This window comes from Columba livia, chromosome 17 (genome assembly GCF_036013475.1).
Source record: "Columba livia isolate bColLiv1 breed racing homer chromosome 17, bColLiv1.pat.W.v2, whole genome shotgun sequence".
NCBI lineage: Eukaryota > Metazoa > Chordata > Aves > Columbiformes > Columbidae > Columba > Columba livia.
The window spans coordinates 6,060,816-6,338,863 of NC_088618.1; the positions used below are offsets into that span (position 1 = coordinate 6,060,816).

General features: G+C 52.1%; 10 protein-coding genes and 2 long non-coding RNA genes across 31 annotated transcripts; 7 read left to right on the plus strand and 5 right to left on the minus strand.

Moving 5' to 3' along the window:
* Positions 1-7,541: 7,541 nt before the first annotated feature.
* Positions 7,542-68,574, plus strand: GRK3 (G protein-coupled receptor kinase 3). Of its 3 annotated transcripts, XM_065033639.1 has the most exons (21): positions 7,542-7,756; positions 22,823-22,899; positions 37,987-38,060; positions 42,276-42,377; positions 43,190-43,264; positions 44,268-44,329; positions 45,170-45,221; positions 45,791-45,882; positions 48,516-48,615; positions 50,067-50,145; positions 51,330-51,460; positions 52,107-52,201; positions 53,019-53,126; positions 55,021-55,087; positions 55,236-55,336; positions 56,477-56,543; positions 57,007-57,102; positions 59,656-59,818; positions 60,386-60,522; positions 61,445-61,558; positions 62,124-68,574. In XM_065033639.1, the coding sequence occupies exons 1-21, from the start codon at positions 7,644-7,646 to the stop codon at positions 62,283-62,285; spliced, it is 2,067 nt and encodes a 688-aa protein (XP_064889711.1). In that variant the 5' UTR covers positions 7,542-7,643; the 3' UTR covers positions 62,286-68,574. The 3 variants fall into 3 exon arrangements, with proteins under 3 accessions (XP_064889711.1, XP_064889713.1, XP_064889712.1); XM_065033641.1 differs by lacking the exons at positions 61,445-61,558; positions 62,124-68,574 and adding an exon at positions 60,784-61,431; XM_065033640.1 differs by lacking the exon at positions 22,823-22,899 and having other exon boundaries at positions 7,648-7,756.
* Positions 68,575-69,841: 1,267 nt separating this feature from the next.
* Positions 69,842-134,074, plus strand: MYO18B (myosin XVIIIB). Of its 5 annotated transcripts, none has more exons than XM_065033636.1 (46): positions 69,853-70,031; positions 71,145-71,204; positions 72,001-72,158; positions 72,832-73,566; positions 73,806-73,872; positions 74,018-74,127; positions 74,296-74,472; positions 75,061-75,259; positions 76,048-76,190; positions 76,956-77,056; positions 77,336-77,399; positions 77,745-77,889; positions 84,920-85,090; positions 85,865-85,955; positions 87,838-88,030; positions 89,189-89,269; positions 89,672-89,819; positions 89,940-90,099; positions 91,237-91,414; positions 92,129-92,315; positions 92,753-92,862; positions 94,785-94,850; positions 96,009-96,137; positions 96,276-96,419; positions 97,664-97,753; positions 98,780-98,899; positions 99,024-99,132; positions 99,698-99,822; positions 100,854-101,008; positions 101,800-101,923; positions 102,432-102,632; positions 102,720-102,830; positions 104,709-104,813; positions 107,679-107,825; positions 111,356-111,469; positions 111,825-111,941; positions 112,645-112,728; positions 113,763-113,900; positions 114,629-114,814; positions 121,275-121,408; positions 122,522-122,683; positions 127,811-129,078; positions 129,774-130,715; positions 131,502-131,773; positions 132,250-132,439; positions 133,514-134,074. In XM_065033636.1, exons 1-42 carry the CDS (start codon positions 69,887-69,889, stop codon positions 129,075-129,077), a joined length of 7,251 nt encoding a protein of 2,416 aa, XP_064889708.1. In that variant the 5' UTR covers positions 69,853-69,886; the 3' UTR covers position 129,078; positions 129,774-130,715; positions 131,502-131,773; positions 132,250-132,439; positions 133,514-134,074. The 5 variants fall into 5 exon arrangements, with proteins under 5 accessions (XP_064889710.1, XP_064889708.1, XP_064889709.1 ...); XM_065033637.1 differs by having other exon boundaries at positions 69,855-70,031; positions 72,001-72,140; positions 129,733-130,715; XM_065033634.1 differs by having other exon boundaries at positions 69,857-70,031; positions 129,733-130,715.
* Positions 134,075-157,368: 23,294 nt separating this feature from the next.
* SEZ6L (seizure related 6 homolog like) lies at positions 157,369-196,352 on the plus strand. Of its 2 annotated transcripts, none has more exons than XM_065033642.1 (17): positions 157,369-157,595; positions 180,875-181,645; positions 181,885-182,018; positions 185,351-185,543; positions 186,069-186,254; positions 186,684-186,849; positions 187,659-187,825; positions 188,810-189,004; positions 189,093-189,231; positions 191,240-191,436; positions 192,597-192,791; positions 192,932-193,123; positions 193,350-193,544; positions 194,030-194,062; positions 194,209-194,320; positions 194,565-194,667; positions 194,924-196,352. In XM_065033642.1, exons 1-17 carry the CDS (start codon positions 157,529-157,531, stop codon positions 194,951-194,953), a joined length of 3,075 nt encoding a protein of 1,024 aa, XP_064889714.1. In that variant the 5' UTR covers positions 157,369-157,528; the 3' UTR covers positions 194,954-196,352. The 2 variants fall into 2 exon arrangements, with proteins under 2 accessions (XP_064889714.1, XP_064889715.1); XM_065033643.1 differs by having other exon boundaries at positions 157,374-157,595; positions 194,206-194,320.
* Positions 162,067-167,348, minus strand: LOC110357499 (uncharacterized). Its single transcript, XR_002411204.2, has 3 exons — positions 167,171-167,348; positions 165,712-165,986; positions 162,067-162,944 (listed from the first exon to the last, which is right to left on the minus strand). It is a non-coding gene; the product is annotated as an uncharacterized LOC110357499 (long non-coding RNA).
* A 4,204-nt stretch (positions 196,353-200,556) lies between the features above and the next one.
* ASPHD2 (aspartate beta-hydroxylase domain containing 2) lies at positions 200,557-209,969 on the plus strand. The gene is made up of 4 exons (XM_065033657.1): positions 200,557-200,764; positions 203,616-204,701; positions 207,208-207,321; positions 208,399-209,969. The coding sequence occupies exons 2-4, from the start codon at positions 203,816-203,818 to the stop codon at positions 208,506-208,508; spliced, it is 1,110 nt and encodes a 369-aa protein (XP_064889729.1). The 5' UTR covers positions 200,557-200,764; positions 203,616-203,815; the 3' UTR covers positions 208,509-209,969.
* A 943-nt stretch (positions 209,970-210,912) lies between these two features.
* On the minus strand, positions 210,913-224,613 carry HPS4 (HPS4 biogenesis of lysosomal organelles complex 3 subunit 2). Of its 2 annotated transcripts, XM_065033644.1 has the most exons (14): positions 224,426-224,613; positions 223,619-223,709; positions 222,962-223,105; positions 221,877-221,984; positions 221,582-221,698; positions 221,358-221,452; positions 219,999-220,071; positions 219,301-219,334; positions 218,575-218,671; positions 217,337-218,126; positions 214,223-214,355; positions 213,290-213,398; positions 212,365-212,464; positions 210,913-212,002 (listed from the first exon to the last, which is right to left on the minus strand). In XM_065033644.1, exons 1-14 carry the CDS (start codon positions 224,452-224,454, stop codon positions 211,898-211,900), a joined length of 2,025 nt encoding a protein of 674 aa, XP_064889716.1. In that variant the 5' UTR covers positions 224,455-224,613; the 3' UTR covers positions 210,913-211,897. The 2 variants fall into 2 exon arrangements, with proteins under 2 accessions (XP_064889716.1, XP_064889717.1); XM_065033645.1 differs by lacking the exon at positions 212,365-212,464.
* SRRD (SRR1 domain containing) lies at positions 224,587-226,417 on the plus strand. Its single transcript, XM_065033658.1, has 7 exons — positions 224,587-224,721; positions 224,801-224,841; positions 224,916-225,052; positions 225,139-225,237; positions 225,342-225,496; positions 225,705-225,750; positions 226,024-226,417. The coding sequence occupies exons 1-7, from the start codon at positions 224,606-224,608 to the stop codon at positions 226,246-226,248; spliced, it is 819 nt and encodes a 272-aa protein (XP_064889730.1). The 5' UTR covers positions 224,587-224,605; the 3' UTR covers positions 226,249-226,417.
* Positions 225,839-235,249, minus strand: TFIP11 (tuftelin interacting protein 11). Its single transcript, XM_013366778.3, has 12 exons — positions 234,979-235,249; positions 234,011-234,164; positions 233,205-233,361; positions 232,540-232,667; positions 231,887-232,039; positions 230,551-231,060; positions 229,740-229,846; positions 229,365-229,533; positions 228,922-229,165; positions 228,146-228,288; positions 227,715-227,880; positions 225,839-227,629 (listed from the first exon to the last, which is right to left on the minus strand). The coding sequence occupies exons 1-12, from the start codon at positions 235,173-235,175 to the stop codon at positions 227,274-227,276; spliced, it is 2,484 nt and encodes an 827-aa protein (XP_013222232.1). The 5' UTR covers positions 235,176-235,249; the 3' UTR covers positions 225,839-227,273.
* Positions 235,250-235,397: 148 nt separating this feature from the next.
* TPST2 (tyrosylprotein sulfotransferase 2) lies at positions 235,398-249,623 on the minus strand. Of its 11 annotated transcripts, none has more exons than XM_005498191.3 (7): positions 249,378-249,623; positions 241,985-242,053; positions 238,903-239,810; positions 237,910-238,108; positions 236,641-236,691; positions 236,387-236,435; positions 235,398-235,792 (listed from the first exon to the last, which is right to left on the minus strand). In XM_005498191.3, exons 3-6 carry the CDS (start codon positions 239,736-239,738, stop codon positions 236,406-236,408), a joined length of 1,116 nt encoding a protein of 371 aa, XP_005498248.2. In that variant the 5' UTR covers positions 239,739-239,810; positions 241,985-242,053; positions 249,378-249,623; the 3' UTR covers positions 235,398-235,792; positions 236,387-236,405. The 11 variants fall into 11 exon arrangements, with proteins under 11 accessions (XP_005498248.2, XP_064889722.1, XP_064889719.1 ...); XM_065033650.1 differs by lacking the exon at positions 236,387-236,435 and adding an exon at positions 240,123-240,286; XM_065033647.1 differs by lacking the exon at positions 236,387-236,435 and adding an exon at positions 240,470-240,903.
* A 752-nt stretch (positions 249,624-250,375) lies between these two features.
* On the minus strand, positions 250,376-261,646 carry CRYBB1 (crystallin beta B1). Of its 2 annotated transcripts, none has more exons than XM_065033659.1 (6): positions 261,174-261,646; positions 254,067-254,226; positions 253,052-253,170; positions 251,205-251,337; positions 250,955-251,097; positions 250,376-250,695 (listed from the first exon to the last, which is right to left on the minus strand). In XM_065033659.1, the coding sequence occupies exons 1-6, from the start codon at positions 261,182-261,184 to the stop codon at positions 250,515-250,517; spliced, it is 747 nt and encodes a 248-aa protein (XP_064889731.1). In that variant the 5' UTR covers positions 261,185-261,646; the 3' UTR covers positions 250,376-250,514. The 2 variants fall into 2 exon arrangements, with proteins under 2 accessions (XP_064889731.1, XP_021140659.1); XM_021284984.2 differs by lacking the exon at positions 261,174-261,646 and adding an exon at positions 254,853-259,552.
* Positions 257,672-259,770, plus strand: CRYBA4 (crystallin beta A4). Its single transcript, XM_005498189.3, has 6 exons — positions 257,672-257,701; positions 258,431-258,476; positions 258,581-258,699; positions 258,920-259,061; positions 259,195-259,337; positions 259,498-259,770. The coding sequence occupies exons 2-6, from the start codon at positions 258,438-258,440 to the stop codon at positions 259,643-259,645; spliced, it is 591 nt and encodes a 196-aa protein (XP_005498246.3). The 5' UTR covers positions 257,672-257,701; positions 258,431-258,437; the 3' UTR covers positions 259,646-259,770.
* On the plus strand, positions 260,975-267,474 carry LOC110357472 (uncharacterized). Its single transcript, XR_002411158.2, has 3 exons — positions 260,975-261,157; positions 261,739-263,182; positions 263,454-267,474. It is a non-coding gene; the product is annotated as an uncharacterized LOC110357472 (long non-coding RNA).
* Positions 267,475-278,048: the final 10,574 nt, after the last annotated feature.

Below are 278,048 nucleotides of genomic sequence, written 5' to 3' on the forward strand. Positions count from 1 at the left end.
GAAATGAAAATAATTCACTGGTTTGTCTTCACAAGGGCACTGAGAGGATAGATTAATTGTCTGGCATATGGTGACTGCAGATAGGATGGGTTATGATCCTGCAAATGCATCTGCTCCGTTGCCATGCACAGTGCAGCAGGAGCACAGCTTTGCTCCCAGGTGCTTGTGGGCTCCTTTCCCCTGTGGATCTTTGCTGTAGCATCGCTCCTGACCAGACGGCCATGGGGCAGAACCAGTGTCGGCTCTGGGGCCTCAGGCCTGGCACATGAAGAGCAGCCCAGGCTCAGCACTACTGTGTGGGGTGATGCCACATCCTTCTGGAGGCACCCGCTGCCGCACGTACCTTTAGCGTCTGGATTAAATCCGGCACCTGGAGCCTGGAAATCTGCTTAGGGGAAAGCTGACATAATTCCCTGTGTTCCCAGGGCGAGTGCTGCAGAGCGGGGGCAGATGCCTCCCCACGCTCCTGCTTATCCGAGGCAGCTGCACCCCAAGCGTTACCCACAGCTGGTACAGCAGGACCCCACTTTGTACTACCCTGCAGCCAACAAGAGGAAAACCGTCTCGTGGGATGACGTCCCATGTCTGCGGATGGGCAGCAGGTGTCCCCAAGATGGCCTGGTGCCCGCAGCAGGGACATCCCCTGTGGCTTTGCCTCACTGGGGTGCAGGACTGGAGCCACACCACGCGGTCTGGCTCCCTGCTGGCCCCTTCCCTGGGACAGATGCTGTCCTGAGCATCCTCCTGCCCTGTCACCAGCACCAGTCCCTCACCTGCAGTGAGCTGTGTCCCCCCATTTGCCGGTCTATCAGCTTGCCAGGGTGCTCCTTCCTCTCGCCCTGTGCTAGTCCTGCGGCTGTTTGCTGCAAGATCAGGGGGTTTTGGGGAGAGGTAGCACACCTGCCTGTGCCAGCGTCTCCTCTGGTACCTGGGCGTTACCGACATCCAAGTAAGTTATCACTGTCATCTCCTACCAAAGTGGAGAAAGCAGTAATTAAGACTGCTGAGCACACTTTTCTTCCCAAATTACCTCATTTATTCAGAGAATCAGATGCTGCAGTCTTTCATGGCTTCTTGCAAGGCTGGGATCTTGTGGGATGTAAAGCTATTAATAGGAACCAATCTTTCCCCTTCTTCTCCTCTAGGCTAAAGGGAGAAGAATTCAAACAAGGGCCCCTTTGATGTGATGGAAGTACAAACACACTCCATGCCATTTCACTCCCAAGCTGGCCGTGCATTTCTGCTGCTTCACCCTGTGTTTCTGTGGGGTTTGCCTGCACGAGGGCTTGACCCGCAGCACCTGGGGTGCCTGGGCACCCGGTGGCTGAGGCAGAGGAGCAGCTCACAGCATCGCTGCTCTGCATGGGACACAGAAAGCACCAGGTTGGTTTTGTTTTGCAGAGTTGTTTTCTCTCACTGAAATAGAGAGCGATGCAGCCAAGTAGAAAAATTAACAGCATGATGGCTGACTGAGGCAGAACAGCATGATTTCCCTTCTGGTTTCCTGAGCAGCCTCGCAGGGAGGACTTTTCCCACGTCGGTTTTAAACATGATGCCTGGGTAGGGGGAAAGGAGGGCTGGGACACGGGAGGTGAGGACCAGGACCCTGGGATGGCCTGACTGTCCCCCCTTTCTTGCTTCCTCCATCTGCAGCCGTTGGAGATGAGCCTCCTTTCACATCGCTGTCAATGTGTGGATGCGATGGCTGGTGCTGCAGGCAGACGGCATCGCTTCCCACCAGCCAGGAGCCTCTTGCCTCCAGCACGATATCTGTGGACGAGCAGCGAGGGCAAGCAGCAGAGCGGCCAAGCCAGCAGCACCGGGGCTGAGTGTGCCGGGGGTGACTCGGCCATAGGGGACAGTGACTTCGGCTTCCACCACCGTGCACCTTCCAGCAGGCACTGCTGTCCTCTGCTGTGACATAGGGCACCTGGGGCCAGCTTGGAGAGCAGACATGTAATATTGGATTCGGGTGCCTGATCAGCCAGGATAGCAAATGCCACTTGGTGTGCAAACAGACTTTGAGCACAAAAAAACAGGGAAGAGAAATAACTAGAAAGTGTTTCCCACACAACTAGAATTGTTTCCAAGGAGCATATCTTAAGGTTCTCTAGCAGGCTGGCTTGGCTGGCTCGTCGCAGCAGCCTCGCTGGCACTCTGGGCAGTTTGAGAGAAGCGTCACTGGAGCCCTGCACCCCCAGCTGCCAACCTGCTCCCACCACAAAGGGGATATCACATCATCCCGGGGCTGGTACCATCCAGAGCGATCCCTGTGCCCTCCCGCCACCTGCCAGAGTCACCGTGTCCTTCTGACGCACCCCTGTGACCAGCAGCAAAACCACTCTCGCGAGGAGGGCTTTAATTTTCAGTGCTGCATGATCTACCTTCTGTAAGATGCTGTGACATAATCTGAATTAACTTCTGCCATTTCAATATCTGCACAGTCGTCGTTTTTTCTCCTTCTGTCCCTCAAAATTCGTAGCTAAATTAGTCAATTATTGATTTTGTTTTCTTCCTTTATCAAGTTACATTCAAGCCAGACCGTGGAACAGGGAATGCTCAGTGGTTGCCTTTTGACAGCTGTTTGTCTAATCAGTCTGTATGGGGAGAACACTTCTTAAATGCCAGCTGATATTAGCTCTGCTGTATAGTGCTGAAGGGAGACTCCTTCCAGAGCTTTAAGACATTTGCTGTTGCAGCCCTTATTGGGTTTGTTTGCTTTAAACTCTAACAGCATACTGCAGTGCTTTTAAATCAGGGAGTTCCTGAAGACAGGTCAGTTCTGAGCTGGGCAAAGGACGGCACGAGTGGAGGAACCTGGGGGTCCCCTGCAAGCCCAGGCCGGGTCTGAGGGGTCACTGTCCCACCTCTCCTGCCTCTGATCCAGTACCTCCAACCCCATGGACAGGGTGGAATGAGCCTCTCCAGAAAGGGCTGAGCGAGATGCTGTGTCCATAGTGTGACTGAGCTGTGAGGAGAATCAAGGGTAGAGATTTAGGTGTAAAAGTAGCTCAAGCTTCTCCTTGGTGCCCTCCTGCTCCATGGCAATCCCTGCAGGGCAGCCCCCCTTGCAGAGGAACACGGGGCAGGTGTGAGTGGTACCAGGTGATGCTATTTAAGGAGCAGAACCAGGGCTAGGGAAGGTCCCTGGGTCAGCCTGTCTCCTGCAGCTGTAACAGGGGTATTGCTGTTCCTGTGCCCCAGATGGTCACCCCGAGCTGGTTTTGGCACGGTGGCGCTGGCTCTGCAGCCCCAGCTCATTCAGCAGCTCAGCACAGGGGATGGTGTTTCTGCGCTTCTTATGCTCACACAGGTCAGAGGTGAATGTTTGGTGGTGAATAATATTTTTGATAATGTGTTTTCTAATTAAAACTTTGCCTCATCGTCATGTCAGCTAGTTACAAAAAGCAACGTGATGATGATAAAGTGCCTTGAGTGTGTTACCTATCAGAAGCGATTGAAGCAGGTTAGTCAGGAGTATTCAGGAGAAAGCTGGAGGAATTTGTAGAGAAACAGAAGAAACATCATGCTTCTCCAAGAGCTGCAGCGCTCATTCCCCTCCTGAGATTCTGGGTGCCTAGTGCAACGGCACTCCAAAGGCAGAGGCTGTTTTCTGTGAAATTGGTCCTTCTGGAATAGTCAGTGAATAAAGGCAGCTGCAGTAATGGCCATTAATTACTCTATTTGTTTCCCATATTGCCTCTCACTGCTTATTAGTGTAGCATTAAGGGGATGGGAAGCAACTTGGGTCTCAGTACAGATGCTGCAGAGGAATGTCCATGTGCTGGATGTGCTCTGTGCGGAGGGAGAGGGGCCAAAACCACCACAGCCCCGTGGGCAAAGGGGACAGCGTGACCCTGTTACCTTGGGACACTGGGCTTAAAAGGTCCCTCTGTGCTGTGTGCTGCACAACCACTATGAATAGCTTGTATTTATTTATCTCTTACTGTCCTCTGAGCGCTTTACCGTTGCTTACTAACGAATCCTCACACAACCTCATTAAGCAGGAGCTGCTGCTCCTGTGCTTTACCTCCAGGTAACCCCATCACTGGAAGCCGACTTAAAACCCTGGCAAGAAGAGGTTGGTGGTGGGGGGAATGGATTTCTGCCCTCTCCCCTTAGCCAAGGAAGCAGCAAAATGTAACATCCCTGCTTGGCTGTTAAATGAACAAGCCACAGAGAGTAGGATCCCATCAGGAACCATCACCAATAAATATATTATCCTTTCTCAGTGCTGCTGAGGAGCAAGGAACACAGTGGATTTCTAGGCATCGGCTTGGCTCTCTCTGTAGACAGCAGCAACCCACGGAGGGAACCCAGTTAAACACTACTTAATGTTCTTAATCTCAAAACTACATGTATTCCTGGTAATATATTAGAAATATTTTTTAAAATAGCATTTCATAATCTTGCATGTGAACATTCCCCTCGAGGCACATTGTTAGCATTAGCTGAGCATGGCAGCAGAGATCTGATTTGTTTTCAGATTTGCTGTGGGTTGGAGGGCAGTAGGACCAATGTGCCCCCACCATTATCTCAATGGGATGGTGTTATCATAGGGCGCACTAATAAATCTGCTTTAGACTCATGGCTCTGTAATATCATGTGTTGTTCTGTAAAGCAGAGTAGTGCAAAATTAAACATTTAAATCTTATACAGATGGTAGGAGAAACTCCCTCCTTGGAGGGAAGGAGCCCGGGGAGGAGGCAGGGATTCTTGGTTCTGCACTGGATACACACAAACCCTGTGCTCAAGCCCAGACAGGCCTTGAGATACTTTTAAATTGATTGAACAGTATCAGTCAGCATTCACAGAAATGTCAGGAGGTACTTAAATGCACTCAGAGTGTGTGTGAGTGTATCATATTCTGACCTCTGCTAACCCTGGCATTGATTAATTCAGGGTTTCCTCTACCCAGGGGAACACACACACAGAGCTCTGTTTATAAACACCCACAAACACTACACACAAACACCGAACCTGACACACAATGCATCAGACAACACACCCAAAAAAAGCAAACCTGGCATACAATACACACAAACATTAACCCCGGGATACAGACAAATGCCAGGAAAAGCTGCAGACTTGCTCCTGGGGGACTGAACTGACAGCGCTACCTGAGCTGCTCTCTTCACTTCAGGAAAAAAATCAGGTTTGCTTCCACTTCACCATGAAAAATACCCATTCAAGTGACCTTCCAAACCTCTGAACATAAAACTGCAATATGTGTGAATTTTACATGCTGCTAAAGGTAACAATTAACAAACAGAGCTCCCCTGCCTGTGCTGGCACAGCTCCGGATGGAGGGAAGAAGGGATGTTTGATCAGGGCCAGTAGCACCGTGTCACTGGCGAGAGCACAGGGACGGCTCTGGGGCCACGTCACTGTCTCAGACCCCATTGTGAATACACTTTGTGAAGAGCTGGTGGAGAGAACGTCTTTTCTTAGAACCCACCACTGGCCTGGTTCCAGCGGCTGCTGCCATGCCAGCTGGCGCCGATGGAAACACAAAGGCAGAAAGAACAAGTTTCTTAACTGGGTGCCTGTATTAGCCATCTCTAAACGTGACTTCCTAGAAATTGTCACCAAGAATGCCTCTGAAGCGTACACTACAACACTATCCAGATAATAATGGCAAAAACGCAGCACAGGAATAAAAAGGAGAGAATTGTGAATCCTAAACGGCATTTTTGTGGCCTTTATTGCTATCATCATCACTGTAAAGTAATTTAAATATTTCAGAAAACAGGAGGGCCTCCTCGGCGAGGCAGCAGCGATGGCTTTCTGTTTGCTTTCTCCTCCCCTCCACGCAGCTGCATCATGCTGGGGGTGTTTAGCAACACTATCAGGTCAGCGCTGACAACCTCGCTGCTGCTCACCTGCTTCTTTTGCACGTTCACATTGTAGGAAATGAAAACCAGTTCTCTCCGTGGAAATATCTGTGAGTGGCGAGGGACAGAGGGAGCTCAGTTCAGTTAAAACTTTAGATAGGGCTGGTGGGAAACATTACACTGAGCTTCCAAGAGGGACATGCCCTAGGTCCTCTGCTCCCTTCCACTGCTTGCTCCAACACCCCAAGCCTCAGCACCGCTCTGCGGCCACTGGGAATGGCTGCTAGAGGAGAAACCTACCCCAACGGATCTGCTCTGGTGAAAAGTGTTGGTTTAAATTAACATTTTCAACAAAAAAGCAGGTTCTCAGGTGGTTCATAATGAGCCACATGGTGAAATCCTCCCAGCTGTATACGCTACCAAGCTTTAATCAGATCATTAACTTTCACGAAGATGTAGGAAGGAGGAGTGGCGGCACTTGAAAAGAGCTCAAAACAAGCTGAGTTTCAAACTTCAGACTTGTCATTGACTTAGCCTTTCATTGAGCCAATTATTTATGACATATTTGACGAAATTCAGAAAAGAAAGAAGTCGAAATCTGCATATCTGCTTGGCTGCAGTAGAGCTACTACTACATTTCTAACCGGGAACATGAGTGGGGAGCTCTGCTCAGTGCCCGAGGGCACCCAGGAGCACCCAGCCAGCCGACTGGCACAGCCAGCCTTGGGTTCAGCATGCAGCCTCGTTTGCACCATTATTTTCCAGCAAAAGAATTTCAGTGAGTACTGATGGGGTTTCATACAGGTGCATATATTTGTGTCCACTTTTTTTTACTGACATCATGTTTCAATAAACTACGAGGAAATGAATTTTGAAGATTTGTGTCCGACTCTGAGCCACACGCCAGCACGGCAGGTGCTGTGCCAGGCCGGCTTGGGCTTCTGCCATCCCGATGCCAGCGGGGCTGATGCGGGGGTGTCCCGGGGAGCACCGCAGCCCCGAACCAGGTCTGGGATAAATAAACGAGGACCCCGCGCTTGCCTTCTTGGTGGCTGAAGCCATATAAATTCCCAGTGTCAGGGGCTTCGCTCTCAAGCCCCGGGCAGCGGCAGGCGGCCCGGAGCCCCTCACCCGCGGCAGGGGCGATGCGGGCACCGCCGGAGCCCCTCGGGGCCGGGCAGACCCCGGCGGCTGCCTCTTCCCGGGAATCCCCGCGGGCGTCCCCGGCGACTCCCCCGGCCCCGCCGGAATCCAGGTCCGGATTTTTGCAGGCGCCGCCGCACCGCAGCCCCTCACGCCGCCGCCGCCGGCGGGCAGCCCCTGCGGCCGCGCCGCCCGCCCATGGCCGCTGAGCCCCGCGGCCGCGCTGCGACCTGCCCGCCCGGCGCCGCGGGGGCCGCGTAGGCTGCGAGCCGTGGGGGCCGCGCCGGGTGCCCGGCCGCCGCCATGGGCCCGGCGGGGGCGGGCGAGCGCTGAGGGGCGGTGCGGGCGGGGGGGCGCTGCGGCCCGGCCCGGCGGGGGCGGGCACGGCCGCGGGGGGGGGGGTTTCCCGCCCGCCCGCCGCGGCGGCCGCGGGCTGAGGGCGCGCAGGGCCGGCGGCGAGCCCCGGGCGTGGAGGGCGGGGAGGCGGCCGCTGCCCCCCCCGTGCACACACACACGCGCACACGCGCAGCCGGGAGGCGCTCGGCGGCACCGGGCGGACGGGGAACCGCCGCCGCCCGCGTCGCCTGCCCGCCGCCAAGCCCCCGCCTCGGGGGCGGCTGCCCCCGGCGGAGCCTCCATCTGCAGCCCGGCGGCGGGAGCGGGAACATGGCGGACCTGGAGGCGGTGCTGGCCGATGTCAGCTACCTGATGGCGATGGAGAAGAGCAAGAGCACCCCGGCGGCCAGGGCCAGCAAGAAGATCACCCTGCCCGAGCCCAGGTACCGTCCGCCCCGGCGCCGGGAGCCCCGGCCCGGCGGCCTCCCGCTCGCTGCCCCCCCCGCGCCGGCACGGCGGTGCCGAACATAACGGTCTGGCGGTGGCGGGGCCTCCCGCCGTGCCCGGCACCCGCGGCCTCCGGCGGGGCGGGGAGCAGCGCCCGGAGCCCTCCATGGGGGTCGGGTCGGGTGCGTTTATTGCAAACAACTTCTGCAGGCGGGTCTCGGTGGGTAACGGTGCGGAGAAGCCTGCTTCTCCCGGGAGAAAAACCCAAACCCCACGGTTCGGGTGTTCATGTGGTGCTGTACGCGGTGCTTCATTCAGTGGGTGAGAAATTCTTTAAGTGGAGAGCTAAACAAAATGGCAAAACCGAACTGAATCATTCTGTTTTATTCTGCGGAGCTATTTTGTTGGTGATGCTTCATGAGGTTTGACACCGGAGCAGGGAGATGCGGGCAGGGAGGACAGACTCCCAGAGAGGGTTTTTGGCTCTTAGCAGGCAGCTCACGGAGCAGAGGTGGTGTAGAGCAAGGAACCCGTGGGGATCTTGGTGGCCGTGGGCCCCCACGGGTGTCACCGGGTGAGCAGACAAGTGCCTTGACATGGCTGAGGTCGTTTTCTTGCGGTTTGGTGGTAAAAGCAGATTTTCTCCTGAACGACAGTCCCTGCTTATGCCTGTGTTATAAAATTACCTGAGCATCGCCTGCTTATTGCCGAAATTACAAGTAAGCTTTCCCTTTTGTTCGTGGCTCTGCAGATGTGTCTTTAAAATGAAGATTTAGCCACCAAACAAAATATTGCAACAGGAAAAATACAATCCAGACCAGAATTTGCTGCAAAATGTGTAGGCAGTTTGCAGGCATACTGGTGGCCTAGCTGAGCTGTCTGCCGGGAACGAGACGTCGCTGGAGCCTTCTTCTTACTTGTTCTCTCGTTTTTCTGCCTCTCTGCTTGAATTCTGGGTAGCGCGGTGAGGCTGCGGAGCAGGCGAGGGCTTGGGGGTGTCCAGCGCATGTTCATCCCCATTGCAGAGGCGGTGAAACCTCAGATGAAGAAGTTTGACAGTTGGTTTTGATGTCCAGTTGAAGATGGCTGGCTGGACTGACGAAGGTGCCTGTTTTTCTCCTGGTATTGAGCCTGTGCTGTTCACCTGGCGTGCAGCGTGCTTTACTGGGACTGCTGGTGGCTTTGCATTTACCAGTGCTTTCATTCTGTTTGTTACTGTCCTTGTGCAGTTGTGCTCCTGGTTTGTGACGGCGACATCACCCCTCTGGGGATGCCCGGGGAGAGCTGCGTCCTTTCAGCGCCACGAGAAATACCAGCACTGGTGCTGGTGGGGAGGCTGGAAAGCTGCCGCCTGGGCCGACATCCTCGGCACGAGGCCTGACGGGCCGGCCGTGTGCTGCTCTCCTCCAGCACTTGCGTTTTTGTCGATGTTTGGTAGTTTCCCTCAGCTGGGAGAGATGGTTCACCCGTGCTCGGCAGGGTGGGATACAGCAGCCAGGTGCAGGAGCAGGAAGAAAGGTGACGGATTAGTCTCGCTCCTAGACCTGCCCATGGAAGAACCTGTTTGCAGATCCATGAAATACTAGAGGAAAAAGATTGTTTGCCATCCCCCCCAGACTGTCTTGCTGTGAAGAGGGTGAGAATCCTGAAGCGAGGCAGAGGTTTGCAGCTGTGAATGGGGGATGTGAGACAGCTCAGCAGATGAATGAGAGGAAGCGTGGACATAAATGAGAACAGAGACTTACCTAAGGCCGGGACCACAAACGGCTCTAGATTGCTTGAAATGACTGAACTTCTCAGCTTCTAACTGAAACCAGGGATTTCTTCATACAGTAGGAAATTGTGACCGTTATGCTGGTGTCAGATGTCTTCATGCTGGTTTCTGGTTGGGTTTTTTTGATCCCTCTCATTAAAACAGACATGGTGTGTTGGGTATGCTTAAATATTCTGTATCGCTGGCAAAGTGATTCATTTAAAATTATATAAATCAGCTGGTTAAATGCAGGTTGATATAGTAACAGTAAAAAATGCAACACACAAAGTCCTCTCTTAGAGGGATTTGAAATTTAAAAAAAAATCCTTTTTTTTGGTTTTAATTTCTTGTGTGTGTGTGTGAGAGAGAGAGAGCAGCTCCTTGGAGAAGCGTGAGCGCAGCTCTAATGCCTCGCTGGGCACTTGGCTGTCACTGGGACAGACAGCGGGAAGGTCACTGGAATATCACATCCACGCTGGAAAATAAGCGTCTCTGCCTTGTTGCAGCGTTCTCCTCCCAGGAATGTGTTCGGTGTCGGTTTATCTCCGCGGGCAACCACTGCCCAGGACGGCATCCTGCGCTGCTGACGTTATCTCCCCAAGAAATATTTACCAAGATTTTACCCCCCACCCTGTGCTTTTTGCAATTTGTCATTTTGCTGGAGCCCGGTACACCTGTCGGCATCGTTTTATCTTTCTCAGATAAGACTTGACGCTAAATAAAGTATAGGAGTTACTGTAATGCAAATTTGAGGGGGCTTCCTGTTTACAAGGAAATAGCTGTAGTGCAGGCAGAAGAAATTCCAAGGCTGCAGGCCAAGGCTTAGCAGCAAATAAACTACGAGGGTGAAGAGTTTATTGGCCATGGGGCTGATTGTTGCTGAGTTTACATGAAGCATCCTCAGACTGTTTTTGTACCAAACCCATTAAATATCGCAGCTTGGGAAGAAAGAGGATAGAAAACCCTAATGAGACAAGAGTGCCTAAGGAAGAGGCTGAGTGTATTTTTGTTTTTTTTTTTTTAAAAAACACCAAAACAAAACAACCCTTTTTCCATCCTCTGTCATCTGCTTTTCCTTCCCTTCTGCGTTTCCTCCTTTCGTTCCGAAGAGCCTTGCCAAGAGTGGGGAAAGCTGTGTTCTTTTCTAGTTTTACGTTGTTTCTTAAAAGCCTGTTTTGTGGGTAGATTCACTTTGGGGGACAGAATGCAGAATGACCTGCAGAAATAGGACCTAAAATGGAAAATAAGGCATATGTATTGAAATATGAGCAAATATGAAACCTTTATCTTTTTCTGCAGAATTACTGTCAAATATTTTAAGTTTGGGGGGGAAAGGAATAGTTGAATTGCACTCTTAATTTTTTAGGCTATTCAGCAGACTTCTGAAGTTTTTAACTTTTCCATGTAAGTTTTAGATTTCCCTTGTTTTGGTCAAAGGAAGTGGAAGAGCGCTGTACAACAGCTCTTTTTATCTGCCAGCAGCTTCCTCTGGTTTGAATCAAGGATTTGCATAACGTGAAGTTGAGGAAATACGGTCCAGGCAGTGAGAGGAGTGGGATGGCTGAGGGTGCAGGGACGTTAACATTAAAGCTTCCTCACTGTAAACATCGCCTAAGCTCAGGGAGCTTTGGTGTACGGATACCAAGGGCATGGTAACAAAACACAGCGTGCCTCTGCCCAGGCTTCTCCTGCTTCTCTTGCTGCACTTGCTGGTGTTTCTCATCTCATCTTTCCTTTTCTAACCTGCTTATTTCAGTAATTACCTCCCTTTTGACTTAATTCTTATTTTTCTCGCAGCTTTTTTCTTTGGTCTTCTACCTTCCTCAGAATCCTAACCCTATGGGGAGAAAAAAGGTGTATTGCAGGCACTTTTATCGTAAAAATAACACTTAACATTTTTCCTCAGTTATTATCCCATCTTCACTTTACTTTTAGAGGTGAAGGCTTGCACTGGTACCCCAGCCACCACTCGCCAGGGCACTGTAGTCTGTGGTGTGCTCTTTGCTTCCTTACCTACTATTCAGAGTGTTAATAACTTTTGTAAAACCCTAACTGAGGTTCACTGAATGCACAGAGGTTACTTTTTCTTTTCCAGTTCCATCCTGAGCTGTTTGTGATTTGCTTTCTTTCTGTTGCAAGAATGAATATTGGCGAAAGCCAAGCGATGTCTCTGCTAGGAGTTCAGCATCATTACCCGCTCCTCTTTGCTTTTTCAGTTTTGTTCTCTTGGCATTACTATTCTCTTTCTCTGAATTTCCGTTATTTCTTTGATGTGTCCTTCAGTGTGTTCTTGCAGCTCTTGAAGCTTCTATAACATCTCTAAGTCACAGGCCACAGCTCCCCTGTGTCTCTGCTGTCAGCCTCGGTTACTTTGATGCTATTTTCTCTGGCTTTGTTTAACGCCTTCTTGTTGTGTTTATCCATTCAGAGTGCTGTCTCTTTAGAAATTCCTGACAATTGTTTGTGTAATTTTCGTATTTGTTGTTATTACGCTCACCTCATCCCTTTGTATCTTTCCAGGTGTTTCTTTGTCTCTGTTGCTTCAAGCATAACCTTCAGTTTTGGGTTTCTGCAGGTGGCACTTAACTCACGGAACGTCTCTTGCTCAGTGTTGCAGTCATCCCTCATTACAACACGTTTTGTTGGGAAGCTGATGAAGTTTGGCTGAGATCGATCTGCCAACGCTTGCTGTGTTGATGCAGCGTTTGTTGCGGTCCCTGGTGGTGGTTCCTGCCTGGCTCTCTCCAGCCTTTTGCTTTTGCTTGTCCCGAATGACAAACGTGGGACCTTGGAGGCCTTTTCGTGGTGTTGGTCTGTGGCACAGCAGAGCAGGGTCTACCAAGGTCTTGTCAGTGATGGTAACACCAAAACACCAGGTTGTTCAGGAATGCAGTGGCTCCAGGAAGCCTTGTGCTGCGTCACGCTTCTTCCTCCCTGAGTGCAAATGGGAGAAACCTTCCAAAGTACTCGTTTGTGTTTGGTTTTGTTTTTCTTTTCCAGAAAAAAAAAAAAAGATGTAGGCCCAGAATTTTCAAAGGCTTGTGCATTTACTGGGGTTTGCACAGAAATGGTGCCAGTGAAGGCAGAATTAAATGGGAGGTGACATGGAGGATTAAGGATCTACTGGTTAGTTGGGGCGAATTTGTGTCACAGTACCTTAGCTGTGTAAGGTGGTGGTACTTTATTGAAGCTTGTTCCATCTGCTAGTAGCAATAATGACTGTAAATTATTTTGGGAGAACTTCTTAAGCCTGGCTGTCTAAAATTGCAAAACGATTGAGGTTTTTGTTTGACATTTACAATTTTTTTTGTGTCAGGCAAGATTGTTTCGTGGTATTTTTATACCATTTCCAGTGCTTACTAAAAATTGGATTGAAAAATTTGAAGTAAGAAATTCAAACCAGCATGCAGGACACTCAAGCTGTTTGAAATGGTTTCACTGACATGTAATTTGTGAAACTACAGGGGGAAAAAGGGTTCTAGATGAAATGGTTTTATAACTGATTTATTATTTTGCAGCTATGCTGTATCCCACTGTTTGAGTTGAAGGTTTAAGCACAGAATCAAGGAAGCAAAGCTTGGTGAGAGCTGCGGAGGGCTGAATACGTGGTGTACACCAGGTATTCTACGGACCGGGATTGGTGCTGTAGGTGCACCCGAAGTGGTGACGGAGCAAACACCATGGATTTGCACTTCCCAAGGTCAGCGTGTCCCCGTTAAACGGAGCATCTCATAGTTCACTGGGCGCTGTCTCCAAGCAGGTTGTAAACTGCTTGAACAGACACATTTCGTGTTACTGCGCTTCCTAAAGCATTGCTGCCCAGCCGGTGCAAACTCTTATTTCTGAGATGGTGAGTGTCTTCTCATTGCAGTTAGTCCTGCTCAGGGTGAGCAGAGATGACAGAGTAGTTAAAAACTTGTTTTTGTTTAGAAATTCACCCCCCCCTCCTCTGCTGTCAGTAGAAGCGTTGGTTGAGAGGTAGTAAAAAGGTGGCTTTCTCAAAATAGTTTAGTGTATGTACAGAAAGCTAGGGCTGCTGACAGCGCGTACCCGTCTCCAGTTAGCCATGTGCTGCAGGACTTTGTTAGCGGGAAAATGGGTGCTCCAGGGATGGAGATGGGCTGTCACAGGGCAGGAGGGCTCCTGCTTGCTGTGGGTGCTTCTCCCCACACCGGCTGGGTGTTCTCTCCCTTGAGAATTCATGTTGTTATTTGTTGTAACTGTGATGTCCAGTACCTTCAGTTAAAGACAGGCTCATACAGAAGCGCATGGGAAGATGAGAGTCCTGCTGCAAAGCTCCTGCAGCCTGAATAGATGAGAAATGAGGGTCTGGAAGAAGGGACTGGATCACAGGAGAAGCCAATGAGGAAATAAATGTTGTGCGTTTCTTCACATGTAGGATGTTTGGCAGCTGCAGGGGTTGAAGTCGGATTTTCTGAGGTTCAGGTGAGGTCCTGGACCGTCCCAGCCTCTGAGCACACAGCACCTGGAGCGTCTCTGGGCACAGGAACAGGATCGGGCCTTAAGGGAGAGGTTCCAATTAGCTCTCCCATGGGGATGCTATAATGCTGAAGCTTACATTTTGAAACATAGACCTTCCCTTGGGCGTCATTACCTTAATTAAGAAAGAAGGTAAATGAGGATGATCTGGGAAGAGCTCAGTGTGCAGGCTTCTGTGACTGTGCTAACAACAGAGGGAGGTTTCTAGGGGTGTTTTTGGGGAAAGCGCCCATAATGTGACGCTGTGTTATAGGTGTAATGGATCCTGGTGCTGGGACTGGCCTGGGGCATCGGCTGGGGAGCTCAGCGGCACAGGGAGCTCCCCGGCCTTTCTGCAGGCAGATTTCTCTTTCCAGTAAGGTTAATAAACCTCATAGCTATTACTCTTTTTATAGGTATGACAGCTTTTCAGTGCCTGGACCTTCCCATGTGAAGCTTTTTCAGTGAAACGCTGGAGCTATAAAATCAAGAAATGAAACGTATGCAGCTCTCAGTTTGTGTTCTGGTGAAATCATGTGGAATGGCCTGGTTTAATCTTCTTACCAATAATAGATTTTTTTATTATTATTATTTATTTTTTTTTTTTGGTAATTAATAAAATTAGAAAAAAGCCTATCAGGAGCCGTCAGGTTCAGGTGCATAAACTGAATAGCATAATTTAATTGAACTAAATTGACATAAATCAGCAGTTTCTAGCTTTAGAAAATACAGCTGTTTTTCACAGAAATACCTTCAACCTCTGCTTACTAGTTTCCCTCAATCATTCCAATACTGAACAAACACCTATATAAATATACGTTGCATAAATAAAAGTTCCTGAGAATGTTTGGAGAAACCTCTTCCACATAGAAACCCCCGGTCCCCTTCCAGTGTGCTGGGAATTTGTCCTGTCAGCATGTGCCGCGTCCCGTTGGAGAAGGAGCTGGGGAAGGGGCCGGATCTGGCAGGGCTGTGCGGATCAAAGCCGTTGTTAAACACCGACAGCGATGCCGTCCGGGTGCTGCAGCGTGTTTTTGATCCCAGACAAGCACCAGCTGCGTTTCCACCCCCCGCACGTCACCGCAGCCCCGGGGACGCAGCCGGGACAGACATCGCAGGGGCTCCATATGGAGCTGGGAACGGATGGATGCTCATCACCCGCAATAAATAACTACCTCTGCTTAAGGTGCAGAGGAGAGAAGAGCTCCCAGTAGCTTCTGCGTCCTGTCCAAAACTTAAAAAGCACTCAGCAACCCAGGAAAATATACAGTGCTTCAAACCTTAGAGGACGACACCCCTGTTCAAGAGCTGGGCGCAGATCAGAGGCCCCACAGGACGGCTCTGCCAACGCTGCTATTCCCGTTGCTACATTTCCGTCTGAATTTCAGGAGGAAAGGCAAGCTCTGTGAAGTACAAATCTTTGTTAAGCTGAACTTAAATGAAAAGAAGACAAAATGTGGGTAGGAGGTTCTTGGGACTGTGTCTGGTGAGACCAGCCTGGCTGTGCTGTGTTGTACCACTTGGAAAGAGGTTTTTTTGGGCGGCTGTGATTTGCTGGGGACATTCCAGCCCTTGAGGGTGCAAGGAAAGCCCAAGGGGGTGTCACCAAGGGGGTGTGACTGTCCTTTCCCAGCCTCCTCATCACTTGCTGTTTTTCCGAAGCCCCCAGCCTGGCTTCCCCATGTCTTCCCCATCGCATTCTGTTCATTGTCCCATTTAAACGGTTCTGTGTCTCTGTGCATCAGTCCTCTGATTTATTTGTTAATTATATTTTCTTACCTTGGATTTTTCCAGTCTTTTTTCCAAATTGTTCTAATGATTATGGTTACTTCGTTCGTACCTCCCTTACTTCTGGGACTTTAAAGGAACTGCCAGGTTAAAATGCACAACGAGAAGAGTTTGGAGAAGATGTGATTCTTCAGCCAAATATTTCTTAACAGTTTTCACTTTTGATCAGTCTTGCATTACTAAACCTTTTAAATGCACTTTTATAAAGGAAAAAAAGTGTGGGCTGTGATGGCTGTGTGCCATTCTGTGATTGCTTTGAGCTGGACTTGTTGACCCTGTCGTGCTTTCAGTTCAAAGGCCTTTGGGGCAGGAACTTTGGTCCAATTTTAGCAACTTTTTGATGGATTTGGATAGCGCAAATAAACATGGAAGTCTCTGTAAAATTGCATCCTGAGACTATAAATGAATAAATAAATCACAGTTGAATGTAGTGTGTTTCAGTCATTGTTGGCTGTTCTAATGTTTATACTCGCATGCTACTTTTAAAGAGGGTTCTAAACCTTTTATAGATAAGGAAAGAGTAAAATAAATGATGGGCACGTCTTTAGTAATTTTGTATTTTTTTTAAGACAATCATATTGACAAATTACTTAATTGCAGCAGGAGGAAGGAGATGTGATTTTTGCTCCAGTTTCTCTTTCTTGTAATTTCTCAGTAGCTGCATTCTGGTGGAAGGGCAAGTCCTTGACGTTACAGTTCAGTGTAATTATTCCTGAAAAATTCATGTACTTAGAAGCTTTTATATTAGTTTCAGATTTCCGCAATGATAATGCAAATGATCCTTGAGGACCGTGAGGATAGTGCGTATTTGAAACTGTAGCTACATGGCTCTTGCTTCTGACTCCCTTGTTGTGAACTTTGTCCATTAATATAATTTGCATAAGTGAAGCTGCTTCATCATCTGGATGAGATACTGGGGGGGGCGGGAAAGCGCTGCTGAGCTCTAATCCCTTCCATGGCAAACAGGGGGATTGGGCGGAACATGCCGTTAATCATCCTTGACAAATATAAGAGCATTAGTTCGCCGCAGAGAAACAACTTGGCAGTGGGTTTAGCATAAACTTTGGAGTGCAGAGGCAGAAATTGGGTAGGAATGGGTGAAGTTGGGGTAGAAAATGGCAGAGCCCAGTTGTTGTCCCATGGGATGGTGCTGTGAGGTGGGGCTGCAAACAAGGAGGTTTCCTCATTGCTGCTTCGTTTGTCAGCTGATAAGACAATGAATGGAAAGAGCATGTGCACTAATTAATGTAGTACCAATGATCACTTCTGTTTCTCTGTTAAATAATGAAGCCAGCTGGATACTGCTTTGCTGTCAGGGGTATTCTAGCAATATTGTAGGATGCTCAAAAGTAAAAGAGTAAAAGGAACATGGGTTTTTTTTCCGTGTTATTTCATTGTCCAAAAATGTGTTTTTCACTGTCTCCTAATTATTTGTTTCATCTTCAAATATGGAATTTTACAAATAATAGACAAATACATCAGATGAGATGGTCTAATGGTCTTTTCTATCTTTATATGTTGGGAATTTACTTTGCCCCATTAATTGCTCAAACAAAAGCTGCAATGTGTAAAACAACCTTTTACAGCATCCGAGAACAAATTTGTTTGGAGAAGTGTTAACTTCTGCTGAACTTTGAACTGGGTACAAGCCTGAGAGGAAGCAAAACAAAATAGATTGAATGTTCTGTGGCATGTTCACTATTTTTTTACCTCTGTTCATATAGGAGGGAAGCAAGTTCTTTTGTATTGATGGCATCAAGTGTCTGCCCTGCGCTCTCACCCCAGAGTGGAGCATTCGGCTGACGCGGCGCTGGGATCCAGGGGCTCTTTGCAGTTTACGATCTGGTCCAAGGGGGGTTTTCTGTTGGTTGGAGAGGTGCTTCATGCCAGCGATGGGCATATTGCAAGGAAATAATAGCACCGTTAGTAATTGCTTGCACAGATTTACTCTTTGTGTTGAGATGTTTCATTCCTTCTCTCTGTCCTGTTATGCGACTTGTTTGCTTTCTTGCTCTGCAAAACCTCAGTAAAAATACTTTTAAGGAGAAACTGTATTATTAATGACACGGTGGTGGTGGCGTGCTTCAGAATTTGAGAAATTCTTCTCGTTTGAAATTGTCTCTAAGCAGGCTCGGTTCTGTTCTGGCTGTGGGAGGCTCACATCTTTGGCTTTGCAAGAGTTCCTTGCCTGCGGCTGTGCAGAGCGACAAGTCAAAGAGGAAAATAGAGATGAAAGCTGTTGGGGTGAGGGAACGTGATAAATATGGTGTGGAAAGCCAGGTGAGAACAGGAGAGATTTGAAAAAGGGAAATCAGAGTACTAGCACAAAGGAAGAGGAGAAAGCAGCCAGAATAAATAGAAGGTGATTGTCCGGCCTGGAGATGGATGCTCCAAGCGTGGGAAGCGGGCACATGGTGAGCACAGTCCAAAAGGGGCACAGTCAGGGGCAGGGCGATTCTGTTACCCAATATCTAGCATTTTCTTGACATTATTGTTAGCATTGGAGTAGTTTTTGGAGGTGCCAGGAGCCATTGGGAGTTAGTGTGCTGGGCATGGGGCACACACATGGCAGAGGGATGGGACCTACCCTGATGGCAAAGGGGAGCAAATAAACACAGCTTTGTTTCACAGAGGGAGGATCTGAGGCCGGTCACGTTTATGACTTGTCCAGGATGACACAAGAAATGTTGGTAGAGTTAAATACTGAACTCGGCTCTCCTCAGGCCGGGCTCTGCAAAGCTGCCATTTCATTCTTGTTTTGTTTTTCTGTTGTCTTTCAGTTTCAGCTTATAGGTGAATGTATTAGTGAGTGTAACTGTGTATTCTTAATGCAGATATGGTTCTTTAATGATTGCAATAAGGCCAGTCAGTTTCTTTTTCAAGTTGTGGTGTGCGTATGTACAATAGATAATATCCTTTAAATCAGAACTCTGCTGGATTTATACGAAAAAATAATGTGCTTTTATGATAAATAATTAAATGCTCCTTTAAGATACAGTAGTAAGAAGGCCAGTAGTAAGTAGCATCTTGATCTGGTTCCAACATTAAGAGTATGTGTACGTATACAAACCATCGCATCTCTCTTTACCCTTTCCATTTCCTAGGTGCAAGAGATGCTTTCAAAAGAACTCCTGCATAGTGTAGTATTAATATAACAAACCTGCAGGGACAAAATCCATGCATCTTAGAAATTAATAGCCAAACTTTCAGGAAATGTTGAAATAATGCTGTTTATTATCCTCTGTAACTTCTAGCTTCTGCCTCCTGCTTAAACCAACAAAGAGGTATCCAGAGTCCAAATTGCATTTATCACAAAATATTGAGCCTGACTTTTGATTTCCCCTAAACATACTTGTCCTGTTATTTCAGTTGACTTGTGTTAAGTGGACAGAAAACTGAGCATTTCTGAAATTTTTGTTGTTTGCTATTTTCTTGCTCTCAGAAACAAAAAAAAATACAGACAAAAGGTTTTTCTACAGTACAGTCGGATACGCTTTTGTTTCTGAAGTCTCCCTGGATTTAATTTTTAGCCAGCTTTTGTTTCTGCTTATTTTGAGTGTTGCTATTAAGGTAGATCATGCTGTGAACCGAGATGAACTTATGCAAAGAGTCCACTTCTCGCATTAGCGCGTTTTTTGCGCTGAAAGCGTATTTGGATATGGAAAGCTTTTCAGAAATGGCTACTTTTCTGTGAAATGCAGCTTTTAATCCCAGATTGTTTACATGTAGGGCAGCTAATGATTCAATATACAAAAGCAGAGGGGGAACCTTCCCGTTTGTGGAATGTGCTAGGCTCCATTTTAAAGCTGCCCATCCTTCTGAAGGATATATGGACTCTGCTTCGCTTCTTTTGAACTCAGGAGAATTTCCACCTTTAAGTTCTGTGTGAGAATTAGAAGGTTGTTATTCTGGGTAGTCATAATCCATGTAATTTATTCTTATTTATTCATATGGATAATGAGAAATGATTTGAAAGGAGTGAAAATCTTTGTTCAGAAGCTGGAATGCAGCGTGGACTCCTGTAGCCTGTGATCATCTTACAGATTTGTTCAGATCCTGTAGCTGCAAAAACGTTTTGTTCCTTTGACATGTTATCCATCAGACCAGAAGCACTAGATGTCAAGGGAGAGGAGGAGAAGCGCTGGAGAGATTTGCCTGTTACACAATCAGAGTGTTTTCCTGGACATTTCAGTCATACGTTAAATTTTTCATTGTCTTCTCCCATTGTCTAGACTCAGATCTGTTTATGTAATTTCTTGCAGTGCACTTGTTAGAGCAGAGGAAAGCTTTCTTGATGTCATTATTATTAAAAAGGCTTATGCTGTTACTAATGGTCTAGCAGTCGGTGGGAACGAGATGTGGCCGGGAGTGCTCCAAGGGCTGATGGGCTCGGGTAGACCAGGCGGCCGAGGAGGGGGAAGTCCATGGTCTTGGTGCAGACCACGTCCATTTGTACATGGTCCTCCTGCAAGCCTGGAGAAACACAGGGGAGGTCTGACTGGGGGAAGAGGAATGCAGAGGGAAGGAGCCCACAGGTAGGCAGAGCTGCAGGGATCTCCAAAACCCTCCGGGGGTGATGGTCCCCCTGGTCCCACCAGCCCGACCCTTAACCCCACACTGCCAGGGAACCTGCAGGTGTTTTGCCATCCACATGCTGACATTTTGTGGATTTAAGAGAAGAGTTAAGTTTTACCATCACCATTTTTAAACATGTAAAGCCAGGATGTATATTTTTTTAAAGTCTACCCATGGAACAGGCAACCAAATTTTGTAATTCTGTCAATGATATGATAAATTTTATTTTACGACCTTGCTTCTCCCAAGTACAGAACACGATCTCTATTTACTGCTTCCTCCTCATTTGACATTGGTATTTAATTTATGTTGTTAAAATACACAGAAAGTAGACCTAGTTTTTGATGCACAAATAAAAGACTAGCAAGTTCCTCACTGAATAATTCATAGTCTGAAAGTTGATAAATGATATTTAGCCCTCCCAATTCTTGTTTAACTTGATGTGGTAATTAGCTTCCAGAGTTCTTGCTTTGGATCACAGTGTTCATAGGTGTGTGTTCCATGTGGGACATTAAGATATTAAAAGCTATTAATAGAATAATTTCCTAGATTGGGGTTTGGGGCCTTTGAGTTAATTTCTTGGCTTTTATTATAGATGTTTTGTTATAATCCCTCAGACTTTGTGCCTCAGGTTCTCGTTTGGGCAGGAGTGCAAATACTTTACTCCTTCAAAGCTGGTGGAAGAGACGTTTGCTCATATTTGTGCGGTTTTTCAGCAGCTCTGGTGATGGGCACCTGGGGCATTCTGCAGTTTTTGGGGTTCTACTGAGAACAGGGGTGCAGGACTCAGAACTGCACAAGTATCTGTTCATGGAGAGGCTTTAGAAAAAAAAGAGATGAGAAATAACCACAGAAATCTATTTTTTCTTCTCCAGAAAATGTTAAAACTTGTCCATGAGGACTGACCTGTTCAGTCTTTCCTGACATTAAGTAGTTCAGAGTCCACATGTTACAAGGGTTAGGTGCTCAGTCTTCTGCAGAAACGTGAGTGATATTTAACAATCTTGTGTAGGTTTGAGTACGTTTTACAGGGTATTTGTGTTTATTTTTATTTAAAACAAATAATACATATGTAAATATCAATTTTAAAACTGGAAACATACGAAGTCTGGTGGAGCTTTGACGTAATACTATGACAATATGGTTTTACCAAGGCACAGTACTGCTGGGCTGCATTGATTTTAAAATTTATGTGCTTGTATTGTTGCCCATATGAAATTTTTATAGGCATTATATTAAAATGAATATTGAGGTTACTTGACAAATAAAGGAAATCTTTGTTAATGTTGTTTAAATGAGTGATTGTGACATTACAAATTAGGCAAAGTAGATGTTAAGTGCTCTGCAGCCAAGCCAGAGGCCTAATGGAGCTTCTGTTGGCTCATTGTTGGAATGATAGATGGCAATTGCGGTGTTAACAGCCTGATGTAGCTTTGATTGACTTGCACACTTATTTTCTGTGGTGCAAGCTCAACCCTGGTGTGAGAACGCAGACGTGAAGGATGGCGAGGGTGTCCCTGGGAAGTGCGGTGACCCTGCGCCAGCCCAGGCCTCTGAGGGGCAGGGCTCCTGGGCCTCTGCCTGCAGCCTCCTTGCTATGTTTTTGAGGGAAAAACACCCAGCGTTTGGTGTTCCAGCTCCCGGTGGCAGCCCTGTACCGTTCCATTCAACCTGTAATATCTAACTGGGATCAAACCCCCCTGGGAAAACCCAGGGAAAGGCTGGGAGCCTTTAAACGGTGCTGCTCTTGCTTCTCTAGTGGCATACTATGAAGGGAAATACGTGCAGTCACCAATGTATTTTATTTTTCTTCCCCCAATTTATGCTCCATTGCATTATTTTCAAACCTTATAATAACGGATAAGTACATATTATTGAAGAGGAATTCTAGCAGCATCACACTATGGTGTAGGCTATTGATATGTTAAACTTGAAGTGTAAAAGTTACATCTCTCCTACACTGAATGGGCACTAATATTACTAATACTCTATACTGGATAATGTTGATATTTACAGTGGGGAAAAGTGATAGTTATTGTATACCTCAAACTCAAAGAACCTTTAAAAAAAACAACACCTTAAAAACCCCCACGATATTGAGACTGCAAGGCTAATTTCAGGCTATGTAAGGTGGTGTCTGGAAAGGTATTTGTAGGTGACAACTGAATTTTCATGAAAGAATTTGCAGTGTGAATTCTGTGAATTCAGCAGTCTCTGTGTGTCTGTGACGTGGCTCCGGGCCCGGTGGCCTTGGTGGCCATGGTCCTCTGAACTCTGCTGGTCCTCAGATATGGCAGCAGACTGCCCGTGGTGCTGGGCGGTGATGCAGTGGAATCTCATCTCACAGGAGTCTTTACATTAAAGTTTCACTTTAGTGACCCTTTCTCCAAAGTATGTTAAAGGTCTGGTTGAAAAGAAATAGTTTCAAGTAACTGTTGTTGTTTTTGTTGTGTTTTTTTCCCTCCAGTATCCGCAGTGTTATGCAGAAATACCTCGAGGAAAGGGGTGAATTAACCTTCGACAAAATCTTTCATCAGAAAATTGGTAAGTCATATTTCAATGTTACTTGTGTAAAGATTTTCAAGATTGTCTTGCCTGCCAGTTCTCTGTAACAACTGCTGAAAAATCAGTGTTGTGGGTGATCTGAAGAATGCTGGAATAAGGACAGGACTTGATTAAACAAAGGTCTTCAGTAAAATAAGATGCCATGAAAGGGAAGATGACAAAGCAAGACAATCCATCAATTTCATGTTCTGGAAAACTACTGGAAAAATAATTAAATTATTTGGAAACATCGAGGAGAAAATTGTATTACTTGGTATGGCCTTGTCAACAATATGATGTGTCACATCAGTTAAAGTTTTTTTTTTCTCTGCAAGGGTAATAAGCCTTTTTGATAAAGGGAAGGAACAGTAGTAGAAAAGATGCTGTATGTGTTGTCTTGATGGTCTGACATCATGTTCTTGTGGGCAGCACAGGGAGGTATGGCCGGGGTGAAACTGCTGTGTGCAGGGGGTAAGACCCTTGGGAACATTGGCTTGCAGCACAGATATTGGAGCTTCTAGGTGAGCGAGGGCAGGTGTGTGCAAAACAATGTCAGGGATCAGCCACTCTGCAGCGTTTTAGTTCCCAGTGGCAACGCTGGGATGAAGAACCTCTGTATGCTGCTTGTGAGCCGAGAGAGGCTGTGACCACCGCAGGGACAAGGACAGAGTGACAAAAGATCTCCATAGACCAGAGGAGGGGAAAAAAATGCAGTTAAAACAAGCAGCGTTCTCTGCAGCTGTGCTGGAGTAATGGCACAAACGCAGGGTGGAGAACCACTCATCAGGTGGATGTTTAATTGCCTTGGCTGTCGGTGAGCCGTGGGCTGTACTGTCTCAGCTGGATCACACGACGAAATATAAGAATCAGGATTGTAAGTAGTAAGGCATGTCAGGTAAACCTCTTTTGGCAGAATATTGTGTCCATCCTGGCACGGGATGACAACATGTACATGGATCTGCTGGAAAGGGTCCAGGAAAGAGTGGTGGGAAGGAGCAGAGCTCACTGAGCTGTCTGCTAAATGTGACCTGCGAGGAAGTATTGAAATAGGGGGTGATGTTGCTGAGAAAGAGAGAAGTGCGGTTGAACAGTGCTCAGAACCAGAAAAGTGGTTGCAGAAATGATGCGATTAGTTAATTTTCCAGGGGCTTAACATGTGAATTAAAAAAAAACAACACCTCGATATGAATGAAACTGTTTTAGTAGTAGGATGGGTAGTAAAGCAGGGGAAAGGATTTCACCAGGGGCTTGTGAAATCTTTATCCAGTAGATTTGAGGAGTGGATTGAGGTACATGTGCTTCATACACAGCTTTGTACAAAGAGGGTTGTGGAAATCCCAGTCCAAAGTGTCTGTTCATAGAAGTCTTTCGGTGCTTTCCCTTGTGTTAGCGACTTGTAGCCTGTATCTTTGTGCATAAAAACTGTGACTTTTCTGGCCAAAACCATCGTATTCTAAATGCATGTTTGCTTGTGCTGACATATTTAAGTATGTGCTTCAGTTTAGATGTCTGTGCTGAGTCATTAATATTGTGCTATAGCGTGGCAGTTGCAAAACAAGCGGAATTTTGAGCAACCAAACACAGAACACAGGCTGACCTTAACTGTTTGATTCTCTTTGAGAGCAAGGAAATGAAGAAGTTCTTGGGTTTTTTTTCTTCTCCTTTTAAAAAAAAAAAGAAGTCAAGCAGAACAGCTTATATGTAATGGATATTTCTATTTATGTAATTAAGTACTTTTAATTAATAATTGCTTCCGAAGAACTGTTGCAGTTATTTTCATAAGTTATAGCGACTACAGTCAAGTAACTGTAGCCTTGGAAGGATTTTATCTTTCTTTTTCCCCATGTTGGTAGCCATGGAACCTGGAATTTTAGAGGCCAGAGTTTGATGAGCAGCTGAGTTTCTCCCCCAGTCTCGAGATGCATCTCTCTCGAGATGTGTCGATCACAGACGTGCAGAGTCTTTCCTCTCCGCTGGGTACAGTCACAGGAGCGCTTGCCCTCCGGTACGTGGAAATGCAGAGCTCTGCTGTGACCCCTTTGCTGGAGTTTCGTTTTCTTCTGAAGCTGCTTTCTTCTGAAAAAGGCTTTAGAATGGAAGAAAAAAAAAAGGTTAGAGATAAACATGAGTGTTTTTAACAGAAGACTTTGCATTGCATTGGAAAATATTAAATTTCCTTACTGTGGTTGTTCATTTAAATTTTACTGAGTTTTCTAGCTTGTTCTTTGTTGTTAAATTAGTTCTGTTTCCAGACATTACCATAATTGCTTGTGGTATAGTACCTTCAATTTTAGGCAAGCATTGTGCAAAAAGCTATGAAAATGTGGTGAGATAATTAAAAGTCTAATCACCTTTTAACTCTTGTCATCTCTCTGTATGGCAGGGACATGGAGAGGCCGCAGCTGAGGCTGGACCTGCTCAGGGGAGTTTAGATCTGCCTGAGTCCAAAGGGTCTCTGATCAGGAGCTGCAATTCTCCTGGTTTATCTCCTTGCTGCTCCTCTTCTGTGCTGTTATTTTCAGTTTAATCTATCCTGTATGCAGTCCTTTCTCCCTGTGTACTAATCATAAAACTCCCATCAAGCTACAGTTTTTCCTTTGGCGAGCAATTTAGATGAGGACTGTTAAGCTTTTTTTCTTTCCAGACCACAATTCTTTCTTACAGCTCCAGGTCATTTTTTTTTCAGCATCCTTCTTTCAGATCTAAAAACCAGGGCTTTGCTCAATGGTGTGATGTAAGGCTTTCTGATGTCCTATATGGAGTCATTCTCTTAGGATGTTTTCCTGTAAGTCTGTCTACTTATGGTGCTGATCTTATCAGCTGCAAGTCTTTATCCTTAGTGAGCCCTTAAATCCTTCTAGGCTCCGTGCTTTCCAGGTCCCCCTGTAAAAGACTGGCCCTAATTCCCTGCCCCATTTGTGCAGGGGATTGAACGGGCAACTTGGGTTTGGAAACCAAAATCTTTGCTGTGCCCTTTCAGATCAGAGTAAGAGCAGGAACCTTGAGCAGCGAGGCAGCAGCCCTCTGGGGATGGAGATGGCCAGGAGGCTTCGCAAGATTTGCACAAACAAATGTCCGTCCTCTATTTACATCTTTCTCTTTATGAAGGCTTCTTCCCCTGTTGAAAATGGCAGGACTGTTTGCAGGAGCGATGCTCCAGAATGATCTTAACTCTCTAAGAAATTGCCTAATGAGTCAGAGGACGTGAAGATAATCGAGCTGCCCAGAAAAACGCTCTGGCAGCGCTTTGGCAGCCGGCTGTTCCCGCAGAAGCTGCTTCCTCCACAGCAGAAGCTTCATGGGGAAGTACAGCCTGTCTCAGGGCCGAGTGCGTAACCACCTTTAGCTAGTTTTCTTTTTACCACATCCTGTTTGCTTCAACACCAGATTATGTGTTTGCTTTAGAAAAAAAAAAAGACATTTTTCTGGTCTCAGATATGTATTATTTACATGTGGAATCCACTCTGGTTCCCGGCAGCGTTAGGATTGCTCACAGAGCTCTTGTCCCGCTCCCTCGCACTGGGGTGGGCACGCTGGGGAAAACACTGATTTGTGAGCAGTTTTGGAAGGAGATGTAACGTGCTGAGCGGATCGGGGTCCGCTGCAGCGAGCGTCACTGCCGAGCGTTAAAGGGAGCAAATTAGGTCATAGCGTTACTTTAGAACAGGCTTATCGTGGGCATTAAAGTTAAATACTTTGGAGCAAACTCGTTGCCAGTTATAGTTCAGTGACTTATGTCTGACACTGGACTTTCTGCCAAATTGCATCTACCTGGTAGACAGTGAATAAAGTTGGTTTGGAAGTTCTGGAATGTGGCTGTAAAGCATCCCACAGCTTCAGTGCCTGGCTTAGGTCCAGCCTTGGGTTCTCTGGTGACTGCTTGGAAGCTGGTGGGACATGGCAGTTTGTCTGCATCCTTCTCAGTTTCTCATCTGTTACACTGAGCCGTTGGGTCTGGGTCTTTGGGAAGGATGAGAACAAAACATATTTTAGCTGTTTCAGCAGCTGGTCATGCTGAAATACAAGCTTTTTACCTTGCCTAGTGAGTAACCTGCATTTTTTTCCCCTCTGAAGTTGGGTCTAATTTCTGTTTAATTTTCTTGAAAAATAACACTTGTAAGAAGAGCCAATTATAAAACCTTGTAGTTGACGTAACAAGTTACAAACTTTATTTTTTTCCTATTTACCATCCACTTATGTATAGTGAGGAATGATCTTTCTGGGGTGATTCATTAACTGTCTTTTATATCCTCTTAAATCAGCAGGCTCCCAGTTGGAGGTCTTCCCAGCCGGGGTGAGCGTTTTGCCATCTGTATCAGTGCTTCTTCCTACACACGCATGTCTTGTGAGGGGCTCTCGCATCTTCTCTGCTCCTTCTTGCTGCTAAGTATAGCTGGCGTATATTCCGGTAGCTTTTGAGCTGAGTTTCCAGAGCAGATGAGCGTTTGGTCTGGTTTATAGTTCCTTCTGCACAGACAACCTGTGACCAATGGGAGGGACGTTTCTGCCGCTCCTGACCGCCCTGGCTGCTGTTTCCTCCAGCTTTGTCAGTAACAACTTTCTGTTGAAAAACCAATTAAAAAAAACAACTCCCAAACCCCTAACAAACTAGGGTGAGAACAGCTAAAGGGGTTGGTTTGGTTTGTTTTGTTTTAGGGCAATGAATCATGCTTTCTGTTGCTTGTTTCTCTAGTTACGGACACATCATACTTCATTATTTCAGTATTTTGATGCTAATCGTTAGATGGATCTTGACTTAAAGTCTGTTGAGAAAACATTCTTGCTCTTCCTCTTTCTGTTGCCGGTGTGGTAGCACAGCGCACTGCGCTCCCCGAGATACCTAAAAATAACAGACTGGGAAAAGTACCTCCCTAGGGCATTATTTAAGCTATTGTTTAATTTAAGCATAAGATCTGTGTGCTGTTGGCATTCTGAACTAATTAAATAGTCTTCTGAGGAAATAACAATGAAAGCAATAAAACTTGGTTGGGAGTAAAGAAAAGCACTTGTGTTTTTGGCAAGTAAATGAGCAAGGGATGACAAAACAAGGCGCAGATCTTGCTTGCAGTCGCTTGCGATGGGTTGGGAGGGACAGGCGAGCGGGGGGAGTGGTGCCAGCAGCATGTCCCTGTCCCCGTGGGGGTGGATCGAGGTCCTCCGTCCTTCCAGAGGAGCAGGAAGGGCTGTGCAAAGACCTGCGCAAAAGCGTCTTTAAAAACTGAGAGTATTTTTAGAGGCCAAGCCAGCCAGGGGCATCCTTTAGCTACTGATCTAAGAGCTGAATGATTGAAAGCCTTGGAGTTCTGCTTTGAGAGTGTTCATGAGACTTGTAGCGCTGTGATAATTTTACTCTGTTCTGGTATATTGATGTGAAATAATGAGCAGCCATACGGTAGCTACTTGTTTGGTGGGTTTTCTATAAGAGCAAGAAGCAAGTTGGTTGTTCAAGTGGGTTGATTCTGAGGTTCCTTTTCTGACCTGGGGAAGAGAGTCACCAGGCAGAAGTAGTCACCATCAAAATCAGGAAGTAACTATACGAACAAAAAATTATATTTAAAATACTGTTCGAAGATTGATCATCTTTCTTGTGTTACTTGGTATTTTCAGTTAAGTTTAGCCTAAACCCTGGATTATGGGTAGTGTGCAGGAGGCCTTCATGAGTCTGGTGAACCCACGCTCTCCTTGCACGGTTCGTCTGGTTGGTTAAAAACAGCACAAAACCCAAACCACAAGTAGGTGTCGGAAACCGTGTGATTGTAAACCGAAACAGAAAGGATTAATGGAAGACATTTCACAGCGGAGCTGTTCCTTTACAGCAATTCTCTGCTTGGGTCAGGCTGGGGTGTGGACAGCGAGAGAAAATCTGCACTCTGAGCCTTCCTACAACACTTGTTCTGTTTTGCTGTATGCAGTTCTTTTCCACTGAATTAGTGTTAGCTTTAAGATCTAGGTTTTATGTCATAATTTAAATGTTACTGGAAGCTACATTTCTTTCAGCATAGTTTGTAGTAAAATAAAGGTGATACTTGCATGAGTTACATTGAACCAGTTCAGAGGGATGTCGGTGAAGCTTCCTGCTGTGATTTTATGTACGTTTTACCTGCAAGCAGTTTTAAGGTGTCCGTCTCATATGTCGGGGACAAATAATGTCCAAAAGTCACTGTAAAAAATGCATGTATTCTTTCTAGTTTTTCCTCTGATCATAAATAATTGAGCATTTCTTTGTTGGGATGCAGCCTGAAATGCTCCCAAGTCTTTCTTTGTGGAGGAGTTGAAGACACTCAGTTGTGTGATTTCCCAGTGGACTTGCACATTAAGTCTGAACTTTAAAATGGCAAATATATATATACTGTCATCTGGAACTTCACATAATGAATGATATATACGTGCTGATACATATTAGCATTTATATACAGTATATTTTTAGAAGATTTAAGTCATGTGGAAAAATAGTCTTTATCCCAGCAGAGCAGTGTAATTACACAGCTCTTAGGTCAGATTATCAGGAATTCCATGCAGACTGGAGATTTTGAACGCCAGAAGTAGTGCTGTAGGAGAGAAAATGAGCAAGATGGAGAAAGAGTATAACACATATAGAGAGATAACAAATGATAATTTATTTGAATGAAATTTTACTTGAGTGTTTCCATGGTTTAAGTTTTCAGCAAAAACCCATTCCAGGCAGTGAGCCGGAGCTGGCGGTACCCAGCCTGCACTCACTTTGCGTCCATGCCGTCGGTTGGTTTGGTTTTGTGTAGGAAGCACCTACGCAAACTCATTCCTCTCGATCACACGGCCCCTCGGGGATCTGTTCAGCCGAGGTTTCGGCAGCAATCTCCTGCACTGGCGAGTCTCCAGCCTTTTCTTCCAGCTCCGTGTGCAGCAGCGTGGCTAAAGCATTATAAAACCATCCTTAATATGGTGCAAAGTGACTTCCATACCAAAGATAGTGTTTTCTATCTGCTTGTACACATTCGAGCTTTCTGAGCCCATTTCTGTCAGAATATCATACTTGTGTACAAGCAGTGATGGGCTATAACCTTGATTTCCCCCTCGTCCTCCCCCGGCAATTTCTCAGTCAGTCCAAAACAGTTGCACTCCCATGGAGTTTTTATCAACACGTCTTGAAACAATTCACGGACCAATTAAGCCTCTGAACACCACTATGAAATGTAAATATTAGTTTTCCATGTCTGTAACGTGGCATAATAACAACTTTAATGAGATTTACTTGCATAGCTCTGTACTGCTAATAAAGCAGATACTCTGGTCCTGCCAGTGCTGCTTATTCATCTCAGTGGGATAACTCATTAGGAACAGGAGAAAAGCTCAGAAACCAGGAGATGAGTAAGTGGAATCTAAATTCCTGAAGCTTAAGTCTTCTAACTTTCAGCAAAGCTTTCAAGAGATAGAACAGTTAGAAAGTTGCAGAGAAGAAAAGCTGGAGAGCTCTTGCTGTCAGTTATCTCAAGAATTCATTTGTAGACCACAGAACAAACATGGATATTCAATATAAGCCTTTCAGATGATTTTACTGTTCTCTACCGATATCTGTCCTATGCACAGTACAACTTCCAAGCCCCTTGGGAAACTGGTGCCGGTTTGCAGGGCTCATGCAGCGGGACGTCCCTCAGTGCAGTGTCGGGAGGCGAGTGACGTCCCGACCGAGCTCACAGCCCTCAGACCCCGCGGGGACACAGCGGTTCCCGTGTAGGGCAGGTGTTTCACCCTTTCCTGAGTGATTTCCCCTGACAGCATCATGCCCAGCCAGCGCCTCCCTATTGTTGTGCTCTCAAACGCGCTGTGCGTGTCTGCACTGGTTGGGTGGGTAGCTTCGGAAAGATGCAAAACAGTTTCTTGATGTTTCTAGATACTTCTGTCAATAATTTATTCTATTTTATTAGAGGGGGAAAGCCTGAAGAGAAGTAGAACCATTTGTTTCTGAACCCCCGGCTCTCTGCAGCTTTCTTGGAGCGAACCAGGCTTTAAAATTCATGTGCGAGAATCATCTGTGCACTGTCACTGTTATTTCAGTGCTTTTGCTTCTCTTTACCTAAGTGCTGTGCTGCTGTTTTTCTGTTTTGATTCTAACCACAGTACAATGTCTTCTGAGATGCTGTTGCGGAACAGTTTGATTCTTTACAGCAGCTGAGATCCTGAGCAGTAATTGCTGAGGTGAAGAGACTTGGCAACACCCTTCTGTGTGAAATCATTCCCTGTCTTCATCCAGTGATCCTGTCGCCCCCCACTCCCCCAAGAGAAAACACACACCAATCTAGGCCCTTTCCAAGAAGCAGAAATACACGTCCCAGTGTACTTTGTGTGTTAAATTATTTGTAACAGTGAACAGTTCATAGCTGAGAGCATGTCAAAAGAAATAGTGTGCTTTTCAATAATAAGGGGATATTGGCTTGCATTATGTAAGTAATTTTAAAAAGTCGTATAATGGAAAAACGCTGACCGAGAAAATAACAGCTGCCACATCCGTCACAGTGGCTGAATATTCTTGTGATGTGGGGAAAGAACTGATACAATAAATAACGACCAACATTCATGACATTTTTAAGCTGCTAATACTTGTTAGCTTGCTAATAGCCTGCTAGTAGCTACTAATACAACTTGCACAAGCAGTGGGAGTTTCTTCTATTTACAAGCGAAAAAAAGAACAAAACCTCATCCTGTGTATTTCTTGATGAGCTTTAGTGAAGGAATTCAATTACATTCTTTGCAATAACTGATTGAATTGAAATGCTTCAATTCTGTAGTTAGCTGTCCTTTTAGAAATTAGGATTTTTTTACATATCTTTGGTAATATTAGTCCTCAGTCTTTCAGAGATTCTTATGTACAACCCTCTTTTCTCTGTCACCTTTGATATGTTGAATGCCTTTGATACTCCACTTTCAATGTGTGTATAGATCTCTTTCAGTCGACTGGAATTCAGCATGTTAAGGGAGAGCAGAGCATGAAAGAGATGTACTAAATGTGGTTCAGGTATAAGTTTTCCCCATCCTTTTCTTCAAAAATGATGTATTGCATGCTCAGTATTCAGAGGTATTATTTCATGAGACTCTTAGGCTGATACGTGGTGAGGGTTTTTTTGAGGCAAGGATCTGGTGGCAATTGCAGTGGGTGAAGCACAGACATCACTTTTTTTTTTTAATGATTTACATCTCAGTGTTAAAAATAGAACACGTTCTTCTTTTCCTTAGAAATCCTTTTATCGTTTGAATTGTGCCTCCACTTGACACTGTGACAGCTGCCGGTCCTGCTCTTTGAAGGCGCTGAGCTCCCGGCAGAGCTGGAAGGGGTTTGTCATGCGACCCTTTGCTTTTGGAAATGTAGCTTCTGTGACCCAAGCTGCTCTCCCAGCTTTGGAGCACAATAATAACTGAATGCTCTCCATGGGTCAGTCTGTGAGCCACTTCACATCCTTTATGTGTGATCCTAGGTGGATGGCTGACACAGAATGGAGGAGTATTTCCCCGTTGGGTTTGTCCAGGGCTGCCGCTCCTCATGTGGCATCCAGGGCACGCACAGGTATTGGGGACCAAGTTTTAACAAGTGTTCTTGATTTCACTGGTGAAAAGCTAATGGAAAATACACCTGGGAATAAGGAGTTCTTTTGAAGGCACTTTGAAACCTTTTAGCCAAAGTTTATGTTCATATAATGATTTACAGATGTCATTAAACAAGCTGCCTGGCAACTTGCAGGCTAATTTTGAGCTCAGTTTGATTCTGTTCTAGGGAAATTGTTCTGCGCTCCTCACTGTTGTATGCAAGTCCCGTCCTGTGAAATACGATTTGCTCTTTTACGCTGCTTTTTATGCACAGGTATATGTTAATTTGTTATGATGTATTTATTTTTTTTTTTTTAGGAAAAACAGGCTAAGGACAAATAACTACTGATTGGAAGGGAAAGCAGTGAAATCTGTGGTGCCTTCTGGGCTGCGAGGATTTTTGTGGCTTTGTACCTTGCCAGAGCTGTGGTTCCTACGCACATGGGTTTGCCCCAGTAGTAGCAAGTCTCTATGTTCCTGAGTAAGGAAATCAGTGGTTCTCTCAATTCTGGAGCTTTTAGATGCTCTTTATTATCCCGTGCTATGGCGACTGAGTGTGTGTGCCGTACAGAACACGATTTTGAACTTGCCTGGGTATTCTGTAACACCTGCAGGCTGGTTTGAATGGCAGTTTTTATATGGTTTAATAACAGACCTCTATCCTGAACTTTCTGTGTCTAAGACCCAGCTCTGTTATTGGTACCGATGGTGAGTTTGTTATGTAACTTGAGACAAAATAAAATGGGACAAAACATGAGATGGCATATTGGGAGGAATGGTCATTTTCTAGCAGAGAAGCCAAGAAGGAGCTGGTGCTGATGCTGGTGCAGACATCGCTACTGATTTGTTTGTCATTATTCCATATTTATACACAGCACATTTAGTTAGGATTTGGAAACAGCTTGGTATTTTTGTTTTCCGATTTGCTATTTTGCCTACTAGAAAGAGTCTACATCAGCATTTTGGACCACGTTCAGGGCTGCTGTAAATAAATGCAGCTTCCTTTCAGTCAGTGGCATTGTGAACACTGACATCAGTCCTAAATGTGTCTATTTTTAGCTCTGTTGTCCTACCTAGTCACTTCTGTTTGTTTTAATAAGATTTTTATTTACTCCTGTGGAAAGGATATTTGAATCCGATACTAATAAAATTCCAGTTAGATAAGTAGTTTTCTGTGAGGTTTGTTTTATTATGGAGTTCCTCTTTATTCTTCTAATTTATTATTCCTTGCTCTCAGTTAATTGCCATCGTTGTGAGGATCGAGATTCGGTGTTAGGAATGTAGAGGTGACCTTTAGACGGCAGGAGGAGGCCGAGGGCTGGCTGGCGCATCCTGCTTTAATAACACTGATAGGGTTAGGGCAGGAAAATTACAAGTAACTGTCAAATGAGAAGTCAGCTTTAATCCCTGCAAGTGGAAAGGGCAGCATTTCTTTATTAAAATTGTAAGAGAAGGTTCTACTTTGCATCTCATGTCTGGTCTGTCCAGCCCTCCAGGGATGGTGACTCCAGCACTGCCCTGGGCAGCCTGTTCCAATGCCCCACAGCCCTTTGGGGAAGAAATTGTTCCCCAGATCCAACCTCAACCTCCTCTGGCGCAACTTGAGGCTGTTTCCTCTTGTCTTGGCGCTCGTCCCTTGGGAGCAGAGACCTGGGTTTGCATCAGACCAGGGCACCTGCAAAATTTCTGAAATCATGTTAGAAAAACAGAATTATTTGACATAAATATTGAAGGAAATATTATATCGTTTTTTAAGGGATGGGTTACCTTAATCCCCTCCTTGACCCCTCCAAGCTTGTGAGGGGGACCTGGTCTGGTTGGGGACAAGCCCTGGGAATGTTCCCATCACTCGTTCGGTGCTCCCGCATCTCCCCGTCCTCACTTGGTGACGAGCGTCCCGTTCAGACCGAGCTGCAAACCTCAGGGGTCGGCTTAATCCATCGCCAAAAGACATTTTGTCTTGGTAGCTGGAGTTAGTGCAATTAATGGCATTTGGCAAACTTGGCTGTACGGGATTGTTTGTTAAAAAGATAATGTGAAAAAACTCTTGTCCGTGACCTGGGTGAGCAGAGGTTTGGATCTGGGTGCTGTCTGGCGCTCACATGCGTGTTCTGTTGAGACCATCCATTGCTTTGGTGTCACCAGAAAAAAGCTTTTTAGTTCTCCCCCGCCCTTATCAACTAGTGATCTGGTTGTTGCAGAAATTATATAGTCTGGAAGAAATCTTTAAAGCAAAAGCTGTCAGCATCTTTATTTCATAAATAATTGCTGGTTCCTTTTATCTGTTACTTAACGCTATCATTTTTTTAATTCCTGCTTTCTGTTCTTGGGTCTTATTTTCCTGTGTGTAGTTAACTGTGAGTATTGTGCTTTTTGTCAGCTCTCCTTGAACTTCTTACAACTCCCGTCACTTATTCAATGCTGTGTCTGTCAATTAGTTTTGCTATTATCCGAGAGCTGCGGTTCCTGGCTAATAATTTTTCACTCAATCTAAGAACATCAGGAGGAGAAGAGGTTTCCTTTGTGCTGCAGTGGAAGTGCAGAATCTGGTGATATAACGGGAGGTTGAACCAGAAACACTTCCAGTATGGAGAACATGGAGCTGGAATTGGATTTGTTTGAATTCAGGACAAGATTTCAAGTGTCTCCTACCCACATTTGCAGTTGTGCTGTAAAAGAGGTGATGGTTTAAGGCAAATCATTCAAAATAAGGTGAAAATTGGAGAACAGGACTTCTTAAATGAAGAATTTACACACAAAATCTAAACCCTTGCTTGGAAAGCTTATTGTACAAAATCCTGCTTATGGTTTGGAGCATATCTTTGAAAAAATAATACAAGAAACTTTTCTGTTAAGGGAAGTTAGTCTGTGTGAAATCCTGGGTTTTGGCGGACTACACAAGCTGCGTGTGTGTATACAGTGTATTTTAATATACGCACGTAAATGCTGCCAGGCCATAGGTTCTTCAAAAGGAAACTAGAAATATCTACTTTTGTTTCAACTTAACTGGCATCAAACAGCGTTTATTAATGGGAAATGTATCTTTTCTGAAAAGACAATGATGAATAGTCGAGGAAAGCTGGTGCTTTAATTTATGTGCTAAACACTCCCCAAGTGCTGGAGTAATGTAATATTCTTCTGGGATGCTACTGACCTCTTCAAGTGTTTTTGGTTTTTTTTTTCCCCTCTTGCAATGTATAACCTGACCAGCGGCACTTTCTCGGTATTAATTCATATGACTGTAACTTAATATGTCCATATTAATAGTCTGTAGAAGTTTCTGACTTCTTGGTTTGGACGTCTCTAGTGTTTTGCCCAGCAGTGCAGCTTAAAGAAGAGCTGGGGTGCGATGAGGGCTGTGCTCTTGGGAACCTGTTCTTCCTCTGCCATAATTGCATTAAAAAGTTTGGAAAACATTAAACATTAAACACACCTAAAATGTTTGGCACGGCATCGTTGCAAATTAGCATTGGTATATTTGTACGCTCCTCCCACAGTTGTCTTTGTGTGGTTGTGTTGTTGTTGTTTGTGGGTTTTGTTGGGAACCCGCCAGTCGCTGGGACCATGCCAGGGATTTTTCTTTCAGTGCGTTCATCGCTGGTTGTGCCGCTCTTCAGTCTCTTAATTACATGGCTGTAATTTTCTTTGGTGCGTTGTGCAAATAAAAGTTCAGTCAATTCGGCATTATTTTGCTTGGTGCTGCTGTTCTGTTCATGAGTTGGGTTCCGTTCCGTGAGTGATGGGTCTTGTTCCCAAACCTGGGTTTGTGCCGCATTTGGAGATGCTGCTTGTGGGCGTGTGGACATGAGCGACTTTTTTGGCTGGTTTTGGCACAAGCCCTTAACAAAAAGAAAAGGGGAGGGGAGAAGCGTTCTAATTGCAAATTGCTTTTAAGAAATAGAAAACTTGGGGTTGGTTTGTTTGTTTGTTTTCCAAAAAGCACACTTGTTTATAAAATATTTCAAGAATGATTCTCTTTGAGAATGATGAGGAGGTTTGGAGAATCTCATAAGAGAATCTCTTAATTAGATTTCTGTCCTTATTTAGAGAACAAAACCCAGTTTCAATAATTTTCTAAATGTTGTCCTATGTAGCTAAATGAGTCAAGTGAAGTATAGGAGTTGTCTGGTCATAATCTCTTTTCTCTATCTGATTGTGACCGAATAAATCCAGGGACCTCAGGAAAGCAAGCTCTTCCAATAGGAAATTTCGGTTGGGATCCAGATACAGCTAGAGGGGCTACCAAGAAGCTGATATATGTTTTCATTATACAGAAATTAAAGCTTATATTTGCCTGATTAGTGTTGCTTTGTCTGCTGCAACTGGCGAGTTTGCTCTGAGTAGTTGGTTGGGTTGTTTTGTTGTTTAAGTCTTTGATAAAATTAGCTGACAGTGAGTTCAAAGGTCATGATGTTCATAGCTGACAGTTAAATGCTCTCCTGTACAACTACAATGAAATGATTATGTAGCACATGAAGTGAGTTTTGCATTTGTTTTAAAAATCATATGCTCTGGAAAGCATGGGGTGCTGTAGGCAGTTGTATTATTTCTTAGTTGAGCCTTCTGTGATATGCAACTTTTGTCGGTGATATAATTTTGCTGTAAGTGCAAATTACAATGGCATCTTAATTAAAAAATAATAAAGTCTCTTATGTATATGTATATTTTAAGTTGAAAAGGGGCATTTTCTCCACTGCGGTTGGGAGCGGGATGGAGCGGTTCCCAGTCGGCTGCTCCGCCTCCTCGCGCTGCCTTTGGGATTCTCGTTTACATTTCTGTGGTCTCACCTCCAGAAGCTGGGTGAGATTTCAGTGCGCACGCAGTCATTCTAAATAAGGAAAGGTATTGCCTGCTGCAGCGGACTGAAAGCAGGTTCAGATAACTCAGACAATTATTAGCTGGGACAACAGATGCCCAGGTAAAGCAAACGGGCAGCAGGCACCAGCTGGGTGAACGCGGAGACAATGCTTCATGAGGTGGAGCATTAAAACTGTTATAATGGAAAATACTCATCAGCAGGCTGCGGAGGTCATGCTTTAAATTACTCGCAAAGAAACTATAAAGGCCCTGATGTAATTTATTGTGCTATAAAAACTATTAGAGGTAACATTAACCAGTAATTCCAAAATCAGAATGCAGAAGAGGTTGCTTTTCATCAATAAAAAGTAGGTAAATCTGTTTCAGGAAACCAAAATGTGAATACTATCTGGGTTTTACTCTGGAAAAAAAAGAAACACAATCTGATCTGTGAAGAGGAATGGGATATTTTGGTGCATTATATAAACATCTCATAAAATTCTCAGCAGGAGAAACTGAAATTTGTTTAATATAGCAATGGGAGGTGAGTGAGGTTTATGGTCCTTTTCTGTTCCCAATGCTGTGGAGATGCCTGATAGTCAGGGAGACTTAACCGGTGTATCCAATGCATGATAGTACCCAGGTGGGTTTGTATCCTTTTTTACTAGTTATCGCAGTAATGAGACTTTTTTTCTGATTGATTGATTGATTGATTGATTTTACCTTTCCCAGGATTTTTGCTTTTTAAAGACTATTGCATGAATGAGATTGATGAAGCCGTCCCTCAGCTGAAGTTTTACGAAGAGGTGAGTGGCCGTTGGTTGAGTTTTGGGTCTGTGCTGAGGAAGGCAGGCTGGGGTGAGTGGGCTAACTGGGGTAACTGAGGTGACTGGGGTAGATGGTCCCTCCCTGGTCCTGGCACGGGCGCTGCTGCAGGGGCCAGAGGGATGCACAAGGCGGGGTGTTGTTCTCAGTCGCTTCAGCTTCAGAGTGGAATGGTTGATTCATAGGAGACACTATTTTATATAAGAAGAATTGCATGTCAAAGAGGCAAAACTATCATTTTAAAGAAGTTCAAGAGACTTTAAAACCAGCAATGTAACTGTTGGTAATTTGGTACAGGACTCTGACTCTTACAGTGTATGCTGTGAGAGTAGCGTAGATGATTTTTTTCCCCCTCTTACTAGTCAAATGTTTAAAATTTAGAAAATGGAGCATTTGCAGGGAAAATCTACTTAGCTCTACTTCTAACAGTGCTTTTGTTTGTATATACTGAAACCTTGTATTTTTATTAAATGTAAACGACAAAGCATTTTAAAGGCTACTGCCCTAGTTTTTGTCCTTCAGGAGTTAAGTATGTTTAGTTTTGAGGCATAATACATCGAAAACAAAACAGTGGAAGAGAGTTACCTGAGCAGCCACTTAAGCAAATCTTAATTCACTACATTAATGTGTCAAGAGATAACTTGGAAAATACTGAGAGAATGATGGAAAGGGGAAGAACAGTAATAGGAGTTAAAGTATCTTTAGGTTTATGAATGCTTTCTGCCATAAGGTACACTCTTTGACTATGGTTTGTTTGAAATATTTATAAGAAATGAGTTGAAATTAGGTCCGTCTCAATCTCTGCTTGTGAAATATTTCTGATACCTTAAGTCCTTGAGAAATGGGATAAGCTTTTTGCTCTTTACTTATGAGAATGGTGGTTAATCTTAGTGCTGCTACAAAATGGAGATGAAGTTAAGGTAAGGAACGTTTGCCAGCTCTCGATGGAATCACAACAGCGGATTCCTTCTTTCTGAAAGCCCCGCAAGGCACACCAGTGCTTTCGTTATTGTAGCTGATGTGAGACATGAATTCAGATCTATTGCATATAGTGAAGATTTTCCTTAAAGGCAGAAAGCCTGAAATAAGCAATTTTATGTTATGCTGTTGGGAAGAGCAGAAGTTGGAGCGTGATTCCAGGTGCAGGTTGTATCTTTGTCCCTGTGGCTGGTGCTGTGGGGGTCACTGGTGACACCTGATGTCATCCACTGGAGCGAGCCTGTGGGGTCTCCGTGTCCCTCCCTCACAGAAGGGAACAGAAATGCCCTCAAATGCTGCAGTAGAGCGATACCGGAGATGGCTCTAGATCAATAAGGTCAGTTGTGCTCCATTGTCATGAGATGATTAACGAAGAAGCTGATGGACGCGGTACCCGAGGCGGGCGTGCACCCAGGAGCAGCAATATTCCGGCAGCCAGCCCTCCCCTGCTCGAGTCTTATCGCTCCATTCATTCCTTGTCATGTTTGTGACTCTAAATATAAACCTGCAGTTAATCCTACCATAGGTGCTGGTTTCAGTTAAACACATGCACACGTCATTTTCAAAGGCAGCCTGCATTGCTCAGGATTAATTAGAAATGCAGCCTGAGATAACCTTTTGTCTGCATCACTCTGAAACTGATGGTTTAATTTTTTTCTTGCTAGTGGGCTAACAGCACAAAATAGGCCAAGCCCGTTATCAGTTTGGAGATAAATCCTTAGCAATATACAGTTCCCTCACTCAATTAGATACGATCTTTTTCTGTCGTTTGCATCTTTTTTATATACCGAAGATATCACTGTCATAAGCGATCAAAAAGGCATGTTGCAACAGATTGTTTAGCAGGATATTTTTAGGTGCCTCTCGATCTCTGAAACAATTCAAATTGTATTTTTAGGTTATTAATGAAGTGTCGCTTAAAAAGAATTAAAATGCTTTGTCATGTACTTTTCAAAAAATCCCATTAAAGATGTTTAAAGAGAGGTTCATTATGTTTTCTTCTGTGACATACCAGGTTCAGAAGCTTTTCTTTAAATATACATATATATATATGTATGTATGTATTTGATTTACTTACTGCATTTATCAGATGTAGAAAATTTGAGTACATCACTACATTAGAAATCACTGGATATAGAAGAGCTCCATACTCCAGGGGTTTCACATTGCTGCAGCTTAAGTCACGATCAAGCATTTAACTGGATGAGTGATTCATCCAGATTGGTTTGGGGGAAAAAAAAAATCATAAAATCTTTTAGATGCTTGAAAACTAATGCATTCTCATTTTAATTTCTGAACGGATACTTTGTCAGACAATTTTCTTGAGGTGAGCTGAGTTTGCCAGGGAAACACTGAAATTCACACTGACTCGGTTTGTTATCCCGGGTCCGAGCAGCACTGCGGGCAGAGACGAGTCATGTTTGGGGATGGTGACACTCCTGCCTCTGCCTGTCGCCGTGTTTTTTTGGCATGGTGCAGGGATGTTCTGTTTAACACACGTGTAAAATCAGGTTGTGAACACGTCAGGTGCATCTGTGTCCCATTGTGTCACCCGGGGGTGTTCTGCTGCGGGGGGACTTTGTCACCCTCTGTCCTTTGCTCCAAAGCTCTGCAAAAGAAAGGGGCTTAGGTTAAAGATCCCCCTGTAAGGGCAGGTGGGGGAGAGGCTGAGCTGGTGGCTATGGGGGCTGTTGCAGGAGCCCCCCAGATGGTTTAATAACATAAATATGGAAGGGCAAGAGGTTGCATTCAAGTAAGACAGCGTGATATACATCAGACTTTCTCCTGTACATCTAATTATTTTGCGGTATCACATTAATTAAAAAAGGTTTCTTTGGCAAAGATGTTTTGAATCATTTTAATTATAAATTGGTACCAAGGGGGAAGTATTCACAGATGGCAAATAGTGACAGAACTGTTACCTTATCATAGTCAGCAAACAAGAGGACGACAGCTAGAAAAACACCGAGTTTAATTACGGTGTCCCACCTTCAAAGATAAATCGGTCTGGGTCACGAGGAGCCACGCTCAAGAGCTGTTGAGTACAGCTCATCCTGTCAAAGGAGCAACATCTGAATGAAGGCGGGGGAAATACATTGTGCCGTAGAGGCAAAACACATCTTTAGAAGTCTTTACTGTTCACAGTCCTCGCAGCGTGCTGGCTGTTGGCCCGGGGACTGCTCTGTGAACGTGGCTGCAGGAGCAGCGGAGCCGTCCCTGTCGCTGTCCCGTCCTGCCGGGGAGGGATGAGCCAGCACATCCCTGGGCAGGGTTCGTTGTGGGCACAGACAGCGCTGACCTGGCCTGCGCCTCCTCCAGTGACACGGAACGAGTCCCAGCTGCGGCTGATGCTGCTCTGCTTGTCTGGAGCTGGCGCAGGGATGCAGAGCAAGTGATGCTGAAAAGGTCCAGCAGTGAGAGCTGAGACTTTTCCCTAGAGATCCTTTGTGGTTTTTTTACATTCTGTCAGTCCTGAACTCTTTCCCAAAATACACTCCAAAGGACACTTAGACTTGGTGAGGGTGTTTTTTTTTGATGGAACCGATTTTCTGTTTTATTCTGTAAATTACCCCTGCGGGATTGCTGTGTCTTCATCTGGACCTCCTATAGCACACCTGAACAAACTTGATATATTCCATTAAACTGTGTTTTGAGCTACCTTTAGGATTCAAATTCAACATGTAGCTGAGCTGTGTGAACATTTTGAAATGTGCTTTTAATTTTTTCTTGGACATCTGTGCGTCCCTGCTGTAGTGGCCCTGGAGCAGGACGCTGAGGCCGTGGCTGTGCTGCCTGTCTGATGTTACAACCCTTCTGCAGGCCCGGGAGCTTGGAAAGGGACACGTTTTGGTGTGCAGGGGATAGGCCAGAGCACGGAGGGAAATAACCTGGGAAAAGGGTCCATGCTCGTGAGGGTCGGAGGAGCGAGGGCAGTGCAGAAGGGAAGGAAACCTGCAGAATCGCTGCCTTAGCTCAGTCCTTCCCAAATCGTAGAAAACAGTTTAAAGCAAACGGGTCTTCCTGCATAGAAGTTCTAAGATAGGAGGGAAATCTAAGGTCAGCTGTAACTTTGGTATTGCAGATGTTTTTTCTTTAAGTCTTAAATAAGGAAAGAATAAAGTGAAATAGAACTTCAACCAAAGGCGCGTTTTTACCGAATGAGTAAGAAATCGTTAGAAATGCGCTCACCTAATGAATCCTTCTCTCTTTTATTGCAGATAAAAGAGTACGAGAAACTGGATTCTGAGGAGGAGCGTCTGAGCCGCAGTCGGCATATTTATGACACATACATAATGAAGGAGCTGCTGTCCTGTTCACACGTGTGTATCCCCCACATCCCACACCTTAAAAATAACTGCTGCTGCATTCAGAAAGTACAGTTAAGACTATTGCTGAAGCAGCTTTTGCTGCAAATACTTGTAGTGCTGTGGATTTCAGTTCGCAGTCCACAGGACGGGGTTGGACTGAATTCAGCGTGCTTCTTGCTGTTTTTGCAGTGATGAGGTGTAAAGATTAGCGGTGCGTGCCAATTTTTATTAAACGTGGTACGCAAAGGAAATATTTGGAGGTTTATCTGGTTTATATTGCTTTAAACTAAATCTCTATTTTAAAAAGAAGAGAAAATGAGTGCAGTTTGTGTGTCTATATTCATGTACGTGTATATGTACATTAACCAACCCTCCCCACAACCCAGCAACAGCCTTGCCCTGCAAACTCACAGAATCGTGAGCTGTCAGTAGCTCTGTGGGACGCTCTGGGAGTTTTATCCTGGTGGGATGGGGCTTTGGATGACGGGTTTAAGGAGTATTTTGTTAAGTAAAGTCATGGTAAAAAGTCCTTGTCAACATCTGTCTCTGGAGCCATCCCTGTATATGGGATTTTTCATGAGGAGCATCATCTAGCCCTTTATCTTCACCTCTCTGCTCCTCATCTTCCCCTCTCCTGCCTCCCTGCTTTACAATAATTGTTTTACTGCATGTTTTGCAATAATATACTTAGGAGAAGCTCTATTCCATTTGTGCTGAAATATGTGTATTTTCTGTATGGTTAAAAGAGCAACAGCACTGTAGAGTTTCAGTGAACCCTCTGACATTTCCAGCTGTTTGAAATCTTTCTTTTTCTTCTTCAAAAGCCTTTCTCGAAACAAGCTGTAGATCACGTACAATCACATTTAGCCAAGAAACAAGTGCCAGCCAGCCTTTTTCAGGTGAGCTCAGACAGTCTGAATGTTCAGCTTTCTTCACCTGTTTGACAGTAAGTGACTTTGTGCTTATTATTTAAGGAAACAGAATAAAACGGTATTGGTAACATATTCTTTGCTGTAATAGTGGCATTAGAATGCTTTTCTAAGTCAAATAAAAATGACAAATTGCTATTCTTATCTGAAGTATTTTAAAGCACATTTATGAAAGCTTTTTTAAACCTTCACAAATTCTAAATTGGTAAAAGAAAGTGTGGGATTTGCATATCCTGCATTGGAATAGAAAAATAAATGGTATCCTGGCTGATTTGTGAAATTATGCATCTTTTGTGGTGTTATTTACTTGCGAAAATAAAGAAGCGAGAGGTAAAACATTTCTGTTGTTACAGCCCTAATACACATTGACACAAGACAAGAAGTTCAGAAATACGCAGGGTGCATTAGTCTGGTTTTGCAGATAATGAACCTCATCAGTAATGAGCGTGTTTATAAGCTTAAATGTCTTTGATGATAATCTTACCTATTTTTATATATCGGAAAAATGTGAAGATTGCCCCTGCTTGATTTTTCTTGCTGCTGAGTGAACTGTTTTTAACGCTGCAATTAGGCGAAGTGACAAATTGATAATGACATTGCTCGAGTTACCTCTCGGTGTTAATTGGACTGGGGTTTGAGGTGGCTGCATGCGTGCTGTATTTAAGTATATTTGAAAAACAAACTGTGCTGTGTCTGTTTTGTCAGATGTGTTGCCCACAGATGGGTCCTATACACAGGTTTCATACAGTTCTTGCCCAGCAAACATTTAAGGTTTTCTAACTCATGAAAATATTTTGTGTTTGACTTCAGGGCACCTGCTCAGATTCCAAAAGCTCAGTGTAGCTTGAATGCTTCACTGAGCCTTCCACAAGGAAAGCACAGTTACTTAGTGTGAGTTATATGTAATGGACAGAATTGCATCATCAGTTTATTGTATGCTGCAATATTAACTGTGTTCCTTAACCCTTTTTAGCCATATATAGAAGAAATTTGTGATAGTCTTCGAGGAAAAATATTTCAAAAATTTATGGAAAGGTATGAACACGACATATTATCTGAACTTTCTACCTAACGCAGCAGGAAGCTGGGTCCCTTGGTTGAGGTCTGGACACCTTGCAATTAGCAGAAAAGGTGTGATGAGGGCACAGCCCTTGGTCTGTGCAGTGTGGCTCATCCAGCAACAGCCAAATATTCTGTATGCATATTATGATGTTCTGTATGCATATTATGATGTTCTGTATGCATATTATAATATTCCGTATGCATATTATAATGTTCTGTAGGCTGGTTGGGGGGATGCAGCCAGACTGAAGGAATAGTAAAAATGCCTCTGTAGAACTATTATTTCTTACTCTGAAAAGAAATACTTAATTATTTATGTAGAAACGAGAAAGGCTTTTGTTGGCGACAGCTTGCGGTATTATTGTTGTTTTTCCTATTTTAAGATAAACTGAGTTTAAAATGTTCCTTGGGGTATACAGAGGTTCATTAGCAGAAATCGAGCCACCTCTGTTTTCTTATAATTATCTTTCTGTAATTTAAATGTTTGTTAGTTCCAAACTTAGTTGTTTTTAAAAATTTAAAACCGTCTGCGAGAGTGATGTGAGGCCATACTGAGCACTTACAATTACAGGGTAAGGTTATCTGATATCCTTCTCTTAGAAGGATGTAAAATATTAAGTGTGCGCTGGCTAGTAATTGTTTTACTCAGTGGGGGTGAGATTACAATTGTTTGAAAGGAAGACTGTCATTTACTAAATAGCACAACACGCCCTAGTGCAAACTTTATTTTAAATAATGTTATCAGAATCTTGTCATTTCCTATAACACTTTGCACAATAGTCTCAGACAACTTTTAAACATTTTTTCCCACAGTGACAAGTTTACTAGATTTTGTCAATGGAAAAACGTAGAACTAAATATTCATGTAAGTACTTACAAGTATATTTATCTTGTCAAAGGATGAAAATGTTCAATTTGAATACTGCTTCCGAAAAGGCGTATGGTGAATGTTACTGATCTGCTCCTCTAGTTAGATGTACTATCCTCATGATTCCTTTCTGGGTGTCCCTTCTGCCTCTCTTGATTAATTGCTTTTTGGGTTTTATAATGGCTGAAGGGACCTGAGCCGGAATTGCCCCATCCCCATCTGTCCCCTTTGTCCCCCCTGGTTTTGGGGTTCTCCGCACACCCCTTCCCTCTGTCCTGCTCCAGTATGAGGTTTTCTGTCAAACAGCCTCCTCCTCCTCCTGCCTGATCAATGAGCCCGTCGGCCCTTGTCACCAACAGCCTCATGCATCTGGTTGGACTGTCGTGCTACGAGTCCTCTGGAATATAAACAGTCCGGGGCTCCTTTTCCCAAAACAATAAATGCTGTATGAATTACAGTACTTAAGTATCTTAACGCATTAATAGATTATTCAGATGTTTTTACAGTAAGATTTTTTGATACTGAAAAATGATGTCTAGTTTCGCTTTGTTTTTTTGCGTTTACAGCTGACCATGAATGATTTTAGTGTACATAGAATAATAGGAAGAGGGGGATTTGGTGAAGTGTATGGTTGCAGAAAAGCAGACACTGGAAAAATGTGAGTATACACACACTTTATTTTAGAGGTAATAGTAAACTCTGAACGAGTAAGGAAATCCTTCCAATCATTTCTTACAAAATCACTGGAAAGCAGCATTGCGTTACTGTATAGTTCTTTGTAATTACATTTCATTCCCAGAGGTTCTGATTTCTGGATCATCTTTAAGCTCAGTGATATTTGATCCTGCCATGCAGCGGAGCTTCAGTCTGGCCGAGCTTTTAAGCACATCCTTCGTTTAAATGCTCTCGTCAGAATTAACGGAGACTGCACATGTTTGAGATTAAGCGTGTGCTGAAGTGGTGTCCCGGGTGCGAGCCGGGCGGTGCAGAGCGAAGCGGCAGCTGCGGGGCCGGGTGAGGTGGTTCCTCATCTGCCAAGGTTGCTCTTCCCACGACAAAGTGCATCAGGCGCTGGTGCTGCCGTGGGGCCGGGACCTTGGCCTCCTCCCCCTGAACGTGGCATTCCAGATTTCTGTCATTGCATACATTTCTGCCCTGACGAGCACGTTTCACTGGCGAAAGGAGTGATCTTTGCTTACGTCTGGAAGGATGTAGTTGCAGTGTTGAACTTGGGTGTGACAGAGCTCTTGGTGGGAATTCCGAGATCAACCCTCTGTGTTTGTTTTTTTTTTCTTTTTCTGGTCTTACCGTTCACACACTTCTGATCATCAGATTTCGATTTCTAGGCATAATTGTCCCATTATGTCCTGTTTTGAACATCCGGGCATCAATTTAACAAATTGTTCTCGATATCTATCCATTTAGCTATTTATTTACACTCCACCAACCTGCTTTCATCTTGCTCTTTTCCTAACGATTTTAGTCCAGGGACTATCCTTAAACACGTATTTTTCTAAGTAAGCATGAAGTGCCGAGGCTCTGCGGTCACAGCTGCCTTCACAGGAATTGTGTGTGCTTGGCATGCTTAATAATCATAAACTTTAGAGCTACTAACAATTGGAAGATACCTTAGCATTGCTATCATGCTCAGTATTTTTTCAGTGAACGTGAGTATTTATGTTAATATTATTGCTAAGAATACTGTCTTTATTCTTGATTTGGTATTTTTTTGAACATGTGTAATTCGTTAATCTGTTCCTGTACAGAAATGAACATTTTATTTAGCTTGAGCCACACTAAACAGGTTTCCACCCCGGAGAGGCAGTTCTCAGATTCCCAGTCATGGTCATGTCTGAGTTTTGCTCTGGCAGGAGGTGGATAAACCTTGGGACTAGCAAGGGACTCAAAGGACACCTTAATCAGTTATCAATAGAGTAAAGGAAAGTGCAGTGTGGTAAAGCCAACCTTTATCAAGTTGGAAGCAAAACTTTAGGTGAGGTTCAGTTTCTGGGTAGAGGTTTGGTTTAGTTCTTTCTTAATCCAGACCTGTTTACCCGTCCCTAATCCAGATCCCGTCCGCTCTAGATGGCTGCCTCTGCCGCACTTTGCCTGCCAGGAGCTTGGGAAGCCACCCGAAGGTAACGCCAGCGGTGTCTCACTAACCCCGCACCCGAGGCTCCTGTCACCTCCCCTCCCTCCAGGACACCGGCGTAGGGGCCCAAATGCAGACAGCAGGCCAAAGCGGGAGGGGTAGTGGTGCTTTTGGAGCACCCAGCTCACTGTAAAAATGAGATACTTGATTTCCACCAGCCCTAAACGGCCCAAGTCACTCACTTTGCAAAGCAGAAATAAAGGGTAGCGTGTGAAACCTTATTTATAGTCATCGTTTACAAACTCCTCGGCGAGAGCACGTGCTGTGAATACATTCCGTGGTTTGGAACTTGAACATTTCGGCATGTTCACGCTCCCTGTCCCCCACTCCTGACACTGCATGGCGAGGGCGCAGGGGCACGAGCCCCGGTTCCCCGCGGAGCCGGCGCGGCGCAGGCGGCTGATGAGCCTTGGTGCGGTGCCGCAATGCGGCCCGAGCGTATTTTAAACCAAATAACCTAAAAATCCATGGCTGCCCATGCCTAGGAAGCGATGGAGGAACACAGGTGTCCTTTGCAGCTGGTCTCTGATGGTAGGCTCACCTCACGTCTTGGAAAAATACCCAGACTGTATTATATCCTGCTCTTGTTTGATGGTTGTTAGGGTAACATTCTTTTTTGAACAAAATGTTATTGCTTTGTGTAATGCAGATGGTAAAAAATGAAAAAGCTTTCATGTGCATATCTGACCTTTTTTGAGTAGAAAGAAAACTTAAAAATATATAAAACTCAGCATGTGTTCAAGATATGACTTTCCTGGTAGAACTGAAACTTGTTAGAATTAAATGGAACTGTAATAGGGTCTCTGTTATTTAACTCACACTGCAAATCCTTGCTTGTCGATATTGGAGAGTGGATGTATGATATGTAATTCCTATATCACTCTGGTTGTTCGGACGCAGAATTATTTGTTAAAGCACATTTTTCTATTAGGAGTTTTCCGTTGAAAATGTGTTCATTCTGTGTGATTTTGGAGGTTTTCTTGTTTGGTGTGTAATGATGTTTTTAGTACCAGGTTTGAGTCTTCAAAGAGCTTCCTTACAGGATACTGTAAATGTGCATGGTATAACTGCTAGTGAATAATACTGAGTTTAGGAGGAAATTTTTTCTGGTGCTTTTTCTGAACAGTTACTATTTTCAGGTATGCAATGAAATGTTTAGATAAGAAGAGAATCAAGATGAAGCAAGGAGAAACATTAGCCTTAAATGAAAGAATTATGCTGTCTCTTGTCAGCACAGGAGTGAGTATCATTGATTTGTTATTATTTTTTTTCTTTTTGAATACAATATAAAAGCTGTTACATATAATACATATTCCATCAAATCAGTTCTATGACATGCAAAAGTTAAACCTCCCTGGAGCTTTCCCCCTGATACCAGCAATGTGTCTGGAATAGGAATGGAAAAGCAATTTTCAGTTTGAGTGCTTACAGAAATCAGCATTTCAGCTAAAGAGGCTTGAGGAGGTTTCCCTTTCTTAGGTAATTCATTCTCTCTCTTCCTGCCCCCACTTTGGTTTTTTTAAATATTCCTTTTACAAGTATTTCTATTTGAGTCTTTTTAATAATCTCACTTGTGATGCATTCAGCATCGTTTTGTCTTTAGGTGCGTGTGCAGTGTCCTCACCGTCCTCTGGTGCGCATGGAGCCCAGGCTGACGGGCCTTCAAGATGGGCTTGTCTTAAACCCACAGATAGTCCGAGACTTGGCGCTGCGCTGCTTGTCGGCAGCTGCAGAACTGCCTGTGCTGTGGTGGCCCTTGTCTTCTGCAAATTTGGCTTTAAAAGATGGAGATGTGGTTTTCAGGGCTTACCCAGAAATACAGAATTATGATTGCTAAATAGTGCCCTTTAATTGTCAAGTGAAAACATTGTGAATCAGACACTCCTTGGTGCTTTCCAGCCTTGCGATAGGCGTGTGGGGTGCTCCTTGTGCAGAAGGGAAAGCTGGTGGCAGTTTTGACCCCAGAAGATTTGGTTTTGTATTTTTCTTGCTACCCAGCAGCACATTTTCCTCTGCTGTTAGAAATATCCCTGTAAGGCAAATCCTAAACCAGAACCTAGGGAAGCTACACAGCAAGGTATAGGCATTTCCTTGAACACAGAGTCTCATTCACGTTTGGCTTGAACATAAGGATAGATAAAGAGATGGAAATTTCTTTGTTCTTTTATATGTGAAATTAAAAATTTAGATTCTCAGTTTGAAAGAGAGTTAGAAAAGAGAGATTTTGTACAAAATGCCACCCATCCACATTCGATACACCTGCTGTTGAAAGAGATGCTGGAGCATTTTGAATATGCAGAGTTAAATAGCTTTGAAAGCATAGAATAAGGCAATTGATTTCATTCCTGAAGATAAGCTGTGAGGTTTGAATGGCACGTGCCTTCCCCAGCGACAGGATTTATGTGCCGCCCGGAACAACGTGGAACTGGGAAGTTCATCATAGTACAATTAGTCATTTAAATGGGAATCCAGATGTCTCTGCAAAACACATCATAACAGCTGTGCAGATTGCACATACGTTTGTGTAATCATTTTTGTTAATCCACCTCAAATCTTGGCATTCACAACTACTACTTGAATAGGGAGCTCGGGGAACTGCTGGGGTTGGCCACTTTTGAATTAACCAGTTGATTCAGAACATTAAGTAGTGTTTTGCTAATAAGATGGACTCTTTGCTCCTTTCCTTCTAGGACTGTCCTTTCATAGTGTGTATGACCTATGCCTTCCACACCCCCGACAAACTCTGCTTCATTCTGGACCTGATGAATGGTAAGTGAGGCTCATGCAGATGATGCTGTTATAATATTACAGAAATATTGGCAGGAGGACTTGCTGAGATCATAAGGAGAATGAGGGGAAAATAATGTGAGGTGTGAAGCACCAGCCTGTGAGCAGGAGGGGTAAATTGATCTACAGAAGGGAATGGCTAGAACAGACTGGAAAATCTCTGATACCTCATAAGATTAACATATTTAAATAAATATATCAAAGGGCCGACGAGGCTGTAGGTGTAAGGAAATGATGGTCACGCAGAGAAGTGTATCAGGAGATCAGGGACACAGCGTTCAGAATAAAAATAAAAGGGCTACTGTAAAGAGCTCTGCAAAGCAAATAGGTGGGGGAAGCGTTCCTCAAAGGGAAGAAATTGTATCTGGAAGCCTCAGTGCAACTCCGGTGAGAACACAGAGAGAACTTGGCAGAGGTAAGAGAGGGAAGATGCTGATGTGCTGACGGTGCTCAGCACTGGTGGGACTTAGACTTGAGCTCTGGCTGGTCCTGCGGGACCGAGAGGTGTTGGGCACATCTGCACCTACTGGCTGCACAGCTGGAAATGCAACTGAGAAATAAAGCCCATATCCTCTAAGTCACAGCCTGGCTTTGGTGTTTTGCAAGTGAGGATTCTCATTAAAGTCTAAACTGTCGGTCAAATTCAAGTAACAGGCCAATTATTTTAGATCTGTAGCTTGATCAGAAATGATTTTCTAGGAATATTCACGATTTGATGTGCTGGTGGTGTGGATTAGCTCACAGAGTGACACTGTAATGTGCCTGTTCTTTGATTAGGAAAGTGTGAAAACATTCCCCAGCGTGAATATTTGAATATGTTGGCCCAGGTGACCTTTCGAGGTCCTTCCCAACCCAGGCTGTCCTATATGCGAATTTATTCAGATATTCAGAAACCTGTGTATGTGGCCGCATTTTCCTTGCTGTGGAAATCCTCAGTTGCTGGATTAGTCACTGAGTGCAAATGTATATGAAGTAAATGCATTTTTATCTTGGAGTTTGAGTGATCAAGTTTCTGTATTAACTTTCTCAGGTATATGATCACTGTGTGTACTTGCAGAGTGTGTGTCTGGGTTCCTGTGTGCTCCACAGGTTGGAATGTCTGCTGTCCGCCCATGAGGCAAGATTTTACTGTGCTTTTAATTGCATCTCTGCCCTTTTGATTTTAGGAGGCGATTTGCACTATCACCTCTCCCAGCACGGAGTGTTTTCTGAAAAAGAAATGAGGTTTTATGCTACTGAAATCATCCTGGGTTTAGAACACATGCACAATCGCTTTGTTGTATACAGAGACCTGAAGGTAATGGTTAACGCAGCGACTGTGTTCACACAGCTGGGCGTTCGAGAGCAGTGAACAACCCAGATACCGAGGAGTTAAACAAAGTATCTGACCTGAAACCTTTTCTTGGGAAGAATACAGATTATTTGTTTATCTTTGGCTGGTTTTACTAATAATTTTTCGATACAGATCTAATCTGTGTTATTATCTAATTTAACGGGCCTGGGAGATGCTTCCTTGGGGTCAGAATAAATCCTGTGGAGTGTCATTGATCTCACCATCTTAATGATGCTGTTAATTTAGAAAGTAGTGTATTTCTGAGAGCCCTGGGAGAGGGGTGTGGGGGGGGATACAGTTGCTCTGAAAGCAATGGGAGCTCGAGGCCAAAACAGATTTAATCTTTCATGTGTTTTCTGGTTTTGCTCTTCTGTTATTTGTCAGTATTTCTTTATCTCCCCTGGAGTTGATACTACATTACAATGTAGATTTTATCTAGAAAGTGTCAGTTATATTGACATAAAAAACAAAACCAAACAAACCCCAGCCTCAACTACCTATTACCAGGCAGTACTGATATTTGAGAATGAGTTGCTGTGTTCTGAGAATGTGTAGTTCTGTCAACTGAAGAATGCCAATCCGTAACCTTTCTGTGTCCGTGCATTTCTAGCCTGCAAATATCTTGTTGGATGAACATGGGCATGTGAGGATATCAGACCTCGGGCTGGCCTGTGATTTCTCCAAGAAGAAGCCACACGCTAGTGTGTAAGTGTTGTGTATGGGGCTTTGCTGCACATAGAATTGTTGCTAAATAACACCTTTATGTGTCTTTATAATTTAACTTTTCCTAAAGGACAAAAATAGCACTTTTGTGGCACGAGCTGCCTTTGTAACACAGCCACATTGGGTGCTCTAAGAAGACTTTTCAGTTTCCTCGTCCTGTTTTCCTGCACAGTCGCAGCAGCTGATGTGTAGGCATGGCTGGGAGATGACACATGATTTCGAGATGATTCACGGTTCAGAGAAGATAAGAACCTGAGTTAAAGTACCAGATTGTTTTAATTGTCCTCAATGGATAATTAAATGTTCTGAAGCTGACTAAAAACCAGGATTTATTGTGTCTTTCTCTTTCTGGATCTCTGCAGAACTAGAGGCGGGTTTTGTTCCCTTTTGCCTCTTGGCATCGTCGTAACTGGGATCTGAAGTTCTTTGGTTGTGCGTGAATTCACATCTTATCTGGCATGTTTTATTCTTGGGTCCTCATTTGCCCTGATTTGGTCTCAGAATTTATGCAAAAAACAAAGCTTCATCCTGCTATATCTTAAAAGATTTGCAGTTCGGTAGCTTCTTGAAAAAGTTCATGCTAAATCTCGCTGTAGCCATGTTTGCCTGATCGTTTCTCTTGTTGTTTGTTTTAAGGTACCTGCTCAGTAGATAAACAAAATATGTACATGTATGTGTGGTCAAAGCAAAAGCAAAATCAAATGTTTAAAATTGATTATTTTAATTATTTATTATCTTATTGAGAAAGCACCGATTTGATTTGGTTGCACTGAAGGTTTTGTCTCTTTCCGCTCCCCAGCGGCACCCACGGGTACATGGCCCCCGAGGTGCTCCAGAAGGGCACGGCGTACGACAGCAGCGCAGACTGGTTCTCCTTGGGCTGCATGCTCTTCAAACTGCTGCGGGGGTGAGTGGGGGCTCCTGGCCTCTCTGCGTGTGTTCTCAGCCTGGGCCTCGTCATTCTTTGTCCCTTGAAATACTAATATGTAACCTATTACATATTACCTAAAATTATATCTTACTGCCATCTCTTCAACTGAGACCAAGTCTGCACGCGAGACTGAAATGGGCTTTTTTTTGCCTCTAAAATAAACAAAACACGAGTTCTGCTTCCTTTAGCAGCTGCAGGTGTGGTGCAGTGAGGAAGGTGGACGCTCTGTCCACTCTTTTGACTTCTACTGATAGGCGATTTACTCATCTCCTGGCAATTGCTAGTGTTTTAAATGATATGGTGTTATTCATTGCTTAAATACACTAGCAGCCCTGGTAAACGATGGGCTTCATTTTATGTCTGAGACCTGCTGTTATGGTGAAACTCTGCTGCACTGTTCCCTTCTTACATGATACTTTGTCTTCTCTTTCGTAGTGTTTGGGTAAGTTGGAATATGTGGAAGTTTCCATTTCCTGACTCTGGCCTGTTACTGTGTTGGAATACAAGAGTATTTGATAATTACAGCTTTGTCAACTGGTACCTCATCTGTAAACTTACGTGGCTATGCAGAATTTATTAAGACTACAGGATTTATCTGAACAGTCAACAACACTGACAAGTGTTTGTTGAAAATAACATCGTTGGAGTAAATGGCAAAACAGAAAAAAAATCTTTTAAGCTTTTTAGAGTGCTTCTCTGTAAAACTGATCATTAGTTAAATCATCCTGTGTCCTTGCATGTAATTAATTATGAGCTCTTACCTCTATCCCAGACACTGTACAAAGGAAGGTAAGCAGGTGGCTCCTGAATTTAAGTATAAAGCTGTATCAATCTAACATTAATACTTATATAATTAAAATAGACTAAATGTAAGTGTGCAAATAAAGTGTGGCATAAAATCTGCCCAGAACTCCCCAGTGAGTCCTTTTTTTTCCCCTGATCTGCTCAGATCCCCATTGTCAGAGTACACGAGACTGGACATTGGCCATTCACTCTTGCCTGTTGGGCTTAAAAACAGAAAAATGGGAGTCCTGCTCTGTCATCAGATCCATTCAGCAGAAATGCTTTTGAGGGTAACAGGGAAAAAACTCTGGAGCAGCAGGTCTCCGGTTGAAACAAGCTGGTACACGCTGCCGTGTGGCAAGACAAAATGCTTTGTAATAGCTAATTAATATCTTGATAGGTAAATAACATGGTAGTTTTGAAAAATATCATTCCCTTGAGGTTTTGAAGAAAACAGAGAAATGGGGAATATATCCTAAATCTAATTTTTAAAATCTCAAATGTTTCTACTTTCTTTCATGCTGTTTGTATAAGTACCACATGCTAAATCTGTAATATTCCGAGGTCTGCTATAGCTAAGGGAAAAACTCAAAACAGAATTACAAAGTAGGAAAGTGATAAAGATGGTAATTTACCAGATACCATCAAATATCTTCCCAAGTAGTTGTGATATCTGTGATTATCTTCTATTTCATCTACTTACTTTAAGATCTTGCTTCGTTCTGTGGGTCGTACTCAGTTTCCGTATATAGATCCATGTTTTTAAATATCTGTGCTGCGATGCAATAATTGTTCCAGGTTTTCCTATTAGATGAAGCTGTTCCGGTTTTTGGGAGACATAAGGCATTTGAAACACCTGATATTTTTGAGGTAGCTGGCAACCACAGTGCGCTAGTGCGTAGAGGCTCATTTTGCATTCTAAGTGCTAAATATTTTACTGCTTGTTTTATTGTTCTGCAGGGCAGGATTGATGAGGTGGAAGAATGGGACTAAAAGGATGCTACACCCTTTCCTGGGGTTGCCACAGCTGAAATAAGCTGCTATGTTATGGCTTTACATTTATTAGTGCATTTTCTTATTTCTACAGTCACAGTCCTTTCAGACAGCACAAAACCAAAGATAAGCACGAGATCGACCGGATGACGCTCACCGTGGTAAGGATCCTGGTGGTAGCTGCACTTACATTCCTCTTGTTTATTAAACTCTCGTTTCCTCTGAAAACTGGAACTATGTAGCCTGCTTTGTGAGAAACCTGTATTTACACTTCTGTAATTAAATGTCTCGTATTTCTTTTTCTCACAGAATGTGGAGCTACCAGATTCGTTTTCTCCTGAACTGAAGTCGCTTTTGGAAGGGCTCCTGCAGCGGGATGTTAGCAAGAGGCTGGGATGCCAAGGAAGGAGGTACGTGTTGTCTTCAACTTGGACCACTGCCTTTCAAAATTTGCACTTCTCTGTCATTGAATGAATGAATTCCAAGTAAATATCTGCTTCCTGTTGGGGTGATTTTAGTTTTGGAAAGAGAACATGAAAAAATGCTGTTGCATGGAGTTGCATTTCATCTTCCTTTGGTTTGGGCAAATTTTTGCACAATTTCTGTCATTAAAGATTTCCCTGAGTTCTCTGCAGTCACATTTACGTTGGGTGCTGGTCATGTGTTTTATCCCTCTGTGTTTTTTGTGTCTTTGCCTGATCTGATTTGGCATGAAGTCGTGTTACTTGACTCAGCCATACTGATAGCTAAAATTTACTGCTTTTTGTTGTATCTGTAATGATATCAGCATATTACACACAAAAACCCCAATCCCAAAACCACCAAGCATGGAAAGCTGTGAATACTTGCTTCATTTGGGGTTGTCTATTTGCAAATGTATCTGTTTCATTTAATGATTTTGAGGAAAAGGGCAGTATTTTGTTTATTGACTACAAAACACTACTTGCTCCTGCTAGCCCTACCTTGCTTGTAGCTGTTAACTGAAATTATTCTTATCACCTATTTATAAAGCCAGCATGTGCCTCGTGTGAGACTGAGAGGAGTAAATAAGTGTTGAGGAACCCTTGGCTGTGTGTGACAACGCGTAATTGATGGTCACACCTGGGGCTGGTGCTCAGAGGGGATTTCTTGTGGAGCCTTTGTCTGTGGTAATGACCTGAGGTTGCTTTTCAGCCTCAGGCCTGTCTGGAGTAGCTGCTTATTTTGCCATAAAAGATGTATGATGTGAAGTGGTGTGGGGTACGTTTGTTGTTTAGGAGCAGTGTATGGGATCTGACAACAGAGGAGTGATGTTTGTTGTTTGAAATGATGGAATATCACAGCACAGGAATGAGTGCTTGCCAGACCTGCAGCTCTATTTCCAGTGTTTCCACGTGAAAGTCTTCTCTTCTGTTGTTTACTTAGGAAGAGGGGTTGGTTTTTTTCTTGAAGAACAGCTTTTTGCCAATGTTTTCGACTGGTACAGATGTGACCTTTGAAGGCTTGATATTTCTCAAATACATTTGAGAAGCCCCTTCATTTTGTTGACTTCAGTTGCTTTTATTTTGCAGTGCACAAGAAGTAAAAGAACATCCTTTCTTCAAAGGCATTGACTGGCAGCAAGTCTATTTACAAAAGGTAAAGGATTAAGATAGTAACCTTAGCTTACATGGTAAAGCAGAAAAAAGATAATAAGCCTAAAGAGCTAGTGGACAGAAAACTTCAGAGTTCCAGTCCCCAGCACACATACTCATTTGCAGCATACGTGGAGGATTGTTGATGGAAACTGCTGGATATTCATTACTGCAGGTCTTTCTGATGGGTTGTACTTAATTAGTGCTTTTTCAGGACCACATGACTGTGTGGTTCCTTCTACTTATCTGTCTATAAAGTGTAGAGGTTTTTCCCCAGTTTTTTGGAGGACCGTTTCTAAAAGGAGCGGAGAACTTCCTAGCAATGAAGTTGATTTTCAAGGCGCTTTTGCACAGTCCTGTGTCATCTGTGAAAAAAAAAAAAAAACCAAGAGGCTGTACAGATCTACAGAATGGATTTAAATAATGTCCATTAATTTGCCTTTAATTACGCTGCTTTTAATTTCTAGTATCCTCCACCATTGATTCCTCCCCGGGGAGAAGTAAATGCAGCAGATGCTTTTGATATTGGGTCATTTGATGAAGAGGACACTAAAGGCATTAAGGTACAGAGCTTCAAATGATTGCTGGAGGAAAGCTCGGTGATGCTGGGCTCGGCTTTCCCGGGGGGCCGTTCTGTGCTCAGGGACTATTGAACACGCACGGAGTTGCTCCCGAGTTTGTAAACTTAATCCGTGCTGTTCTGAAGAAGCTGCTCGCGCTGGTCGCTGGTTTGTTGTCACTTGCCAAGTCATTACGTTTTATTTTTTAGATTGGCTGAAATCTACATTCCTATCAAAAGCTTTATATGATAAAGCAAATATTTCGAATGGTCAGACAACTTTTAAGAAATCTCCAGATTTTCAAGAATGCTTAATGGTTTGTAGTTTTAAAAATTGTAATTTGTTTCTGGTAGCTTGGATAAATGGAACTAAGCCTTATTTTAATAGTGTCACCTCATGGTCAGAGAGTGCAGTGGAAAACTCTTACAAACTGTATATTAATGGGAGCAACTTTCTGAGTTAGAAGAGTGATTTAAAAAACCTTAAAGGTTCTCATAGTATCCCAAATCTAATGAAAGGAAGAAATGAGAAGCGAAAGCTGCTGGCCTGTTTCTACCATGTCTGGAGGGGTGTGACATCCCCTCTCTGAAGCCTCCCCGGTACTGGAGACACCAGGTGAATCGGTGCTTGTCTTGGGTCACTCCCCTTCATTATTTTTGTCATATGTTTCTTCAATAGATGAAACGTTATTCTTGTTATTACAGAAGTGAGTCAGGAGGGAAACTAATTGCTTTAAACTTTATAAGCAAAAAAACATGTTGAGTGCTCACTGCGCCTAAAAAGGAGCTGTCTGTCAGTGTCACCTGCTGTAATTACAGAAGTTGGCACAGAAAGTATTTTACGTGTCTAAAGAGGAATGCAGAGAATCCTAGATGTTCTTTATCCCAATAAGCTCCACATCTTCAGCATCGGCTTTAGTCTAACAGGATTCCGGTTCCCTGCAATTCTGGAATGCCATAATTCGAAGGGACACTTTGCAAGGAGAAACCAGGTGGTCTTTTTATTTATTGAGGGAGTCAGATATTCTCAGCAAAGCCTATAAATGGTATAGCCAGATCACTTGCGTGTAATCTTTGTTCAGACTGCCTATAATGTAAATTTATTCTTAGTCATGAGTCAGTGAGGGAGATCATGTACAGCGTCTTTGCGCTTTCGCGGGGATGTCACAGTCTGTTAGAAGGGACTGAATAATTCCTGCCTGCGAGTCAGCTGCAGTCGGAGCTTCCACGGAGGTGCCAGGAGCCGTCTGTGCCCGTGAGGACAGCAGGTTCGAGTGCCTTGCTCTCCTCCACTGCCCCTGCGGATTATATTTGTGCTGCAGAGCGTCTCGTGACACCGAGAAGAGCACCGAGAAGGAATGCAACTGGATGACTGTGGCTTTCCCCCGACTCGGGTGATGCGAGAAGTCCCTGTGAGCTGCTTGTGCAGAATTGCAGAGAAGTCTTCTGCCTTCAGAGCCGGTGTGTATTTTCCTGCTGTGGTACAGCTGTGGATCTCTGAAGAGCAGGAGAATATCAGTTCTGGAGTGTCTGGCCTGGCTGCAGGAGCAGCTTTGGGCAGAGCTTTCCTATCTTACAACTGCAGCTGCGGCTGGAATCGCTGGGCTTGCTCTGAGCAGCGACGTGCGTGCCCGTCGGTCCGTGTTGCGGAACAGAACAGGAATTTCTGGAATTGTGCCCGAGTCTCTGCTGCGGGAAGCCTGGGAAGAGAAATTTCCTGAACAGTTGGGGTCTGATTCCCCCGGCGCTGTTGCAGTGAGGGGCGAACCAGCCCTGCCCAAGGATGACGCTGGGCTGGCTCTCCGAAATAAAAGTCTTGTTTATCTACTGGAGTGGCTGGAGAGAGCTTTAACTCATCCTCAAATGAAAACCATTAATAATTTTATAGGGAAAACATTGATGGCTTTTTGTGCCGCATCAAAATGCTAAAGCCAGGACAATGCTGTATCGAACAGCAGACAGTGCTTCCCCAGAGATCCAGGAATTTTACTTTCCTTCAGTGCAATTCAAGTGCTGTAGTTAAGGATTAGGGGAGAAGAGAGTCTGTACAACAGGAAGATGGAGGTCTGCAGCATGCACTGCTGAATATTGAAGGTTAATTATTAAGAATGTAAAATCAAGCTGTGGAAGCATGGAAGGCATCATAGTGTAGAAGTATCTTTTCATTTATTCATGGAATTTTTGTGCTGAGGAAGTTTTTGACATGCTTAGATGTTAACACTGATTAAGCAAAGTTAAGAATACCACTGCTTAGATTTAAATAGTTATTTAAATGTAAAGTCTAGAGAACATTATGGGACAATGCTGAGTAAGGCTTTTAGAGTTATCAAACCAAACACATTTGAGCAGGTGGCTTGTTTTGTGTATATAAATGAATATCTTTGCTTAAATTAGTATCTGTTTTTTCTCTTGTTCATACCTGTTTGTTCTGGTAAGGTTAGAGTTCAATATATCTTTTAAAATAATACTGTTATATGGATAACTATTACTTATTTGGGATAAGAATAGTAAAAGTTTTTAAAATGTCGGGGTTTTTGTGTTGTTTTTCTCTTGCAAGTTGCTTGATAGTGACCAGGAATTGTACAAGAACTTCCCTCTGGTAATATCGGAGCGTTGGCAGCAAGAAGTAGCAGAAACTGTTTATGATGCAGTAAATGCAGACACAGATAAAATTGAGGCCAGAAAAAGGGCTAAAAATAAGCAGCTTGGCCACGAGGAAGGTAATCTGTCAAATACGCTTCTCTCTGTCTTTTGCTGCTAGCTGGTAATTCATGTGTTTGATGTTCCACATAACAGGCTCTCATATTACTGTCATTCACCTGTAATTGTTAGAATTCATTTAGTCGCTATCGTTTTCTTAAGACATTTCTTAATGTTTTGTAATGCTGTATGGTGACATAATGTTTTGGAAAATCTTTTGTACCCTCTTTTAAAGATCGTACTGTACAGCCTTTCATCGCTTTGTTTACGGTGCGTGCTCAGGAAAGAGTACGTGGGATTTGATTCGGTGACAAAGGAGCTGGGGGAGAAAACAGGAGGTGCTGCACAGCAACATCACTTGTCTGCGCGGGGATGTTGCAAATGCTGAACTTCGCATAGCAATATACAGTTCTTTTTGTAGTTAATAAGATAACTTTTTCAAGAACCCAATTCTGTTCTTGGTTGCTGCACTGCAGCCGCACCAGCTCCTGTAGTTAAGGCAGAATCGGCTCTGTGTGTGTAGCGCCTTTGCAGGAGGATGTTGGGCTGTCCCTTGTTTCGCATGCTGATGTTTCCTCTCGTTGCAGATTATGCACTTGGGAAGGACTGTATCATGCACGGCTACATGCTGAAGTTGGGGAACCCCTTCTTGACTCAGTGGCAGCGTCGCTACTTTTACCTCTTCCCAAACCGACTGGAGTGGCGAGGAGAGGGAGAGTCACGGGTGAGTCCAGTTACTCCGGGGACCAGCAGCTCCCAAGGGCACAAAACGCCAATCTGGGAGCTCACGCTCAGCCGTCCCTCCCTTGCGAGTGGTTTTGTCCAATAAATGACCAGGGGATTCAAGAAACTTGAGTATCGCCTTAATTGATGGGTAGCTCGCTTGCACTGAGGAAACATAGAGTTGACTTGAGAAACCTGTTTACTTTGTTTTGTTACGTTTTTAAAAGGAATATGGTAGTTCATGGTGTTGTTTTTCATTTAGGACTTCTGGACTATTTATACAAAAAAACATAAACTGGTAAGGTCATAAATGCTATAGCATTTTATTTCAAAGAAAATGCTATAGTAACTTTAGTTTAGTCCCACTGTGGTCATGTGCTAGGCAGATCGTTTGTATATTAAGTAAGATTTTGGAATTTCGAAACATTGTTCTCCTCTTACAATCTATAGGGAAAGCTTTTCTGCAAGCTGTTTTGTATGATTGGTTTTTTGTAAGTACATAGTACTTAAATATTCCCTTTGAGCTCTTTCAAATTGTAAGTGCCTTGTTTAATAACAGCAGTTATACTTGGAAAATACATAAAATTATGTGCAACTCTCTTGAGAGAAAATAGTGAATATTTTGTTTGTAGCCACACCTATTTGGAGATTCTTATTTCATGCTGTCATTACTGGCTTTCTTAGCTTTTATTTTGTTGTCTCTGTTGAAGCGACCAAGCCCCTTGCTAAATCTCTCTCTTACCTTATAATCTATCTTTAGTTCATGACCTGGTCTTCATAAATAAAGAAATGTTTGTGTAGTGACTGTTAATGTTCATAACTAGATTTATGTGGGTAGTCCAAAGAAATTAGATGTTGGCTTTATTTGATGGGCAGCTGTTTTTTTGAATCGTCTCTTTGCTTTATTTTTGCAAACGCTACAGCAAAACCTACTGACAATGGAACAAATAGTATCTGTTGAAGAAACACAAATTAAAGATAAGAAATGCATCTTACTGAGAATTAAAGGAGGAAAACAGTTCGTCCTACAGTGCGAGGTGAGCCGCTTGCTTTTCATTAACTGTTAATCAGACTGTTTTGCATATGAAAGAATGATTGAGAAGTTTTTCAAGCCCTCCCATTATGTATTAACTAAGTGCACTTTACGATGCAAAGCTGAGCCTGAGCAAAACTAGTTTTTGTCACACTCGAATTTTGAAAGCAGGAAACCTGCAGCTCCACCAGTCTCTGTTGGGGATTTCTAATGGTATTTGGGCGAAAATGAACTAAATTTAATAAATAGCTAAAAACTTCAAAACTTCTCAACCTATGTGGGCTTTGAAGGCCTCGTTGGCTCGTGTCTCCCTGCAGGTAGGTGACGGGGCTGCTGCGTTTGCGAGGGATGAACTACATGAGTCCTCAAACATCTGGACAGGCTGTGGTTGCTGCCGTCTTGCCTGGCTTTGGCGGGTGGTGGAGAAGCACAGGGCTCCACGTTTTGAGTATCCAACTTGCTCATTCCTTCGGAAAATTAAAATAAGTTACTTAAAGTGGTGTCTTAAGAGAGAAGACACAAGTGGCAGTTTACTATGAAGTGCCAAACTACTTCTGTATCTCTTTCAGAGCGACCCAGAATTTGTTCAGTGGAAAAAAGAGCTGACAGAAGCTTTTACCGAGGCACAGAGGTTGCTGCGCCGGGCTCCAAAGTTTCTCAATAAATCTCGCTCCACAGTTGTAGAGCTTTCAAAACCACCGCTCAGCCACAGGAACAGCAATGGGCTGTAGGAGAAACCGAGAACAAAGCTCGCTTGGGGAAAGCTCCTTTGTGAACACGTTGAGCTTCACAGAATCCTTATGAATTACTTTGTGCAGTCCCGGATGCGGGATGTGCTTAGGAGAGGACGAATTAGATGTTTACAGCGTGGGGCGATGTCAGAACTCTGTGTCCGGAGGTTGTGAAGATGACGCGTGGCAAGTGAACCTGTGCTCCTCACAGCGACCAGGCGGAGAGGCCGGGTCTTGCTCCCCGGCGGTGTCGGAACCGCGGCCCATTCCTCTAGAACTCCTGACGGAAGGAAGATGCTGTTTTCTCTGCAATACCCGTGTTTGGTGCGCACCGAGCCTGCTGGCTGGATTCGCTGGCGTGTGCGATCCCGATGGTGCCCGTGGCTGTGGAAGGAGCTGCAGACTTGCCGCGTTTGATACTGGATAACCTCTGATCTGCCGTGTTGCCATGTTCTTTCCAACCGTCGCTGCTGACTCTCTAATGACCTTTCTCCATACTGCTGATGATCAACAGTGGGACTCTCATGCACTTCAAAGTACTGAATTCTAACTGTCCTGTGGTTTAAATGTTATTGCTACTTCGTGGAAACATTGAACTCGAATTATTCACTTGGTTTGTTGTACTCACTAATAGTAGCTACCACCGTTTTGCTTCTTCTACGTATATGCAGTACTATAACTGACACAATAGAGTAATAATTGGTGAAGAGGAATTTATGGTAGCTTCATCTAGTGCTCTGTTGTATAAATTGACTATTTTAGCACAGTTTTTAAAGAGCAGATTCCTTTTGACAAGTTTACAGTGAACATAAAGACAGTTCTTTTCCATTTCAGGTCAACTGGACTTTTTAAAAATTAAAAAGAAATTATTCAAATCCACTGCATTCTAGTGCATGTACTGGGTTAAAATGTCTGGGTACCTCGGTACGGATTCTGGATCACTCTTCAGTGATGGGACTTGTGGATCCTTCTCTGTTGTACATAAAAACATGGAGCAAGTGTGTTCTCATAGCGTAGATACCCCAGACTGTCACCGTAGCTCAGCTCAGGAGGTTCGTGCACACATCCCATGGCTTGGCTTGCAAAAGGAGTTTTAATTTTCTTTTCTAGAGAGTTCAAGCTGTCCGCATTGAAAACAGTCTGAGAATGCTGAGGAAGGAACTGACAAAACGAGCTGATCAAATGCCAGATCTGTATTAATCCTACTTGAGACATCAGCTGAAGCAAAGATACAATCTCTTAACCGTTCGGCAGCTTTAGCCATGTGGAGTCAGCCTTTCCCTGGTTACCGGGATGTTTTGTAAGAGAGGTCAGGGCTGAATTTAAACTGTTTTCTGATTCAGTAAACACCTTGGAGAACATTTTCTGCTCAGTTACGGTGGTACAGCTCTCATGGTCCCTGAAGACGATGGGAGTTGCATCTGTGTGAATGGGAACAGAAGTTCCTCACGGCTGGTCTGGTTTGTGTTGCTGCCGGATCACCAGAGTCCTGGACCTCTTTCCTCGTAGAAAAGTAAAAATTGGCAAAACCAGGAGGATTATTCTAAAAGTATTTATCTTGAACACACTTGTAACAAAATGGGATGTATTTGCTCCGAGAAGTGGGAGTGGTGTAGCATGTGCTGTTACATGTGTGTGAACTCTGCCGCAGCAGAAAAGGAAAATGCACTTTGGAAAGTGCCCTGTGTGAGTCAGGCCATGTCTTTTAATGATTAGTTTTTCTCTAATATTTTATGTTGAGTTACTCTGTGAAAAGAGGACCGACTTCCCTGTCTTTCTTCCTGGTGAGTGATGTTTGGCATCTCAGCATCCCGTGTAAGGAGCAGTGGTGTTCACCGCGCTTTGGAACAGAAAGTGGCTCGTCTTGCTGGTGCTGTGCCCCAGCTGTTGTGAAGCTTTTCCTAGATTACCGCACAATTCTTCTTGATTTGGAAAAAAACTCGGCTTGTGACACAAAACACTCTTAGTCCTCCCATGCTTTCTGGATTCGTTATCGGTTCCCTTCTCTCTCGGTTGTTTTCCACGGTTGCTTTTGATGGTAGATCCGTGTTCGCAGTTTTGCCGTTTCGGATGCAGCGAGACGTGGATTCCGGGCGCTGGTGTTTGTGAGGAGGGGAGGGACAGGTCTGCAGTTGGAAATTGTTCCTCAGAACCACAGGTTTTATATGAAAGGAAGGCTGTGTATTGACTTAGGGAAATATGTGTATTTTGCCATGCGAGGAGCTGGGATAGCCCTAGAAGATGCTCGTTAGTGTGGTTATTAGTGCCTGGTCTGTACCAGACAGGGAGCAGAATAGTAAAAGGAATTTAATATTTGTTTTTCTTTAGTACTATGGTTTATAGACAGTTACTATTTGTGACACATTCGACTGTGTGTCTATTGTATGCAGGGAAGTTGGGGTCCCGGTAAGACACAGATTGGGTGTGGAAGGGACTGGAGCTTCTGGTGTGGAGGGGGAGCTGGAATTCCGCCCGTCAGAGCAAAATGCTGCTCCAGACCAGTTGTTCCTGCGTTATATACCCCAGATTCTCTGATGTACTTTCTTTTTTCTTGGACAAAGATTCTCAATGATTTTATTTTACATGAGGGTCTTCAGCTGTATGTGTAGAACATCTTGTTGAATGCAGAGAACTTAAAGCTTGGTGGTGTCCTTTACACATTCTGACCACGCTTGTAGGACTGGTGTTTTGTTGTGTTTTGTTTTCATTTGTGTTTTTGTTTGTGGGGTCTTTTTATGTTCAGGGAAGTAAAGATAAATCCGAGCTTTTGGGCATCGACAGAGCTGAGTGAATGATTAAGCACAGATTTTTTTTAAAACTAAATATCTGAAAGGCCTTTAAAAAAAATCAGCTGTACTGATGATTTAAGCACGCACGGGAATTGTCTCTTGTGTTTCAAAATAGAGAATTACATGCCAGATAGAGCCGCGTGAAGCGCTCCCTGACACAGCCACGTGCCTTCGGTGCCGCGGGGATTGTTTGTGGTAATTCCGTGTGTCTGGCAGTGCAGCGAGGCTGGTCCCGCACAGCGGGTGTGCGACGTGCTGTGGGGAGCTGGGCTGGGACTTGAGGGAAGCTCCAGCCCTCTCCTGGGTATTTTCCCTTTTCCCTTGTTTCCCCTTTTCCTCCACGCCGAGGTAGGGCGGCATTTTCGATATGTGGAAGTCACTGTAAATTAATGTCTCTCTCAAGGCATACAGCAAATCTCTAGCCAAATCCAGACCTCGATGAGTTGCAGTTTGAGTGCAGGAGAAGCAAAGCACCAGTTGTTCCTGCTGTGAGCAGAGTGTGACCGAGGAACCGGAGCTGGGCAGGAGCTTGGCCGGTGCTGTCAGGCGCCCCCGTGTCAGCTGAGATGTCCCATGGTTGCAGGTATCAATTAGGCAATTTGTATTGCGCAAATTATTTTGCAATTTCATGAAACTATTAAAAGAATATTTGCTATTTTTTTTAAAATCCTTCACTTAAGCGTAGCCTCTCCAGTTTTCAAAGCATAAAAGCTTCTTCAGGTTAGTTGCATTTGAGTTTTTCTTCTCCCACTTTCAATCCGGCGGGGAAAAGAAAGGAAATAGCATAATCAGGTTGGTTTTGGTTTTAATATAAATGCGGGTGTTTTCAGTCCAGTGCAGAGACAATAGGAAACGTTGTGTATTTGGTGCTAAAACGGTTGTCACCCCGGACCAGTGGCTAGATGCTGTTGACGCCCAGAACTGATGCGGTTTGGATTTGTGGTTCTTTTTGTACCACGAGTAGAATCCAGCCCCGTGCGTGTGATGGTTCGTGCACTGATGTTTTGTAGGTTTACAGCAAACCAGCTCACGGACCCTGAATCCCGGAGCTCTGTGTGTTGCTCTATTCCTGGCAGCTGATCAGCTTTAAATCCAGATTCTTCTCTAATACCGTGTACGGACCCACGTACCGCAGGCGTTCGCAGTCGCACACTGGTTTCGCTTGTCCCGACACAGCAGATGGCAACGATACAGTTACTTTGACTCTGAAATGCTCACACTCTAAATGTATATGGAGGAAGGACTATTTTGATGTGTACAGTAGAAAGTAAATAATTCTGGTTATGTTGATTAATATAAGGAATGAGTCAATTCTACAAATTATAGGAAAAAAAATGAAAAGCATATTTTGAAAAAGCATAGTATTAATTTTAATATTGTAAAAAAGAAAAAAAGAGGAAAATATCTAAAATATACAGAGGACATATGTTTATCCAAATGTCTGAGGAGTTTCAAGATAATCTACTTTTGTTTTCTGTTGATTTCTATGCCATGGTGTACATATTGTGTGGATTGAACATTGGCTGTTTTAATACTATTGTTAAATTGTATTTTTATTTTGTGTTAAACTAATCATCACAGACTCAGCTTTATTTTGTTTATGTAAAGGTTGCTATGCTATGTAGGTATAAAACCAAGAATTCTATTTTAACAAAAAAAGCATTTTATATTATTTATTAAATACATGTTTCTCCAACTTCTGACATTCCACAGAGTTTCTGCTCCGTATATGTATAGAAATGACAGTTCCTTTCAAGCAGGATCAGTCAGCTTTATTCTGTTTTTCATAGTAAAGTTGAAATAGCTCCTGTCAGTCTGTCACCAGCACCATCAGGACCGTCTCGAAGTGCAGTGGCTCGTGAATGTAGAAACATCTGAAAAACTCTTGCAAATAAACCTCTTGGTTTGATATTTCTAAATTTCCCCTTTATTCCTCAGCATTCCAGAGAGCGAGCTGGTATTTACCCGAGTCCAGGCTGGGTTAGGGAGAATTAACCACCTTAAATTGCGGCAAGCTGTTAGCTTGGTGTTTGCAAAAGCTTGGAGAGCAGCTCGTGTGTTTGCAAAGCTCTTTAATTGCAGGTTAATGAGGGCAGGGCCGGAGGTGCCGCGGTCAGAGGGCAGAGACGGGCCAGCGGATATTGGGGATTGCAAAAGTGTCTGTCCTGGGAAAGAGTTTTGCTGTCTCGGGCTCCTTACGTGGTTGTTGAGAACAGGCAGGAGGCCGTGAGGACCCCCTGGGCTGTGGACGCGTTCGGAGCGCTGCTGCACACCCACAGATAGCCGACCCCGGCACCTCCTTCCCCAGCAAGGCACAAAAATAGCACCAAATTCAGCAGATAACTCACTTGCTAAAAATAATTCCAGTTGCAGTCGTGGCCTCTGCAGTTTGAGGAATGCTCAAGGTATGAAAGCTCGTGCTTTTCATGGCCGCGGTGGTGGAGCCTGGAGTTCGTGCTCCTCAGGGTTTGACCAAGTGACATCTCAAGGGTGATATGTGGCTTTTGGCAGCTGGAGCTGCCTCCTCTCATGGGGCGGCGGTGGCAGCTTTTCCTCGTAGCAGTTCTTGCCTTGTTTTCCATTTTCCCCTTCTCTTGTCGGCCTGACAGTGTTTTATTTCTGCGGCTGAGGAAGGAGCCGTGGGTTGCGCACCCAGAGCAAGAGGCCACAGTGGCTGTGACCCGGTGCCGGTGGGACTGTGGTATCTCAGCATCACCCCCCAGAAACATGCTGCGATCGGGACAGTGCTGAGTCCAGTGCTGCAAACCTAATGTGCCCAAGCTGGGCTTCCTTAGGAAACCTGGAGACAGGCGCAGAAAACTGGTTCTTTGGTCCAGGGTCAGGGTTTGTCAGGCTTTGTGGAACTCTCTGTGCTGCCAGGCTGGAAAAGGAGCCAGAGCTCCTGCTGTGGACTGGCCTGGGGGTGCGGCTGGGAAGAGGCATCTTTTCATTAAGGGAGAGATTGCAATTAAAATGAGACTGAAAAACAGAATAAAGCGAGAGCATCCTAGGAGAAAGGCATTTTTACAAACACTGTTTCAGTGACTACATTTGGTCCTTAAAAAAAAATAAGGAGCAGAATCACATGAATAGCTACTAGTGATTTAAAGAAATATATTGAAAGAGAACCTGTTTTCAATGTGTAATTTAATGGTAAGAAAAGCCAGTATCTGTAAATAACTTTAGATATTGTATCTATGAGAATCATTCTTTGGTTTTATGTACTTGGCTCTTTTCATATTTATTGTGCGGAGGAGGGTGTGCCCGGTGCCGCTGCCGCGCGTCCCGGGAGTTCTCACAGACTGTCCTCAGAGTTTACAGTCCTCGGCGATTCGTGACCGATGTGCCACACTTAGTTAATTCCGACTTTATTTTTGTTTTGTTTTGTTTTTTTTATTTTAAAGGATTATTTTGGCACAGCTAAGCTGCTTCTGTGTGTTGGTCAGTACATCTGCTCTCATATGACGAGAACCCCAATAAAATCCGTCCTTTGCGTGTGTGCTGCCGCCTGGTGTGTCTTGGTCTCGCCGACCCCGTCCCGCGCGGTTCTGCGGGTGGAGCCCCCGTGCCCTGGTGCCCCCAGGTGAGTCCCTTTGCTCGCCAGAGAAGCGGCTGTTCATGGTGTTGGTTTGTGCTTTCTCCACGGGTGGCTGCTGGGGGCGCGGTGGCCGTGTCTTGCCGAGGGGACGGTGGCCACTGTGGTGTGTGGGCTCCTGGGTGATCCTCACGAAAAATGTCCCCGGCAGGGACTATGAAGTGTGATGGGTGACAAACAGTGGCTTTCCAAAAGCACGAGAGGGACCCCGATGCCCGGAGCCGAGTGGGCCCCAGAGCGAGTCCCGCTCGCAGCCGTGCTCCCCGAGCTGTGGGTGCCATTGGGGACCAAGGGAAGGATCACCCGAAGCCATGCGTCCTCATGCTGTTCCCGGCTGGGAGTGTAATTGTTTGGGAAAACTTTATATTTCAACAGTGTTAGCTTTATGGTTGGACTCAATCTTAAAGGTCTTTTCCAACCTAAATGATTCCATGACTTCTATGGAAATGGGGTTTGGTGACACACCCCTTGGTCTCCTGCCAGAAAACAACCCTATTTCCTTTCTCATTAACATCTTTTCCCGGTACTGGTGCCCTGGGCACATCCCTGGAGCTCGCTGGGCGATGCAGAGCAGCATAGGGTGGGTTTCACCTTTGCAGTGGGGCTCGGTGTGACCCTGTGCCCACAGCTTGGCTGGGTGCTGCTGCTGCCGGTCCCCAGAGTGTCACTCTGTCCCTGGGGGGTGTCACCTGATCGTCCCTCCATGTGCTCTGTCCCCAGCAGACCTCTGTGGGGAGGTGACACTGGGGACAGTGGTGCCAGGACCCTCCAGGGCAGTCATGGCCCCCGCTCGCTCCCCAGCTGCCCCAGCGGGCTGCTGCCCACGCTGGCGTTAGCGCTGCCGTGACTTCTTCTTTCCACCAAGCACAGGCTATTTTGAGCTCTGCGCTCAGCGAGGGCTGGGGCTGGCGGGGGGTGCCGGGGTGCACCAGGAGCCCTGTGCAGGAGCTCTGACCCACAGCCCCAGGTGGTTGGGAACAGCCTGAGGTCCCCTCTTGCAACAGCCCTGGGCTGGTTTATGTCACCCCGCAGCGGTTCCATTTCTGCAGGTGCAAATGTGTGCACCGAGGGCACAGACATGCACGCCGGGGGGTGTGGGTGACACATGCATGTGCCGGGCAGTGCAGAGCAGACAAGGAGCAGGAGGGACCAGCAGTGCCACCACCTCTCCCAGCCAAGGCCCCGGTGTTACCGCCGCGGGTATTTTTAGCAGTGACATGTGTCACCTCAGCTGCCGTCGCGGCGGGGGGTGGCAGGGGGAGGCTCTCGCTGCTGCCACACGCCGCCTTCGCTCTCCGGCTCACGGGGTCCCGCACCGTCGGCAGAGCCCGGTGCCGCTGTGGGCCCGCAGCCTCCACCCAGGTACCGGTACTTGGGGTGTCTTAGAGTGGGGGGCTTGGGGTACAGAGGGAGCTTTGTGGTTGTGCTGGCAGCCAGGCTGGGGGCCCTCGGCAGGGAGGGCTATTTTTAGGTGGGAATGGATGGTGGTAGCGGCAGCCCGGGCTCTGAGGGAGGCTTCCAGCCCCCCGCCTGTGGCAGGAGAGGTGCCTGGGAGAGTGGCGGTGGGGACAGGGACAGTGCGCCCTGCCATGTGCTGGAGGGTGGCCAGGGACTTCTCAATGGCCTTGGCTCTTGCACCCACTGGGGTTGCGGTGGGTCCTGGGTGGCTCCTGTGTGGGCACCAGGGCCACCGCCCGCTCCCCGTTGGGGGGGGGGCACGGTAGTGGTGGTGGTGGCCCCTGGCCCTTGTTCCTGCTATGCTGTCTGTTTGGTCGAGGTGCGTTGTTCTCCGTGCCTCGGTTTCCCCATGTGCAGAGCAGGGACTGAGGATCCAGCTCTGGCTGGCGGGTGCGGGGTCACCTGCTGCGGGCACCCCTGAGTTTGGGGCTGGCTCTGCCTGTGGCCACAGAGCCCTGGCTGGGGGGACAGCGTGGAGGCAGCGCTGGTCTCCAGTGGGACCGAGGGCACGTGGCGCCCGGGGCTGCCGCCCCAGAAGGCAAGTGACATTCCTCAGCCGGCTCCTGGCTGCTCCTGCCCTTTACTGTACAAGGAGATGCGGCTGCCGGCTTGCACGGCAGGGCCAGGCGAGCCCCAGCCCGCTCCGTGCGTGAATGATCTCGACAGGTGAAGCCGGGGTCAGCTCAAAATGGGGCATGAGGAGGCTCCTGCAGCCACCCTGTGCCACCCAGCCCGGGGCAGGTCCCAGTGCCACTGACACCCTGTGCCCCTCACTGTGCTCGGTGCTGGAAGTGGCTGCATGTGGCCATGCGCTCCCCAGTGCTGCCAAACACCATGTCCACTCTGTGCCCAAGCTGCCACGCTCCAGCCGGTGCTGTGAGCTCAGCCCAGGGCAATGCCCGGCAAGGTGATGGTGCTGCCAGCCCCAGCATGGCCCTGGTGCTGGCAGGAGCCCCTGGCTATAACTCTCTCTCTCTGTCTCATGTCCCTGGTGTGGCCCCGTGGCACTCTGTACAGCATCGTCCCTCCTCACTGCCAGCATGGCCATCTCCTCACGCCTGGCGCTCTGGGAGCAGAAGGAAAGTCTCGGTTTGTGGTGGCACCAGCGGTGTTCTGGGGCTGGATGCTCGCTAGCTGCCCAGGGACTCAGTGCCGGGTGGGGGGACGCACTACAGCCAGCCTGCCACACGCCTTGGGGTGCCCTCCCCTCGCCTCCCTGCGCACGTTGCTCTTGCTGTGTCCAACCTTACCAGCTCCGGGCACCTTTGTAGCCTGAGTGTTCTGGTTTGAACAATTTTGCTGCTGTTCAGGGCACGCGGTTCCTTGCAGAGCTGAGACTCGTGGGTGTCTGCAGGGCTCGGTACTGGCACTGCTGCGCGATGGCACGGCTGGGACAGCCCTTTGCTGTGGGAGCTGCGGGACGTGGGACTGCGTTTCGGCTTGGGGCCCAGCATGCAGCGGGTCTGCATGTGGCTGCGGTGACACCAGGAACCACTTGCTGCAGCCAGGATGGTTCTTCCCGTGGCCGTGCTGGAGCTGCCGGGCACTGGGCAGAGCTGGCAGCGCCTGTGGCTTCCCCGCAGTGCCCGGGCCTCGGTGGCGTGTGGAAACCTCAGCGCTTCTCTGCGGGGCTCTTCTTCTTGGTGCTTCTCCTCCTGCTCCTCACAGCATTCCCGAGCCAGCCTGGTGCTCGCCAGCAGCCTACAGCCTCACCGGCAACCTGCACGACGTGGCTGTGCCCGGCAGAGCAGAGCCCCGGTGCCCAGTTCCATGTTCCTGTGCACTTGTGCTGCTGCCATGCTCCTGGCACTGGCTTTACCAGGGCTCCTGTCCCCATGCCATGACCCGTAACCCAGCCTCTGCTCCACCAAACAGATCCGGGACGAGGACCGGGGGCCGCCCCCATCCGCACCCCCCCTGCTGCTGTCGGTCATCCCAGGGGGGTTCATCAAGCAGCTCGTGCGGGAGACTGAGAAGGAGGCGAAGGCGGCAAAACTGAAGAAGGAAACCAAGGCAAGTGCGAAAGAGGAGGTGAGTGGGGATGAACCCCATGCAGCGCAGGGTGTCCTGCTTGGCACTGTCTGGGTGTCCCTGTCTGTCCCCAGCCCAAAGCGTTTCCCAGCCAAGGCAGCAGCCGGGGTTGCTGCAGTGCTGCCAGCCCCCATCTCGGAGGCTGGGGCTGCAGGACACCGCAACATTGGCCCTGGAAGCCTGAGCTTTATTTTGCATGAGCTGGGCTGGACAGCAAGGCTCAGGCTCACAGCACACCTTGAGCTGCAGCAACCAGCCTCGAGCAATTAATAGAGTAGCCCTCATTAATGCACTTTGCCATTCCTGAACTGCTTAAGTGGAAGGTGAGTAATTAGGCAGAGCAGCAGGCTCTGGGGTTCAGCTCCCTGAGTGCAGGAAGGGGAGCATGTGGGGCATCCCTGTGACCCAGCACATGGGTGGAGGGGTGGGAGGTGGCTGAGCAGGAGGAAGAGGAGGAGCTGGAAGGCACTGGCACCCACCGTGACCATGCGGCTGGGTCCAGGCAGCCATGTGCAGCCATCACCATGCCTGGAGCGAGCAGGTCAGGGCTGGAGCTGCATGTCTGCCGGGTTGTGCTGGGCATGGGCATCCTGCACAGGCTGAGGCTCCTAGAGATGGGGTTAGGTCCTTGTCCCTGTCCCTGTCAGACCCAGCTCCTCTCCTTTGTTGGCAGCCCGTGGGGCAGGACGGCGAGTGTCCAGCTGGGGACACCCCGGTCACTGGAGGAGAGGTGGCCAGCAAGGAACAGCTGCTGCAGAACGGGCTGCACGTGGAAGGGCAAGGGGGTGACAGGGTCTCGGCCCCCCCACGCAAGGAGCTGCCACCTGGGAGGGTGGCACCGGGGGCCACCCCCAGCAAAACCCTGTTCCCAACACCTGGCCCAGCAGTGGCTGTCCCCAAACCAGCAGAGACCCCTCGCCCAGAGGCTCCCAAGGCAGCGAAGCCGTCGTGCCCAGAGAAGAGCCCCAGGGACCCCCGCCCTGGGGGCAGCCCCCCAGCTCCAGCCCTTGTACCCAACAAGGGCCCCCAGCGCTGCAGCAAAGTCCCAGCGAAGGAGAGGGACGCAACCAAGGGGACAGGCCCTGAGGGCACCAAGGAGAAGGAGGCACCCCCCAGCCACGAGCAGCCCCCAGCCAAGGCAAGAACCAAGAGGGAGCCGGGGCCAGTTAGGAGAGAGCCGGAGAAGATGAGGAAAGATGTCGGAGGTGGCAAGAAGGAGCCAAGTGAAATCAAAAAGCCTGGAAAAAATGTGAACAAGGCAGAGAGACCCAAGGAGGAGCCAGGAGGGATCCAAGAAAAGTCAGAAGATGTGGCAAAGGAGGTGGGGAAGGTGAAGGAAGAGCTGAGAGAGGGTAAAGAGGCACCGGGAGAGAGCAAAGAGACAGGCGAGAGCACGGATAAGGACCAGGTAACGTGTGCGCAGATATGCCGGGCTGTTACCCCGTGTTTTGGGGCACCGATGCTACTTTCTGGTTTCATGCAGCTCTTTTTGTTCATGTGGGCACAGCTGGGGGATGGGGGAAGGTGCTGGGCGGGCAGAGGAAGGCAGGGTTCTGGCTGGAGGTGTTGCTGTCCGTGGGGCAGGTGCGGTTTGAGCAGCTCAGTTTTCTGCTGGTTCCTCACTGTTCCCCTCTCTCCTCTCTGCAGGCTCCAAGGGACGTTTGGTATGAAGCGGAGAAGGTCTGGCTCATCCAGCAGGACGGATTCACGCTCGGTAACTTGCCTCACCTCCCAGCACTGACGATACAAGCTGTGTGCAGCCTGGCTGGGGGTCAGGAGTGGGGTTAGCATTGGGTGCTGCTCCGGCACGGTGCCACGGCCATGCCATGCAGCAGGGACTCATTGTCCTCTCCTTGCAGCCACGCAGCTGAAGCCAGATGTGGGGACACCTGAGCTGCCGGTGGGGAGGCTGCGGGTGCGCCGGGAGGATGGCAGTGTCACCGAGGTGGACGAGGACAGTGTGCAGCGGGTGAGCCCCCTCCGTGGTTTGGCTGGCGCGGGGATGGAAGCCCTGCCCGCGGTGCTGGGCATGATGGGACCTGGGCAGCCCATTGCTGGGTCCAGGATGCTGGTGGGGTCCAGCACAGTCTGTGCAGCGATGGTAGAGCCTGGGGGGGCTCTGGCTCTTTCCCTGCAGACCAACCCCCCCAGCCTGGATTACGCCGAGGATCTGGCCACCCTCCTCAGCCTCAACGAGTGCAGCGCCATGCACACGCTGCAGCAGCGGTACCGTGCCCGCCTGCCATGCACCCACGCTGGGCCCAGCCTGGTGGCCATCAGGCCCAGCTTTGCGGCCACCAGCAGCGCGGGGAAGGTGAGCGCGGGGGCTGTGGAGTGGCTGGGACCTCCCTTGGGAAGCGGTCACCAGCCCCTGCAGGGACAGTGGCGGAGGGCGCTGGGCGCTGTGGGGCCGGCAGATGGCACCGTGCGACTGTCACAGCGTGGCCGATGTGCTGGGGACACTCGGGGCCAGTGATGCTCAGGGCTGGGGATGCTCTGGGAACACTTGGGACCAGGGATGCTCGGGGCCGGGGATGCTTTCAGGTGGGCACTGCTCCCAGCACTCAACTTTTCATGGTTTCAGGAGAAAATTGCTGTGTTGCTGTGGCTGCAAGCCCTGAGTGGAGCGGGGGTGCTGGGGCTGGGGAGGGAACAGGACTGGGCTGGTGCTTGGCAGAGCTCTTGCTCACAGCCAGGCCAAAGTGGGTCCTGCTGGGGGTTCTCTGCGTCGGTCCCCAACCCTTTCCCCAGTGCTGGGCTGGCATTTCTCCTTCCCCTGGGGATCTCAGGGGGTTCTGCACCATAGAGAGAAACCATCACCCTGAGCATGATGCGTCTTCAGGATTCTCTCTACAAGGAGCCTGTTTTGGGGTGTGCTGTCCCACTCTCTCCCTGCCTGCAGGTGTTCAAGGGGAAGCGGGACAGCATGCCCCCGCACATCTGCTCGCTGGCACAGAGAGCATACAGGAACCTGCTGCTGCAGCGGCAGGACCAGGCCATCGTGCCCCTGGGACGCAGCGGGGCTGGGAAGACCACGTGCTGCCAGAGCGCCCTGGAGTACCTGGTGGGCACGGCAGGCAGCCTGGATGGCACTGTCTCAGGTATGGGGCTGGGTGGCCACCGCAAGCCCCGATCCCAGGCAGGGGTGCAGCGAGCACTGGGGCTGCAGGGTGCTTGGCACTGGGCAGTCAGTGCACAGCGTCCGTGCAGGCTGGAGAGTGCACACAAATGCAAAGGTGATGCAGTTTCCATCCAGTGTCTTCATTTGGCCCATTCCTGGGATGATTCATGCCCCATTGGGGTGGCTTGGTATGGCTGTGCAAGTGTAGCACGGGGCTGCAGCGGGGGAGGCGGGTGAGCTGCAGGGCTGCAAGTGCCACTGCCTCTCACCCGTCCCAGACCCAACAGCTTTGCTATTTTGATAAACACCCGAGTAAGCACCAGAAGGGAATTACTTGCATGCTTGGGGCAGCACTTTTCCCATGTGATCAAGTTACCAGTGACGTGAGAGGAAGCGCTGTGAAGCAATCGGTAGCTTTAGAGGGCAGGTTTGGATTTTGGAGGTCTGGGCGAGTCTGGGTACACCATGCACTTGGCAAAGGGCTGATGAATGGCCTGGAGCAGGGTGGCACATGTATCCTGGCCAGCACACACGTGCTCTTGCATTGCAGGGTGCTAAACTCATGCCCAGCCAGTGCTGTGAGTCCCTGTCCAGTGGGACAGACCCTGGGAGGAGCGGGTGGAGGTGCAGCTGGGAGGAGAAGCTCTTCCTGTGCCTGTTTGCAGCCCTGAGGTTGGGTGGGTGCAGCAGTGACGAGGTCTGGCTTGCTCCTAGTGACACTGGAGTGTTGCAAGGGGCCTCAGGGTGCTGCTGGTGCTGGTTTTGCAGTGGAGAAGATCCAGGCAATGTTCACAGTCCTGGGAGCCTTTGGGTCAGTGACCACCGGCCACAGCAGCAGCTCCACGCGCTTCTCCATGGTCCTGTCCCTGGATTTCAGTGCCACCGGCCGGATCACCGCTGCTCACCTCCAGGTACCTGGCAGGATGGGAGGGCTGTGGCTGAACCCGGGGGTCAGCAGCCCCTGGGCACGAGAGGAGCGATGCTCTGCTTCTGGACCAAAGGTGCCCCAAACTGCAGCTGAGCAGGAGCTCTGTCAGCTGCGTGGCAGGGTCCCCATCACCTCCTCCCCTGGCAGGGACTGCAGAACAGCTCTGGAATGAAAAGTTCATGAGGAAATGTATAATTCAGCATTTCGTTAGCAGCACCTCACACATCAGCTGTGAGCAGAGGCATCTGGGGACTTTTATTGCCATCAGGGCTATTAGGCAAAGGCACTTTACTCAGAGCTGCCTATTCCCCTGAGCCTCGTCTGATGGAGAAGGGGGCTTGAGCCACGTCCTGGGAGACACCAGAGCTCTCCATGGCTGTCCCATTGCTGTCCTCCACACCCTGGGCATGGCGTGGCCATCCTTGTCCAGGAGTGGGAACGTGTCCCTGGGAGCATTCGCTCTCTGGACCATTGGTACCATCCTGGGATGCTTGTGGGGGGATGGGACAACTCTGGGGGTCCTGGCTCAGCAGGGTCTTGTTCCTGGTGTCACCGCTGGCACCAAACAACTTCAACAAGGCTGGAGGCAGATCCAGGCTTGTCTCAAAACCACATATTGGCTTATATAGAGATGGTGGCACCTCTGTGAGGGCCATCACATTGCCCAGACCTGGACACCCTGCACACCGGCCACCTGCCTGCACATGGGGGCAGGGCGCTGCGCTCACACTCGCTCTGCTCCCCCCAGACCCTGCTCCTGGAGAGGTTTCGCGTCGCCCAGCAGCCCCCCGGAGAGAGCAACTTCAACGTCTTCTCCCTGATGCTGGCGGGGCTGGATGCAGCACACAGGTGGGTGCACGGCTCCCGTGGCACTGGGTGGCTCAGCTGATGGGTACCCCTGTTGCCAAGAGGGTCCCCTGTGATCTATAACCAAGGTTGCTCCAGCAGCTTGGTTTTTGAGACCTCTCTGACCACGGGAGCTATTCCCAATGAGGTCACTCAGATGTCACTGTAAAGGCAAAGGGGCTCCCTGGGTGTCAGAGATGCTGCCCAAAGGGAGGGCAGGGGAGGTTGGGGAGTGTGGGATGAGGAGGGAGCTTGAGTCTCATTTTCTGTCACTGCTTGCAGAACGATGCTGCACTTGCATCAGGTGTCAGAGAGCAATTCCTTTGGGATCAAGCCATTTGCAAAGGTATGGAGAAATGCCAGAGTGAGAAGATATCAAGTGACAATCTTGAGCTGCTGCTTAATGTCACTGTAGGCACTCCCAAAGCGGGGATTATGGTTAGCTGCATGACGAGAAGATGTACCCAGCCTTGCTCCTAACACCAGGCTCTTGAGGAACCTGCCAGGGGCTTCACCCCTGTGCTATCCAACCTGTCCCTAAGGTCCCCTTATTGTCTTTTCCTTTCTGACCATGCGGTTTTCACATGCCTTTTGCACTCCCCACATGTGTACCCATCTGTCCCCCGTCCCCAGTGCCTGTGATGCTCTGGCAGAGGTGGTGACGTTTCCCCTCTGGCTCTTTCCCCTGCAGCCCGAGGAGAAGCAGAAAGCCTCGGCGGCGTTTGCCCAGCTCCAGGCTGCCATGGGCACACTGGGCATCACAGCGGAGGAGCAGGCGGCGGTCTGGCGTGTCTTAGCCGGCATCTACCACCTGGGAGCCGCTGGCGCCTGCAAAGGTACAGGAGGTCCTGCCTCTCCTTGTAGCTTGTCTCAGCGCTGGGGCTAGGGGAGGGCAAGAGAGCTCGTCCCAGCAGTGACCGGTGCTGGGCTCACATGATGTGCTGCTCATGATGTGATGCTGGAGCCTGGGTGGCACTGAGCACTTTGTTGCCCATGGAGGAGCTGGGTGATGCTCTGTGTTGGTGTCTGGTCCCCCAGGGGCTTCCGGGTCTGTCCCCTGGCCATGTGCAGACCGGACAGGGGCTGCATGGTGTCACCTTGTGCCAGCTCTTTGGGAAGGACCAGGGGAGGTAACTCGTGTTGGCACGTTGTCCCTGATGACACTGCAAAGGGACAACTTCAGGTAGCAATAATTTTATCATCTCTTGAGTACCTAATACAGTAACTGAATTATAATAGGATGAGTCTGGATGAAGATTGTATTTATAAAGACTTTGTTAATACAAGCATATAGAAATTGCCTTATCCCTTATAAATTATTTTAAGATGTGCTCTAACCCATTTTAGAGACAGCCACATTGATTTACACACTTCAATTTATGAGAGCTGCATAAAGGCTGCTATAAACTAAGCCATAGACATTTATAAATGTCTCTGCAACATGTCATAACACATCTTATGGTAATTTATGCCATTAATCATTTATTAATTATTTTAAAAGGATGAATGCTGTTGGCACTTACAGCAAGTTCTCTTTCTCCTCCTGTCTCTTGTTCTCTTTCCCCACCTCCATCTCCCCTGATGCCCTTCCAACTTTTAAAAAAATGAACTTGCTGTCTCAGATTGAACTGTAGGATAAGGCTCTTGGCAAAGAAATGGAATTCCTCCTGCCTCAGAAGTTTTCAGGAGGGTGGATGCTGGAGGTGTTATCCCATTTTAAGAGTGACCAGCTCCCAGGCAGCTGGAGGGGCCGTTTCTGTGTTGGCCACAGAGAGTTTGCTGGGTGGGCTGAGCTGCTTTGCTCAAACTTACTGAATATTCCGTCCCAAGCATCCTGCAAGTCCCTCTAGGAGTGAATCGAGTGCTATATTCAACAACCTTGTCGCAATTATTCAGTTTGAACAGGGATGTTAACGGGCCCAGGCAGGGCTGTGGCTTCGGAGCAGACTCGGGTGCAGGATTAACAACCAGAGCATGTCTCAGCATCACTCGCTGGTATTGATTCCCCCATCAGGCTTCAACAAAAGGAGAGAAATGAAAGGAAATACCGATAAAAAATGGATCAAAGCGGGATGGAGCAAAAGTCTCAGTGGGGGCGATGACTCTTTTAATGTGGTTAAACCTGCCTCCTGATAGCCAGCTCTTCCCTGCCCCTTTCATGCACTTTGAAGTTGTATATTCAAAACCGTCTCCTTGAAATCTCACCAAAGGGAGCCTCGGCACTGTTTTCTCGCTGGCGTTCAGGAGCAGCCGCCGCCGTCCCCACCGCCGCGGCCCCAGCACGTGCCGTGCTCTGGCTGCAGTCCCTGCGCAGCTCACACGCGGCTTTTTCTCCTCCTGCCGATGGCTATCACCTTGTCACAAATTCAGTTTGCCCAGGAGGGAAATGGGGGGAATAGCACCACCTCTCTCTGGCTGAGAGTTGAAAATACATGTGTGGCTAGAAAAACAGTGAGAAGAAAAGGTTGAATTTCAAAAGCCTGCTCTGTCCTGGTGCCAGCATCTCCCGTTGCCTTTAGAGCGGCTCTTTTTGTGAGAAAGGAGCCCAACAGCCAGAGGCCAGCGGGGCACCCAAGGTACCCATTCAGCTAAGTGCTTCCAGTTCCCTCTATGGGCTGCAGAATATTACATATTTTCATTTATTCATTCCCTCTTTAACCGGGAAGGAGGTTTTGGGCACAGCTGGGGGCCGGCATTCAGCTCGCTCTCAAGCTGTCCATTTTGCTGACTGTGATAAAAATAAAGCCTCGCAGCTCCTTGCTTGCTGCGGGTGTCCCACCGCGCGCCTTTAATAGAGGCGACCGTGTTTCCAGCGGCTGTGAGTCGCTGAAATCCCCGTGGTGCTGCGGGTGGGTGTGTGCCGTGGCCAGGAGCCCAGCGTGGGTCCCCCCAGACCGCAAATTCCCCCCTGGGCACTGGGCAGAGGCTGCAAAACCAGCAGCCTGAACCCCTTGGATGGAGAAAAACCATAAGGGCAGAAGTGCAGGGGGCACTGGAGCTGCTGCTCAGGCCAGGGAGGCTCTGAGCCCCCCCACATTGAGGTTGCAGTACCAGGGCAGCATCCTGCATCCAGCTGCCCTCCCACATCCCCTCATGCATGGGGTTCATCTCCCACAGCAGCATCCCTGATGGCAGAGGAATGGGGCACATTTTGGGGTTCGGTGTGGAAGAGCCCCAGCACATAGCAGGGAGTGAGTGCCCATGGTGCTCCAGCTGGGTCCCGCTCAGCCCCAGCACTGCAGCATCGTGCCCATGGGAGGCAGGAGGGTGAACAGCCCTGTTTGGGAAACTGAGGCACTGAGCGGTTTGTGAGCTGGGCTGGGGTTGTGCTGGGGGGAGCAGGAGAGAGCAGGGTTCCCCATGCAGGTGCACGGTGCCATGGCTCTGCAGGGTCCGCAGGCAGGGGCAGCGGGGTGAAACCTTCTCAAACACCCTTTTGACTCCATGGAATGGAAAGTTTCCCAAAAGGCTGGAGCCATTTAGCCAAGGACAGCAGTGGGGCCGTCCATCAAACCGTCAGAGGGAGAGCACCTGGCAGGGTCCAGTGGGCATTAATTATGCAGCTTCCTGAGTGTGGATGTCAATCAGGAGCAGACTTGGGTGACTTATTACTTTTCCACCAGAGCTGAGAAAAAAGCCTTAAACCTGCATTATTGCTACTGTTCTACAGCCTCGGAGATGTATTGACCTTTCCTCAAGTGATGTGGACACTTCCACACTTCCTTTGTACTTCTTTGATGATGACACTTCCTTTGTAGTTCTACCCAGCCTCGATGCCCAGATTTACCCTATTTTTTTTACTGCTGCCTGTTGCTAAAAGGAGCAGGGAACAGGGTATCTGTAATTAGCGCTGCGCCAGAGTTTCCCTTCTGTGACATACACACCTGTCCAGGGGGTGGTCACTATTGCACAGGACAAATTGCTGGGGCGGCTGCAGTGCAGTGGGCAATGGGGCTGCAGTACCATGTGGGCTGCGAGTGGGACAGGAGCATGGGGTGGTGGGGGGGTGAGCAGTAAATTGCATAAAGCACTGTCGCAAACCCATGTGCTGATCATTCCTCTCGCTCTTGAAAAGCTTTTGGGTACCGGAGTGAAAGCCTTTGCAGTTTGCTCGCTGCAGCTGCTCCTTTCCCTGGGATTCCAGGAAGCACAGAGGACGTGGGTTTGCAAGGAAAACTCTGGCATTGCTGCTCGTGTTCGTGGTGCCGTGTTCCCTGGCGCTGGCTGTGATGTCTATGCTGGCGCCAAAGGTGAAGAGGAGGGAGCAGGACCAGTGCAGGAGCGTCTGCTCCGGTTTTAGCTTTGTTTTCCCTTTGCAGAGCATGTCCTGGGGCTGTGCCCAGCGATGTCCTCGGGTGCGCTTAATCACCAGCTTTGCTGTCGCTCTGTGCTGCGGGTGAGCAAAAGCACGTCGCTCCTGCCGGGAAGCGCTCCTCTGCTTTCCTGCATCCTTCATCTAAATGAATCTTGGAAAGGATTGCATTAGGGCTGGCCTCTCAGTCTTGCCAATTTTTCTCTCTCTCTGTTAAAGCCTTCTGCTCTTCAGCACCAGGTTTTCTTGCTGTAGAGGGAAGCACAGCTGATTTTGCCAGGTTCATTTTCTGCAGGATGGTGGCTTTCTGTGCTCCTTGAGTTGCAGCCTTCAGGAGCAATAGTTCTGCCCTAGTGAAGCTTGATGGCTTCATGGAAAAGAACCTAAACCAAGGTGGCATGGGCTCCAGGGACTTGGTTTTGGTTCAGCAGGAGCAGAAAACACTGGGAACAGCCAGAGTCCAGGCTGGAGCCCGGCTGCTGCTGTTGGGGGCCGGGAGGGGCTGGCTTGGGGGTTCCTGCTGATGTTTATGTTTTTATGACCCCACATAGCCCCCCAGGCTGTCTCCCTGCATGCCAAGTTACGGCACTATCTGTTCAGCGCTCTGACATCTTTATTACAAACAGTTGGGAAAATGCAGCCAGAATGGCAGATTTCTTTAATCATGCTATTACACAGCTCTTCCCATTGTTATATATAGGCTTTAATATGTCATACATCAGGCAGTGGGTCAACAGAGAATAGACTGGAGAATTTAGTGCAGGACAAATAAATTACCCATTCAAGGCAGAAGGAGCCTCCTCTCTCTCCCTGTTCCCTCCCAGGGTAATAAAGATGAACAAATGTTTTTTTTTTATTTGTCCCATTAGCAGTGCAAGCGTTTTAATGACAAACTAAGTGGAAGAAAGAAGGCAGGCTGGCAAGGTGTGCCCTGCACAGCCGGGGAACTCGAGAAGGCAGGTGAATGGGGCTGCAGCTTGCACGGGGAGGGGGCTCATGGCAATGCCCCGTCCCGGTAGCTCGCAGGTACCAGCACAGGCTGGACAGGGGCTGGGATGGGAATGGGGTCGGGGTCCAGTTCCCCCAGTCATCCCTACTGCTCCCCACACTTCCCAAATTGAAATAAAAGATAGAAACTGAGCCGCTGCCTGGGCAGCACATGTGGGCACGCGAGGAGATGAAGCTGCTGCTGACCCTGTATTTTCCTATCCCTTCTCTTAAATATTAAATGGGCCAAAGTAATTATCTTTTATGAGTTAAAGCCAGTGTGTTTTACAGCGGTCACATTGCACCCAGGAGGTTGCACGCCGCTGCCATGGTTTATATTTTATGAAGTGTGAAATGGAGCCCGGATGCTCCCGGGGGGGCTGCGGGGAGGGCAGATTGCAGCTGGGCAAAGCTGCGGGCACAGCAGCGTTTGCAGAAGCAGCCATGCCCCCAGACTTGCTGACTCAGCACACAGCAGCTGCTCACTGTGAGGGTGCAATTTGTGGAGCACTGATGGGATAAGGAGTGTGTTGGGGCACCGGCACGTTGGGCAGTGTCACACCAGCCTCCCACACCCCATGCCAGTCAGACAGTGGTGGTTTGGTTTTGTGAAGGTGTGAAATGTGGACCTGCAGCCCTCTGCTTGGAGCAGTGGGATGTCTACCACACCGGAGCAGCCCGGGGGCTTGGATGGTTTTCCCGCTTGCAATTGCTCTGTTGGGGAGAGTTTGTGCTGGGGCAGGTTGGGCTGAGTGGAGCCTTGCTTGTCCTGGGGATGCTGGAGTGGTTGGTGAGGGATGCTGGAGCGCTCAGCGTGGAATGCTGGAATGGTCAGTGTGGGATGCTGGAGGGACTGATTTGGGATGCCGGAGCGTCTGATTTGGGATGCTGGCTGTGGGAGCCCAACGTGGGGGGAAGGTCTGTGCAGCCCTGGCTCTGCAACCCCCCCCTCTCCCCAGTGTGCCACAGCATGCAGAGATCTTCTGTCTGATGGGGATCAGCCTCTGTCCAACCAGATCAGACAAAAACAAGTGAAAACAAAAATAAATCAAAGCAGGATTTTTGAGGCAATTCCTCTGTTTGCTCCACCACAGCCCTTGAGGTTGGACTCCTTCAGTCAGAATAAAAAATAATGGGAGAAGATCAAAGGGGAGGGGAAAGGGGGCATGGCTCTCATAGGTGTGCTGTGAAGCTGCTCCTCTGGCTTTTGCCTCCGCAGCACCTTCCCTTCCCGGATCTGTAAAAGGATTTATTCTGCAGATTGCTTCCCTATTGATTTTAACCATTAAGCTAGAATTGCTATTTCTGGATGTAAGTAACATGTGCCAGCCCTGTTTGCTGACAGCGCTGGGAGGAACGTGGGTCTTGAGCTGACCGGACAGCAAACGCTGCTGGAGCTGGGAATGATGAGCTGGGATTTGGAGGGGTTGGTTCATAATCCCATCAGTTTCCATAAACACATTTGCTGGTGTTGGGTGTTTCCATAAACACATTTGCTCCCACTGGAGCTGTTGGGATGCACAATGTTACTGATGCTGCACTGGCAGCAGCAGCCTGAGTGGGTGGCGTGGTCCTTGTTCCTGAGATGCTCTGAATTGCCTCAATGCAACTCCTTGGAGCATCTCTGCCCATCTCACTGGGCAGGTGGGATGCTTTGAGCAGCTGTAGAGCACTAAAGCAGGGAAAATAGGTTCAAAAGCATTGGTTTGAGATCCTTAAAGTTTTGAACTATCTTCTAACTAAATAAAAAAATAAGGTCCTCTTATGTTAAATGATTGCCTAAGGGACAAATCTGTCAACTTCTCTCAAGCCAGACAGCCTTTAATATGATAAGCATCATGCAAAGCTGAGAAAATCCTAGCAGCTGCCGTTAACAGGAGTGTGTGCAGGGCGGGCAACCCCACGTCCCGCACACCGCGGGAGCCAGGTGGCCGCCAAGAGCGGGGCTGGTGTGAGAGGGAGGCCCAGGAGATGTCCCCGAGGAGTAGGGATGGCAGGTGCAGGTGGAGGGACTTGGAGGAGAAGAAAGCTTTTCCATTCAGTTGGTGATACTGCGCAGACGGTCAGTGAGGTGATGCTCAGACTCTCCTTGTGGGTTGGTTTAGAGTTGGTTTGCATCCTCTCAGCCAAGTACCCCAGTGCTGCTGGGGACCAGTGGTCCCCTCCCTGCCCCCCGCAAGACTCCTGCCTGCTTTGCCAGACTGGCTCTTTGCCCAAAGGGCATTTCCCAGCCCTGAGCCTCAGGGTTGTTGCTCAGAGTGGGTCTGGGAGGGCAGAGCCTGGTCTGAATGTGCCCGTAGGGATGTGAGGGAAGGGCTGGTCCAGCAGTCCTGGGGGGATGGAGAGAAACTGGGGTGCACTGGTGCAGTGTCCCCTCCCGCCTCTCCACCACACCCCACAAGTAGCAGACCGATTTGATTTGATTCCGTTTTATTCTGTTTTATTTTAGTTTTGGGGGTTGCATGTGGGAGTGGGCAGGGCGGTTTGCCTGCAGGGCTGAGCCTGCCCCCGGCTCTGCTCGGGCTGGCTCCTCCTGAGCCCTTTGTCCCCCGTGTCCCCCTCTCCAGTTGGCAGGAAGCAGTTCATGAAGTTCGAGTGTGCCAGCACGGCGGCCGAGGTGCTCGGCTGTGACCTGGAGGAGCTCAGCACCGCCATCTTCAAGCACCACCTGAAGCAGATCCTGGCGCAGGTCACGGTGCGGGGCCGGGGGCTGCCCCCCCCGGAGGAGAGCCCGGCAGGTACCAGGGGCTGCGTCTGCTTTTATTATGGATTATGGGGAAGTGTCGAGCTCTGTGCTGTTCTGGAGGGCATGCTGCCAGGAGAGGCAGTGAGCCTTTTGCTCTTCAAGCAGTGGGGTCCCTTTAAGTATGTTCATATTAGTTAATTATCAACTGCTTTGTCACTACGGCTGGCCCTGCCTGTCACTCCTTGTCACACATGAAGGTCAGGTGAATTCCGAACGTGACCTGGGCAGATAAGTGATGTGAGAGTTCTCAGTAGAAAAGGGTGGAAAACCCCCAGACCAGGAGGGCAGCAGTGTGGGCATCCTTCCCCCTTGCCTGCGAGTGGAACTGTGCCAGCATTGTGCTGCAGAGACCCAGGCTATAAACCATAATGTATGGACCTAACTAATGGAAGCAGATCCAGCATGCATGCAGTGGGGGGGTGTGAGATGTCACCTGACTTTAAGGACAGCATTTCTACACCCAGCTCGTCCTCGGTGGCAGAACTACAGCCCTGAAAGTTATTCTGATAAAAGCAAGAACTTGTAGAACTGGCCTTTGACATGGCAATAGTGTTATTTCTTAGATACACGGTAGGGAAGAGGCTCTAGAGGAGCGGAAGGCAGCAGGTGGCTCTGCGCTGCCTGTTCACCAGGAGCAATACCGTGAGCCGTGCAGGTTCTCCTGCTCACAAGTGGGGGAACCCCCTGCTCCCAGCTCTGCTCATCTGGGCTGAGCCAGGCTGGAAATAAATCCCACAGCTCTGTTTGCTCTTCTCTGCTGTGCCAGGGCCAAAGCTGACAGGCGTGGAGTGCGTGGAGGGGATGGCTGCAGGTCTCTATGAAGAGCTGTTTGCTGCTGTTGTCTCGCTGATCAACAGGTATGGAGCTGCTGGGGTGTCTGGGGTGATGGCTCCTTCCTGGGGGGGCTGCTGGAGAGCAGCCTCTGCCGGGCTCTCTGTGGAGAGGCACAGAGCAGGCAGCTGCTGCTGCTGCACAAAGAATGATATGAAAATCTCGGTCTGGGAGAGCATGCTGGCACTTAGGACCTTCTATGGGGTGTTGGCCTGGGGACAAAGGAGGGGATTGAGGTGCCATGAGTGAGAGGGTTTGGCACAAGAGCAGCTGCTGAGGAGCCCTGGGAGGCTGCGGGTGCGTCCTGGTGCTGGTACAGGTGAGCAGGCAGCACCTTCCCCAGCCCCACAGCTTGTCCTCCCTCTGCTTATTTCATCTGGAGAGCCAGGATGGGAGGGACATGAGGGACATCCCCTGTGGCCTGGTGTACCTGTGTCTTCAGGTGATGTAAATCTGAAATTACCTACTCTGATAAATGGAGTAATTTAACACAGGCTAAGGACCAGGTCCCCAAACCGTTCCATTTTCTCCATTCTGATGTGCAATTCAGTTTCTTGGAGTCAGCATCCACATAAAAGCTGGTGTCCAAAAATACTGTGTTGTTGCTGCAGGTTTATTTTAACCTGCAGTTATTTAACCTGCAGGATATTCTTATTGTAATTCCTAGCAACCACGCTCCAAAGGGGAATTGCTGATAGTACTCGGAGGGCTGACAGAAGAATAAAATGTTGATTTTCTTGAATAACAGCATTAACTTGGGATGTGTCCTGACTCTCCTCTTCCCTTTACGGGCAGCTTCATTTTGCCTGGCTTTATTTTCCACACCTGCCCACCAAAGCAAATAAGCCAATGAAACAATGATCCAGATGAAGAGTCATGTTTCAGTGCAGCCATGAAAATGCCATTTTCCTCAGTGGGCTGAGGGTGAATGTGAATCTTTTCAAATCTGGCTGCAGGAGGGTGCTGCTATGAAAATCTACCAGCAGTTCATAAATATACTTTTGTTTCTTTAATCAACCCTGTGCTTTCATGGAAGTGCCGCATCCTTGGTGCCCTGTGCGACAAAGGAGAAATGCATCTCCTTTCATCCCTACAAAGCAAGGGGATGCTGGGGAAGGGTCAGCACCACAGCCAGCAAAGCAGCACAACGCGATGGCTGTTTCTGAAATACACGTTAAAAACAATCCCAAAGGCTTCTCAGAGTGAGACTCCCCCGCTGTCCTTATCTGAAATACTGGAAATGGCTGCGAGCAACATTTTAGGAAGTAAACAACATCTCTGCTTCTCCCAAGAAGCCCCTTGATGTCTGCTCCTCAGATCACAGGTGTTCGGGGCTACGGTTCCCATTAGAGGTTTCCACAGAAGCTGAACAGCAGCAGCTTCTCCTGCAGAAATGCAGCAGACGGCACAGCACAGCCCGGCAGCTGCAGCTTTGGAGACTCACCTTGTCATTCATGTTGGCTTCACGTGCCAATTTAGTCAATTTTCAAATCAACTGGTTCATCAAACTTAACACTTTTGGGTGAAGATGTAGTACTGGAGATAACTAGCATGCCAGGATGGGGCCAAGCACAGGATGGGTGGCATCTTGTCCCACTGCACTGTGATGTGTTTCTTAGGCCAGGCCAGGAGCAGCTTGGCTGGGATGAGATGCTCAGCTTGAGTAGAGCAAAGCAGAGGTGGGTGAAGCAAAAGGGACAAGCAGAGGGATGTGCCAGGGTGGGTGGGTGCTCCCTGACTGCAGACACTGGGATGGGGAGGACGGGCAACGCTGGGCTGGTCCCTGCTGCGGGGACAGTTCCCAGCCGGGGACATGCATGTTGCGGGGAGGAGGCAGTGTCACCTCCGAGGGCAGAGCTGAGGCACATCACGGGTACAACTCTGCGATGTGTGGGACTTTTTTCCCAGGTCTTTCTCCTCCCAGCACCTCTCCATGGCCTCCATCGCCGTGGTGGACACTCCGGGCTTCCACAACCCGCGGCACCACCGGGCCGAGCGAGCAGCCACCTTTGAAGAGCTCTGCCACAACTACGTGCACGAGCGTCTGCAGGCTCTCTTCTACGAGAAGACCTTCATTTTAGAAATGGAGAGGTACCGAGAGGTGAGGAGCTTCCCAGAACCCAGTGATGGGTTTGCCTGTGACCCAGCAGGTCCCTGTGCTCTGCCCATGGTGTGACCGAACACACTCAGTAGCTTGGACTGAGAGGGTGTTGCAGAAATGAGGGTTCTGTATGGAGCAATAGCCTTGAGCCAGGACTCTTGTCCCCCCACTGCCCCAGTCGTGGATCCTCTTAGGTATTTTGGATGTCCTGGAGATGCCAGGATGTCTGGGCACCTCTTTGGACATGCTTGTTCAGCTCAGGAGGCTTCATGCCCTTCTGTTGCTGCAGCTGAATTTTTCCTCAAGTGATGAATAATAGAGAATGGAAAGGAAAATGATAAATTATTGCAGAAATAAGCTGCTGAAAAAATCTACAAGCAGAGATGAACTTATTAGGCCTGCAGAAGTTACTTTAATACCTCTAGCCTTGGGAAAACCATCGAATTCCCATGGCTTAATATTCACGCATCACTTGCGCCAAGTAAGTACATATGTGCTCTTCACTGGGGATGAAAATGCAGTTACTAGCCGAGCTTGAAACGGCAGCAGGCTTGGCAGACTGGCCGTGCTTTGGCTTAGTCCTGGCTAAGGACAGCTGCCCTGGGGCACTGAATTTATCTGTGAGCCTGAGCCCCCGTGACCTGTTTCCTCCCAGAGCTGGGTCACACGTGGGGGTGACAATGACACGTGTCCTGGGTAGGAAGAAACTCAGGCTCCACTGCTGCTTTCTGCTCCACGTGCATGCTCGGGATGCAAACCTGCATCCCTGTTAACGTGGACAGACATCACAGCTCTGGCTCTTGCTGAGCATCCCTGATGCACACGTAAGCAGGAGCCGTGCTGGGAAACAATGCCAGCAAGGTGCAAATTTAATAATTCATTGTTTTCTTGGTGCTTTCTTGATAAGTCTTCGGTTATTATCATATCTGTGATTTATGCAGCTTGTCTGACATCCCCAAAGTACTGCAGGAGCTGTTGGGCACAGTGGTCCCCGCAGACGTGGCCCTGACTCTGCGACGCGACAGAGGCATCTCTGGTTGCTGCTCCACCAGCACTGGATGTTTGCACCATCCTCCTCCCCATGATGCAAACAGATTTCCTCATGGCTTTCAGATGCCAGACCATGACTGAAGTGAGCTTTTAAATAATGTTTTCCAGGAAAATGTTGAGGTGTCTTTTGATCTTCCAGAGCGCTCACCATTGGCCACGCTGTCCATCATCGACCTGAGCTGCTCCCAGGTAACCTGTCCCCATGGCAGCTCCTTGCTCTGGCCGTGCTTGGAGCATCGTTGTGCTCAGCCGGCTGAGGATTTCAGGGCAGAGTGGGACCTCGCCCTGTGTTTTGCACAGAGCAGCCCAAGGCGTTGCGGGGGGGGGGCACAGTATCAACTAGGACCTTTTTAGGGTTTTTAAAATACAAGCACCCTTCCCAGTCAAACCCTGTGTCCTGAGAACTCCTCCCAGCCTGGCTGCAGAGCTGGGGTGACCGGTCCCCAGGGCACACCGTGTGACTGTGGCGGTGCCACGGGTGATGTCCAGAGCTGGCTCAGGCCAGGAGGGATTCCTGACGCTACTCTAGGCAGGGGACATGGTTGAGCAGAGGTGGTGATGTCCATGACCAAAGCCCGTCTTCCCCCACAGCCACCAGTGCTGCCCAGCAGCCCGGATGCCGATCGCAAGGGGCTGTTCTGGATCCTGGACGAGGAGGTGCTGGTCCCAGGCTCTGGGGACAGTGCTGCCTTTGACCGCCTCTGCTCCTACTTCTCCACGAAGGGACCTGATCAGGAGGGTAAGACCGGCTCAGCTCAGCTGCCCACCCTTTGGCAGCACCATTCAGCTTTGGAACTTTAGGAAATTATGCAGCAAATTAAATCTCTCCCTGGGCTTTGCTTCTGGGGTACTGTCACAGGGGACAGCTACATGCGGAGGTGTGAGCAGGCGCTGCACTTTGAGATCTGCCACCAGCTGGGCACGGACCCTGTGCGCTACGACCTCACAGGCTGGCTCAGCAAAGCCAAGCTCAACCTCTCAGCAGAAAACGCCGTCCAAGTGCTGCAGCAGTCCAAGGTGTAAGTACAAGGGGCGTGTGCTATGGCCTTGGTGCTCCCTGTGCCCCTGAGAGTGGTTTGGGATCCCACCGTGAGCCGTGTTGCTCCAGCTGGAGATCGCAAACCTGCCGCAGCTCCCAGAGGTGGTTGGTGGTGGGGAAGGGACAGGGTTGTAAGGCATCCCAATGGGGAAGAGAGGACCCACAGCCTGGCTGAGGCCAGCCAGGGTAGGCAGTGGTCTTGTCACTGTCTGCCAGGGGACTCTGCTTGTCCCCCTACCCAGTGCACAGCCCAGGGAATGGGGCTGATCTGGCCTTGGGTGGGCAAGGAGGGGATGGGATCTGGAGCAGATCCTGTCCGCAGGGCAGCCTGAGACCAACCAGCCAACACCAGCATTGCATTGGCAAAGTCCAGCTCTGCCTGGGGAAAAAAAAACTGTAAGAAAGTTGGAAAAACCCCCAGGTTTCAGCCCAGCTTTGTGGGAATCCAGAGAGTTTAGTGAAGTGGGGGGAGTGGATGTCAAGTGATTTGACTTCCAGCCATGGAGCCCCCGGGCTGACTGACAACCAGATGTACACATTGTGATCGCAGCAGCTCTGGAGCGAACGGGTAATCGGTGCTGCCGTGAGCAGTGTTCTGTCAGAGCTGGTGGGTTCCACCGTCAGCAGTTCCCAGCCATGGACATCTGAGGAAGTCCCTTCCTGCAGGTGTGGGCAACGGGAGACAAAGAGAGGACCCTGATATGTCCTCAGCTCCACCATGCTATGGGTCGGGCATCTGATGTGTGTCGGGGCTGTGACACATCACTGGCTGAGGACATCTCCCAGTGCAGCAACCACTTGGGTTTTCCCCACCTCATCGAGGAACCTTGTAAACTAAATTGGAATTGAAATGTAATCAAGCTGCTGCAGATGTCTCAGCACACAGGATGATTTTAACCTCTGCTTAAACACTCCCAGCTCGTTTTATGTCGGGTTTCAGTTTCCATAGTGGTGACCAGTTTGGTGCTTGAATCAGAGAGGGATGGAAGCGTGGGGGGTGTCCTGGCACCCTGCTCTGCTCCATGGCTGGGTGCCCTGCAGCAGCACCGACGCCAAATTCAGGTGCTGGGCTGCAGAGGTTCCTCGCCACAGCCCCATCCCATTGCTGTCCCTGCAGAACCGCCTTGCAGGAGCTGGTGCGGCCACGGGTGCCGCTGGGCTGCCGCGCCGTGGGGGGGCTGGAGGGACGCTCCCAGGCCGCCTTGCACCGCAACGCCTGTCTCAGGAAAACCTTCGCCAGCAGCTTTGCCGCCGTGAGGAAGAGGTCGGTGTGTGCACAGCTCAAGCTGCAGGCGGTGAGTGTGGGCGCCGAGGCATCAGGACCCTCTTGGGTGCAGGTCAGGGTGTTTGCAGCACTGCGTATCCTGACCCCGCACTCAGACCCTGCCTTAGACACACTGCCCCTTAGCAAGGGGACCCATATTCCCCACGGGCACCTTGGCCTGGGATGCTGCTCTGGCCATGGGTGACCACAAGCCTCCCCAGGGCTGCTGTCGCTTGGGGAAAGCATCCCAGGCAAACAAACCGTAAAGCAGATTACACACACACCTTGCTCAGCTGCCCTTAATCCTTTTAAGCACTGGGATGAGTGGACCAGCCCTCCATACTGGGAGTGTGCCAAACTCCTGCTGAGCTTAGCCATAATTAGGTGCTGAAACTCTCCCGAGGAGACGAGGCTCAGTCTCCATAGACTCCCAGTCAGCCCGTGCTGTGGTCCTGGCTGTCCCCAGCAAACCTCTACCCAGCAACCCTCTGCCTTGGTAACATTTTGTAGCCCATCAACCAAAAACATGGGGCATCAGGAAGAAGGGTACTGCTGAGAATCTGTGACTGGCCCCTCAGGCTCATCTCTGATGAAAGCTGTTCCTAACACACATTTGAGCTCTGAGGGCTCTGGGGGTGACTGCTGTACCTGCTCAGACACCCTGCAGCAGGGACACGGGGAGCGTTTCCCACCACCACTGCCCCCTTGTCCCCTCAGTCCCCGCTGACCTCTGCTTGCCTGGCAGGATGCGCTCACCAACCTGCTTCGACGGTCCCGGTTGCACTTTGTCCACTGCCTCGTCCCAGGACCAGGGACAGAGGGGCCAGTGTCCCCCTCATCGCCTGATGCAGCCCCACGGCTGGACGTGCCGACGCTGCGAGTCCAGCTGGAGGGGACACAGCTCCTGGATGCCCTGCGCCTGCACCGCATCGGTACGCCCGACCTCCGCTGCTACCGTGTGCCGTGCTGGCACTGCCTGCTGCTGGCTTGGCCCTTCCACGCTTTCCTCATCATCTCGCTCTTGCCAGCCCCACTTCAGAAAGCCCCTGGGTGTTTATTGCTGGTTTTGCAGGGGCTCCTGGCCCCGCTCCTGCCCATAGCAGGCAGTGCTGCTGGGCACACAGCTCTGATGAGGTTCCCCCCTGCTTCCCTTGGAGCATCGTGCATCAGGCTGGACCTGCACTGACCAGGGGTCACAGTCTATGGCAGGGGAGAGGGACCTGTGTGGGAGAACCAGATGAATCTCCTGCATGACATGAACTGTGGGGCAGCTTCCCTGATCCCCACTGCCAGTTCCCTCCCTGATATTTTGGTACAAGCCATGTGCCCCTGGGCTGGCGCAGCCCCAGCTATGTCTGTGTGTCCCCAGGGTATGCAGATCGCCTACTCCTCACTCAGTTCCGAAGGCGCTTCCAGGTCCTTGCTCCAGACGTCATGAAGAAGCACACATCTGCCTACGAGGTGCCGGACGAGAGCAAGGTGCGTCCACATTCAGCAAGGCTCAGGGCAGCACACCAGCGTCTGCAGCGCTGCTGAGAAGCGGTGATGAGGTTTGGGGTCTGTGAGATCAGCCTGTATGTTGGGCTCTGGGCAGTGGCAACTCCCTGGATCAGGAGGGATCTGGCAGCGGGTGCAGCGCTGGGTTGCAGGGCTGGCTTTTCATCCTGCTCCTATTCACCTGTCCCACACACACCCGAGTGTGGAGGGATGCGGGTCCCCAGCAGCCTGCACGGCAGCTCCTGGCACACAGCTGTGCGCAGTTCATCCTGGAGCTCCTCTCCCTGAGGACAGTTTTTACAAAGGCAGTAAACATGCCTGGTGTGGGCTGCATTTGCCAACCATATTGCACCGTGGAGAGAACTTGGAGAAATCAGCCTGGAAATTAAGTCTGTTATTGCTTCTTTTTAATACTCAAGAGGAAAAGGCATGGGAAATCCTGCTTGCTGAGGGCTCTGCCTCAGTCCTTGGTGCTCTGACTGCATGCCTGGAAGGTCTTGTTTTGCTGGACATGGCACAAACTGCGGGACTGGAGGCTTGTGCGCAGGGTGGAATCCATGCATTGCCCTGGCCTGCTCTGGCAGCACCCCTTTTCTTGCCCTGGGTCCCCCAAAAAACAGCTGGCTGAGGACAAGCCAGGCAGCATTCCCAGGGACCCAGTGGAGCATCACCATAAATCATCACTTCAGGCACCTGTCAAGCACCACCCAGAGTGGCTCCTTGCATTGTCTCACAAAGCCTGAAAGTCAAAATAGCTCAGGAACGAAGGCAGAGATTTGCCAGTTTTATTTGTTTCATAATAAATTTGTAGCAAAAACTGGGGAGAAGTGCCCCTGCCTCTGGAACAGGCTGTTAGGGAGCCGAGGAACACTGAGAGTCGGGAAGAGCCGAGAGGAGATGAATTAAACATGGGCACGTGTTCTGTTGTGCAAACTGCCAGGCAGTGTCTGCAAATTCAGTTAAGACCTTGGGATTTAATAAGACAAGTTTGACAGTCAGCAAAGGTCAATATTGTTATTAAATGTGGCGAGGAGGCAGAGGGTCTCTCGTCAGCCGCGTGTAAGCAGGGGATTTGTAAAATCCCATCCTCCCCGGAGCTTGTTGCCATGTGGGTTTGCTGGCTGGAGTCTGATTCCCGCTCAGCGGCATTGCCTCAGCCGCTGGGAATACATGTCTGCAGTGCGGGCAATGGGGCAGCAAGGACAGACCCTGTGGCCGCACGCCTCACCGTTGTGCGTGGGGTGGGATTGTCCCCCGTGAGGATCCGTGTCCCCACGTACTCCCCTGCTCCATCCTCGTCACCCGCTGTGTGCCCGGCTGCTGGCGAGGGCCAGGGCAGTGTTTCTGCTGCAGTGAGGTGCTCCCAGTGCCTGCCGAAATATTTCTCATGTGGGTTTTGTCCTTTGTGGAGGAAACGTGTGAGATGGCTGGAGGCTGTTGTATGGAGTGAAGTATTAGCGAAGGATTTTTGTCATGATTTCTGTAGCTCTGGGGTTTCCAAACCATCCATTTGTCCAGATAGTGTTTGCTGCCCTGGGGAAGTGTGCGGGATATCTGGCTGTTGTGTTTGTGTGTTGGTCCAAAGCTCAGAGTAATTGAGTTCAGACTTCCTGTACAGCTCAGAACTAATCTCCTGCTTGGCTCCCTGTGGGAGCTCAGCCCTGTGCTGGCAGGCTCAGAGGGGGAATCAGCACTTTTCCCTCTTCCTTTGCCTGCATGGGCTGAGCTGTTGGCAAGCCAGGCAGGAGGGCAGTGCCGAGAGCTTGCGGTGCAGCTGGACCCTGGCTGGACAGTGCTGGGATGGGCTCTTGCCTTCCCGTAAGGCCTGGGGGTCTCTGTGCCCCATTTCAGTAGCCTCGTGCCGGGGTGTAATGTTCTCAGAGTGACATGCTCCTTCTCCACAGGCGATCGAGGAGCTCTTCCAGGCGCTGGATCTGGAGAAGAAGAGCATTGCCATCGGACGCAGCCAGGTACGGCGGCTCTGGTCTCTGCTCCCTGGTGCTCCCGGTGCACACGGCACAGCCAGCCCTTCACCGGGCACTGCCCGAAACTTCCCAAACCACAGGGAAAACCGCTGCTCCCCACAACACCCAGCAGGCTGGGGAAATGGATCTCCCCAAATATCAAAGCAGAAGGCTCCTAATTCACACCTAAAAATGTTACCCTATGTAAACTGTGTACCTGGTTATAAAAATCTGTTCCCTCCTGGCTTTTAAACTCCTAATGACCTTTGATGTCTGATGAGAGTAAAAGGAGTTTGGGCAGCGTGTGGTTTTGGTGGGCTGGGGTAAATGCTCTGCTGAACTGGGCAGCTGCAGGAGTTCTTGCAGCAACAACATTTGAACTTAAATGCAATAATCTCAAAGAAAAATTAATTTTGCATGCGCGCTTTCCTTCAGCTCTTGGAGTCTATAAAGAAAGAATTCATGAAATGGTTCTGTGGAGCAAAATAACTTTCTTTTATCCTGCACAGTGCAGTTTGCAATTATCTCTTCTATGAAACCCTTGTACTTAATCAATAGCACGATAGCAGCTCCAGTCACATCTTGTTATAGAGTTAGTTTTGCCATCGCTTTGAGCATTGATTTTGTACTAGCTTCTAAAACTCGCTGGCTTGTGAAGTTAATACAGACATTAATGAGACAATCAAATAGGTGGTGGAGCAATCATAGCATTATCTCAAGAAAGTGAGTTTCCCTGGAATTGTTCTTTGATTCAATTTGGCATCTTTAAAATGCAGCTCTTTAAGTACGCCACTGGCTTCACAAGTGTAATTCAGTTTTTATTAAAGCTGTATTATGCAAATGGTGCACAATATTTGGGAGTGGTTAGTCCCATATCCTGAGAGGTTCGCCAGGTGATGACTGAGAGGTGTCTTACACTCTGAGATATCAATACTGGGCTAAATTCGATGGCATCAGCAAATCTCTATCATTTATGAGGTGTTCCTGACAAGTTTAGTTAAAGAAAAAGATGTGGTAAATAAGATGTGGTAAATTTTATTTTTCCTACTGTAAATTGACACTGTTGCTGTTACTTGTGCGTGTGTGTGTACAGTTAGAAATGCTGTAGGGCTCTTGGTGCCAGACCCTGTCTGGGGGGGTGTAACCTCTGTTCCTTGCTGTCAGGTTTTCTTGAAGCCGGGGGTCATCTCCAGGCTGGAGAAGCAACGCGACAAGCTGATAGCCCAGAAGATGATCCTGCTCCAGGCTGCTTGCAAGGGCTTCCTCAGCCGCCAGAAGTTCAAGAGGTTGAAGGTATTGACCCTGCGGGTCATGGGTACCCTTTACCCACCGAAGTGTCAGCTCAGTGCTACTGTGATACGGCCCAGAGCATCCAAATCACAGCTCTGTGAGCAGAGCAGGCCACTCCATGGCCACCATGTCTCCCCACAGATCCAGCGCCTCGCCGTCCGCTGCATCCAGAAGAACCTGGTGGTGTTCCAGGCCATCAGAAACTGGCCATGGTGGCAGCTGCTGAGCCGTGTGCGGCCCCTGCTCAGCGTCAGCCTTGCGGAGGAGCAGCTCCGTGCTAAAGAAGTATATGGGATGGGATGGGATGGGATGGGATGGGATGGGATGGGATGGGATGGGATGGGATGAATGGGATGAGATGGAATGGGGTGGGGTGGGATGGGACAGGACAGAACGCTTGAGGGACTCTTCCTGGTGGGTTGGCCAGAATAGCAGTCACTTCTGCCAGGGCAGAGATATTCTTCTGACCGTTCAGAATTCATCATCTTTTCTTAGCACTGCGTTTTTTTTGCCCCAAGTAATGTATTTTGCAGGGCTGTGGAGGGAGAAATAACTCTCTTTCTTCCTTAGAGGGACAGTAGCAAATGCAGTGTGTCCCCATAGCCGAAGCCCTGTCCCAGGGCTGCAGCTGTCCCCGTGTGTCCCCTGCTCCCTTTGTGAGCTCTGGGGCTGGGTCCACTGAGCCGAGCCCCTTGGGGACAGGTTCCCCACATCAGTCTGTGGGATGGCAAGATGGTGGGCAGCCAGATGCATCCTTGATACAGGGGATTCTATGCTGTCACCATACCTGTCCTGGCTTCCTTCGGAGCCGCTGCTGGTGATGGGAAACATTAATGGGCTTTTGCTGACCCAGGAAAGGCGCCTTTCAGCCCTCCACATCTCTGAGACCTGCACTAAATTCTTAGTCTGTCTTCTTTGGTGTCCTGCTCCTCCTCTTGCCTTAGTGAGGCTTTAACAAGATGCTTTCAGGCTGGTTCAGGTGAAATAAAAGCTGCCCAAGCCTCTGTTTCTCTCTCCAAACCCGCCTGGGATTTGTCAGGCCCCATCGCCCGTTAACCTCTGTTTTTATCACAACTCTGCACGTTCTGTTTCTGCTCCGATTGGACATCAAAGCAGGACACGGCGGCGCCGAGCGGCTCTGTCTGCCCCTGCAGTCAGGCTGCCTGAAAAAGAATCACAGAAAACAAGGTGCCTTTGCACCGCTCTGTGATAGCCTGCCAGGGCCCCAGCAATGCTCCCCGAGCAAATGCAGATGCTGGGCTGTTCATCTCAGGCTTTTGAGGTTTGCATCTTTCTCGTAAAATGTGCTCTGTGTGCACACCAAAGCTGACAGCCCCTCTGACGGAATTCATGTCAGGAGATGTAGTCCCAGCAATTTGCAGCGAGCAGCCTTCAGAGTTGCCTGGTAAATTTTATTAATAAGGCAGTTATGTCTCTCCCATTTATTTTTAACAGAAAACAAGATTTTCATAAGTAAATTGAGGGTGCTGGAGCTCTGCATGTGCTTTTTTTTTTTCAATCTTCCCTAGGAGGAGCTGGCGGCGTTGAGAAGGAAGCTGGAAAAATCTGAGCAGGCATGCAGTGAGCTCAGGCAGACGGCAGAGAAGCTGGAAAGCAAGGTAGAACCCAAAAAAAGCCTCTGCCACAGCCCTGCTTGGTTGAGTTGGAAATTAAGCCATACTGGGATAAATATGAGCACCAATTGCATTGTGGCAGGAGGAGCTGTGACCAGCAAAGGGTTGGGCAGGAGGCAGCTGCTGAACTGCTGGCAGAGTCACCACAGCCAGGGGTCTCTGAACAGGACCCATAGGGGCTGCAGTGCCCGATGGCAGCACCCGGAGAGCAGCCCAGACACTGTGGGGATGGGCCATACCCAGAGTGTCCCCGGGAAAGCCTCAGGTCCCCTCCAGCAAGGACAGATGTCACCTCGTGCTGCCACCAGCACAGCGCAGCGTAAGGGGCTGAGAAGTGGCAGTGTGAACGTCTTCCCTTTTGCTGATGAAAGGGTGTAATTAAAACACGAAATCACGCACAGACATATTGTGTTCTCATCACGCTCTCAGGGCTGCAGGCTTACTGACCTCTGTGGGCACCAGAAATGACTCAGTTTAATGGGAAGAATGCTAATGCCATGGGGGCTGCGCACAAGTGTCCTGCTATCTTTGTTGTATTTCCAAGTATTTTCTCCTGACTGCTGTGCTTCAAACGTGGGGTTAACAGATTAAATGTTTCATGGAGACAAGGTTCTTAAGGACACGCCTTAGGGGTGGACTTGGCAGTGTTGGGTTGATGGTTGGACTCTGTGATCTTAAAGGTCTTTTCCAACCAAAATGACTCTATGATTCTAAATGAAAATTAATGCTAATCAACTAGAATGGTGCAGAAATCTGATGAGCACTGCAGGCAGCGCAGTGCAGGCAACAGGTTGCTGGTGTTTGCACAGGCAGCCACATGAGGGTTCATCCACGGGCTCCAGCAGCAGCTACTCTTTGCCTGGGCTCCCAGTGGTGACACTGGTTGGTGATGATGTGCACTTACCACATCCCCTAAGCACAGGCAGCTGCCAAATGAGAGCAGTCATGATGCTGGAGTTGATGGGGCTGGTGTGCAGGGTGATGTCTAGCCTGTCTCCATGTCCCCCACAGATCATCGACCTGACGACGGAGCTGTCAGACGAGCGGTACAAGGGTGACGTCGCCTGCCAGGTGCTGGACGGGGAGCGGGCAGAGAGGCTGCGGGGTGCCCGCGAGCTGCAGGAGCTGCAGGTAGGAGGGTCCTGAGCTGTCGGGCTGTGCCGGTGGCGATGCCACACTCTCGGCACAGCCTGGCTGGACTCCAGTGCCCTGGAGCCAGGTAGATCCGCTCCCTTCCTTCCCCGGCTTTCCTCAGAGCAAAAATGACCAAGTGCAGAAGAAACTGGAGTTGGTGGAAAAACAGCTGGAAGAGGCCCAGCAGCTAGTTCAGCTGCGTGAGATGAAGATCAGTGGCTCTGGAGGAGGTAGGGGGTTCTGTTTGGTGATCCAACCTGACCTGCGGGGCCAGCACGGCTGCCCCAGCACAGCAGCAAAGCCTCTTGCAATGGGCAGAGGTTTGCCTCCCGCCAAGGCAGTGCTGCTCCCCTAGCTTCTGGCCACCCCAGCATGTTTTTGCTACCCTGTCATTCTGCATTGTTTGTCTGTCCAGAGCTGGCAGTCACAGCCCGGTGGCATACAGCTCTTGCACAGGGCTGGGGATGCAACAGGGATGCTGCCTAAGGGTGCTGCTGGTACCACCTGGCACTCCTATAGCTCAAAGGGCATTTGAAGCATGTTTTGGAGTGACGGGGAGGCTGATAAAACAAAAATGGGATGGGATGGGATGGGATGGGATGGGATGGGATGGGATGGGATGGGATGGGATGGGATGGGATGGGCATGCTTGCTGTGCTCAGGGTGGTACATGTGCTATGTGAGCTGGGGCAGCCCCAGGTACGGGAGCCGCAGTTCTGCATTCACCCATCGGACCCTGGCACGGCTGCTTGGACTGGCCGGGCTGAGCACCCATTCCGGGTCTCTCCATGGCAGAGGATGAGTGGCAAGTGCGGTTTGACTGCGCGCAGACCGAGATCTCATTCCTGCGGAAGCGGCTGGCGCAGCTGGAGCAGCGGCTGGAGGCCGAGCTGGGTGCCAGGACCGGGCTTGAGCAAAAGGCAAGTGCTGCTAGCCCTGGGCGCTGGAGGGGACAGAGGCTCCCCAGGGCAACGCCAAGGAGCAGGGCTGAAGCCACGTGTCCTCTCCTTGCTTCTGGGCAGGCAAAGCTTTGCAGGGCTGAGCTGTGGAAATGTGGCTGCTTACTGGTGATGCTCTCAAAATCAGCTGTTTTCTGCTGGTATAAGAATAAATACCCCAAAGCTTCCTTCCAGCTTAAAAAGTTACTTTTGCACGAGGACGTGGCAAAATTCAGCCTTGGTCAAGCACAAGCATGAGCACAGGGTGGGAAGCTGCGGGTGGAGAGCGGCTCAGTGGTGGGTCTTGGTGTCAGTCTGGCTTTTGGATACGGGACTGGGTTGTGTTCATACCATCTGCCATGTAAAGAGCTGCTAAAGTAAAGAGCTGCCAGTTCCCCAGCTCTGCCACGAGGAGGGAAAAAGCCAGCGTGCTTCCCTGAGCAGTCTCTGGGAGTCAGGTCACTTCTCATAAACATAAAACAAGAACATGAATATTATTCATGGTACATTAAAAAGTAATAAGAAAAGCAGCCCAGTCTCAGGAGCTTGGGTAAAGCAAAACAGCCCATTTGCTATCAGATAGTTAGTCTGGAATTACAGGCTTCATTAATGCAAGATTTTGCTTATTTAAAGGCATTGCTTAACAACTCTGTTCTCTGGCTGGTGAGAACTCTGGTGTCTCTCTGCCCCAAACACGATGCAAATCCTTGCGGGATCCAGCTCGCTCAGTCCAGGCACTGCTTTTGGCAGGATCAAATGTCTGCCCCTGGGGCATCTTTGCTGACTCAGGAAGAGGACTGGGATGCTGCGGGGGCACAGGAGAGTGCCTGGGGCCTGAGGGGTCAGAGCACATACATTTGTCCTTGTTTGGTGGAAGATCTCTGAGTAACCTATCTCTGGGTGTCAGTGAGGCTGAACCCTGGGTGGGAGCAGCTACGGTGTCCCTGTGCTGTGGGGGTCCTTGTGGCACGGGGTGCCTGTGCTATGGGGTCTCACCACCATCCTGCCTGCAGCTCAGCGAGGCGCAGGCAGCCTGCGAGGCGGCCAGGAAGGCGTCCCAGCAGCTGCGGCGGCGGTGCCGGCGGCTGGTCTGCGAGCTGGAGGATGCGCGGGTGCTCGCTGAGAGCCAGCAGAGCCGCAGCCACGAGCTGGAGAAGAGGCAGAAGAAGTAAGGCTGGTGGAAGCAAGCCGGGAGGGCTGGGGCTGCCAGAGTGGGAGGGCAGGGGATGGGGATGCTCAGGATGGCCTGGGGTGAGGAGTTCCTGGATGGGCTGCTCTGTTCATCTGCTGGAGGTTGCACTAAGCCAGGAGGTTATTTTTACATCCCGTTGCTGTGTGACTGGAGCATGCTTCCATAAATGAAATCACTCCCAATGCAATTATAGAATCACAGAATAGTTTGGCTTGAAGGGACCTTCAAAGCTCATGTAGTCGAACCCCTGCCATGAGCAGGGTCATCTTCACCCAGATCAGGTTGCTCAGAGCCCCGTCCAGCCTGGCCTGGGATGTCTCCAGGGATGGGGCATCCACCACCTTTCTGGGCATCAGTGGCATAGCAGAGTCCCGGTGGCCCTGGATCGGGAGCTGCCCATGTTGGCGGGGGCGGGGCAGAGGGCTGTTGCCTGCACACAGGCACCGTTTGGGGTGTTTGGGGTCTGTAGCAGGTGACTGCTGCAGCAGTTTTTTGCACCCTGCTCTTGGCAACTACCTGTGTGCACATGGCTGCTGCTCCACACTGCCCACGGCTGGCACTTGTGTGGAGTAGTTAAGGATTCAGAAAATGACGGCAGCACTTTGCGGGGAATAGGCTTCTTGCCCTCTCAAAAGCACTTGGAAAGTCTAGTGCTGGGAGACGCTGCTCGCCTGTCTCCCTGTCTCAGCACAGCCTCCCCGGCTAGAGGCAGCCAAGCTGCCAACACAGACTTCCATGGGAGAGGGAAATGTGTGCTTTTCTCCCAGGTTTGACCTGCAGTTAGCCCAGGCCCTCGGGGAGTCTGCCTTTGAGAAGAGGCTCCGTGAAAAAGTGGCACAGGAGAACACCAGCATCCGATGGGAGATGGGCAAACTCCAGCAGAGCTTAGAGGTAAGAGGAAAATACCCCACTTTGCTGCATTATATCCAGTTTTTGGGAGCAGGTCTCAGAGCAAAGCCATTATCTTTGCAATTATAGAAGAGGCAGTCAGGCACAAACCCGGCAGCTTGATTCCAATTTCTTCAGCACATTCCTAGGCTGTGCATGATGTGTTTAAATAACGTTACCCTCTGCCAGAAGAAAGGCTATCACTTGTAAAAAGTGATGGCCATCCCTCAGTTTAGCTAATCAGGCCCACTGTCATTATCACTGCAGTAATTCGTGCTTCCTTTTGCACCTCTACCCACATTCTCACCTGCAAGAAGATGCAGGTCTGTGTGTCTATGGGGTGATGCTGCACCAGTACCCACCGAGCCCTATGCGAGGTGCATCAGCCTCCAGGGTGTTTCTGATGGTGCTGTTGGAAACAATTTGGGTGTGAAGAGCGAGGGGTGGGTGTGCAAAGCCCTTTTCCCATGTTTGGGACTGGCTGCTGACCCCTGCTCTGCCCCGTGAGCAGCAGAAGGAGGCGGAGGCGGCCGGCCTGGCGCAGCGGGTGACGGTGCTGGCCGGCCGGGTGCAGGAGCTCAGCACCCCCGGTGCCCTGGACGCCCGCGCTGTGCCCACGCTCAGGACGCAGCTCTGGGACCTGGAGGCCAGCGCTGCTGAGCAGAGGAAGGAGCTGGAGCGGCAGACAGCTGCTGTGGATCACCTGGAGCAGGTAGCGCAGCCACCCCCGGGATGTCCCTCCCTGCTCCTTCCCTGTCCCACTGGAGCTGTGAGCAGCTGCTGTATGTTCATCTTGCAGCTGCATCAGAGGCTGGAGCTGGAGATAGAGCGGATGAAGCAGATGCACCAGAAGGAGCTGGAGGACAAGGACGAGGAGCTGGAGGATGTGCGGCAGTCCTGCCAGAAGAGGGTAGGTCAGCGCTGGGGGGGACAATGCTCCCCAGGGCTCTCCTTGTCCATGGTCCATTCCTGGGGTCCCTCCTCCCTGGGGAGCGGTGTGGGGGTCAGAGCTGCTTTCCCACCAGCCTGGCATGAGCCCCGTCACAGCCTTGGGTGCAAAACTAGGCTGTGGGTCAGGGGCGAGTCCCTGCCACACTGGAGGGGCTGTTGTGGACAGTGTGTGACAGCCACGTGTGATGCAGCATGTGGGCACGGTGGTCTCGGTGACACCAGCATCACACCAAAGGCACTAGTGCCAGCCAGCCAGGGCTTTGAGTTTGGTGATAATGAACAGAAAACCCCCTTTCAGCAGGGCTGCAAAGTCAGTGGCATGCAGATACCCAGGCTGTTTGATCTGAGGCTGCGGGACTGTGTGGTAGCAGCCAGTTCCTGTCAGGCCTGGGGCACACCTGTCTGTCAATAGTGAATTAACATTGCTGAGGCTTAATGAAGCGGTCGGTGGGGCTTTGCATGTGCTATTTTTGGAATGCAGAACAAATGGGGAGGCAAACGAGGCAATCTATGCTGCTCTTGCTCCTGTCAGCACATAGCTGTGCCCCGAGTCATAAGGCTGTGTGCCCAGGGGTGCTGCTCTGGGGTGCAAATGCTGCCGGTAGGTGCAACCACCGCTGTCCCCCTGCATTCTGTTCCTGCCATGCTGCCCTGCTGCTGGATGGGGCAGCAGCAGCTCTGTGCTCCTCTCCCTGCTCTCCACTGGTCCATTTTTTGCTGCAGCTCTGGGCTGGTTATGGGGACACATTGTTCAGGGCTCCTCCCAGGGTCCTGCCTTCCCTTCTGCACGTCCCTGCCTGTTCAACTGCCCTGCACAGGGAGTGATGCTGTGCCTTGTGGCTGCTCTCAAGCTGGCAGTGTGTCGTTCATCCCCTCCCTCACCCTGCGCGGCCTGAGTATCATTTTCCAAATGAGTAAATGGCAGAGACGCTCCAGAGAGCAATTGATATTTAGCAGCCTGCTCCCATTCCCTTTTTAACCCGTTTCTGGGCAGCAGCTGGGTGCAGGAGGTGGCTGGGGCAAGGAGGGCACCGGGAGCCGTGCCAGGGGTGCAGCTGGCACGGCCCCTCCTGCAGGCACAGCAGCAGCTGCTTGCAGGGGAGGAACAGGCTATGGGTTGGGGTGGCTTGCTTTGGTCACACATTTCTACCACCCTCACCCCCAGCTGGACCCTCTGGATCTCTCACAGCTGCACACACAGCTCTGCGGTGCTGTGCCAGGTCTGGTTCCCTCCTGCAAAGCACTTGCCGCGGCCGCAGGGCTGTGGGATGGTAATACTTGAATGGAGGCACAGGGATGGTGGCTGCTGTGCTCAGCGCTGGCCCTTGGGCTCCATTTGCTCCTGGGAGCAGCACAAATCCTGCCTTTATGGCACGTCTGCTCCACGAGGCCACTGTCACCTCTACACTGGTGGAGAGCTGGAGCAAGAAGCGTGCTGCTTGGTTCATGGTCATTGGATGGCTTGAGGAAACTTGCAGGGATCAGAGCTGACCCCTCTTCTAGCTCGGCTGGAGGGCCTGTGTTACTGCTGCAGAGCTGCAGGGACAGCCCTTGGGGACCTCTGACCATGGCTCAAATAGCCCATTGTGTCCCAAAAGTGCTGCTGGCTCCTGGACTGCTTCCCCTTGCTCCTCTTGGCCAGGAGCAGTTGCCCTTCCTTGGGGACAGCAGGGACTCTGGGGGACATGGCCCATCCCTGGTCTGCAGTGCAGGCTGCAGTGATGGCAGCTTTGCTGTGCTCCCTCTCTCGGGGGTGGCCGGGTCCCCACCATGGTGGTGGCTGTCCCCTGGCTTTGGCTGGGCTCTGAGTGTGACTGGGGTTGTCTCCTGCATGCAGCTCCGGCAGCTGGAGATGCAGCTGGAACAGGAGTACGAGGAGAAGCAGATGGTGCTGCACGAGAAGCAGGACCTAGAGGGGCTCATCGCCACCCTGTGCGAGCAGGTAAGGGGACAATACCCACCCTGGGGACAGCACAGCAGGGACAAGCATGCTCTGCTCTCTTGCTGCTGCCTCCCAGACAGATGAGCTGCTTCACTGGCCATACCCTGGCTCAAAACACTGCCTGTAAAAAAAGGAGCATGAATGCGGACGGGGTGACAGCTTGGCTGTTCACGCACGTGCAGGCGACTGCAATTCTCCCGTCTCTCACCTCTTCCCAACCCACCGGAACAGCAGCGTGTGCTGCAGTGGCCACCCGCTGCCAGGGGGGGTTTTGGGACTGTGGGCATCAAATGGGAGACAGTCAGTCCCACCAAGGACCCAGGGAGGGGAACTGTTCGCTGTTCTACAGAATTATCTAAGCAGGGGGAGGCATCTGTTTTTTGCTGGATTTTTCATGAGTGTTGGACTAGCCAGGACTAAAGCTGGAGCAGCTCCATCTGCCCAGAAAAGCAGTTTATCAGATTCTGCTCTTTGCAGAGGAATTCTGTCCCAGACACATTTGTTGAACAAATCCTTTTTCACTCTCTAATGTGTCTGTGGCAGTGATTGAAGTGTACAGAATTGGAAAAGCACAGACAGCTGCTCCCTGTTCGATGGGAAGGTTCAGGGCTGAACGCAGCCTCATTGAACAGCATGTATTGGCTTGGGCATCGCTCAGCATCACTGCACAGCTGGGCCTAGGGCTGTGTCACGCACCAGCTCCTGCTGAAGGAGCCCAGGTGACCAAGTGACATCCTGCCTGGCCCTTCCCTGGGTACATGGTGCTGCCAGGGCTGAGGACAGTACCAGCTCGGTGCCTCCACCTGCCCTTGCACAGCCCCATCCCATTGCAACTGATCCTGCATGTGCAGGAAAGGGGGAGCTGATTAGCTGTAGTTGTGCTAATTAAGCAGCGCATCCTCTGGCCATTAGCACCAGCCAGCTTGATCTCAGCATTTCAGCAGGCTTGGTGATTGTGTGTGTTCATCAAACGGGATGAACCCGGGAGCTGTGCAGCTTTGCAGTGCTGGGCATATTTCAGGGAGACACAAAATGTTCTGACGAGGCTTATCCATAATGTTCTCCTGACTTAGAAAATGTTTGGAGAACTGTCAGAATAAATCTTGCTGTAAGAAAGCGAGGTATTATTATAACTACCTCTCGGTCCAGCGCATCCCGCTTGCTCAGCAGAGGAGAACTTGGATGGATGAGGAGGCGGCAGGAGATCAGGGCTCTCGGGGAAAGGCACCTTCTCCTCCCTGCGACTGTCCCCAGGCACTGCCCTGCAGCCCCCGACGCTGCCGCAGGGACAGGAGGTGGCACAGTGTGTCTGGATATCGCTGTAATGAGTGTGAAATAAAGCCAGAGCCTTGAAAGCAGCTATTAAATGAAATTCCAGCTTTGTGACTTAAAAAGCACTGGGCTGCAGTGGTGGGAGGTGGCGGCTGCTTCCAGTTCCGATGCAAAATCCATCATCTGCGGCGGTAGACCCTGAGCTACGGGAAAGTGATGCTGAACGGTGTCCAAGCCGCGGTCTGTGGGGATGGCAGGGATAACGGCGGATCTGCCGCGCTGCAGCGTGGTCGTAAGTGCTTCCTGATTTACAGTGGACAGGGTGCTTCAGAGCAGTTTATTAAAAAGGGAAAAAAAAAAAGCCAAGACAGAAAACTAATTAAGGAAATGGAGATGCCAACGATTTCTGGTTCCAACAAATGCCAGCCAGCTCTAAACCAGGTTACAAGGTCAAATCCGCACAATTAATTTTAGCCAGTGAGCAGAAAATAGGAGAACGGGTTTGAGATGAGAAGAGCCACAGAAAACAGACTAAATGGAAAATGCTGTAAAACTTCAATTACTCTGAAATCAAGCACTGAAACCATGTCCCTGTTTATTTGTTGTTTTTCTAATTCTTTTATCCTTGTAACCATGGTTGCTCTCAGCTTCAAGAGGGGGAGTAGAGGGTGTTGTTTTTTAAGGTGCTTCCTACTTCCCTTCTTTGAAAGGCTTCAGGGCACCGTGCTGACACCCGCTGCCCAGGGCCGAGCTCCAGAACCTTCCAGTGTTATTTTCCGCCATTGCTGCTGGGGGTTCCTGCACGAGAGGTTCCTGCCTCCCCAGTGACTGCGGCAGCATTGGGTTTGTCCCTCCGCAGCTGGCGGAACTCCAGACGCTTTGCATTAGAGATGTGTAAATAACTCCTAGCGAAGCTTTCCTCATCAGTGTTTTCCTTTTTTTTCCTCTTTCCCCTTTGTGCTGACTCTCTCCTGCCTTCATCACTCTTTTCCCCAAAGGGGCAGAGGGTTTTTTCTGGCTTTTTTTTCTTTCATGCAATGACTTTTGTATTTTCTGTGCCGGTTCTCAACACAGATGCTGGACCCATGTCTTCTGGGTCTGCTCCTCCCCCTCGGCCAAGGGGCTTTCCAGGGGGTGACAGTCCCTGGTGGCTGGGAGGACAGCGTGCTGTGGCTCTGGGGACCTGCAGTGTCTGCCTGTGTCCCCTGTCTTGTGGCCAGCCCATCCCTTTGGCCCTGGGTGTTGTTGCTGGGCAGGCATTTGGCTGATGGAGAGTAAGGGTGGGCTGATGTTTTCAGAGGAACAGCTTTCTGGTGAGGACAAAATACAGTGTTTTGGTGGAATCTTCTAGTTTTGATGCTTATGTAATTTATTTTTTTCCTTTTCTTTAACTATTAAATTATTTGTTAAAGAGGGAAGATTGCAATATCTACACAGACATTTAATATCTGCTTGCATCATGACTTCAGCATAACCAAAATATTTCTCTGTTCCCATGTTGTGTGGGGAACAAATGCCTCAGGGTGGGAGGGAAAGGTCCGAGGGTGTTTTGCGGGGTGGCAGGGCTCAGTACACCCCCTGTCCCCACTCTAGATTGGCCACCGTGACTTCGATGTGGAGAAGCGGCTGCGGCGGGACCTGCGCCGGACCCGAGCCCTGCTCGCCGACCTGCAGCTGCTGCTGGCGGCCCCTGCGGACCCTGCGGCCAGCGCCGCGGAGCTGGAGCGGCTGCGCAGGCAGGTGGGTGACTGCGGGGGTGTGGGTATCCCCCTGCCCCTCCCAGCATCGTCACCCTTCGCCCTGGCCAAAGGGGAGGTATGGATCTCCTGGTTTGAATGGTGGACTGGGCAAGCAGTGACCTTGTGTTCTGCGAGCATTGTGGTGACCCCACACTGTGTGAGCATCGCGTTGACCCTGCGCTGTGTTAGCATCACAGTGACCCTGCGCTGTGTGAGCGTTAGGGTGACCCCATGCTGTGTGAGCATTGTGGTGACCCAATGCTGTGTGAGTGTCACGGTGAGCCGGTGCTGTGCAAGCATCATGCTGCCCTAGCCAGGGTGAGAAGTGCCTCTTGCACTGCCGAGGATCTCCTTGTGAGGAGCATGATTCTGTAATTAAGCCAACAGTGCTTAAGCATTTTTTTCCTTTCCCCGCAGCCCTGTTAATTACTTTCTGTTGGGCGCGTTTTCTGTCTGTCTGTGAGGTGCTCCAGCAGCACCGGGTACGGAGGCGTTACCATAGGGATGCTGTGAGGCAGGAGCGGGATCACGGCATGTGTCTGTGGTTTAGGTGCAGTTCACAGCCAGCACTGAGCGACTGGTGAGCGACTGTAGGCGGGTGCTGCGCTAGTGCTACCCAGGACAGGGACATCCCCAGCCTGGGGCAAGCTGGGGTCCCATGGGGTGCCCTGCCTTGTGGTGACATGGGGTGTCCATGCCCACGCTGGCTGTGCATGTTCATTGCACGATGCTGGACACTCGGGCTGAGCTAACGATGCCAGTCCTCCAAAACTGCTCCCTAATTAATCTGTACTCTACATCTCCCCTGGTAACAAACTAATCGGGAGGCATGAACAAATCCAACAACATACGTGTATAATTATGATAATAGTTCTGCATAAATAACATCTGTGAGCAGCAGCTGTTCCCACCTGTGCTGGGGCAGAAGGGGAAGGTGAGCTTGGCCTGACATGGCCAATGGTGTGTCTGTATCTGTGCCTGTGTCCGTGTCTGTGACACCACCTGGTCAGCCAGGACAGGGAATGGCCAGAGCAGGCAGTGGGAATGTCCATTTTTGGCATTCATGAGTTCTTTCTTAACCATTATAGAGCTCATGCTGTACTTAATTAATCTCTCAGTGTTCCCTGAAAATCCCACATTGGGGGCTGATGATGCACAGTCCTTGCCTGGCTCTTTCCCAGCCCCAGTGCCCTTAGCTGGGTGATTTGGGGCTGTTTGGCAGGTCCCTGCACTCCACATCCAAGCTCACTGTGGTGGGCGATGCCGAGAGACTCCTTCCATGGAGGGACTCTGCATGCGTTAAAAATGCCTCACAATTATGCCGTCCTTTAAATTTAAACAATTTCTAATGGCATTCATGATGACTTTCTCAAAAGCCAATACATCCTACCATCAGCCCACAAACCTCCTCGAGAATAAAAACTAAAAGCTAAAATGCTACATTTCCATTAATCAAAATCCATATGGCTAGAAATATAGCATTGTTTCTTAATAAGGCTGAAGCATTCCATTTTATGCAGGTATTTAACAGATGGTGTGGCACAGCAAACTAACGTTGTTCAGAAGTTCATGCATTATGCATTTTTGGGGGGATTTCAATTTATTCTTCCCAAGTGGGAAAATTCCATTACACAAAGTGAAATGGAAGCTGGTATTTAATGAAAGGTCCTGGAGATGCTTTTCTCTCTGATTAAACTACCTGGAGTTTTAGTGTGATCATGGCGGGGCAAGGCCAGTCCCAAGGACTGGTTTTGGAAGGGGTTGCTCTGGAGGAGCCCAGAGCTGGGCAGGTAGAAGAGCCCTTGGCCCTAAACCCAGCAGCGAATCCAATCAGCATGTCTAATAACATTTCATTAACGGCTGCCCGAGCTTTATGCAAACACAAAGGTTATTTCTCAGCTGGTGGAAGGGGAACAGGGCGCGTGTCGCTGTGAGAGTGGCTCCTCCAGATATGTGAATAGACCAACCAGACTATCCGTCGACACGGGCTGAGGTTGGGCACAGAAACAGCATTTTGAATAACAGCTTTGCAGGATGCAAACTGCTGAATGTCTCCATGGCAGAGCTTTGTGTTCCCATGGGGAGCAGCCACTGGCTGTCCTTGAAGCTGGAGGCAACTGTGTTTGGGAATATTTCTGCCCATTCATTCCTTGGTTGGCGCAGGGGTGGCAGAAGGGCTCAGAGAAGGAAATTATGGTCCCAGGAGGAGGAGATTTTCTCACCAAAGGAGTTTAAAAAATAGCAAGAAAGGGGTGCAATTTAGGAAGGAAAGTGAAGGCTGATGATCACAATCCTCTGACATTTCCATGTGTATCAGAAAGCTCCTGGCTCTGGCCAGGGGAAGAAGTTTCATCCTCTGGAGGGGAAGAGGTTTCATCACTGGAGGGGCAGCATCTGGTCCCCTCCATGCCTGGCCAGTCTCTGGGACACAGGGAGCAGTGTCTGACGGGCGAGGAGGGCAATGGGTGGGCTGGGCAGCAGCTGTTTGGAGATCACACCAAACCAGGTGTATAAAAAGAATCATTGGCTTTAAGAGAAAAACACCTTCCATTCCTCTGCAGCTGAGGCACTGAGGAAACAAATTAGCTGCTCGGCTTCTCCAAGTAGGTCTCCATCACCCCAAATAGTTGAGGGCAATGAGCCGAGGATTGCTCTGGTTACAGTACTTTGTAACCACCCCTTTTCTTTTAAGGGAGAGAGTAAAAAAAAGATATATATATTAGCAATCCCTGAGAAAATAGCCTAAAATGCTCAAACTGTGGCTATGGTGTGCAGTGGCTCCTGTTGTCCCCGGTCGCTCTGCATCCTCTGCAAGGGGACAGGGATGGGAAATGAGCAGCATGCAGAGGGGGTTAGTATTCTTTTTCTTAAGGAAAAGAAGGAAGCCCAAGTGAGCAAAGAAGGAACTGGTTGTTCAAGTACAGCCTACGTAAACTCTGTCCTGGCAGTGTGAGGTTTTTGGGACTATGCTGCATCTTCCAGATGTTTGCAGCCCATTGAAGATCATTGTAGTCTTAATGGCTGAGCTCTAAAAACTGAGAGCAAATTAGAAGTCATAAATGTGATACTGCATGTGTATTTGCAAATGCAATTTATGCCACATGAAAAGCCCATTTGCAAACTCAGAATCATGAATTGCTCTAATCAGGAATTACATGTAATTCACATAATTTTGCAAATTAATGATCCCAGCTCTGCCTCACCACGGCAGTGCCAAGACAGAGGGTGGATGCGCAGATCGAGGTGCTCGCCTCAGTGCTCACCAGGCTGGTCAGTGGTGCCGGGATCTGCATTGAGGTGTGCCAGGCACTGCCAAGGAAGCCTTTTTCACTGTAAACCAGCAGCAGGCAGGCTGAAAAGCAGCACAGATTTTAAAAGGTCGAGTTTCTGTATGTGTTCGCAGAGGAAAATGCTCTGGGAGCGAAGAGTAAATAGATGTGGCTGTGCAGCAAGGTGAACGGCATGGGCAGCATATGGGTTCTGCAGGCTCTGAGTGCTCCTTTAATTAAGATCTCCCTCAATTTTTCCCAGCTGGAAGAGAGCAAAGCAAAGTGTGCAGAGGCCCAGAGGTCCCAGCAGACGGCGGCCCTGGAGCTGGAGAACGTGCAGACAGAGCTGGAGACCCTCAGCAGGAACAAGACCCTGGTGTGGGGACAGACCTGGGCTGGGGAGGTGGGAGGGTGGCACCGCGGTCCTGCCTCCTTGTGTCTGATAGCAGTAACCAGCATAGTTACCAAATCAGCAATAATCAGCTTATTTACTAAATCACCCATCACACTTACTAAATCACCCAGGTTCTTGGGGAACAATGGGTTGTTTAATGGATGGGTAAGGGTGCAGCAATGGATAGTAAAAGGGACCAGCATCCCGCAGTCCCCCTCTGCTGGGGCTCCCTTTGCCTCTCCCACTGTGAGCATGGGGCTGGAGGCAATGTGTCCACAAGGGATGCTGCTTGTCCCCATGGGATGTGTGAGCCAGCAGCCCCGTGGGTCCTTTGCAGGTGGACGAGCAGCTGTACCAGCTGCAGCACGAGCGAGCAGACCTCCTGAAACGCATTGACGAGGACCAGGAAGACCTGAATGAGCTGATGGCAAAGCACAAGGCTCTGATCGCCCAGGTAGGAGCCAGAGCAGTGGCAGTTTGGTGGCATGTCCCTCCCTGGGAGGGCACATGGCTGTCCCCGTGGGTGCACAGTGGCTCGGGGACCCTGGGAGGCAGATGTGGCAATGATAGGAAGGAATGGCTCACAGCTCCAGCTCCTCTCACCGACAGTTTGGAGTCTTCTATCAAGAGGTGTCTTGGCTTCAGCTTCAATAGCTGTAAAATTCTGTAGCATCTCTGTCTGGATCCCTTTGTATTCTTTCTTCCACTGTTTTCTCATGTGGAAGTCAAAAAGCACTGACAGACAGCACTGAGGCTTTCTGCGCAATACTCAGCCTGAGTCAGGCTCTCCCAAAGGATCATATCTGGAGCTGAGAGACCCCGAGGCTCCTGGGGGAGCAGGGGTGGGCTGGTGGGACTGACAGTTCCCAGCCTGGTGCCCCTTGCCGTGGTGTGATGGAGCTGGGAGTCTGTATCTGAAAGGACCCTGAGGACAGAAATGACCTTGACAACATGGTTTCTGTCCTGATCTACAACCACTTGTTTCAAAGATTAGGAAAGTTGCATTGAGTTGGGAAAATTAAGCACCTTCAGTCCTGGCTGTTTCAGTGGTGGGAGTTGCAGGCACCAGCCAACGTGCTGCCTCGCGCTCCTCACGACGTGCTCCCTCCGCTCCAAGCCCTCAGCTCTGTGCCACCCTGGGATTTCTCTCTCTGCAGTCGGCGACAGATATCACCCAGATCCGGGACCTGCAGACGCAGCTGGAGGATGTGAAGAAAGAAAAGCAGAGCCTTCAGGAGAAGGTAATTCCTGCCCAGCTCGTTGCACCCAGAGCTGAGGAGCAAGAGCCATCGCCCTCCTCTGACATCCCAGTGCCAGTCGTTCTTGGCTGAAATCACACCAAGTCTCCATTCCAGGAGTGCAAAACCTTTATGAAACACTCAGGTTCCTCTCCTTTTCCTGACATTCGTGTTCCCAAGAGCAGCGTGGTGCCAAAGCCGCTGGCTGCATCCCTGCAGGCCTCACCCGCGGGCAGGATGGGGCCAGGGTGGTCTGGGAGCTCTGCGGCAATGGCCTTGGGCTGGGAAAGCTGTCCCTGGCCAGGCTTTGGGATGGGGACCCCTCTTCTCCCACCTCCCTGCCCAAGCTGCTGGTGCTGGGACGGGGCTGACCTGGGGCGGGGGCTGCACATCCTCCCCTCTGCGACTGCACCCCCCCCCCGCCCCGAGTAACACACAAGTAATCTCATTAGCTGAAGTGCTTTACTGGAGCGTAGCTAAGCTGCCCAGGAATCAGAAGCAGGAGCTGGTCTCGCCCAGGAGGAGCGGGTGGTGCTTTAGAGATAGGCCAGATAAAAGAAGGCAAATTTCCGCACTTCTAGGACAAACACAAAATCTGAACCAAACTTGTACCGGGATTGCTAAAAGGGCATTTGCTCTGGAGATTTTGGTGTAACAGCTGAAGAAACAACTTGGTGCAAACAGCTTTCAACATGGGTTAACTGTGGATTTTTACGCCTGCTGTCCTCAAAGAGTTTTCTGAGAAGAGAAAAGCAAAAGAGACCTAGGCATGTGTCATCTTGCTGGCGCGTTTTTCATTCAAAAATACAAGTTAGCGTCATGCATTTATTATGTTGAAGTCCCTCAGGAACCCAAAGGTGATGCTTTTCCATAGTGCCTGGCAGCTCCAGCCAGGTCCTGCACATATCCCTGTGTCCCAGGAGCTGTGAGAGGTCCTTGGTGCGCATCCCACCAAGGAGAGGAATGGGTGGGGGACCTGGGGCCAGGACCAGGAGGTGTTTGCATGGTCAGGTGCTAACACAACCAATCCTCCCCAGCTGCAGGCAGCGCAGATGAAGGCAGCGCAGCTGGAGCAGAGCCCGGCTGAGCGCTCCATTGTCAGCCGGCAGGAAGCCCGCATCCGCGACCTGGAGAGCCAGCTGGACTTCCAGGCTGTGCAGATGAGGCGCTTTGAGGTACCAGGTTGCCACTGCTCGTGGAGGGGATGTGGGATCTGGGGAGGTGCAGTTTGCATGCAAAAAGCAGATGCAGTGATGGCACTGCCTTGGCTTTGTGGGGAGGAAGCACCTGGGAAGGGGTGGGGGGGACAGATGGGGACTTCAGGCAGGTTTCCTGTGCTTGTGTGCAGCCTGTATAGTTCATGCCACTACCATTATGTAAACGTGCTTTAGTGTGGTGTTTATTACAAGCCAACACTGGGTCCAGGAATATACCTTCTCTTCCTCTGGACAGAGTGTGGTGCGTGCTGACATCCATCACAGCACCTCTCTCATGAGCATCCCTGTGCTCTGGCATCACCAGGATATTGGGCTCAACCACAGTATTTCACTGTCCTCGTTAATCAGCATGTCTGCTGGTGCCCTGGGATATATTTTTGCTGTCACTTCTTCCCCAAGTCGTGCCACCCAAATATGTCCACCCCAGGGGCAAAGGAAAATGCTCTTGTGCCCCCAAAGCAGCAGCTGGCTGCGTGGGGGCCCTGGGGGGTGACACTGCCTGTCGTAGTGGCTGCAGAGCTGGCCACTCGCAAGTTTTCAGGGTGATGCTTGATAATAGTGACCGGCTCTGCGGCATGGGTCAGGGAGGGAGAGCTCTCCACATAGCTGATGCTCATGGAGAGCTTTGGAATTCCTCATCTCCATCTCCCTCACTTCACCTTGTATCCTCCTCACCTCTTCCCCAGGTGCTGGTGCTGCGCTTGCGGGACAGCATCATAAAGATGGGTGAGGAGCTGGAGAAGGCAGCTGAGTCGGAGGCACGGGAGAAGGAGAGCAGCCGGTACTACCAGAGGAGGATGGAGGACATGAAGGCTGAGATGGATGAGCTGGTGCAGAGGGAGCTGGAGTCCAGCCGCCGGCGTGTGGAGCTGGTAAGGGGGTGCTGCCCCCCGAGGCTTGCACAGCCCCGGGGCCTTGGAGGGGTTTGCTGCAGCAGGTCACCTCCCTGTAACCTGCCGATTGGATTGAAAGTCCCAGAAAAGTGGTGTTCTGCATTGTTCTTTGTGTGCGCTGTGTTTGGAGATGGAGCTGGTTGGTTTGCAGTTCACTGTCAGCTCTGCAAAATGCTGAGCAGTTGCACGGGTCATTCCTGCAGCTTCTGGTTTTACTGCAGAACCGCAGCAGTGCCGTGTGCTCCTCTGGCACCAGGGATATGCCCCGTCCTCCTGCCAGCCCCCACCTGCCCAAACCCAGCTTGTGGTGCCAGGGCTTAGCTCAAGCACCAGCTCCTCATTACACTCATGACCAAACAACCCCCCTGTGGCATGGCCGCGTGTCTGATGGTGCTGACAAGCAGCAAACCTGCTCTGAGTGCACAAAGCCCCAACCGCATTAGGAGTACAGCAAAAATAGATTTACTTCATTTTAAAATCCTCTATGAGCATCTCTTTTCATGTTGTGGGTTTTTTTTTTCCAGTAAACAAAAGGAAAGCCTTGCTCCCAAGCAGTAATTGAAAGATATTGCATTTCTGCTGGCAGCAGAGCCACATTAGAAGCAGTTATTTTATCAATAATCTTTTATTTAACAATCAAGGAGATTTCAGTGTTTATTTCGCCCTGAGTTTGCCAGCCTGTCTGAAGGGAATGGGGCTTTAGTGTGAATTATTCCGAATCCCCTGCCTGTGCTGTGAACAGGCTTTGTCTTCGCTCTGCCAGCCTGGATCTCTGTGCTTGGGCACAGCTCAGACTGCCAGGTCACCCTCCCTGGGCACAAAATGGGTCTCCTGGCTGGGTCAGAGTTGTGCAGCCATCAATGCTCTCCAGAGTCCTGAGATTTAAAAAGCAGAGGCTTTGCTGGGTGCAGCCGGGGTGCCCCGGGGCCAGCTGCTGCTGCCCCCTGTGGTGCCGAGCGAGACGGGGCTTCAGCTGCTGTGATAACTGTGTGTTTGTTGCAGCTTTGTTAGAAATGTGGTGTTTTGGAACACAGTTGCGCTATTAGGATACAGTTGGATTCTTTTAACTGTATTTTTGTATTTGTGCATGTATTTTTAGAAGCTTTTTGAATGTTTCATATGGGGATGTGGATGACGGATGTAGCAAGAGACTCAGTCTCCTTAGCATGCCTCTGTTCTCACAAATGAAGTTTGTGAAGAAGTTTGAAAGGGATTTTAGAGGCACCTCCCTGGAATAAGATGCAAAACCCCATAAACATACAAACTCGCAAGCCAATACTGAGGAGCACCCAGACATTTGGGGTTCTCTAGCACCTGTTGCAGGGGTCAGGGTGACTCCCCCAAGGACTGTCACAGAACCCCGGGGCTGGTCTGAGCTGGTCAGGCAATTGATCTGTGGGAACCGGGGTTCTCCGAGCCCCTGGGAGCTGCCGTGGTGTTACCGGGAACAGGGACATTCCCCCGGCCTGTGTGCCCTTAACAGCACTTAAAACATCACGAGAGAGCTGTGATCACAGAGCCCAGCCCTGCTGTCGAGCCGCTGGTGGAGAGCATCAATAGTTAATAGAAAGCCACTTATGGCTCTGCTCCTGTTAAATCCCCCATTAATTATAAATACTGCATGAATTATTCACTTAACATTACTTAAGTCATGGTCTGCACCTAACAATATTTTTTTTAAATGTATTTAATAAACAGTTGCAAGGTTGTGGACTTGCCACACACTGTCAGGGTGTAAGCAATGCATCAAAGGGATGAATTCATTGTGCATGTTGGGTTAGAAATCCTCTCTTGTTTCCTGAACTCCTAAGAGCTGGTGCCTATGTACAAGGTATTTTATTCTCACAGCTCATGTTTATCAGTGGTGGAGGTTCTTGAAGATCCTGTCCCACCATCCCTGCACCTTCAGCCAGGCTGAGCACAGGTATTTTCACCCCTCCCTTGTTTCGGCTGCAGCTTTGGGCAGTTGGGAGGAGGCAGGTTCGTGCCGTTCACTCGCAGCAGGGAAAACCCAGCGAGAGGCAGGGCTGGGAGCTGGGGAGCTGGCTGCCAGGCAGATGGCTCTGCCTGATGAATTTTGTAAGAAGAATGGGTTTTGAACACCCTCCAAGCCCCGTGCCACCGCAGCGAGGGAGGCATGTTTTCTAACGGGCGGGGCAGCACTTGGCCTTGGTTGCATCTCTCTTTGCTCCTGTTGCATGTACTGAATTTTCTCTGTGGAGCTGTAGCTCCTCTTCTGATACAATCTGGATCCTAGCCCGCAGCAGCATCTCGTTCCTCACCCAGGCGAGACCCTGGGGCCCCAGCAGAAACTGAGTCCTAGTGAGAAGCGAGAGGTGGATTTATAGCTTAGAGTCAATCCTGGGGAGCTTAGAAACAATCCCGGTCCCTTCGCTCATCGTGTACACACACGCGTGAGTGCTTGTCCTGACACGAGCATCCCTGCGTGCCGCTGCAGGGAGGATGGAGCTGGGGCTGGGACCAGGCGGGGGCTGGGGGGTGGGTGACAAGCTGCTGTCACTGCGGCTGGGACTTCCCTCCTGATGTTGTTGTTAGGGCAGGATGGGGCTGGGTGCTGGGCACAGCTCCTGGCTGGGGTGCTCTGGAGATGATGGTCCATCATGAGCATAGTGGGGAGGTTTCCTTTCAGGTGCTCTCTTAAAATCAGGTCTATTTAATGAAGCTGTGAAAACCATCAGCATAATAATTAACTATTTTTACTGAAAATGGAAGTACAGGTGTGAAGACAGTCTTCACAGCTTTGGTTGTTGATTTTTAAAGGTGAGAGTCACAGTGTAAAGAAACTTTCTTCCTGGTTTTCAGGGTGGCAGATCTCCTTTGGAACGCAGCCCTGTGATTGCCCCGCGATCCAGCATGCTGTACCACATTACAGCCTGAGCTCTAGAATTTTCTTTTCATTTGCAAGCTTTAAAGATTTTTTGGTGCTTTCAGTGAACTCGAGAAGCGAAGTGGGAGCTGTTTGTGCCCCCAGTGTGATCGCCACACTCCCACCCCAGCAAAGCCACAGGTCCCAGCAGGGTCCCAGCCAAACCCTCTGCTGTCCCCACTGGCTCTTTGCTTTAAAAACTAATGACCCTAACTAAGTGTAAGGACAATTATCATCAAAAGGAGCCAGTCCTTAGAGGTGAGGTTGGGTGATGGAGGAGCTGTGAGTGAAAACTTGACTGTGTACACACCAGTTAGGCCTGTTGTACTGCAGGAGTGGGATTTCTGCCATTAAAGAAGTAAATTCTTCAGGAAATCAGCAGCACTTGTGGCTGCTCACACCAATTACCAGTAACACCGGTGTCTGTGAGCACAGAAAGAGCCTCTTACCCGTCTCACTTTAGACTTAACTGTGGAAATTTTGTCACTTCAAACTTTCTGAAAACCTGCAAGTTAATTGCTTAATTAAAAATAATAATAATTGATGAATACTGCAGGTGTACACGAAATTATTCAACTATAAGCCATCCAAATTAGACTAATTAGATTACACTTCACTTCAGGCGTATGGGAGCATGCAAAGGTTATGTTTTGACAGCAGAACCACAAACAAAAATAAAAGCCGGTGCTGAGGACGCGGCGGTGGATGCTCTGTGGTGCCTGCCTCGGCATCCTTTATAGTCACATAAATTATTTCACTACTGTTGTTGCTTAGCTCTTTTTAACTTATCTTCAAATGCTTCCGAGATAAAATTAGATGAAAAAGAAACTCTTAAGAAAAAGAGGTTTCAGAAATCCTTTTCCAGAGAGCAATGAAAGCAAAAGCGGGATGTGGAGAGCTGGGGAGATGAGGGGTGGGAGCTGCCCAGGCAGCTTCAGCAGAGCCACATGAACAGGCGGGTTATGAGTGTTATCAATAAATGTATTTTCCCCTTTATTTCCTCCCTCTCCTTCCTGCTCAGAGGAAACAAAATGCCAACAACACTCAGCAGTTCATCCCAGGTGAGGATGTAAATGCTCAGACCAGTTACTGTATTATTATAAAAGGAAAATGTTTCTTGCATTTACATTTAGATTGAAACAACATGTGTCAAGGGTGCCTAGTGGCTCCCTGGGATAACAGTGACCTGACGTGAGGACCATTCTTGCCAGTTCATATGATAAAAACAGCTTTTTTTGCATTTGAAATTTAATTATATTGGCATAAGTATTCCCTTAATTAAGACAGTTGTATGGTACAGAGTAAAACAAAGTTCCTCTGTGCATGAGCCTCAGGCTCGAGCACTGGGATGAGGGGTCTCTGGGGTTCGCAGCCCCCTCCCTGCCGCAGTGCTGTCATTAGGAGCAGAGGGCTGATCAAGGCAGCTGTCTGTGATTTTTGCACTGATTTGAGCCCAAAATGCTGAGCAGCACATTTACTTGCAGCATTTTCCCTTGCTCTGCCCCTGGCCCAGCTGTAGCTGTTCCTCCTCCTGGCTGCAGCATCCCCAGAGCTGTGGATGAGCTGAACCCCAGCTGGAAGGCAGGAACAGCAACTAAGTGGGACCAGTTCTTTTCCCCACATCTTGCTGCGGATTCATATCACCAGATTTCTCTTTACAGTAGCAGCTGAACCCCGAGAGCTGACGTTCCCTTTCCGCAGAGGCTGGCGTGAGTCGTGGAGCAGCTCCAGGTTATTCCCTGGATGTGGCCAGTGCTTTCCTCTGCGTTCAACCTGCCCACGTCCCTGGGGTGATGCCGATGACAGTCCCTTCGCTGGAAGGAGTCTCTTTTAGCAGCATCACTGTGCTTGAGCAGTGTCAGCTCTCATTAAGAAAGAGGGATTTTCAGGCTTACATTCAAGGTTACCTGCAGTGCGTAGAGCCCACGGCCGTGTGGTTCCCGAAGTTTGTTCAGGGCCAGGGTGCTGAGGGGTGTGCGCCACTGTGTGCCCAGCTGCCTCCCTGCCAGTCACTGTCAGGTTAATAACAGCAGAACGGAAAAAAGGAATTAAATGCAGCCAGTGAACTATATTCAATTTGCACCATATCCTGGAGCCGAGGAACTAGTTCAATAGAGACTCTTATCAGCCGGTTTGAAGGGCTGAGCTTTTTATCTAGTGGTTGTTTCACTGCCTGGTCTTGGAGTCACAAAGAGCTGAATACAGGCACGTAGCCAGGCGAGGCTTGGGCATTTCTGCCCTTGGGCTTTTCTCCTTTCTGGAGTGAGCGTTTCCCTGTGTGCCCCTTCCCAAGCCCCCGGCGTGGGAGCATCTCTGCTGCTGGGCAATGGGCCGTCCCCATGTGACTCAGAGCAGATTCTGTAACAAGACGGGTCCTTTCCACCCTCTGCATTTGCCCCAGCCAGGAGGACATCAAAGAGCTTGACAGTGCCGAGTTTAAGAAAGCTACTTGGCAGTGTTCAGGTTTTTACCAAAAGCAGCCTGTTTCCAGAAGCCACTGTGAAGCCGTGCAACCCAAACTGGGGTATTTCTTTGCATGTTTTGATAAACTGAAATGCTCTTCCCCCCAGGCCCATGTGCCCGGTGATCCCAGGGCTTCCATTATTTACTGTGACAGTCTGCCAGCTCCTGCACCCCGGCCTGTCGCAGCCCGCGCTGCAAATCATCTCTCACCTTGTCACCACCGAGATGGCAATTTTACAGCTGGCAGCTTCAATCACGTTGAATTTGCAGCTCGTGCTCTGTCTCCTTCTCTGTTGTGTGACGGTTTAGAAAACAGCACAAAGATTTCCTTCCTGGCTGAAAGGACTCAGGATCCGATGGGGACGGTGCTGCTCAGCCGCAGCGGTGGCAGCGCCGGGTCGGCATCCTCGCTGTGCCATGAGGCCAGCCGACTGCAGGCTGTGCCGCATCCGTGGAGGCATCTGGGTTGTGCTGCTCATCTAACTTTTCCTCCCTGTGGTTTAAATTATGAACTGAGTTTCTGTGTTTTCTAGGGCATCCCTCACTCCCAGGAAGGAATGTGGGGGGTTGGAGCCAGATCGAACACATTTCTCTCTACAAAGTTTGTTTTATTACTTGTCCAGGTTTTATACTCTATGTTGGGCTGAGCCATATCTGTGCTTCCCCCACACTGGTCTGGCTGGATCAAGGGAACATTACTCTACTAATTATCACCGGGAAGGCTGTTTGATCCTAGACCTGATGATCCTAGTGTGGCCGTGTCCCTAAAACCAGGGTCACCCTCCCCTCCCCAGAGTTCAGCTCAGTTTCCATGCAATAATTGCTGGTGGATTCTTATGTTCTGCACTGTGCGTGGGACTTTTGTTTCATGTCTGAGCCTTCTTCCATTGTGGGGGATGTTATCTGGTCACAGAGGGGTTCAGAGTCTTTTTCTCCTTGTGTAGGATGCAGTTTACATTTTACAAGCCATTACACGTGCAGCGGGGTGCAGCAGCCCCGGCCGGGCACTGGGCATGGGGTGCTTCAGCAGACCCCATGTTTTGAGGTGCCCTGGGGGGATGCAGGGCTGACTCAGTGCCAACCCCGCAGGAGCAGCAGCTGGCAGAGCTGGCCGCCGTGCGGCAGGGGCTGCAGACTGACCTGGGCACCTCCATCCGCCGCATCGCCCATCTGCAGCTGGCCCTGGAGGAGCTGCGTCCCGGTGAAGAGAGTGATGCCGAGAGGTGAGGCGAGGGCTGTGGGGGGCCTTGGGGGCTGTGGGGCTGCGGCGGGGCAGGCTCATTGTGTTGCGGGCTTGGAGGATGCTGCACCAACAATGGTGATGCCAGGGTTGTTGAGGCTGCACATCTGTGCATCCTCACGTGTTTTTGCGGCAGCAACACATGTTTATGAACACAGAACTTCATGTTAATGACAGGATTCATGAAAAAGTGTCACTCTTAAAATCACACCAAACAAAAAAGGGTGGAAATAGTTCCCTGCGCAGAGCAGTCTCCTGTCCCTAGCAGTGTGATGTGCACCAGTGCTGGATTTATAGATTGAAATTCCTGCCCTTTGCTCAGTCCCAGGAGCTGGGGGAGTGGAGGAACCAATGAAGCTACGTAATTTTGGTGGAGGGTTTTACTAGGTAAAAAACGGAAAAAAATTCCATCGACTTTTTCAGGTCTTTTTCTACAGTCCCCCAACTTTCCCCTCTGCTACACCACTAAAGTGGCCTAATGACAAATTAACATAAAATAGATAAATGCATTTAAAAAAGAAAAGCAGAGATGTCTTTGTCACCATGCCATGAAAAGAGTTTTTCTATATGTAGCGATTAAACCACGGAAGGGTGAAGTAGAAACTATGAGCTCAGAAATTCGCTACTTCCTAAACCAGGAGCGATTTTCAATACAATTGACACATCAGCAGGAGGTGAGAAGCGCTTCCTGGCAGGGATGGCCACAGCTGTATGTGCAGGAAAAATGGTGTTTCTGCTCCCTGCCCTCGGCTGGTGCGGTGTGCTGCCAGTGCAAATGCAACACCCGCTGCAGCAGCACCTGTCGCTGTGATGGGGTGCAGGCAGCTCTGTTCCCGGGGCAGCACAGGCAGCAGTGGGGTTTTCCTGCCCACATCCACAGGGCACTGATAAAGCATGAGGGAAATAGGGGATGGCAGCAGCAATGGCACAAGGAGTGCGTTACTTGGGAAGGTTTTTTTTTATGTGACCTGTGCCAGTGTCACAGAGCAGCCAGAGCAGAGCCCCCCGTTCACCCCCACACCTGCTCCGGGACTGTGCCTGGTGCTGCCAGCCCTCCTGCCCACACAACGTAATGGGGTCTCTCCTCTTTCCACAGGGACACTCGCTCCAGTGTCGGCTCTACACTCAGTCTGGAGCCCACAGAGAGCATCATGTCCTGGCCGGGGTCATCTGCGGGCTGGTCATCCCCGACGGGTACCAGCGTGGCCGGGAGCATCTCAGCACAGTCTGTCGGCAGCCGCAGCACCCAAGGACCGAGGTAAGGGACCCCTGCCCATCCTGGGCACGGCCACCTCTGCGGTAGCACCTGCATGGGGTACGGCTGGAGGTTTCCTCTGGGGAAACCACAGGTGCTTGGTGCCAGCTCCAGAATCTTGCAGATGCATGGAGGATAGAAAAATATCTTGCAGCAGCAGCAAGCCACCACAAAGGTGTTCAAAACCCTCCTGTGTTTTCGGTTTTTTTAAAAAGCACGAGAGGCAGGAGCAGGCAGCACCAGTTTCCCAGCATTTGGGCGCAGAAAAGTAGCCATGGGCACCCTGCCCTGTCAGGTGACAAGGACAGCAGGCAGAGCTGCCAGCCCCAGCAGCTGCCATCCTGTCATCAGCCTCTGCATGGCTACATTTGGGCCTGCCCCCCTGCCTGCATCCCTGCCCACAGCCCCTTGAATGGGGGGACACACATGGCAGGTGAACCCCGTAACTCCCTCTGCAGAGCTGAACAACCCAAATTGCTGCGCATCCCTGGAGGCTCCCACATGCTCTCTGGTGTTTGTTCTGTGGGTCCTGCAGACGCAGGGATGGTGGCGCCTGGGCTGTGCTCCTTTTGGGACGTGCAGAACGGAGCTTGGGGGGACCCGTGGTATTTAAGGTCAAAATATCAAATCAAGGAAGGCAGTCACTGCCACGCCAGGATCAGTGAAATGCTAGATGAAAGTTGCTACATCAAAAACATGCTTCAAGCGGTATAATATCCCTTGATGTATTCTCTAGAGATAATTTAAAGAGGCAATGCAGCCTATTTGAGGATTTGTATGCCATATGCTCGCCTTTCGCTGCTGAGGAAACAGTATGCATTTATACAGTTCTAATATAAAATATGTTAATTTTTGACGGTAATGCTAATGGGCTGTGAGGGAGAGAGCAGCTGGCCCAGCTCGCTGAGACCCTGCACCCCAGCACCCATCACAAAAGTAATTCCTCAGCATCGCTTAGTGGTCTTTGGGCCAAATAACCCAGCTCTGATCATCAGTGAATGGTAGCAAATCAGAAGTTACGGCTAATATCATGTTTCTGAGCTGAAATACACTGGGTTTTTAATGAAAGGGCAGGTATGTAGGCTTGGGGATTAAAAAAATAATTTAGTGGACTGACTGTGACCATTGTGAGAGGCAGTTTGTACCTAGACCTGGAGACAGTGTGACAACCTGCCTCCGTCCTGGGGGTCATGAAAAAGCAAATTGCAAATCCTGGTGTTGTAACCGTGTTTGGCTTCAGCTGATCAAAGATGGAAATAGTGGAGAGGAGGCTATGTGAAATGCAAACAAACAGACGATGAGACTGGTAAGGTAATAAAAATGAGATCAGCGAAACGAGCTCTTCCTCATTAAGATTCCTTTGTCTTACATAAGCACCCGGTAATGAAAAATGAATCTTCCTTGCATTCGCTTCTCAGCGCTACATATGGGATATTTCCTGAACAAACAGCTGCCAAAAGCCAGAGGAAAGCATAGAAGGCTGTTATCGTCAGTGTAGTGTACAGGAATGAGAGATTTGATTAACATTTTCTTTAATTCTCTGCTATTTAAATGCTTGTACAAAATGTTGGCCAGCAGGGCTAAGCCTCAATAAATACAGCACATTGCAGAGCTGGAATAAACTCTCAGTTTTTTTCTTACGAAGCCAATTCAGAACTTTATGCATTCATTCTGCCCCTTGCCGGGCACATAAGGGTTACATCGCAATAGAGGGGCTGGTCCTGGGTGCAAGAAGGGATGGGCCTGCAGCCACTGTGTCCTGCATCCCATGGCACGGCAGCATCCCCAGCCCCGACATTGCCCTGGCTTCTCCCTGGCATCCTATCCTCTTCCACTTCAGTTCACAAAATCAGGAGCCCAGGTCCCAAGGCTGGTGGGGAATCCAACATGTTTCTTTTTAAACATTATTGTGTCAAAAGCAAATCATTATATGGGAAACTGGGAGCTCTTCTGTAGAGGATGATGTGACAAGAAAATCCTCTCCTGACAGAAATTAGGCCAGTCTCTTTTCTGTCCCTGAAATGGAGTTTTCTTGGCTTTATTTATGCGCTACCAGGAAAAGCATCTGAACCACGCTTTCATCCCTGGTCATGTGTTGCAAAGCATGTGTGGATTTTATTGTATAAATTATTTCAACTAGCATAATTGTAATCATGTTAATTGCTGTGTAATCTTCACTAATTATTGTTGTGTGTCATTTGCTTTGGTGTAAATGGCATATTGCAGAACTCCAGTTGGCTTACTGATGCCTTCTGAGTTCTACATCGGGCCCCGCGTTGCCTTTGGCTGGGGTAGCCCTGGCTGTGGCTATGGCAAGGAGCAGCACCGTGCTCGGCCAAGCGTGCCCGGGGTCCTGTCCCACAGCATCACCCTCCTCTGGCACTCCCAGAGGTTATTCCAAGCCATGGGGAGTTATCGCCAGCACCGCAGCCTTTAGCCTGCGATGTGTGGGGGAGCAGAAGATGCTGCAGGATGGGATGGGACCGTCCCGCATGTGTGCTGTCTTGAGTATGGCCAAGAGGATGATAGCCCTGATTTTGGTGGGTACAGTTAAAAGAACAAAGGATCAGGATGCTGGTACAGTGGTGTGGGGTGCAGCTGCAGTGGCACAGTGTGACCGGTGGCGGGGGACAGCAGCCTGGCTTCCCCAGCCATGGCAGCACCAGTCTCTGGGCACGTTCTATCAGAAACGTGTTGCATGGGAGAAATTACCTTGTGGTGCTCAAGCTCCTTTTGCAGAAATTAATTAGTTGGCACAGAGGGGTGATTTCAGTGCACCTCTGATGCTACCACCCTCACATGTGCTGGGATGTGCTGTGGTGGTTGTGGCTGGTGCCGGGGTAGGTGACAGCTTGAAGCCACTGCAGGGAGGGTCTCTGGAGGTAGGTGAAGCAGGTTTTGGCTTCCTAGGATGGGAAGCAATGGTGGATTTTACTGGTAGGACCCAGGCATTTTAGCTGCTGGAGAGCAAGAGCAGAAGCATCAAAAGCGGAGAAATCCCTGCAGCGTTTCCCCACCGCACAGTGCCTTTTTGCTGCTAACGTAAACCCTGAGGAGTATTTGCATTTTCATTTAAAATCCAATTAGGCCCCACGTGCACTCACCAGGCAGCTGCTGTTTCTCAGAGTTAACATGCCATGACCTTGGCACTGATCTGCCGCACGGGCACCGCACACACCAACCACGGCCTGGAGAGATTTCTGGTTGGAAGGGACCTTCAAAGATGTGGCTTCCCTGGGGAAATCAGCCCCCCTTCCATGTGTGCAGTTGGGTTTTGCTTAATGAATGCAGTTCACAGGAATTGTTGAGTGAGACAAGGATGAATGGGGCGGCCTTGGGCTTTAGCTCTTCTGCTGACAGCCAGGGCACGGCGAGCGTGGGCAGGAGATGCTCCATGTCACAGAGGTCCCTGCTGGGAGCCCGGGGGTTGTGGGGACTTGTGCTGGCCACGAGAGCTGGAGAACAATCCCATATTTGCAGCTTTCACTCCATTTCAGGCTCTAAATGTTTTCGTAAAAATAGTAACTGTGCATCACGCTGAACAGCACGATAAATAGCAGAGTGTAAACTGTCCGTGTTCACAGGCCATTAGTGTTTCTTACCTCTCATGCTCACTTTTATCTCAGTCTTAAAACCCAAAGAAAAATATCAAAGCTGGCTGTTTAATTTATGAAACCAGTCGTGCAGCAGTCAGTTTACAATGTTATTTGGAAATGTAGAGAGCGATTGGAGCAATTTTCTTACAAATTCTCATGGAAGGATTACACCAGTTATTTAAGTAAGACACAACTTAGGCTCCTAAAAACCATCATTATTGAAATGTCTCCAAGTATTAATCAGCGGTGAGGCTTCAGCAATGAGGGTGCAGCGGCATGGGGTAGCTCTGGAGGTTGCTGCATTCCAGGGAGATTAAATCTCTGGTTAATTCATTTTGCATTGAATGACCAAACGGTCTGGGTTTGTTTAATGAGCTGCGGGCTCAGGACACGGTGCCAAGCGCTGAGGCCAGGTGGGCACCTGCTCCCTTACCCCATCGCTGCTGCGATTGTTCATGTTTCCCAGCCCTAGAATTTACCTCCAACCCACCTCGGCATGTAAATTATTTCACGGGTCAGTGGAGCCTGGTCCGAATGGGTCCTGGGCCATGGCTGGATTATCCACTCTCCTCTGTTGCCATGGCAACCCTGGCATTCCCAGGGCAGGATGCTGCGTTACTGATGTCAAACGTGACCACTGCTCCCATGCCTCGAAGCCTGCTGGCCTCCCAGAAATGTATTTATATTTATATTCTGCTGCTTTTCGTTCTCTTTTTCCCTTCTCCTTTCTTTCTCAGACAAATTCGCATTTCGGCAGCCTGTTCATTAAGGCTCATTCCTGGCTGAGTGATGCCGGGAAATATGCAGGTGGGGACAATTTGGTGGTGCCAGCACTGGGTACAGCCATTGCCAAAACGCATTGCTGGCAGGTGCCCGTGCTCCCCCCGCACTGGCCATGGCTGCGCAGCAGCTATAGATAGTAACCACTGTCACTGATGTGCAGCGATGTCCCAAGGAGTGACACGGCGCAGCGTGGCAGAGCGCCTGCTTTGTTCCAGCCGTGTCCTGGCAAAGGCTCCCTTTGCCTTTCCTTGTAGTGGGACAGGTGGAAAATGCAGTTTTTTGGCCCTTCAAGCCAATGTAGGTGCTTGGGGGGGATATAAAGCATCACATAAGGAGCTTGGTGTAATTTTTCCCTCCCCAGCAGGACTCTGAGTGAAACGTGCCCTGCAATTACGTTAAGATGCATTCAGGTGCTCTGGGAGCTGGTTTAATAAAATTTTAGAGGATAATCTTTTGCTTTGACAGAAATAAAATAAATCCTACAAATTGCTATGATCTGTCAAGGAAAAAGGACATTGGGAGGTATGTGTTGGTTTAGATTTACTATGGATTTAGCCAAGTTGGCTGACTTGGAGTTATTTAAGATAAAAATCTTTGGGCATTGTCCAATTGCCTGATGCAGCAGCAGGAGATTACTCTGAGACTACCATGCCAATACTGGCTTCTTGCTGTTCAGTCTTGTCCTTGCTGAACAACATTATGGTCACTGGAAATCGTGCAGCTTAAACTAACGCCACTATCTCTTGTTTAGGGTGAGCAGGGACACCAAGGAGCCCACACCAAGCAGGCCAGCTTCTTCCCTGAGTGCTGCCAGGTCTGTCGATGCTGCGGATCTGGAGAGGACGAGTCCCTTGCTCGGTGCCAGACGACGGGAATACAGCAAACCTCCGGCAGCTGAAGAGGAGCTGGAGAGACTGAAAAAACCCGTGGACGGGATTGGAGAGACGTCCCCATCGGTGCTGCGGCGAGGGGGCTCCCCTGCCCCGGCTGGGGGGTTTACCAGCCCGCGGTCCCCATCAGTGCCAAGGCGGAGGGGACTGTCCCCAGTGCCCAGCACCTCGGCCGCCCTCTCCGAGTACGTGGAGGAGCTGCGGCGACAGCAGGGAGCGGAGCGGGAGCCGGGGCTGCCAGCACTGGGCGATGCCTCCCTCCTCCCCATTTACCGCACCACGGGTGCCGCAGCCCTGCGCCGCTGCCGGGCTCTCCCCGCAGCTGAGGATCCCCTTGGGAAGCTGGAGGGGACTTGGCCAGGGGAAGGTGAAGGAACCGGCACCAGCCTCGTGCGCTCCTCCAGCCTGCGCAGCATGGCCTCGGAGCCAGCCGAGCCACCACGCTCGCCGGTGCTGAAAAGAGCATCAAAATTTGGCTCCTACGACTCCCTCCTGCAAACCTTCGATGGCTCCGGCTGCCGTCCAAGCTCCCTGGCCACGGGAATGGAGGCGGTGGGCACGCTGCGGCTGAGCTCCTGGAGAAGCTGCCTGGAGCCATCGGTGGAAGATGTGGAGGTGGGAAGGGGCTCCACGGGGCTCCTGAGCTACCCATCCAGCCCTGGGCTGGGCGAGGGGAGGGGGAGCGACCCCTTCTCGTGGCGAATCCCCACCCTAAACTACGAGAGGAGAACCAACGTTGACTTCGATGACTTCCTCCCGGCCATCCGCAAATCCCGCTCCACCAGCAGCCTGGCCAAGCCTGGCAGGGACAGGAGGGATGGCCACCGGCCCCTCACCGTCCGCTTCCAGGATGAGGCCATGGTGGGCAGTTCAGCATCCTCTGAGACAAAGGTCATGGCCAAGCGCAGCCCAGCCCCCCAGGAGGACCCCGGGAACGTCTCTGACTCCTCCTCATCCTCCGGCTCCGTCCGCTCCTCCCGCAGCACCGACAGCATCAAGCGCCGACCCCCAAGGGGGGACAGGGAGGGGAGCAGCACCCAGGGCAGTGGGACAAGCCGCCGGGAGGAGGCTGAGGGGAAGGAAGACGATGTCAACAGCATCATGAGGAAGTACCTGGGAAAAGACTAAGGTAACGGTGCTGAGCCACTGGCCCGCGCTGGCTCAGAGCTGCAGGGCTGTGGTGCCTGCCCTGAGCCACTGCCCATGCGGTGCCTGCACTGGTGCTGGGGGGTGTGTGGGGACAGGGTTCCCCAAGCCAGCAGCTGTCGCCAGGCTCACCCTGGCACCCTAGAGCAGCCCAGGGCAGGCACCGGTCCAGCATGAGCCACTGGGGTCCCTCGGCCTCCTGGTTTCCCAAAAATAGCATCCCCCAGCTCCTGCACCCCACCCGGCAGATACATTCTGCTGAGCCCCTGAGCATCCGTCCCAGTGCTGGTTTGGTTATTTGGCAATTTGCTTTGGCTGGACCCTGGAGGTCACCCCCTGCTCTGGAGGGGATTTCTGCCTGATTCCCTGGTTGGCAACTGCCTCTGACAGTCACTTGGCACCAATTTCTCTATTGCGACTGACACTTCCAGAATTAGGATTTATTACTGCAATCCAGGTTTGAAAGCAAAGTCCCTAATGAATGCACCACAACTGTAATTAAGTGTTTAAAATAGATTAGAAAAACATTTTGTAAAACCACTGCCTTTAGAGTAACTTATTGGATGTCAAGCTGTGACCAAATTGACTAAGCCAACACAAGAAGGGGAACGCATGTTAATAAAACATTTCTTTCCAGGAAGCACAATTTGCATAATGAAACATCCCACTTTTCTCCAGACTTTGTGTCAATAAACTGCAGCAACTGGCCTTGGCATCGCACTGAGTGAGGAGCCGCGACAGGCAAACCACTTCCCTCTCCTTTGGGAAAGCGTCTGATGGAAGCACATCTGTAACCTAAACAGAGATTGACGGTGACTCCCTGAATTAATGGCGTGCTTTTACAGATGATGAGACTCTTTTTGTTTTTAAACATGTCGTGGTGTCTTCATGCTCCTACCCTGTTTCTGTCACCACAGCTTTGCTCAGGACCAGCCGCGGGGACAAGGGACTTTCTTGTTCTCCTGCAGTCATTTGACTCAGGAGTTGGTGCTGTAATTAAAACCCAGTGGCTGTTGTAGATGTCCGATAACGTGCCATGCTGGCCAGGGAAAGTCCACGCTGGAGGAACACCAAAACCCCTCCCTTTTAACTCAAAAGCTGCAGCCCAGATGTCTCATCGCACGTAGCACTGCTCACAAATCAGCCAAATGTCCAAAGGTTGCTTTTGGATCTTGGTTTTCAAATGGAGCTGCACATTGCAGACCAGCTCTCTTCATATGCTTTTATTTTCTTAGTTTCCAGAGGCTGAGACTTTCTCTGAAGCTTTTATAATTCTGTAGATATTTACAGATCCGTACATGCTTTCAGGGCTCCCACCTGTTGGGGACATCTGGGCACGTTCCTGTGGCATGCGAGGCAGCACTGCGGTCATGTGGCAATGGGATGTCTGCTTGATTTTTACACAATAAAATAGTTGTTTCTTTGACACAAGTCTCTTCTTGTCTTTCCTTTCCTGCAGTGAGAGCAGGTCCGTGTAGCAGAGCCGGGCACTCCCCACAGCCTGGGGCTTCTCCCCGGAGACCCTCCGGCCTCCCCATCTCTCTGCACTCACAAAAAGCTCATTTTTTCAGCCTCAACCTTCTTTCCTAGAAGACATCCAAACTTACTAATTTATCAGAGGTTTGTGTCAAAATTATATCCGTACATGGAAACTAGTTTACAAAAGTCCCGTACTCCCTTCCGTGCTGAGCAGCCATGGCCCTCACTGCGTGGGATTCCTGTATGTGCTGTTGATGGGACTCATTGAGTTAATTGTCCAAACGATCTGGGCAAGCCAATCTAATCTGATTAAAGTTCAGCACTGGTGGGGTAGGAACACCAGGATGCCTTGGGCAGGCAGATGGGTCCTGCCAGGGGAGGGATGGGAATGGGGTTCTGGAGCTGTCAGACATGGATCAGGGCCGAAGGCAGATGGACGCACAAGAGGAGCATTACGGCATCACAGCTTGGTCCCCTCTGCTCCATCCCGGCAGCACCCAGCGCTGAGGGGACGTGCCAGCACCCGCAGCGTTTGGAGGCTGCAGGGAAGGGGACCCCTGGTCACCCCGCACAGAGCTGGCCGATGGCACCAGTGGGAGGGACACCCTGAAGGCCACTCAGAACCCATGCAAGGGGTCCAGCGCTGCTCAGCATCGTCACCACCTTTGGCCCCTGGAGTCTGACCTACAAACGCTGGCTGGGTGAGGTCTCACTTTGCGGTTCACTGTTAATCTAATCTTGAAACGCTACATAAATTGCTCATTATTTGGTGGCTGTAGCAAAATGATTCCTTTGACACTGAGCCTTTGATTTGGAATTACTACAGTGGTTGGTTTGCTGAACATTAAGCTGTTACTATTTAAACTTGGAAAAGAAAAGCAGATTTGTGTGTAGTACATTGACTTTTTTTTTCCTTTTGGTTTGCAGGACACAAAGGAAATTGCTCTGTCACTTGAAATTGCTTTGCACATCCTTTAACAACAAACCAGGGAAAAATGACGCTCAGACTGGAGCTTTTCAGGCTGAGTCCAGAGAATTGTTTGTCCTTGAAGCAGCCGGAGCAGGAGAAGAGCAACGCTCATGGGCAGTGAGAAGGAGCCATCCATCAGTGCTGGCTGGCTATAAATCCTGCGTGTCTGTGAAAACGCCTGTTCCCTGCCTGCTCCTGACAGTATGGGGGACCGGTGACCAATGGCCAGGTCAGTCTAGTTTGGGATTGTGGCAGTTTATAGCCTGGAGGAGAAGAAGAGTTATTCTCTTTGCCCCTGTGTTTTAGCCACATTTACCCACTTCCAGCACAAGAGCTGTGCTGTTTGCTGCTGTGAAGGGTGGTGCTGTGCCTGGGGGTCATTTGCTGCCCAGATGTCAAGGTTGCCAGACCAACGCAGGGCTGCCTCACAGGGTACATCCCCATGGGATGGCCATGTCACCCTTGCAGATGGACGGTGCTGCCAGCCCAGAGCCCTGCGGATGGTGGGTGTCCCTCACCCGAGGGTGTCTTGGAGCCTGGATCAGGCCAGTGCTGTTGGGTGTCCCCCCAGCACCACAGTAGCTGCTGTCCCTTGCCGAGTACAGCAGACACAGGGAAGGGGAAGCACCTCTACATCAGACAGAGAAGCACCAAGGGCAGCCAAGTTCCTAATTAGCATAATTAAAGCATGCTCTTTTCTTCCAGTGGATGTGCCTTCCAAGAGCCTTCATCGGAGAAGCCATCTCTGTGGAGAGCTCCATCGTTTGCAAGATGTGCATGTTTCAGGATTGATTGTCCAAAGCCATCTTGCCACTGCTGACACATGGACCCAGCTGGCCCCTGACACGTCACATTGTCATCGATGGAGGATCCAATGCCGCAGCGGGTGAGCCAGGTGGGCTTGTGTGCTGTCCTGTGCCTGTCACCAGGCCAGGTAATGCAGGGTCCCCACTGCGAGGGGTACTGGGGCTGGTGACCCCCTCATCACCCCCTGAACTGCAATGCCTTTGCAGGAGTTGGGTGTTGGGTAGATGCTCTCAGGGAAGTCGGGGCTCCCTTGTTACACTTCCAAGTTCATCAGGCGGGTCCGTAAGCCTCTTTTCAAACAAATAAGCTGTTTTTCCTGGTGCCTACATCTGGAACCCCTCTGCTTTGATTCATAACTCTGCTCAGTGGGGTGGCATGTCCTCCCCATGTCCTTCTGGGGACAGGACCTGGCAGAGCAGCCGGGACTTCTACTGTGGGTCAGTGGGGAGGGGGCTATGACTGCCCCTGCTGCCTGCACAGGCAGGGCCAGGCAGCGTTGGACTCCCGTCTGCATGTGACAGGATTCAATTTCACGCCTGTTGGATGCGGGAGTTAATACCCGATTGCTGCTATGCATGGAGCCACTCTGCTACTTCAACACGTCCCTTCCAAAAGGGAGAGATAATTGAAATTATTCTTCCTGTGGGCGGTTCAGCAGGCATGGGAGCCTCCTTGTGTTCTGCTTAGTGTTTGCTGTTGTGGCTGGTCTCACATGCAGGGTCTGGCGCCCCGACAGCAGCCAGAGCCCACCTCCATCACAGAGACTTGGTGGTGACCTTCAGATGGGCTTGGGCTGGGGACTTGGCTCTGCGGTGAGCCAGGGCTGTCAGCATGGCAGAGCTGGGAACGGAAAATAGCCCTGACCTGCCAGAGAGCCACAGCCTTGGCCAACCTCCCTGCAGGGATGGGGAGCAGGGATGGTGCCCTTGTACCGTGCAGGACCCTGAGGGTGACCCCAGCCCAAGTCCCTGCTATGATGGGGACAGACGGACAGCTGCCCCGTGCTCCTTGACCGTGGTCCCTGCTGGGATGGCAGGGTTTGTGCTCCCTGCCCGGCTCCTGCATCCGCCTCTGTCAGGGCTGAGTGAGTGCGGATACAAGGCCAGCTGTCAGACATGGGGTTTGTTTCACAGGCTGAATTTTATCCCTGTTGTCCCGCCAGGTTTTCTACACCAGCCCAAGCAGCCTGCAGCTTCCTGCTGTGCCGGTGACAGTTGTTTGCCGCGCTCTGGCGAGGCTCTGGCAATCCTAGCAGAGCCCAGAACATCCGTGAAGCTCTGAATATTTAACTGCACTGAGCATGCATGTGCCATCGGCTCATGCTCATCGAGTGGGCAGAAATCCTGGGGGATAATTTCCTAAAGCCTGGACGAGGACCTGGAGAAAGAGCCAGTGTCTCTAGGCTGAGGCTTTGCTGGGCTCGGCTTAGTCCGACACTTCTCCCTGCAGTCTGTCCATCTGCTGTGCAGCCTCCGCGGGAGCTCCTGGGTTTAGAGCTGAGATCTGAATAGCAAATGAGCGGAGGATGTGCCAAGACTGCAGACCACCTGCTAAGAGCCAAAGGTACGTTTCTGTGACCCCCCCGGGAGGCTCTGGTGGGTGATGGGCAGGGACAGGACTGTCCCTGCTCCCCACACTCATGTGTCTCCATGTGGCTCCTGGACTCTCTCTCAAGTCAGAAGTTCCAAAATACATATTATATGCATTATATATATAAAATACATATTATGTATTATCTGTGTCTGTATTATAGAGGAGCTTGATATGTCATCAAATGAATGGTGCATTAGGGAAAAAAACAGTATAATTATCTTCATTCTATTTTTCAGTTCTCTCTAAAGAGACTTTTGCTTGCACGGTTGCAATTGTTAAAATGATTTTGTTTTCTTTTTTTTCTTTAGTGTAGTCCCATGCAGGAGTTTTTTGTGTGTATATAGAGAGAGAATTTTTACCATGCACTCACTGATGTCCAGCCTTGCTTGTTAAGCAAAACTGCTGCAAAATGAACCTGATTCAATGATGTTCTGCTGGACAGCCAGTGATCATTTGTAATAATTTCTATTGTGCTAAATAATTTATAGCGTCTGAGCACTGACAGCAGTGCATTAGGGCACCCTGGGATAGAGGGAGGTTTTTAAAGGGGAAAAAAAAAAACAATAACAAAAGAAAATCACTAGTCCGAGGTTCATTTGCATTCGTGTTGTAGAGCTGCAGCATTGGCAATACAATTTCAACCCACCCAGATATCACTTACAGGAACAACTGCAAAATCCCAAACTGGACCAAACTGTTGATGCTGAAAATGATTTTCAAAATGAATATTAATAGTCTCATCTGCTGGTCGGAGGGGCCAAAGCACAATGACTGTGCCTTGGGAAAGGGGCCCGTCAGAGATGCTGTAATCCTGGGGCTGACAGGGGAGGCAATCACACTTCTGCCATTTTTTGTGGATGTTAAAAAAAGCTTGAGGTCTTATTATTTTTTAAGACAAAGGTCACGGAGTCTGGTATCTGTCTATTTCAATCACTTTCCAACAGCATAGCCTTTGTCAGCTACAGGATGAAACCATTCTGCTTTGCCAAAGTTTCCCAGCAAAAGTGGGATTTCACTGGGAACTTGCACGCACAGCGCTGTGCTAAAATCAGGGTGCAGGACAGACCAACAGCCACTCCGGTGACCCGGTGTGCTCTTGCGACTGGGGGTTCGGGGTGCCCTGGCCTGGGGCTCGCAGCCCCCACCAGCATTGGGAGCATGGGGGGCTCATCCCTGGGGAGTGCAGGCTGGGGTCCAGGGAAATGGGGCTCCGTGCGGAAAACGCAAACATGTGCTTTATGGAAAGTGCCAAGAAAGCAACATTTGGGGGTTAAGAAATGGCAGAAACCAGATTTTTTTTCATGTGAAATTCAGTGAAGTGATGTCTGTGAATTTCACCGAGCGCAAGCTGTGCTGCTTTGATAATTAATTAATATTTGCAGAGGCCTTCGGGATCCTCAGATGAAAGGTGTCAAGGATTATCACTGTGGTAGGTGGCCGATGACAGAGCCAGGGATGCAGACGAGCTGCGGGCTGTACACCCACCCTGGGACTCTCCGCTTTGCAGAGCAGAGCTGTACTAGGAGTGTCCTGTAGAGACCTCAAGGGCTTTGCACTGGTGTTCCTGTCAGAGCCAGGTGGCAAGATGGTGGCCACTTTCCCCCAGCACAGTGCACCAGTGGCCAGCAGCCCCACCAGTGGCAATGCCCGGCTCCCCCCACTGCAAGGGACACCCAGGGAGATGCCAGGTCTGTGCCCTTTGAGCATCTTTGCATTGATGACACCAGTTGTGGTTTTTGAGCCCAAAGCACCCCGCAAATTAAATTATTTATTCATATGATATGTACTTACAATTGCAAAATGGATTCACTTAATTGAAAGCGCAGTCAGCATTTTAATAAAACTATAAAAGGGTGAAACGTGCATAAATGGAAGAAAAGTGTTTAATCTCAGAGCGATTGCTTGATGTTAGTGAGCACATTTAGCTTCCAATATAGCTAAGCAAATAATACTGCGATCCCATGAGCAAAGAGATATTTTTATCTTTTTGCACAAGCCCTTGGTTTAAATTTGACATTATAATTGTGAATTATGTTAGTTCATTACCATAGCTACAGAAGGCTTTGACCAGCTAGGGGATAGCGTTGATAATGGCCGTGACAGGGTGGCCGTGCACATGTTGGTGTGACAGTGATCCTGGCACACCCAGGGGCTGCCGTGCCCTGTGTGACATGGCTCTGCCAGCACCTGCTGCACCAGACACTGTGGGCACACTATAGAAAATAATCAGAAGATAATCAGAAAATAATCCCTGCTTGTATTTAAGCCACTCAGGTAATGGAGATGGCAGCAATGTGATGAACCTGGCTAATGAAGGGGGCCAATGATCACCTGCCACTGTCCCCCAGCAGCTCCTGGGACAGACCCTGCACCATGCTGGCTTGAAGGATGAGAAAGGCTTCTGAGCACCTTTTATTTTACATTTTGCACCAGCCCAGGGTTCTCCCCTCTCACAGAGGCTGTTTTTAAGACCTGAACTTGTTTCCCAGCTGGAAGGTGCTGCTGTGACTGCACCAAGGAAACGTGGAAAGGGGTGAGGAGCTGCAGGTTTGGGCACCAAGGATGCTGCAGTGCAGTCATGCCCAGCCCTACGCAGCCTAGTGGGATGCAGGACCCCAGAAAGCATTTGCTCATAGAGCATCAGCAGAACATGATCCTGGAGCTGCATCTCCCCGATAACAGCGTCACACCCACACCTCCCCATGCTCCGGAGCAGCACCCTCCTGCACATCACAGGGGTGCTGAGTGAGGGCTGGGGCAAATCAAGGGTCCCCCCAGTCCCCCACCAGGTACAACAGACAGCCCATCCTCTGTTCGGCAGCTCCCAACAACCAATTGGTCCTTTGCTTTGTGAATACCCCAGAGCAGCATGTCTGGGCTGTGTGAGCCTGTCTGCTTCCCGATGAACAATACAGCACAGCGGGGAGGCTGCTCAGGAATTATGCTGTGATTATAATTAGTGTGGCAAGAGAAGCAAGGGAAACATGGGGCGCCGGGGAGGTGTTCTCCAGGAGTGTGGCAGGAGGGTGGTACATGCACCCTCCAAGCACGCTGCTGTCTATTCACAGCTCCCAGCTCCACATCAAGGATGAGGCCATTAATGCTGGAGGAACCACTTCTGCCTGGCCCTGCAGTGATGCTACTGGGGGGTTTCCTGCCAGAGACCTTCTCAGTGTCCTTCAGCCATCTGATAGGAGAAGCCCTGGACACCCCGCACAGGACTTGGCTGCCTCCTCTAATGCTCCTATCTGGAAAATGCCCTGTCCTACTCCTCAGGCTCTGCAGAGCCTTCCAGAGAGGGGTTTGTGGACAGGCATGGTCACGGGGATGGTCCCAGGGGTCACAGCTGAGGGATCCAGGTTGCTGCAGGAGCCGCTCAGGCTGCATTTCTGCATCCCAGAGCCAATTTCATAACCAGTGCTAATGCTGCTAAACGACCATAGCAAAACAGTACACAGGAGGGAGGACAGAAGTTCTGGCTTTCACTTTTATAGAGGCTGCAGCTCCTCTCCCTCTCCCAGTCCCAGGATAAGGGGTCTGTGTGTGGTTTCTGGAAATAAGAGCAGGTTTTGCTGGGGGAAAACTGGAAAACTCCCCTCCTCGCTGAGGAAGCAGCTGAGACATACTACACCAGTCACTGCCCTTCCCAGCATCTGTAGCTTCAAACACTGCTCAGATCCCTCTCCCACACCATCTCCTGGCCTTGGCTTTAGGCTGGGGTTTGCTGTTGGTAACTCCAATGGTAAAAATAAACCAAATCACTTTTAAGAGACATTAAACACACAGATTCTGTGAAATCTTAACAGACTCCTAAACCTCACCTTGCTGTGAGTGCTGCCTCCAGCTGTGCATGGCACAAGGGTGCAGCTAAAGAGGCAACTCTGCAAAACAAGTGTGAGCCCCTGCACAACACCCAATTCTACTGAGCATCCTCCCAGCACCGACACCAACCCCTGGGTCCCTGTTGGGCAACACGAGGCAGCGAGATGGGGAATCTCTCAAAGCCGGGATTCAAACTCTCCAGCTGAGGAGCTGCGAACAGTCTGGTCTCCAAAACTACATTTTGCGTGTTGTGGGGAGTTATTTTAACCAAGGAGATTGGGAACTCGGGGAAAGGGCTAGTCCCACACATTGGGTTTTTTTCTTCCTCTCTGCTATTGCACAGAATTGTGTTCGTTTTAATAAAGAGGTTGAAAACAGCGCAGCCCTTTGCAGGGAGAGACTATTCTTCACAAGGTACACTCAGCTGGCATCTGCTGATATAAAAAGATGGACAACTCTGAAAATCGGCACAGCTAGCGGCTGAAACTCCTCCAGTCATCAAACTTACATCTGAATTGCAGAAATCACCGGGTGGTTTCCAAGCTGGTGAGCACTGCACTGCAGCCCCCGTGTCCCAGCCCAGCCCCACAGCCAGGACCTGCTCCTTCCCATACACAGAACACAGCATCAATATATTCCTGCCTATGTCAGAGTCTATTCCTGCAGAGGAAAGCCATTATTTAAACATTAATTCCTTGTGTGGGCTCTCCTGCAATAAAGCAGGAGTGCGGAGGTGTTGAAGGAATTATGTTTTTATTTAATCACAGACTAATTATAGGACCACAGCTCTACGGAGCAGCTCTGATTGACTTCCCTGCCCTGACCAGCCCCAGCTCACGGGAACAGCGACGCTGTTTGACACCGAACACCCACAGGGATGACTCCGCATCCCACACAGCCTCTGCGACTGCACTGCAGCAGCCCCAGGAGAGCAGCTGCTCATCAGGTTACATATATATATATGTACGTACATGTATATCCTGTCAGGAGAGCCCCAGTTTGGACGGGGCTCCACTTCAGAGTAGTTTTGCACCAGGGACTTCAACCTTGTTTTGCTTTAAAGCTTCCACCACTCTCACCGAAGTATGGTTATGCTGATTTTAAGGCTGGAAGGATTCTGCACCAGAGATTAAAGTCCCCCAGTTGCTGCTGGACGCAGCCCAGTCATTTGTGTTTGAGTAAAGATTCTTCTCAGAAAAAACATCCCGTCTTAATTTGAAAACTTCAAGAGATGGAGAAAGCACCACTTCCCCTTGATAATTTGTTCCAGTGGTTAATTACCCTCCCTATTAGAAATGTGTTCTTTGTTCTAATTTAAATGTGTCTGGCTCCAGCTTCCAGTCATTAGTTCTTGTTATGCCTTCTCTGTTGCATTAAAGGGCCCTTTCAGAGCCCACTTTATCCCCAAAATGTTTTTGCACAGAGGATTCAAGCCACCTTTGGATCCTTTTTTTTTGCAAAACCACAAAGCTCATGCTCCTCTCTCACCTCTCAAAGGCATTTTCCCAGATCTCAAAGATTTTTCCTACCTCTTATTTACCCAGCCTTGTTTGCCCAGACCCCTCTTTAATGAGCCACAGCTCCCAACCCTGTCTGGGTTTTTCCCCGGCTCCCACAAGTGCAGCAGGACAGTGACAAAATGCCCTTGGCCGCACGCCGGGGCTGTGCCGGGGTGTTTGCTCCACCACAACGTGAGCACCAGAAGCGCATGACAAAGTGTAGCCCTAGGAGTGCCTGCTGAGTTATTTTTCCTACAGCCTCTACATTATTTTCACATGTGATGTTTTCTGGGACACAGCCTCCCAGTTAGTGAGCACGGCCCATATTTTCTGCCTCTACACTGCAACGTCACCTGGAATTGTATTAAAATGTATTTTTTCTTGGATGGCAGTTCAATTACCAAGTAACCCAGATCCCCCTGTTCTTGCGGGACACCACTGGTTCCAGCAAGCATGGCTGTTGAGCTGCTTTCCAGTGTCCTCCAAGCCCTGCAGGACGCAGCCATGTCCTGGAGCTCAAGCCATTTTTAAATCCCGCAGAAGTGCCCTCAGCACCTTCGCCATTGAGCCACTCGGCTCCAGGCACCACTGTCAGTGCTAATAGGTTTAGCATTGGGCTTCAGAGTTTAATCTCCTCAGCGGGAGCGATGCTGCATTTGCAGGGGGATCAGGGCAGCCCTGCTGCTTGGGGATCCCCAGTCCCAGCCTGGGAAGCATCAGGGGAATGCTCTGCTCTTCTTAATCCTTGTGGCTCTGCCCATGGCTGCACTGCTGTCATGCAAGGGGTGACTTGGACACCCTCTGAGGGCAGGCGGGGGTGCCTGAGGGTAACAGTGCATCCCCAGGGCTCCAGCTTGGCAACGAGCACAGACCAGTGAGGAGCATCCCCATCCCAGTCTAAGCACGACCAGCTGCCGCTGCAGTGCCCAGTGCTGGAACTACTCCAGCCTTGCTTGCGATCACGGCATTGCAAGGCGGAGGTGTTGTCAGCAATTCTGTGTCACCCCTAACGATGTCCCCAGTGGGCTGCAGTGTCCTTGCCAGCTCAGAGCGGCGTGCAAGCAGGACAGCTCTGCTCTCGCCTGCTGACACCAGCAGGGACCAGCCCCCAGGGACACCGTCAGCAAAGCACAGGCTAATTAACAGAGACTGCATCACTCAGCTAGTGCTGGCCTTAACCAGGGCCAACACAGCCCTGAGGTCCTGCTCTCCATTCCCATATCGTGCAGGATTTTGTGTCACCACCCAGTGACCCACGCAGCATCGGGCTGCCCGTCAGGCTGGGTTTGACATTTGTGGGTGTTCACAAGGCGGCAGCCACAGATGATTTCCAGGTCGGGGGATGCCCACAGAGAGCGCAGCTGGGATTACTCATGGCTGTGTACAGACACAGCATCGCTCCTGCTTCCCAGCTGGTGACAAACAAACAAGATGAGAGCACATGACACCTACCACAACACAGGAGGATGCATGGGGGGGTGTTCCTTCAGCAATATGAAAGTTTCTGGTAGTGTCTTCGGGCAAGACAGAGGCCAGTTTCTTCCTTGGACACGGCTGATGCCTCTGCACAAGGTGAGGTAGAGAGCTCTGCCCTACACAGGGGTGGTTCATAAATCACTGATTTATGACTTGTTCAGCCCTCCTCTCACCAGAGCCAGGTCCTTGTGGAAGTGCTTCAGGAGGGTCTTTGTGGATCTGCCCCTTCTCAGAGATGTTCCACACCAGCTCCAAGAAGTCAACAAGTAAAAAAAAAAAAAAGCTAAGACTCCTACTCACTGCTGCCCATGTGAATCATCATTGGGTCCCACAAGGGCATCAAAGGAAAACACTCCATTTCCCCAGCCCTTTGTATCCTCACTAAAAAAAGAAACCCTGGCTGTCTGCTCGCCTTTGCTCTCGGTTTTGCCAGCGGTGCTGAGCTGCCAAAGCCCCAGCACAAAGAACCTTTGCCAAGCATCTGCAGCCAGAGCAGAAACACAGAATTAACTGTGCTTTCAGCAGCCTTTGCTGCTTTATTCTGCATGTCTTTTATTCTGCAAAGGCACTTGCACATGGGGGAGAAGCACTAGTGGGAAAAGCACCTTGAGCCGAGAACAGCATTTGCGGCAGGGAAGTGACCTGAACACCATCATTTTGGGGACCTGTCGCTCTCTGGCACAGCCCACGCAGCCGAGCCACTCTCTGGGGACTCAGGTGGCTTCAAACCCCAGCAAAAGCCCTTGTTCCCTGTGTCCTCCACCACTCCTGAGCCCAGCAAACAGCCACCGCTTGCTCCTGGCACAGGGCACACGTGTTGCAGCATGACTGATGTTTGTTCTGTACCAACCCAGGAGCTGAAATAAATTGCAGCTATACAATGAAGAGGCACTTTATTGCTAAGGCATTAGGCAAAGCTAATGTAATCTGAACTGATATTGAATACAAATCCTTGACTGTGAGTCACCCTGCTTTTACATTGTGTTCTGCGGTGGAGGAGCAGCATGCCATCAGAAAGCCAGGCATTAGGAAAAATAAGAAAGGAACATGCTTTTCTTTCTCCCTATGAAAGACAGCTGCAATGACGACCAAGTCACCCAATCATTGCATTAATTAATAAGTATTTGGAGCCTCCCAAGATTGATTGAATCATTATAACACCAAGTGAAACCTAAAGAAGACGAACTCCTGGGTGAATATGGTGCTGATTTCATGTTCGCTTTGGCTCTGCACACTTGCAGAAGAAGCATATCAAAGCCAAAGGAGTTTGGGAGTCCACGGGGAAGAGCCCGCATTATGCCTGGATAATTCATTCTTGCAAGTGGCACAAGACTTTACAACCAGCTCCTGTTTTTTCTGGCTGAAGCCCAGCATGGAGCTGAGCCACTGCACCAGGGCTGAGCTGCAGTGCAAGGACCTCGTGGCTGCAGAGACCCAGAAGACACAGCAATGAGCCGGTCAGGGATGCTCTAACCTGCAACAACCCCTGCCCAGGGCACCCCCAGTGCTCCCTCGCTGCTGCCTTCCCTCTGCACAAAGCCTCCTGCCCAGGCTGGGGGGTCAAGGAAGCTTTATTTTCTCAGCCCAGTGCAGCAGCAGGTCCCTTTGATCCCCTCCTGAGACCAGCACTGGGATCCTGCTCAGCACAACATTTGTTTTGCACGAGATGATTACAGATGCCACGTTTGTGCATGATGCACAATTAACAACCATAATAGCACTTTGTACTGAGGGAGCATCGTTCATCTCTGGGTACAAATGCATTTTTGCAGACGTTGATTAATCAAGCCCCTAAACACTCCCGCAAGGCAGGTGCTATCAATGCATACAGCGTTAGGTGAGATTTAGAGTTCAGCATGGCCTTGTGCTGAGTTAGGAAATTTCTGCTGCTTGCCATACCTGAGGTCAATACTAATGCAGTCCTCAATCCCACAGCCAGCTGGAGGCTGAAAATCTTCCTTCTAACACAGCCAAGAATCCTCCCCTGCTCAAGCGCCTGCTTTCCCTTTAACTTTTTATTTCAAGGCAAAGAAAACTTGAGTAAATCAAAATAGTGTCTCAGGTCCACCGAAGCCAAGAGCCCCAGAGCATCCCAGATGGGTAGGCAAAAGCCAAGCAGTGACAAAGGGCAGACCCTGTAGCCCAAATCCTCTGCCAAAACCTGCATCCACCCCCCTGGGGACAGCGTGCTCATCCTCTACACCCCATAACAGAAATTGTTGAAGTGTGCCAAGAAAATAAACATGATCCCAGAAAGAAAAATGAAAATACCTCCCACTCATGTATTGGATCATCACCTTGTCAGATATCCACTCTGAGAGCACATGGGTATGAAATAACCATGAGTGTTTGAGCACCGAGGTGGCTCTGCAGCACAATGAGGTGTCATCCCTGGCTGCAGTCACACTTCCAGCCCCATGACATCTCCTGTGCAGCCCAGCTGCTGCAGCGGCAGCCATGGCCAGCACACATTGCGCATGCGGCTGGCTAGTGGATATGCAGCAACCGAGCCCTGTGCCGATGCCACCTACATGCGCTGAACCTGTTTTGCCCTGTGGGGGTGCTGGGAGCACAGCACTTGCTTGTATTTCAAACTTGCCACTGCCCTAGTCAAGTCCTTTCACTTGCCTTGTGAACACAGTCACGGATCAGCTGCGACCATCCTGCTGGGCATCATCTCACCAGCTCCTGCTGGACAACAAAGTGGGAGGTGGAGATCTGCTGTCAGCTGCAGCAAGGCAGCGACCTGCCTGCAACAGGAACCCCCAAGCCCTGTGCTGCACCCCAGGCCAGCCTGGCAACTCCTCCTGGTGCACCAAGGCCAGCAGTACCTGCAAGCTGTGTTGCAGGTGTCATATGATCTTGCTGTTTCCCCAGCTTTGGGAAAGGAGGAATAAACCGTGCTAGTGCTCCCAGCTAAGCCCATAGCCAAGGCAAGAAGTAATTTGCTCCTCTCCCTCAGATTGCACCCCTCATTAATGAGACCATCCATCACCAGGATTTTTTTAAGCCATCAGCATGGTTCAGGTTAAAAGACTCAGCCATCACTCACAGGGACCCGTCAGCATCTGAACACAAAGGCAGTGGTGCTGGCTGCTCCCAGGACCCAGAGCAGTGTCACACTGAGCCCCCACTTCTGCCATTTGGGCTGCAGCACCATGACTCATCCCACAAATGGCATGGCTGGTCCCAGAGCAGTGTCTGCTGCTGTGCCACATTGCTTGAGGCTTGCTGACCCTTCATCCAGACCCCGGGATGGGCCACCTTTGTGGCTGTGTCCCCTCTCTGGCCATGCCAGCACTGCAGGGAAGGCTGCATGCAGCGAGTAACAGCCTCTGCCAGGGCTGTTTTGGGCTGCATACTGAAAAGGTCAGGCTGACACGGTGCGGTCTCTCCGTAAACGATCCCCCGGCCCTGTGCCATCCTGTGGCTTGTCTCTTGAAAAACACTGGGGGATGGAATGCTGAGCAGCTCAGAAATGGGAATGCACAAGGGCAGAGGAATGAAAGGGGATGAAAGCAGATGGTAAGGTGGGGAGGGCCCAGAAATACCTGGGAGGCTTGAACTGCAGGGAATCAGTCTAATATGCGAATAAATGCATTTTCCACAGTGCTGCACACTGCAGGAGGACAGGCAGGGGCTGCCTGGCGGGTGGCTTCTGCATGGCAAAATCAGTCCCACCCAGCACACACAGGCATTTCTGCTGGAAACCACCACTTGTTCCGCTGGGAATCCTTCCTGGATCTGGCTAACCCATCACTGATCAACACCCACAGCTTGCAAATGAAATTAAAGCCATGATGAGTAAATTGAGACCTTTTTCTCAGAGTGGAAAAGAGCTTATGAAAGTGAGAGAATGCCAGGAATGACTGGTTTGTAAGGAGGTGTGGGACACAGCTGGGAGCCAAGAGGAAGCTTACGCAGAGCAGTATCAGTAGCAACACGGTTCTGTGGTGTGGATCCTGGCACTGCACCCTGGAGAAAACAGCCACAGGGACCACACACCATTGCAAGTTCATCCGTAAACAGCAATTAGTGACAGCACACAAGCATCACTTTGTAACACCCTTGAAGCGCAGACTCAGCAATCCCTGCCTTTGGCAGAAAGGCAGTTTGAGGCTGTTGGAGAGCATCGTCCATGGGCTCCTAGGCACAGGGAGCTGTGGATGATCACAGAGGGCTTTGCAGGCCCAGAACAGAGGTGGCACAAAGCAGGGGCACGTACACTGCACAAATCTGCCACCACATCTACAGAAAAGGAAGCAAATGCAAAGGCTTTACAAAAAGTTTTAACTTTTGGAGACCCATGAAAAAAATTACTGTCCATGGTTACAGACATTGTATTATTGGTGTTGCATGCTCAAGCCCTTGGTTCCAGGCACAAGGGCTTGTACAGCTCACCCTCTCATCACCCCCAGACCCAGAACCACACACGCAGCTGGGGAAGGTCTCTGTGACTCGGGGCTGCATCATTGTGTCCAGAGATCACCCCATCACCCCCTCAAGTGCACCCAGCCCAGACACGCGACCTGCCAGGGCCAGGCTCTGTGAGCCATCAGGACACATCGCAGGGGTTCATACACGATGGGGACGCTGGCAGGCGTCTCTGTGCATACACACACAGAGTATATGTACGTCCATCCATACATGTACACATACAAGCTCAGCTCTTCTACGTTGACATGCATCTGACCTGCACCTCTCTGCAGAGCTTTACATCACAGACTTAATGCTTCCCCTTCCCCAGGTAATTATGGAAATGGTGATTACATCTAACTCTTGCAGAATTAGCACTTTTCTTGGAACAGCAATTACTTCAGCCCCAGACCCACAGTTTTCCTGGCAGATGACAGCAGAAGCCGGATCAGTTTGTGACTGTCCCTGGCTATGTGCCATAGCCAGAGCAGAAGTCCCAATACCATGGGGCTGGAAGAGGCTTCTCTGACCCTGCCCCTCATAGCCCCTGCAAAGCCCCCAGCAGCTATACTACTCATCTGAGGACCTGAGCTGCTGAGCAGTAATGCATTTCTTGCTCAAAATAAGAGCTCAAGAGCACGTGAGGAGCTCACATGGAGTCAACTTCCAGCCTGGGACAAGGACACTCACCAGAGCTGCTGAGGGGACAACGGTAATTAACACAAAATCATTACAACCAGGGCAAGCAGAGCTGGAGTCTTCCAAATAAGAGACTGAGTATACTTTGGACTGGAAAGGCCACATGTTTATTCCAAATTTGAGCCTGAGTGCACATCTTGCCTAGCCCCCTCCAGTCTCCCCACCTCCCTCCCTGCCAGGTCCAACCATGCAGCAGTGAGCAGAGCTCCCCCATCCCAACCCACACCAGGGAACACAGGGACAAGCTGGGTATGATCCTGGTTATGCAAGCAGAAAGACAAACGACTCCAGGCAGCATCGGAGCCACACACTTGCTTTGCATTCACCCCCAACATCACACAATCATTGCTAAGCTCTAAACAAGCCCAGGGTAGCACGTGGGCTCTGGCACAGCAAGAACAAATATATTGAAGTTGTCTGTGCAAAACTTTTCTTTCATGATAATGGACTTTAAACAGCACAGTGCTGCTTTTGTCCTAAGCCTTCACTAGCCTTTTACTGATTCGTAGATCAGTCCTTTTGCACAGGGATGCAACGGGCACATCATTTAGATCAGAAACCACCCTCCCTTCAGAAACAAGCACTTCTCCCGAGGGATGAATCTGACCTTGGAAAGGCGCTGCCTCTTCTTCCCCAGGCTGGTGAGAGCAATAGGGACCAACTGGGACTGGGAGCAAGTGATCTTCCAGCTCCTGCTGCAACCACCACAGGGAGAATGGAGAATCTATAAGAGCTGAACATCCCCAGGGCTGTGAGCAGGGTTCTGAGCAGCTGTGTTTTATAACAAGCCATTTGCAGATATGCCTAAGGTGGGGGATCACCCTTTTTAATGGCTCCCAGCAACAAGCCCCAGGTGGGAGTGAGTATCTCCAGCTGGGCTGTGCCCAGACCTGCCCCTCAGCTCCAAAACCTCCTCTGTGCTGTACTGGTGCCAAGGGGGGTTGATCAGGTGGTGGCCCCCCAACAGGGCTGCCACCACCTGGACCTGCTGTTGTGTCCCCACAGCCCCTTGCTGTGTCCCTCTGCTCCAGCCCTGGGTGAGGCTGGTCCAGCCAAGCTCCGCGCAGCGTGGCACCATGTCTGTGGTGGGGCAGGTGCATGGTCCCTGCTGGGCACAGCATGTTGCACGTCCACAAAGTGTCCCCGAGCAGCAGACACAGCATGTGGCCCTGCTCCAGCTGGACACGGGGTGTGCAGGGGCAGAGAGCTCCCCATCGCTCCCTGCCGCAGGTTTGCAGGGCAGGAGCGTGACTGATTCCTGCAGAGCCAACTGTGCCGTGCACCGCCTAGCGCAGACACCTTGTTAGACAGGCAGAGAACGTGTCGTGTGTTTGGGGAAGGAAACAAAACTCCTTATGGCGTCTCCATCTGGGCTGAAAGGTTGCCTGGAAGGAAGGACAGCCAAGTACGCAGGGCACTGGACCAGGGTGAGCGAAACCTGTCCCACTTCCAGCCCAGCCCCTGGCACAGCTCAGCTCCCCATCCCTCCACACCGGCTGCCACTGTCCCTGCCAGTGTCGGGAAAAGGGGCTGGGAGCCAGGGGCTTGGTGGGCAGGCACCACACCACAGATCTGCTCTCCAGGCACCGCAGGGAGCCAGGAGAAGGATCAGGCTGAGAAGTGATTCATCTCCTCTGTCGAGAGCGGGAGAGAATGAGAGTATCTTAGCTCAGGTGTGGGGACTCCTGAGGGGTGGGACACGTTTCTTCAACTGCAACTGTCAGCGTTCATCTATGAGTTGGGATAGGAATGGTCTAACTTGCAGCTGTTCTATCAGGGACAGGCTGCAAACACTTGAATTTAGATTCAAGTTGCCAAATAGCTTTGACACCCCAACGGAGGACAGCCCCTGCACCCATTTCACCTTGTGTTATACTCTTGCATTTCTGAAGAGCTGACATTGCAGCAATGCAATGCAAAATCTTTTTAAAGAGAGGTATCTCCCTTGTCACGTCATTTAGCTTAATTTAGGGAGTTTCCACCTCCTGGCAGTAACTGATGCAAAGGTGTGTTTTTGGGCAGGAGAACACACAGTTTCCATTCCTGCCTGCCCTAAGAGGAATTGCTGCAAATGAACAAAAGAACTGACAAACTTCCTAACTTTTTCCTTCCTTCCTGGGAAACAAGTCAGGGACCAGAACTGCTCTCTCTGGTACCCATGAGCTTTTCATGACCTCATCCCCCGGCCTCCCTGGGGATTCTGAGCACCCCAGTCCCCTTGTCCCCCCGTCCCTCTCCTGCCCTCTGGCTCTGGAGTCAAGTCCCACCCTGGCACAGGTGCACCGTTCAGAGACAGCTGCATATCAGGAGAGGGATTATTGATCTGGTGGCATCCTGAGCTGTGGCAAAAGCCTGCTGCAAAGTTTAATTAATTGATCAGTAAGTGCTCAGAGATCCCCATATGAAAGAGCCGCGTAATTACCGAGTATTATCCAGTGGCACTCAGAGTAATTGCAGTAACTACTGCTGGGGGTTAGCTCTCAGAGGTAAAATTACCTCTACGCTTAAGGTCACCCTCCAGGGACAGACGATATTCTGCTTGTGCCGTGGAGCGTGGTCTGAAGAGCTTGGGCCTGGGAAACAAAATTTCTCTCTGTGTCCCCTGCGATGCTGGTCCTCGGGTAGAGGCTGGGAACAGGGGGAGGACAGTCCAGAGGGTGCAAGGTGAGGAGCTGCTTCTCAGCAGATCACAGCATCATTCAGGTGTCACAGGACCACCTGAGATCCCCTGATCCAGCCCCACCGGTGATCCCATCAATCAACCAGCACCAAGGAAGCCTGTTTCACACCTCGGGGTCTGGGCAGCAGTGCTAATGGTCAAACTGCACTCGCACAAGCGAAGGACTTTCCCTTGGGGAAGCCCTTGGTAGAGCTGGTCCCCAGCTTGCCCGGGGACCAAGGCTTTGCAGAGGAAGGCACTGGAGCCTAAAAAACAGTGGTTATGCAGAAATTCATCTCCATGTGGGTTTCCCCAATGATTCCCAGCTTTATTTTAGATTTTTATGGTCTGCTATAAAAGCAGTTACAGTGAATTATTAGACCTACATGTGGGCTGTCAAGAGGCTTCTTCCATTTTAAATTCCCCACTGGTTGCACTTAGTCGAGCCATGTGGACACATCCCTCCAGCCTCTGTGCTCTGCCTCCTATGACATGTTTGGGGCTGGACCCTCATCCCCCTGCGACCATGCTGGGCTTAGGGGTGGATAAACACACCTGCACAGAGAGGGAACGCTCGAGGGGTGACTTTGAAAATGAGGGCTGTGCATTGGAGAGGTGATGGTGCCGTGTAGGGGACAGTTACTCCTGGAGGTATCTGAGAGACACATCCATAGCCCCAGAGCAGAGTTGATTCTGTTCCCCAACAACAAAGCTCTACAAAGAGCTTGTCCCCTTGTGGGACACACACACGTAAGGGAGAGAAGGAAAAGTAGCCTCTGCTCTTGCAGTTGTCACCATCATCATTACAAGTGCAGCAATGTGTTTGAAGAGACCTTTTTGCTTGGGGGCTTGTACATACTGAGGGTTAAAGCAAGGCTGCAGCCCACAGGACCCCTTCTATGACAACTGCTGCTCTTTGCCAAGCAGCTCAGTGCCTGGCCAAGAGCATCATCTGAAAACCCGTGGCTTCGTGCTAATTTTAACGGAGGCACCGGGGGATGTAACTGGTTATCGCAGCTGCACACCAGCCCCATGGCCCTTCGGGTCTGCCTCCCGCCTTGCAGAATCGTGTGTGCTCCTGCGCACAGGTGCAGGCTGCAGGCAGTGCACAGGCAGGGCTGCAGCTCCTGGAGCCTGTGCAGTGTGTGCTGTGCAGAGGCAGTGACAGGCATGGCCTTTTGGATGGGCACAGCCTCTGCTTGCGTGTTGCAGAGCTGCAGGAAAGTGCTGGGTGTTTCAGCCGAGGGAGCTTTCCCCACACAAACAGTTACCAAAAGCCCCCTGCCTCCACCCCAGCAGGCAGGTGCAGGGGTTAATGGGCAACTTTACACAGCAAACTAGGCAGAGATGCTTGCAGTTTTTGGAGAGCGAGATTCCCTTCCTGGCTGGTTGGTGTTTGCAGTACGTTAGCTAATCTCATGTCAGCTTGTGCTACATCTCCTGCCGTGTGAATGCACACGCACACGCGCTGCTGAAGCCCTGCCAGGGCCCCGCACATGTCGCTCCTAGGCTGCCTGCTCCTGCTTTTCCCCATCCTGCCTGCATCCCCACGGAGCCCCCGGGTGCCGATGTTGCAAACAGGGAAGGACCACGGGGCCCTGGTGCCTTGGCACACACCGCCTGCCACGGCACAGTGCCAGAGCCGCTGCAGAGCCGGGCTCACCGCCCACCTTTCCAAATTGCCCAGAGCAAAGCCCTGCATGGAGCCGTAGCTGGATTCTGCTCGGAGCACAGAACCGTGGGACTGGCATGAAGGGACAAGCTGCTCTGGGAAGAGCTGTTGGATCCCATAGCCAGCTGTATGAAGTACTAAGAATCAACAGTGGACCTTGCAGCTCAAACAAATCCTTGTTGTCAGGACCCTGAGCAGACCCTGGCAGCCAAAGTATTGTTATTTCAGAGGAGGCATTTATATTGCAGCACTTAGAGACTGCTGGTGGGTTTATTACCAACCCCTCATCATCCTGACACACTCAGCAGCATGAAGTTAGAGCAAGCCTTGATAACAGCCCTGCACAAGTGAAATGTTATTATTTTGCTAAGATCTCTGGGAATAAACAGGCCAGTTTCAGTGTAGGCTCACAGTGCTGCAGGACCGCAGCATGTCCATGCTGTTGCTGGGGATGGCAACATGCTTGAGATGCACCCAGACTCCCCAGCTCAAGGCAGAGAGCTGACCCAGCCAGAGTTGTGAGGACTGTATGTTTTAGGGGCTTTTCTCTTAAAACAACTGAAAAGCATTGCCCAAAGGCACTGCAGGCAGAGGGCCAGGTCTGGAGGCAGTTAATGGTTTTTCACCTGCGGGAGCTGCGGAAATGCTCCCAACAAAGCCCGGGCTCTGCTGCCAAGCTCTTACAAGCTAATCAATTAAAGCATCACAGCTTGGGAGACAGGTCAGAGCAAAGCAACACAGTATGGATTTTTTTTTTTCTTTCACAAGAAGAGCTTTAGAGAAAATCCCCTTTTCCCCCACAAAGAGAGCAGCCAGCCCCTGCAGAGAAAACCAGCCCCAGGGCACCGGGGAGCACCCGCTGCTGCCCATACACAGCTCTCCCCCCACAAACCCTCTGTTTCATGGCACAGAAATCAGCATTTGACTGGCCAGCCTGCATCAGCTTTAATAATTCATCCTGTGCTGTGATTGGGGCTGTGCTGTGTAACTGCACATCTCTGCATGAGTTAACCAGCCTGCTAATCTCCTGCTTGTAAATCTAATCACTACTGGTTTTATATTTACCTGCAGATCACAAGTGAGAATGTGAAGCAGAGACACAGCTAAGCATCAGTTCTTAACTAACTCATTAATAATTCTTCCATTTGAAGATAATTCCTTGTTGCTGTTCTCTGGGATCTGTCAATGAGCCAGTTCTTAACCACTTAAGATGCACTGCACTGATACTGCATCATGCTGCTTTCCACAAGAATACTGCCTGATACCACATCAAATCCATTACAACGATCTATAACACCTATTCAGATACCTTCCTCCATCAAATGTATAATCGCTTCAAAGATTACAATCAGCTGTTTGACAAAACCTGGTTTTCATAATGCCATGGTTACTGCTGCCAGTTATAATATGTTCTTTCCATCTTTTCCCTCTTTCCCTTCTTTCACTGTTCCTTTTACTTCATCCATCACCAGCAGCTGAGCTCACCTGCCTTGATGAGCATCTCTGGCATCTCAGGCATTCTTCACAATCAGTCTCACTGAGAGATGCCAAATTCACCAGCTCCTCAGAGAGTGCTTTTAAAGATTCCTGTGGGGAATTCATAGGGGCCAGCTGGATGAAAAATATTTGCCTCTGGACTCAGACACGGAGTTCAGATGCCGACTGCTCCTGCTTTACCTGGTGCAAATCCTGCCAGAACAAAAAACTGAAAATCACAGGTAAAAAGTCTTTAAAAACTTTTGGACAGCACAACGCAGCAGTGAGTTATGTATCCAGCAACCAGAGCAGCATTATTGCCTTGGTAAAGAGCCTGTGAACCATGGAGCAGAGTGGGTTGGAAGAGCTGCAGTGCCAGCAGGTGGTGGGAGCCTCTCTAGGTGCTGCCATGAGGGGCTTTAGTTAATTAAGCTGTGAATTATGCATTATTTTACGGCTGAGTAATGACTGTGTCACAGGGTCAGTTAGGTGCTCCCAGGCTTCATCCCTTGGCTCCAACAACAGGACGACTACCTGGGATGTGTCATGGGGACCCATCTATGCAAAGCTGTGCTGTGACTGATGCCCCACACAGTGACACTGCATCGCTGAGGGGTGCTGAGGGGGGTGCAGAGGTGATACTGTGGGCCACAGCCCCTGCCCAGGTGCTCAGCCCCAAAGCCAGGACACCCTGCACCCCAGGCTGCCTGTGGGGTCCCTTCCCCCTGCAGCGGGTTTGTTTCCCTCAGCCCCCACCAAACCCCAATGGGCAATAGAGAGCCTGTTTTTGAGCCATGCAAAGTCTTCTTCTGTGGACAAGGAACAAGGACTTCCCTCCTGAAAGGGCCCCCAGCTGTGCCCACAGGCACTCACACAAAGGGGCTGGAACCCAGCCTGGCCTCAGGCTCAAACCCCCCATTCAGCGCAGGCCTTTGTAAGGCAGAGCAGCAGGCAGCCTGCTCCGACAGCCAAGGGCGACAGTGGCTCTGCCATCTCGGAAGGACAAAGCTCTTTTCTGCCCTGGGACAATATTGCCACTCACCAGCAGTGCCCCCCAGCTAGCAGAGTGTGGACACTGCTCCTCAGAGCCACCATTCAGCTTCGCTACAGGAGACCTCAGCTTTCCACTCTAAAGCCAAGGTTATTTTTCCACTTCCTCTTGCCATTTAAGCCCCTCAAGGCACCATGGATGGGGGGCTGGAAGCTTCCCAAGGAGGCTACAGGGAGGACACGCCCCATATGTGAACTGAGAGGCCTGAGGAGACCTGGCACCCCACACCTGCCCTGTGCCCCATCACAGGAACCCCTTCACTCCACACAGCTGTTGCAACCTGGGGTCCTGGACAGGAGGACCCAGAGCACTTAGGGGTAGCTCAGCATATAGCCAGGAGCCCCAGGTGTTCCCTGCTTGGGGTCTGTCCTCCCAACACCTCCATCCCCTCTGCCACCCAGGGCTGCCCCGTGCCCTCCAGCACCAGGGAAAACCCACCTTGCTGCTGACTGACAGCATGCTTGCTCTGAGTCCTCACCCTCTGTGCACTGGCCCTGGAGAGAGGCACCTGCACCCAACTCACATTTGAGCCATGAGATGCTATTCATGGAGTTTCCTGGTATGTGAGGGTGGAGGTCTGAGCTCATCTAGAGAAACTGCTGTGCCCAGCCTGGGAAAGCCCCTTCCTGGAGCACCAGAGGTGCCACCATGGCTGTTGGCTCCTGGCAGGTGCTGCTGGACCGCAGTTGCTGCGGGTTTGCTCTCTGCATCCCTGCTTGGCTGCAGCTGCTGCATCTCTGACTGCCCAGCACTACTGCCTGACAGCTGGCAACAGGCTCTGGCCTGGGCTGTCCTTGCAGGGGGCACCCTCAGGGCTGGGAATGAGGGTCCAGAGAGGTGTCAATGTCCGTATAATCACCAGAGGCAGCCAAGGGTTCCTGGATTTAGCTGAGCTGGAGAGCTTCAGCCCCAGGAGTCAGCTGGGTTAGTGCTGCTGCAGGCTGGGCCCTCAGTGTGGTTCAGTGTGTCTGAGGGAGAGGAAAACCTGCCACCACCACAGGAAAAACCCCTACAAGACCCCTGCCCGGACAGGGACAGCCATCCCTGGGTCATGCAGACACACGGACCATGTCTCTTCACCATCCCCACTCCTGCACACGCAGGTTCCAGCTCAGCAAACAGCTTGACATGGCAGCAGCCCCTGGGAGGTGCTGGGGTTCCCATGGCCGCAGGGTCCGCCCGAGCCTGCTGCAGGGTGCTTCCCTCAGGGCAGATGTGTCCAAGGGCTCCTTGAGAGATGCACAACCTGGAGCACTGCTCCTGCCCCACAAGGTGCTGGGAGCCGAGAGTGGCCAAGGATCGATAGGTATAACTGCAGAGCAAATGCAGCAACACTGGGCTGCTGCATCACCAGCAGGAAAATAAATGAGAGATTGATTTTCCAGGCAGTTTGGTTCTCATGAATGTCACCAGCTGTGACAAGCAGAGCACGGGCATGGTCAGTATGGCAGGGCTGACACCCCGCTGTGCCCCTGGGTGCCAGGGAGAGGAAGACAGCTGTGAGGTGGCTGGAAACTCGGGCATCCTGAAATAGGGACAAAGCAGGTCTGAGAGGCTTCAGATTCTTGCTGGCATTGTGGGGACACAGCTCAGGTGGAGAGCCAGGCAAGGCAAGGGGAGGGATGGGGAAGCACAGCACGCCCAGGTTCCCAGCATCAGCTGCATTCCAGACCATGGTGAGCAGCACTTGTCTACTCATGAGAGAGGCACCATCTTTCTTGTAACGTCTTATCTTCAAGCTCCTCTTGCTAAGTCACATCTGACTTAATTATGGTAATTAAGATTGACATTAATACAAGATTAAAATGTGAAATTAAAATTAGCTGTGAAACTTATCTGAATTTTTACTGTGCTTATTGATTTTCTTCACTGTTAATCAAAGGTAACTGCCAATGAACATGGTGCTAATTAGAGCAATGCCCACTAAAGTGGCCTCAGGAGATGCTTCTCTTTATTTCCTTTCCAATAGCCCAGCTTTCTGACCACGCAAACCTCTCCAGCCCTGAGCGCTGCTGAAGGAGCAATAACAATTCCTCCTTTTCTTAAGTGCACCCCCATGGCTGCCTGGTCTGCCTGCTCGCGGGGCTGCTGTCTCACCCACTCCGGTCGACAGCCCCCGCTGTACGCAGCCGGGCTGCCTGCATGGTGATGCATGGCCATGCACGGTGATGTGCAGCAATGCACGGTGATGCACAGTACTGAGGAGCTGTTCCAGCTGGAGGGGCTTGGGGTGGTGGGCCCCAGACACAGGTAGGAGTGTCCCACTGTTTTGACAGGGGCAGCAGGCGTGTGTTGACCCGGGCAGCGCCGCAGCTGCCGGCTCCCCCGCCGCACGCATCACTGTTGTTTCTCAGACTGAAATTTCACAGGCCATTAGGCCTCAGCACTGGCTGCTCAGGGAGGCTGTGGGAGGAAAATTATTCAAATCACCCTGTTACACACCAGCTATGGGGAGTGCATCCTGCGGTGCATCCTGCCTGTCCCCCGCACTCCCTCCCTCCTACCCAAAGCCTTCCAGCTCATCCAAGACCCCAGAAAAGCCACTGGAGGGGCAGGGTGGACCCAGCACCACTCTGAGACCCCCCGCAACTCACTGAGCAGAGCCATCCCCAGCAGCCCTGCCCCCTGTCTCTGGTGCAGAGGCTATGGGGAGTCCAGAAATGCACCCCAAGAGGTGCACTGGTTCTTGGAGGACGAACAGCAAACCCCAGCTGGTGCCAGGTGCAATGTCCCAGGCCCGTGGGGGGCTGCTCTGGTGGGGAGGGGGCCCCACTGCACTCCCTTGTCCCAGCTGATGAGCTGAGGCTTGAGATTAACCATTCCCTCTCCATCACTAACAGTTTTTGCCACTTAGTGGGCATTTCTGCATTGCAAATACAACATTTGTTCTTTTTTCCTGCCTGTTACCATGGCGCTGGTGTTATTATCTGGCTATCTTAGGAGTTTACTACAATGCAGATGAACACAATAAAAATCACTCAAGGAAAACTGCTAAATGAGAAACAACTTTTATCTTTAATAACGGCAGGTCGGGAGGGAAGCCAGGGATCGAGCTGAGGGGGGACCAGAGCAGGCTGCGCTCACTCTGCTGCAGATAGCTTTGTTAGACCAAATTAAACCTCTGAGTGAGTGAATCCCACTCTGTATATGAAAATGACAGTGTTAAATAATATACTGAACCTCTCAGTGATTTCTCTCCCTTTCTTATTTTGTCCTTCTCTCGCCTGCTGCCCAACTGCTCCCAGCTGGCAGCAGCGAGGAGTGACACAGGGAATGCAAATTGCCCGGCTACCCGCACAGCCTGCTGCACGCTCCTCGCAGTCCCGGGCTGCTGCTTCTCCTGCTTGCACTCTGCACAGCCCAGCAGTGAAAAAGGCAGCAGGATCAGTCCCCGTGTTTGGACGGTTTCTTTACTTGATGTGTTCTGCGTGGTGGAATTTGTAGTGATACCAGTATGTGATGATTGTTGCTGAGGTAACCAAATCAGTGTAATTGCTCTCTCAAAGGTAGCAGGGGCTTCTCAGATGGCATCATCAACAAACTGGCTATCTGGGGGAAAGGCTGGCCCTGAGCTTGTGCTGTTTGACACTCATGCCATGCTTCGTGACATTGTTCTGGCAGTTCGACTTGACAGGCAGAATGGCCAGGAGGACTAGGCAGCTTTCACCATGAGGTGGTTTACACTAAATATTTCGGGGGAGGACTCAGGATTTCAAGAGAATGAAGCCTCCATTCCTGTTCTTATCAAAGCCATTGTAATTACACAGTGTGCTCTGATGGACTCAGGAGGGGTTTGCTGGAAGCTCTCAGTTAACTGTAGCTGCTGGCGGCCCAGACACGGGGAACAAGCAGGACCAAACTGGGCAGGGAGTTCTGGGGACTGTCAGGCCCATGGTCCTACCCGTAGGCAAGAAGGTTGAGGATCTCCAGGGCTGAGGCTGGGGTGCTGAGCGGGGACTATCTGTGCCTTGCTTCTTCTGCTGTAGGGCTGAGGACACTCCAGGGCTCCCACATGGCCACAGCGCCAGCCCCAAATTGCAGAGGGGGCCCTGCACAGCTTCCACAAACTGTGAATTCTCACATGCCCAGAGCCCATCATCCCAGTGCACAGCTCCCTCGCAGCCTGGCTTCGCTGGCACCGGCAGCAGGACCAGACCCTGCTGCACCCATCATGCCAAGGGGGACATGGGGCCTGTATCAGCACCCCCGTAACAACACTGCCCTACTCACAGCTTGCATTTGGGGACCCTGGGAGGAGGGATGGGGGGAAAGGCTGGGCTTGAGTAGGGAGGCAAAAAGGCTTGGGGTGCTAAGAGTGGCTTCTGGTGCTGAGGGAGTCTGGGATGCTGAGAGGGACTTGGGGTGCTATGGGTGACTTGGGGACAAGGAGCAGAGAGACAATACAAGAGACTGGGCACAAGCAGAGATGGTGGCCCACAGCGTAGAGCGCTACCCATGCTGGGGGGCACTGGGGCTCCGGGAGCCGGGGGGAACCATTTGAAACCGTGGGAGTCGTGGGGGGCTGCGGGGAGCCCCGGGGAGCCCCGGACCGGGGAAAAGCAGCGGATCCGTGAGGCTGGGCCGAGCCGGGGGGGCCGGGGGAGCCGCGGGCGGGGCCGGGGCGGCCGCCGGCGCCCTCCCCCGCCGATCGTTCCGCTCCTCTCCGAGCCGCTCCGCTCCTCTCCGCCCTCCGCCGCGCCGGCTCCTGCTCCGGCGGCAGCCCCAGCCCCCGCCCCCGGCCCGGCCCCGCTCCGCTCGTCTCGGCTTGGCTGGCAGCAGCGCGGAGGCTCCGCCGCGCCCGCCGCCGCCTCACCATGCCGGGGCCCCGTGGGCTCTGCCTGCTCGCCCTGCTGCTGGGCAGCCCCGCGGCCCCGCGACCAGGTAAGCGGGGCGGAGCGGGGCGGAGCGGGCCGGGGCTGCGGCGCGGCGCGGAGCGGGGCTCCCCGGGCACGGCCGCCGCCACCGCCGGGGCCCTGCGGATCTCCGCCGGGGGGTGCGAGCGTTGCCGAGGAGGGGGCACTGGCCGGGACCGGGCGGGGGGAATGCTGCCGTGATCGCGGAGGGGTGAGTCGGAACGGGGAGGGGGCAACCGGCACGGAAGGGGCTACTGGAACCGGCCGTGACACCCTCGACCGGGAATCTCCCGCTTCTGCGGCTCGTCGGGCCGGGCTGAAACTTCGGGCGTTGCTGGGAGAGCGTAGCGCCGGCACTGGCAGCGGCACCGGGAGGCACCGGGAGCGGCACCGCCAGCGGGAGCGACACGGGCATCGGGAGCTGCAGCGGCACCGGGAGCGGCAGCGGCATCAGGAGCGGCAGCGGGTCCGGCGGCCGCTCAGCACCGCGGAGCGGGGACAGCTCCCGCCGCCGGGGCCGGCTCTGCCGGGGTCGCTCCGGGCAGCCGCGTCCCGACGGGGACCCGTGTGCTAACGGGGGCCGTGCCACACCCTCCGCCGCCCTCCCGCAGGGAGAGCAGCCCAGTCTCCCCAGTCCCTGCTGTACCCAGCCTCCGGTGCCTCCAGCCTCCGGTGCCAGGTTCCTGCCCGTCTTCCTGTCCCACCGGCTCTGGCATGCAAGGGATGGCCGTGAGTGTTTTCCCAGGGGCTGCATGTTCATTCCACGTGTTTCACGTTTCCAACCAAACCCACTCCCTCTTCCTTTCCTGCTGCCGCGATGACAGACCTAAGAATAGGTTTTGGGACCCATTTGTGGGTGACTTGACGAAGTCATTGCAAACTAGCTCGGTGCTTAAGGATCGCTAAACCGGTGCCTGTCCCTGGTGTCTTGTAACTGGCAGGCTGTGGGGACGGGGCAGATGGGTTTTGCTGTGGTTACCGCTGCAGATTGGTCAGAGGGAGAACGGGAGACGCCAGTGTCTGCCTGTGCTGCAGTGGCTGTGCAGGGCCTGGCAGGCTGACCTCTGGGGCCAATTGTGTGTTTTTAGCAAAGAGTAACAGCTCCCCGTGTCAGGAGCGCTGTGCAATGCTGCCTGACCGGCTTCAGTTTCTGTTCTTGTGTCCAGATTGCATTAAAAGACTTGGACTTTTTGGTCTTAAACCTGTCTCTCCACAGAGAGTTTATATGACAGAATCCATCCTTCTGTCAGGGTAACAAAACAGAAATGGGTGTAGAATATGGCACTTTCTCTCTCACTTGCATGTGTTGGTTTTGGTGTACAGACATGCATGTACATACGGAGGAATCAGATCTGAAGTCTCTGTCCACTATCACATCCTGTTTCAGCATTGGAACAGAATGATCCTTCTCTCTGTCGTGCTACACAAACGCTCTTGTCCAAGCCATGGGTGAGCTGCTGCAGGAGATGTATGTGTACAGCGATAGTCCCCATGCCACCGTGGGAGGTCTGGGGGAGCTGGGCAAACAAACCGAGTGAGTGCAGGGCCCCGTACGGGGCTCACAGCTCTGCTGCTGTTGGGAGCACCCACTGAGAGCGCAGCTCCTCAGAACAGGACTGGCCCTTATGGCAAGTGTGATCTGTCATAAATCTCAGGGTAGGAGAACACAGCGTACCGAACTCCTCTTTCCTTGGCAGCGAGGGAGCTGATAAATAGTTGGCCCTGTACAAGGTTCAGTGAATTATTGCTGTAAAATCCCCAACTCCAGCACACACAGCCCAGGAGCTGGTAGCAACACGGCGGCTCTACCCCTGCCCGGGGGAAGGCTTGTGGTTCTGTTTGCAGGAGGTCACAGCTGTGGCCCCAATCTGTAAACCCTGCTGTTCCCAAACTGCAAGGGGGAGCAGGAACAGACCTTGCAGAGAGATCGTTTGCTGTGCTCCATCTGCCTGCTCTTTTGGTTCGTTCTTTCAGGAAACAACCAATTTCACATGACTTGCACCGATCAGTTGCTCGGCTGGTGGCTCTTCGGTGTTTTGCACTTGTGGAGCCATTTAGATCAACAGGGAGGAGGTGTGAAAGCCTCTCCTCTCGGCATCCGCGTGCACCCACCCACCAGCACAGTGCGCGGCAGCAGAGCCGGCAGCAGAGGCACGTCCCTCCACCAGGACTGGTGCCAGAAGGCTCCGGGCAGCTGCCTGCAAGGAGCATGGCCATGGGCAGAGATTTATTTAGTGGTGTGTGAATGCAGCATGTGAACAAGGGGGTGCAGGCAGGCTGGGTCCAGTCTGGCAGCTGCAGGCAGAAAAGGGCAGCGGCGCTGCCTGCGCTGACTAGAGGTGGTGATGGGACCAGCAAATCCTTCCTGAGGCTGTGGTGTGGGAGCAGAAATGCAGCCTGAGGGGTGCTGAGCATCAGGCTCCACCAGAGCCCCATCGTCTGTGCTCCCCCTTCTTTTCTTCAAGGCCTTTGGACACTGCCAGACTAGTTGTCACTGCGGAATGACAAGCCGCACAGGTTCACCTGGCTTTGTGGTGAGTGCAACACCATGGGAGAATTGTTCCAGAAAATTAGGTGCGTCCAACAGGAAGGAGAACTCAGCCAAGGCTGCAACAAGTGAACATGGCTGTGCCGCTGTGATGGCAGTGCCCAAGCGGTGTCATCCCCAGGGATGAGGTGACAGCAGCCAGGCTGCCGCGGGCTGCATGTCCAGAGATAACGGGGAGTGGAACTTGTCTGATGGGGAGTTGTCAGAGGCCACAAGAAATGTCTCCTCTTCCTTCTCTCCTTCTTGGCAGGAAGAATGAGGAAAGTCTGGATCAGTAGCAATAAAATGAAATTAATATCTCAGCCCTCTACTTCTCCTGCAGTATTGCCATTATGAATATATAAAGATGCTATTTAAAGCACACATTTTGTGGATATTACAGTGTCACAAATGTTTCCCTCTACACATTTTTAACCTCTTTTTCAGTGAGGAATTTGATACAAGTATTTGGGGCTGAAGAGGCAGCTGTAGACCAATGAACCTGAACGCGCTCATTTGGCATACAGAATGCTGCCCAGAGGTCATACAAAAGCAAACCATGCAAAAAGTGCAGAACATACTGGTGAATAATCCATCCCTTGTAGCTGTACATCTGCTTCTGCCGGGTTCAGAAATTGATAGATAATAAGTCACGGATGAGGCAGCATGCAGAGGTTCGGTGGGCACTGCTGGTGGGTCATGCAGGGGTTAAAAACACCCAGTGGTGAAATGGTCCATCCTGCCAGAGTGCAGGTGGTTTCACAGGTATTCCAGGTCATGATGCTTCATTATCCCATTTTGTACAAACAGATTCTTTTTAAAATGAAATGGGCTCTGTGTGATTAAACAACATGCAGCTTTTGATCTTGACTACAAGCAGCCTCAGAAATGTGTATATTACATCCTCTGTCATTGCAATGAGTACAGCCAGTTCCAGTGGGCTTTGAGGGAAAAAAAAGACTAACCTTCCGCGAGCAATCCAAAAGTTATTTACTTGATGTGATTTTATTTTTCAAATATTTGAAAACGGTTACTGAACAGTAAAATATGCTCCAAGGAAATCCTGTTACAAAACACAGGCTATATTTTAATTAGCATAACATGCAGTTACATGGCTGGAACTGGAGCCTGCCAATAAACGTATCTTTCGGGAGTTCAGATAGATGTCTATAGAAAATACAGTGTGAGCACTGGCTTTCCAATTTTCCAGTCCATCAGGATGGATTTACGCTCCTGACAGGGCTATGAAATTGCTGAACACAGGGCTGAGGGAGCTCTGTGTATTTAACCGCTTGACTTGCCAGGCACAGGGTGCTGGGAGAGGCACAAATGTGTCCCTGTTTCGGCCCAAGGGTCCCAGCAGCTCTGGGGGGGATCACCTGCCAGATGGGCAGGGTGGCAACAAGCACATTGCCCCCACCCCTTAGAGCTCCAGCAGAGCCAGCAACCAGGATGGACAATGCTGGTATGGAACACACCGCACGGGGCAATACCCAGCCGTTCCCCTTCCTCAGCAGAGCCACATGTGGGGACAAAGGCATGTTTCCAGCAGAGCATGACTTGGGAGCAGAAACCCTGGCATGTAGCCAGTGCCAGCACCCATGGCAGTGGGGACAGGGACCTGACACCCCTTCAGCCACAGCCTCAGGGCATGTGTATGTCCCTGGATGGGGTGGTTAGGTCTGCCAAGGGTGGCAGAGCTGCAAAGAAAAAAAATATCTTCAAAGTCCTTATGTTGGCTGTGCTGGGACAGGACCAATGTCCCTGGACACACATTTGTGCCACATACTGCTGCCTTGGAGACAGAGAGCAAAGCCCAGAGACAGGAGGGCTCTGGGGGGCTGCAGTGGCACAAGGAGGGGCTGGCATCACTCTGATGCTCATTAACTGTCTTCCATAAGATTCCCGAGCCCCTCCCAAAAGGACCTGCTTCACAAGATCACTTTTCATGCTGACCTGCACGTGAGAGATGCTAGATGGGATACATGAAGGGGACCTGCATGATCTGAGTGCCTCAGCTGCTCCACAGTCCTGAGTCCAACTCAGCACCTGGGTAACTCTGTCTGCATGAGCCTGGATGAAATAAGGAGAAATGCTTTGCAGAAAGCAGCACTTTTCTGCTGACGGAACGTGTCCTTCCTTTCAGAGGACAGGCTGCCAGCTGCCTGTCTGTCTGTCTTGTTTCACAGCTTGTTAACAGATCAGTTTTTACAGATGTTTTTGCACAGACCAGTGGGGCTGGTCTGCTCTGATCTGCATCCTCTGGTGAAGATCCACTCGCTGCAGCCCTGCCCCACTGGGAGAGGAAATCCCCAGACAGAAGGATGCTTGCCCTGCACCCGAGCCTGAGCCCAGGCTTTCAGCTTCTGCCCCGGAAAAAGCTGAGCTGCTCAGGCAGGACAGGCTGGTCACCCACTGCCATCCCCACAGCGATTGCTGCAGCAACTGTACCCCAGGAAGATGAAAAAAGTGGAATATATTAACTTCTGATACTTGCAGCAACCCCCTTGTTGCTCAGCTCTATCTCCCAGGCTTCATCTGTAAGGATTTCAGAAATCAGAGGAGATCCACAGAGCTGGGCAGCTGGAGGAGCCGACTGGAGCCTGGAGAGGAGGAGGGAACACCAGGAAACTCCTGGAGAATGGGCCATTTTTCATCACTGAGTCCCCCTTGATCAGGTGGGCCTGTGTTCCCAGGGTACTGAGAAGCTGCTTCCCCTCTGTTCCTTGTTTCACTTGCTGAAATCCATGGCCATAGTGCAGCTGAGGCTGAAGTACACCTGATGCAGGCAGAGAGCACAGTCCCGACTTAGCCAGCTTTTTAAATTTTCTTTTCCTTCTTTTTCTTTCCCTGGGGAGAAGCCATAAAAACAACTGACCAAGAGGGACCTGTGTGCTGGCTGAACCCAGAGCTTTCCAGATGCGAAGCAAGGAAGTGCTGCCTGGATTCCCCAGGTCTGCATTGTGCAGGGACAAGCAGAGATTTATCCAGATCCTTCTCCCTTTCCTGTCCCCAGGATCCCATCACCTGCAGCAGAAGGTGTTCAGCCCTGGAGAGCTGAGGGGCTTGGCTTCGAATCCTCTCAGGGAGGGCCAATGGGCACAGAAAGGAAAACCGTATTAGCACCCCAGGACAGATGGCTGCAGTGGGAAGATACAAGGAAACCTCATGCGACTGAAAGCCAAGCTCAAAGCCAAGCTCCCAGGAGCAGCAGGGAGGGAATGAGGGAATGTGGGAGCAGCCTGGCCACTAAACCCAGCTCTAGAGGTGCGATTCCAAATGCAAAGTGTTAGTCTGGAGAGGAAATTTGGTGCCAAATGCAAATGCATCCAAAAATTCAAGTGCAACAGAAGGAATATCTGTGGGACTGATCCCAGAGCAGTGTGATCTGCTTGGCAAAAAGGATTTTCATGTCTGTGTCCATCTCACCGTCTCGCACACTTGTACATTATATGCTGAAGCAAGGACCTGTGGGAGCTGTGCTAGGAGAGGTAGCTCAGCAGGGATCACCCCAGAGAAGGGACAGCAAATGTGCTCCCCAGGGCTGCCAGGGGACTTTGGGTGATGTGCTGCAGCCCATCAAAGAGGGAATTGCTGTGGGGAGCTGCACAGAACAGGCAGGAGTGAGGGAATCTTCTAGAAACTGGTCAATTTGGGGTGCTTTCAGAGCTAGTCAGAAGGGCTGAAAATATTTAAAATTCAAGAGAGAATCTCCATCTGACATTTTAGGGTGGATTAATGGAGCATGTCAGCATTTAGTGGATGAGAGCCTTTCATCTCAGGTAGATGGGTGGCTGGGGGACAATACCAGAGGAAGCACTCCTGATGCCCCCTTTGCTGCCCTCCTGCAGCCCAGCAGCTCTTCCCCCAACCATGGGGCTGCAGAACAACCTGCAGGAACTGGGCTTGCATTTTCCGATAAGGATTTAAATGCTATTTCAGATGTTTAAAAAAAAAAGTAGCCCCCAAACCCAGCACCTTGAGATGTGGAAAACTTGCTTCCTAGAACACATAGAGCACACAGCCACCGTCAGACAACAGTTCTCCTTGCCCCTTACCATCCATCCAGATTATTCATGCAGCAGTTTTTAAATTGCTGTTGGACACTATATTTACATAAATATGTGAGCCAATGAGATCTAAAACCTTGGTGAGCTCTAAATGGTGCATTAGGTTTTGGAAAGAGGATTTTATCAATTTACTGAGAGTACAAATCAACAGAGCAGAATTTACAAACCCATCAAAAAGCGAGGTGACAGTTTGGAATTAATCCTCTGCCCAAGGCACACAATGTACCTCCACAAATATATCCCAATATAAATATATTTGAGAAATAGTGAAGGAAAATGTAACTTCTAATGCCTTTGTACGCTGCCAGCAAAACGACTGCAGCGTCATCAGGGAGATGAATGGAGCTAATGTCATCGGGAAGGTGCAGCCGCCTCCCGCTTTATTTTTATCCAGGCTCCATCCCCAGCCTGAATTGAAATACTTCAATTTGTCTTTGTGCCAGAATTTCCCCCCAAAAATCTTTTTTTTAAAAAGCATAAATGAGGAAAAAAACCACAATTAAGTGTGGTTTCTTTGCACACCCCCACCACTCAGAGCAGAACCAGCGTGTGATGGGGGACATGATGCATCTGCCAGTGCCCCAGGGCTGGATGGTGTTGGGGGGTGACTGTGGCGTTGGGATAGTAACTGGCACTGTCTGGGGACATTTCTACATTGATAGGGATGGGGTCAGGGCTTTCCCAGGGCTCAAGGGATGCTCCATGGGCTACAGTCCCCAGACCAGTAGCAGCAGCTGCCTTGAGGGAGCTGAGCTTCCCAGTGTTTGCTGGACAATGGCACCACTGCTTGCACAAGGAGTGAAAATGGGGTTTGGTCTCCCAGCCAGTGCAGCATCGTCAAGGCACCAATTCCTGCTTCTCCTGGGCCCGTGATCTGCATCTACCAGGAGAAGATACACAGGATCCAGGCAGCCCTGGCCTCAGAGGAGCTGGAGTTGCTCTGTCAGGGCTTCAACACTGACACAGAGATGAAATCAGTGAGGCAATTTCAATCAGGAGCAAACTTTTCAAGCCATCTAATCATAATAATAATAAAAAAAGGCTTCTCTTCAGCTTTTGGTACACAGAGGAGCCCATGCCTGGCAGCAGTGAAATGGCTCTTTATTGTGTAGATGAGTGTGAAGGACACGGCTGCATTCCCACCCAGGAACGCATTGAGCCTTTCTTGGAACTGGTGAGGAAAGGTGGGAGGGAAGGGTGCAGCAAAACTGCAGCTGCAGCCTAGTGCTCTCCTGACAGTGACACAGGGAGGATCAGCCTGCTCCCCCAGAGGCAAATCTTTAGTTTTTCCACTACAAAAAAATCTTTTACAGCATCTAAATTCAAAACCATTTTCCATTCCTCTAGCTGGGGCTTATCTAGAGTCTCTGCAGCGAAAGACAACTGCACTGCAGTCACCCAACACTCTGCTCCCCAGCCCTGGGCATAAGCCACCATAGGTCCCGGCTGGGACCCGTCTGGCAGAGCCCCAAGGGCTCTGCTGGGTGGCACCGCCTGCACCCCGCTTCCACAGCCTCCTGCTGCCCTGGCATGTGCCCAGACCTTACCTTGCGCAAGAGTTCTGAGGCTCCACATGCACTGCCGGCAGAGTGAGGGCAGAGACATTTCAGGGTGTTGCAGCATGGCGAGGGGCTGAGGGCACCAGCTCAACACCATGACAGAGCTGGGAGCTGGCGGGATGGCTGCACTGACAGCATCACAGCTGCACCAATGGCCTCAGCAGCAGTGAGCTTCTGGGAGCCAAGCTACAGCACAACCAACAGCTCACTCTGCTCACCGGTAGCCCAGCAGTTTCCTGCAGGCTCAAGCATTACACCTGGATCTGAAAAACAAAAAAGAAAAAACCCTCCGGCCTCAGGAATAAGCAAAATCACCTGTTTGCAGCCCCAACATCGCCACGTTGGCCATCCATGCTGTGAGGAACCAGCTGTTGCAAACTAAAGAGATAAAACCAAGACAGCAGAACCACAGACACACGGATGAGAAGAGGCAATGCTGGGGTGCAGCAGCTCTGGTCAGCCAGGCACTGCTGGGGGGGCAGCTCATGCTGAAACACGCTGGGAGATGCTCTGGAGTGCCAACCACCCAGCTCTGCTGGCGGGTGCAACACAGGGCGATTGCGACTCATTATTGCTCGTTGGTACATTGTCGCCCAACCGCACAAATTGAATTGAGTCACGGCAAATAACATCTCCTCCAGTGACTCAGATTATCTGCACTGGCTTCCATGGGCAAGGGCTGTATTTTTCCACATTTCTGCTCCACATGCATCAAAGTGGCCTCACAAGCAAAGTCTTTCTCAAATTACAGAGCACTACATCTTTGATCAAAACAAGCAGCCTGAATAAATAGCAAAGGCAACAGCCTGCTTAGATCCAGGACTATGAGCCCAGAGTCAAAGTCAGTTCTGGAAAAGGCATTCAGCTCTGAAAAATTCCTTCGCAAGACCCCCAGCACCATTCTTGCCTACAGTCTGGAACATTCACTGATGGAAAATTCACGTTATAAGTTTATGTTGAACCTGCTGCTGCTCTTCCCACTCCCATGAACTTGGCTGTTGAGTTTCTCACAACCCACAGGCTCCTGCCTCCAGCTGCTGCTTCGGGCTATGCTGCACCAGGCAGGGTCCTTCTCTGAGTGTTTAATATTGCATGTCAGAAAGGCAATCCTTAAAAACAGATTTATTTCTCAGATGTGCCTATTTTAATCATACTACACTGCTATCAAAAGTACATTAAGAATCATGATTACCCTGTAGGAACATAAACAATAGCAGCAGTAGAAAAAAAACTTATCCAAGCTGGACAACACACTGTTTTTTATAATTTGCCGATTCGTTACCTGCTGGGAAGAACAGAGTCGGGCACTTTCTCACCACATTTCACAGTCAGCAGGGTGTGTCAAAAATAATAATATCTCTAGGAAATACGCCCAGGCCCCAGCAATATGACATGCATGTTTTACAAGAAAATATGAGGAACATCTGACAGAGCCCCCTCTACTCACACTGATTCAAATATCAAAGCTTGTCAAGTGCCACTGATCCCGAAGCCATCCAGCCACTGTGATGTCGCACACTGCCAGAGCTGCTCTGATGGGAGCAGAAAAGCTGCAAACTGAAGAGCTGTCCCCAGGAGAGCCTGATGGTCTGGCACAGCCAGATCCAGTCCCACTCCCCAAAACAGCCAGATAGAGCTTGTTTGGGGAAATGAGCCTCAGTGCTGGCATTTAAGGGCTTTCTCATTTAACTCAATCCACCTGTGCTTAATGAGCACAACAGGCCATCTTTCACATATCTGTGCTTTCTGATTTTTTTTTTATTTAAGGAATTCTTGGGAGAGCAGGATGGAGATATTGCCAAGTCCCTAGTGGGGAGATGTTTATCCATTCCCCTCATCAGCATGCCTGTCCCTGCGCCCATGGCCGAGGGGCAGCAAAGCTCCCAGAGGGACACAGCACATCTCACCTGGGATGAGGGGGAAGGTGGGGGCAATGGGGGCATCTCCAGGCAGTGCAGGGTGCCCTGAGGTGGGTAGGCACAGGGGAGCAGCTGCCAGTGAGCATCTGCTGCGAGGCACAGCGGGCAGCGACATGGTCCAGCCAGGGGACCAAGTCCTCTTTGCTTGGTTACAATGTGCTTTTACGTGTGTTTTGGGGGAACATGGGGGTTTTCTGGGCATTGGTGGTGGCCGGGCAGTGGTGCTGGGAGCAGAGAACCCAGCACCTCGTCAGGCTCGTTAGCTGGGCGCAGCGGCCGTGCAGTCCTCGTGTGCGCTCAACAAAGAGCCTGTCATCTTTGTTCCCAATGTACTTGTGCCCCCACAAAGACTATCATTATCCTTTCTGATATAATTAAGATCAATCAAATGGAATAATAGAGCAGAGGTCAGGGCAGGCTGTTACTTACTTGGGGAACAAGGGGCTGCTTTTATCAGAAATACCAGTAAGCCAGCTTAACTGTTCTGAGTTTCAGAAATTACAAACGTGCCTTCTAATTGCACGTCCTCCTGTGCTGGGGAGGAGGAGGGACCCCAAGAGAGGCTTTGTCTGGAGCACACACGTTGCCAGGCCCCGCAGCGAGGTCTGGCCACACAGCCTCTGGGGCTGCTGTCACTGAGCAGCGTGGCTAAATTACCTTTTTCCAGGGTCTGATGGGTCATGCCACCGATCCTGGGCTAGTAGGAAACTCTCTGCCCCCTGCCTGCCCAGCTGGTGCAGTGTGGGTGAACACGGGTGTGGAGGAATTCAGAGGGATGCAGAAGGATGTGGAGGTGGCTGGGTCCCGGCAGGGGACCGGGCAGGGCTCGGGGTTGCACCGGGAGCAAGGGTACTGCTGCTGCTCACCATGCAGGAGGACTGTGCTTCTCTCCTGCCATCGTGATGGCTAATGAAAATATATTTGCTATCTGTATTAATTAAAATAAAGTGCAGCGTCTCATCATTAGGCTCTGTGGGAGAAGCCATACGTAGGTTATCATCATCCAGCACGACATAGTGCAGAAATGGAATTAGTTCTGCCAGGCCATCTTTAAAACACAAATCACTGATGACTGATAGAGCTGACAATTAATTATACAAAAAACAGTGTCACTGAAAAATGAAAGGGAGGACTGAGAGGAGTAGCAGCAGCAGCCTGGCTGCCCTGCGGTGGTGGAACTGGGAAGGGCTGGGACAGGGCAAGGTGGTGAAGCTTGTGCCAGCCCCGAGCTGCTGCTCTGCCCCCAGCAGAAAGACTCTGGCTTTACTGAGACAAAAATAAATAATAATAAAAAAATAATTGCATTTCGTATTTCTTCAGCCAAATCTTATCTAAAAAGGGGCTCATTTCTAGAAAAACAGGCCAGCACGGTGTGCCGGTGCATCCTGCAGCATGGCAAGTCTGGGTGCGCAGGACGTGCCGGGTGCTGCGGCTGCTGCACGGAGCTGAGCGGTGGCTGTGCTGGCTGCCACGGGGAGCTGCCGTGCTGCCAAACCCAAAATTGTTTTGACATAATGAGGATCTGGCAGCTGAAGTGCAGTTTATTACTTTCTTTGGAGGGAAAATACTAAGTGAGGGAGGAGGTGACTGGCTGACAACCTGCATCACGTCTGCCTGGTGGTGTTCAGGGCTGCTACACAGCGTTTGGGAGCAGAACATATCCTGTCCTTTGGCCACGTGTGGTTTAGAGCCGCAATCGCACTGCTTCGCCGGGGTATGCCGGGCGCGAGGATGGGCAGGGCCGGGCTTTGCCCTAGTTACTGACAACCTCCACGGCACAGACCGGCTCCGCAATCGATGGAGCCCAATAACTGTAATAACCACAAACATCAGCAGCCCAACACTTCTCCTGCCTTCCTGATTGCTAGCAGCGGGACTGTTCACAATCTGTCAGAAATCATTAGATGCCAGAGCTACATCATTTCAGAGCAGTGCAACAGGGGTCTTTTCAAGGGCACGATGCAGTTGCAGGCAGCGGGCAGACACGTTTCTGCACAGCCTGCATGAGGGAAGAAAATGCTAAGAAAAGTGTTGCCTGGAAAAACATTTCTCCCCTTCAGGGAGATGCGGGCTGCAACCATCCGTGGGACACACAGACCCTCATGACTGGCCAGACAAACCAACCAAACAGGCAGAGCTGAAACCCTGCTGTGTCCCTGGGGATGGAGAAACGGGCCATGCAGGGGATGCAGGGGATGAAGACAGAGCCTGGGGTACAAGGTGACTCCAGCCTGGTCCCACTTCTCTCGCCCTGAGCATCTCCAGCTCTGCCAGCTCTGCCTGCCTCTCCCCAGCACACCATGCAATTGCCAGGTGCGGAAACCCTGTGGTGGGAAAAGCCCAGCTCATTCAGCAGGGAGAGCAGAAAATGCTGTGTACCGCCACGCCAGGCTTCTCCTGTGCCACCCTCACTGTCCCGAGACACCTGTGCACCCGGGAAGATGACCAGGACCTGGTGGGCTTCACATTCCACCCTGAGATGCCCCAGGGCATCTTTTGCAGTACTCCAAAAGAAGAAAAGGACATGCTTTTGGGGTACCCTGGCAGAACCCAGGGGAGGGCAGCAGCCACAGGCAGTAGCAGAACGTGCTGCGTCCTCTGTGCTGCTATGGGGAGGCAGCGACCTGACCCCGAGGAGCTGCTGTGCCTGCTCTGCTCTGGGGATTCTGGACTAGAGCCACACTGGGATTCCTGCTACACCTTGTGAAAGAAAAATAAAGCGTTGGCAAACAGATCTGGCAAAAGGCAGCTCAGCTCTGCCCCGTGGCTCACAGTCAGTGTAGAGGCTGTGCCTGGGCTCTGGCAGAAGCCAAATGCTCTGGCTGCCCCAGCCCAGGAGCACAGGGCAGTGATGCTGCAGCATGAGCTTGGGGCTGGGTTGCTCACCTGGACCTCGACCATGATATTGTCATGTCACGTTTCCCATTCTGGAGTGGAAATCAAACCAAACAAAGCTGTGAACACACTCCAGACAGGTAGAAAAACGTCAAGGAGGTGTTGAATATTCAGATAATCCATGGATGTGACTGCCTGAAAGTGAGAGCATGAATGATTTATAGCCAGGCAGAGAAAGAGTCATCTATTATAATTAGACTAAACTTTGTCTCGCCAGATGTTTTATAGCTGTATATCTTGTAATCGTTTCCCAACCATCCCCAGACACTGGGAGTTTTAACTAAACCCAGTGGATGATGGCTTGTGCAGTTCTGGTGTGGCTGATGAGAAACCCAGGCTGGCCCCCCATCTGCACCTGATCTGGGTGAAGATGTCCCTGTTCATGGCAGGGGGTTGGACTGGATGAGCTTTGAAAGTCCCTCCCAACCTAACCCATTCTATGATTCCATGATCATGGCAGAGAGCGAGGTACGAACTGTGTTTCAGAGGGCTGACCTGCTCCCAAAGAGTTAATCGCAGCACTCACCTCTCAAGATCTGCTCCACTGCATCTTAACAGTGATGGGAGATTAATTATTTTAGTCTCAGATAGCTGACTAGAATGGGCTTTTTGTGTCTAAATATACTCTCTCTTTAGGAATCCATTTAATTTTATACCCTGATATGGATGACTAGGCTGGATGATTGGTTGAGATAGAAGGAGCTTCTCTTCGCCCATTAAAATTTGTACCCTGAAAAGCCGCCAAAATACTCCATTTCCTCTCTCCGGGCAGACCCAAGGAAAGAACACCCCATCTGCGGATCCCAGGAGAGCCAAAGGTTGGGTTTGCCTTTGCTCCTTCATTCTCACGATGAACCCCCTCCAGAGCAGGGACACCTGGGGGACCTGGCAGCAAGGACAGGAGGGAGCAGGTCCATGGCAGGTCCCCCGGAGGTGTCTGTGCTTGGTGGTAGATGGGGTGCACCCATCCTGGGGTGCATCTGGCTGAGATCAGAGGTTTGGCACCGTGGGTTTACCAGGAAGACTAGAAAACTCCATAGGAAACTTTCTATTTGCACCTAGTGAGGCTCAGCTTTCAAAAAAAGGAATTACTGCTTGAAACCACCCCGCTAGTTCATTTCAGACAGGTCTATCTGCCTGTAACAAGGCAGAGACCATTTTTTCTTACATTGGAAATGATGAAAAACTGCAGTGAACTCAAATTAACATCTGCATGAAAGTGCTGCTATGTCTAATGGCTTTTGTCCCCTGCTCTGTGGTCCTCACCAGCTTGTCTGTTTCTGCAGAGATACCGGGATAATTAATCACACCCATCAGCTGGGGAGGCTGTGACAGCAGAACCCAGCCAGGACAAGTCAGCAGGCAACAGGTTGTATCACTTCCACGCTGCAAATCTCTTGATTCCTCCATAATTAGATGAGCCTCTTTAATTCCTCTTCCTCTTTAGCTGCTGCAGCCAAGCAGCAACCTGGCTGGGGATGTCACATCCCTTTTGGGTGCATCCCTGGGGGTGGGGGCCTCTGCCAGGGCTGCTCCTTGCCAGGGATGCTGGTGCTGTGGGCACAGCAGGGCTGGGGCATCATGGGGACATGGGGACCCACAGGCAGTGGCACCTGGAGTGAGGGGGAGCATCTATTGGCAGGTTCCCTGCAGCCACAGCAGCTGCAGGTGCTCAGGTGGAGCCAGCATGGACAGAACAAATGCCTGAGAGTCAAAGTCGCATTGATTCCAGCTCTGCGAAGCAGCACTGGGGAGGAAAATCCATTTTCCTCATAGCTAGGAGAAGTGTGTAATTTCCAGGCATCTGTCAGGCTGCTGTGGATCGTTAAAGCAGTTACGAGCTTCTCCAGAGCACGGCGGGGAGAGGTTTGTGAGTTTAGTTCCGTACTCCTGGTGTGTCCTTGCTCCCGAGCGAAGTGAGTCAGGCACAGGCAGTGTGGATTTGCCAAAAAAAGTGGGGTTTTGAAAGAGCGTTTCTTTGTCAGAATACCAGCCCTGCCTGCAAGTAGCCCCTGCCACAGAGCTGGATCCACTGCTCCCATCTGTGACCAGAAACCCCCTTGCCCATGACCAGTCCATGGGACCTTTCCAGCTGTCCCAGCCCAAAGCTGGCACCAAGCATGGGCACAGATGGCTGCACTGTGTCGCAGCCCAGTGTCCCCTGCCAACACAACAGGTCCCTGAGCATCGCACCGAGCCCTGCTCTGACCACAGGCAGCAGGTGCCGGTGAAACACTTCTCCTCTTGTTTGTCTCTGTCAACAAAGGTGGGTTTGCTACTGGGCACAGGAGCCATGGGCAGTGGGGAAGGGAGCCTGGTCCTTCGTCCACGGCTCCTTGGGCTGGGCACCGCTGCCAGCATCCTCACCCGTAATGAGGGGTTTCCATGGTAACCTTATCTGAGCGTTGCTAGTGACACAGATGTAAATTTTAAAAATGAAATATTCAGACCACAGTCCTATGAGCATAAATAAACCCCTGCACATGGCCAATTTAACAGCATTTTAAAGCAGTTCGGAAATTCCCCAGGGCCCCAGGAATCTCTGTAGAATTAGGAAATTCATAAAAACGGAGGGACATCAGGAACAGGAGGCAGAGAGGTCCCGAAGCTCCTTGACCTCTGCTGCCATCTCCTCCAGAGCAGAGCCTTGGCATCTCCCTGCTTCTGAATTATCTGCCTGTTAATTGCTCTTTGGGACAGCCGTGGTGAAGACAGGCTGGTGGCTCTGTCTGCTGCAGGCAACTATGGAGCCCCATACACCCCCCTGCACCCCAGTGCTTATTGCCAAGAGCTCCCCAATTTGCACAAGCCATGGGATTGCTGCAGGGTGCTCTCGCTGCCCTTGAAGGCACCATGTCCACATCTTGCCGGCAAGTGGGATCAAGCACTGGAGTCCTGGGGCTCCCTGCACCCCATGGAGCAGAAGGACCTGGGGACAAGCACCACTCCTGCATCCTTGCTGGGCACCAAACCACAGGAAAAATATTCTCTATTTTCTCCAACTGCAACACGAACATTTGGATGAAAGCCATCCCCAAGCCTTCCCGCTCCTGCCTCACCAGGTGGCACAAAATAGCCTTTACACAGGAGAACAGCTCAGAAACACCCGAAAGTGCTCTGGCTGTGTTTATCTGTGCTCCCACGTGGATGACTCACCGATGATCAGATTGCTACTATTTTATTTGCTTATAGGTTGAACTGTCAGGATGCTCTTGAGGGAAACTTTTTTTTCTTTTCCATCGGAAAAAAAACTTAATTTGCTGAAATTGTAACCGCAGGAAAGAGCAGGTTTCAAATCTGTTTGGAGACGTGGCTATCTGGGCTCTATTGGTCTGTTTTGACATTTTTAAAGTGAAAGACTGTTTTGATTCAGGTTTTTCTGCTCTTCAGGATTCAAGGCAAAAATCTTTAAAAATCTGAAATGAAACCAAAGCATTTCCAATCCGTCACACCGGAGTATTTTGACGGATGCAACCTGCTTTTTTTCAGATACTTGGTTCACAGTCAAACCCTCTATGTTTTTCTCCCTGATGGTGAAATCCATACAGCACATGCTGGAGAGCGGCGTGGGACGGAGGTCCCGGGAGAGCATCCAGCTTCTTCTGTTGCAGTGAATGGCAGCACCTGCGGGTTCTCCTTCATCCTCCTGGCAGTAATTGGCAATTCTGTGGGTTCAGCCGCTTCCTTCATCTGCTCCATCACATCTCTGCCTGCACGCACTGCAGGCTGCCGGAAGATAAGGGAAGGAGCCTCTGTCTTTGGGAAGGCAGATTTGGTCTGATCAAAGTGGCTGCAGCAGAGGCTGCCAGGCTCCTTCGTCAACAGGAGCGACTTCGGTGGGCGGCTGCAACATGGGAGACCTGGGACGGGGGGAGATGAGCCCAGCCGGGGCAGCCCTGGCTCAGCCAGTGCGATGCCGACAGAGGACACAGCTCTGGAGACCTGCCCGAGCCACCCATCTCAGCATCCTGTTCACCCAAGCCCGGGAGCAGAGGCAGCGTCTGCTCCCAGCACATCCGTCACACCGTGCAAGTGGTGCCAGCGGTTCTGCTCATTACAGCCATCGATTGCCCCGTTTCACCTGCCGATGGAGCCTGCGACAAGGCTGAGATGAACCATCTGCTGGGGTTCATTGCTCTGCACAGTCCCCTCTCCTCACTGCCGCGGTCCCTGCCGCGCCATCCATCTCACCCTTCAGAGGACCTCATTCAAGGCAGGGAACACAATAAAAAATTGAACTATACTCTGCAAATAAATCAAGGCAGCATCTTTTTGAAGGAAAGCTTATTGCATGGCCCCAGCTGGTTTGGAGGAGTAGTTCTACCGGCACTAAGCATCCCTGAGCGCAGGTTCTCCGTACCAGGGCAGTGCCATGGGCCCCACGTATCTCAGCAGCATCTCCTTGACTCAGAGAAATATCCACAGCTCCCTGCAGAGCAGGCTGAGCCTGCAGTCCTGCCCCAAGGAAGCCCTACACTCAAGCCAAGCCTATTCACCTGGGCCTGGCTTTATTGCAGAGCAGGGCCAGCAGCTCCCATGGACCCTTAAAGGGGGGCTTGTTCCCCAGAGCAGGGCACCCCCAGAGCTGGTGCAAGGCCAGTGGCATGCAGAGGCTCTGGGGGATGCAGGATCAGACCCAGCTCTCGGTGGGCTCAGGTGAGATGCCTACAGCAGGAGCAGCTCTGGGCAGGATCAGCCAGTCCCAGCATGCTGACAATTTGCCTAAGCCTGTCACACAGCGGAGCACGGGGGCTGAACGCCACCATTAATAGCATCCGCATAAGCTTCTCAGGGTTTTGGGAATAATCAGATCACCCAAACCTCCAGGATGGTAACTACTGAACTCCAGCAATCAAGCCACCGTTCTGCAGCAGCCCAAGAATGCGCTGGCAGCCAGGCAGCGATAGCATCGGCATTAGTAATGGGAACCCAGCGATACAGCTACCCACACTTTCACTCTTTCAGGAGCACAGCAGCAAAATGAGTGCTTTATGATTATTTCAGCATCCTTTTATCAAGCACTTGCAGTTCCCTAATTCCCATAAGGCCCTCTGGCTGAGATATGGGCAGCAATCAGATTTGCCCGGCTCTCTCCAGCCACAGCACCTCTGGAGCAGCACACGCACATTTGCCATCACCGGCCACGGGACACGGTCCTGTCCCCCTGCTTGGGGTGGGGAGGTGGCCTGGGGACCTACTCTTATGAGGGTGAAACTTTGGGACTGTGGCCACCAGGCAGCAGAAAACTGCCAGGACACGCTGTGTCCCTGCCCTGTGCAAAACACGGGCAGCTGCTTTTTGCAAAGGAGCTGTGAAAAGCCTGTTTTGCTATTATGGAGAACAAGAGCTTATAGTGTATGAAATTGTGGCAAAGGGGAGAGCTTGAGCTCACGTTTAATTAGTATTCTTGCTTTCGCCTGGCCTTGCAATCTCATTCACTCTTTTGCTTAATCCATTACAGTTTGCTCAGTTAATGCGCCTGGGCTCTCACGGCAAATTCCAGGCCACAACCCCAAATCTGTTGCTGTATCCTCACAAATCTGGGGCAATAAGCAGATTTATTTCTGAGTACCAGGAAAGCAAAATTCTTCAAAAGAGCAAGAGAAAATTATCCTAAATGGTGAAAAAAAGAAAAAAGGCTGTTTGCACCTGAAAAAATATTGTCAAGAACAAATTAGTTGTTCTTTGGGCAGGATTGTGTGAGTGACGGAGCACAGACCACAGGTGTGTTGTTCTTTGAGGTGGTGAATTTTTCTTGCTCTGAAAGCAAGTTTCAAAGAGGCACTTGTGCTCATTTATGTGTATTTAAGGACATTTTTGGTGCTTGGGGCTCTCTGCGAGCAGGTGAAGGTGTTGCCCAGGCGCGCAGGTGGCTGGTGCCTTTCAAGCACCTGGTTCGGCGCTGGCTCAGAGTGAGGGGAGATGCCTTGGCAGCCCCTGCCCCATCCCCTGCCCTGCCTGTCCCGCTGCCTCTCTAGGCCCCTGTGCTGTCAACCCCATCCCTGGCAGCCGCACAGCACAGTGCTGGGCACCCGTGCCCTGCCGAGGAGTGAATGCTTCCGACAGCGGCTAAGTATAAACCGCGGGGGAGTGCAAGCTGGTTGGAGACGTCCTCCCTGGAGCTCAGCTTCCTTCCGTGGTGTTTACATGCTGGTATCTAGGCAGAGCCCAGAATAGACCTGAAGACGAGTTGTCGTTTTGCATTAAGGTCATTTGTGCTCCAAACTGTCCCGGACTTTTCTGTCCCATCTTTCCAGAGCAGTCGCCCGTGCCAACACCGCTGTGCACCGTGGTGCTGTGGGTGCAAGGGCTGCGGGGAGCTCTTGCAGAGGCTTTTGTGGATTTAGAGAAACGCTTCCAGCCTTGAACCGCCTGCAGAGTGCTCCTGATCAAGACAGCAGATAAACCCCTTGTACCTCTTTATAGCATTTACCTCCTCTGGAGATGGTTTAGCAGATTAGATCAAGGTCAAACGTGATCATTTCTCTTTCACCAGCTCAGTGTCTCTGGATTGATTGCTTGTGCAGAGCAAGATGGATTTTGGCAACTGGGGAGGGTCTTGCTCTGCCTGTCCCCACCCCAGCTGAGCATCCCTTAGGGCGAGGGTGGGGGCGGGGACATGGCCATCCTGCAACGCTGGGTGATATTAAACAGCCTTGTCCCATGCTGGGAGTGGGCAGCAGAGTAAGAGCCTGGCTATGAGAGCACTGCAAGCAACCCTTCTGTGCTCACAACATTTCCTGCCATTACCAGAATTTTTTTGCTACTGCAACTCAGAGTAAATCCTCAGTATTGATTATAAATCTCTGGTGGTTTATTTAGCACTCTAGTGGCATTAGGTGGTATCACTGTGCTCCTAGGAGGGGACAGGGGCTGCAGAGCTGCCAGCTGCCACCCCCACTGTGGTCTCAGGCTGGCTCCTGGGCAGCAATGCTCCAAAGATGCTTGGGCAATTGCAAAGCTCGTCTCTCACCGTGATTATCCTTGGAGGTGAGAGAATGACTGTTTGCATTCAGATCATATGGAAAGTATCTTACCAAAGATATGGCGGGTCTGGCAGCACCAGGCAGGCAGGGCTGGCAGCCACGGCTCGGGAACATGCTGGAGCACAGCTCCGGTTTGGGGGTGGCGATGCAATCTGGAGTTAAGATCATTAATCACTTCTCTTTCTGGTAACGTGGAATATGCCCTTATTAATCACGGCTGCCAGGGGCCCCCTGTGCCTCCATCTCCCCACTCCAACCTGGTTGCGTATGCTTCCCTGAAATACACATTTGCCCTTTACAAACTAAAGCATGTTAAGTATCTCATTATGGAGCCGCTATACCAAGTGTTTTATTTCATGCTTTGTTAAGGACAGAATCATTTAAATGCATCCTGGCAAAGGATCTAATAAGAAATTAGTCAGCTTTCTGAAAGCATAAAATATGGTTTAATGACAACATCCGTTAAGAATTAAAGTTCACATGACAAATAACCCAAGGATGCTGTTTAGCTGTTTTGGGTAACACACCAGCTTTAAGGACTCAGGTTCCTGTGGGAACACTCTGACTGTCTCACTGTGAGCCACTGTCCCACCATGTCCCACCATCAGCGAGCCCCCTCCCCTCATCTTCTGGGCCCATGAAACCTCCTCCTTGTCTGACAGCCCCATCCTCTCCTGTAATGGAGGAGCTGTTTTGCACTAAAATCGATGACCAGCAGCAGTAGGAGAGCAGCCATCAGCTGCCTGTCCTGGGCTTGGCCTGGGAGAGGAAGCCTAAAGCCCCACACAGCTTGTCAGGGGTGAGAGCTGGTGCTGTCACTGCCTTGGGGACTGATTTCCCCCCATCACACTATGGCAGGATGCCCATGGCCACATGGTGTGATTCCTGTGGAGGCCAGGCTCAGCCCGGGCCAGGATGCAGAGGGAGGCAGAGATGCTCAGCAATGTGCAGAGGTTGTGGGGGCTTCTGGGCTGCCCCACCAGTAGCAGACATGGGGACACCAAGGCACCCAACCTTCCCGGGGAGATTATTCAGAGCTGACACAAGTCGGTGTTTGCAGACAACGTGTGTGAAATGTCTCCTAATGTGCTAAGGGAATTGGCTAATGGATTTGCTGAACCACTGCTAATTAAGGAATTAATTTTTTAAGTTGTGGGAAATACAACAGGAAAGGCCAGGGAGCCCAGGACTGGTTTGCCTGAGCTGGGTCTGCAGCTCGGCAGCTGAGAGCAGCAGCAGTGATGGGGCAGGCAGGGGCACGGCCCCAGCTGTCCCGGGGAGCTGGGGCTGGGGACCCGAGCAGTACTACCACCCCATGCCAGGGCTGAGGACCAGCCTGGTGACACCAGCCCGTGCCAGGGCTGTCCGGGAGCAGCTTGGGGATGGGTCTGGCACAGCTCAGCAAGAGGAGAGGGGAGCCGGCCAGCAGCGAGGGAAGGCTCCCTTGCTCCTGCACTGCACCCACTGCACAAACCTGGGCAAAAATATATTATCTCAAGCCTCAGGCATGCAGATTTTGAGAACTCCATCCTTCAGGCTAATTCTCCCAGCCTTTTCCTTTCCCTGTTGTGTTCCCTTCAGTTCTTGTCAGAAACTGCTTTGATTTCCCAGAAAATGGAGCAAAGTCAACTTTCAGCAGGCTGTTTGCTTCCCTCTATGCCTGTCCCTTCTGCCCTGCTGTTGCCAGATGGGAGTGTCCACTTCCCTGAGGGTGCCCATGGGCTGCTTTTGCTGCAGACCATACAGAGCAGTGGCCATTGCTTATCCCTGCATGAGCTGCAGCAAGAAACACTGCTTGGTTTCAACAGGAGCTGGCAGGGACCGCTGGGGCATTCAGGGCTGGACCCTGACACCCCATTGCCACTGTGAGTCCCTTTTGTCCCCAAAATATGTGGAGGTGACCCAGTGGTGCTGGCGTGAACCCACTGAACTGTCCCACTGCTGTGCTGGGCTGTACCACAGCGTGCCCAGCTCCGTGATGGCTGTGTAAAACTAATGGTAAGGCATCAGCAGCAGAAGTTGAAAGGCTCTAAAATCACAGGGTGGTGTAAAGGGTGGTTGGATGCCGGAGAGATGGTACTCCCCCGCAACAACTACCCTGCAGAGTCCCTGTGTTTCAGGTTTCACATCCAAAAGCTCCTTTTCTTCCTTTTTGTTCTGGTCCTACCCTAATTAGTAGAATTTGAAACACACAAAAAAACCCATGTTAAATTTAATGCAAGAGTTGTGCTTTTGTTTAAAGCATCTGTAACACTAACTGTAATGACATGCCCAAGGTGAACCAGAGATTTATTGTGTTTTGCTGGATTATGTGTGGGAAGAAAAAGCCCCAGCTGCCACTCTGATCCCCCAGCAACCCAACGCTCTGGTGGACATGTCCCCACTGCCCCACAGGGATGTCACGGCAGTTCAAACCACTTTTCAGAGCAGGATGGCACCTCGGTTTGCAGTGCTGGAGGAGAACATGTGCCCGGGCCAGCAGCAGGGCTGGGGGCTCACAGACCTACCATGCCCAGCCAGGTGCCACATTTCGGGGACCTGGGCTCTAAATCCTCACAGGGGAGCAGAGGGGGCTGGAATCAGCGTCTTTAAGCACTGCACACTAAATGCCTTCCCTGGCAACTGCTGTTTCCATGGAAAATGTTGACTCTTTGCCTCTCAGAGCTTTCTGCAGCATTTCTCAGAGCTGCGGTGCTGCTTACAGCTTATTTCACACCGTGGACCGCAGCCCCATCAGATGCTGGTGGTGACTAAATCTGTATTTCATGCAATTAAACTCCCCGGCCGAAGCGGTGGTGGTGCAGCTTTGATTACTCTTCCTTTCCCGCGCATTGCTTCACCCAACACAAAAGGTTGTGGCTGCCCAAGGAGAGGCTTTGAGCGGGTGGTGTTCTGCTGCGGGAGGCTGAGGAGGCCGGTGAATCAGTGTCTGTTCCCTGCCGGGCAGCAGCATGGGGAAGACAATGGGAAAGAGCCATGGCCTAATCAGGCGCTTTGAAATAGCCACATTTGCTGATGACAATTGCAAAAATAAAGGCTTTTCACAGAGACCGAGCCAGAGCAACAAACTCAGCAGGAGCGAGTGAACCTCCCTGAACAAGTGACCTCTAGATAAAGAGACCAAATAGCAGCTCTGAAATGGCAAGATAAGGACACCAACTTTCAGCAAAAAACCAACTTTCAGGGAATCTGTGCAGGCTCATTATCGTTTTCCCATAATGAGCCCGTTTGGGAGAGCGGCAGGCATTCAATCAGCCACAGCTCCCCAGGGGGCTGATTTCGTGCCGCTGGCACCGCTACGATTTCATGCTCAGAGTTGTCCAAGTCCCACTTTTCTCCATTTTTTTGCAGAGAGCGGCTCAGGGGCAGCACTGGTTCCCGCCAGCCCGGACCCTCTCGCTGCAGAAGAGCTGGTGGACAACACAAACGGTGGAGCCAGGGAGCTTGGGCACACCACAGGTTTGACTGGTGGACCTGGGGAGCTCAGGCACATCACAGGTTTGGCTGGTGGAACCAGGGAGCTCGGGCATGCCACTGCCCTCAACCTCCTGCCGGTGGCAGAGGGTGGCACTGGGCTGGTGGCGGAGGAGACAACGCTGCTGGTGCAGAGCCGTGTCTTGCCAACACCCACCACCACCCCCAACGCTGATGCAAAACAAACTTTCCCTGTTAAGAAAAAGCCACCTGCTCCAAAGCAAGTAAATACGGCAAGGAAGCACCCGAGGCCCAAGCCCACCCTGCCACGGCCCCCCCAGGCTCCCTCCCTGGCCACCCCATTGGGTTCTGGGCTCCCCGGTGCCTCCCAAGCACCACATATGCCAGCAGAGGCAGCAGCCAGAGCGGAGCAGAGCACCCCCGAGCTGCCCTGGGTGGGACAGGCCACCACCAGCCGCCCCGCTCTGCAGATCTCCCCATCCACACTGCCGCCGGGGGTCCCTGGGCCCTTCCCCGCTGGCCCGGGTGATGCCGGTGAGGCTCCCACCACAGCTCCTGCCAGCGCTGCCATTAACCGGACAAACAGCACAGAGAGTGAGGTGCACGGCTCTGTGTCAGAAGAGAGCCAAGAAACCACCACGTCCACCATCATTACCACTACCGTCACCACCACAGAGCCCAGCCCGGGTAAGCTGCACTGCCTGCACAGGGTGGGAGGCATGGGAGGGGGATACAGCGGGTGACAGGGACCAGCTCTGTGAACTGGGTTTGGGAGGCTGCCCAAAACCTTCTGCACGTTGGCAGGGTTGGCTGCTGGAGCAGGGACTGGGGTGCTGGGATTTAGGGCCACGGGAGCACCCAGGTGCAGGAGGGAGCTGCTGGGTGAGCCGGTTCCTCAGGACAATCGCTGACATGAGTTCCTCCAGTCCTCTGCAGCGTGAGCTTCCACGACCCCGAGGGCTATATTGACTCCACGGACTATCCCCCACTGCCCCTGCACAGCTACCTGGAGTGCACCTACAACGTCACTGTCTACACCGGCTACGGCGTCGAGCTCCAGGTGAGAAGCGTGTCAGTAGGGGAATCACCATGGTCCACCCCCCCATACTGTGGCAACAAAGGATGCAAAGAACCTGCATCTTGGCCATGGCTGCCTCGGGTGCCAGTGCTTGCTAAAATTCCCCTTCCTAGGGAAAAACAAACAGACAAACCCAACCCCCCCACACCAAAAACAACAGCAAAAAAACAACCAAACAAAAACAAAACACAAAACCCAGATTTTTCTTAAGGTATGTAATAAATAAACTATATGAGGGAACTGGTACATCCTGAATGTCAGTGATGATCAAAGCATTAAAATGCCATGCAATTAATTTAACAACGAGACGCTGGCAGGCAATTTGCAAAATAGGCGCTCAGCCTTTGTGGGAAGGGGCGAAGCAGCAGCAGTGTCTGCAGCAGGGCCAAGCGCAGCCCTCTGCCCGCTGCCTGCTGGGGGGTGTGCGCAGCCTCGAGGGGTTTGGGTAGGCAGCCCAAGTCACTTCTCCAACCAGCACTTGCTTTGGATGGGTTTTGACAGACAGCTCCGACACTGAAGCAGGGCCACATCCCTGAGATTGGAAGGGTTAAAACCCCAGAGACAAGCAGGTATTTGACAACAAACCCCAGCTGTGCAGAGAACAGGGTTGCTCTGCATGCAGGTGTCTGCGAACGCTGTGAGCTGGCACACACGGGAGCGCAGAGCTGCGAGTACAGCCGCTGCGGGTACCACTGCCCTGTGTGCCGTCACCTTCCCACTGCTCCCCATGTTGTGCTTCATGCTGACGGACTCCCTTCCATTGCTTTTTAATTGTTTCACGCATACAAGCTCTGCAAGCTTTGATGGCTGCAAGGCTAATGACATGGGGTAGGTGCTGGAGTAATGCGGTGTAACCTCCTCAGCTGCCTCACCCTCCTGTGGATAACTGGTGAATATTTAAGTGCTTTGGAGTTAATTCACAGCTCCTGTAATGGAGGTGGAGAGGGGGAACCTTGCTGGGGGAGGGGGAATAGGACTGAGCTCACCTGTCAGGATGGCGTGATTCAGTGGTGACCCACGGGGGTTCCCTTTTTCTGTGTGGGTTTGCTGGGGCTGAGCGAGGAGCTCTGTGGGCCAGACCTGCTGGAGATGCCGGTTTGGGGGGAGCCAGGCTGAGCAGCAGAGCTGTGTGTGCTGTGCTGCTCTGTGACATGGGGAGCTGGGGTGACGGAGCTCTATGAGGAGCCTGGATGGTGCCCTCCCCTGTCACGAGTGGTGTATGGTCTCAGCGGGTCCCACTGGAGCCTGAACATGAGGAAAGATGTGCTGGAGAGCATGGGGGAAGGTCCTGGGCACAAAGCCTGGCTGACAGGCATCATCTCAGGAAGGGCTTCCAGCACACCCGCCTGTGGCTGGGGTCTGCCCCCTACATCCCCACAGCATCCTGGGGGGAGCTGTGCCACAGCCTGCCTGCCCCCACACCAGCTGGGTCACACTATCGCGGCCCTGGGAGCCATGGAGCAGCCAGCTCTCCAAATGTTTAGTTAAATTATATTTATTTTTTAAATTCTTGAATCTTCTTGGCAGGAAATAGAATTTCCCTAAAGAGATTTTCTAGTGGGTGAGCGGGGCTGGCAGCTTGAATGAAGGATCCCTCCTGGCTTCCCAACCCTTTTGGAGCTGACATTGGTGCAATCTGATTAAAGTAAGAACTTGTCCTCCCCAGCCTCAGCAGGAACTTGCACATATGGTCCCTCTCACAGTGACTGATGGTTCCTGGCACCAGGTCACTGCATCTGTACCCGCCAATGCCACCTCAGTGGATGGAGTCCCCTGAGGATGCTACTGCCATGAGGTCCTTGGCGGTGACATTCTTGCTTCAGGCTCCTCTGTGCTGGATTTGAAGGAGGGGAAGGCTGAGTGGTGCCCCCAACCTGCCAGGAGCCGGGGGCTGCAGCATCCATCAGCTCCTCTGCAGAGCTCTGCACACTCCAGCTGCTCCTCCGAATCCCTGCCCAGTAGAATAGCTTTGGGGAGCAGGGCCACTCAACTACTCAGACAGCACTCCTGGATGTTTCTCTTGCCAGAGCGACACAGTGCTAGATAGTGCGTTTGGTGCTAGTCATCACCAGAGGAAGCTAGCTGTGGAGAAGGTTTATCTTTGAGTGACTTCAGAACAAAATGTGTTAGAAACACCCTGGAAACATCTTTGCAGTGATTCAGACCTGGCTCAGGAATAAAAACTCCGCTCCAGTGGGATCTGGGGGTGAGTTGTTAACATTGTACATAGGCTGTTTAGCTTTCCTGGATCCCGCACTCCAGATAATTAATCCCAAATAACATTTAACTCATTCTGTTTATTAATAATTAGATCTGAGCTGGCCCATCAGCTGCAATGGGTGTGTACGCTGTGTCAGGGTGGCACATTTTCAGGACAAAACCTGGAGAAGAAATGACCCAGGGCAGGTTGGGGTCCAGGGCACACACTTGTCCTATGTTTCCAACATGCTGTGTGACACCCATGAGGACCGAGGACTGCTGTTCCCCGCGGTGCAGACCAGGACTCTGCAGGGACCCAGCACACTGCTGCAAAATAAGGCAAAATCAGCTCCTCCTGAGTTCAAAGTGACGACCAGACTTTGCCAGGCACTGTTCAGGGCTTATGGACCTTCAGGACAGGCAGGATGGGGTTGTTTATCCAGATGAAATCTCGCTTTTTCCAGCAGAAGGTGAGAGGATGCCAGGCACTGCGAGTGGCTCTGTGTGTGGTACCAGCAGCCCCTGGGGACAGGCACAGTTGTGACAACACCAACAAATCCTTCTAGTCACAACGTCGTCGGGAGTGCTCACAATTACGGACTGAGGCTGTGGTGTGTGCTAAGTATAGAGCCCTGGTCCTCACCCACTTAAGGAAACAAATGATCTGATGAGCGTCTTTCTGCTGAAATATGAGCCCATCTATTAAGCTGAAATGCAAATGTGGGGTTACTTTTCAGCTATTTCCAAATAGTAATTAAAGGCTTTTGGGACTGCTCATTTGCAGTGACTCCACATCACTCCCTGGTGTGCATGAGGGATTCTGGGGAGGATCCCTGGTGCACGGGGCGGATGGTGAGCAAAAATGACCTGTTTTGGTGGCAGATCTGTGCTGAACAGCCCAGCCGCGGCTCAGGATGGTGAGCCTTGGCCATGACCACGCTCAGTGCCGTGGTGCCCTGAGATGCAGCTCTGCTCCCAGGGCTGATGAGAGTGGAATTGGGGACCTACCAGTATCCTGACCAGTGACTCGTGGGACCACTCCATCTCCCTTCTGTCTCACTATCACTGGGACCCCGACCTTCACTCCGCAGCTCACAGGTCTGTGCTCCCTCCAGGTGAAGAGCGTGAACCTGTCCGACGGGGAGGTGCTTTCCATCCGTGGGGTGGATGGCGACGCGCTGGTGGTCCTGGCTAACCAGAGCCTGCTGGTGGAGGGCCAGGTGATCCGTAGCCCCACCAACACCATCTCTGTCTACTTCCGCACCTTCCAGGACGAGGTGGTGGGGACCTTCCAACTCCACTACCAGGGTGGGTGCCTCTCTGCTGCGGACACACGAGGATGGGTGGGATGGGTGTCAGTCTCACCAGGCTGCAGGGTATAAGGGCACTGGGCTCTTGTTTCGCTGGATGTCCATGCTCAAGGCATCAGCTCTTGTCATGCCATGGAAAGAGGGTTCAAGGTGCACTGATATCCCAGACCCCAGTGTTTGGTGTGCTCCTCACATCCACCTTGCCCCATTTCTGTTCCCATGCAGCAGCTCTTCCTGCACAGACCCAGCCTGCAAGTCTATTTTTTCCCTTGCAGAGCTATAAAAAATAGATGAGTTCAAGCAAATTATTTTTTAAAATAGAAACTGTGTCTGGGCAAAAGCAGTAACAGTTAGAAAAGCAGACACTTGCTGGTTCATCGGTGCTCTGATGCTGGCCCTTAGCCGCAGGGTCGGTCTGTGGCAGCATGGGCACATCCAGCACGTCCCTTGTGTCCTCCCCTCGGCTACGGGGTGGTTTGGAGCAGACAAGCCCTATGCTCTAAAACGAGTGTGTTTGTTCCAGTGTTTATGCTGAGCTGCAACTTTCCACGGAGACCTGACTTCGGAGACGTCACCGTGATGGATTTGCACTCGGGTGGAATTGCTCATTTTCACTGTCACCTGGGCTACGAGCTGCAGGGGCCCCGGGTGCTCACGTGCATCAACGCTTCCAGGCCGCACTGGAGCAGCCCAGAGCCCATCTGCTCAGGTACGCGCTTTGGTGTTCAGCCTCAGGGCTAAGAAAGATTGGGATCCCCAAAGAAAAAAAGAATTAGAGTTGCTTTCTTTGCGCTGTGAATTGAACACCGTCCTGGGAGTGAGCGAGAGCAATTCCAGCCAGAGGTACTTTGGGTTTTCACACCAGTGGCAGCAGAATCTGCCTAATTAGGCAGGTAAGGGAAAGGAAATTGCGGATTTTATGGAGTGTGTGAGTATATATCTGTATACGTAAAACAAAGCAAAGCCAAGCCGGGCAAGAGGTTTATGAACTAAAGATTGGTGAGGAAAGCTGGGTGGGCATGAGCTCTCCATCGAGTGGAGTAGAGTGCTTCAAACCCTTTGCTGTGGAGAAGTTCCAGGTGCAAATGCCTCCCTGTGTTCCTGCCCTGTGTCTCAGTGGCTGTGCTCTTTGTCTCAGCTCCCTGTGGCGGGACAATCCACAACGCCACCATCGGCCGCGTCCTCTCGCCCAGCTATGCGGGCAACCAGTCGAGCAGCATGTACTGTGTGTGGGCAATCGGGGCTCCCCCAGGCCAGAAGCTGCACCTGCACTTTGAGAAGCTGCTGCTGACCGAGAAGGACAGGTGAGGCCTGCGCTGAGCCCCCTCCCTACACCCCAGGACTGCAGAGAGCTTTGCTCTGCCCAAAGTGCAGAGCCAGGAGCTTTGCTGGGTGATACATAGACCAAAGCTTGGGAGCTCCCACCTGGTCTCAGCTCCTCCACTCACCTCTCATGGTGACCAGGCTGCGGGTGTTCCAGGGAACAGCACCGACCCAAGCTTGAGGTGCAGCATGGAGGAGGCTGCCAGCCAAAGGATGGTGGGGATGAGGGCAGAGAAGGGTCCTGGCGCAAGGAGAAGGATCCTGATTTAGGTGTCCAAGCACTCAGGAGGCACGACAGGTCTTTGAGCAAAAAGATCTGCGAGAGGCAAGTGCAGAGCCCCAGCCCCTGCTGTCCCAAGGCCCTGCACTTCGTGCCAGGGTTCCTGCAGGTCTCCAGATCCCACCAGCTGTGGGGCAATGCATGGGCTGTGTCACACATGTCCCCTCCTCCCCCAAATACCCAGTGCCCAGCACCACACACCACTGTGGTGCAGGGAGCTGCGAGTCGCCCGTGATCAGCACCCGTAACACAAAGCACACACTAGTGGTGCTGACGCTTGTGTTTAAACAGCATTAACATTCAGGCTGGTAACAGGCAGTAAAGCAGCTTTATGACCTGTAGTAAAATCGAAGAATAAAGCCCCTGTTTATGACACCGTAAAAGAGACTTATCTGGTTGGTGAATTTTTGTTTGCACAATTTCTTTAAAATGCCATGAGCATGAGAGGCAATGCTCTGGGGAGACACATGAATGCTTCTCCCATGTAATGTGCCGTGTCCTCCCTTGCAGGATGGTGGTGTACAGCGGGGACACAAACCAGTCTGCTGTCCTCTATGACTCGCTGCGTGCCGACAGCGTCCCCTTCGAGGGGGTGATCAGCGACGGCTCCTCCATCAGGATTGACTTCCTAGCAGAGGAGCCGGCGTCCACCACGGCTTTCAACATACGCTTTGAAGGTGATGTGCTCTCATTTTGGTGCCCCTGAGAACCCCAGACCAGCCTCAAGAAGCACCCCCAGGCCTTGGGACATTCAGGCAATTTACTAGAGAAATCTGTCAGAAGGGTCTTGGCTGCCTTGGCACCAGCAGAGCCCGTGCTCCGCTGTGCCGCAGTCCCCATGTCACTGCAGCCACACAGGGCAACCCAAACCTCATCTGGGGTTGGTGTAGCTTTGAGGAATGCATTTGCCTGGCAATAAGTGGGAAAAGAAATAGCGAAATGCTGTTGGTGAGCTGAATGTCCACAGGATGTGTCTCCTGTGCCTGCCGTGGGGCAGCCCTGGGGCACCAGGTGCCGTGTCCAGGATGGGGCTCCTCTGAACACAGGCTGAAAAGGCCATTGGTGCCATTGGAATTACACAGTCTGTGGTGACCGCCACCACCCAGTCTGTCCCCTCAGTCCTCATAGCATAGCACTGCTGGGCACTGAGCCCACATCAGCCGTGCAGATAGGGCTGTCCTGGCTTCTGCCTTCCCCAGCCCCACCAGCGGCTCCTTTGGGGACGGGGCACTGGGCAAGCCCCAGGCAGCTCACACAGGTTTGCTCCTCTTGTCATTCAAGTGCATCCTGCTGGTGGGATCAGTCCTGTGGGAGCCTCCTGCCTTTGAGCAATCTCAGTAAGGTGCAGTAATCCCAGGGGAGATTGCTCAGCAAATACAGCAAATGGCAACACAGCAAGTGTGTGACTGATGCTGAGACACAATGGAAATAAAGTTTGGTTAAACCTGTGTGGCTCAGGACAGATAAACTGTTGTTAATCCAAATTGCCTGTAAAATATGCCATGGAAGAGGACACCCATGCAGGGCAGGAATGGAGGAATGTGTTTCCAGCTGAGCATTGCATCAAAGCCCCAGAGCTGAGGTGTGAGGAGCAGGGGGTGGGCAGTGCGTCCCCAACCCAGTGCTGTGTCTCTGTGGCTAACGGGAGGTTTGTCTTCCAGCCTTCGAGCGGGGCCACTGCTACGAGCCCTACATCCAGAATGGGAACTTCACCACCTCCGACCCCACTTACAACCTGGGCACCACCGTGGAGTTCACGTGCGACCCTGGGCACTCCCTGGAGCAGGGCCCTGCTGTCATCGAGTGCGTCAACATGCGGGACCCGTACTGGAACGACACAGAGCCGCTGTGCCGAGGTCTGTCCCCATGCACAAGGCGATGCTGGGGGGGGCGTGAGCACCCCCAGAGCCCTGTCTGAGCCCCACCTGCCTCTCGCTCCCACAGCAATGTGCGGGGGGGAGCTGACTGCCATGGCTGGGGTGATCCTGTCCCCCAACTGGCCGGAGCCCTACGCGGAGGGGGAGGATTGCATCTGGCGGGTCCACGTTGGCGAGGAGAAGCGGCTCTTCCTGGACATCCAGCTGTAAGTAGTCCAGACCTTGGCACGTGTCTCTGCCCTGTCAGTGCTCAGCCTACTTGGCTGCATTGTCGCTGCTCCCCCCAGCCACAGACCCATGTCTTTTCCCTGTTCTCCCCGTTGGAGCTTTCCTAATGCCCTATGATGCCCTCAGCATCCAGGTGGAGGTCCAGGGCAGTACCAGTGCTGCTCCCCAAGCTCAAAGCACTGTTAAACCATCCATTGCAGTAGGTAATTTCTTCTGAGACAGCTGCTGGACTCCTCTGGAGCAAAGCCACAGGGAGTGGTGCCATAGCAGCACGTGGCCATGTGCGTCCCAGGGTGACAGCAGCACTGTCACAAGCTGGTTCATTCAGGGCCAGGAATGCCTGGGGACATCCCTGAGCTGGAAACCTCAGCTTAGTCTTTGGGCTGAGTGTGACAGAGGGAGGACAAGGGGCTGTGGGAGGCTGTGTCCAGCCCTGTGTCTTGTGCCCTGCTTTCTGCCTCTTCTGGGACCATAAAATGCACCAGTTCCACTCCCGCCTGCCAGCCCACTGCTGTGCCATTCAGTGACACAGCTCAGAAAGCTGTGGGGCTGTGGAGCAGAGAGGCCCAGCAAGGCCCCAGCTGCCCTATCCGGGCACAGGCAGACACGGCAGCACTTGCTGCAGGGGGGTCAGAAGGGTGGGGGATCCAATGCCAGGCTGGGAGCCCTTGGCATGATAATGCTGCCAGTACAAAGGGAATCTTCAATGCTATTTTTGGTTTTCAAGTGGAGAGTGTGTTTCAAGTAGGGGCTTAGAGTCATAAAGGTTTTAAAGCTTTCTGTAAAACTCACAAGTTGGAGCTCCCAGTGCACCTCTCTCAGCTTTGTGGGTGCTTGGGCTGAGCAGAACTGGAGGCCAAGTGATTTGAAGTCATCAAACATAAATGTCACTGAGAAAATCATGTTTGACAGAAAGCAGAGATTTACTACAAATGTCAGCTTGCCATGGGGATTAGCTGGGCGCCTTCCAAGAACATTCTTAATAAAATGTTTGGGGATCAGCTCAGGCATCTCCAAACAAGGCTGAATTAGATGGGCCAGTGTGCAGGGCAGGGGTCCCGCCATGAGCAATCATGTCCTGGGCTCACGGGTGTTTGCACACACAGCCAGATGAATCCTGCCCAGGTGCAGCAGTCCAGGTCTGGCTGGGGAAGTTACTTCAGCCTCAGACCTGATGAAGACTCCTTCTGCAGGTCCAGGAGCATCCCGTTTCTCTCCCTGACGGGAAAGGGGTAGACATGGTGTCCCTGTCCCAGACCCTCCTGCACTGTCCCGTAGCGGAGCACTGGGTGCTGGCCGTGCCCCGGCATGCAGGACCGTCTGTGCCATCCTTGGGGTTGATCTGATCGGTTCGCCCATACTACTGCTAACAGCACTGAGCAGGCAGCCAGCGGTGGGGCTGCAGGGGCAGGAGGAAGCCTGGCAGCTCCCCTGCAGGAATGGGACATGATGGAGCCATGTTTCCACGGGGATGAGCATCCATTGTCTGCTCTTTGCTTGGAAGCCCTTTGCTTGCGCCCAAGGCACAGCCCCATCCCTGCAGCAAACGGGGAGAATGGGGCTGCTGCCCGGGCTGGCCCTGGCCCTGCAGCAGCGTTTGCTGCCTGCCCGCCTGGATCCCAGTCATTCCCTGCTGCATCCCGGCCGAGCCGCCCATCCGCGGGCCGCCACTGCTCTCTGCTGGCCGCGGGGACAGGCGGGGACAGCGCGGACGGCAAGATGACACCGGGAAGCTACAGGTTCGCCGTTTGAAAACCCGCTCTGCGACCCCACCGGGGGCAGGCCGATCCCACAGCGCTTGCCCAGTCTGCCTGGGGATGGCACAGGTCTGGGGACAGGTCACAAGGCAGGTTGGCTGCACGGCAGTGCTGGGGCAGGCGGTCTCCTCGCTGCCACTTGAGCCCGACACCATCACGTTACTCCCCGCCCAAGCTGCTCGCTAGCCGAGCTCTCCTTTGCAGCCGCTAACCGAGCTCTTCTTTCCAGCCTGAACCTCAGCAACAGCGACATTCTTACCATTTACGATGGGGATGAGCTCACCGCCCGCATCCTGGGGCAGTACATCGGCAGCAGCGGGCCCCAGAAGCTCTACTCCTCCAGTCCCGACCTCACCATCCAGTTCCACTCGGACCCTGCCGGGCTCATCTTCGGGAAGGGGCAAGGATTCATCATGAACTACATAGGTAGGGAGAGCAGGGTGCTGAGCGCATCCCTGGCACTGTCACTGCAGTGCAGGTGGGGACTGTGACACACAGCCAGACCAGGTTGTCCAGGTACTGGGTGTGGAAGCAGGGAGAGTTGCTGTGACACCAAAACTTTTCTGCACAACTCACTTTCTACAGAAACCCCTAGCCCCACTGCAGGTCTCTGGGTCAGTCAGTTCTGGGGTGGTTCTGCAGGAGGACAGCTGCATTTTTGGTCCATGTTAGCCCTAATCTAGCCCAGTGCAACTGTGGAGCAAAACAGGGAAGGAAATGGCTGGAAACGGGGGGAAATCCCCCCAACACACACACTCAGGCACGGGGTTGATGGCACTGAGGTGCTGCAGTGACATGTCCTCCCAGGAGAGGACACTAAACCCCATCCCTGGGCTGGCTCCGGAGATGGGCATCCCCAGCTCACAACTCCTTGCTCTGGAGGGGCTGAGACTACACCTGGAGACGGCTGTTCACATGTTCTTTGGTGCAGCCGTGTCCGCCAGACCAGAGTGGCTGGTGCCCAAGGAAGGGACAAGGACTAGAAAGGACACTCCTTCCCCACGGCTGCCTGCGGTCTCACTGCCTGGCTCTCCCCCTGCCTGTCTTCCCTTGGCAGACTTCTTCCAAGCATGCTCTTTCCACTGCTGACAGCCCTGGTTATGACAAACAGAGAACAAACTGCAATGCAGATCACCTGGTCCCCTCCTCAATGCACTGCAGCACACAGGGTTGGAGACAGCAGGGCACAAACCCCTCACCAGAGCAAACCTGCTGTGCCGTGACCATGGCATCAACACTGCTCCTCGTCTGCAGTCAGCACTGAGCCTTGTGTTCCCAGGCTGCTCTTTTTGTCCTGAGCCCAGCACAGACACTGCCCTGATCAGTATAGCACTATGCCTGCTTTTATTGTCAGGGCTGGGGAGGCTTCAAAGAGCCCCCATTACCTGCTGCTGCACCTTCCCTCTGCCCAGGTGACGCCACCCGGAGACCAGGCCCCACTGTCTGTGGTGCCTGGGATCAGAGAGCTGTTGGGGAGGGACAGAAGCATGGCAAAGAGCCGCATGTCCCCATGCAGTGGCTCCGAGGAGGGCTGTGTTGCGGGGTTCCACTCGGTGAGTGACAGCCAGCGTCTCTCCTGGCTGCAGAGGTGTCCCGCAACGACTCCTGCTCTGACCTGCCTGAGATCCAGAATGGCTGGAAGACCACATCGCACACAGAGCTGGTGAGAGGGGCCAAGATCACCTACCAGTGCGACCCGGGCTATGACATTGTGGGGAGCGACACCCTCACCTGCCAGTGGGACCTCAGCTGGAGCAGCGACCCCCCCTTCTGCGAAAAGAGTAAGTACAGAAGCAGCATCTGTGCCCTGAGCAACGTGCTGCTGTCCCCTTGGCGTCCCTGTGACCACACATCTTCATGACCACTGCCGTCCCTGGCCACCGTGTCAGGGGTCCCCACTCACGCGGCCTCTTCTCCCCAGTTATGTACTGCACAGACCCGGGGGAGGTGGAGCACTCGACCCGCCTCATCTCCGACCCGGTGCTGCTGGTGGGGACCACCATCCAGTACACGTGCAACCCCGGCTTTGTGCTGGAGGGCAGCTCGCTGCTGACCTGCTACAGCCGCGAGACGGGGACACCCATCTGGACCTCACGGCTCCCGCACTGTGTCTGTAAGTTCGGGGGGTTTCTCTTGCTCTCCTGCAGCTCAGCTGCTCTTCTCGGGGATCCTGGGAAGCTCTCCCCTGCAGCTGAGACCTTCCCCAGCCATGCAGGGTGGTGCAGAGCTTTGAGCTACTTGAAAGCGGGATGGGGTGAGATCTCAGGTGCTTCCTCAGCTCCTTCTCTCCCTTGGCAGCCCAAGCCCTGGGGCTCACGCCACGATGTGTTCCCTTTCAGCCGAGGAGTCACTGGCCTGCGATAACCCAGGACTGCCAGAAAACGGGTACCAAATACTTTATAAGCGCCTCTACTTGCCAGGAGAGTCCCTGACCTTCATGTGCTATGAAGGCTTTGAGCTCATGGGGGAGGTCACCATCAAATGCATCCTGGGCCAGCCATCCCACTGGAGTGGACCCCTGCCCGTCTGCAAAGGTAATGGGGGACCTGGGGTACACAGGGACAGCCACAGTCCCTGACCTGGGGCAGCCTGGGGACCTTCATCTGGCTGCAAACCCCCAGTGGTTTTCTAGTCAGGAGTTAAACTCACCTGAGACCTGGGTGTTTTTCTGGGTTTATTGTGCTTTTTTGACACAGGAGGACCTTCCTGTTGCCACTAAGCTGCAAGAATGGATTGTCCTTAATTATTGCTTAGTGGGAATCCATGGAGACCTCGTCTCTGGGGCAGCAAGGCTCTCTGGAGGGTACCACGGCTCCAGGCAGAGCCGTCCTGATGGTGTCTCACTTGCCCAGTCCTGAGTGTGAGCTTACAGAGAGCTTATTAAAATCTGAAAGTCTGCAGTGTGGCTGGGATCAGATGGGGCAGGGAGACACTGAGCCCAGGCTCCCTGTGTAGCCAACAGCTGCCAACACCCAGTCAAACCCAGTTACATACCAGTAACTCTCCATTTCTCTTCCAGTGAACCAAGACAGCTTTGAACATGCTCTGGAAGGTGAGTGGGATGATCTGCTGGGTGAGGCCCATGCGGGGCCCTCAGCCAGAGCCTGTGAGGAGCTGGGCAGGAGGGAGGGCAGAGGCAGAGGGGGGATCGCAAGGTTCTTGAAAATGCCAACATAATGGATCCTGTCCTTTCAGTAGCAGAAGCCGCTGCAGAGACGTCTCTCGAGGGGGGCAATATGGCCTTGGCCATATTCATCCCAGTGCTGATCATCTCCCTGCTGCTGGGAGGAGCATACATCTATCTCACAAGGTGGGACATTCAGCCAGGCTGGGAGAGCCCCATAGGGACATGGCCAGGACTGGCTCAGCACCGCTGTGCTCTCGCTGGCCGCATACCCCAGGAATGGGTCTGGGGACCCAGCACCAAGGTCTGCTCCAGGGTCCCTGGGGGGCAGGGGGAGCCAGGATGCGGGGACATGGGAGGACAGGGCTGGCTGTGCTTTGCTCTGGGGTCCTGCTATGCTGCCCAGTGACTCCCATGTCCCCCCCCACAGGTGTCGGTACTACTCCAGCCTCCGCCTGCCCCTCATGTACTCCCACCCCTACAGCCAGATCACGGTAGAAACGGAGTTTGACAACCCAATCTATGAGACAGGGGTGAGTCTTGCTGCACCCATCCCTCCCTGGGGACTGTCCCCATGGGGAAGTGACGGGGGGATGGCTCCATCCCTGTCAGGGGTTCTGTCCTCCTCTGGCAGGCGGGAGGGGACAGAGGGGGTTGCAGGGTCTGGGCAGGGTCAGCACCATTTCCCTGGGAGCAAAACAACTCCTGGGGCCTCTCTTGCCACCTGGGAACAGGGAGATTATCCTGAAATGCAGCTGCTGCCCTCAACTGTTTTTTTCTTGCTCTCAGGAAACAAGAGAATATGAAGTTTCGATATAAGGACATTGGTAAGAGAGTCTCCGACTGTGACCTTAATGTGCTCTCATAGAACTTCCTCAGTAACTAATCCAGAGACCACGTGGAGTTTGGTTGGACCCCTGGACCTGCTGTTGTCTTTCCTTTTGCCTCTTTATTGAAGATTTTACTGTTTTCTTCACTGTATTTATTCTATTTAAACTGCGATAGGTGTGCTGCAGAGCCCCAGGCGCAGGCAGCAGCGGGAGCCGGGGCAAAGCCCGGGGGGTCCTGGGGAGGTGTGGGGGCGCCCGTTGTCCCCCACAGTGTGGCAGCACGTTCCCTGGCACTGCCCACAGACATGCAGGTGGATTTCTGCGGTTCTGCTGTTGTTAAAAATTAAAAACGTCTCCATTGCAAGAGCCTGCAGTTGATTGCTGGGAGCTGAGGTAGGCGCAGAGTTTGCTGCAGGGGCTGCCAGCCCCCTATCTGTCCTTGCTCCCCTCGTCCCCAGCGGGACCTGCAGCTGGGGGCTCAGGGACCACCAGGACTTGTGTGCCACCGGTGCAGGGACCGTCCCCGCTGTGGCTCAGGAAAGCTGCCGGCCGGTGCAGAGCCCTGCTTGCCATGCGGGGAGCAGGGGACGGCCTGGCACACACGAGGTACATGCCACTTTTCTTTTCCCGCTTTGCTTTGGATGCCGAGAGGCAGTGAGCCAGGAGTCCCAGCTCCACGGAGAAGCATTAACCAGCCACCCCCAGCAGCCCCCAGGACACCACCCTGGGCACCAGTGGAGCAGCCAGTGCCTCTGCTCACCCTGGTTGTTCCTCATCAGTGACTTCATCACCCTTACCAGGAAGAGCCCAATCCCACTAATGGGACCCTTGTCCCCCGGTAGCATCTCAGGATAAGCAGGAGGGAGCAAAATGGGCAGAAATCAGCCCAGCAAAGTTGGTCCCACCAGAGTGGGACCCCAGTTTGAGCCTCAGCATCACCCACCCTACTTCACTGCCTTCACCCCTGTCAGAGCTGGCCACAGGCTGCTCCCCAGCTATGGGAACGCAGACCCCCAAAGGGCCAGCTCCTCCCTGGGCCCCCCCCACTGCCAGGCCCTGGGGATGGCAGTGAAGCCACCAAGGTGTCCTTGGCTGCTGGTGTCTTTCTTTTGTCCTTGTAGAACAGCAATTGTAACCACAGGAGACTGGTTTAGGTTTGGGGTGGTTAGTGCATCTCTGCAGTGTACAGCTGAGACTTAGTTTTTTTCCTTTAAAAACAATGAATGTGTGTTTGTAATTTGTAAAGGTTAAGAAAAAAAAAAAAAAGAAAAAAAAAGAAAAAAGTGCCAAAAATGTACTAAGCATTTCATTTCCCTTCATACATGTCTGTTTTTATAAGAACAATGTGAAAATTGCTGGGATTAAATATTTTTGAACATGATAAAGTACTTCCATGGGAAACTCTAGCATTCAGTATAACCTCAATACAATTTGTTCTGTACTTTTAAATGTCTGAAATCGGTTTGCAGAGACTTGGACTGCAGGCCTGGTGCAAGCGAGGGTCAGCACCGAGCACGTCACACACCTCACCGGGCCACAGGACGAGCTGACACAACCCTGGGGACATCTCTCCTCTTACGGGAGTCAGCGCTGGTTCCACCTGGACCCAACACCACCCGTGCCAGCCCAGCCGCAGAGATGCCTCATGGGGTGGGTGGTGGTCTGAGTCCTGCCCGAGGCACTGGGACCCCTCTGCAGACCCACAGCCATGTCACAGAGGATGTGCAGAAGGTTTTCAGAAGCCCTGCTAGCACAGCCCTGTGGGTAGGAGGCCTTTGGGGACTTAGCCTTTCCATGCCCTGAAGACTCATGGCCATCACCTGGCAGCTCCCATGGGACATGTGCCTGCTGGGGACAGCATCTCCCCAAAACCACAGGGAGAATATGGGGGGGCTGCCTCACCTGCCACCTGTATGTCTCCACGCTGGCCTCATCCTGCAATGCGCAGCAGATCGGCATGGTTCAGAGCATTTCCCAACACCTGCAGAGCCCCAGGTTTCCGTGGCAGTGGCCAACGGGGAGGGACAGGGACATGCAGCCCCCCCCAGCACCCTGGGAAATGCCCCCAGCTGGGGCACCTGCCACCCTGCCAGAAAACCCAGGGCCTCCTGTGTATCCCTGCACTGCCCCACATGAAACAGGAGAATAATCCTGCACTCTGAAAATGTGCTTTTTAAAAAGGTTACAATGTGACATAAGATAATAGCTTCGTTTAGCAGCTGTTAGGCTAATGCACAGGGGGGCGAAGGAGCCAAGGCTCTGATACAGAGTATTCCCGGGGGAGGAAGCTTGGGTTATTTTTGGACAGAGATTGCAACAGAATTAAAATGAAGGGGAGAAAAAAAACCTCTTGATACTGCTGTTCCTCCTCGGTGACGTAAAGCAGGAGCCAATCTCTGGCTTTGCGCTTTGTGCCGCGGATGAAGCTTTGTCTGAGCGCAGCAGCCACAGCCATTACCCGCCTGTCCCCCACGGCGGGGGGACGCAGTGTGCTCGTCCCCTGGCAGTCACATAGCCAAGGGTCCCTGTGCCCACCCACCCGCCTGAGCTGGGGGTGGAGCAGCAGGGACCCCTCACCTCCCTTACAGCTGCGTTGCAGGGTGGTGAGGCAGAGCATCCCTCCCCAGCGGGATTTCATATAGCCATTCGCTGGCCACATCCCTGCACCTTCCCCCATTGTTGGGTTATTTCTCAGCAGGAGTCAACAGCGGCTTGGGGGGAACCGTGCGGAGGTGGAATGTGATTAAAGAGCAAAGAGCGGGGGGGGCTCAGGCTGGGCCAGCAGTAGAGCAGTGCCCAGAGGCAGAAATGCTGTGGGAGGGATGCAGAGCTGAGGGATAAAGCCAGGCTCAGAGAGTCCTGCACACTTCCTGGGCACCAGCTGCTCTGGCAGGGGCTCAGGGAGCAGGAGCTGTCAGGGTGGAGGTCTCCTCGGCTCAGGGGCACAGGGAGGACCCCTCTGGGAGCACCATCCCAGCTCCAGCCTGAATGCCCTCGGAAATCCTGGCCCTGGCAGAACACAAGCCAGATTTGGCTCCAGCCGCATCCTGGCGGCGGCTCAGGGGGACACCAGGCACTGTCTGCCCTGGGAGCACATCTCGGGAAGAGGGAGAAGGAAGGGCTGGAGCCAGGAGGCTGCCGTGCAGATGGGGCTCCTGCCAGGGTGTCGCTGGCAGAGCCGTGCCAAGCACATCCTGGGGCTGCTCCCGGTCCTTGTGCTGTGTAATGGTCTAGTGCCTGCTCTCGTTGCCTGTTTGTCCCCTGCCAGACCCTTGCTGTCCCTGCCTGGGGCCCAGTGACCCCTCCTGGTGCAAGGGGATCCCAGCTGGGCCATGATGGGAATGACATCTCCTCCAGATCCCCAAGCTGGGGGAATCACCCATGCCAAAGGAGAGGAGCAGGGATCTGCAGAGCACAAGCCCGAGAGGAGTCTTGCAGCAGGGTTAACCCTTCTGGCATCCCTGCCAGAGCCTCTGAAGAGCACAGGGCAGGGGCATCAGGTCCCTGCATGCTCAACATGGGGCAGGGATGGGTGGTGCAGGATGTGTTGTGAGAAACCTCTGTGCTGCATGTTATGGGCTCAGCATTATTGGGGGAAGTGCACAGCAGGGAGTCAGGATAAGAGCCCAGACCTTCAGATCTCAGTTCCACCCCCTCACCCCAGTGCTGTGGGAAAGCTGCACAGCAGAGAGGTTGCTGGAGAGGGTGCAGCATTGAGAAAGGGCTTGGTGCGCTGGGGGGTGAAGAGCCCCAGGTGACATCCTAAAGGCAGAGGAAAGAGAGAAGAGATGAGCAGCAGAGCAGGGAGCAGAGAGCAGAAGGCAGATGGAGGGGAGAAAGGATGAGAGAGCCCAAGAGCCAGCAGACGCTGTGGCTGCCAGCAGAAGGGTGCACTGCCTGCCAATGGCAGGCAGGACGTGCAGGCTGAGCCTGAGTGGGGTCTGGGAAAGAGCAGGAAGGAATAAACCCACCCTCCTTTCACCCTGCAATATGCAACACTGCCAGGGTGCTGTGGGAGCAAACAGGGGGAGCCAGGAGGGCTGGGGTGGGGAATGTGCTGGTGGGAGCACAAAGGAACAACAGGAGCAGAAAGGAGGCAAAAATGTGCTGGGACAGAGAACAAGGTGCAGCTTAGGTGTGCAGAATCTGGGGCTGAGGTTGCTCCAGAGCAATCACAAAGTGCAGGGCCTGGGCAGAGCAGCCCTTAGGTCACTGCTAAAACCCAGTTCAAGCTGTGACAGCGGATGGATGTGCAGGCATCGGATGGCAAAACCTGCAAAACAAAGCAGGGCTTCCCCCGCACTGGGAGTGGTGACACGTGTCCCACGCAGCTCCACGTGGCACTGTGCCACAGAGCAGGGCAGCGCTGCCAGGGCTCTGCTTGTGCCGGGCTCTGCCTGCAGTCAGCTTGGTCCAGCAGCTTCTCTGGCACCAGAGGGCATGGTGGAGGGAGGGCTGGACCTTTGGGGCTCCTGGAACCACTGGATTTGACAGTATGTGCCTAGGTGAATGGGAAATGGGGAGGAAAAAAGCAAGAAGCAGGAAGCAGAAAGGCTCAAGACAAACTGTTTTTTCACCAGTACTGAAGGGTTGTTAAAGGACACCCCAAATTGCAAAAAAAATTTGCTTCCTCTACTGCCAGCTTGCAAAACTGGTCACTTCCATAGGGCCAAAGTCTGAACAAATGCAAGGTCAGCTTAGAAAGAGAACATTTTGTCAAGCCCCATGGGCTGGCTGAAGTAGCTGGAGCCAAGTGTGTGTGAGGCAGCTGCACTAAGTCTGTTTGCTCCAAGTGCTGAGCTGCTGCTGTTAGACATGGCCAGGTTCTTCTGGAACTCTGCAGCTGCTGCTCTCACTGCCTATGGGCTCTCCAAGGGAACTCCCAGGAGCTGAAGCTGCCACAGCCCAGGAACCTCAGCTCCAACACTGCCCTCAACCCAGGTTCTGCAGCACACCTGCACATCCTTGTTTAGGCATCTCCCGGCGGCTTGCACCTAGCATATTGCCTCCCCGGGTGCTCCTGTCCCCTACATCCCAAACACATGGATCCTCAGGGAGCAGCAGCCCCTGTATCTGGGGTGCTGTGTCCACAGGTGCCTGTAACCCTGCAGCCAGTACTCCCTGCATCCCTGGAGCCAGCATCCCATACATCCAAACTGCTGCATCCCTGATAGTCGGTGTCCCTGGAGCCAGCATCCTGTCTCTTGGGTGCCTGCATCCCTGGGTGCTCCCATTCCTAGGGCCACAAACACTAGGGCTAGCATCCCCTGCATCTCAACTGCTGCAGTCTGCAGCGCCTGCATCCTTGGAGCCATTGTCCCCTGCACGTCCTCTTGCATACCGCGGTGCCTCTGCACCTCCTGCATCCAGCTTCTGCAGCCCCACACACGTGTCCCGGGGCCCGTGTGACCCCAACCCGGGGTGCCCGCGGCGGGACGGATGCTCCCTCGGGAACCAGCAACCCCGTCTCCCGGCCGCTCCGTCCCCAGCCCGCCACCCGGGTGCCGCAGCCCCGCCGCTCCCGCCCGGCTGCCGGCTGCCGGCTGCCGGCTGCGGGGTGCGGGGGCGCGGGGCGGGGCGGGCGCGGGGCGGGCGCGGGGGCGGGGGCCGGCCCGCTGCGCAGGGCGGGCGGTGCCTCGCCCGGGGCCCGCAGGCTGCGGCCCCGGCGCGGTCCCGGTGGGGGCGGTGCGGCCCCTCCTGCCCGGGCTGCTGGGAGTTGTGGTCCGCGGCGGCAGCGGCGAACGGAGCGGAGCGGAGCGGCGGCCCCGGGTGGCCCCGCACGGCCCGGCGCGGGCAGCAGGTCGGTACCGGCGCGTCGCAGCACATCGCGGGGGGGCGGGAGCGGTGGCCTCGGCGGGGAGCGCAACCCGGCCCCGCCCGGCCGGGCAGCGGGGCTCGGCGACACGACCGCGCCGGTGACAGCAAGGCGGCAAGTGCCACTGCCACGCTGGGTGATGTGACAGCAGCACGGCGGAGAGAGCTGCCACAACGGGTGTTGCAGCCACAGCGGGTGATGTAGCCACACCGGTGACACCAGCTGATGCCGCCACGCGGGGTGACACTGTCACACTGGGTGAGACCAGCGAGATGGGTGACACCACCAGGGTGGCACGCCAATGGCATGGGTGAAGTGAGCGCCTCCGGGTGCCTGGCCATGCTCCAGCTCTGTAGTAGCAGCCAGTGCCTTGCCTCACCCCGACACTCCTGCATTCAAAGGAGGCTCCTCACGATGGTCCCAAAGGTGCCGCCACCGGCGCTGAGCTGAGGACAGCACCACCACATGTCCTCGCCGCCACGGGGCCCACGGCCTGGGCACCTCAGCTGGGCTCCAGGAGATGCTGGGGCTCCCACGGAGCCACCAACATGCAACTTTCTGCTGCATCGAAGCCTCTCTGCCTTCATTATGTAACGCCACTGCTGCCTGGCACGGTGCTCGCCTCCACGTCCTGCACAACTTCAGTGTGTTGTGGAATCGATTTCCACTCTTCTGGACTGGCTCTGACACTTATTATTAGCTGAGGAACCTTTTATTGGATCTTGGGCTGGGGGTGCTTTATGCAGCTACCTGTCTCATGCAGGGCTGTGGTGCTGCGTGCAGCCAGGGAAGGGTCACAGCACCCACCGGCCTGGCAGTGGGTCCCGACCATGCATCATCTGCCAAGAGCAGTGCTGGCATTTAGGCCCTGCTCTGCCACCACCCGCACAGCCCCTACAGAAGGTGGTTTTGGGCAGGTTTGCAGTGGCTCTACTTGTGCCAGCGCAGGTGGCAGCTCCGGGCTGAATCTCTGGGGACACTCTGCCCGGTGTCCCGGTGCAGCCCAGGGCTCGCAGCCCGAAGGCTCTCTGGCTGCAGGCTGCACATGGGCTTTGATCTCTTACTGCTCTGATGGTTTCCCCCTGATTTTGCCCGCTTTGAGGTGCTGGCACCAGCCACAGGGCAGCAGTGGGGCCATGTTTGTGCTGTGCCACACTTGCACGGGTGTGAGTGACTCTGGCTCTGGGACCCCGAGTCTGCTGCACCCCCAACTCTGCCCCTCCCATGCACTAGCTTTGTCCATCGGCTCCTGGATGCGCCTGGCTGCTGCGCTGAGCAGCTCTCTGCTCGCCTGTCAGGGCAAGAGCCACCCTGAATACAGATCATGCCGGGGCTGTGCCTGCCTTCCCAGCCACACTCCAGCACCACAGAGGAGTGTGGGGGATTGTGCCGGCTGTGGGGAATAACCCTGGGACCGGCTCCATGGCTGTGCCCTGGGCGCCAAGGCCTGGGCTGGAGAAGTTGGCATGTCTGGAGGGATGCCAGCCAGCAGGCAAGGTGGAAAGTTATCTTAAAATTCCCAGGAGGCTGTGACATGCCACGTGGATTGCAGATCCTGGAAAGGGACACGCAGGCAATGTGCTACAAGGAAGTAGGATGGAGAAAGGCTGTCTGTATGGATGTCCCTCCCTCGGGTGTAAAACTGCCCAAACCTTGTGTCACCAGCCCTGCACAAGGGCCACAGCTGCAGGGTCAGGTTCCAGACAAAGCTCCACAGCTGAAACTCATTCCTATTGCAATCAATAGGGAAATCACCTTCATTACCAGGCTGTAGGAAGGACTGGGAAGGGTTTGGATGGCTTCCCTGCTTAGTAAACTCATCCTACTCCTTACAATGCTTTTACAGGTAAGGTCCCATAGCATCTCTCTCCCTCTTACCTGTATCATCCTTGTTTCATGTCTCCCAGATGGCGACCTCTTGGTGCAGGCCAGGGCAGCCCTCAGCATGCTTCCCAACCTCGTTTGGGTTTCCCCTCCATTTCTGACCTGTTGCCTAGTCTGCTTCACTGCTCCTGCTGCTCAAGGTGTCCAGGGATGGAGTTTGGGATGAGCAAACATCACTCATGGTTATGAGGGGTTGGAGCATCTTCTCTTTTCACCAAGCTGCTTCCCAGGAGCTGTGATGGTGGGGCAGGACAGAGCTGCCGGGGGTCATTGAAGAAGGGACAGGCAGCAGCCGCAGGATCGTCCCCTGCCCAGGGAGGGGGACAGGCTCTACTTTTTGGGCCAGGTGTGTGGAGTGTTGCAGTGATGCTGGGAGCCATTCACCTCTTGTGACGTGTGAGCTGGTAACCTCTGGTCAGCACGATCAAACAAGCCAACCCCAACCTGCCACCATCACTGCTGTGCCCTCTCCTGGCTGGCCAAGCTCCTGTGTCCACGAGGGCAGAGACACAGGCTCAGGGCTGTCAGTTCAGTCTCTGGAGGGAGAGTCATTTCAGAACATGTAGATCGAGGGGATAAACTGATGTGCTGCGAGATAGGGCTGTTAAGTGTCTATTCCCAGCTTTGCCCTGCTACCTTATCAGTCAGATTTCAGATGTGATAAGGCAGGGGTGGTGGAGGAGAGAAATGGGAGGAGCAGGAGGGGAGACAGTTTCCTTAGGCAGTGAGAGCTGAGGTGCTGGGCTCTCCCTCCTCACCTTCCATTTGGATAGTTGTGGAAGATGCTGTTGGGAGGGGTGGGGTTTTTCTCAGCATGGGATGGTGTTTGGCTTCTGGACAGGGAGGACTCCTCATCCATCATCCCTCCACGAGGAGCTGAGAAGCTGGTACTCCGGCACATGATCCCAGCAGGGAAACCACCTCCCTAATGTGTCTGTGTTTCTTTCCCCAGAGCCTCCCTCCAGCGCTGCCTTTCAGGATGATCAGCCCAGGAGCACGGGCAGCGACTCCCTGGGCACATCACCACTGACCCGCAGCACTGGCACCCCCAGGCAGCCTGGCTGCTGATGCAGAGCTCCTGGGCGCGCAGGGGAGAGCCGCAGCTCCGCGTCCCCATGGCAGCCCCTTCGCCCTACGCCCCGGCCCAGCTGCATGGTGTGGGTGCCCCTGAGGAGCACCAGGACTGACCGCCGGGCCCCCCTGCACGCAGCCCCCGCCCGCTGCACCACCATGTCTCTGGAGTGGCTGCTGGACTGGAGCTGGTCCCTGGACGGGCTGCGGGATTTCATCGCCACTGGCATTCAGTCATTCCGGGACTGCGACACCAGTGCCCTGGCCGCTGTCGCCTGCCTCCTGCTGCTCTTCGTCTGGTACTGCTACCACGTGGGGCGGGAGCAGCCTCGTGCCTACCCCACCGTCAATGCCCTCATGCAGAGCGCCGAGGCCAACGGTGTGCAGAACGGCTTCGTCTACTGCCACTCGCCCGAGTGCGTGCGCTGCGCTCACCACGACGGGCTCAACCAGAAACTCTACCACAACCTGCAGGAGTACGCCAAGCGCTACTCCTGGTCTGGCATGGGCAGGATCCACAAGGGCATCCGCGAGCAGGGCCGTTACCTCAACAGCCGGCCCTCCATCCAGAAACCAGAAGTCTTCTTCTTGCCAGACTTGCCAACCATGCCCTACTTCTCCCGGGACGCTCAAAAGCACGACGTGGAGTTGCTGGAGCGTAACTTCCAGACCATCCTGTGCGAGTTTGAGACCCTCTACAAAGCTTTCTCAAACTGCAGCCTCCCGCAAGGATGGAAAATGAACAGCACGCCCAGCGGGGAGTGGTTCACCTTCTACCTGGTGAACCAGGGCATGTGCGTGCCCAGGAACTGCCGGAGATGCCCACGGACGTACCGCTTGCTCGGGAGCCTCCGCACCTGCATTGGCAACAATGTATTTGGGAATGCGTGCATCTCTGTGCTGAGCCCGGGCACCGTCATCGCTGAGCACTACGGACCCACCAACATCCGCATCCGCTGCCACCTGGGTAAGTGCCTGGCGGGGGGTTTCGTCCTGGCTGGGTGTCCCCACCACGGGCAGTGCTGGGGGGCTGCAGCCACACCTGGGTGCAGGAGCCCACAAAAGCCCTCTTGCACCCTGTACTCGCCCAATTCAGCAACTAATTGCAGCTCCATGGCTGGCTTAGGCGGCTGCTCCGCTTCGGCATGAGGAAGTTTTGGGGCTTTGGCAGCAGCAGCCTCCCCAGGAGAGGCCAGTGCTCAGTCCCCCCTGGGTGCCCAACCTCCCCGGGGTCCCCAGCACAACAGCAAGAGTGTTTTGCCTCCTCCTTGAGCAAACCTGGAGGTGTGGGCTCCTGCTGGTTCATGATACGGGGCTGGTTTTGTACAGGGATCTCCAAACACCCCTGTCTCTGCAGCACCCCTACTTCCCATCGCGGGATGCGGGGTAGCCAGTGGGTGCTGCTCCAGTGCGAAACTCTTTCCCAGTGCCACCCCCTCGGCAGCTCCCCCTCTCTCGGGGTTTCAAGTGCTCTGTGCTGACATAGGCAGATGTGAACAAAGCTGGTGCTTCGGTGCGAATCAGGGGTCCCAGGGTGTCCCCTCTTGCGGGTGAGCACGGGGCTGGCTGGCATGGTGCTCCCTGCGCTGTGGGTGCCGAGATGGGGAGAGCCCCCGCGGCACAGATGGTCGGGGCTCTGCCGCGCTGGAAGCGGCACAGATCGTGCCGGGGGAGGCACCGCACGGGCCATGCTGGCAAACACCGAACGCGCTTGTTCAGCCAACTTCTCTCGGGTAAACACACTCAGGCAGTGACTGGCCATTTATTTAGAGTTGGAATCAGTTCTCAGGGCTGATCCCAGAAGCTCTCCATGCCCAGGTCTGGGGGGGCTGGGATCTGCCCTCGCTGGTGCCCAAGGCAGCCCAGCACCCGGCTGCCAGCTTTCCTCCCTCTCCAGGGAGATGTGCTCCCTTTGCAAGGGCTGAGAGGAGAGGGGGCTGGTGAGGTCCAGGTGAGATGAGCCATGCAGGTCATTCCCTTGTCCTTCCATGTTTCCCAGGTCCATCTGCCCCACAGCTGCTGACCCCCCAGCTGGGACACAGCACTGCACTGGGGACATGCTGACAAGCTGCTCAGGCACTTGCTGATGTCCCCACCATGGTGCTGGGTGCTCAGCCCTCACTGTGCTGAAGGCACAGGCGTGGTTAAGAGACAACCTGCCCTCCCAGGCCAGCTTGGTCTGCAAAGCCAGAGCAGCCAGCAGCACAGCAGCCAAGTCGCTCTCTAGGTTTTACCCTAACGCTGCTGCTGCTCTGCTGAACACACAGGGCTGAGCACAGCCACCGGCTCTGCCCTCCAAGGGGAGGGAATGACCCTGGGGTGCCGGTGCGATGAAAAGGCTGCGCATTGCTGGCCACCTCCTCCCTACCTCCCCTGGCTGCTCTGCTCCCCCTTTCCAGCTGAAGCTTCTTCAGTTGAGGCTGTGCTGCAGGGAAATGGCTTTGGGGTTTGTAGGCTTTGAACCACCCGTTAGAAAAGCAGAGCAGCTTTTTGTGCTCCTGGCTGTCCTGGGCAGCTGGGAGTCCCTGCTGCGCTTGCTTGGTTTTGGCATCACTGTGAGATCTGCTCCTGCTCGTTTGCTGCATCGTTACCTTTTGCAAACCACGTGAGCCCTGACCCCTTTCTCCGCTACGGCCGCATCCTCGGGGCAGGTTGACTCTGTACCACCTGCAACCGTCCCCAGCGTTGCGGGGGGTGACATTCCTGATGCAGGGGGTGGTGGGATCGACCCTTGTCAAATTGGCCTGACTCGCATTAGTGTTTCAGGAAAAGACCCATTTTATCTCTAGGATTGTCCTTCTGCTTGTGGCCTGCACAGTTTCTTCCTTTATGAAGGTTTTGTGACCCTCCCCTGATTTTCTGTCCTTGCAGCTGCCTCGTGGGGAGAATTGGCAGCATCTCAGGTGGGGGACCAAGTGACAAGGAAGATGCTGAGTGACACAAGGTCAAAGGGGAGCTTGTGGCAGAGCTGGGAATTGAGCCCATTGCTCGAGTTCCAGTGCAGCATCTCCTCCTACCCAGCCTTGCCCAGGCAGGGGGATTGCAGCAGAGCTGGAGGAAGCAGAAGGCAGGCTCTGCCTTCGGTCTGTGTTTGTGGGCTCTGGGGACCCAGTGGCTGTTCCAGGTACAAAAGAGGGTGCCCACGATGCTGAGCTCTTTGGGGTACAGCCATGCAGCAGCTGGAGCCAAGAGGGGCAGGAGGGAGCAGGCAGAGGAGCAGGCAGGGGCTGAGATGCACAAGGCTCTGAGTTCTGCCTGCAAATGCAGTGCCAGCTCTGTGCATGTTCTGAACGTGCACTCTGCCGTGTGCCGGGTTCAGCACAGCCTCTGCTGCTGCTCTCTGCAGGGAAGCAGCCCCTCGGCAGCAGTGTGGAGCCCGGGTGGAGCTCACCATATGCATTTCAGGGCTGCTCCCTTCTCCCAGGGAGTGCAGCGCTGCCTGACCCTCCCTGTGCTCCTCTCTGTGCCTGCAGGTCTGAAGACGCCCAGCAACTGTGAGCTGGTGGTGGGGGGTGAGCCGCAGTGCTGGGCTGAGGGCCGCTGCCTGCTCTTCGACGACTCCTTCCTGCACACGGCGTTCCACGAAGGTCAGTGCAGCGCGGGGCCTCGTCTCACACCAACAACAGCACCGGGGCGTGGGGTGAGCCGGGGGAACAGCGTAACCTGCGCCCAGTCCCTTCTCCTGCTAAGGCACCTGCAGGGCTGGTGGCAGCTGCATCCCCGGGGTGACACCGCTGCTGCCCTCAGCTGGCACCGGGGCTGGTGTGGTGGGGCTCACTCCCCATGAATGTTCCTGGCTGCTCCAGGGCAGTGGAGGGTCCCCATGCTTCTTGCCCCGGGGAGCCCCAGGACTTGTTCCTGCTGCCAGGGCAGCACGGGGCCCCCAATCCTCTCCCTGCCACGGCAGCCAGCACAGAAACACTTCCCTGGTCCCCCAGAGCTCCGTGGGCTCCAATGCTGACAGCCTCAGCCTCCTCTGGCCCTTGCTGGTGGCAGCACAGTGGCTGCGGTGGTCCCGGTACGAGGCAGCGGCTCAGTGCTGATGTGCCAGAGGCACCTTTGTCTCTGGTGCAGGGAGAAAAGCCTCACACTGGCCTGTTTTGCTGCCTGTCTCCATCACTGATGGACGCCGTTCAGCTTCAGCTCTCCCGGATTAACCCTCATCATTTGTTGATGGCATAAAAGCATCAAGCAGAGCGGTGAAGAGTGGGAGAACAAAAGCTGTTGCTCCCACATCCACCCTGCTGTGGGGTTGGGAAGGCATCTCAGTGAGAGGTCGCGGGGCTGGGATGGCGCAGCAGCAGCTCCCTGCACAGTTGAGATGCAGCTGCACAAGGGGCAGGCTCAGCATCACGCTGCTGCCTGCACCGGGAAACCGCCGGCTCCGGGCACCCACACCAGCCCTGGAGCCCTGGCAGGGAGGATGGTGCCCTTGCCAGCTGCTGGAGGTGCTGGGCTCCCAGGGAGCAGATGTTGTTTACTGGGGTTGTACCGAGCAGACGCCTCCCTGCGGCAGGTGCAGGCTGGCCATGCTGCTGGGTGCAGGCGCTGCCTGGGGTGCAGGCAACAGCTTCCCAGTGCGGAGCCCATCACCATCACATTGGGGCGAGCACCAGCCTCTGCCCTGGGAGCGCAGCCTCAGCCCCTGCTTATTTTCCCACCAGGTCCCCCAGAGGAGGGTCCCCGCGTGGTGTTCATGGTGGACCTGTGGCACCCCAACGTTGCTGCTGCGGAGCGCCAAGCCCTTGACTTCATCTTCGCCCCGGGACGGTGACGGTGCTGCCGGTGTCATGGGTTCCAGGGCGGCCGTGCCGGCTCAGCTCCGCCATGCATGGACGCCCGCCACGATGGCATGCAGCCTCGGGGTCCTCCCTCTCGGGGCTCCTGTAAATGGAAACTGTCACCTGCATCAACGCCCATCTCTTTATTCCCATCGTTGGCTTCAGGGATTATTTTCCAACACGCCAGCGCATCGCCTGCCCCCCATGGTTCGCTGTAGCACCACGCCCGTCCGTGTTATGTTGCTACTGTGTTTTGCGGTGTTCAGAAGTAGAGTAACTAAACCAAGGGTGTTTGTCTGAATGTAATAATGTAAAACTTCTTGTGGTTGTCAAAAGAACAGCACACACACATCAAACCAGCCAACCGGCCCAGCGCTGAGCTCAGCCTACCTCTACCCCTGTTGCTGTCCCCAGACAGATGGACAGATGGACACCAGAGGCTGCAGCAGGCACGATGCACCCCAGGGCAGATGAGGCAGCAAAGGCAGCGCTCAGCCTGCAGAGAGCTCCTGCACCACCAGCCCAGGGGCTCCTGCCCCCCTCGTAGCAGGGCCCCAGCCCACAGTTCCCGTCCCTCCTGCCTCAGCAACCCAATGTCCAGCCTGGCGAGGGGACAGTGCACATCAGGCCCCACTCTTTAATCTGACCAAGGGAGTTATCAATTGCCTAAATCCCCTCCTGGCTTTGTCTGCAACCTTCGGTTTTCACCGCTCAAGCTGGGAAGCCCCTGCCGGGCAGGGACACGTTGAGAGTGGAGAACAGGGCTTTTGTCTGTCCATAGCAAAGGGAGGAGGTGACGCTTCCTTCCGCTGCTCCAGCGTCTCCTCTCCTGAAGCCAGAGTGAGCATACAGAGCAGCACCTCACACATACCTGACAGCACAGGAAAGGTTTCCCAAGGCAGCAGGTGTTTCGTTCTGCAGCCCAAGGGATGAGCCCTCCCCCCTGGGACTCCTGCCCACCCAGCAACCAATGCACTTTTCCTGATGTCACCAAGCATCCAGGGTTTGTTTGGGGGTTTTGGGGTGCAGAGGTACCGTAGGGTTTATAACATGCTACAGATGAAGCACAGCATGTCGTGGGTGCTCACTGCCGTCCTTGCACCTCTGGTTGGGACACGTCTGTGCCGGGGTCGGTGGCCTCAGCATGGCTCTGGGGACCGCTCGCCCCCGCACCCGGGAGGGAACACAGCCCACCTGCCCTATGATTTCTTTACCAATTTTTCAGTGATTAGATTGCAAGATAAGGCAGAGATTTCAAATACATCCAAGAGATTTTTTACACCTGTCTTGTTACAGAAAATCTGAAGTGCATGATTTCTACACGCATTGACTGCCTGGAACCAGAGCCCAAGGAAGCAGGAAGCAGGCTGGCTCGGCAACTGTCTTACGGTTTGGTGACATCCATACAGTGGATAAGCAAAGATTATCAATAAACTGTTGTGCTGAAAACAGAATGGGCTCTGCCTGCTGGTGTAACTGCTCCGGGGTCAAGCACAACACAGAGGGGTTGGGTTCTGCTGAGGCAGCTGCTGGCAGGGAGGGAGGAGGGAACAGGCCTGAGCTGAATTTACACGTGATGCTTTAAAACAGCCAGCCCTGTGACACTTCTGTCCTGCCCAACTGCCCCAAATCCAGCACCTGACATTTCCCAAGCACAGAGCCAGCCTGGCAACACCAGAAATGGCGCAGCACGAGGCCCCGGCCCTCATTCCCAGCACTCACATGCTCAGACCAGACCCAGCCAGCGCACTAGCTGCTCCTCATCACGTTCTACTTGAAATGACTGATTTTTAAACATCCTGTCTCCAACACAACCATTAACTCAAGGGCCTGGAGATCTTCACTGTACTACCACAAGACAACTTTCCTCTAACAGTCAAAGGACAGAAATAGGTCTAAGTGGCCAGATGTAGCTCAAGAAGCACAAGGGGATGAAGCCACCCCAGCTGTTCACTGCCGACAGATGGCACAGCAGATTGCAGAGGAAGATTCCTCACGACAGCAGGCAAAAGCATCTATTTTGTGCTTTGCTGCTGTGCCAAAACTCCCTCCTGTCCCTCTCAGGCTTTTCCTTCAACTTGTTCGCGTTTCCTGATGGAGCATGCCACCACCTTCCAAAACACCCAGCCAGGAGACAGCGGCATCTCCTTCGGAGCAGCAATGTGGTCTGGAGCTGCCTTGCAGCTCTGTTGCTGTCACCATGTCACAGTAAAGCCACCAACACTTCCACCTTCAGTGATCTGCTCAGACCCTGACAAGTGGCTGCTTTGCAGGGGCAGTGGAAACAACCGGCACTGCCTGTCCAACCCCACCTGCACCAACCCCATCCCCAAACCCTCGCGCCAGGAATCACAAACACAACAATCAAGCAGTAAGGGGACTCTGGCCGCTGACACATTGCACTTGCATGAGTCTTGGAGACTCGTTTATTGTCACCGTCATGGTGATGTGTGCGTCTGTAACAGCAACAGGTCCTGAAAGCCCCAGCACAGAGAGTGGGTGTCGAGGGGCTGCAAACCCACTTTGCTCCTGGTAGCTCAAGGGGCTCCCGCTTGCCTTTTGTCAACAGAACAGAAAGTAGCAAGAGTTAGGAGGTGAAAAAAGGTCCTTGTGCAGGAGGGAGCAGGAGGCTGAGGCACAGGCAGGGGGTGTAGAGCCTTCATCAGCGTGGCCCCAGTGAGAGGCCATTGGGAAGGCAGCTGTGGGGGAACAAGGATCTCCCTGATGCAGCGATAGTATCAAACCCCCTGACAGCTCCTGTAGGAGGATTATGAGTTTTGCAGCACTTATTCTATTCCAGTTAGGCTGAGAACAAGCTGTTAATCAAGGTAAGGCATTACATCATGGCAGGGGATCATTTCTATAGATTAAGAGATATAAATAAAGCCCAAGTCTGACCAGGGCAAGTGTAGGCACAGGACTCCCAGCAGATGCAGCGTCTGACATCTCAAAGTCAGCACTGCTCAGCAGCCCGCTGTCTGTGTAGCTTAGGGCAAGAAGAGGTTTGACTTCAGGTCAAGGCACCCCAGGAGCCTCTCCCTGCAGCAGAGAACCACAAATAGTCCCAGAGTCAATGTAAACCAAGCAGCCCAACAGCAATTTTCTATCTGCAGCCTTTGGCAAGAGCCAACACCAACACCAACACCAACCTGCACTGGCACAGCACGAGCTGCAGGAACAGAGCCTGTTCCCCAGGCCAAGGCAGGCTGAGAACCTGCAGACGTAGCACAGAGCCTCCTGCTTCCCACCGAGTAAACGCCTTTGAGATTATACGTATTGGAGATGAACGCTCAGCATGGGCTCAGATGCGTGGGTTCAAAGCAGGTTCACTCCGTGCTTCAGCAGCTTTTGCTTGGCCTTGCTGGGCAGGCTGAAGGCACTGTCATGGGGGTTGGGGACGCCCGAGTTGCGGAGCGGAGTGCCCAGCTGCTGGAAGTAGGTTTCCTGGACAGGGTTCCGGCAGGCGTACACGGCCGTGGAGGCGTTCCTGGCAGGGCAGGAGAGAAGGCAGTGGTCAGGATTCACAGCTTTGGGCAAGATCCCCTTCAGCTCACCAAGCTGGGCACTGGGATACTGGTGGCACTAGACTCTCAGCTATTGAGAGGGAATTTTAGGTCTCTCTCAGCAGAGCAAGGGAACCCAGAGCTAAAATAGGCACTGAAACCCCACAGTGTGTTGCCAGAGGCCACAAGGAACCAGACTCCCCTTCTCAAGGATCTGGGCATCCTAAAAGAGAAAGCATCATATGCCTCATCCCCTAGGACACATGTGATGAAGCTCAGACAACAGTCAGATAGTGTAACCGCAGAAGCTCAAGTTGCTGATGAGAAGCCACCACTCAGGGTTTACCTGGGAGAGGGCTGGCAGGGAGCAAAGCAAAGGACTCTGCGCTCCTCCTTGACAGAGTAAAGCAGCGACTGCTATGTTTGCTGACACCCTCCTGTGACAACTTGCCATAAAAGAAAGCAGTTTTAGTCATCTTGCTACTCAATCTGATTCACACGTGGAGTTGCCTTTTTTTGGGACAACACAGAATCCGCCAGCTTGGCCGACAGAGAATTTAAGGAGCCAGTCAAACTAACGCTAAACAAGGAGTTCTCCAGCACTGGAGTGTGTGATTCACATTCCCTTGGCAAGCTGCGTCAGGGAAGTGAAACACTGTAATTCCCAGAAGCATCTTTATTTCATCATGTTTTGGACAAACACGCAGGGCCAGGCGAGCAGAATCTCTGCAAACTCACATGAGCAGCTAAGGAGCGGGGCTGCAGCTCCAGGCCAGCGTCACCGTGGCTGCGATAAGACCATCTCGCCTGGCGCATTACAATGGAGTTTGCCACGCACATCACAGTGTGTTCCCAACGCAACACGCCGTGCAAGAAAACAAAATCTAGGTTGCCAATTCTGGGTGCCTTTGGCTCCCAGCCGAGACACAAATTTATTAGGAACAGCTATATTTAAAACTGCATCTTAGAACCTTATGGTGCCAAGAACTGGCAATATTCTAGCGTTATATCTTAATCCAAAGCTGTGGCACAACTTGGTTGTGCCTTCAGTTCACTCACCCTGGTGCCATTCTGGCCTCTCACCACCCAGACCACACCGCAGGCACAAGATTAAGTAGCCCACAACTAAACTTCAGGGAATAAGGTGACACAACTGACCTTTGGTAAGAGACACCACCGTGATTCTCCCACGTGCCAAACCTCAGTCAGCCCTAGGAAAGGGGTTCTGCCTCTCCCATGTGCCCCAGGGAGAGGTTCCGAGCACCCCGTACCTGACAATGACCTCGGAGGTGGTGGGGAGCTGCCCGAAGTCACTGTGGATCAGCGTGGCCGCTCTCAGGAAGTGCCGGTCCAGAGGCCCCGGTGTGCGGGGCAGGTTGGCTGCGGGACAGGAGCAGGGGGTGGGTTACAAGCCCAGGCTGCAGAGGAGCATGTCCCCATGTGCTGAGCAGGAGCAGGCTGCAGACACTCCCACAGACCCTGGTACCCACAGAACAGAGACTGGATGACACCTCAAACCCCAGTGTCACCTCAATGACACTAGTTAGTGGGGAGACAAAAGGGCCTAAGACCTGGGTTACCCAGAATCACGGGGGTTTCTCTCTTCCCCTAAAGCACTACTAAGCTGGAGAGAGGCAGGATGCTGCCAGTGAGGCTGCCAGAAAAATATTAGAGTGAACGGGAGCAATACATGCATGGGGGTCTCTGTGTGTTGAGGGTCCACCCACCAATCCAGGGCAGCACTTGCTGAGCTGCTGGCTATGACCTGCTCCCAGATCCTACTTCTTGTAGGCAGAAACGACTGACAAACAGTCGTACAGTGGGACAAAAGGCATTGCACCAGGAATGAAGGAAGTTGGGGGAAGAGGAGGGCAGGTTTGAAGACGATGCTGAGTCCTGTCCTCAGGACTAGCCCTCAGCAGAACCCCAAGCAACACCAGCAAAGTGCCAGTGGCAGCTGCTCCATCTCCCAGCGGCCTCTGGCTCCCATCCAAACAAAGCCATCAGGAAGCCTCAGCAGATTATAAACTCACAAAAGACAAAGCTTCCCCAATAGGGCCTTATAACCAGGTTATCTGCTAAGAGTTACAGCAAGCAACATTTCTGAGAAGTTGTCTGAAGCATGATAAAAGGTTACTATAAACCTCCACTCCTCCATATTCCCTCCTGCAAAGCGGCTGCTGTTCCGGAAGACGAAGACTTACCCGTGAGCACGTTCTGAACACAGTCGTAGTGAGTGAAGCTGTAGGTTGTCTTGGCTGAGGACAAGGAGTCCTTGGGCAGAGTCTCCCTCAGATGAACCTCAAGGCCGTTCAGAGAAGCCAGACTGCTGTGGTACTGCAGACAGGGCAAAAAAAGGCACCTGTTAGATTCAAGCCCTGCTGGGCCTGACTCCCAGGGAGGTACTGCAGGGAGCTGGGGTGACCAATGTCGATGACAAAGGGACCAGACCCCTCCGTAATGTGCTGCCCAGGCTGCCACCCAGGAACGGCTGGGAACATTGGGGATGGAGGAAAGGTCACAAGTCAGTGAGACTGGCACTCAGGGAAGGGCACTCCAACCTGAAAATAAGCCATTAAACCCCCTGATGCTATTAATTCTGGGAAAATGCAAGAGACTAATTGATTTGCCATCACACATTACTCTCCAGGGCTCATTTCCACATCCTGGCCATGACTTTAGCAGCAGCAAGGAACATTCCTTTGCTTACCAGCCCTTATTACACCAGGCAGGCAGTACAGCACAGGATGCAGCTTTACACACCAGCGCTGGGTCTAACTCCTGGTAGCATTTCCCACAGAAGCCTCCACAGGAGTGAAACTTCTAACAGGCACCCTGCTCTGCTCCAAGCCCCTGGGCCACCGCATCGCTGGGCCAGCACCGGAGAGAAAAAAGAAAAGCCAAGGGAACAGCCTCACCTGTGGGGTAACACCAGCCCCACATGGAGCAAGTGATTTGCACAACAATGCACTAATGTGAAAACCAAGCTGCTTGCCGAGCTGGACTTTCAGTAGCCCTGGCTGTGCTGAGGGTCCATGCAGCAGGCAGGGCACAGGCAGGATCGAGGGACCCACCGGCAGTGCTGGGATTATCTCCATAATCCTCCAGCCTGTCTGCTCCCCTCACCGCGGAGTGGATCAAACCTCAGTTCAGCAGGACGGCAGCGCCCAGCCTGCCCTTGCACCCGCTGGGCATGGAATGGATTTTCTTTTCTATGCAGTGAAATGAAGGGATAAGACCTAAACCGCAGTGGAAAGTGAGACTGAAAGCCGCCAAATCCTCCTGCTCTGTCTGTGTTGGAAACCGTCCTCCCAGAGGGATGATCGGTGCTGCCGGCTCCTCTCAGATGCACAAGGAGCATATTTTACCCTTCTTTGGTGTCATTCACGGGCCTCAAAGCACTCGACAAACATTAATTCTAACTAAGCTTTGACATCCCTGAGAGCCGAGGGTGATTTTTAATCTACAGATAAACAAAGGAACAGATGAGCTGAGGTTCCGCCTCAAATCCACCATGGTGCCAGCAGCAGAGCCCAGCTCTGCTTTCTCCAACAACACGCTTCCTCCTGGGGTGTCCCCACAGGAGTGTCTTCTACAAGATAACAAACACCTGCACCTGGAGGAAGGGTGTAGTAAGAAAAACCCAATCCCAGTCACAACCCACGCTAGGTGACAGTGCAGCTTTGCTGAGATCCAAAGCAAGAGCATGTGAGAGGGAAGCAGCGTGTCTGGGAAAAGAGGAACTGGAATGGAACAGGCTCTGTCAGCCCTAGGGCAATGCACAAAGGAAAACCAACCGAGACGCCAAACAGCACTGATGGGCACCTGATCTGGAGACTTAATGAGCTGAATGACAAACTGCACCAGACCGGGCACTCTGCTGGTGCTGCCCAGGCGTGTGACAGAAGAGGACATGCAGGGTATCACCAGCAGAGCTGTCCCCCACCAGACATTTCATACACTACCTGTGTCCCCCAGATGCTCCTGCAAGTCAGAGACGAAGCAAAACAGAGGTCGGTTTCCAGCTGCAGCTGTTGGGAACCACACCAGCTCCCAGCACAGCAGAGCCACGACCAGAGGAAACCTTGAACAGCTGCAGGTACCAGTGCAACACGGCTGACCTGCAGCTCCAGAGCATCCGTTCCCACCTGCCTCATCCCCCTCTCTCCTCATAGAAGAAGACATGGCAGAGCAGGAGCTTTTGAGCAGCTGCCTGTTTGAAACAAGCAGGAAGGGGACAGAGTGATTTGCTGTGTCTGGTGCAAAATGCCACGGCTGCACCTCATGGCCTCGTCCGATTTTGCAGTAACCCTTTCCTGGGCATGCAAACCCTCCTGTGCTAAGCGAGAGGATGGCAGCTCCGCACATGGGGGGATCACAGCCACATCTTCCGAGTCCCAGAGCTTGGAAGGAAAAGGAGTAACCTTGAGCTCTGCTAATGCTGGGAGCAGGCTTAGTCTGAGCTTTCCTCCACCTTCCAGTCTGATGGTTAAAGAAATTAGGTTGTTCCCATGGCAACTGGCACATCGAACAGGGCTCTGCAGCTTTGACTCAGCTCCCTGGGCGGCGGCAGCGGCCGGCAGCAGCTCTGCAGCCTGATGCTTCGCCGGGAAGCGCCGGGGCCACCACATCCTTCCCCACAGCCCCATGAGCGGCACCACCTGCCACGGAAACCTCTGCACAAAGCAAATCCCAGCAGGGTAACTTGGGATCGTTCTGGTGCAACACCTATCAGGAGCACCCAAATGACACGCTTCACTCAGGTGCCAAGAGCAGCGTCAGTGAGAAGGCTGGGGACACAGACAGACAGACTTTCATGGAGAAAGGAATCACTTCAGGGACTTGCTGCCAGACACATCTCTCTGGTGCTTTCTGAGCGAGAAGTTGTGACATGCAAAGTGAAGGTTAAACAGAACAAACCTGGCTTTCCAAAAAGCTCTACAGAACTGACGGGGTTTCCCAACAAATCCCAAAGCCAGCAGAGGCCCTTGGCAGCCCATGGGGCTGTCTGACGGTCACACCTACACGTTCTGCTCCGGCGCTGGCACCGACAGACAACAACAGGCAACAGGAGCTGCCTGTGAGACGATGCTCTCACCTCTTGGGCTCACTGCGATGTTCGTGAACAACCGCCCACGAAGCTTTGGTTGTGGTGACGAACCCTGAGCCAAATGGCTTTGCCTTGCACAACACAGAGCAGGTGAGCAGAGATGGGAACAGCGGTGCAACACTTGCTCTTCAGTGTAACCCCTGTCATCCCCCCCACAGACACACAGCACTGAGGGGATCTGCGGGTGTGCAGAAGCTTTGCCACTCACCACATCCTCCACGGAGCGCTGGTCCTCTCGGAGGGGATCTTCAGCCAGCAGGGAGAGCACAAGCCCCTTGATGCAATGAACGTACAAGCTCATTTTAACTGGTTTGCAGTGTTTGCCTGACTCCACACCACCCTGGGCCCCCAGAGCGTCCACCCGAGGCAGCTGGACACTGTCCCCGCTCTGGGGACAGCGTGTGTTCTCTGACTGCACTGCAGTGCCCGTGCAATCCAAACCCTGCACATCGCCACCAGCTGCACTGCTGCTTTCTGCAGAGATGCTGCTTTGACTTATAGTCCTTTGCTCGTCTTGTTTGCTGGTTGTAGAGTAACTTGGGGAACCGTATTGCTCAACATCAGCGTCCGCAAGAGATTTCCCCACATTCTGACTCTTCTGCTCCTGGGCATATGGGTTTGGAAAGGAGAAGCCTTTTAGATACAGACCTGCTGCTTGAGCTTGTTCAGCAGCATGGAGTGAGGAAGGGCTCAGCAGCTGCTTCGTGTCTCTCTCTGCTGGGAATGACGCTTTGCTACTGAGCTCTGAGCTTTTGCTGTCTGGAGAATTCTTTGCACTGGGTTCCATCTCGGTGAAGCCCTTTGGAGGACCTGTGTTTGTGAGGCTGCCTGACTGCGCAGCACCTTCTGCTGCAGCTGTGCTTGAAGCTGGCCAAGGGCACTCCTGCACAGAGATGTTATTCAGGGCTTGGTTTTCATGAACGCCTGTTGATTCTGGCACTGTCTGGGAGCAGAGAGCATTCCCCTCTCCGCTGGGGCTTGTGTGGGACACAGGTGACCTAACGGGAGACGACGAGTTGGTTAAACTACTGAATAGGATCTGTTATTAGACACCTAATGACACTATTAGTGTTCAACAGCTAATCTATTGCCTGCTACAAAGAGCATCTGCCTCAGAAAAGGATGGGCTGAGGTCTAGCACAGGTGAAACACATGGGCCACTGGCACTGCAGACACCTGGGAACGTCACAAAGTGCAGAGCAGCACAGTGAGCTGAGGAACAACAGAACATCACAGCAGCTCTTAGGAAATGGTTCTATTTCAGGCTGCTTCATGGCAGAGAGATGGACACCACAAATTCTGTCCAGCCTGAAAGATCTCAGGCAGCTCTAACAGCCAGATAACAGTCTATCGGCAAAAACAGTTACGACAGCCAGCGAGAACACAGTGCCCTGCATTAGCTCCCTTGCTGAAAAAGCCCCTCAATGTGTCAGATTGATTTCCTACCTAGACATCCACTCCACTGGAAAGTCTCGGAGCACTGAGACTTCATCTTCTGTTAGGAATACGGGGATGATACGAACACCTTGCGGCAACAGAGAATCTGCAAGAGCAATGGGGGTTTGAGGATTAAATTAACATGCCTCAGCATAAGGAACAGAAGCCAGATCCATCAACACCCAGGCTTTTGCGGGAGAAATGATGCCACCATCCTGGGTCACCGCAGCTATCCACAGCTCACTAGGCAGCACCTTCCCAGCCTCCTCATACACTTAATGACTCACACAGTTATATTTTCCCTTAGGTTTTGTTTGTTTTTTTCCTAACCATCCTGGCAGAATATCTATAAACTGATGCTTAAAAACGATGACTGAAGGTTTGGACAGAAAGCATCGGCCATCTGTTTTCAGGGCTCTGTCAGTGGCCAAGTAGGCACATGGGTAACTGGAATTAAAGCAGGCACGTTGGGAATCTGCAGAACTGACAATTAAACCCAAAAGAGCAAACTTCTTTGTTTAGCTGAAGGAAGGAACTGGTTCTGATTACACAACACCCACTGGCACGTGCTGCCTAGTGGCAGCAGCACCCTCAGGGATGCATTCCTGCATCCAGCAAGAGCTTTGCCATGGATCCCCAAGAACCAGCTCGGGCTCTCGCTGCAGAGAACACGACCCAGCGTGTTGCCCGTATGCTGTGCACTTGGCAACCAGTTCTCTGCAGCTGGATGCTCACCAGGCTCACGCTGCTCCTCACCTCCAGGCTCGCTCTGAAAGAAAAGCCAAGAATCAGCTCAGTGCCGTGACTCAACCCCTGCCAGCCCCCGCAGCTTCCTGGGGCTGCAGCAGAGCCCAGCCCAGCCACTTTGGCAAATGCTGTGACTGGTTTACCATGCTGGGCAATTATTTGGTTTCTTAGACAGCCCTCACAGCCAAGGGGACTTTGCAAGAACCAAAATACACCCAAAAGGAAGGACAAATGCCACCATCTGCCATTACTTCCTGCTCAGGGCACAAACCCTGGGTTCACTCAACCAGAGAAAAGCAGAGGCCTGATCTGTATCTGGAGCTTGATGGCTTGTTCGTAGATCTTGAGCCACATAAATAAACACTTTTGACAAGCTTTAACACAAACAAAAATTGACCTATTTGTCACTTTCAGACATTTATTTTGTATATTTAGCACTAACTACCTAAACTTGGGTAAAAAGCTAATCAAAACATCACATAGGTGAGAACTCATGAATTCAGTAATTTAAAGACCAAAAAAAAAAAAGGTAAATTTCTAGTGCAGAAGTCTTGAAACCTTACTCGATTTACTCCAAATATTTGTACTTGCCAGAAAGGGCGTGTGTAAGATTGGTGTGAGCAGAGCTCACAGGCTGCATCTGTACTGCTGGGTACCTGCACTCAGGAATGTGTTGAGCAACATACCTGGTGCGGAGACTCATCACCTTGCAGGAGAACTTTGGCAGTGAGAGGTGGCGGCAGCTGGGTGCTCACAATCCTGAAAGGACACAACAAAGTCACCTGTGAGCAGTGTTGTTTCCTGAGGCTCAGCCACAGAGCCCAGCGGTCTGACCCAAAAAGGGGTCAGTTCCACTCCAAACTCAGGAAAACCACCTGTGGGCATTTACTTTGAGCCAACAAATCTGGTTTTGCCAAGCCAAGAGCTAAGACAGGCCAATCCATACAGGCTTCCTGCTGCCCCATGAAGAGCTGTGGGCACTGGGGAAGATTTGGAAAAACTGGGCTCCCAAAAGTGCAGTCTTTCTGTTTATGTCTTGTTGAGATCCACATTCTGGAGATTCTCCAAAAGACTCTAAAGTAGAAGATTAACTCAAGTACAAAGCCCTTTGTAGTGCTGTAGTAAGATTTGGAATTCAGAGAACTTGGATGACATTTGGAGTAAAAAAAACATCTCTACGAGACAGAGAAACGAGACACACGTGTGGGCGATGGGCAGAGACAGGACGAGACTCGAGTCAGCATCCACTCTACTGCCATACACTGCCGGCTCCCCAGTGCTGCAGTGACTCGCACTCAGTGTTCTGAGCTCATTCCCTTGAAAACGCCTGGCCTGCCTCTGCCAGACCTGGAAAGATGCGCATGTTGTGGCACATTTCCAATGTTCCTAAATGGTGTTACAGGAACACTTTATGCCAAAGAAAAATGATGCTTGAACGCTACTGCCAAGAAATTCTCAGATTCCCCCACCTCCTTTCAAGGCTGCCTTTGAGGCTTTCCTTGATGCTGCTCAGTGCCACATCTGTAGCATCTCCAGCTAAGATTAATCTCTGGTTGAAAGAAGCCAACATTTTTCATGGGAAATTCTGTCTCATTTGTCTGCACACTTCCTATCAGTACAGAGAATGGTCCTGGCCAACCAGCCAGTCAAAAAAAAAAACACATAGAGACACACACACGCACTGTTTTTGCAAGAGGGAATGGGGGAAAGAATAACATTCACACGACTTTCTTTTTCTTACTGACTTGCACCTAAAACGCCTAAGAGAAGTTCAGTCTTCACATCCTGCTGAATATCAAAGACAGTAGATTACTATTAAAACCCAAACCTTGAATCCTTTTCATGCTTCCATTTCTCCCACTGAGAAACACAAATAACTGTTCACCCTCTGTGCAATACAGCAGCAGACAGGGGTCACCTTGCCTGGAGCATTAATGTTCCTGCCAATAACAGCAGCCCTGTGTGCACAGCCAGTGACCCTGCTCCGAGATCACAGCCCTGCAAGGGGCAGATTTAATGTGCACATTAACCCTTTCATTACTTACAAGCCCTTGTAGAGAATGCAGCCTGCCAAGACGTGGGGGGACCGCTGGCAAGTCTGCAAGATGAGAGCTGCTTTCAGCAGAAGCAGGGGGTCCACCTGGAGCAGGATAACCACAGGAAGTTAAGCCAGAAAGTCCTGGGAAACCCTCAAAGCAGCAAATAAAACACAAAAGCACTGACACTAAGGCAGCGCTAAAGCCAGACACTGCAGAGGACGGGCTTTTACCTTGGTTTTGTCCAGGTTCCAGAGAGAATTGAAAATCTTGTGGAGGTCACTGGTGTTATTTTGGATATGTTCGATGTATCTGTCCCACTGCTTGCTCAGCTCCTCCTGAGAAAATGCCTGCGGACAATAAAAACCCACACAGCCATCACAGCACAGAGGTGTCAGAGGCAATCCAGCTGGGGCAGCAGCTACACGTGACAAATCTCGTGAGGATGAGGAGGAAGAAGATATCGAGATGAAGCTGCTTTAGACCAAACATCTAGGAAACAACTAGCAGACACCCACCCCTAATTACCATGTACGCAGGTCGCACGGGTCCATTGTAGAAGACGAAGAGGCTGATCAGCTGCTCCAGAAAGCGCCTGCAGCTGATGTCAGGGAGCTCCACGGCACAGCCCAGAGCCTGCAATACAGAAAGCCATGAATGAAGAACGTTTCCTGACAAAACCAGGCACAGCAAGTGAGAACAACTCCTATTGCGTTCAGATGAGTATCGAGGGCATACAACGAGCTCTGTGGCAGGCAAACATCCCCCGGATTCACAAGGAAAATCAAAAATACTCACAGAACAGCCCTGGCACAGACAGGATAAATAAATATCACAAATCCAGCATTTTAGACACACTCCCTTCCCACATTAGATGATCTAGGTCAGTGCTCTAATAGCTGAGAACATTTTCCTGAAACTAAGTACATGAAAATATTCAGATTAACTTGTTATTTACAGCAATGAAGATGCTTCATTTAGTGTTTGAGTCGTGAGAGAAACAGAAGCACCAAAGCCCAGCGAGCCTGAACAGCAAAACCAATTAAACAGGTCTGACCAGTCTTGGTCCAGTTTCTAGGGGACGATTTGGGGCATTTCTGTCACAACTCTGTCCCACACTGCTCTTTACACACTGAATGTCTGTTGACACTGACAAAGCTCTGCAGTGGGGAATACTGACAGTTAGAAGAATGGTCAGGCTGCCAAACAGGGAGACCAAGTCTTTGGTATAAACTGCAGCACATGGGATCCTGTTTCCAGTCATCACCAGTCACCCACAGATACACATACTGATGCAGAACTCAACGCTTTGCAGCCACTGCCAAGCACACTTAAGAAAACACACTGGGTCTGGACACATAAACGAGGTACACAAAGCTTTTCACCGCACAGCTGAAGCGCTGGCCACAGCACACGCCTGCAGGCTGCAGTGAACGAAACTGATGCACCCTTGCAACAGCAAGTTGTGCATCACAAGTTCCCACCCCAGCTTGCCCCAGGTCTCGCTGTGTGCAGCCCAGGGCTGGGAAAAACACAACCCTCTTTGTTTGATACAGTAGCTCAGACCCTCCCTGCCCTCACTCCATGACCTTCCCCAGACCTCCCAAACTCACCCACAGGTAGTCGCCATCCACCAGAACTGCAAACTTGAGCTTCCTCAGGCGAATGAGGCTTGGGGGAGCTCCAGAGATCTCGGCCATGCAGCGCACCACGCCGGCAAGCTGCCCGCACAGCAGCTCCTGCTGCTCCGTGAGCGTCTGGCAGGGATGGCAGGGAACAGAGAGGTTGGTTTGTTTTACTTTTAAAAGGACATGGAAAAAAAATCACGACTGTATTCAAGTATAAATAAAAATGAATTATAAATTCAATTCAATTGTAAACCAATGCAGTAGCACAGGTAAATTTCTGGGGAAATGAACAACTGGATTGCATTATTTCACGCAGCACAAGGGCCCAGAGTTTATTTAGGGCAGTTTCGTCCCTCGTGTGTATTTAGACACCACCAGAACAGACCTGGACTCTGCTGGACGACCCTGCTGACCAGGACCAGCAATGAGGGTGCAGAGTCCCCCCGCCGTGCCCAGCGAGGTGAGGGCTGGTGAGCGCCCTCCCCAGCTGCCTCCAGGCACACAAGTTTTCCTAAAACATCTATGAATACTACATAAGAATTAATCCAAAGCTCCACCTGAAAACCCAACCATTCCTGAATTGGAATTATCAGCACAACGTGAATATTCCTTTACAGGCACCAAAACTAAAGCAGACGTTACCTGAGAAGGATAAAAATAACAAATCCCAGCACTTGTAGGATCTCCTTCTTCCTTAACCTTCGAACCATCATAAAGGAAAAAGTAATTCCACCTAAAAGAAAAAATCAAAGTATTTGCAGAAATTACTGCACATTTGAAAACTGTTCTGCTTCTCCTTCTCTATTCTGTTATTTCAGGTAGAGCAATAAACCAGTTATTACAAATGAGGACAGATGTGGTTCTCACACAACCACACAAAGCTTAAACCCGAAAGCAGCACTAACACAGTCCCACACTATTACCCTCGGCCGCTTTTGTGGGTTTAAGATACATCTTGTAACTGCGGGTAAGACACGAGGAAGGAGGTATGGACTTGTGAGAAATTCTCTGATTGCAAGCGTGCAGAATAATTATCATTAAGCATTAACGACACGTAGACCGAACAGCTCCCACAACCTGCTGCTGTTCATTCAGCTGCTGTTCATTGCGCTGCCGCCTGTGCCGGGTGTCCAGACCACGGGGTGGGGGTTTCACTCAGAAATCGCCCACTCGGGCATTTATTCGGTTCACAACCGCCAGGATTTAGGAGCTTTTTCCCACTCCCGCTCTCTGGCCGGACCCCCCTGGGACCGGCTCCGCTCCCGGAGCGATCTCCGGGACTGACAGCGCCCGCCGCTGTCCCCCCAGAGGGCGGATCTCCCCCGCCACCAAAAGGACGAACGCGCCTTGACGCGGCAGCAGCACGGCCGCGACACCGGCCACGCGTGACCCCCGCAGCACCGAGGAGCCGGTGACACCGCCCGGGAGGGCCTGGGGTAAGGGGCTCACCACGGCTCCGGCGCGGCGGGACGGGCCATGAGTGCGGGGAGCGGCACCGGCCCTGCGGAACGGCCGCACCGGGACCGCCCGGCCCGGGCTCCTGCCGCCGCTTCCGGGAAGCGGCCCGCGGGTCCCGTGACCGCGGCACGTGACCGCCCGCGCTACGGCGGCCGGGAGGGAGGGCGGCGCATGGCGGCGGGCGGGTGGAACCTGGCGGGCGGGCAGCGGCGGCAGCGGCGGCGGGGCAGGGCGGGCGAGGAGGCGGCGGAGGGCGGCGCGGTGCTGCGACGGCTGCAGGAGGCGCGGTGAGTGCCCGGGCCCGGCTCGTGCGTTCCCCCTTTCCCCGGGGCTGCCGGTCCTGCTGACGCTGCGCTCTCCCCACAGGAACGACCTGCTGAGCTCCGGCTTCTGGGCGGCGAGCGCCGGTGCGTGTCGGGGGGATGCCGGGGGGGGATCACGGGCCGCCTCCCCGGCCTGACGCCTCTGTCCGTGCCCGCAGGAGCCGTGCGGGCCCCACTGGCCGGTTGCGCGGAACAGCCCGCCCACTGCGTGTGCTACGGGCTGGGCCGGTTCAGCGGCTGCCCCGCCGCCCGGCACCAGCTGGCGTTCCTGCTGCTGCTGCTGGAGGAGCTGCGGGTGAGCACGGGGAACGGGAACGGGACCGGGACCGGGGGGTCCCGCCGCCTCGCCCCCCGCCCACGGCCGCCCGTCTATCACCGCAGGTGCCCCCCGAGCGCTGCGCCCTGTTCGACCCCGCGTTCACCGCCCAGGAGGCGGCTGCACTGGAACACCTGGGGCTGCGGCTGCTCCCGGAGAATGAGGTGAGGGACCGCGGGGACCAAAGTCCCCGGATCCGGGGTGGTGGGCACCATCGTGCCGCTGCCAGGGGGCTCGGATGGGACAGGCAGCACTGGTGTCTGCACAGGAGGGGAAACACGGCATTGAGGGGTCGGCCACGCTTTTCTACATGGTGCACTGTGGGAAAGCACTGTACAACAACCTGCTGTGGAGGAACTGGTCCGCGGAGGCCCTGTCCAAAATGGTCATCATCGGGAACAGCTTCCGAGGCATCGAGGAGCGGTGCGTGCTCCAGCAGTGAGCTCCCCTCCTTGCTTCCCTTGCTCCTGCACTGCTTAAGATAACCCTTCCCCTGTTTTGCTCATTTTCAACTTGCTGTCCCCTCTGCAGTCATCAACCATCTCTTTCCTATCCCACCTACCTGGTGAGACAAGTTGTCTAAATTCCCAGGAATGTGGTGTCTAACACTGGTTACCTTGTGTTATTCTAGATTGTTGTCAAGAGTATTGGAGAGAGATTATTCTTACATAGCAAAGGTATGAGCCACTAGTTTTTTAACCTTATTGTTTTTACAAAGCACCTCTTAATGATAAATTAATTGCAGTTGGAAAGAAAAGGGGGGGGTTATTTTAAAAATCTTTTATTTCTGGCCACTATAGTATAAAAATGAATTGCTTTGGGATCATTCTACATTCTTTGCAGAACACACAGCAGCTGAGGTTAACATCACACCATCTTCACCAACTCTTAACTGAAATTTACAGAAGAGTTCTGCATAATACATAACTTTTTCCTCAAATGCTCTTTAGGTGTTGAAAGGGACAGAAGAAGTGGCGCTCCCCACACACCCTCGGTACCTAGACACCTTTAACGACACCTCCGTCCACTGGTTTCCCTTGCAAAAGCTGAAGGGACTGTCTCTTGAGGTCTGGAACTTTGTGGAGGAGCCAACGTACCAGGACTGTGAGGACCTGGAGATCATCAGGAAGGAGGACAGAGCTGAGCAGCACAGCCTGGCTGCCACGGCATCCTGACCGTGCTCTGCCACGGGGCCACGGCTCTGCCCACGGCAGCTTCTGTGCAGCCAAAGTGAAGCTCAGGAACCAACAGCATCATCGTGCTCTGCCAAAAGCAACAGCACCCAAACACTGAGTGTGATGGGACATTTTTATATCTTAATTATTTAATAAATGGTAAAGCTGTGCTTTGACTTCCACTCACTTAACTACAGCAAACAAGTTTAACTAAAATCTGCCTTTTAAACCATCCCTACCACACAATTGCTTGTTTGATCCCCTCCCTTTGCATATGCTACACACATTTAGAAGCATCAGGATGGGGAAATTATTTGAGGGGGTTGTAGTTGAGGGTGGTGTTGTCTAGTTCCAAATGCAGGCTTAGGAAATATTTCTTATGGGCAGGTGCCTTCAGCTGCTTGGTGCTACTGAAATCAGCATTTAATCTGTTCTTCTGTGAAGAACCATCTCCCTCTAGGGAAAAATATATATAATCTGTTTCCCTCCCTCTAGGGAAAAAACCCCTCTATTTCCCTCCTTCACCTCTGAGCCCCAGACTGCTGCAGTCCCACAGCACACGTTCTGTGAATTTGCTGGAAAAAAAAATCAGCCCCATTGCAGCTCTGTTGAGATGGCCAATGGCCCACAGGCAGGCACTGGGCCGAAGGTGCCATCAGCACACCCCGAGAGGTAAGACAAGGAGAGAGGAACCCGCTGAGGGAGGGAAACTGTTGGGACAGTAACTCAGGGCCAGAGTAGTGCAGCAGGAAAGGAGATGCTGTGACAGCTGTCAATGAAGACCTTCTGCTCATCTGCTGCTGGAGCAGAACCACCTCCCATCATGGTGGCAATTACACAAGCATCAGAACTGCTTCTTCCTCCCTTAGCACTGACTTCTCTTGACACTGGCTGAACACCTCTTCCAAGAAAAATTCCTGGCGTACAGCTACAGTTTCATTCTATTTACAAATCTGTAACTTCTTTATTCTAAGAGTTACAGTAAAAGTGTTTGCAAGATCATCTTCCCAGTTCACTGTGGGGCCTTACTTGGCCATGTCAATGAGGCTCTGCAGGGATGTTGGCACCCAAGTCTTTTCTCCTTGTACAAACACGACGCCTCGGTCAATGTAAATGACAATCCGTCCAAACGTGTACAACTGCTTCCCTTCGTGCCGCTTCCCAATCACAGGCATGAAAACAATGTTGTGCTCCTCTGCTTTTGTCTGAATTAAGTCCTTGAAGTTCATGGGCACAGAGCTGGCGGCCACGCCGATGCCGCGCTGGGCCATGTTCTCGGCCTCCCGCCGCTCCTGCATGGCTTCGTACTGGAAGTCCTTCCTCCGCTCGGTGTGGGTGAGGTAGGCGATGTTCTCCCGAGCGCCCGGCTGCATGTACCCACCTGTTCAGAGAAAAACATGTGAAAACAAGGTCCCAGTCTGTTCCCAGTGCAAGGTTGAGCAGAGCTGTCACCAAATGCCACCTACCAACACTGGAAGACACTGCCCGGTTCATGATATCAAGAGCTTCGTTAAATTTGTCTTTGATTGAAGGATGTGCTAACACTTGGTCCGAGAACATGGACTTCCAACCCAAGTACCACTTTGTAATCTCTTCATAATTGGGGCTGTTACTGAGCCAAGAACACAGCACCTGCAAAACACAACAGATCAGATGCAGCAGGACAGGCACATTTATGGAGGAGAGTTATTATCACTTGTTTATTACTGAACTTTCAGTAAAAGACTGAGACAGTCTTAGAAAATAGTCTGTTATGATGTGTATGGAGCTATGAGCGGAAATCACACTGTCTGGTAGTTAAACCATTTCAGTGCTGGGGCAGCAGTTTCTAGGCAGGAGACACTGTAATACTTCACAGTCAATCCTGCCTGTTTGCTCAGCCTGGGTAGATTCTCACCTGCAGCCACTTTGGGAAGAAGTGTTTCTCTAGCAGCCCAACCAGACTGGAGACAGAAATCATCCCCTCCCAGTCAATCACCCAGTAGAAGGCATCCATGTGCTGCTGGTGAGGGTTTATGATGAGTTCATTCAGACACATCCCTGGGAAAATGGGGAGAAGAGTCAGGAGAGCCCAATGCACAGGTTTATCAGTGCCCTGACCTGTTTCACTACCAACACACAGGATCTGAGGAGCACCTGTGTTGCTTATTGCCCTAAGGGACATTTGGGATCTTTAAACTCACTGATCCCTGACACCAAAACAGTACACTTCCATTTCTGGTGATTACAATTTGCTGCCAGAACCGAAACTTAAAACATTTGACTGTTCTGTAGACTACAGAATCTTTTAGCCACTTTGCATGGCTGAATGGTGAATTACAAAATCTCATGGCAAAAGCATAAGCATAGGCTAAAGAATACAGGAATAACAGAGAGATGTTATAGCCTGGTACTATCTGACAGCTACCAGATGTTCCTGCCAGCTGAAGAACAGAGGAATCAGATTATTTAGAAAAATAAGACAGAATAGAGCACTTCCCCATATTTTCTAAAATATCTGCCTCTGAAAAAAATGCGTGGTGCTAGTAGCAGTAGACACAAGCTTGGTCTAAACTTCCCAATAACATTCTCTGAAGTGACACTGGCAACCATGTCAACGTGACCTATTGCCTGTAAAGGAGAATGTGGCAACCGGCAGATTCCAGAAATCCAGCACTGTTTGGCCTGTCTCACCCAGTTTAGGCACGATGTTTTTGACCATGAAAGCCTCCCACGAGCCAGGTGTGAACACATCTTTCCAGGGCTGCAGGATGAGCTTGGCGGAGGAGTCACTGGGGTGCCACTTCTGCAGCGCGTTGGCCAGCTTGTTCCGGATGGGGGAATACAGCGGCTCCAGGCGCGCCTGCATCAGGGGCAGCCAGGGGTGGATCCACGAGTGGATCGGGACTGTGTCTGTCAAAGGATTCCAGCTTTCGACCTCGGGGTAAAACAGAGAAAACATTTAAATAAGTCTGTCCATTAGTGGGAAGTCTCGCCAGGTGCAAAAAGAGCTGCAACACAACCCTCTAAGTGCACGGGTAGACAGAGCAAACTGGTATTTTGAAAGTTCTCATTGTCTGAAATTCAAATAGTGGTTGAGAACATGGCTTCACTCTAACAAAGCCCTCTCATCTCACCTCTTTCTGTAACTTGGGGAAGATGAGCTGATCCAGAATGTTCTCCAGAATCCAGACAGGAACGACGTTTACCCAGCTGTCCAAGAAATCCACCATGGACCCGCAGTTCCTTGGTTGCCACTGTGCCACTATGTTTCTGACATACGGCATCCAGATTTCCCACATCAGTCTGGAGAAAAAAACAAAAAAAAACAAAAAACAAGCTTAAATCTATAGCCCCAGGCCTAACTAAACTACATGTAACTGTCAAACTCTACTTCTTTTTATATAGCAGACAGCTAGATTTTAACAGAGCACACTCGTATCCATTATTTTCTATCCCGAGGAAGCAGGACTTGACGATGCTGCACAAAGTACAACCCGTTTGCTCTTTACCTGTGAAAAGCATCTGTCGACAGGTCCTGCCCACCATGTGACAACAGCTGATCGTTTTCCAAAAGGCTCTTCCACTTGGCTATGATCTCTGTGCCATACGTACAGTCCTGAAAATGACAAGGCATGAGTGGCCTTGATCTGTTTTCATTCACGTTGGCTGTATCCCCAAAGCGCAGGCTTGTGGCATGCTCACTACAGACAGTTGTCTCACCACTCATAAGGCAAGCCAGGAGCTCACAGCTGTGATTAGTAAAGCCCCGTAAGAGGAAAATCCCACTTTAGGGATTTAATACACCCCTGGGGGAAAAAAAAAAAGAGGATAACCTGGACTTTTTCAGGTATACAGAAAGAATTCAGACTTACCCATCACAGCCAAAAAGGTATTAAGAACAGCCAGCACATCTCTGACTGCCTGAACGACAGAGCTCTCCTGCTTTTGCTAAAAAGCAAAGACTAGAGACTGAGCTTTCATCTACTATTTCTTCCCAACACCCATGAAAGCAACCGATTTAAACCTTCAGGCTCCTGAATTGTTCGTCAACTCACAGAACAGTGGCCTTCAGACATAGCAAATCTCTGAGAGTGGATGCAGAGTGGGTCTATCTTTTCACACACATTTATTTTGCTCTGCCATGAACACAGGGAAGTTTATCTGGAACCTTCCTGTCCCCTGCCAGGCAAGAGGAAGGCACTTTTTCTTCCTCTTTCTCTCCAGACTGATCAGAATTTGGGACAGGGAGTGGTGGTGGGGGGGTCAAGATAATCAAGACTACTTAAGGCATCATGAACTGCAGACAAATCAAATGTGCACCTTGAGGGGATCCCAGTTCTTGAAGTAATCTTTCATGAGCGGATAGACTATTGCTACTGCCAGGTCCACCCGATCAGACATCCTGTACTCCTCATAGTACTTGTCTTGAAGTGTCTCAAAAATCTTTGCGCACTCATCCAAGGTTAAGGGATTTTCACAGCTGGGCTGCATCCGTCTCTCGCACTCCTCCACCATCTCCAGCACCTTGCTGAGGTTGCTAATCGCCGTCTCCTCGTGCGAGAGGACTTCGGACATCTTCTGTATCTCATGGGTCAGGTTGACAACCATGTCCCTCTCATACTGCAGTTGCCGGTCATTCTGGATGATCTCCTGCTCCGTGATGTCAATGAGAAGCTGCAGGTTGTGCTCCAGCTCGGGCAAGGCAAAGCCCTGGGGCTTGGCATCCTTGCCCAGCGGCTGCTGTGGGCTGTCGTCTGGGATGTTGTGCTTGTGGCTGATCTGACTGTAGCTGTAATAAACCTTCTGTTCCCGGCCCGTCATATCTATAACCTTCCAACAGACAAGAACAAAGGTGTCTTAAAAAAAATAAGTTTTATCTCATGTTAAAAAAAGGAAGAAATCCCTGACTCCAAACTGAAAGCCAAAGATTTCCAAGTACCTTTATTACTGCAGGAGGCTACTATTAATAATTCACTCTGGTGTTCTGAAGAAGGCCACTGGGGTTGCCTCTAGAAAGGCCGGATCCAGACACTGAGAGTTCAGATGGGTAAGAAAGAGTCTGGAATTGGAGCTGGAGGAGTCTCCTCTGCTCACCTCAGTTTTACCATTTCACCCAGTAATTCTACAAGTGGTTACGATGCAAATACTGCACTATTCATTAGCACACAGAAGCCTTAAATACCTTTATACCTTTTCAAAGACATGTTAGTTTTAAATGAATAATGTTATTAAGCGCATAAAGGACAAATCCCTTACTGTCCCTTTTATGCAAAAGCTGGTTCAAACTACATGTTTAAGTTGCACAATAGCAATAAAGACAACTGTGCTTTCAGAGGTACTTTAGCATTTTATTTATGACAAATGTAAAACAATTAAACTTGATTTGCAATTAAAAAAAAAACCAACACATTTGAGCTAATTTACTTTTTCCTGAGGCCAAAATTGTTGCTTAAAAACAAACCCAGTGTTCCAGGTGACACAATGGTCTATGACATGATTCAGGCACGAGTCCAAGGCCTCAATTTTCATGAGGCTGTGGGTGGGCAGTTCTTAGAAGTGCTTTGTACTACAGCAACTGATGGTTAAAAAGCACTCGTGGTGCCAAAGAGGACAAACAGCTTCCCAGAGACATCACCTCCTGGGCTACCAACCTTACCTTGACCTGCGACAGCTCCTTCTGCGGGGCTGAGAGCTTCTTGTTGATCCTGCCCTTGGCTTTCAGTTCTTCCACTGTCTTATAGCTGTACTTGGGCTTTTTCTTGCCTCCGTTCGGATCCTTCCGCCACTGGCTCAGCTCTTTTTGAAATTCCTAAACAAAACCAAAGAGGAGTTGTGGGTGCTGCTCATTGTCACACCCCAAATTCGCCTCTATTTTCTGCAGGAAAATAACCCCCAGATCAATGAAAAATGCTGCACAGCAAAATAACTGGGAAAGCCAGAAAGCTCAGTGACAAACTGGCTCAGGTACCGTAGTCCAGTCACACCCCTATTCATACTGCTGGCAATATATTTTTGATCTTTTTTTCTTGAGACAAAAAGGACTATTTACCTGGGGGGACTGTTAGAAGGTAGGGTTTTAGCACAACTACTGGAATAAACTGAGTCACAAACAACCAAAAGAACATCACAGTGATGAGAAAAATATATCTAAATGCAAAAAATATGTTGAAATGCAATTCAAGTGCTATATCTTCAGCTTATTTAAAATAAGCCCAAACAGTTTTCTGTGACACAGCAGGTGATCCCAGAACAGTATTTTGTACACACAACACAAAAGGGACACAGATAGCCCATGAATCACACAAATACCTCCTCAGCTTCTTCCTCCGAGTCCACCACCGGGAAGTCTTGCAAAGACTGGCTGGTTCTTTCGGAGCCATAAGCCCCCACAGCTCCTTTACCTTTTCTTTGTTTGGCCTCAATTGGATTGATAATTCCTAAAAGGACAGAAGTTAGAGCAGAGGAACAGTTTGTTTAGTGAGAGAGAATAGGGAGTGTGTTTCTTACAGTACCCCAAGTCATCAAATCAACACAAACATCCAGCCCGGTGCTCTGCCTTCATCAGTCTGGCACCTTCTACCATTTTACTCATTTCTTAGTCGCTATAAAATCACTTAATTCCAGTATACACCAAAACCCAGAACAAAGCAGAGTATTATTCATATCTGCATTTCACTGTTTTTCTATTCTTTCCCATAAAACAAGATTTCCTTTTCTCTGAGCTGACTAGCTCTGGAATTTATCTCCCCTTTTTCTTTCTCTTTTTTTCTTGACAAATAAAAAGGGCATAAAACTGGCCTATTTTAAGTTAAATATAATTGAATGTCATCAAGAGGAGCGAGGTCACTTGCAAGAGATGCAAGAACACAAGAATGGTGTTGTGAGCCACCTGGAGATGGCAGTTCTTTAGAGAATCCAATCTCTTCTCTAAGTTACCAGTTGACAATAAACAACCAGACACACAATCACAGTACCTTGCGCATTCTTCCCGAGACCTCTTCCAGGGACGTAACCCATCTTCTGGAGAAGCTTCTGCCCAATTCCCTTCGTGTGTCTCTCCCAGCTGCCAAAATCCATGAAAGATTTTGTCCCCCCTACAAAGCCTTTCTGACTAGGCTTGAAATTACCACCCTGTGAAAAACAAACAAACAAACAAGTAAATCCCACATCTTAAAGCATCGTAATAACCATGCTTGGGATAACTTCACTCAAAGGGAAGGTTCTTCCCAGAACCAGTTCAGCTGTCACCACACTACACAGCTCACTGGGGCACGACTTATGCCTCCACCTGAGCCGCTGGACATCTAAGGAGTTTCCCAAAATTCCTTGGATGGAAAAGGAAAGTCCTGACAAGCTACTGGTTATTCGGCTCTACCACCAGACTTTAGCTGAGCCCGATTCCTGATTCTTTCTGTGTATGGTAATTGAATATAAGAGTTTTGATTTTCAGTCTATAACATGCCTGGATTTGTGATACTGTTATGTGAGATTAAAAAAAAGCCTTTCAAAGGCAGGAAGCCATTCTTTTATTTTAACCTCAGCTGACCAAAGGGAATATTAAGGAAGAGAAAATGGCCTCAAAGGGCTGATGTTGCCAAAGACACAAAACTATACATCAGAATAGCAACAAAACACAGAGAAAACACCTGCTTGGTTTGGTTCTCTGGTTTTAATTATTTGTCCCTTTCTTGAGTGCTCTATTAATGTTTTGGCATCTTTGACTACAGCCTAAGTTTCATAAATGCATTACACAGAACTGAAAACTTCCAGGAAAACTCACTGTTTTTAGCTTCTTTGGCACAAACTCTTTAGGGATTTCTTCCTGCTTAATGGGCTTTTCGTCTTCATCGGAGTCCTCCTCTGACATATCCTCAGCTGCTGACTTTTTCAGCCCGGCGCTGATGAAGTTCACAGGGGCCGAGTAATCCCTGGAGCTACGTCAAAATGAAACCTGAGCGTAAATTCTGCTCCAGTGGACCTGTGCACGTTCCTACACAAGCCCAGGGTCTACTATCGTAGAATCACAGAATCACTTGGGTTGGAAAAGCCCCTCAAGATCATCAAGTTCAACTGTTACCCCAACCCTGGCACTATCCCACATCCCTGAGAACTTCATCTGTCCAACCCTCCAGGGATGGTGACTCCAGTACTGCCCTGGGCAGCCTGTTCCAATGCCCCACAGCCCTTTCAGGAAGAAATTGTTCCCAAGATCAACCTCAACCTCCCCTGGCACAACTTGAGGCCGTTTCCTCTCACCCTGTCGCTTGTTCCTGGGGAGCAGAGCCCGACCCCCCCTGGCTCCAAGCTCCTTTCAGGCAGTTCAGAGATCAGAAGGTCTCCCCTCAGCTCCTGTTCTCCAGCTGAACCCCTCAGGTCCCTCAGCTGCTCCCATCACACTTGTGCTGCAGCCACTTTGTGAGCTCCATTCCCTTATCTGAACTCGCTCCAGCAGCTCAAGGGCTTTTTTTTTTTTTTGGCATGAGGGGTCCAAAACTGACCCCAGGATTCTAGGTTTGGCCTCCCTAGTGCCCAGTCCAGGGGACGGTCACTACCCTGGGTCTGCTGGCCACACTATTCTAATTACTGTGCCTTAGACCCCGCGGCCGCCCCTGTCCCGGGCTGGGCTGTTCGGTTTGGCGGTTACAGCCTGGAACCGCCCCCCGCAGAAAGGGGCCGCCACCCGGGCCCTGCCGGCCCCCCGAGCCGGGCACAACCGGGACCACCTGGGCCCCCTTCCCCTGCCCGTACCGCTTGCCGCCGAAGCTGGGCCGCTCCTCGTCCGAGTCGCGCTCGGCCCACACGCCGTAGGTCGCCTCCTCCTTGCTCTGCCGGTGCCGCTGCCGGTGGGGGTTGAACTCGTTCTGCAGGTCCCAGTCCGACACCTCGAAGTTCTCCATCTCCACGCCATCCTCCCCGTCTGTGCCGTACAGGTGCGACATCGACATGGCGCCCGCGGGAACCCGGCCCGGCCCACACACGGACACCCGGCGAACAAGCCCCGCTCCTCCCGCCGCTCCCGACTGCGCCGCTTCCGCCCGGAACTGAACCCTCTCCTTCCTAAGCCACGCCCCCAACCATAGAGCTGGGGCCGCTCTGGCCGCTACGCCTCTATGGTTGGGCGGCCTGCACGGACGGTGGAGGACCAGAGAGGGAGCGCAGAGCCCGGCTATTAAAACACCATTTTAATCATGTGCAGGAGAGGAAGGGGCGGGCTCATATATTAACTCTGCAATAGCCTCTGTAAGTCACGGTGAAGGAAGGGGGGAGGCCACTGGCACGACAAAGGCTCCACAGGGGCAGGACACCCACTAATTAGACACCGAAACGCGATTAACGAGTCCAGCCGTGGCACGAAACCCCTTCCCCGCACATGGGAGTGGGTTCCCAGAGCCGGCTCCACCCGGCGCAGGACGTGCTCAGCCTTTGCAAATAAATGCAAATACATTCCGTGCGGCGGGCATTTTGGCAATACAGGAGCAAGCAATATGCTTGGAGAACCGATTTCCACTGGTGCCCTTGCAAACTCTTCTTTGTCGGGCAACAAAAGGCCATTTGCAGCATTCTGGAAGAAAAGAACAACACACAGGTGAGGAGTGGGACCCGCTGCAGGTGCCCAATCCAGGGCTATAAAGCACCAAAACAGTGCAAAAAATAGAGACTGAAACCAGAACCGGGCACACAACTTCCATTCTCGCTCAATGCTTCTCGTATTTTTTTTAGTGCAATATACTGCTTTTACGTAAAAAGTAGTTTTTAAGGAGTAATTTTTAGTAGAGAAAAATGTTACTGTATGTTTTAGCATAGAGGATAACTGGGAAGAGAGAGAGAAAAACATCTGATATATGAACAGCAGCTTTGTTTTCCCAAACCGGCAGCAGATGCAGCTGCTTTATTGTCCCGTCCCAGGCAGGGAGTGGCTCCATCAGCTCCACGTCCCCTTCGGAGCTCCCGTGGGGACAGGTGGTAACGACCCCCCCAAGCGGCCGATTCCGATTTTGCTGAAATAAGCGCATTTCCAGAGCTGGGAAGATTTTCTGAGAAATCATCTCACAGAACAGGTTAATCCACAGGCACGAGAAGTTACACAAGCAAAATGCTGCCCTGGAGCAATGTGGGTGGATTTGCCTGAGTCCCAAAACAAAGCACAAAGTCTTACCTGGAAATCATTAATTTTCTTAGTGAGAAGACGATGTGTTCTGAGTCACCTAGAATAACCCAGAGACAGGAGGCTCAGCCTTAAGCTGCCATCTGCAACTCAAAGCACTCGCACTGCATTCCCCAAAGTGAGAAAAGGGAACGTTTGGGACACGGAGAGCAGCACAAGCTGTCCAGCCCAAAAACACCCATATGAGCGAGGAAGGGACCAGGCACAGAACAGGGCAGAGTCCTCAAGGGACATCGGACTCTTACCTGTGGGTGACCTTTCAAAGTGGCTGGCGTTTTGTAATCCCCTTTTAAAACCTGTGGAAAAGAGAAGATTGGAGTGACCCTTCAGGGGTGGTGGCTCTGAGAACATCAGCAAATCCATCTCATTAACTGTGTCTTATGTCCCAGTATACTGTAGCCAGCCAGAACACCCTGACAGGTGTTTGTTCTACATCCTGGTGCTATATTAGGGCAAAAGCAGGAGGTTTCCTCCTTCCTGACTGTAGGCAAAGACAGGGAGCCGCTTCCTGCTGGGGCGGGGAACCGACACAAGCGATTCTCCCCCTCAGCCTGGGAGGGGAGAGTATTTTTGTCTTTACCATCACGCCAGTTCTCCAAATTCAACCCGAAATAGTACTGAAAGGTCCACATCAGAGACTCAAACTGTCCTTAACCCTGTCTAGGGCACATGTTCACCCAAATCACCTGGAACAGGTCCCAGGAAGCAGAGAGAGTGAGGAGAAGCCGTAAGAGCAGAGCCCTCAGAGCATGGACCAGCCCCAGGGAAGCTCTTTGACCTGCCAGATCGGTGCTGCTACCCGCCTGCCTACCCTGCACACAGTGCCACGGGGACTAGTCCCACCACAATCCCCTGCTCCCACCAGCATGACAAAGGACACCACGTCCAAGGGCAGCGTCACCGGGAGCACAGCAAAGCTCAGGGAGCCTCAGCCCCAGGAGGAAACATTTCCCCCCGAAAGCACGAGGAACTCCCTCTAGTAAGCGCTGTCTGTGGCTCTGCAGCTGCTTCCAGCTCTGCTCCACGGGCATGAGTCAATATTCAAAAAAAAAAAAAGTCTCCTGTTTTTGCGCAAATGCATTACGAGTTCTGCACTCCCCTGGGACTGTGGGAGCAACAGAGGGACACGGCACCGTCTGAGCGTCCTCCGGGGCCAGACTGACGTGTCTGGTGTGGCAGCTGCACTCCCAGATAACACCAGCACACACCAGTAACTTCCACGGCCCGTTGTGAGAGCTGGGCTGGGTCAGGGAGGGACAGGGCAGCGTCTGCCACAGCAGAAGAAATGACACCACCCCAAAATCATCACCAGCTTGGGCCATGCCAGGCTCAACCTCCTGCACACATCTGGTTTGACATCATCCCCGTGTAACCATGTGTCTGTTGCTCCCAGGCTCCCAAAGGAGTGTTTGTTCCTCTCTGGCTCTTTTCTGATCTGGTTCAGCGCTTCTGCTCCAGGGGGCTCTGGGGGTTCAGGACCCCGTCTCCAGGTCACTGCCTGTCCCCGCACTCACCCTGTGCGTGTTGTTGACCACCAAGGGGTCAGGGTGGCCGTAGTTGGGGGGGTTGGCATAGGGGTCGTAGCCAAGCCGGGCCAGCATCGGTGCGATATGGGCCATGTCCTGGAGCACATCCCCCGGGATGTGCCCAATCCACTTTGACAGCGCCTCCATGTTCACCGGCTTGATAACCTGGTCTGTTGATCTTTCTATCCTAGGGAAGAATAATAAAGAGAAACAAAACAAGACACTAAGGTTGGATTTCACAGGTGTTCTGAGCTCAGACAGGAAAGCCACCTCAACATGTCACTTCCAATGCCCAAGACACGGGTGCAGCACAAATGCCCATCGCCCTTCTCACTGCCCTCACCACCTGGGCATGACCAATTTACACAAAGACCATTTGTACAGTTTCCTTACACAACTGATTAAATTGGGCTAAGTTAGACTTAAGCCTCCATTTAGGAAATAAAGAGCATTAAAAGAGGAGAGGAAGGTGGGGGAAGGCAGCACACTGGCACACAGCGGGAGTGCTGGGGTGTGTCTGCACCAAGCCGGTGTTTCCCTTACTCTGCAATACCAGCACCAAACCCGGCAAGAATTGCCGTTCACTGCTAAAAGCTGCTCATTAGCAGCAAAACTAATCAGAGTAAGGAGGTATTTGAAGATGGGTGGAGAGAGGAGTCATTAAAGAGCTCACATTTCAGAGCAAGCAGTTCTTTTCAAATTAGGGACCAAAATCACTTCTGCACCGTCAAAATCCCATATCCCAAAATCCTCGCCTGAGAAGCTGCTCTGTTGGGTACAATGGATCACTGTTATTCAAACTGTCTTCTACTCAGATACACAAAACTGATCACAGCAAAACCGTACATGCTGTGACTTCTGCCCCTGAAAGGCACGCACAAACACCGCTGACGTGCCCCTGCCCCTGGTTTGAGCCCGGACCTGCTCTAGTGACACTAAACGGCTCCTCGGAAAGCCGAGAGCAGGAGCCAAGACACTCACTTGGAGAGCGACACCCCGCCGGGCTTGCCGATGAGCTCCTCATGGTGCAGCAGCGCGTCACTCCAGGTGATGCCCAGGAAGGTGGTGACGGCGCGCAGGGAGCGCTCGGGGTGCAGCACCAGCTGCTCGTAGTAGACGGGCAGGCAGCGCGCCCGGCCCAGCTCCAGGCACTGAGCGTACATCACCTCGATCGCCTTGTTCCACTTGCTCAGGCAGTCCCGGTAGCTGTTCAGGTCGAAGCCGGCGATCGTCACCTTCCGCGTGATCATGGAGTGGACGGACGCCCGGCCGTCCCGAACCATCAGGAGGAATTTGGCATTGGGGAACAGCCTGGACAAGTAGACAGAGGACTTCAGTGTGAAGGGGTCCTTGTTGCACAGGTAGCGGGCCGGCTCGCCGTGCTTGGCGATCACCTCCAGGATAAAGGCCTGCATGGCGGAGTCCAGAACCTGGTCCGTCACCCCTGCCTCGTCCAGGCGCATCTTCTCCCGCCCTGACTTGGACCAGGCCTGCCGCATGGCCAGCACGCGGGGGATGATGCGGGTCTCCTCCCCACAGCGCACCTCAGGGTGCGCATCCAGCATGGCCCGCATCAGCGTCGTGCCACTGCGCGGGACCCCGCCGATGAAGATCAGAGGCATCTCCTTGCTGTAGCGGTACTCGACGTGGTTGGAGTCCATCACGACTAGCTCCTCGCTCTCGGGTCGCATCAGCCTGTGTCTCCTCTCGCTCAGGACCTGCTGGCACTCCAGGACCTGCTGGCCCAAGTGCAGGGTCACCATCACGGCCACCACCGAGCCCACTACCAGCAGCACCCTCCTTGTGGTGACCCGCATCCTGCTGTCCCCTGCACAGGCTGCTGGCCGCGCTTCAGCGTCCAGCTAGCAAGCGTTCAGCCCCACAGGCATCTGTAAGAGAAGCAGAGCACAGTCAGGGCTGCCGAAGCCGCGACCCAGCCCAGCCCTGCGTCCAGCCCGGCTCCCCAGGGATGCTGACACCATCCCAGCCTTTCATCACCTTTTGCACTTATCAGCAGTTTCCAGGCCAGGTGCTTTCTACATAGATGGTGACTAAAGTCTGCCTCAGTACACACCCAAAGAGATTGCTTCTGGGCTGTTTGCATACCCAGAATCACAGGTTTACAGCTGGAGCAACGCTTTACAGTTTACAGCTGGAGCAAAGCTCCAGGGAACACCTCAGAGAGGAGCAGCCATGCATACCCAGTCAGTCCTTAAAAAAAGAAATCTTTGGAGAGAGCTTCTTCCATCCCAGGTGAAGCCCAAACCTCCCTGTAGTTCTCCTTCCTCCCAAAGCTGAGCTCAGGTCCGGCTCCTCACTCCTCAGCCACCTGCCTCCTTCCTGCATTCTCCTTAGTTTCCATGTGCTGTCACAGGAGAGGGGGGAAAGGTGAAATCCGAGAAAAACAAAATCATCGCATGCAAATTTTAAGGGTCTGAGTCAGGAGAAGCAGTTACCCATTAGAACAAAACACTGAGAAATTAAACCATCTGCAGGCCTACAGTAACACACAGAGTCAGCATTAAACGCCCTCTCTCCAGAGACTGACCTTACAGAAAAATCCTTGAAGGCTTCATCTGGCATTAAGATGTTTGGGGTTTTCTGTGTCTCGCCAGGATCCCCAGCAGGAAGGCGGCAGTTTCTGCAAGTCCCCTGCTCTGTGCCCAGCCGGGAGGGACTCCTGCACTCCCTGGCACTGTGTCCTCCCCCCGGCTCTGTTTGCAAGCCCAGGTTTTGCAATCCTCCTCTGGGCTTCCACAGTCTTTGTGATTATGTGGCCGGGGCGGGAGCTGAATGGAGTGGAAGGAACGGGACGTCCGTGTGTTTTGTTTTGCTGACAGGCCAGAGAACTGCTCCAGAAAAACAGTTTCTCCTCTCGACTCTCTCCATGAAAGAGCACATTGAGTGGTGGCCGGTGCAAAGCTCTTTAGCTCAAAATTATTTTCGTAGCTCTTTAGAACCGTGGTTAACATCCTGGCCAACCTGGTTAACATACCACAGTTTAACGGTTCCAAATGCGTGCCCACATACTAGTATAACAGTCAAAAAGTCAAATGCCGGGCCATTTGTTTAGATGTAAATCAGAAGGAACAACAAACAGCTCTTGCATTTTTGCAGCACTAAGCACTAAGACCCATTAAAAAGACAAGTGCTCATCTGCTCCTTCCTGCTATCTTGATCTGTTTCAGTCATGTAAATATATTCAAATATTCACCCTAAAAATAATTGCAAATGCCGCAAGACCCATTTCAATGCATTGTAGCTGGAGCAGTCAGGATTTAAGGCCAACTGGAATAATTACAGCTCTGCAGACCAAGACGGGCTAATTAGCGGGAAAGCTCTGCAGTTTAAAAGGAGGCTGACAGAGCATAGAAGTGCTCTGTTCTTTGCAAAAAAAGTGCTTTACAGTGAGTGCTTCTCACCAAGATGCTCCCAGCAGCTCCAGCCCCAGTGCCACCAAAGGGGAACAAAGGAACTCACTCATGTTGCTGGCTGGGAGCCGGTGGTGTCGGCAGCACCTGCGGGACAAAGTACCGTGTCCCTGGGATCGTCCTGCTGCCCCGGCAGGGCAGACAGCCTGGCTCCAAGAGCTTTCCGCTCCAGCATGAAACAGGGAGCTCTTGGGGCTTCTACGGCACATCAGAGTGGGACTGAGACCCACTGCAGCTGGTGACAGGAAGCAGAAATCAAAAGTTCCAGCAGCTGACCCTGGGCACCTCTCGGGAACTGCAGGACAGGGGCAGGCTGTGACCCGCAGCCAGGGGCTCCGTCCCCCACCACCATCAGGGCAAGAGAACAGAGAGCGTGGAGGAGGACGGGTGCTAGTGACAGTGACAGCAGAGCAGTGACAAACAAGGACACAGGAGGTGCTACAGGCAGAAAGTTTTCCTTATTTTGCATGCTGATCAGGCATTCACATAAACAAGGCTTAGGCCGTTTCTTGTCAGCTTGTGAAGGCAATACAATATTAACATGGTGTGCACAGACACATGAAATATTCACCAGCCCCTGCCCAGTGTCACCAGGGAACCCGTCCTTGGGCGCTGCCATCCACTGTGCTTACCTTCCCCCAGTACAGACATGCTGCTGCTAGCCCAGCACCATGCTGGAACACAGGTGGCCGCAAAAATACCTGATGGGAAAGAAAAGCCACAATATCAATTTGTGTATTTTTTCACAGGCATCTGTGTGTGCGGTGACAAGCGGTGCCCTCCCCCTCGGCACATTCCCCTGTTCCAGTCACCCTCCCAGCCTGGGGATGGTGGTCTCGTTGAAGCTGGTGGTGCTGGGCAGTGCTGGCAGCCAGACACGGCACAGCCGTGACTCGTTGCTGGCAGTGCTGAGCCAGAAGGAGAAAGCGAGGGAAGTGGTAAGGCGGCTGCTCTTTTAGGAAATAAAGTCTCCTGGAAGGGAGAAGCCTCAGGGGACAGGAGCAGCTGGGATGTGGACAAGCCAGGAGACGACAGCCGGGTCGTGGCACGGTTCCATTGCACGCAAGTGACCGGCACAACAGCACATCCCAGAGGCAGCAGCTCCAGAGTCGCCCACCGCAGGCGTTGGGACAAAGGCTGACATGGGGCACAAGTCAGACTGTGGTCAAGAGTCCCCAGAGCAGTCACAGCAAAGGGAGTCGAGGCCAGAGGACTGCCCGGGTCTGGCATGGTGACAGGAACACCAACCTCAGTGTCGGGAGCTGCCCACACTGCCCCTTCGTGCACGATGGTGTCCCAGCCTCAGAGGATGTTTTTGAGAACACTTCAAGGACAGACACTAATTGTTATTCCAGCCACCCAGGAGTCTCCTCCCCTTCTGCCAAGCTGTCGTAAAACGTCATGCAGCCCCTCCACTTTAGCACTAATTAAAAAACAGAGGGAAACTCCACCCAGCAGGAACTTTGCAAGAGCTTATCCATAGCATACGCATCGCCCGGCCTCCTTCCCCTCGAGGCTTTCTGCTTGATCCTGCCCTGGCCTCCAGCCACCATGGGATTTTGGGTCCTGATAAGGCTGCAGGTTGGTGCAGCAGCAGCTGCATCCCCAAATGCGCTTCTGCAGGGCCACGAACAACCTGGTGCACAGAGCGGCGGTGGTTTAACAGCCCGGCCCCAAGACACCCCGCTCCGGAAACAACTCCAGCTCCTGCGTGTGCACAGACAGACACACATGCGCTTGCAAACTTCCTTCCTGGTGCCTCCCAGCACCACGCAGGTCCATGCGGCCACCATGGCCGAGCGAGCACCCACTGCAGCCTCCACATCCTCCACCTGCTGCTGTGCAATAGGCAAACCAGCCCCACCACCCAGAGCAGTCCCACGCTGGCACAGCCCTGTGCCGGTGCAGCCAGAGCTGTGCACCATCCCTAGTGATGAAGCAATAACTCAAATCCATTTTTTAAACCAGCAAAGTGTTGCAAACAAACAACAAAAACAGTTTCTATGAGAAGCTTAATATTATCATTGAATTCCATTCCCAGAAACTACTGCGATTAACTGAAACTTGCCCAAAAGACATAGGTGTGGCCTGGAAAACTTTAGCTCAAATCATTGGTGCTTAATAAAAGGATGAGGAACTACAAATGTCTTTGGGGCAGAACAGCAGCAGAAGCTGTGGTCAGCAAGAAATACCCTAATGCATCTAGTTCACATCTTTACAAATCAGCAAAATTTAATCACTTAATTGATAGTCTCCAGTTAACTCACACGCAGCATACAACACAAAAAGAAACACAGCTTGGCTGATGGCGATCACTCCTGTCCCAACCTGAGCTCAGACAAACCCTGTCACCTCCAAAGGCACGTGTCCTTCTTCTGGTCTCTCCTGGTAGCAACTCGTAACGTGCATTCAAAGCACCCCATGGCTCCATGGCATGTCCCTGTGCAGGACAGGGATGCTCATGTCCCAGCGGCAAACAGGAGAGGGAAAAATGAGCCCCGGGAAAGCTGGAAGAGCAGGCAGAGGCTGCAAGCGAGGAGCAGGGAGGGATGGGCTGCTGGCACGCAACACGCAGGGTGTTGCTCCATCTCAATTTCAAAGCAGCTTGAGCGAAAGCTGAACAAGATTTTAGGACGTTTGGCAAGAGGTGGCAGCCACGGTGACAGCCGAGGTTCACCCAGTGCAGCACCAGCCCTGTTGCTCCTGCTCATCCATCCCAGCCAGGATCAATGCCACAGGTATGGCCAGGCGGTGGGTGCAGGGTCCAGCCAGGATCGATGCCGCGGGCATGGCCAGGCGGTGGGTGCAGGGTCCAGCCAGGATCGATGCCGCAGGCATGGCCAGGCGGTGGGTGCAGGGTCCAGCCAGGATCGATGCCGCGGGCATGGCCAGGCAGTGGGTGCAGGGTCCAGCCAGGATCGATGCCACGGGCATGGCCAGGCAGTGGGTGCAGGGTCCAGCCCGCGCTGTGGGTTGCTGCCCACCCCACTCGATAGTGCGGCTGCTCACAGTGGAACAAGAGCTTTGTACAAACCTTTGCTGCAGGTGAGCAATGGCCCGAGGCTCCGGACAGTAAGAAGAGAGCCCGCTTTTACGTGCATGAAATCAAGCTGTTGAACGGCATCTACAGCATGCGAAACAAGAGAAAAAAAAACCCACAAAACCAAACAGAAGTGGCTTTCAGGCCACCAAGTGGCAAGAACAGCAACATTGACAGTTTTTGCTTGTTAAAGCTAAAGACACACTACAGGCCACAACCCCAGTTGCATTTACAGCAGTCAGAAGCCGATCCCAGTAAAAATACCTGGATTTTAAAGCACTTCAGGGCTATGTGTCCCTTTGAAAATCCCCAAGTAGAACAAACAGCACCGCGGTTTCCATTTCCTCTGCCATCATCTCAACTGACATTGGAAGAAATAGTCAAATGACTGCATGAGGGAGTGTTTAAGCAAGTGTCTGAGCACCCAAACCACAGCGGGACTGTTTCAGCTTGCGCCTCAGCACCCAACACTCTGCTCCCCTGCAGCAGCTGCAGGGGCTGCAAACAGTGGCTGCAAACTGCGGCTTCCCCACTCAGCAAACCCGTGAGGTGGCATCCCCAGCCCCACGCCTGGTGCACCAGCCCCGGAGGTGCCCGCACAGCACGCCAGCCTGCTTGAACAGGCTCTAAATCACACCCACAAAGGACAGACAGACATTTCACAGCACAAATGCACTGCTTGTTTATTGCTTCAAGGCTGCTGTGATCAGAAAAACATTTTATTATCCTGCTCAATGCCACCGTGTTCCTGAAATAAGAAAAATCCCACCGATTTACAGCAGCTTTGCTCCGCCCGCCTCTCTTTCCAAGCACAGCGATGGCATTTTATCGTCCGGCAATGGAAACCACAGCTCCCACTTCTGCCAACCTCTCCATGAGGCAACAGCCTGTCTCTCAAACTGGCTTATTAATTATGAAACTCCCAAAGTGAAAGATGCTGGCAGAGGGTGGTGAGGGAGGCACAAGCCACCGCACCCTCACAGCCCAGCCATGGCCCGACAGAGCTGGGGAAGGCGCCCGGGGGGCACTGGTGACACTGAGGGACCTAGCTGAGGGATGGGGCACAGGTGGGGGAGGGAGACCCCCAACCCCACCAAGCTCCCCGGTACAAGCTGCGAGGGACAGGTGCAGGGCAGGAGGGGTGTCTGTGACCCCCAGATCCACTTGGTCTTTGCTTCAAAATGTCTTGTGCTGCAACAGGACAGGAGCTCTGCACTTCCCAAGAATGCTTCTGACTTTTAATCAACCCACAGAGCTTTACCTTTGCTTAATTAGTCTGCAGACACTGCCTCAGGGGACAAAGGCGAAGCCACCACGAGTGCCACTGCAGGAACGGTGACAGACAGACAAGGGGTGCAGGCAGTGCTGTGGGACCAGGGACCCACATTTTGTAGCCTCTGTGTTAAGTCACAGTGCTCGTTGCAAACTTGACTCTTCCCTCCCAAAACTGAACAAAGATCCCCCAGGTGAATGTGGGGGGTCAGGGCCCACCGTACATCAAGGACAAAAAGAAGTCTGAGGAACCACTAGGAAAAATACTAAGTATCTTCAAAAAAATATTTTCCAAATCCACACATGAAACTGTAAGTCACAACAAACTCCATTCTTGCACACACAAAGATCAGGATTTGCAAATAAAAGGTTGCTTCTGCAAAAGAAAACCTCAAAACCTCAAATTTGCTTAGAAAACAAAATCAAAATATTTTATTTCCCCTCGCAGCAACACCAGGAGTCCCCGGAGCCGAAGGCACTGAATGAACAGAGGGCAATGTGGGCAGAGGAACAGGCTGCACACCCCCAGGCAGTGCGGTGGGGAGGAATGTTGCTGTACCCATCGCCCTGTCCCTTTGCACCCTGCGGGTACACAGTCCTGAGCACCGACTGCCCTAGGTTCCGCATAGCAGCTGCCACAAGGGTGAGCGTTTGGCATCCTCACAAAGCCAGTAATTCTGGGAAGGGCACAGAGCGCTGCCAGCACCAACTTCAGCAATGTGAGAATACGTGGCCTCCCACGCGATACAGCGTAAAGCCCGTGTGCGGGCACAGCCCCAGCCAGGATGTGCAACAACCTCCCACCAAGCCCCTGCATGGGGGAGGCTCCTCCCATGAAACCATGGATGGAAGAAAAGGCATCGGGTCCTTCCCAGATGTGCTGCTCTGTGCAGATTACCCTGAACAGCACATCCGAGTGCGTCACGGCTCAGTTCCTGTCTGCAGAAGCCCAGCTGTGAGCCCTGGCTCCTCTGCTGCCATCGACATGTGCAAATGCCGGGCCACTGAAGGCTGCAGCTGCACGCTGCCCTTCCTCTGCATGCTGCTCTTCTTCCCCAACATGCTGTCCTTCCTCTACATGCCATCCAGCAGTGCTAGCCTGCAGCCAGCTGTGTGCACAACTGCTTGGGGGTGCCGGGGGACCGGATGCTCTCCCACCCCCTTGCAGCATGTCCAGGCACAGCCAGTGCCAGACACAGTCGCTCATGCTGCAGGATCCACCCCCAGCACCAAGCAGGAACAGGAGTACTGCAAAAACCCCGGCTGCTCCCCCTGCCCCGGCCCGGCACAGCAGCGTGCAGCGTGCAGCGGCCCCAGAGCTGACCGTCATTTCTCCACGGAGAAGCACCCCAACACCGCAGCCACATGCAGATTCCCCAGTCGGGGTTTGGGCTCACTCACCAGGGAACATGCGATGGGAACCAGCCACTTGCTTAACTTCCGAGTGCTGCGGATTGAGCAACCTCTGCTGCTGCCAGCAGTTCTGGTTTGCTGACCCTGTCAGGGGCTAGGGGAGCTCCTCAGGGGACCTGCCACATGCCACACAGCTCCTACGGGCAGGGCCTGCCCCTGGCAGAGGCACCCGTACCATGATCCTGCCTGCACCCACGCCACCAGGACAGTACAAAAGGATGGACCAGGCACAAAAAGCAGGGAAAAACGCACCATTCACCTTCAGATGGGATTTTTTTGAGGAGAATCCCTGCAATACTGGAGTTTAGGAGAACCGCACAAACTCAAGGCTTGCAAAATGATATGCAGCACAGCAGGCAGAGGACAACGTGGCAAGCTTCTGCTGACCCACATGCTCACTGCCCACGCTCAGAGGGCTGCGAAATTCAAAGTGAAGCACACTTTGAGGAATGCGACTGAGGCTTCCTAAACACATCACAATTCGTCAGAAGACGCATCTGTATGGTGCCAAATAAAACCACTTGCTGGGTGTTTGTTTTCTCTCTCCAAAAATGTTTTTGACAGTCACTGCATTTTATAGCACTCCTGCCATCCCGCACATCCCCTGAAGGCTCAGCATATCTGTAATGCACACTGCCTTTGGAAGGAGCTTCCTAAAATAGCAACAGAAGTTATTAATACAGTTTTTAAAACCTACAGGCAGAGAACGGCAGCAGCCTGCCCATCCTGCTGGTGAGACCACCAGCAACCTGTGTCCTGGAGAGACCCACAGCAGCTCCCGCCTCCATGTCCCCAGCCTAGGACACTGCCGTCCCCTGAGCATACATGGGCATGGCAGAGACTCGCAGGAACGGAGGAAGCTCAGAAAGCACCAGGCTGCCGGGAGGGTGTTCATCAGTGCGTCAGCAAGATCCATCAGCCCCTTCCTCCAACTCCAGCGCCTGGTGTGATTATGAATATTGGAGCTGGAAATCACACCCCAATTTTAGGGGCTGCCACCCCTCTCTGCAGGCAGTACAGCACGGCTGCTCCTGCCCAGTGCCACAGGCAGGCACTGGGCACAGGCTGCAGGCAGGCACACTGCTGCAAAACCCTGCTTGGAAGAAACACTTGAACCTGCGTTGGCACTTGACAAGCCCCCCACAAGCATGCTGCAGCATTCCCAGAAAAGCAATGACAAATTTGGAAACCTGTTAGCACAAATCATTTTAATCTCTCCACTCACCCTTGCTCGGTACTGGAGCATGAAAGAAGAGCACAGCTGTGCAAAGGGGAGACTCACCGCCCATACATTAAGTACAAGCAGCTGGCGGGGCCGGGCTCTGACTCGCAGAGGAAGATGTGTGAAGGGCTTTCAAGCTGTGAGATGTTTTTTGGACAGAGCCCGAGCATGCAAACAAACACAGCAAGGGACAGAACAAAGGCCTGTGCAATGCAAAACATACCCTTCCCATGGAAGATCGTGGGGCAGCTCACGCTGCCGGCAGCAGGAACATGCTGCCAGCAGCACCACGGACTGTGACTCCAGCCACCAGTCCCAAGGAACTCGATCTTGCTACAGAAATAGTGTGGCACTCACATCCCTAGCATGCACCACCACAGGGCAGTGGCCCAGTGACAGATGGGCAGAGCAGGGAGAGCACTGATGTTTTGGGTGGGCAGCCATGCAGGAGCCCATCTGCAACCCCCATGCCAGGGACCTACACCCTGAGGCCACCAGCAGAACCTGCAGCTGCCCAGATCTCAGCTGCTGCCAAAACCTTTCATCCCAAGAGCTGAGGCTGACGCCAAACAAAATCTGCGGGTGCAGTCTCTCACCAAGCACTTGCCCAGACCACCACGCTTGCCCCAGCAAAGGCGGGCAGCCTCGGGTGCCTGGACAGATGGACAGACAGCCCCAGCTGTCTGGTGCCTACTGATGGGCAGTGTGCCCCAGCCTGCTCTCCACACTATTGTGCTGCACGGCGAGGCATGGGCGGTGGAGGGCACAGCCTGGTGCTGGCTCCCAGACAGCTGCCAGGTAGCCCGGAGGTGAGGAGAGCATGTGGTAAGGCAGGAAAAAAGGAACCTGGAGCACCGCACACTGCACCCTGCGCTGAGCACCCTGTACTGTGCACTGCCTGCTGTGCACCAAGTACCCTGCGCTACCCTCTGCACACCCCGCACTGCACAGCACGGCCCCTGCATGACTCCGTGCACCGAGCACCCTGCATCCCCCACGCACCAAGCACCCACGCCGCTCCATGCACCGTCCGCTCTGCACCGTACACCTTGCACCGAGCACCTTGCACGCCACTCACCTTGCACCGAGCGCTGCCCGCGGTGCTCCCAACGCCCGCTGCTACCGAGCACCGTCCGCCGCACAGCCCGGTGCCGCGGCGGGGGGACACGGTGCGGCCCCGGCGCTGGGGCACACTCAGCCCCCGCCGTGCCGATCCCCCCCGTCTCACCGGGGCCACCACCGCCGCCGCCGGCCCGGAGCGGCGCGAGACGCGGCGACGTCACGCGCACGCGGGGCCGGGATCCCCGCCCCACTGCGCATGCGCCCCGCGGGCGGCGCCGGGGGCGCGCGCGGCTGTGTGGCGGTGTCACGCGACACGCGTGTGCCCGCAGCGGGGGTGCGTGTGCCCGGGACACGCGTGTGCCCCACGGGCAGCCCCTGCCGGGACGCGGCCCCCAGCGAGCGCCGAGGCTGCCCGCACCGTGCCCGCGGCGCTGCGATCGCTAATTAGCGAAGTGGCAGCGCAGGAAAATGAGCCCGAAGGTGCTTCAGCAGGAGGGAAAGAGGGGGATGAGGCCCGAGGAAAGACGGGCAGCGCCCGAGGGGAAGAGTACTCCATGAAAGTGAATTGCTCTTTGACTGGCTGCAGTTACCGCTGTTAATCATTTACCGCTCGGGTGAACCCCGCTGCACGCCGCTCACACACCTGCCTCTTGGCACGTACCCCCGGGAGTGCCCGTGAGCCCCCGCTGACCCCTTGCCCCGGAGGCACGGAGGAGACAGGACCTCCACATGGTCCAGGCGCTCCCAGGGTGTTCCGAGCCTCCCCAGAAGCGAGTGGCCCCGAGGGCTGGAGCAGCCTCCTGCCGCCCCCTTTCCCGTGCTGTCACCGGGGTGTCCCTTGTCCCCACCGCAGCCACAGCATGGGGGGGGTCCTGCCTGAGCGCAGTTCCCCTGGAAAACCACCCTCCCGCATGTCCCACCGACTCCCAGCCCCAGGCTGGAGCACAACGGAACAGCAGAGTCGCCACAGAGTATCCCACGGTTGTGCTTCTGCACCATGGACTCCCCAGCAGCTCTAGCCTTCTGATTTCTTTTTAATTCGCCTCACAAGGTAGAGTACATCCAGGGAATGTGCAATGTACAAGGAAAGTGCTGAGCAGGGGAGGCGGGGGTGCCCCACGGGGCCGGGACTCGGTGCTAGCAGGTGGCACGCTCAGTCGGAGGGCGCGTCGGGGGTGACAAAGGTGCCCTTCTGGTCCCACTGCATGTCCCGGATGCGGCGGATGGACTGGATCTGGGGCTGGAAGGCAGACCACTCGTTCCAGTGTCGGAAGTCTCCGGTCTCAAAGAGGTACTGGTAGCCTCTGTAGCCAGGGTACTGATACCCGACCCAGCTGCAGGAAAGCAAACAGAGGACACCTGAGCAGGGTCGGTAGTGACAGGCAGCAGTGACATGGCTGTCACACTGTTGGGAAGCTGGCAGTGCCTCCCTGCCTCCCATGCACTGGGTGCGACCCCCCAGGTGGTGGGCTACATCCCCAAAACCAGCCATGTGGCACTTCCTGGCTGCTCAAGAGCCCCGAGCAGTGAGCCAGGGTGCAGGGAGGTATGGGGAGCCTGGCAGGAGGCAGCTGCCACTGTGACCTGGCTTACGTTCCACTGGGCACCTGCACGCTGCCCACACGGTCGCAGAAGCCGTAAGCCCAGAGGCTGGGCACGTCATCCTCCTGGATTTCCATCTTGTTGCCCTTGAAGTCAGCAGACTCATACAGGGAGATCTTGTGGTCCTCAGCCTCCTGGGGATGACAGGGGGAAGGTGCTGGGTCGTGTGGCCAAAGCCCTGGAGCTTGCTGCAGTGAGGCATTGAGCAGCACTGGGGGCTTTCTGCTGCTAGACCACTCACCATTTTGATGGGACGCATGGACATGAAGCAGTCGCTCCGGTAGCTGCTGGACCAGGTGTCCCAGCGAGGGTACTCGCCTTTGTCCAGGATGAACATCTCCCCACGCATGTTAGCCTGCTCATAGGCCACCCAGCTGAGGAGAGGGACAGGACAGTGGGTCAGATGCCACCCAGCTCCTCTCCCGCTCAGCCAGCCTGCAGGGTGCCAGAGCTGGCCTCCCAGCACTCAGAAAGTCTGTGGGTGTCAGAACTGGCCCCGCCACCCCGCTCCCACCTTTCCCCCAGGCCGGGCAAAGTGGCATGTGCAGAGCCAGCAGTTGTGGCGGAGCACGGAGCCATCAGGCTCTAAGCTCAGTGCTTGCTGGTGCATGTGTCTGAGGCTGGCAGCACACACCAGTGTGTTCCCAGTGCTCCCTTTCCTTGTCCCGAGGAGCAGGGGACCCCCAGACAGCTGGTGAGCCCCACACGCTGCATGCTGGAGCCTCGTCCTTGCATTATCTCAGGACTTTGCCTGTTGTCCCTCTTGCACCACCAAGCCTGGGCCAGGGCTCGCTGATGCTGGCACACTTGCACGCTTCACTGCGCCAGCTGCAGCCAGCTCTGGCATTCAGCCCGTTCCCAGGGTGCGGGTGCTCAGGGCTTGTTCAGCCGCAATGTCACCTCTTTAGCAATGCCACGAGGTGCTGCTGTGCTGTGAATGTCACGGGCTCGGGGCTCCAAAAGCCCTGGGCACTGGAACAACCCTGCGTTTGCTGCTTCGCGTTTCCCTGCAAAACTACTTCTGCAGATGCCAACAGATATTTTCCTAACGGCAGGAGACGTGTTTTAGCACCACAGGCAGTACAACCTTACACTGACTTCTAAGGCTCAGATTGGTTGATTTTGCTATTGTCTTTCCCTAAGTAAATTTTAGGGCTCAGAGTCTCACCACTGACTCTCAAGAAGACTCTGAGGACACCGATGACAAGGAAGGACTCTGTTCTCCAAGTTTCACCCTTTCTGTATCTAGTGTAGCTTCCCAGGTGTCACGCCTGATCTCCCTGAGAGCTGTTCCATCCCTCTTTCATTTCAATAAAAATTTGATACTGTGGTTTCCTAATAAAAACATTGTCATCCGTGCTACATGGTGTCATTCAAGGTGACCACAGATCGCCTTGTCCAGTCCCTCAGGGCTGCTGTCACGGCAAGCCGTGTCCCGTGTATCCTCCCTGCAGCACTGCCAGCCCCCCGGCTGTCTCATCCTGACCACGGTGTGTCCAGCTGGGCACGACTGCAGTGAGATGCTCTTTCAACACAAACATCATCTGCCTGTTCGTTATCTGGTTTGGCAATCAGTTTTGTCCCTGCCTGTGTCAACTGTTCCCATGGCTTTTGGACATTTGCAGCCCCTTTATGGCTGCTCAGCTGCCTGGTGCAGGCAGGCGTGCAGAGCTGCCTGCCCTCCCCTGCCTGCTCCAGCCTTGTCCCACTGTGTTCCTGGCCACCAGCCTGGTTCAAGGCACCCACCTTCTTTCACCCTGGTGTCTCTAAAATCTGCAGGTCTCTTGCATGTCACAGGCAGGTCCAGGTGGCAGATCTGATGGTCACTTTCCCTCCGTGTTTGACTCTGCCCCCAGTGCCCTTTGCTGTACAAGTGGCCCCAGCAGCCTCCCTGCTACCCAGGATCACCCTGCCCTCCTCGAAGGGGACCTGGGGTCCCCAGCTCTGGTCCGGCACTGGCCGTGCTCTGCTCTCTGCCCAGGCTGCAGGGAAATGTCCCTGCACATCACAGTGTGCCCAGAGCTGCTCCTCAGGACTACCTCCCCACCTCCCCAGGACACCATCCCTGCTGTCACTGGGGTCACTTACGGTCCAGAGGTGACAATGACACTGCGCACCCGGTCGAAGCCGCGGTCTGCCAGGTTCGGGCACTCGGTGGTGAACTCCATCTGCCTGCCCTGGAAGTTCTCCTGCTCGAAGACAATGATCTGGGGGCAGAGAGAAAGGTGGGATGGGGACGGGCACGCTCCGTAAGGGCACGCTCCGTAAGGGCACAGTAGTGCTGCATGTCCCTGCATGGGCCCTGCACACATGAACCCACTGCCCCACATGTCCCCCTTGGCTCTCCAAGGCTTTCTGCAGCTTTTCAGGTCTAGTGCCCAGGCAAGCAGAGCTGGGCTCTGTGCAGGAGCAGCCCCATCCTGACACAGACTGAGCACAGGAGGGTTCCCCCCAACAGCCATCCATGCTCGCCAGTGGTCTCATCCTGCCCCCAGTTCTGCTGCTGCAAGCCACATCTCCCTGTGCCAGTTCCCACATGGGGCCCCAGCTGGGTTGGGAAGGAGCTGCTGTTACAGGAGCTGCATCCACACCATGGCCTTGGGTGCCTGGCACATGCAGAAATGTCTCTGGATCCCTCACATTGCTCACCCCTTGTCCCCAGCCCTGTTGCAGCACCTTGGTGGCATGCTGCCTTGGATGGCCCTGTCACCCACACACTCCTCCTCCACCCCCCAGCACTGCAGGGTCCTCACCCATGGAGGGTGACTGGAGGAAGAGGGTGACAGCACCCAACACCATGACCCAGGAGAGAGCATTGCAGAGCCTACAGTTCCCAATGAGCCGACCTGGCCAAGGGGCACCAGAGCATCCTTCCCTCCTGCAGCAGCCCCGCAGGGGCCCCTCCAAATCCTGCACCTGCAGAGCTGCTGCCTAGGAGGAACACAGCAGGGAGGAACAGCATCATCTGCACTCCCCTCCAGCTCTCAGAGGGTACTTCCCCCTGGAACACCTGCAAACACCTCCTGCCAACTGCCCCAGAGATGCTGCTGCCACCCCTCACCCCACAACCATGTCTCTGCCTGTGGGGAGCAGCAGTGCTTACCCTGAAGGCCTCTGCATAGGGTTCCTCGCCCTTGCTGTTTGCGATGGGAGCAGGGTCGAGGGATGGGGCTGCCGGTGGGGCCGCCTTCTCCTTCTCCTCCGCAGCCTGGCCGGGAGCAGCGGGTTTTGTGGTCTCAGACATCGCGGTGTTGGGCTCACGTCTGGGACAGGGCACCAGACAGAGATGGCAGCAGCAGGTCAGAGGGGAAGCACAGACATGGGCACCCACCACCTGCCCCAGCCGTCACCCTGCACTGGAGATGGTTGCACTGGGATAGGGAGCTCAGCAATGGGGTGGGCAGCTGGGGCCAGGAGAGAAGCTGTGGGAAGGTTCTCCCGGAAGGTACAGGCAGGGCTTCTGCCTTCCCCAGGAGGATGCAAGAGCTCCCAGGTCTCCACACACTCCTTTTGTGGGCAGGAGAGCCCCAAGCATGGTCCCACCACTGCTGGGGTGCCCAGGACAGCCCCGTGCCCCAGTGCCCAGCCGGGCTGGGGTCTGATGCTGCACCAGGTGTTGGGGCTGTTCCTGCAAGGGATGTGCCCGGGAACCTGGCTGGGGACCAGAACAGCCCTGTTTTGTATGTGCCCTCCAGCAGGCACCTTGCTGGTGGCCCCGCAGGCAGGTGTCACCAGTGGCTGCTGGGGGAGCAGAGGGCGGTGGGATGCTGAGCACCGGGGTGCCCCCAGACACAGTGACCACAGCAGTGGCCATGGCTGAGACCCTGCATTCCCTCTCCCCCCCTCAGGTCCGGCTGCAGTCCGGTGCCCGGAGACTTTGTCCTCTTACCTGGGCAGCTGCTGCTTCTTGTTGGAGTGAGCGGGCTTGTGTTTCGGGGTGCAGTGAGGCCCCCACTTTATAGCCTGGCAAGGGCAGACCCCCAGGCCGGCGCACAAAGGAACTGCCAGCTCATCAGTGTCTGCGTGGCCGCCCAGTCATCACATCCTGCAAAGCGCTGGGCGAGCTGGAAGCCTCTCCCCGGCCCCATGCCCAGCCGCTGAACCCAGCACTTTCCTTTGTGCCCGCGGCACAACAGAAGACCTGACCGTGCCACTTTGCAGCGTGCAGCGGCACCCGTGGCCCCACGTGCGGCCATCCCGACAGGGCATATATAGCCCTTGCATGACTGGTGCCGACACACTGCCCTGCCCTGCCCACCCCCCGGCATCCGCACCAGCAGCAGCGCCAGCCCCACTGCAACGCTGAGGCTGCACCAGCCCCATGGCTGCATCCTGCCTGGCCCCAGTGCTGCCCTGTGCTCATTTCTCCCATCTAAACACTAAATCTCTCACTTTAAACATTGCTCCATAGGTGCAAACACCTGAGCACGCTGCCCTAAAGATGCCAGGGTGCAAGACTTAAGTGTTTTGAAATGCTTCGGGGGTTGGGGTTTTGTTTCCAAATGATGTGTCATCAAAGCTGACACTTTCCAAAATATCTCAGTTCCCGAAAATGCTGTTCTCTGTGGATGTCCCTGCTCACTGCATGCACTGTTATGGCCATTAGCTTAGTTTTAGCCTTTTTAACCTGTGATATGCTCATTCTACACCATCCCTACCTTCTCCATCGCTAAATCCCACATGAGGTTTCAGTCCACCAGTGCTGTCCCTCGCTGACAGCAGGCAGGGGGGGCATGGGGTGGCTGGTGGGGACACACTGGGTATCGGCCCCCACAATGGCTCAGCTGGGGGTGCTGCATCTCCTGCACCCCACGGCCACTCTGCACACTAGGAGGCACTGGGGGACATTCCCCTGACTCCCTCCAAGCCTCTGATCAGCTGCTCTCCCTATGTGCCTTCTATGATCCTGCCCATCGTGTGAATACCCACACACTTGCTTCCTTCCAGCCCTTTCCAGTCCCCCAGCCTCCCGCAGCATCCAGCACCAGCAGTCCTGGGCTGGCTCCTTGTTACTGGCAGCAGCAAATCGCCCAAGGCTGTGCGCTCAGAAAACTCGTTTTGCCATCATCTTCCATTCCCCTCAGGTGTGAAGTGTTAACCAGCAGCAGTGGGATCCAGCTGCACCCTCTGGGCTATTGGCTGAAAGCCTGAACAAAAAGCACTTATTGATCCCTCCTCCTTTTCCTCCAGTTTTACAGTGGCAGTACTGTGCCTGTGGGCTTGGCCAGTTGTGTGGGCTGCTGCCCGTTCCCTGGGCACTCTGGTACTGGTCAGCTTTTTGTGGTTCATGGCTTTCAGTTTGCACTCATTTTCAAGTTTGTTAGACAGATTTCTATTTTAAGCTGCATTCTCTTCCTCTTGGAGGCAGGGTGGGTTTTTGACCTCTCTGCCTTGCCCATGGCATTGATCAGCAGGTCTCGCCCAGCTCCTGCTACCCTGCTCCTGTCTCTGCTTTCTCTCACAGCTCCTTTGGGCTTGGTCCTTGGAAAACTGTGCTTGGATGGACTCTGCTCCTGACAGCTGCTCTGCGTTGCTTTGGCCATTACTCTGAGCAGTTACCCAGCAGCCTGGCAGAGAGGCTGACAGCAGGGATCTGTCCTCAGCCACTCCTGTGCCCCGGGACACAAAATGTCTGTCCTCCCCATTGAGCAGCCCTGCCGCTGGTTGCACCATCCCACCCCAGCATGGAGGGACACATGGGGCACACAGCTGAAACACAGCAAAGAGGTGCCAACCTGCCCCCAGTGCGGACGGCCAGAGTTGACCCAGCTCAGCCCTGGTGGTGCCCACCGCTGCTGGGGCTGTGGCTGGAGGGAGGAGGATGCTCCAGCTCAGCAACCAGTGGTTTCCCAGCAAATGCTGTCCCAAAACACAGCACTACCTGGGAACACAGTTGTTCCCCCAGCCCAACAGCCTCCTTTGGCTGCTGCTCCACTGCTCCCCGCTCCAAGGGGCAGGTTGTGCAGGTGTCTCTGCCACGTGCTTGGCACTCTGTGCCCTCTGTGCTCCCAGCACAACCCCAGGACAATTTGTAGAGGGGTCTTCGTAAGCAGAGCTTGAAGGTATTAGGTAGCCAAAATGTGGATGCAGAAGGCTCTTTCCAGGTCCCTGTGCACAGGGTCAGGAGACTGCTGCCGCACTCCTGAAGTCTTGATCTGCATCTTCGGTCCCTTTAATGCCTTTGTGGACCCCTTGCTTTCCCGTGCCTCTGGTCCCTGCTTGTTCTGATGCTCCATGGTTGTGTGCTCAACCTGCAGAAGAGCTGCCCTGGCTTTCAGAGAGAGCTCCTCTGCCCTAGCAGGGAGAGCAAGCTCCCTGGTGCATCTTTACTCCTACTTCCTAGAAAAGCAGGTGAGAAAACCTCCCCGTGGCCCCAAGCGAGGCGCAGGGCAGGCAGTGCTGCCTGCAGGCGCTGGGGACACAGTGCCAGGCCAGCTGCACGTGGGGGCTGGATGGGTGACAGGAGCACTGATCAGACCCTGGGGGCGATACCCCAGCTGTGGGGCTTGGGGTCAGAGCCCGTGCTCGGTGGGCTGGGGGAGCGGGAGCATCATCCCAGCTCATCAGCTTCTCTGCAGTGTCGCCTTTGTTCTGCCCGGTCCCTCCTCCCTGCCATGTGCTGAGTTAGGGGTTTCAGTAATGCTCTCCTGGGCTCTGTCTCTATCTGGAGGCTATAAAAACCCAGCTGGAGGGCTGCCGGACATGTCACCTCCGCAGGCACACAGCACCTCACCCCAGGTAAGCACAGGAGCCTCATGGCAGCTGCTCCTGCCCCGCACGGCTGGATCCTAGGGGCAGAGCTGCCACGGCGACGTGTGGAGGAGGATCTGAGGCTGCTGGCATGGCATGGCTGGGGGCTGCAGGACAGGGTGCTGCTGCTCAGCGTGGGCATGTGGCCACCTCTGCAGCACTCCTGGCTCAGCGCTGGCCCTGCCTGCATGCAGTGAGCATGCCTGGGGACCAGCACGGGACTGCCTGCAGGAGGAGGAGTGTCCCTGGGCACAGGCAGCCCCGTGCATGGGCAGGCAGCGTGCTCACCCTGCTGCTGGGCTGGGCTGTGCTGCCAGGATGGCTGCCAGGTCCGTGGCTGCCCTGCCAGACACCTGCCCGTACAGCAGCTCCGGCTGGGCTGGCAGAGCCCTGGCCCGTGCTCTGCACCTGGTCTGTCTGCCCCATCACTGCCTCCCACACTGCCAGCCAAGGAACGTGCACAGGCTCCAGAGGGCGGTTTTGTCCAGACAGAGGCTGGAGCAAGTCCCGCAGAGCAGAGCAGGCGGCTGCGGGCTCCTGCCTCCACCTGCCTGCACTGCCCACACAACACGTGGCCTGAAGCCCCATCCCAGGACGTGGGGGTCCCAGGGAAGGGCCAAGTCCCCAGCGCAGGGCTCATGGGTCGGGCCAGGCTCATGAAGGCCAGCGATGCACCAGCCCTGGGGCAGTTTTTAACCGTCCCATGTGCCCTGGCAGAGCTACCATGACCCACCGCTGCAGGAGGTCTTCTGGTCTCTGGAAGGTACGGGAGCCAGGGGAGGACCGGTGACACAGCCTGAACCCTGTGAACATCTGCTCGGGGCCTCTGCACCCACAGAACCCCCTGACTCCCTCCATCCTCCCCAGATCGTGGTGTGGGATGAGCCTTTCTTCCAGGGCAAGAAGCACGAGTTCACCACTGACTGCTACAGCACCGCGGAGCACGGCTTCAGCACCGTCCGCTCCTGCAAGATCGAGAGTGGGGCGTGAGTGGGGGTCATGGGGCACTGACACACCACCGTGCTTCGGCACCCCACAGATGGAGGGGGGTTGGAGGATGGTGCTCTCCAGTGCCTTTTGCCACCTGAATCACAGGGCTGTTTCCCCTGGAGAATGGCCCCATCCTTGCATGGTGCAGAGGGTACAGCCTGGGGTTTAAGCAGGGTGGTGGGTGCTGTGGGGTCTCACCCCTCTCGCCCCTGGCAGGTGGGCAGGCTTCGAGCACTGTGGCTTCCAGGGGCAGCAGTTTGTGCTGGAGCGTGGTGAGTACCCGTGCTGGGAAGCATGGAGTGGCAGCAACGCCTACCACGTGGAGAGAATGTGCTCCTTCCGCCCCATCACCTGTGCCGTGAGTGACCCCCTGGCTCCCTGCTGGGGGGCTGGCCCCCAGAACCCACCACTGGGCTGGTCCCTGGAGCCCACCGCCAGCTGGTGGACCAGGCAGGACAGCCATGCTGACACCATGCCCGTCTTGGCGGCAGGACCATGGGCGCAGCAGGCTGATGCTCTTTGAGCAGGAGAACTTCCAGGGCAGGCGGGGGGAGCTGACTGATGACTGCCCCTCACTGCCAGCCCTGGGCTGGGGCAGCAGCGCCGTGGGCTCCTTCCTCATCCTCTCTGGCGCGTGAGTACTCCAAGGGCTTGCACCCTGCTGGCACCCAGCACCGGGGGCACGCACCACTGCTGAGGATGCTCTGGCAGCTGCCAGCACCCTGCCCACTGCCAGGGTGCTTCATGGTGCTGCCAGCCCTGAGCCACCACTGCTGCTTTCTGCTCTGTCACAGGTGGGTCTGCTCACAGTACCCGGGGTACCGGGGCTTCCAGTACCTCCTGGAGAGTGACAGCCATGCGGGAGAGTACAAGCACGTGCGGGAGTGGGGCTCTCACGCGCAGACTGGGCAGGTCCAGTCCATCCGCAGGGTCCAGCAGTGACCACCGGTGCCAGAGCCGCGGTGCCACCAGAGCCACTGTGCTGCTGGTTGTGCACCCTGGACACCATCTCTCCTGCACAGCGGTGGCGGCAAAGCTCAATAAAGGCTCAGTTGTCCAATGCTGCACGCTGGCAGTTGAGAGGGTGCCGTGGGGGTGCAGGGCTGGAAGTGACGCCATACTGAGGGCAGAGTGGGGACGCTGCAGGGGAAAGATGGGCAGAGCGGGCAGCCCTCTTTCCTCAGCAGAGCAGAGCGCCGGGCCAACCCTGTGCTGGCCCTGGAGCAGTGAAGTGACGCCAAGGTGGCACCATGGGCTTGTGGCTCTGCATTGGTCCTGGCAGCACAGTGGCCACACGCCAGGGATGTTCATTCCTGCCTGGCCCTGTGCTGTTGCTGCAGGAAACGTGGGACAGCTGAAAGCTGTCAGGGGCTGCTGAAAAATCACCTTCTCCAGCTCACGAGAAAGTGGCAGTTAACTGAAGCTGACAGGGAAAGGCTGGTTTGGAAAAATTTCTAATTTCAGAAGAGCTCTGGAGAAAAGGTCTGATGTGATGAAAATGTCCCATTCCTGACATTTGCAGAAGGACCACCATGGGAGACAGTGCTGCCCAGGAAGGGCTTCTGTCCGCAGGAAATTGTAATTAAAAATGTAGAATAGAAGAAGAAACAACAAATTTTGGGATGGGCTGAGTAAAACTGTCCTGCCACCCCAGGACAAACACAGCTGGGGCCACCAGTCAGCAACACCTGGAGGAGGGACCACAGTTTGGTGGGGGCCAGCACAGAGCCAGCGTGGTGGGCAGCTGGCGGTGGGGCTGGTGAGTCTCTGTGGACGTGGCAGGGACATGGACAACAATGCCAGAGCCTAGCAGCTGCCAAGAGCCACAGAGGGGCTGCCTGAGCCCTCTGGCCCCCAGGATGAGGGTTTGTCCCCGGTCCCCCCGTGTGCTGGTACCCCAAACACCAACATGTCCCCAGGTTGGGCTGGTCTCTCGGGTGTCCCTTCTTTTCCATCTAGCATGGCACCATGTCCCCACGCATTTTTGCCCAGCCTCCCCTGCCCGGTGTCCCCTACCCCACATCCCATGTACCACCCCCATGTGTATGGGGTGGCCACGTCACCCCAAATGGTTGTGGGGAGCCTTTGTCACCATGGTGGGCCAGTGGCCCGGGGTGGGGGACACGCTGGCCTTTGCAGCGGGGCCATGGCCGGTGGATGCTCCAGGGTCTGTCGCAGCAGAGAGCGGTGGGGGGCAGGGAGAGGGGAAGGCTGCTCGTCCGCATTTTCTGTATTAAAATTTAATGGGGGTTGCAGCATCCTCCTGCGCCGAAGGTAGGGCCGGGCGGGCCCGGGGGGGCTGCGGGAGGAGGAGTTTGCACGGCGAGCCCTTCCTTAGGGATGCGCTCTGGAAAGCTCCAGCACAAAGGAACTGCACGGTGAGCAGAAGCCAGCGGAGCCGGCTGTCCCGGCCATCCCCGGCGGTCCCCAGCTCGGCCCTCCCCCGGACAGCAGGTAAACCCGCGCTTACCTTCTCTGCATGTGGCTCCTCTCCAGGCGCTGGGGTGGTCTAGGGCAGCAGGGGCGTCAGGCGGAGTCCCGGGGGCCGCCCCGTGCCCGGCCGGGAGCAGGGAGAGCTGCGGCCCCCCCGGAACACGGCTGCACCCCGGGACACGACTGCTGCCCCCCCGAACGTGGCTGCACCCCGGGACATGACTGCACTCGGGGAACCTCTCCCCAGGGGCTGCGGGGTCAGCAGGATTGTGACTCCAGCCGCTCGGTCTCGCAAAAAAAAATGCCCCCCAGGAATATATCCGTATTCCCTGGTTATATATAACTCCCCCGCGAATCCACGCGCAATGCAGAAGCCACCAACGTCCCTCAAGGGGTGCCAGGCTGGGGACAGCCTGGGTCCCCTCCCTTGGTCAGGGGCAGGAGCAGCAGTGTGTTCCCGGCCTGGCAGGGCGATACCCGGTCCAGACAGCAGCACCAAGACAGCCAAGCTCCTGCCGGCACCGTCTGCAGCCCCCCTACCAAATTAATATTAATTGATGCATCACTTGTTTATTTTTATTTCTTTTTTTTTTTTTTTTCAGAAACCCCATCAAGGATAGGGCTCGAGACAGGTAAATGGATTCTTTCCTGATTTTCAGTGGTCCTGGGAGGAAATGTAGCCAAAACACTGGTTTATTTCTTTGTCTTGAAACCACCATTTGCTCCTAAACCTGGTGATCTCAGGTAGGGGGTTAGTGGAGAGGCTGGGGCCAGCACACCCCAGGGCATGGCAGCACAGCCCTTCCCCTGCAAAGGGTTAATCTGACAGATGCTGCCCGGGCTCCTTTTGGGGGAGCCATTTTCTCTCCCTCATTGTCTCACTGCCTTTTGTGTGTGCAACTGCATCCTGCCCTGGGGAGCCAGGAGGAGCCCAGAAATAATCAGATTTTCAGCTTCTTCAGAGCTTGCAGGGAGCTTTTCTCCACCACCACCACCCCCAACCCTGAGCTGCAGACAAAGGCAGCGCTGGCACGGCTGCGGCAGCGCAAGCAGTCAGGCTGTGCCGGTGGTGGGCAGCACTGGCAGGGCTTGTGCTCCCCTCCAGCCTCCTCTTTGTTTGAGGGGGTTTTTAGACCCCGTTTAACCCAAATGCTGCACTTAGGTGCTCAGCCCTGGGGCACCATACGTGCCACCAACCCTATGTGGCAAGAGGCAGCTCGAGCTCCCAGCAGACAATCACCGCTCGCCATACACAAGGTGAGCGTTTCTTCCTTAAGTGCTGCCCGTACAGAATTGGTTTTCTCCCTGCCATCTCCTGGGATGTGCTTCACTGCTGTGCGAGAGAGGCCATCCTGCGGTGCCCACCCCATGCAGACACGTCCTGCCCGCCCCTCAACAGGCACCTCCTGCTCGGATCCAGGCAGGGAATCCATTTGCCAGACGCTCAATGGCATCTCAGGTGCCTGCTGTTGCTCCCTGCCGAGCCTGTGCACGGCTCACACTGCCCGGCCCCGTGGCAGCTGGTTTGCAAATGCTGCCTGGCCGTGCTGTCCCAGCAAGAGGGACTGTCGTGCAGGCAGCGCCTGCAGCGTGCAGTGACATTGAACTGCAGAAAGCAGTGGCGGCTCCGCAGCTGAACTGCAGAGCCATCACAGCCCAGCTCCCTGTGACCTCCTGCTGCTGCGGCTCCTCCATGCGGGCAGGGCAGGAGGAGGGCAGAGCAGGAGGGATGCAGGGCAGGAGGGATGCAGGGCAAGAGGGATACAGGGCAAGAGGGATGCAGGCACTGTGGGCTGCACTCCTGCCTGCCCTGCCCAGCCCTCCTGCCAGGTTCCCAGTGGCACGGTGCATCCCCGTCAGCTAGGCTCTGCCCAGGGCCGGCGGCACGGTGTTGCTCTCCCTTGCTGCGTTGGTTGCTTTCTTTTGCAGCTGCTAATGACTGACCTGAGGTCTGTTCACACACAGTCCCCTGCACGGCCTCCACGGCAGAGCAGCCAGACAGGACGGGGGGACGTTGCATGGCATTTGCATAGCTGGTGACCACAGGTAGGACCCCCAGGGAGGGAGGTGCAGACGGTGCCAACCCCATGGTCTCCCAATCTCTCACAAACTGGGAGGGCTCTGGGCAGACAGGAGCCAGCCTTAGTCCCCAGAGTCCTATCCCCTTTGGGCTCTTCCCAGGCTCTGGCTGGGTCCGTGGGGTCACATTGTCCCCAGGGCTACCTGCACAAGGGGGTGTGTCCCCCACACATGCCCAGTGGTGGGGAGGGGGCAGCTGCCACCCTGCCCAGGGTCTCACAGCATCTCTGCTCCCCAGTGCCACCAGCCCCAGCTCCTGCCCAGCCAGACCGGCTGTGCCTGGAGAGAAGCCAGGGCTCGGGAACCTGCCATCGCTGCCTGCACACGGATGCCAGAGCCAGGCCGGCTGAGCAACGGCCAGCAAAGCAACGCGCTGCCGCCTGCCATGGGACAGAGCCACAAGTCCGGCTGCTGTAGGGGACGCAGCCGAAGAGACAGTGGTGGTGACACCTGAGGACAGGGGTCTGCGCGTGTACAGGGTTTTCCTGCAAGGTGCTGGAGTTCCCTTCCCTCCTGCTGCTCCATCCCAGCCAGACCCAGTGTGTGGGTCTCCCCAGGCACAATGGGCAGGATGAGACCCATCCCTCTTGAATGCCATGTGGGAGAAGGGGAAGTTGACAGGAGCAGAGCTGTGCCAGCTCCTCAAGGAGACATAACAGCGAGAGCCCAAAGGGACTCTGTTTGATCCTGCTGGTCCCTCTGTCTGTAGGGAAAGTCCCAGTGCTTTCTGCTCTGCTTTGAGAAATCACCTGGTTTGTGGAGCAGCCTGGGGCACAGGGAGCAACAGGGGCAGCATATCCTCCTCTCAAGGTGCCTGTGCCATGGGTTCTGTGGGGCCATGCAGGGCTGACAGTGGCAGCTCTCACCACTGTCCCACCGAGCAGCCTACTCCTGTGTCCCCTGAGCAGGCGGGAGGGAGGGCTGGTTGTGCAGCGGGCTGGGGGCTGAGGGCAGACACTGCTCATGGCAAGCTTGTGGTGGGTGTTAAAGCTCCTGGAAGTCTAAAACAGAGAAGCATCCCCATGGTGACCAGGGGGACCTAGTGCTGCAGGAGGAGGTGACCCAGGAAACATGGGGCAGTGGGTGCCCTGGGTGCCTCTTCCCAGCCCCATTTCTCAGGACACAGTGCGGAGCTGCTGCTCCTGCCGCCCCTCGGCAAACAGCCCTGCTCACCTGCCTGCTCCTGCAAGAGCTTCTGCTGGGGAGGGCTAAGCCACTGGACATTTAATTCAGAAAGTAGGTTACATTACACAGGCTAAATCATCCACTAACATCTTCCCAAACCTCAATCTAGTGGCAAAGCCCAAAAACGGATCCTGCTCTTGTGAGCTGCTGCTCCACCGGCGGGGGGGGTGACCAGGACAGGCTCTGCATGCTGCTGCTGTGCTCCCACATTAACCCACTAACCTGCCAGGACCCCAAGGGCTGCTGAAGCCTCTGGCAAACAGACTAACCCACTAACCGGCCCAGCGCATGCCCTACTAACCGGCCATGCCTCGCCTGCACTAACCGTGGCGGCCAGCGCTGGCCTTAAAACGGAACGGAAAAGCTGGTAAGTATGCTGGTAATGCTGGGGGTTGCTGTGTTGGTGACAGGCAGCACAGGCAGGGCTGGGCAGCACCAGCCCCTGCCGGCACAGGCAGCCCCTGCTGGCACAGGGAGGGGGATTCTTCCTGCACGCCGTGCCCAGGTCTGCCTGTGAAGTCTGCTGCTGACTGGGAGCCTAAAATGGTTTTATCAGCAGAAGCTTTTCAGTTCCTTTTTAAGCCAGTAGATCTCTGTTACTAACACATTCCTGAACTGAATTAAACAAACTAACCGTTGCTGCTTTTCTCTTCATTTCTCTTCCAGTATGTATGTCCTCTAAGTCAGACTGATTGTGCCACGCTTCTGTTACTAACTGCCTGTACTAATCATTTCTGACTTGTTTCTCTATTGCTACTAACAAATACTCTTGCACTTTAACTCTCAGGTACTATTCACCATGACAAATGAACAGTGGCCTCCTCTTGGACTCTTGGTTGTTAACTTGCAGCAGCTCCATTTTCAGTGCTGCTGAGCATGTCTATCTCACATTCAGTGCGATGGAAAGGAAGATGATCAGGCTGCTTTGAAAATTTCTCTATTGGCCTTCTCCTTTCCAAGAAATTTCATGTGGTTAAATGAGGAAAAGAGGCTAAGTGGAAATAAGACAATGTGGAAATTGTTAATAACAACTGGTGTTTGCCAAACAGGTCCAGCAAACCCAGTTTGCAGAGAGATTCAGCCAAAGAGCGATGCTGTTGCCATGAGCCTCAGCAGAGCCTGAGTTTGGGGCTGTCCTGGGGCCCCAGTTCACCCGTCATGGGGAATGGCCTCGTGCTGCTCCTGCACTGGCACGCGGGTGCTCCCGTGCTCTCTTTACTCCCTTTGTCTCTCCACAGTTTCTCTTGTGACCCTGATGCATGTGGAAGGTGCTACCGGCAGCGTCATCCTGACTAACCGCACGGCGCCGAGGGCTGTGTCTAACCGTGGGGCTGGTACTTGCAGGGTCCCCCCCACCATGAGCTGGGGCACTGTCAGGCTGGGATAGGGACACAGCCTGTGCTTTGCCTTCTGTCTGTCTGTCACTCAGATAAACGTCCCCTGCCTCTGCAGAGACTCTGCTGGAGTTAAGGCTCCAGGATGGGGCCCATCTGTGTGGGTCTGTCATGCAGGGTAGTGATCTGTGGTGGACACTGTCAATCCGTGGTGGGTAATGTCAGCAGTAAGTGCTGGCTGTGCCAGCAGCAGTGCTGCGTGAGCAGCGGCACAGAACCAAGTCATGCCCACCATAAGGGGACGGTGGCCCCGTGCTGCTGGCTGCGATAGGGGCTGGTTCACAAGGACACCCCAGACCATGGCTGCTGGGGGGACACAGCTGTGGGGTGGCGTGGGGGGCCTGCTCAACCAAGGGTCGGGGCAGCTCTGTCCAGGGGTTGTACAGGTCTGGGCAAAATCCAGCTATGACTGGTCTCTCTTGGTTTTGGCTTGTGCTCACTAACTCTGTGTCAGGGACACCCCCAGGTAACCCAGTGTCACTAGTGACTTCAGTCTCACCCGCCAGCAGCTCTGCTGCCTACAGGTTCCCCTGGGTGTCCGGGTTCATCCTGTGATGCTGCCTTCCTCCCCTTGGCATCCCTGCTCTGCACTGACCACATCCTGGTCCTTCAGCTGCGGGGGTCTCACGAGGATCCCCTCCCCACCCAGTACTACTGTTGTCCAACCTCCACCTTAACCCACTGGCCACGCACCTCCCTTTCTTCTGCAGGGCTGGGACCAGCTCAGGTTTTGGGCTGTTGCTCCTGTGTTTGACTGAGGAGGGGGCAGGACCCACTGGGGGCAGAGTGTTGAGCAGAGGCGAGGGGAGCGGGACGGGCGCAGGAGGACAAACTGACATGGGCATGGCTTGGGCAGGTTCAGAGCTCTTGCACTGGTCAGGAGCACCATGAGCACTGGGCTGGAGTTGTCAGAGCCCACTCATTTCAGCCCCAGAGCAGCCTTTCAGCCAGCCCTGCACCCAGGGGTCACTTCCCCAGGCTGGTCACCAAGGACAGTGGATGGGATCACTAGTCACCCAGATGGCCCAGAGGAAACATTTGGGCATGTGTGACCCTGCACAGGCAGTGAGGGCTGCCCACAGACCCCTGGGTTGGGACAGACCACCAGTGCCTGCCAGATGGCTGTTTCCCCATGCAGAGGGGCTGGAGGGGTGAGAGAGGCTTCATGAAACAGCCAGGTTGCTCCTTTGCTCTGCCCCAGCACCTCAGGGCTCTGCCCCTGCTCCTCATTTTTCTCAGCTGGGAAAGGAGTCTGTCTGTCTGTCTGTCCCACTTTGCTGGTGCCCCCAGAGCTACCTGAAGAGAGGAGGCAGCAGCACGGGCGGGATGTTATGGGCAGGTCGCCCTTCACCAGCTGCCGCAACAGTGGGTGGGGGGCCAGGAGACACCAGCAGCGATGTGGGCAGAGGTCTGGGGATGGCAACCAGCCCTGGGAGGCACTGTCCTGCCCAGGACATGCCAGCCTGAGCTGGCTGGAGTTGCCTCTGCTCTGCTGGGAACCCCTGCCATCCCCTGCTCAGCACGGTGGGAGCAGGCACTGGTGTGGGCAAAGGATGCTCTGGGAAAAGGGGTCCTTGGGCTGCCTCAGTCGGTGAGAGTGGGAGTCCCACGGATCCCCATGGTCCGAAGGATGTCACCATCTGTAATGTCTGCTGTCAACATGGCAAGTGTGCAACCACACTGCAGTCTGGTGTCTTTGTGGGGGCTGGGAGAGCCGGGTGAGGATGGTCTGGGGGAGCTGGGTGAGGATGGTCTCAGAGAGTCCCAGCTTCCACATGCACCATGGGGCATTTCGTGGGGACCAGGACAGGCGGTTGTCACCGTGGCCATCTCAGCAGTCCACTGAGCAACCAGGGCCACCCGACGGGGTGTCGGGGTGGGAGGGAACAGAAACTCTGAGTCTCTGGGTGCCCAGCGCGGGGAAAGGACTTCGTCCGGGGCAGGAAGGGGGCAGAGGGGTGTCACCTCCCCGCGCGCTGCCGGGGGATGGCACAGGGGCGGGGAAGTGACATCGTGCAGAGGAGGCAGCACGGCCGGGCAGTGCGGAGTGCGGGGCCGGAGCCGCCGGCGGGGACAGTCTCCAAAGTGACACCCGGGACCCTTGCGGCGGGGACGGGCTCCGGGGTTCCGCGGGGCGGCAGCGGCGGGGCCACCCCCTCTGTGCGGGGCCATGTCTACGAGCTGCGGGGGGGCCGGTGTGGGGTACTGCCTGCTCTGCCCATGGGGCGCTGGGCACCCGCCGGGACCCGGGAGGGCGGCAGCAGGTGGAGCTCGCGTTCCAGGAAAGTCCTGCTGCATCCCTGCCTGCGGTTCTGCCCGAAACTCGGCGGTGCCCTGCCCGCATCCCTACCCGGAGACCTGCGCCGGGAGCCGGCGGCAGGAGCGAGGGCAGAGGGACCGGTCCAGCCCCCCTGCGCTGGGCAGCCCCATCAGAGATGTGTCACCGCTGCCTGAGTACTTCAGAGCACTCAAACCCCAGGGACGCACCCCGGCTGCCCCACAGCTCCTGCCCAGCGCGGGCGGGTGGGGTGCGCGAGAGGGGACACCCCAAACCCGTGTCTGCAGCAAGGGCTGCGTGAGTGGCAGCACTGGGGCCTGGCGTGTCCCAGCCCTATGCCTGGTGGGGTCTGGCTCATCCCAAACCCTCCCCAGAGCGGCAGGGGGGCACCGGAGGGACCTGCTGGAGCAGACAGAGTGGCAGAATGTTCTGCCCTGCCCAGGGCAGTGCTCAGAGACACTGCAGCTGCGGAGGAGACGTTTTGGGCAGGGTGGTCTCTCCATCCTGGGGCACGATGGTCACACAGAGCAGGGACACAGGGGGCTGGCGAGACATCGTGCCTGTGGGGAGGGAGCCCCAGCTCCGGCTCCTGCCCTGCCATTCCCAGCGGTGCGGGAAGGCAGCAGCCAAACCACTGTGTTTATTTTCCCCCAAGTAAGCAGCATTTTGACGTATCACAGCAAGTCTCTCAAACACATGTTGACAGAAAATGTGTACAAGCAAGAGAAATGTTGTTCATTTGCATCAAATTGCCAAGCGATGCTGGGAAATGGATACGTGGCAGTTCTGTGAGGGGCGCGGGTGTCTCTGCCACCGCAGCAGGGAGCCAAGGAGGAACCCCATGGGAAGGGCTTTGCCAGTGGGATTGTGAAGGCCCCGAGCACCCTGGCTTTCCCAGCTGCCGAGGGACCCCAGAGGGGTGGGCAGGGTACTGGGTCATGGGGTGCTTGCTGGGGGTGGATGTAGCTCAGGAGCTGTGAAACATCCTGGTACTTGAAGGTCTGCCCAAGCCCCAGCTGTGCAGCGCTGCAGGTTTGATGCGTCTTCTCCCAGATCTGCAAAAATGTGGGTTTTTTTTTAAAAAAATCAATTTTCCATTTTGCCCTCCCTCCCTTCACTCTGAGAGGCAAACAGAGCTGTGCTCACCCCATGAGTGCTGGAGGGAGCTGGCTACAGTGGAGCTGGAACTGTGCAACATACGCATCCCATGGACCCTCAGTGAGGCTTTTCCTCAAGTCCTGGAACTTGATCTCAGGCAGCACCGTGTATTTGCTGTCCCCAGTGCCTCACAGGGACACCCTGGGGGGACTGTGTTGGGCATGAGTGCTGCGGTGTGGATTAAAATGCGGTTGCACAGGCGGCCTCTTGACCTAACCTCATTAGGAAGGTGTAAGTAACACTAATTAAAATCATGAAGTCCCAAACTGCTCTTCTCTCTTGGTTTAATTTATTTCTGGCCACTTCTCATTTCCACAACTAATGCTCCAACAAGTTAATTTTCTGAAAATGATCCAAAAATGGGCAGTGCAAACTGAAACTTTACGGGTGTCTTTTAACAGCATTTACACCCAGGGCTGTGGCCGTGCCAGCAGGGGAAACACATCTGCAGCAGCTAATGCTTTGTCTCCTGCGTCACCAAGCCCTGTTTGTAAGTGAACCCTGCAGAGGCCCCACCCACCACCGGTGCAGTGTCTGGGACCACTGTGCGGGGGGGCGTCTGCGCCGAAACACCCCTGGGAACCAGAGAGAAGCAGGGAAGGGCTAATGCACCTTAAATGTTGAAACTGTTGTTAGCTGCAGGCAGCAGGGTGCAGGCAGCAGGGTGCAGGCAGCAGGGTGCAGGCAGCAAGGTGCAGGCAGCGCTGGTGTCTGGGCAGGTGCTTGCTGTCCTGACCGCTCGACGTGGCTGCTCACCTCCAGGCGAGGAGGAGCCTCCTTCCCCAAGAGCTGCACTGACGGGCTGGAACCTGCTTGTTTCCCAGATGGTGGTGACTATTCCATATCTTGTAGCAAACAGAGCTGAAAGCCATGTGTGGAATAATGAATAAAGCCAAAGCTTAAGGCAGGAGATCCTAGCACATCTTGAAACAATTAAAATATCAGTTACAAACTTCTGCGTGTGCAAAGCCACCATCCTTTCCTCTTCCAGCTTTGCAGAACAGGGCAGTGGCTGTACCTTGGGCACCAGGATAAATATTTAAGTCTCACCTGGAGCAAAGTGCAGGGTGGCCCCAGCTGGGCGAGCATTGCGGAGACTTGCCTTCCCATGGCCGGAAATGCTTTGGGAAGGACAAGGCTCCTGGTTCGCAGCTTGGGTGCTCCGCGCTGGTGACAGGTCAGCCCAGCTGCTCCCGGGTGAGAATCCCATTGGAGAAGAGCCCAGTTCGCTCCATCCCAGTAGGTGCTGGTGGCCCCACAGGACAGGGGAAGGGATCAGGGTGATTTCTGGTGAAGAAGTTTGGTCTGCCACCCCATGGGGTGCCCTGCACCATCCCATGGGACACGGTGCCATCAGAAGTGGCCGTGACTCTCCCTTCTCCTACGCGCTCTCATTAATACATGTGATTGTAAGGCAATCCATAATTAGATGCTAACTGAGTTTTCTCTAAGTTGGGTGAGGGTAGGTCACCCAGGTAGGACTGGAGTCAGCTTATTGTTATTATCAATCAATAACCTATTTATTTTCCAACATTCCTATTAACCTCTGCAAGCCGCTCGCCGTTTCCATTTCAAAGGGCTGTGCAGCTGCTTTGCTGACTGGACAACTCTGATTGAAAATGTAACAGTGACCCGACCCCAAAGGCAGAATCCAATTAAAATCATTTTCATTTGTAGATTAATATTTTTTAACATGTTCTACATTCCTTACTTCAGCATTTCACACATAAGCTGCTGCCTCATTACATGAGCAGCCTGCATCAGTATTGCCATAAGAAAATAATTATAATTAGTTAGACACAAAGACAATAGGACCATCCTTTAGTGTTTGGTTGTGATGGGTCACCCTCGTGGCAGCGGTACTGACCGGGATGCTCGTGGCTGCCGTGCTGCCGGGGAGGAGAGCGACATGGGGGGATCTCAGCCTGTGTCTCCTTGTACCACTCTACACACATCAGCCCCCGGCAGGGGGTGGGTGGGGGTCACCAATGCTCCATCCTGTGCTGATGGATGAGAACAGGTGACCTGGTGATAGGCACATCACCTCAGCCCCAACAGAGCTGGGGGCTGAGTGACGCTGGGGGTGGGTGGGGCAGTGCAGTAATTGGCTGATGAAGCTTGGTCTTAATGTAAAGTCTCTTATTAATAACATGACTTTGATAATAAAAAGATTGAAATTAAGTTTATGGTTTGCTGACTGCCCTTTCCACACTGTAATCATCTCTCATTCATATTCATGAGCCACTCATTAGTAACCACTGCTTACAAGCAGGCTAAACAGCCAAAGCCTTCAGCAACCACCAGCTCCTTAACTGCTTAACTTGCTCACTGATTACCAACATCAAATTAACTCTGCAGAACAGATCTAATAAGCTTCCCAGTGGCTTCAAACCTCCTTGAAAATTGCTCTGATGTCTCCATGGGGCCCTATTAAAAAAAATTCTTCCCCTGCGAATATTACACTCTTGTGCGGGTGATGCACAGGCTGCAGATGCTGCTGCTGTCCCCATCAAGGCAGTGCCAGCGGCGGGGCAGCCCTGTCGTATGTGGAAATGGCTGTTTGCACTCATGAGGTACTTTCCTGGAATCCCACCTGCTGCCTCTGCTTTGCTTTTGCCAAATCTGCTTCGTGGTAAAACATGAGTTGCCTTCTGAGCAACAGCAACCACTAAACCCTGGCCAGGGAGAGCTATGGGGCTCCATCTTCCACCCTCAAACCCTGCCCCTGCCCCGCGATCTGCTCTGCATCCTCCACCTAGCCCCATGCCGCTCCCCGCGCAGCCCCTGCTTTCACCCCCATCCTTCATTAAACGCTTCTGAGACTTAATTTGACTATTTGATAGCTCTGGGCTTGCGCAACAAAGGAATAAATAAGAACGACCTTTCAATTTAATTACTTTTTTTAGATGTGGGGGATATATCGGCTTTGGCAGTGTGGTGGGAGGAGGTTTGCTGGCATTTAGGAGGAGCAGGGGACCAGCCCGATGATGCTCTGCTGCTGCAGGGAGCAGGTTGGGGGCACCAGGACTCACCACACCGCTGGGGACAGCACGGTGCCGCGCGGGGTGAGCCGCGGGCTGGGGACGATGCTGGGCCGGCAGCTGCCGTGCTCGGCATGAAGGGTGGGGGTGGCTTCCTGGCAATTAGCTCTGATTAATATTTCAGCAGCGGCCTGTGCACATGCGGAGGAACGCTGGCACTGAGCATCACGGGAGCGAAGGGGAACCTTCCTCTCCTGTTGCCATGGCAATGTGGCGGAGCGGCTGCAGGGCTGCGAGGGGTGCGGGGGGGATACAGTCTCCCTGTAAATCCACCCCCCGGCTGGGGCGGCCGTGAAGCCTCCCCCAAAATCCCAGATCTCCCTCTGGGGGAGGGATGGATGAGCTGCTCCCAGGGGGATGCCATGAGCTCCTCATCACCCAGAGCCCCCAGCTCTCCCATGCACAAAAACAGACCCACTGCAGCTGGGTGGGAGGCAAGAGCTGCCCCCAGCTCTCCCCATGCAGTGGGGCTCAGCCCTCTGGGACAGCAGGAGAGGCCCCAGATGTGCAAGATGCCCACATGGGGGGCTGAACCCACACAGGGGCTCCCACCCTGCACCCCCATTCCCTGGTGCAGGAGCTTCCACCGCTGCCCAGCACTGATGGAGCGAGCGAGGTGGCTGCAAATTTCCGCACCCAGCCCGTATTTTCTGCATGCTGGTGAGTGCGTCACGCAGCAAGTCCGAGATAGGCGAGATTTAGCAGGCAGGAGGCGGAGAATTTGTGTATCGCTCCTGCTTTATGGCACTGAGGTCTGGGAGGGGATGCAGGCAGAGGGGTCATGGACCAGGCTGCATCCCCATCTCCTGCCCCAGGGAGGGCAGAGGATGCTGCAGCCCAGCCCCATGCCACCCCTGTCACACGCCACCCCAGCCCCAGGAGCTCATGGCAGCCCCACTTCCCACAGAGGAGCCCCGCAGCAGCATCACTTCAGTGCAGGCAGGAGGGCAGGGGCTGGGGCGGGGGGTCATTGCCACAGTTTTTTGTGCAGGCGAGGAAGGGGGGTCCCCAGGGTCTGCCCAGCCAGAGGAGCCTCTCCTCACCTTCCCCTGCTGGGCCACCTCGGGCAGCTAGAAGCCATTCTGCACCAGAAACACTTTGGCTCCCCATCCTTTGCCCACACATCCACTCCCTCACACCTCCCTGCATGATCTTCCCAGATTCAGACTGGAACTGATATTAATAATGGCTTATTTCAAATTTTCAGCCCACTTTCTCCCAAGAAAACATTTATACTGAGCTCCATTTTCCATTTCTTTTCAATTACTGCAGTGTCTGATCACCTCCCCACAACTCTCCTCTTTAGCCATAAACACAAATCCTATTACCTTTTCTCTTTCTGTGTATTTGCCCTTTGATTTAAGCTGCATTTTCTCCTGTTTTCATCAGTTCTGGACCTCTCCCGCTGTATATCTCCCTGTTTATCTACTTTCCAAAGGCCCCCTCTTATTTCTCTGGCCCTGATCAATACAGCTGCAGAGCTGGCTGGCAGCTCCTCTCCACCGCTGCCTGCAGTTTTTCTTGGGGGACTTGTCCAGTATTTCTTGTTAAGCTTCTGTCTCAGCTTGTTCCATTTCTCATTAGGTTTTAGCGCTGGCATTGTAGTATTTCTTGTATTTCCACACTGCCCAGCGGATCTCTTGTAATTCTTAACGGCGAGGCTTAAAGTCTCACTCTTTAGTGGACTCCCGAGTCCTTTCTGGCAGGGTTTGAAGTGGCAAGCAGCGTGACACTTTTATTTTCAGGTGGAGAAAAGAATGTCTCTGGTTCCAAGCTAGGCCATGATTTCTTCTAACGAAAGGGGCAGTGGGGATTATTTGTGTTTTATGGTTGTTATTCCAGGGGATGTATTTCCTGGAGCTGATGCTGGTTGGCAGCCGCTGGCCCTGCAGTGCCGGGCAGGTGACAGTGCCCAGGGCTGGGGCAACTCAGTCCTGAGCTGAGGTGTGGGGGGATGCGCTGGGGATAGGTATTTTTTTCATCTTCATCCCTCTCAAAATTTTCCTTCTGAGAGAGAAGCTGCTTTTAAAATACAGCCCAGCTTTCCAGCTGTCAGGAGCCAGCAAATGTATTGCTCTCCATGGCTGCATTTCTGAGTATTAAACATGACGCGCAGTCGCCGCTACACAATATTTCCTCAGATGCCACTGCACCGGGGGAGCCAAACAGTGTCCTTTAAAATAAAACCAATTTTTCCTGTCTTCTCCACAGAATAGTCTTATTTATACACACTCAAACAGCTGTTACTGCAGGTTAACCAAAGGTTGTAAAAACATTTTTCAAATGCCCTTAACTTCGCTTGGTTTGTTATTGAAATTGTTAATCTTGGGTTTAGATTTTTTCCTTATCATGAGGGTATAAAATAGGCAGAACCAGCTCTTCTCCAGCTCTGCAGAGCATTCAGCCCCCCAAAAGTGGCTCCAGCACCATCCTGGTGCCTTCCTGGCCAGTGCCGGGGACACGCAGCCGCTCAGCACTGCAGATGAGCGATCGCCATCCTCCCCTCTGCCCGAGAGCACCATTTCTATGCAGATGATTCTCCCATCTAGGAGTGGGAAACCAAGGCTGATGAAATCCAATCTTATCTTCAGTCTGATTGTGATAATTTGCAACGAGCTAAGGAAAAGTGAATTATTGTTAAATGCAAATAGAAGTTAAATAACGTTGTTTGGGAGCTGCTCTGTGTCACACCATCCACATAAATCAGGGGGAAGTTTAGCCCAGGGTAATATATTACCACAGTTAGTTACTACCTTTAAATACCTGGCTGTGTGTCCAGAGCTGCCCAGATCCTCAATTACCTACCCGTTAATTTGGGACGGTTATTACATGGTGGGGACCTGCAGCTCTGCCGCATCCCTGGCACAGCAGCTCCCACAGCCGGGCAGAGGAACAGCGGACGGCAGCCAGGGATGAGGGGTGGCCAGGGACCAGAGCACCCCAATGGTTTTATGTCTCTGCAAATCGTCTGCCAACCCAAAGAATGACAGAGACTTATTTTTAGCCACTGCAGCACAATTAAGTCTTCTTGTTAGTCTCAGGAGGAGAAGGAGGTTGTTGGTTTACTTGCAAATGCTTGAGGTAATTCTCTAATGGCTCCTCCACCATTACACAGACACTGTTTTCAATCTCTTATCATATGTAATCCCTAATGATTTCTCTGTTATGTCCTGTTTTATTAAAGTGCCATTGAACTATAGCCTATTGATTTAGATTTCACAGACAATTGAAATTTAAATTGACTCCAAATTGAATGTCTCCGTGCAATCTGTGTTCTGTACTAAAGATAGATAAAATGCTTCTATTTTTGATAACAACTTACAGCGGAGGCATATTTTCATTTTGGAAAGTGCGGAAGGGCGTCAGGATTTCCATGACAATGTCAGGTGGATAGGATGGCAGTGGTTTTCCCACCTGCATGGGCATTTACCACCGCCCCGGGGCTCGGTGGGAGCTGCCAGAGCCTGGGGCAGCATGCTGCAGGTCAGCATGCATGTGTTCCTTGGAGTTTTATTCAGAGAAAAATTAATCTTAATGCTATGAAGCATGCAGCTAGTGAATTCTTGAAGGGCTCTTGGCTCGCTGAGCATGAGGCGAGCTGCCAGCAGGGTGCTTGGCCACCGGGATGCTCCTCACGGTGTGGTGGCACTGGCAGCACTGTGAGCAGCCGGCCGTGGCAAGCAGAACCACACGTGGCCGGTGCAGCCGAGCGTGCAGCCAAAACCCCACCAGGTCCCTGAATGTCTTCCAGGTTTCATTCTCTCCCGCATCACTGGTGGCTGCAGCAGGGCTCTGGTGTGCACAGACCTGGCTGGACCCATTGCCAGAGCTGGACCCAGCCCTACAGCTCTCTGCTCCCTGTGCCCCATCCTGGGTGTCCCCATGAGCACAGGGTGAACGCAGCTGTCCTTGCGGCCCCGGGGACCCTCACCTCCACCTCCCAGGAGCTTCGGTATAAATAATGAGTTACAGGCTGCTATATGCCACAGGCTCTACTTATATGCCTCTCGCTAGTGATAATGTCTGTAGTACAGCCAACCTTAATGCCAGCAATGATAATTCTTTCAGTGCAATTAACTGTTTATTGGCTGATGTATACAGCCCTGTCACACAGGGTGGTCCCCACAGGGTCCCTGCGTGGGGATGAGAGCACAGGGTCCCCCAGGGTCCCCCACCATGGTGGGAGCATCCCCCTGACACCCCGTGGCAGCAACAGCATCCTGGTCCCTCTCCATGCCATGGGGTGTGCAGGGGCATGGGCAAACCCTCTGTAGCAGCCAAAGGGCAGCTGGCCACAGGGTGGGGATCATCTCCATCCTGCCCCAAACCTTCCCCTACCCTGTATGCAGAGGCAGATGCTGCATCCCCATGGCCATGTGTATGCTGATGAAGTGTGCTGTTACGTCCCCAGCTTTTAGAGACATTTACGTTTAATCTACGGTTTAACATTACTAGAGGGAATACTTCCCAGCTGAAGGATGTTTTCCCCAAGCCTTTAGTCTCATTTCTGACATTTCACCTGTCATATTATGTGCTTTTCTGGGGAGCAAAATGGCAGCTTGTCTCCTTAAAAGCGATGGACACACTGTTTGTCAACCAGATGAGCACTGGGGGCTGTCCCCTGCTCCTTTAGAAACAAAACTCACCTCAAATGGTGCTTTGAACAAATAAGCTGCCTTGCCAGCATCTTGCCAGTGAAAGACATGGGGGGTTTCGCAGCATCAGGGCTGGGTGCTGAAGCAGGATGAGTGCTGTGGAAGGATGGGTGCCCACTCCAGGGACGGAGAGGCAGCAGGAGCCATGGCAAAATCTGCTCCCATTACCACCACCCACCTGGAAGGACATCCCACCCCCAGCTACCTCTGGTTAAAAAAACATCTGCCTTTGAAGCCCACCTAAACTCCTCCAGCCAGAGCTGTCACCTAATTTATCAGGTTACTGCAGTTTTCTAAGAATGATAGACAGTAATTAAAACTAAGCTAATAACCTCCTCACTCTTGACATTTCTACAGGGGTTTTGTTCACCATTATCTACATATAGATTAAAAATTGTAATTGGACCAGAGATAGGGTTAGAAAAATCAACCGCCTTCCCACTGATAGTTTGCTAGTGAGTGACACTTGGAAATTTTATTTAATCGGAGAAAATTGAGTTGAACTCCAGTAAAGTTGAGTTAGCATGAAGTACCTGCATTGGGTAGAAAATGCACTTGACAAAGGTGAGGGACCCCCATCCAGCACAGAACGGAGGGAGTTAGTAAGGGTTGGTGTTAATTTTAGATGACTAAAGCAAAGATACTGTTCACCTTGTCCTCTGGTGGCTATTTCTCCTGCATTATTTATGGTGATTTTTATTCCGATCTATGGCAATCTGTGATCACTATAGACACTTAATTATTACTGCAATAATTATTATAACATAGTATTAGTAATGGAGTAATGACAGCATTTATTTTAAACCGTGACATATTAACTAAGCAGGGCAGTATTAATTGCAATGGTGAATTATCCTCATAGACACTATTTCAATTATTGTTTTGTCACTATTACGTTTATGACAGTAATAATTACATATCTAATACACTCATTATTGTTAGATATACAGAATAAGTCTGAATAAATGCAGCAATTAAGGGATAATGTTCCTGGTGGGGAGTTGAGGAGCAAGAAATTACTTTGGTGGCTGGTTTTAAGGCTGGAGGAAGGTGAGGACCGTCCTGACATGCAGCAGTGCAGCAATGCAGTGTGCTGCATGTAGCAAACAGTGGTGCAGCCAT

Excerpts from the sequence above, each read along its gene's own strand:
- GRK3 (XM_065033639.1), top strand. The coding sequence starts at position 7,644 with ATGGCGGACCTGGAGGCGGTGCTGGCCGATGTCAGCTACCTGATGGCG. Across the intron at positions 48,616-50,066 it reads TGTCTCTTGTCAGCACAGGA|GACTGTCCTTTCATAGTGTG; the intron begins GTGAGTATCATT and ends CTTTCCTTCTAG. Across the intron at positions 50,146-51,329 it reads CATTCTGGACCTGATGAATG|GAGGCGATTTGCACTATCAC; the intron begins GTAAGTGAGGCT and ends TTTTGATTTTAG.
- MYO18B (XM_065033636.1), top strand. The coding sequence starts at position 69,887 with ATGTGTCACCTCAGCTGCCGTCGCGGCGGGGGGTGGCAGGGGGAGGCT. Across the intron at positions 96,138-96,275 it reads AGAAGTTCAAGAGGTTGAAG|ATCCAGCGCCTCGCCGTCCG; the intron begins GTATTGACCCTG and ends GTCTCCCCACAG. Across the intron at positions 104,814-107,678 it reads TCGCCACCCTGTGCGAGCAG|ATTGGCCACCGTGACTTCGA; the intron begins GTAAGGGGACAA and ends TCCCCACTCTAG.
- SEZ6L (XM_065033643.1), top strand. The coding sequence starts at position 157,529 with ATGCCGGGGCCCCGTGGGCTCTGCCTGCTCGCCCTGCTGCTGGGCAGC. Across the intron at positions 185,544-186,068 it reads CTTCCAACTCCACTACCAGG|TGTTTATGCTGAGCTGCAAC; the intron begins GTGGGTGCCTCT and ends TGTTTGTTCCAG. Across the intron at positions 186,255-186,683 it reads CCCAGAGCCCATCTGCTCAG|CTCCCTGTGGCGGGACAATC; the intron begins GTACGCGCTTTG and ends TCTTTGTCTCAG.
- ASPHD2 (XM_065033657.1), top strand. The coding sequence starts at position 203,816 with ATGGTGTGGGTGCCCCTGAGGAGCACCAGGACTGACCGCCGGGCCCCC. Across the intron at positions 204,702-207,207 it reads CCGCATCCGCTGCCACCTGG|GTCTGAAGACGCCCAGCAAC; the intron begins GTAAGTGCCTGG and ends CTGTGCCTGCAG. Across the intron at positions 207,322-208,398 it reads GCACACGGCGTTCCACGAAG|GTCCCCCAGAGGAGGGTCCC; the intron begins GTCAGTGCAGCG and ends TTTTCCCACCAG.
- HPS4 (XM_065033644.1), bottom strand. The coding sequence starts at position 224,454 with ATGGCCCGTCCCGCCGCGCCGGAGCCGTG. Across the intron at positions 223,106-223,618 it reads GTTATTTTTATCCTTCTCAG|ACGCTCACGGAGCAGCAGGA; the intron begins GTAACGTCTGCT and ends CATCCCTGCCAG. Across the intron at positions 212,465-213,289 it reads ACCTCCGAGGTCATTGTCAG|TTGTCACAGGAGGGTGTCAG; the intron begins GTACGGGGTGCT and ends TTTTATGGCAAG.
- SRRD (XM_065033658.1), top strand. The coding sequence starts at position 224,606 with ATGGCGGCGGGCGGGTGGAACCTGGCGGGCGGGCAGCGGCGGCAGCGG. Across the intron at positions 225,238-225,341 it reads GGCTGCTCCCGGAGAATGAG|GAGGGGAAACACGGCATTGA; the intron begins GTGAGGGACCGC and ends GTGTCTGCACAG. Across the intron at positions 225,497-225,704 it reads TTCCGAGGCATCGAGGAGCG|ATTGTTGTCAAGAGTATTGG; the intron begins GTGCGTGCTCCA and ends GTGTTATTCTAG.
- TFIP11 (XM_013366778.3), bottom strand. The coding sequence starts at position 235,175 with ATGTCGATGTCGCACCTGTACGGCACAGACGGGGAGGATGGCGTGGAG. Across the intron at positions 234,165-234,978 it reads CCCAGCTTCGGCGGCAAGCG|CTCCAGGGATTACTCGGCCC; the intron begins GTACGGGCAGGG and ends ATTTTGACGTAG. Across the intron at positions 229,166-229,364 it reads TCCCCAAGTTACAGAAAGAG|GTCGAAAGCTGGAATCCTTT; the intron begins GTGAGATGAGAG and ends TTTTACCCCGAG.
- TPST2 (XM_065033646.1), bottom strand. The coding sequence starts at position 239,738 with ATGCGGGTCACCACAAGGAGGGTGCTGCTGGTAGTGGGCTCGGTGGTG. Across the intron at positions 236,692-237,909 it reads TGGTCAACAACACGCACAGG|GTTTTAAAAGGGGATTACAA; the intron begins GTGAGTGCGGGG and ends TCTTTTCCACAG. Across the intron at positions 235,793-236,640 it reads CTTTGAAAGGTCACCCACAG|AATGCTGCAAATGGCCTTTT; the intron begins GTAAGAGTCCGA and ends CTTTTCTTCCAG.
- CRYBA4 (XM_005498189.3), top strand. The coding sequence starts at position 258,438 with ATGACCCACCGCTGCAGGAGGTCTTCTGGTCTCTGGAAG. Across the intron at positions 258,477-258,580 it reads GGTCTTCTGGTCTCTGGAAG|ATCGTGGTGTGGGATGAGCC; the intron begins GTACGGGAGCCA and ends CATCCTCCCCAG. Across the intron at positions 259,338-259,497 it reads TTCCTCATCCTCTCTGGCGC|GTGGGTCTGCTCACAGTACC; the intron begins GTGAGTACTCCA and ends GCTCTGTCACAG.
- CRYBB1 (XM_065033659.1), bottom strand. Across the intron at positions 251,338-253,051 it reads GTCATTGTCACCTCTGGACC|CTGGGTGGCCTATGAGCAGG; the intron begins GTAAGTGACCCC and ends CCCTCTCCTCAG. Across the intron at positions 251,098-251,204 it reads CCATGCGTCCCATCAAAATG|GAGGCTGAGGACCACAAGAT; the intron begins GTGAGTGGTCTA and ends TGTCATCCCCAG.